The 229,753-nt window shown below is 40.8% G+C and overlaps 2 protein-coding genes and 1 long non-coding RNA gene across 8 annotated transcripts in view; all 3 read left to right on the forward strand.

Annotated features, from left to right (window-relative positions):
• The window catches only part of LOC132972739 (uncharacterized), a 2,203-nt gene extending 1,896 nt beyond the window's left edge, over positions 1 to 307 (forward strand). Inside the window, exon 2 of the long non-coding RNA XR_009672938.1 lies at positions 1 to 307. This exon is cut by the window's left edge and continues 560 nt beyond it. This is a non-coding gene — a long non-coding RNA (uncharacterized LOC132972739).
• Positions 308 to 8,374: 8,067 nt separating this feature from the next.
• cntn1a (contactin 1a) lies at positions 8,375 to 73,101 on the forward strand. Of its 5 annotated transcripts, none has more exons than XM_061035793.1 (24): positions 8,375 to 8,555; positions 41,977 to 42,111; positions 44,230 to 44,268; positions 52,593 to 52,719; positions 53,618 to 53,796; positions 54,145 to 54,240; positions 55,095 to 55,301; positions 56,679 to 56,778; positions 57,121 to 57,302; positions 57,582 to 57,706; positions 58,207 to 58,324; positions 58,632 to 58,779; positions 59,614 to 59,741; positions 60,438 to 60,610; positions 61,391 to 61,514; positions 64,316 to 64,474; positions 64,810 to 64,959; positions 65,524 to 65,594; positions 66,834 to 67,068; positions 68,075 to 68,178; positions 68,389 to 68,578; positions 68,667 to 68,779; positions 68,870 to 69,044; positions 70,779 to 73,101. In XM_061035793.1, exons 2-24 carry the CDS (start codon positions 42,057 to 42,059, stop codon positions 70,853 to 70,855), a joined length of 3,075 nt encoding a protein of 1,024 aa, XP_060891776.1. In that variant the 5' UTR covers positions 8,375 to 8,555; positions 41,977 to 42,056; the 3' UTR covers positions 70,856 to 73,101. The 5 variants fall into 5 exon arrangements, with proteins under 5 accessions (XP_060891776.1, XP_060891779.1, XP_060891778.1 ...); XM_061035796.1 differs by lacking the exon at positions 8,375 to 8,555 and adding an exon at positions 26,021 to 26,198; XM_061035795.1 differs by lacking the exon at positions 8,375 to 8,555 and adding an exon at positions 32,001 to 32,149.
• A 2,850-nt stretch (positions 73,102 to 75,951) lies between these two features.
• On the forward strand, positions 75,952 to 194,117 carry LOC132972741 (PDZ domain-containing RING finger protein 4-like). Of its 2 annotated transcripts, XM_061035798.1 has the most exons (9): positions 75,952 to 76,545; positions 76,648 to 76,734; positions 173,277 to 173,530; positions 176,355 to 176,457; positions 184,151 to 184,249; positions 186,494 to 186,556; positions 188,861 to 188,962; positions 189,770 to 189,901; positions 190,845 to 194,117. In XM_061035798.1, exons 1-9 carry the CDS (start codon positions 76,159 to 76,161, stop codon positions 192,303 to 192,305), a joined length of 2,688 nt encoding a protein of 895 aa, XP_060891781.1. In that variant the 5' UTR covers positions 75,952 to 76,158; the 3' UTR covers positions 192,306 to 194,117. The 2 variants fall into 2 exon arrangements, with proteins under 2 accessions (XP_060891781.1, XP_060891782.1); XM_061035799.1 differs by lacking the exons at positions 75,952 to 76,545; positions 76,648 to 76,734 and adding an exon at positions 143,213 to 143,630.
• The last annotated feature ends 35,636 nt before the right edge of the window (positions 194,118 to 229,753 follow it).

Consider the following 229,753-nt stretch of genomic DNA (forward strand, 5'->3'; position numbering starts at 1 on the left):
TTTCTACTAGTTCATCATAAGTTCGAGTCTATTCGATGGATTTGTTGACGACAAGAGAAAGGTGGAATATCATCAGAATTATCATTTAAAGCTCCTGTTGTTTGTTGAGGTCAAAGAGAGATCTATATTCACTGCAGGGGAATCTCTGAAACGGAAATGGACTCAACGAACACAGTAGACAACAAATCACAAGGCAAAGTGTATAAATATTATAGTGCCTTTGTGAGAGTATACTTTCTATCCATGCTGTTTCATTAAGCTCAGCTGGAATCTAACAGTATGTCAATAAAGGCGTCAGATATCTGGACCCACTGTTTTTGTGTGACTTCCGAAGAACGAACTGTAAGTCCAGCCTCGACGTGTACAGTACATGGTGTATGTGCCTGTTAGTGTGACTGCTGTGTTGTGTGGGATCTCAGCTGGATCTCCTCATCTGATCGCAGAGTGTAGCTCTCAGTAAGGTAAGGGGGATGTCCTGTGAATCCAGCATGTGACGAGGGTCAGCGGTTAGTCGAGTCACTGTGGAGAAAAATGCTCACTGTGTAATCTTCCTGTTTCTTGTCATCAAGTTTAACATCTGGTCATAAAGCCTTCATGATGTACTGTACATACTGTAAGGACGTCTTTTCAGCCAGTAATCTTGTGTTTTCACTTTGCTAATTTAATCCCTGGAAATGCTAATTTTGCACGCTGACTGATATCTCCTATTTAGATCTGAAATTCAGCATCATGACGGCTTTGTGATCTTTTCTCATTGATGTTCAAATCATGTATGTGGAATGTTATTCGACTATCTGACATCCAAAGACAAGTTTCTTTGCAGATTGTTCATGCATTTTGCCGATCTGTGATTATTATCATGCTTGCTTTGGGGGATGTTTGGCTGAAACCTTGCTTTCCAAGTTTTATTCACATCATTGCCTTGGATTATTTCTGTTGTTCATCAACACCTCTGTCTTATGGGGGGGGGGGGGGGTTGCTTTTGTCAAACAACATTTACCACTTCATATTTGGTTTCAGGGGGGAATTTGAACAGGGTACGGTTGCTTGAGCTTTATTCCCCTGTTGCCTGACAGAAACCAACTAATCATTCATAGCAGCCATTTTTTAGACATGGAGCAAGCCAAATTAAAATTTGCCTCTTGTTCAGTGGGCAGGAAACATTCACTGTTGCTTATTAATGAAAACTGCTGAATTTGCATCTTTAAAAACTAAACACTCAAAAAGAGGAAATTACTTATTTTCAATCTGGAAATAACTTAGAGAATTCTGTGGATATATTTTGAGTGCTCCATCTAAAAAAAAGTGATCACTAATCTCCTTGTTGCATCTATCACACCATCTCACCTGTAACACCTGCATGTTATTTTCTCCTTCAGTGACAATGAGGACCATAAACCGTTAAAAGGGAGCCGCACGCCTTCTAATGGGACAGTTAAGAGAGACGACAGTGACGACAGTTTAGTTGACTACGGGGAAGGAGGAGACGGACAGTTCAACGAGGACGGCTCTTTTATCGGACAGTATAGTGGCAAAAGTGTCAGCAGGGAAACTGCTGAGGGCCACGAGAGCTCAGAGGCACCGTCCCCTATTAATGCCATGAACTCCTTGAACTCTTTTGTGTAGCCAATCAGTGCTCACAAGACATGTATCATGACTGCTCGATCCTTACATCCCAGCACTGCTTGGCTTCATGATCACAGCTCCATCCCCAGTGCAACACAACACACAAAATACCCACAACTCATCAAGACTTGTATGCTTTATTTTCTTTACAGTATATATAACAAGCAGCATTCAGGAAGGAAGTAGGACGTAGCTCAACCTGATATATGTGCATGAAATACCTGATATGACGTAAATCCATATATTAATTAACATTTTTAATATTAACAATTGTGGCATTCTTACCACAGATTTCATATGGACTATGCAGTGCTTGTCTGAACTTTATTTGTTATGATCATATATCTACTATGTTCAAATAGTAATCATTGTCTTCAGTAAATACCTATTGCTCCATGTATTTCTTTCCAACACAGAGGCTTGTACCTGAATCCGTATTTAATCATGTAATTCCTTAATGTATTCCATTATGCATTGCATTTACAGCGCACAAGGCAGATCATGTATAGTGTGTATATATAAATATAAAGTGATCTATCTGCAAACTGAATATGTGGAGCAGAGCACACACCATGCTTGAGAATGCTGCATCGATACATCCTCATCTGCTACACTCTGTTGAATGATCCAGCTGCGCACATGATGGAGGGAAATGCTGCATGGCTTGTTGTACAACCTCCATCACCTTTGCACCTGCATGTAACCTCCTCTTATTGAGCTTGACCCTGAAGGCCGGTGGGGAGGGTTGGGGGTCTGGGAGGCTGAGGATGTGACAGCTCAGTCCCCTTCAGTGCGTCTTGGGAAGGTAGTGCCTTTTTGAATCAATCCTAAAGTCTCTTCTCATCAGAGTTCAGTGACTGGAAGAGAGACAATAGTCAGACCGCAGATGTATTATCCGAGGATGGATAAAAGAATCCAGAGAAGAGGACTCTGTAGAGGGAGGAATAATTCATATACTCTTTGTCATCTTATTTTAAAGACGTCTCCCAATTCCTTGAGACACAGGACTGGCTTTTATGATTTCCGGAAGAGACTAAACGCACCCCCAAAGGATCAAACTAAAACATTGTTTCAACTATGTCTGGTGCAGTCATTATGTACAGTATCTGATTGTATTTCTGCAGTGTGTGATTGTATTGGCATTAATGAGTGCGAAGGTGTGTGAGTGTTTGTGTGTGTGTGTGCGTGTGTGTGTGTGTGTGTGTGTGTGTGTGTGTGTGTGTGTGTGTGTGTGTGTGTGTGTGTGTGTGAAAATGCTGTACATTATCCAGTCCCTTATTAAGCAAACATCGTTCACTGATACTAACCACACTTGAGGGCCTTTGGATGGGATCAAGTTTTCTTTTTTCTTAACTTGCATCAAGTTTTTTTTTTTTTAAAGACGTGTAGAATATCTGTTGAATTTGTACATACATGAATTGATTGTACAGGGACAAGCAGCTCATACGGAAGCCTAAGAGGCAATATTGTGCATGATATGGTTTAACCTGTTGATAGGGCTGTATTAAATATAGAGAAATTGTAGAGAATAAATATATATAATCATTTTTTTTCTTGCTGTGCACAGTGTAAATTGTACTGTAACTAACTGGAAAGGAAAATGCATTCTGTATAAAATTGAGTTGTCATTGTTTTTTGAATTGCTTGTTGGCGAGTTACATAACTTAGGTTATGTACATCAACACTTTTTCATATAAAGGATGATATTATTCTGATTTGTATTGGTTTTACGTGGTCCCATTATACCGCCAAAATGATGCTCTTTCCTGACAGTATTGCAGATGGTTTTTTGTATTTAAGAAACAGATTTGTACTAACAAATTCTTTCTTTGTCTCTATTTAAGTTTCTCCTTTTAGTGCAAGTATGAAATTGAAGCTTCTGGAAATATAATGAATGAATAAATATCTGCTTTCATTTCCGCTTTCTGACTCGTCACTTTAAATTACATCCCCCCCCCTCTCAAAATGGGTTATGCTCTGAATGACATTTGAGTCATGCAAACCATGCTATTCAGTATGTGACTGCTCCATGCTACATTATATAAACCCTAAATGATTCATTACATAACAAAAATGAAACCACCTACAGCAACAGGAAATGCTCTCTTTATGCATTTTTGTTCTGTATCTTTATGTTAATCATGGGTGATGATTTATCCAGCACCGACAATCAACAAGAGTGTCGGCTCAATGTTCTTAAAATGAAAATACTTATTCATGCATATTGGTACCAGGGCCTGAAATTATATGGAACAAAATTGTAAGGAGGAATAAAAGAAAAGAGAAAAGCATGCAGCAGCATTTGTTGCAGGATTTGTCTTTATTTTTTTTGCTTTTTGTGTTATTTGGAGACTCTTAATTTTTGATTTCTTAAATGGTTGCATGGGAAGATTAGACCTGCTACAAATGCATACATAACCATGCGAACAACACATCTATACCTACATCCTCAAACATACACTGAACAGTAACTCTACTCTGTACAGTGGGCAGAAGCTGATGCCTGTGGATGTATGGATCTCTACACCTGCCTCACTGGAGAAAGCCGTATGGAACACGACAGTTGGCCTTCATCTTTTTGGCCCTCACTTGTGGCGCTTTCCTCTTCAATTACAGTCATATTGTCAGGGTAATAGTGAGAAAGCGTCCCACCATCTGGTGCATTATCACACTGAAATGGTGTCAGGAAGCAGAAAAGTCTGGTATCTAGCGTCTTGGAATTACCTTCTCTCCCTGTGGCAGGGACTCTTTGCCTTCTGTTCATTCAGGTACATTAATTTCTTTTCCCGGGTAAAGTTGTTTGGGGATTTTCACAGCATTGTTTGCAGTTAATAACAGCAGTGATTGAAAGGGGATTGCTGCTCTGTATACTTAGGAATTATGGTTGTTTTCTTTCCCAAACTGCAGTTAATGCTTATTTTATGAAGGATGAGTGCATCATTATAAGCTGCAGCTGTTTGGAAGAACATTAACATTCATTCAACTCCAAATGTTTTTTGTGTTTGGATGAGGATACATCAATTTGTTTATTTTTTGACAGGTTTTATTCTTGACTTTACTGCCACCTAGTGATGTGAGGCAATTGCACTTAATGCTGATACAAGCAACAGGCTCTTAAACGTTGAATAGAATATATCAAGCAGGGAAAATGACTGAACTGCTCAGGGAAATTCTAACTGATCAAAGAGACAACAAAAAGAGTTCATGTTGAAACCACAGCTGGACCATGCTTTAAAATACATTGTATTGAGAATATACTACTCACCTTTAATCTTAGCTGATATTCTGTAAACATACAAATTTAGCACTCTGTTGACATGCATGTCATCTGTTACAAAAGCTTCGTGTAGGAGGATTAGTTCTTTATTTCCATGGCAAGAGAATCACATTATTTGTCTGTCAATTGGTGATCATTGCCACCAAACAAGCAGCTGCCCCATTACCCCTCTGAACTCCACCCAACCCCTCCTCTCTCTTTCATCATCTCATTCCTCATCCAATCCTCTGTGGGTTCATTCTGTGTCGGCTGTTCGTCTGCCATAGCATCCATTAACCATTCCAACATCCTCTGCGTCCAGCTCCTTGATTTACAGCGGGGCGGAAAGCCTGGTTTGAATTGATCTATAGATTTATGTCTACCCCCAGTCCGCTTTCAAAGAGTGGGGGGGGAAGGAACATTAACATGATCTCATTGTCCTGTTTCCAAACAAACCTGGGAGCTTTGATGTGCATCATTTGCATCCCGGATACTCAAGTGAAGGACGTGATCTTTCAGCGTCTACGTACTTCACAATAACGTGTTAGGCAAGAGAGGGATGAGAAAGGCAGGTATTAGAAAAACACCATCACTTAGTTTCTGATATTTTGTAAGTGTGCGCTGAGCTTTCAGGGCGCCTTTTCCTCTAATGTAAATGCCGGAGCCATTGTGTCTTTATGTAAATTTGCCCTTTTCTGATGCACTGGGAGCCGGGGTGGATAATTGTTTATGATTACTCTGTGACATTTCCATATGGCTGACGCTCAAACACACTCATCTGTCAAAACCAAGCTGTTTGTAGCCTGAAAACATTGGAAATCCCAACTAGGATCCAACCGCTTCCAGTGAAACAGTATCATTTCTTCAGCAGTGTTTCTAATAAACCCAGGACACTGTTTTAAAGAAGGGTCTGATAGGTTAAGAGATATCCCCCTTATTGCTCCCACCTCTGGGATGAATAGTATAAAGTGAGGGTGCTTTGTTCTATCGATCTCACTCTCTCTTTCAACCCACTTCCCCCCTTCTTCTTTCTTTTTTTTTTTATCAAGATAGCACAAGGATTATACCCCTATGCACACATTTATTCCTATCCCCCATTCACCCCTCATCATTTCCCATGGGTATTTGGATTGGGTGGGTGGGGGTTTACCTTTGCATGAGCCCCTGTGGAGATCATTGGGGGTAAATCATATTTACCCTCACCCTCCCTCCCTCCTCTTCCTCCTCCATGCTCCTCCCCCCCCCCCCCCCCCCCCCCCCCCCCCCCCCCACACACACACACACACCTCCCCTTTGCCACGCAGATAGATGACAGCCACCTATTCTTTCCTCCAGACAGCAGGGTGTTTGCTGTTCCTCTCATCCACCCCAGAGACCGGCCTTGTAACTGTGTGTTATTCACCAGCAGGATCTGTCTCTATTTGCTCTGCCATGTTGTAAGAGGAACAAAAGTGTTTGTCTGAGACATGAATACACCAAGATCATGGATAACCACAAGATGATATCCTTTTTCGGGTCCTGTATTATTCAGCTTTTTTTTTGGATGTAATGACATTTTCTTTCTGTGATACTGAATCTTTTCTTGGCTATTTTCTATGGACTGACATATTTTTGTATTACTTCCCCCAAGGCTTCAGATAATGTTTTTTTTTTTTTGCGTACTGACATGAGCTCCAATCTCAAAGGAAACTTTTTTGAAACTGAAAAGGCTGAACAATAACAGCCTGAAGGAACAAAATACCAAAACTCCACCATAAAGCGCTCTAACCTTTATTTAGTTTCCACACATTCAAAAGAGACGCTTTTCATATTTTTCCCCCCAAAATTCATCCAAGGGTGCTAAGTCCTTCAATTTATTCTTCCCGGCTCTTTCTCAAGATTCCTGCATTATTTATAGGCTGCCGCCACTGCAGATTATTATTTGCTGTGTGGTGTTTACATCCAAGATTTAAATCTAATCCCAGGGGATTGAGATGGTCTCATGTTTGGACTGACACATGGGGAAGGCATTGTAATTAGCGAGGTGTCCTTTTGATATCTGCCTGATGAAAAAACAGGCTGACAGTTAACATGCAGGCTGCAGTCACACACTAATTCTCATCTACCCCGTAGTGGTGCTCCGTCATGCAAATAGATTTATCTGCTCCTTTCTTACATCTTCTGGCTCTGAAATTTACGCACTAAATGTGGAACAAAACTCAGACAAAACTCAGACAACCACACTATCAACTATTAAGATTCTCCATACTAAAAAGTGGTTCACTGCTGCAAGTGCAAATGTTTCACGCAGTCATTGTAAGATAAAACAGTATTCAAGCCTTATAAGCCTTTTACTTGAATTTGAGATGTGCTTCAGGTTTGTCCTGTTAAAAAAAAATAACATTTGCAAGAATCAGGGTCAGGAACAATGACTCAAGTAGACGCTAACACAGAGGTTGAAGGGTAAATCAGTCTTAAGGCCAAAATTAAGGAAATAGAGTCATTTCTGGGACTGCAGTCACACAATACTAAAGGCAAGAAAAGCAGACAGACAGGTCTTTTAAAGGTCACAAGAAAAAGCTAGACAGTCTAGAAAAACTGTGCATTGTGTTGGGGGAATAGAAGTTCATAAAACTGGGGTCGAGGTGTGAGGACAGGAGATTGGTTGCAGGTGATGATTGGATAGTGCTGCTAGTGGAAAGGTAAGGAATGGCAGGTTTTGACAGTAGAAATGAAACTATTACAGCGAAAACAGATAGCCTATGTTAAAAGTTCTTTTCGTTCAAGGGATTATTACCTTGTGCAAAGAAGACAGGCCTACTAACCTGTAGGCTACACACGATAAAGCCTATTTTGTACTTGGAGCCTTTTAGTGGCTGGTATGTGTTTAGTTAGGCCTGTAGGCTACATATTATAATAGGTCTACGTGCTCTCAGTTTAGTAATGCAGAAAAAATATAGGCACTATAGTGTGGGCACAAGTTTCCAAACTGTTATTTTACGCCTATGGGAAAAATAAACTAACTTCAATTTTTGCTTTTAAGCCTTCTTCATCAGGTGGCTAGGAGGATGACTTAACAGAATGATAGCATCACGCTCAAGATATAGGCTACAAGATACAAGATATTGTAAGGCGGTGCAGCGTGTCTTGTTGTTTATTCCTGACCCTTTACTGTAAGTTAACTTTGTCAAAGCTAACCCAATGACATTACATTCTACGATTAGACTGCTAACAGTGGGAATACTGTCTTTATTAAAATGATTATACACAAGTATCAACAAAGTAGTTTTAAACTATGCTCAATGAAAAGGTAACCAAAAGTGTTACCTTTGTGCCACAGGGGTCACATATTGTGTTATGTCATTGATGTTTGGATCAGAGATGCTGAAGGATTTTATAAGCTTGCACTTTTTCAAATGACTCTCTCTCTCTCTCTCTCTCTCTGGACATCCTCCTGTAAGGAACCCGGATACTTCAGTGGGAGCCTCTGTCCCGTTGTGCTGTGTTATGTGTTGAACCAGCAGATCTAGCGCCCCCCTAAGTTGACTGTCGTAACCCTTCATCCAACCCAAGGGGACAGGACCGCTGCTCTGTCAGTTTCCTTCCCCGCTCTTGAGCGCCGGGCAATGCGGTGCTGAGCAGGCGTGAGCATCGTGAAGGACACACGGACGAACGGATTTGACCGCTACAGAAGGTAAGGACACGGACAGCGCTGGACACATACGTAGAAAACTGCTCTATTTGACATTATTTGCCGAAAAAGCCAGGCGCTGCATTTTGACAGCTGGGGAATCAGTGTTGTTTACAACGCACTGAGTGGGATGCGAGGATGGGATGGAGCTTGTGCATCCCTCTGCAGTGCAGCCAGAATTGTAACGATTTTTAAAAAAATGCATTTTGCATTTTATGCCTTAATGACAGGTGTAACGAGAAACCGAGATACCGATTTATGGTGGCATGGTGGGGATGATGCTGATAAGCTGCTTCACATCCTGGCATGCACTTCCCTCCCTAAAAATAATCGATGCGCAGAGCAGATGGAAGGATGTTTTGATTTGTTTCAGCTATACATTGGCCTTGCACACCTGATTTAAAGTAATGAGTCTGAGTATTGAATTCATTATTAATTAGACCTCGCCTGAGGCCATAGCTTCATAACGCCGCACATACCGATGATTCAAACTGCCGCCTGCCTTACAGCCAGAGATAAAGCACCCGACGACTGTAAACACTTCGATCTAGGTGGACCTAAAACGCATGTCTTGGGTGTTAGTAAAACAGTTTTCAATGAAACGTATTGTGGGTCTGTCATCTTCACCGGCAGATTAAGCTGTAGTGCTCAGTAATGGCCCATTGCAGGGTTATTCTGTCAGGATGTCAGGTGCTGGAGAAGGTGTCATGGGCGCGTCCTGACTCGCCAGACTAGGCTTCAGTGAAGTGGACAAACTGATAGGCTACATGTTACTAAAGTAGGGTGGTCTGAGAACTTCCACACATTCTACAGATGTTACAAAAGGTGTCCTTGCCATGTAGCAAAAATTATGACAAGTTATGTAATATTAAAATTCATTATGAAAGACATTGATCTATGTTTTATCTCACCTGAGCCATTCAGCCGTGCACCGCTTCACTGTGAACGGCAAAGATGTGATTCTGTGAGATTTAAAATACAAGATTAGTATATGGGGTGCATTAATAGCAAAGAGCTCCAGTATAGCTCTGGTCACCACTCAAATGCATCATTGTGGAGTCTGTCTGCAAATCAAGATATTTTATTTATTTATTTTTAAGACCACTTCATCTCATGATGGATTGAAATTTCGGCAAGAAAAGGCAAGATTATTGTTTCACCGTGCTGTTCAGTAATGGCATGAGTGTGTTGTGTTGGGGATATTTCCCCTGCAACTGACAGCAGAATGCCTTGAAACCCACAGCTTCCCATTGCGGTGTAATGAGCTTGTAATTTTGATTCATGATGTAATCAATAACGACAAACTAAGAGGGAATAACGCCTCCTCATCGGCCTGTTAGTGTGCTATTACCCATTGTTTTGTTTTTGTTATGGGCAGAGCTGACTTCATTCGGGCAGGTATTTTTAAGTATTGGTTTCAAGTAGTAGTTTGTCCCCTGAAGATTTAACTGTGGGGTTTGTGTCGCCGCACTTGTTACTCATTACAAATTCTTGCTCATGCATTATAAAAAAATAATAGTTTTCATACAATTTATTGATAAATCTCTGACCCCTTCCTATAGATCTCGACCTTACACACCTGCATGCTTTTGACTAGAATGTTAATATGGGCTCTTTTCTGCTATTCAGTGTCATGTGTGATAAGGTTACTGTGTATTGTCTCCGTACTGAATCAGAGCCACAAATGTCAGAGGGATTCCACAGTCGCCTGTCAGGTGTAGCACTTTATGAATCTTGTAAGCCTGTGTGCTGCTAATGCATCCTGTGCTGTCCTGTGTACACCCTGAGGACATGCAGACCCTCTCCTTCATGCTAGGTGAATGAATCTACTCTGCTCAGGAGAAGGCTAACTTATGTGCAAAGGCATCGCCTTGTACCTTTTTTGCTCTAGAAACATATTATGACTGGATACAGAGTTTTGAATTTTGTAATAAGCTGCTCCCTGCCTGCAAATCAGCTGTGCGGCTGCAGCGGCCTGCCTAGCCGGCGCGACAAGGAAGTTTTTACATAACACAGTACCCTGCAAGATATGGATGTTCGGTGATGGATCTGAAGGGTACAGACTCAGCCTTCATTAGTGTCACAGTCAAATGAATCAACATAACTGTACCCTTACATCTCCTTTGGTTCTGATGCTCCAATCACACACGTCTGTCATGTATTGAGATGGACAGGCTAACCTCACCTGAGGCAGAAAATAGAGCTGTCCTCGACCTTCCCTTCTTCACTTCACTTCAGTCAGAATGCATTCATGAGCATGAATAGGAAGGTGAGAGAGTTCACTTTTACTAAGCTGGGGTATGCATTTTAGCCCAGATCTGTCAAATGCATGAAGACTTTTTAAAAATACATTGAAGACTTTTTAAAAAATTTCCCTATGTCCTTCAAACACCAATGGCATAATTTAAGCATGCTGTTGGTGCTCAAAGCAGAGCCTTGGATGTTTGCCATCTAAGATTAAGGTAATTTTGGAGGCATTTTGGGAGATTAGATTTGTGTCCAGATGTCCTTCCAAGCCTTGGGTAACAGATTCTCGGGCAAAGAGTCAGAGCATTTAAAAGACAAAGATAGATTTTGTGCGTGATTTTTGCCTAGACTTACCGGTAAGTGATTGGCAGTGTTGGCATTTGGCAGCTACAGGGCTAGTTTGTTAGGTACTGTTTGTTCTGCCACACTGAATGCAGTGTCAGTCAAACTGGAGAGAATACCTCATGTAGACCTGATTCATTCTTATAGTGAATTCGGAAGGACAGGATATAGCAAGATGTGACAGGCCAAGCACGTGAACATTTGTGTGCACAAACACACGTGAACGGATACACAATCACTTGCCTGTAATGCTGCAACTGTCTTCACTGCCTGAACAAGTGCTTCGCACTGTCTTGCTGACAAAACATGTGGTGTTCTTGTCTGGATGCTTCCTTTAAATTGCTCAGCAATTTACACGCCTGCAATCAATAGCGAGCTCCACTAATGGTACAGCAGTGAGGCAGAGACGTGACGTCTTCTGTGTTTGCCTAGAGACAGACCTCTCTTCTGTTCATGCCTGTAGAGGAGAAAAGGGCCTCAGTCCCCATCTGCCATGCCTGGCTGTCTGAATGCAGTTTGCACTGGGCTTGCCATTGATTCTCCCACTGTGGACTGCTCTCTGCTCTCTGCATGCACATGACCTTATAGATCTTATGTGGAGGGGCTGAGCTATGCGGGAGGAACTCCCAGCCAGCCGTGTTGATTATTCATCTATTTAGTGCAATGTAAGAATGAAATGTAAACGATACCTACCTTCTTGCAAACGAGTTAAGTATGATTCCATGATTTACAAAGGCTTCAAGATATAATCAGTTTTGTCATCATTTGGGAAAAGAGTGAAACTTGTTTTGTTTGTAAACCAATAAGTAAATAACAGAGTCAGGCGAGGGACTGAAGGCCACTAACAGAAATTCAATCCAGCTATTTTGAAAATAGATTTCTTTGGATTTTTATTGAAAGTAATAATGCCAAACAACTTGCTGGTTCTGGCTTCTGAGATTCAAGAATGCTGCTTTTTTATCATCATAGACTAGACTGTCATGGAGCTTTCTCAGTATTTTAGATACTGTATATTTCAAACGATTAATCCAGAAAATAGGTCAGATTATTTGGTATTTAAAAATAATCCCTTTTTGCAGCCTTAATGCAGCTACCACATTAGTAACCAGATGTATCTCTTAACCATCCTACATTGTTTTATATGCACAGGACACGTCTCAAATCAGTCACTTTGTTTGACTGAATCTGGTTTTGTTGCCTGCATTGATTTTCTATTTCTGGGGCCACTGTTGCCTACCTAAATCTAATGATCTTAAATAGAGTCTCCCAGCACTTTAGGGGACTAGTTACTTTTAAGGTCAGACCACAAAATTAATAATTACTCAGTCACACTGTGCCCAAGAACACGTGTATGTAAGTGTGATTCATGTGGCTCTCGAGCATTCCATGATTTCTCTCTGCAATATCTTAACTGAGTATAAAATACAGCCAGAATAAATGCCCCTCTATTGAGTCACACAGAGGCATGCAGATGAAAATAGATTTATTTGATATACTGTTAACTGCTGGCTTTCTGTTTGTTTGACATTAAAGCTCCTCGAGAAAGATCTTGTTATTTTTTGCCGACAAGGTTAAAAACTGTTTTTTTTTTTTCTTTAGCTCTGGCTCGGTTTTAAAAGCATCATAGATAAAACTTCCCTCTAGATATAACTGAAAGTGTCTTTTATCATAGAACATTTAATCTGTTCGCCTTGTCCTTATCAGCGTGATTTTGTTTGTTGATAAGAAGCTGAGTTTCCTGAATGACTCGAGTGGCCTCTGTGGTTTGTCGATCTGCCAAAGAGATGTCTCATTCAAAATCAGGTTATTCCATTAAGATAATGTGGACTGGACAAGCACAAGCAGGTAGTGCACTGATATTGCCTGATATCTCCTCCCTGTCATTCTTAGGGGAATTAGGCTGACATTGATCAATGTCATCAAAGTGTTATTGTGAGGCAGGTGGAAGATTTAATCCAGTTAAAAACATTTCTGTGTTAACAGAAGATTTCACTTGTTTTCAAATTCATAATTTGAACAAAATTCAGAAATAAGATGTATTAATGAAGCCACTGATGAACTGGGCAAATGATTGATAAACTAGATGATTAATGTATTGGTTCACAGGCCAGCTGCGTGTGTGTGTCTGATGATTTCGTTGAACTGAGTGTCTTTAGGACATGCGTTTGGCTGCATTTAAGAACAGTAGAAATCTGAAACTAGGTTACACTTGACAAGATTTCACTCCTTTTCTCTGATTTGTCGCTCGGGCTTCTCTGAGATATTTTTAGACTGTACAATCAAAGTAAATCTTTTGGGATTTATGGACTCAATTAGAAGGAGATAACAAATGTGTGCCCTCCGCCTGCTAATTTCTGTTAACAGCCTGATCAGCCCTTTACATTATTTTCACATTATATTTGACTTTCTTCATTACCACATCAGCACAGAAAATAGTTTGTTTGAGACCAAACTGTATCTGGCTTCACAAGAGTTATTTGCTTATCAAACAGCTAATTGCATTTTGGATGTTCACCAGAACTGAAGATGTTTGTATTTAATGATGATAAGAAGTAGCACTGTGAGAAGAGAAGGTTAACAAGTTCAGAGGACACTTTCTCTAATGAAATAGTCCATTTGAAGCATCTTACTATGGATGAGTCTTAATTATACAACCCCTCTATGTGTCAGATGACCGCTTGTGTATTTATTTCACATTACACTGAGCGTAACACACAGCGGACTGACTTCTCACATGGGAGTCTTGAGCCATCTGTTTCTATGTTCGGTCAGATACAGTACATTGTTTGCAGGGCGGTTGAAGCTGTGCAGTCAAACATCACTGCTTTTATGGTCTTGCAATAGATCACGATACATTTGATAGATGGTTTTTTGTATGCCTGATTGGCAAACTACTGTATGTTAAATATACCTTTATAATGTTGTCTTCTTCACATATCTTTTTAAAATATCTTATTTTACATTCAGGTATATCATAGCAGTCCTCAAACTTGGGTACCATGTTCTGTCGTAGCAGCATGATTTAATGTAGAAGATTTGATAACATTTTAATTGTTTTCTTTCATTGAAGGACAAAGTATTATATTCAGACACTTATTGATTGTTTTTAAAGACCTTTGACCAAGCAGGGGATAAGGGAACAGCCTTTAATAATACAGAAATACTTTAATCCCATTTGTTGCTTTGAAAACATTACCTGTACAACTACAGTATATCCCCTGTAACATGGTCAAATATTTCATAATCCTAACATGAAAGCTAGTATTTAGCATCGTTTTAAAGATAAGATTACCCCTGTACCCTCCATCATTGATACTCCCAGTAATGGGCTGCATTGTTTTGGACTTAATCCAGTTTAATCTGAGTTTATCAGTAGATTGTGGAAGCTTACTGTAGTTCAGCAGCTTGCGCTGTTATCTTATAGTGCTGGGGATGAAGAACGAGCCCAATGGTGCAAAGAACTGTCCAATTAGGTAAGAAAGCGTCTTCCTCGCCGCGGCAAAGCTACTCTTGGGGCCTTTGAGCAAGGCCTGTTGCTATGGTGCTGGGATCGTCTGTGAAAGACAATAACACAACTTCATGGATCCTCAGTGTGCAAAGCTCTCAAGCTAAACCATCCTCTACAATTACCTTTCATGCATGTTGTTTTTCATGCTAACTAAGCTTATGTCAGCATGTGGTGATGATGCATGCTGTATACAGTCGACAGCTCTGCCCTGCTAGCATGCTAAGCTGTAGATAAGAACTCCCCACCAGTTGTCTGCTGAAAATAATGAATGACTTGAAGGGGTCAAAGGGGATTCTTGCTCTAAGCAAAAGCAACCTTGGTGAGAAGCACACTAGTTCTTTCGCCGGCTGACCCCTAGCCTTCTGTGGGAGGAACGGTATGTGTGAGAGGTATATGGGTAGAGGCTAATCGCACTGAGAGCCCAAAGGCGAAGGCCTCCCAGCACGTGGAGTGAATACTGAGGACGCTGAACTCTTGGGAAGCCTCATTATACATTTAGAGGCGTCCTGTTTTCCCTCTCTCTGGACAGCTGGACGGCTAAATTGTTTGTGGATCAATAGTTTAGCTTTCCTACTGGCTCCACAGAGTGAGTGAAGTGCATTTAAACCAAAGAAATCCCATTACCCTTGGCAGAGATGGGCAGCATCGCACTATAGGGGCCTCTCAGCAAGTGCTATTGGTATGCCCATTATCCAATCTCCCTGTTTGTTTACCTGCAGTGCTTCTACTGGGACCACACAAACTCATTTTACACTTGTGTCATCAAATTTTTCTCGATCTAGAAACAAATTGAATTTCATCCATAAATATCCTATTGTATTCCCATTTGATATTCTTTTTAAAACAGTGCTAATTGCCCTGTATTTTTAAATCACTGATTGGGTAATATCAGTTTTTGAGATACTGCTGATCGTTATGACCGGGGCCTGGCTGCAGCCTGTCTGTATTGATTCAAAACTTCTTTTAAAAGCCTGCTGTTTTTCAGTTCAGTACTCTGGTTATGTAAAAGGCAGATAGAGAAAAGGGGGTAAAGAGAAAAGGAAGGGGGGTCCAGGGGTATAATGAGAAACAGAGATGGACAAAACATTTGGAGCTCTCCCTTCATTCCTTAGATCAGTGTAACCAGAAATAAAAGCTGTGACTGGTGCAGGCTCGAGCTGTGGGCAGCCGCTGTCCTCTCCTGGCTCTCTCGCCATGGTGCCGGTGTATTTGTGTTTCGCTGGTCAGCCTCCGAGCTCCTGGGCCCAAGTTGCATCCCTACATGAAGAGCCCATTGATACCGGCCACATTAGCATTCGGTGCGGGTGAGCACGACAAACAGGTTGGTCTCCCATTACACACTTACAAACCTGTTCTCTCTGGATGCTCTCAAAGGGTCTTAAATCAGGGCTCCTGTTGCATAGCTAATAAGCGCATGAAAGAGGTCAAACAATGCTTATGAAGCCCTCTTCTGTCCAAGCAGTGTACTCTTAGTATAAGGCCTCGCAATGCCAAACGCCATGTAATGGCAACACTTTTCAGCTGGAGTGACACTGTCACATCTGGCTCACAAACTCACAAGGTGATGATGTAACAACCTGCGTCATGCTCTCTCTAAGTGCTAGTGGGACAATACACCAGCACTAATAGCTTCCGACAAACTAGCCTAAAATGTCCCCGAACAAAAGTTGTTCCCTTTCAGTTTGCATATCATTATTCTGCTCTGATCGCAGCATTCTGAGGGAATCTGGCTGACTTATGCATGAGACTTGTGCACTAATTATGCTGCAGATCTTTTTTCTTTTCTTTCACTCTGTTTGTAGCTGCAGGAGCTTCTGTTGCAATCTGCTAATTCATGCTGCTGACATTGTTCTCACAATTTTTACTTAGCAACAGCAAATTGCCCCCGAGAAGAAGCAGGCCCCCATGGTAAATAACACATGCAATGTTGGTGTGCACCATCTCTGTGTTTTAATTAACATGAGTCAGACAACTACTGCTTCAGCAAGTCATGCTGGTGCCAAGAGAGAGAGTAGGGGAAGCCAGCTTTCTAATTACAGATCTTTTTCTTCTGGACATGTCCACCTTACTGTAGAGGAATTTATACGAACAGTAAACAGGAAGATAAGCAAGATGAGAGTGAAGATAACCCCTTATTGCTCTCATTACTGGCCGTCTAGACTGAGGGAGATGCCAGAAATCACAGCATTACTTCCCAGCCCATCTCTAATTAACTCTCACATTATTCCATGGAGAAAAACAAGCCGTGCATGCATATTGGAAGAGTTTCTTTCTCAGAGTTCAGCGAGGCATGATAGTGGACAGCTTCCATACTGTATGTGTGGACCTCGTGGTAAAATATGTCAGTAATAGAGTAGCCAGTGTCACTGGTTGCATTTATTCATGAGGAAGGTGCAATGGAGGAGAGGGAAGGAAAGAGCATCCAGAGGTGAATCTGACCGGGGGAAAGGGCACTGTGTCCTTTTTGTATTCCACACACACACACACACATTCTCACACACACACACACACACACACACACACACACACACACACACACACACACACACACACGCATTCTCTCACACACACACACACACACACACACACACACACACACACAGCCTATGCAATACTATGACTCTTTTCTGCAACACACAGCTCCACTCATGCTGTACACAGGACCAAATGGAGGACAGACAGAGTGAAGGGCACAGCGTCACAGTCAGACAAGCACACACACACACACACACACACACACACACGCACACACAGCCCCCTACACACACTCACAAACACACACACATATACACACAATGGATGGAAAGAGGAGGGGTTGTACTTTCCTTAATTCCCCTGAAACAGAGGACAACAAGACAAAGCATACAGTGCTCCTCTCTGTGACCTAAGGGGGATGGAAACTACTCTGTATTAAGAGACTGCTGGTGCACTTAATGTTCTTCACATTGACCCATGACCAACAAGATTTTGTTTGAGTCCAGTACAATGAAATGAAAGAGTTGCAAAAAATTAATTGGAGCCCTTATCTGTGTTTATTAGACATCAGTTTACATAATTGATACATCACATCTCCGACTCCAACAAAAGGTTTTTCTAACAAAATCGAACAAAGAATACCCTTTTGAAAAAGCAGGACCCCAACACGAAGCGTTGAGTGGATCATTTAATGATTTATTTATTATGCTTGCTATTTATGTACAACATATCCACTTACTAAATGATATTTGACACAGAATGTTGACTGGAAAGGAAATTGTTGGTTTATAAAAAGTTCTTCTGCTAAAAAAAACTGTGCCATCAATTCCTTAAATTTCCTAAACTCTAGTGCAATGTTCTGTTTAGTATTTATTTCACATGTCTTCTCTTATTTTGTGGACTCCTCTCTCATCTGGCGTTGTGTCTGACGATAGATTAATCTGACTTCTTCCTGCTGATTGATATGATTGAAGTTACCTGTCGAGAGCCTGTGATCAAAGCTGTGTTTGTCGATGCGGTCTCTTCTTCATAGCAGCGTGCTGCTAAATGTACTAGACCAATCAAATTTGACTAATTAAAAGGTATTGAAATATCATACAAAGGGGCGCCGGTTGCCTAGCAGCTATGTTGCGTGCCCCTTGTATGGAGGCTTTGGTTCTAATTGTGGCGGCTGTTGGTTTGAATCCCACCTCAACCTTTTGTTTTATGTCATCCTCCACTCTCTCCTCACAACGTTTCCTGTCTCTCTTCAGCTGTCCTAATTAATAAAGCCAAAAATATATATAAAACGAAAGGAAAGAAATATCATACAAAGCTCTGTGATTAACATTCATTTCATAGGGTTTGTCTTTACTGTGAGGTGTCACTGAAACTTCTGGCCCCATCATCATAACTGAGGCACTTACACGAGAGTGGTATTGATCTCCTCTGAATGGAAGCAATTCTTTCTAAAGATGTCAAACTATTCTTTTACAAACAACACTACATGATTTATAATGTTCATAATGTTTCACTTATGATTGAACAACACGGGATATACTAAATGAAATAATTTATTTGTTAATGGTCTTAAAGCACAGTAACTGTTGCCAGAGCAAGAGTAACGCTCAGTGCTGTTTTACTGAAGCACTGGCATGAATAAAACAATGTAGGTGAAAGGGCCCTTAGAGTTTTCTAGGCCATTCTGACAACAGCATCTGTTTGAAGCATAATTTTTGAAAAGTCTCTTAACCTAGTTTAACTTTCTTGCTGCCACTGGAGGAAACACACGCTTCATTTGAGCTCCGGTGGAAGAAGAAGCTGCAAAGGTTGATATCAGAGGTGTTTCTTCATCATCATGTTGGACTCGGTGAAGAAATCATTTCCTTGTGTAAAGTGTTGAGCCAAAAAGATTGCAAATTTATGTGACCATGATTTAATGTATTTCATTTGTAAATACAGTTTGTACAATATTAAACATACATGTTGCCATTTGATGCATTGTTGTACCAGAGTTAACTTAGAGCTAAAAACATCTGAAGTCCCTTTGGCAGGTCATGATTAAAACACCATAGAGTTATAAAACATCACTGAAAAAAATAGACTGTAACAAACATAACACAGTAACTAACTAAGGAGCACTATATCACACACACACACACACACACACACACACACACACACACACACACACACACACACACACACACACACACACACACACACACACACAGACGCACACTTTCATCAGATTTTTCAGTTAGTTTTATAAAGCTGCCAATAGAGTTACAGCTCCTCATATTGTCTGGCAGGGTGTTCCTCTAAGTTGTGGCTTTCACAGTGAAAGCTGACTGCCCAAAGGCATTGTGATGAAAGGAGGCGTAATGAGGTGGGACAAAACCATTTAAAATCTTGTACACAAGACACACAGTTGAAAAATTATCAAAAGTTCTCAAAGCTCAGGATGATAATGAATAGATTTGTATTCAAAACTTTCAAGGTTTTTAAAGAGACTCCTATCCGAGAACTGTCTACACAGTGTTGTGTTTTTCATAATCTGGCATCATGATGTAAGCACTTCTTTTCAGTACATTTCCCTCTGTTGTACCCTGTTTGTTAAGGGAGCACCTGTTCAGCACCATGATCACATGATGTGACCTGGCAGAGAAAAACCAGATGACTCAGGTCTTTGCCCAGGCTGTGTTCATTTTCAGACTCTCTCTCTCTGTGTCTCTCGCTCTCTCGCTCTCTCTCTCACACACACACACACACACACACACACACACACACACACACACACACACGCACGCACACACACACACACACACACACACACACACACACACACCCCCCCACACACACACACATACACATGCAATGTTTTCAACAGGCCATCTGACTGTGACCATGTGCTCAGCAGTAAACACAGGTCTGTTGATATGATGGTCACTGTATTTACCTTGAGACAGTGTTCTGTCCTATTTGTAAGAGTCCCTGCATGCGGAAAAAAAACATAATCTTTTGATAAATACAAATGGAGAGACAGTTAATAGGATGTTGTGTTCACGTGTCGTTTTATATTAGATTATTAGCTTGCCCCAGCTGCCATACTCTGGTTTCTGGCTCTGTGAAAAAGAGCTCATGCTGACTGTTTTAAACAGTGCACTGGGCTCCTCGAGGAAGAGTGCTCTTGTGCCAAACAACGGGGGAATATTATTTTACACATAAATGCACTCATTGAGAGAAACTGTGGAGCCTGCAGTGGTGCAAGTAGTGGAGGAAGACATCATGATGGGAAGCATGAATGTGCATGGCCAGGCTCAAAAGCAGTGGCACAGACTAATACAGTCTGGTAGTCAATGGTTTCACAAAGCATGCATTGTCTTGTGTTCTTTTCAACCCTGGAGGAGGTGGCTTTAGCTACTTGTTTGATCTGTATTGCTGCAGATATATCCATATCCTGCACAAGAAGATTCTAAAATCTTCCAAATGCAATCATATGACGTTGTTATTTTGCTGAACTTAATTACTTATTTATCATTAAGATCATAATGCGCATACATTCCCTAAGCCATCTTGTAATTATGATCTTTTTCTTTTGGGATTCATTGAGTATGCGTTTGTTAAATGGATCACCGAGTTACAAAAGTAAACAACTCAGCATGTGCCTGTTCGTGTGCTCCCCATGATCTCTAATAAGGCCTGAGATTATGTTCTCTAAAACCTCTTCTGTGGGTTCAGAAGCATCACAAGCAACAAAGGCAGGAATATGGTTCAGAAAGTAACTTGCTAGGACTTTGTTCTTCTCCTTTCATAAATAAGCTGTCATCCCTCCACATCTGCCTGTGAGAGAAATTAGGAAATAGGAAACAGTGCGAGTAAACAAATATGTGCAGAGCTTGCTGTCAAGTTCTGAAAGCTAAAAACTGCACAATGCTGCCCTTGGCAAAATCGCTGCTGTTGAAATGGCGCTACAGTGGCTTTGGTTAACATCAACAATGGCTTCAGTAAATTAAATCATCATCCTCAAAACATCAGCACAGTGCATCCATCATGCTTATGTTTTTTTCTTTCTTTCAGCTCTGTGCAGCTGTGAGGTTTGACATAAGTTTGTGTTTGAAGCTGCCGACTTTGCACATAAAGGCTCTGCTGAGAAAAATGAAAATAGGAATCAGATGTGTCTGTTTAAAAGATGCAGATATATTGTCCTTATACAACCTTACAGCAACACAGTAGGAAAGGAAACAAAGACAAACTAAAGTATATAGACGGCTTGCTCTAAGGTAGCAATTAGAGATCTCTGTGTAATTCCTTAAAACCAACAAGAACCATTAAAACTCTGCTACATTGCCTCTTGGCACGGAAGGATGTTTTTTCAGGGTCTGTGCAGACTTCGGTGCAAACAGAGAGTTTTTTTTCTATGGTGAAGTCAGTGAGAGGCTAATAGTAAAATAATGTCTGCAGTTTTCTTGTTCAGTAAAGTGAGAAAGGAAAGAAAACAGCGCAGTGACATTATATGAGTTGAATCTTGCAATATCAATGTTATGAAAGCTTAGGAGATAAGTGGATTAATGTTGTGATGTTTTATATTTCTCTTTTTAAAACATCTTATTTATATACAAACATTAAAAAAAAGCTAAAACAGCTAAGACTTTAACAATTTCCTGTTTTCCTTATACTTCCATTGTTGTCCTCCACATTAATGAAGGTAGCACTCTTTCAATGCAGTGAGCCACATACAATGTATTAGTATAAACACCCACTCACCTACCCAGCAATTGCATTATTAAGTCCTGTTTGTAATGATGGACAAAAATGAGCGCTAAGCTGTTTCAGTTTGAATTAAGCAGCGCAGATAAAATACATTGGTTTTCAGTGGAAGAGAATGGGACTGAGAGCTACAGACAGACTGGGGCTGCAGATAGAACCGGACAATGGGAAAAACACAGATTAACTCAAGATTTACACTTAAAGTGGGATGTGTCTCTGTGAGATATCCTGGGAAACATAAGCAAACTCAAAGAAGGGCCTCCTCTGTATTCTTCCTAATTATAATGTTGATTGATTTCAGTATTGACACCAAGTTGAAAAAGAGATTATGTTGTCTGGATTCAAAGAAGGTAAAATCAATCAGGCCTTCAGTCGATTCATAGCTAAGGTTGTTAATTTATGTGTGGACACACCAAAAGCAGGACCAAAGCTTAATGACCAAAGATTAATGTACATGCTGCACAGGATAGGGCCCAGTACAGAGCCCTGTGGGACACCAGTGGATAGGTATAAGGAGTCTGATTTTTAATGATCCTTTTTTACAATCTGTGAGCTGGTTGAAAGGTATGATTTAATGAAGTGATTTAAGTTTAGTAGTTTTTGTAGTAGAATCTTACGATTAACATTGTCAAATGCTTTTCGTAAGTCAATTAACACAGCCCCTGCTACCCCACCACCATCCATTGATGCCTTCACTTTTTCTATGAAATAACATGTACCCGTTTCTGTTGGGTGATTAGTTCTGAACCCAAATTGGGTGAAGTGAGAATGAACTATTGTTGATATGGCTTATAATTTGTTTTGCTACCAATTCTTCAAATGATGAGGTGTCAGTACCCTATTGGCAAATCAATAATGTTCGATTGATCCAGCCAGACCGTCTAACTCAGATTTACCTGAGCTCAACAGACAAACACGGATCTCTCTCTTGATGGATTTCACTCCTCAGATATTGCTCTATAAATCCTAACAGATGTTTCAATTGATTCATAAATAAGGCTCAATAAGTCAATAAGAGGCGTCTCACCCACATCCTTTAAGATGTTGCTGCAGTGAGAAGAATCTTGTTGACCCTGCAACTGACATACAGTATATTGTGTACATTCCTCTCGAAATGTTGAGGTGAAGAAACACTGTCAACTACTTGTTCACTCACTCACACACACCCACACACTCACTCACTCTTGAGTTTCTGGTTTTCTCTGGCAAAGCTTAGGAAATTAAACAGTGTGTTGACAAAGGATTTTTGTTGGTTTTTCAAACCACTGCAGAGAAAGTTAAAGATTACAGCCATTATACACATGCAATAGCTCTGTGTCTGCAAATAGTGGCCCCGTCCAGATTCCCCTACAGAAATCTTCCCACCTTCAGTTTGTTCAGTCTTCTGGACACACAAGCATAATTAAGATGTTGAGAAAAAAGAGGAATTGGGCAGTTACCGGGTGATTAGCGCTGTTGTTTTATGCGAAGGATTCAAGCTTTAATGTACATAACAGACAGCCTTATGTTCTGTGTCACCCTACCCACTATTGTGTGAGGGTGAAATCATGTTTGCTTGTATTTGCTTGCATTTGGAATTGTAAGAGTGAGAGGAGAGAGTATCTGATCTCCAGGACAGTGGGAGACACAAACATAGGACCTGGGTTCTGTGCTGTGACCTTGTTTGCTAATTAAGTGTCAGACCTATTTTTCCACTCCAGGAAAAAAAAGCTCATATCTTAGGGCTGGGATTGCCAGAAGGCAATGGGAACAGTCATTTTGCCAACATTGGCTGGCTCTTCGGGGTCTCTGTCTTTCATAAGCCAGAGTATCATTAGAGATTCTGCAGTTTTGTAAGGGTGGCCTTTTTCTCATGAATACTGCATAAAGCTGTGAACTAAGATGTAAAACCCGAGTTTAATGCTGCAAAGATGTCACTGTTACTGTCACGACTGTATTGGCTCCAGTGATCTGCTTCACACAGGCCCAGTGTGACTCAATCTGAATCCTAACACAAACTGGTTAAGTTGAAGACAAAAAGTAGAGTTGGGTGATACAGCGCATGGTAATATAAGGGTTTCATCATCATTAAACATAAACATGTAACACATTTTGTTACATCTAATTTGTTTACCTTTTAAGGTCTTTAAGAATACAACACAATTGAATAACACAATTAAATGTACCACTTGATTTAACAACTTGTTACCTTGTTAATTTATTTACTTTTCACATTATAGTACAAACAAATCTTAAAGCACAAGTGATATTCTTATTCATATTGTATTAAAATAGGAATCCTGCTAATTCCTGTTCTATTATAGTTTATCTGTAAACAGCTGAATTCAAGGAAATGTACTATACTGCAGTATAATGTCGATATGTAAGAATACTGATACTACTGTTAAAAGACTGCAGACCCATAATCCTACAGTCTAGACCAACATAGTAAAGAAAAGAGATAAATGCTATGTCTCGTTATTAATCCACCATTGCCTTTATAAATCATTTCAGGTTGATCATACTGGCATGTAAAGTTGTTTTCTTGACATATTTTCTCCTGTCTCTTTGCATCTAGCCACCCACTTTACATTGTATGTGTTTTGCTCAGCGAGCATGAAAATTGGCCCATTTAATGCCGCCCTCCCGTGTTCCTCAACATGCAGCGCCTCTTGAAGTGCTGAGCAGAGCTCGCTGACCCTTCCTCTAAAGGCTCCGAGAACTTCACAGACCGTGCTGCTGTAAAAGAACACATCTTAACACACATTTATTGTTTATCCCTATTGTCCTGGACATTGTTATATGCTCCTGCTGCAGGGCACGAGTGATTGTTTCTCCAGTCCTAAAAAGAGCAGCATTGTGCGTGTGAGACACAGTCACTTGAATGCCATTGTTGACCTATATATGAAGGCCTGGGTCAAAGGAAAGGCAGGCGAGTCACAGCATAGGGCATATATCTATTCCAATGAGCAGTAATGTAGCATCCAGTGACATGTCATGCGTCAGACTGAGGCACACATGGATTGCCCAGAGGAGACATGAACTTAAAATAGCGTGTTGTTGCTTTGTTTATTGTTGTGTTATGAAGATCTTGGATGTCATGATGAATAGGAAACACATGTAAACATAATCTCACACAAAAAACCTGCACGCAAAAATTCACTCTCTGGCGCCTTTTTTCCCCCTCACATATAAACTTGCAGATACACATCTGGATTTGATTATTCCCAAATCCAGACAGGAGAAGATGGACTGACTCCCCAAGAGGGGGTGGGAAGGGATGCAGAAAATTCAGTGTGAGGCTAAACCGTATTATCTTTGCCTTGATGACTCTTCTGGTGCGGGAATCAATACAGGCCGACTGGCTCCAGGGGCACTGGGCCCACGACAGGAAGCGGATCTCTCCAAACGCTCCATTATGGATGAGAAGAGGAGTGAAAGGATGGAAATTAAGAGGAGGAGGAGAGTGAATGGATACAACATGCCCAGAGGAGAGGGATTAGAGGGTGGGAATACAGAGATGAGGGATGAGAAGAAGGGGGAGTGAAGATAGGAGGAAGATTGGATGAACCGGTAGAGGAGAGAAAGGAGTAAAAGGAGTCAAGACTGTTTTTTGTTGTTGTTGTTGTTGTTGTAGCAGCTCAATTGCTTCACAGTGGCAGGTTCCTGCTGTTCCTCCTGTGTGGTTGTAATGTTTATTTCCAACTGAGTGAACCGGCTCCATCCTCACAGCTATCAACATTAAACTGTCTTGCTACCTGCCTTTCTCCAATAGTTTGTTCACATCTAAACATTTTTTGTGTTACTGTTTCTAGTCCTCACAGCAGCATCCTTCCTGTGGTACCCACCGTTGCCTGACTACTCCTCCTGTCTTGCTGTAGTCATTACTTCCTCTCTTCTGTTGTTACCGTGCTATCTTGCCCTCCCCTGTTATCATTCTCCCTCAACACACACACACACACACACACACACACATATGCAACCCCAACCCCCTTCCGCTCTCTCATCACTCTCATGCTCTTTTTCCTTCCTCCTCCACTGATGTGAGGTCACAGCTGGGTAGCCCTATGATTTGACAGCTAAATGTTTATGTGATGGTGTGTGTGCGCGCGCGTGTGTGTTTGAACGAGCAGGCTTCTGTGCAACTGAGGGGCCTGTGATAGAAGGGGCAGGATGCCATGAGAGCAGTTGCTAACCAGCATTAGCAGAATAGCAGTTTATCTTGCGGCATACTGTGGAGGAGAGATATACAGCTGGCTCGGCTCAACGCTAACAGGACCGTATCTACAGGCGTGTTGGGGTGCTCCCTCTGCATGCACCTCAGGGGCCTGTGCTCGGGAACAGAGGTGGGTGGCAGAGTGGGATCACTGCTGTGTGTGTGTGTGTGTGTGTGTGTGTGTGTGTGTGTGTGTGTGTGCTGTGTGGAGAAGCCAGAGGTGAGCACAGAGTAAAGAAGTTTGCTGCCTTCTCTGGGGCCATTGTTAAATATGTGTGTGTTTTTTCTGTGTGTACTGCACGTGTGTGTCGTATAGTGCAGCTTAAGTCTGCTGGCTCTGGGATTCTGTCGTCTGCAGAGGGAACAGCTCATTATCTGCCTCCCAGAATGGAGCATCCTACCTCTACACACTGCAGTGGTGCAAACTAAAAGGCTGAATCTATTGAAGCATTGTGCGTGTGTGCCTGCTAGTTTTTAGTTTTTAGTAGGGATAGGGTATGCGGGTATCTATGTCTCTGTGTTGTATCCACTAACGTGTGTGTCTGCAAGTGTTTCTGAGGCTTGTCATGTTTACGTTTTTCTACTTGAGACATTAGTTTCACATGTTTTAACCACCAAAACATCTGTTCATTAAATATGAATTGCTGGTTTTCAATCCTTTTTGTATATTACTCGTGTTTGGTGTGTCACATGAACAGTCTGGGATTAATTCAATTTAAGACCTCTGGTGTACTTATCCTATATGAATAGTGTATGGGCAGTTAGTTGTCTAGCTTTATCATAATGTATGCAGCTATAATGTGCCCTATATGTGCATTGTTCATCCATGTATGTTACGTTTGTAGGCCTGCTGTATGTACACAGTATTGAATATGCCTCTTGTGGTGATTGTTTTTTCCAGCTCGGAAGCTGCTCCATAACTGTATCACCACCCCACGCGGCTCTCTATGACCTTTATGTAACCACTTTCTTCAGGTAGTTTTTGCGTCATTGAGCCCGTACAATCCACAGAAGCAAGGCGTGTCCTCAACTCCCACCTCACCCTCAGATTTCAGTCTTCCTCTTTTCCTCCGTGTGATTTTAGAAAATGTTGTGAGACTCACCACCGGCTGGATAGATTTCTGCAAAATGAGCAAAAGAGATCCACAGAAGAAGTGCGTCAAAAGATAATACCCAAAGGTGAAAATAACTTTAGCTCGGATTCTCCAGAATAGTTGCGTTTAAACACCAGGTTTTCTATCAGTGAGGGGTTTCTATGTAAACAGCATATTTTCTTCGTAGCAGTTCTGCTTCTTTCACATCAGAGATTCATCTTTGTGTTTTTCTGTTTGCTCTTTCTGCTGGTTTGAAGAGGGAGGGGCGCCTTTCGACACCACACCTTATACAATCTATGATATTTTAATGATCAATAGTATTGAAAAGTCCCAAAGCTTTTATAAACCTAAGATCTTCAGTTGTATTTTCTACCAAAAGCTGCCATGGGCAAAAGAGAGAGAGAGAGAGAGAGAGCAGTCTAAATAGCACTAATACTTTGGGTTAGAGTCGAGTCATAAACAAGAAATGAAATAGTTCAAAGCCCAGGCCTTAACGTTTACCCTGCTGATTGAGTCATGGCTGTAAAATGATATGAACATGCTTTTAAAATGTTAAAATTTAAACCAACCTCTAAAGAGTATTTTTCTCTCTCATATCACACAGTCAAAGTAATCCAAATAAGCCTTATCCTCACTCACCAGCTGACATTCACAAAAAAAAAGCACTCTACATGAGAGCTGAGCGCCTTTCAATGTACCTTCATTCAGCCAAAACCTCTCAGCACTGCTCATAGTAACATGCACACAAAAGCTCTTTCGGCCAGGTTGGGCTCTTCTTCTCAGTCACAGGTTGGCCGGCCTGTTTCGCTTCTGTTCTCTTCGACCGGCTCAAAAAGCAGCTATAAAAGGCTTTGAGTAAAGGATCAAATCTGACAATCAGGGGCAATTTACGTTGGCTTAAACTCGAACCCCTGAGGGACTGTAGTCGTGCCCATCTTATTATCAATCAACCATAAGCAGCAGTAAAGCCCTATTAACGTAATGCAAGAGTTAATTTATTCATGCTTGGCATGTGAATAAATTCAGATTCAATGACGTCTTCTTAATATGATGTACATGAGATAACAGTTCACTATGTATTGAGGAGGACAGTTAATGACACTAACATTCATACTGGAATAGAACCAGTTAAAAATGGACAAATACTGTATGTGGAAATGAGGGAATGTGTTATAAGAAGGTAAATACAAATATTGATTGTAGGGCCCAAAGTGTGTATAGAAAGTCTGTTTGATTACAGGAAATGCCTTTTCAGAGCCATTAACAGTGTCATTGATTATGTATGACTGTTGCCACACCACATCAAGCGTAGACATAGGAAGCAGAAACCAGACCCAATCAGATTTCAGACAGCTGAAAGACTTAACATAAAATGAGGCTCACATGTCCGTGTGAGTGTGTTCAGTGCCTTCCATCAGCGTTAAACAATTTAATCTAATTTAAAGTGCAAAGAAACAAACAGCAAGAATTTATGAAGTCTATAATCTAGTCTGTTATCTCCAGTTCATTTGCAATTGAAACTTAATGCAGATGATGTATGATTTATTATTTTTTATTTGTTTCTTTGAACTTTTAAATCATTTCTGAAGAGAGATTTTTGATTATATGCTTCAGCTCTTTCAGTTATTCATTATATGGGAAGTCAGGGTCTGTATGGTTCAATTTAGAGGTTAGAGCAACATTGTTTAAAGCTCTTTTACTGAAAAAGGCTGAATAAATATTGATGCCTTTTTTATGACCTAACAAAGCACACATTGCAATGAGTAAGAATTGGTATGAAGATTGACTTTTTCTATACATTTTTATGTCTGAACCTTTGCCAAAGGAAAGGTGTCGGAAAAAAAGTGCACACTGCTAAAACAGCTTTTTTCTAATTCTTTGCAATGGCACAAAATCTTGAGTGAGTGATACATTCGACTGTTAATGAAACCAGAAACAGATTTTTTTCTTTAAAGAACAACCTAATTACGCATACAGCACACAGTTGAGCAAAGACTGTGGTATAAAGTTGCACCACGTTTATATATATATGAACTATATGTACTTTATTGAACTGAAACCAACCCCAATACCGTACCTGTAAATGCCTATACTACTCGTGTTAGTTGTGGTCAGAGAGGTATCTAGAAACAGCACAAACTTCATTTACACACTCTGAATGTGTCCTGCATCTCTTTAACACAGACAGAACGTGAGGGAGGAGATGATCGTCCTTTATTCCTGTCAGCACTGGGATAGTGCTGAGTAAGAAGTCTCTGGTAAATCACTCAGGAAGAAAAGAACTGAAGCGATGAAGCCGGCAAGACACAAGCCTTCTGCTCTGCCGCCGCACTCTGCGCCCTGCCTCACACAGATTTTTGCGTTGGCTTTGATTAGCTGAAGAGCTCATGAGTGCTTACTAAAAGGGAGAAATGGCACCTCTTTCTCCATGGCGCATTTATTGTGACTTTTCTTCTGTTACATCTCTGGCTCTATCTAAATGGAAGCCATTAGATTGATTCAGTCTCAAGCATCATCTGCAGCTCTCTTGACCTGATCCATTAGTTAAAATGATGTGAAGGTTAAGTGCAGACTTTGTCTGTTCCAGATTTCATTGGGTACGTTTTAGTTTGAATGCAATGACTTTATCTGATGTTAGCACTGAATCACTCTCATGACTCGATATCCACAATCCCTTTTTTTCTGTGAAAACGTTTGTAAGCTCAATGACGGATGTTCATGTCTCAGCCTAAGGTAATGCAAGAGGGTTGTCTTTCTAGCAGCATTTTCTAATTGTTCTCTCCTGTCCGTGTTATTCACAATTTCCCAACATAATGTAAGGCCTTAGGAGGGAATCAGAATCAATTATTAATTTAGGTGCATTTTCCTCCCTTGGAGCGTCAGCTCGACATAAATTGCCCACTGAGATAGATGGTTGTTAGTTATTGGTAAAGATTTGGGACCTCTGCATGATTAAATACCAGGAAATCCAATCATTTGAATCAATCCATTGCTCTGGGTTTTGTTGTCCAAGCACAAAGGCTTTTTTTCTTTCTTGATGAAACATTTAACATCATGTTGTCAGTACCTGCTGAGCGAGGTCCGTGCAACACTTAATCATTTGCTAAAAAATGCTGCTGTATGTAGTTATTCTGACATAAAACTCAGTGAAACTCAGCTGAATGTGTAGCTCCTTCTTTCTGTAATCTGCTAGTGTCCCATCTACCAAATCCCTGAAACACTCAGCATTTTCTCACTGCTCAGAGATTCTCTGTGAGAATGTGTATAATGGTGGCTGTTCCCACACAGAGCACACATAAACCTTATTTTAGAGGCAAGTGTGTGAAACGTACAACATCTGAGAGCAGCTGAATACAATGCTCCTCCTTCTGCTGTTTGCCAGAAAGTAGCTCCACTGGAGAGGTTTGGGGTTCAATTTCTTGCTTAATGGCTTTTTGAGTGCTTATGTTAGCTTTTCTCTATCTCTCAAACTTCTTTACCCTCCAGGAAATAAAGTAATGAGCTGTCAGTGAGAAAGTTAGCTCCAAAACTTTATTAAACTTACTGTGTCAGTATTTTTTTTTTCATACAGCCAAACAGAAACTGTATTTTCAAGCATTTGATACCAAAATCATGCTGAGAGTAGAAAAAAAAATCATATACAAATACGCTTACCCAAAATATTGCATAAGCCTCTAAAAACAATTGTGCAAAACAGAACTTAACTTCAATTTTATGACTTTAAAATGACAGTTTTTAGTGATGTTGTCAAACCTTCGACACCATCAGACAACATGATAAACATTGAATATGGTTGTTGTTTATTTATTGAGCTAAACTGATGCCACACACACTACAGCACTTAGTAGCCAATCTGCAATGTCCCTCCCTAGATAACCCTTATACATAAAACAAGACTAAAACAATCTCAACAGTAAAACCGAGGGAGCAATACAAGATCCCTACTATTTTACAATATAGCACTGTATTGTGTGATGGATGAATACAGTAGTTATAGCATGGTGAAAGACAGGACTATCTTTTCCCCGTTTCTGTAAGAAATGGTGGGGGGACTCCGGCTTACCTTTCATGGCGTATTGTACCTTTAACAACCAGCTTTGAGGTAATCAATATGCCCACTCATTCCTAAATGTAAAAGCAAGTATAAAGCAGACTTAATCCTTCCTCTGTTCCAGGAGAAAAGATAAATGAACTTCAAAGAGTTCATTTATTGTGAGCTAAGAACGAGGAAGTGAACTTCAGAATGTGACAACTTTTAACTTAGAAATCCAAATCACAGCCACAGCTTCTCATGTCTACTCATCGCTGTCTTGCTCTTTGACGTTTCTCCTGTTTTTTTCTTGGCCCCAGCATTCGGCATCTTTGCCAGGGGAATAATTGTTCTCTTTGCGACAGTGGAGGAGATGATGATGATTACAGTATGAGAGGGCTGACTGTATAGCTGGAGTGCTGCCCGGCTAATGATGAGAGTGAAGTCAGGGTGGAGGATGGGGTTAAAGTTGGGGTGATGGGGAGCGAGGGAGAGTTACTTGTGAAATTGTGTATGTTTGTGCTCCTGTTTTTTTTCTGTTTTGTTAATGTGTGTGTGTGTGTGTGTGTGTCTTTGGGAGTGGGGGGAGACTTAAAAGATTAAACTGCAGTCTGGCCACAGTGATGCAGAGAAGACCCCCGCGTGGAGCGCTCTCGCTGCAGGGAGGCTTCTTATGTGGCGTCCCATTTGCATGGCTCCCTGTCCTGCTCAGGGAATTAGCCCTTTTCTTTTCCAATCGTTCCTCCCTCCCTCCCTCCCTCCCTTGCTCCCTACTCTGTGCACCTTTGGAGAGAGTGCTCCCATCCTGCAGCATTGCTCATTTCTGAGGCAGACAATGGAGCAGGGTATTTAGGACACTTGGCAGCGGTACGCATGTTGGAGGGGATGGCGACACGGGCTGCTAAGTAGCTCATTTTGTCACATAGCCACTGGCATGATAGCTCTCCACAGCACAAGGTAAGCAATGAGCAGTCACAGCACACACACACACACACACACTCCATGCCCTGATAGTTTTCCTGTGTGTCTCTTATAGCGTCGGTAACCTCCTCCTCTTCTTGACCATGCAATTAAGCAGCATGTTGTTCTCCTTGCATTATGATTCCATTTAAACATTCCGTTTTTCAAGTTAATCTGAGGCCTAATGTTGGATTCACTCCCTCTAATCCAATAACGGGATGAATAGAAGATGTGTGGAGGACTCGACTTAGATTAATCTTTGTATTGTTTGCAGAATAAATGCACCGTATTCACTCTTTCCCTCAAGACACTTCTTTGTGCATTTTGAAGGTTTGGATTGTTTTCTCAATATACGTCTTGATGCAGTAATTACAATAATATTACCTTATCTCTACAGCTTCACCATAAAAAGCAGGCAGCACTCTGCCACTTTGTCATTACTGTTATTTAAAGCCGAGTATACGGCCATCAGTGAAAGCATGTCGCTGTTCCTCTATAGGAACTTCAGCCAATATCTTTATTGGACAGATGTGGCATGAGGTAATTAAGCTGAGCACTCTTTCTTTATAGAGTGCATGTCTCCTGTGACCTTTGCCTGTATGGCAATTCATCATACATGTAACATTACTTACCATACTTGGAAGCACTTTCATATCTGGGGCTTTCTCTTGACTATTTCTCATCCGCTGAATATTGCTTTCAAAGCTGTTGCAGTAAAAGGCCAAAACGCTTCACGGTTACAGATAATTATCACAACTGAAATAAAACCCCTGGATCTTTTTTTTTTACATTTTGTCAGAGACTTCAGTAATGGTATGTAAACACCAATGGAAGCCAAGTGCCAGTTCACAGACGTCACACTTAATTGCAGTCGCTCTATTATTGGATCCAGTCCTACTGGATTTATATCCTTAATCAAATCTGGAATACTATAATGGTCCATATGGATATTAATGATACCAAGTTTATGACCAGCCAGACCACAGACACATCATTTATGTCACTGTCTTCCTGCCATTAATGTTTTCTTGGACATAACGTTTAGGACGAGGCTTGCTGATGTGTTTAGTTCTGTCAAAGCCGAGACACAAAGAATGATCAAGCTGAAATGTTTAAAGATACGATAACCTTTATGGATCCTCTGTTCAGGGATATTAACCTGTTACAACAGCTCAAAAGATGAATAGAAATGAATACCAAACACAAACACCTATAGCAAGGTGATAACAGTAATCTTTCTTAAGGTTTATTTTTGGGCTTTTTATGCCTTTATTTACAGATAGGACAGTGGATAGAGTCGGAAATCAGAGAGAGAGAGAGAGAGAGTGGGGAATGACATTCGGTAGAGGCGCCACAGGTCGGATTTGAACCCGGGCGGCCCGCTTGGAGGCCCTTAGCCTCTGTACATTGGGCGCTTTCACGAACCACTAGGCTACCAGCACCCCTACAACAATAATATTTTTTATAACAATAAGAGGAAAATTAAGAACAAATATATATATCTACAATATGTACATCTAATATTGTTTTTTCATTAATTAAAATCTTCCAGGTGAATATTGTACACATGAAAATACAGAAAATGATTGAACAGGATGATGGTAGCTTGCTTTGTTTTTGGGCTGTGGCAGGTCCCATAGAGAGCAGGGTCAACATGCACGTCCTATTTCCTTCATCAGATTTCCTTTTCATAATATTCTCTTCATGTCTATAAGAAAATGGCATATTAATGTTTTTTTTCCATTTGCATGTGAATACTTGACTTAGTAACCATGTGAACACTAAGCAATGGAAACATCCAATAGGTGAAGCTGAAGGTCAGATGAATCGTGAAGCCGATCTCTGCCGAGTGATAGCGTCTTAAAGCCATTACTGAAATTAAAAATAAAGTGATTGTGTAAATCTTCACTGTGTTATTTTAGTCATGATGGCAAAATTATTAGCTGTCCTGGCATGTTCTTTGTTCGTCACACAGCTCTGGCACAGCAGCACATAACGGCTGTCTTGCTGCTCGACAGTGAACAACCTCACACTGATGAACTAAAAGGCAAACGTTCTATTTCTTATGATTTATGTCACGGATATTCGGTTGCTGTTGTGGGTTCCTTTACAGGCACTTTAAGGTTAATATGAATATTATTTATGTAATGAAATATATAGAATCCAGCTCTAAATTTGAAAGACTTGAATGGCTGGTGTAATTGATATGCAGGTCAGCTGAGGTAGCTGAGCCTGTGTGGCCCTGGGGGACATTGTGTTGACGGCAGGGGTTTGGATAAATAGCTTACATTAGCATGACTGCTCCTATTGGGTGAGGCAGACAGGCAGAGGGAGGAAGAAGGAGGGTAGGGGATGAGAGACAGAGTGACACAGTGAACGAGCCATGACTGGATCATCTGCAGCTGGATTACATCATGAATAATACTGTGCTCCGTACTCAGTGTGTCTGTTTTCTCTGGGCTCAGCAGGTGCCAGAGGGGTGTTTCTGCAGGAGATGGACTAAAATAACCATAGTTTGAAGCAGTCTGTGAATTTGATTGTGCACACCAGCAGGACTAGCAGCCTGACAACTGAATGCACACTAAACGTGTTCTTCAATTAGAGTGCTTGTAAGGAGGTCATTTTTTCTGCAGCTTTTCATGTAAAAGGAGCAACATTAACAAGATATCAGCTCATCCTGCTGAAAAGAACACAGTTAAAATGGCTCTGCTGTTTTGATTACTAAAAGAAAAAAATAAGCGAAGAGAGAATTCTGTCCACGGAGAAGTTAAGCTATTTTTTCTATTAAGTACATAAAGCTGGCAAAGAAGAGAGCATCTTCTTTTGCAGGTGTTGTGTGTGTTTGTGTCTTGAGCTTACTTCTTTATCTGCTGTGTAATAGGCTTGGATAGCCTGTGTCTCCATCCTTTATTTAATTGAATCCCTCTGTTGGTCTTCAGGGAGATATAAACCTGTTTGGATGTAGCCAAGTCCAGTCTTATTTTCCACACAGACATTAAAAGGAACAGAGTGAGCTTTTCAGAGCTGAGGAGGCGGAGACACGCAGACTGCTATGGCTCATTTGGAAAACTAAGTCAATACATTGATTTAAGTGAACACATCCCGACTGCTTTGTGGTAAAATATCACTGATTCAGCTCCGAAATCAAAACCGCAGCTTGTGTTTCATGCTGGGATTGACATTTTAACACAGAATGAAGTCGTATCAGGTGTCTGATCTCAGCAGGTATGAAACAGTTTGTTCTCTTTTACTTTTCCTTTTTATTTAACACACACGCTGGTCACACAAGATTTCTATATTTAGAACTTTAAAAGCATACTTTGTTTGTTTTTTTTTCTTTCTACCAAGCAGCGCATGTTACAAAGAAATGTGTTCTGAATCTTTTTGGTGACTGTGGGAGATGTTTTCTTCTTCTGCCTCAGTGGATGGCTAGTAGAATGGATTGTACTGGACAGTGAGGCACATTTGTGTAGAATTCCCAGATTGTGAATCAAGAAAAACAACAACTTTCCACAGCATGCGCGGGACAAATCAAGACAAATCAAGACAAATCAAGCCAAAGAGATTGAACAGTAATGCTCCTTAAACCCGACTAAGTCCATGCTGATTCTCTCAGAGGATGTCAGAGCCAATGTCTCACTGTTTCATCCTTATTTCATCTGGATCAATATGACTCTCTCCGTCTGCCTGCTTTATTCCCAGCAACACTTTGTGATGAGACTAAACTGTGTCTGCGGCACCACAAAAAAAGTGTGATTTGTGAAAATGTTTTGATATGAGCTATTGTGGCTGAATTTTGGGCGCTTTTGAATATTATAATGGAAAAAGTAATGTATAGCATGTTCATATCACATATTCACATACATGTGTGATCAAATATTAAGGATATCATACTTATATGTAAAATTACAATATTTTCAGCATGAACCATCTTTTATTTGAGTCCGACTACTCAAGGTGAATCGTTGATGGCTTTAACTTCTTGGAAGATAAACAAAGTGGAATGTCTTCGCTGTGTCATTTTCTAAAAGTGTACTTACGTTTGGCGGAGTTCTCTGGTCAGACGTTTGGATGTCATTTACATAAACAGGCTGAGTGACTGTGAGTTATAATCATCTCCACAGATCTTTGTATTTCTGATACCTGATTAGCTTTGGACAGAGCAACGTTAGCTGTTTACCTTTTGTTTACAGTCTTTATGCTAAGTTAGGCTAATCGGCTGCTAGCTCTGGATTCATATTTACAGTACACACAATGATGTCAAATCAACCTTGTCCACTAACTTAGCAACCAAGTGATGCATTTGGTAGTGTTTATGTGCACTTTAGCATGATATGATTTTAAAGTAGTGAAAGTATCTGGACATTTCTTATTAGGTTTTGAGTGCGACCGCCATTAAAACAGGAAATAGACTTAGACTTAGACTTTCTTTATTGTCATTCAAACTTGTACTTTACAGTGCAGATAAGAACAAAATTTCGTTGCATTTGACTCGTTAGTGCAGGATAAAAAACAGCAGCAAGTATTTACATAGAAAAATTAGGTGCAGATATAAATAGATATAAAAAGAAAAGCTATGAGTAAAATTACTATACAGATAAATATAGTGCACGTTTGTGATGTATGTTATATTGTATTTTACAGTCCAGTGAGGTAGTCCTGTGTGGGGGTTTGAGGGGGAATGGAGGGATTATTTTTTCGTGTTCAAATACTATGGGAGACATTTTTAATGTTTAGAACCAGAAAGCAAAGCCAAGAATCAAAATGCACAGCTGTTTTTCCCATTACTTCTTCATAATTCATCGTGTCTGTTTTTCAAATGAGCTTTGAAAATTGAATGTATTTAAATTTGAAATGTCATCGGAACATGTCTTACAAACTGCATGTTGCTGATCTTTCCCAGGGACCATGTAAGACTCCTACTCTGTCGACATTTCTTTCACGTTTGAACATGACAACAAATCAGGGTTCCTCTTTGACTTCTTTCGCCAATAAAAAACGTCTTCACTCAAAGGTATACTAACTTGCCAGCTTTAAATTGATGCAACTCAACAGATTGACATCAGCAACTAACATTGGTGCATGCCACATGGTTTGCCGATGGGGCGATATATGTAACAGGACCGATATCTGTCGATACCGATGCTCTATCAATGCATTAGTGCATACCAAAAATCAATGATAACAAATGACAGTGGAGCGTACGCTCAGTGTCTAATTCAATGTGCTTAAATGTTTCACATAAAGGACGAAACCATCCAGTTCCTGTTAAAAACATTTATTTTCATTTTTGAATAACCTGTCATTTTCATGATAATTTTTTTTTATGGAAGAATGATAAATGTTCAATCCAAACAGAAGTTCAAAGGTCAGGGATATTTAGGGTTTCATCATTTCAGACAGAAAAACTGAAAAGAGCAACAAAGAAAGCAGTTTCCTGTCCATCCTGCTAAACATGTTTACATCCCTGTTGAATGCAGACATGGCTGAGATGCTGCAGTAGCTGACACCCTCTTTAAGCAGCGCTCATTCGCCTTCTCCAACTGATTAAGACCAATCCAGAGTTAACCCCATCTTAGCTTCCTCTTTCAGGATTACTGCAAATCTCTTGTTAATGACTGATAGTGATGGTGGTCTTGATTGTGTTTGTGTGTGGAGCGAGGGTGGTGGTGGGTGTGGGCGTGGGTGTGGGGGAGTAGCATCTTGTTTTTGAAGTCTGACACACTGACTGCTCCATCATCCTCTCCTCCACCCTATCCTCTTTCCTCTCTGTCTCCTCCTCCTCCCCCCCCCCCCCCCCCCCCCCCCCCCCACATCACTGGAGCTGCCACAGCCGATAAGGGAAGACGTCTCTGCAAAGTTCCCCTTCTTGATTATTCAGCACACATCAGGCCCAGCACAGAAAAGGAGGGGTTTCATTCACTTTCACTTAGCCTATGGCGCCCTAAGGGGGTTATGGGGTCATGATAAAAAGCAAAAATGACAGTATTGGTCACTGGAGTGCAGCAGGGAGATCCCAGAATCTGCCCCCTGCGGCTTCTTCTCTCTGTAATATCATTTCTGATTCTGAGCAATAAGATTGAGAATTCTAAAGGGAGTAAAAAAAAAGAGAGAGGGAAAGAGATTGAAATTCACAGAGCAAAGCGAAGCTTGGGAGGAGGAAAAAGAACCTCCACCCCACCCCACACCAAAATCAAGCCACAAGCAGTAATAGCTATGGCAACGTCCAGGGTGTGATTTATGAAGGAGAAGAAATGGCCTTGTTTGAGCGCTGTCACGTCTGGGTTGTGTGATTTACTGTGATGACTGGAGCGCTCGCATCGCGTGCATTCAGGCTGCTGAGCTAGGACGGGAGAGGTAGGAGGTCCCATTAATACTGATTATAAGAGCATGCTGCCTTTCTATGTGCTGCTATGTTTCTCTTTTTTCTTTTTTACAGTATATCAATTCAGTGACGGTTCTTAATGGATATAGATGGGATAGCTTCTCCCACTATGTGCTGTGACGCTCAAATAAGGCTCCTTTATGTCTCCCATAATCTCCTAAGTGCATCTATTAAGATCATTTATCATTCATGGGTTACAGAAATGATACTTACCGAAGCAGTATAGCCGAAGCATGAAGTGGACGGAGAAGTGAGAGTGAGTTTTAATGAATTTGTCTTTGCAGTGCTTGTGCTGTCCGTCGTGAAGAGCTGAGGCTCTTTAATAAATAAGTAGAGCACCCTAGGTCTCCGTTCCACAACAGCAGTTTTGTTCCAGATTAAAATGAGTGTTTGCATAGTTTCATTGGCGGTCACAAAAGGCCCCGCAGCACACAAACTGCTCCTTTTGAAAGGTGTTGCTAGGATACCGGCCAGCGTGCAGATGAAATCCCCCCTCTGTTGCTTTCCTGCAGCTGTACAGCCTGGACATTATGTCCAACTTATTATGTATGTTTTACAGTAAGTCTGCCCTTTTGTCTCTGTTTTTTTTGTGTGTGTGTCAATTTGTACGTGTGTTTACTCTTACTGTAAGTGTAGTTTTGTTTGTGCAGCAAAGCTGCAAAATTACACAGCCTCTCTTCTATCATAATCCATTTTCTGTAATACACCTTCATTTGTGTGCTGAGCGCTGAGATCTCAATCCTGCCGTCACACCTCTCTGAGTGTCGGCCAGCTGACACCTCAGGCTCTGCACAAAGAATCAATAGCGTCTGCCTCGTGTTCAATTACACACTCATCAACACACACCACTATTACACTACCAGGGAATGAATGGACAGGTCTGCTGATATTGAAGAACCGGCTCCGCTGCACTGGGATACCTGTGAATGAATACGTGAAGGTGTTATGTTTGGCTTTGAGTTTTGACAGCATTCTCCCAAAGAGAGTGTGTAAATGTGTAAAAAGCTTTCTAAATGTTGTGATAGTGATGTGAAGTTAAATACTTTGATTGTTGTTTTATTGCCCTGCAAGCTGACAAAATAGTTCTCAAATCTAATTGCACTAGAGCTTCTTTCAAAGACCATCATCATTAAGTCAGAAAAAATGATGAATTCTTCTTGTAAGATAGCTGGGCAAGGGGAAAAATGAATCTGAGTCTTTAGACAAGAATAAGATACGAGCCACGGTCTTCCATGTACAAGTGTATTTGATTTAAATCAATGAGAAACTTTTATAGAGCCTATATAATAAAGACAGTTACATTTTTATTACTTCATAAAAAGCTACAGTATAGAGTGAGCCGACAGTTTTATTACTGATTTCTTCCAGACATTTAAATAAAGACAATCTATTCTTAAGGTTTGATGTTTTCACCTTCTATTGATGATATTGAATCATTGATGATCGGTACATTGATAATTTAAGACCCCTAATTATAAAAGCTTTAATATGCCTCTCTCACATCTTTTGATTCTCTTGTCTTGGGTGAAATTGTTTCAGAATCTTCTGTTACTGTATGTAGTTAGCTGAATAGAAATCTTCAGTCTGAACATGTTTGACTCTGTGATGGAGGACCTCGCCGGCTTTATTTGAAAAACGTGAGATATTTTCAGTTTGATCAGAAAAATCCTGAATTATTTGCACAAAGAACATGAAGACATTTTTACTGAGTACAATTTGTAATCAGATATTTGAAGACAAAAAGAAGAAATTCTTGTTCTTCCCATTGCCTCTGTCAGCACTCCACACTCAGGTCTAATTTGTTAATAAAGAAAGTCTTCATACTACAAGTGTTGCTGGAGCATTTTGACCTCTTCTAGCCTTTCACTCTTCATGCACCTTGTTAGTCGGTGAAGTTGTGCCAGAAAATCCCACTCTGCTTCTTCAGTACTCCACACTCAGACAGCTGTTGCTCTTCACATGGTGTTACTGGGCTGATGGCTGAAGTGCACTGGTGGCTGCTGGTGTGGTGTTAAAGTCTTAGGGGCAGTGAGTGAATGAGCAGTGAGATGCTTGCTCAGCTAAACCAGTGCTCACGGATTCATCTGGCAACTGTCGAAATGTCATTCATCAGGCGTCAACTTATCAAGGAGCTTTTGCCTCCTAGGCTGACAGGAAGCAGAGACTCAGTGAAGATGCTGCGGAACTGTAGCCTGTGGTCCATCTGCAGGCAGCAGGCAGCAGGCAGCAGGCAGCGGCTGGTCAAGCTTGTCATGGGATGTGATGCAGGTCATATACACACAGTAATGCTCCCATATGATACACATGTTCATTGCAATGCACAAGGGCATGGATATAAAACTAATGAAGGGGGAAAATTAGCTGGTTCCAGCCTTCAAAGTTGTTTAACTGACTTGTTTTGCTATGTTTGAATTAAATAGAATATTTATCAGAGGGAATTTATCATTTGTGCCGTTGGTCAGACAGTCCTGAGTTTAAAACTTTCAAGAGGGTCTTTTTTCATAACTTCAGAATCCTCTATGAAAAGACATCATTTAATATAACATAAATAAGCAGCCCAGATTAAATCAAAAGCTTCACACAATGAGAGTACATGGGTTTCAAAATGTAAATCAGATTCAGGAGTCCTGCTGCTGTCTGTTTTACGTTTTGTGATGGAGTAAGAGGAGACGATGGTCCACCATGGTTATCTTTTCTCTGTAGTGTGATGAGTATAATGCTGTATTAGGTCGTCAAACGTTTTCATACCACGTGTTTTAAAACGATATTATCTTTGTTGTTTTAATGATTGATAGCATTGAAAAGTACTGCCATTTTTAAATAACTACAGATCTTAAGCAACCTTTCCAAATGAAAGCTTTCCTTAGCCAAAGAGAGCGAGCACTTTCTATCATGCAGAAATACCCTGGCAATGTTCCCACACCGAAACATTGCCAGGGTATTTTTTACAATTAAGTCGACAAAATGTTTAAATTGCACAAATGAAGTGACAATATATTTGTGCAATTAAGACATTGTGCAGGAGTTCAAAAACAAGAAATGACCCAATATCAGGTGATAAACTCTTGGATCTTTGTTGCCGTGGTAAAGAGACAGGTTTAGATGTTTTTCGATTTTTACTAGGATCATATCGAAGTTCAATCATCTAGTACTGTGACCACTCTAGAATAATATTAACATTCATGACTGAAAGTCAGTTTTCCAAAATCAGCACAATTAGTTTGTAGTAGAAAGCCTTTTTTTGCACAACTGCACTGAAGCAGCATTGAAATGTGAAATGTTCTTGTGTGACACTTGAATGTCTTGTCATAATATTTTTTTTTAATTAATAATAGTGATACTAGGGAAATAAATATATAAATTCAGGTCAATTTTCTCCTGTATATTTTCTCCTACATAAATATTCTATTTAATCTACATTTTCTTTTGTCTCCTTTAGGAAAACCAGGCAGTCCTGCTAATGTTCCACCAGCTGACTTTCTAGCTGTAACCCCACCAGGTGGTCCTCACTTCAACATCATGCTGCACCTCCTCCTGCTCCTCCATCTCCTGGTCCTCTCACTCTCCCCTGCAGGTCGGTAGCACGTTGAGCTGAAGAGGACTAGCTTAATAAACAGACAGATTGTGTGCAGTATATGAACGTGTAATGATAATACTCTCTTCTTAGAGCTACAGATGAAGTACAAACGTGATTACATCAGTGATACATGGAATGAGGTCATTCATTCACCAGTAGTAACGGTCTGCGCTCTGAGAAACTTCTTTTCATGTGTCCCCTTTGAGAATCATCCAAAAATCAAGGAGAATATTTGTGTTTTACTTGACTCTGTTACACTGATATGTCCTTCATCTTTCAAATATAGCCATCCAAAAAATCAAGTTGTCAAAAATCCATTGGCAGTTTAGAGTTTTCTTTTCAAACATTTCAGCTGGGCTGCACTCAAAAATCAAAAGGACTTTGCTCATTTAGCTCCACTCTGTTCCACTCGTACGTCCTTCATCTTTCAAGGATCACTGTCCAAAAACATAGTTGTCAAACTGTCAGGGAAAAAATTCCCACAAACTTGTACAGCCATTACTGAACCAGACAACACGTCCAGTTGATTTTAGGCTCTTAATTACATAGCATGAACATCCCACAGGTGTCTTGTCAGCTTGGATAGAAGCGAACGTCAACACTTGAGTTTCAAGTTGAACAAAGACGACAAGGTGCTAACAAGCTGCTAAGGAACAACGTGAATTTGATCAGTGATGAGCTCCTCAGGATGAAAAATAGAAGCCTGGTTCTATTGACTACAATTAGCGTGCTTTTATTGTGAGCAATGACTGCAAACTCATAAATGCACACACATGCTGGCAACATAATTTTTTTTAAAATGTATTTATTAGAAAAAGCCACAAAGCCAGTGTTTGTTTTATGGTCTTATCTCGGCAATGTCTTAGAGTTTGCAGGTTTTATTCCTGTTTTGTGATACTGCTGTGTTTGAAACAAAGCAAAGTGGTCAGAGGACTGCAACACTGAAATGACCTGTCTGAAAAAAGAAACCACCCCCTCTGTTTTCCCACACCTTGAGCTAGTTGTTTCAGAAGTTTCAAAGTCTTCTGGTTTCTTATGTCATCTTTCTCAGATCTAAGATATAAGATCTTGGAGAATCATTCTCCCTTGTCTCTTTTTTTTCTTCTTCTAAATAGTAAAGTATAAGGTTTTCCAGCACTGCAGGGACAGTTTAGGATATCTAGTATGAAATGCACTCACATACATCCAAAGAAAAGAATGTCGGCATAAGAACTATAAGAACTCATACATGGTGGCACGGCATGCATATATGCAGTGTTGTAGTGTACACGGCTCTATCCAAACAGACAGCTTCCATCCAACAGACTTGGGATGTTTTGGTTGGTAGAGAACATTGGCTTGACAATTTAGTATAGCCCAAAAGCAAAGGATGGTTAATGTGACAATAATGATATGACAGCGGAACCAGTTGGGCAATGGGTGCACATTAAATTAAAGACAAAGGAGTGTGTGTTTTCTAAGGTTCAGCTGGCCCATAGCAAAGCTTCAATACAACATAAATTGAAAGGATGAATCAGAGTATTACATTTCAGAGTGTTTATCATTGTTTTATTTGAACCTTTATTTAACCAGGTAATTAACCCATTGAGATCAAGATCTCTTTCACAAGGGTGACCTTGAGCAGCAGCACACGTCATAATAAATGTTACATGATTAAGAAACATCATCTTAGTGTAATTCATTTCTCTCCTTATTGTGATGTACATTTGAAAGTAGCACCACAGACTGATTAAAGCCACATCCACTCGAAACCAGCTGCAGACGTTTTTGAGTTTTCTATCTTTTTAGAGAAAACAGGGTGTAGTGGAAAACCCACAGAGATGGCCCCTAGCCATGCGGCACTTTTCAGTCCTTATTGCTGTTTCCAGTCATTCATCACATTCTTGGCAACAAAAGGGATTCTGTCAAAGACTTGCAACATCTGAAGAACTTTCACTATGATACATGAGGCGCCTTGAAATATTCTTTGTTGTTGCTTCACTGAAGAAGTAAGAGTAATACATTGAAGTGCAGGAACACAGGAAGTGAATAAAAGTTAAAATCCAAGCTGTCAGTATTCGCTACATCCTGGTTCTATATGCTGAAATGGTTTCCTTTTTTTTTCCATTGTAACAGATGCATCGACGCATGGGGAGGTACCCGACTTTTATGGAGGTAAGACTTACTATCATCTCAAATAATGATGGAAAAAATATCCCTGTACTTTGATAAAACACAACATAAACATGGAATATAGAATAATGATGAAAATGTGGGCTCATTGGTCAGTGCCTGTGTAAAACAACAAGATATTCAACACACACACACATACACACACACACACACACACACACACACACACACACACACACACACGCACACTTTAGATGTTTACAAGTCTCTATGCTGAGTGGTGTTTGTACGGTGAGGCATTCAGCTCCATAGATTTCAGAGACCCTCCCAACACTTTGCATATGAAATGAGGGTCTAATAGAAATGAGATGAAGAGTTTTCACCAACCAATTTAAAATAAGACTCTAAGATTTTTTACATGACAACAGTGTTCTTGTGTTGAGATGATCTGAGCTTTGATCTATTTCTGCACCAAAAGTTCACAGAATTTAAAATCATTGGTGATGAGGCTCTAAGGCTGAAGTCTGACCTCAAGGCAACAGCCACAGAGGTCACATGTCTGACAAGTGATGTGTTTTTGTTAATGAACATATGCAGCTTTCCTTCTGTCAAAGTATCCTTGAAGAATTCATGAGATTCCAAGCTGCAAACTTAAATCAAAACCACACAAGGAAAAACTTGAAATGTGAAAAATGTCTTTTTGATTCATAGTCTTCAATAGTGCATTGCACAACTGTAATACGTACACTGTATTGTAGAAAGCAAGCCCACCATAGCAATGCAGTGAAGCTGTAATCAAAACAAAAGACATAAAATGTCATTGTTAATATTGTCTGCTTAATTTAAGCACACTAACTCAAGCTTTGGTACACTGTTATTTTAGTAATTTACAACGAAAAGCAAGACAGAAGAATGTCAGATCTAAATGAGCATCACTTGCAGCTCTGTCCACCTCCTGCCCAGCACATCCCCCCGAGGTGGAGAAAGTACAATAGCATCTCTGCCTGTCAGGATTTGTTAAGGACCGGCTCCATGACGGACGGCTCCATTCTCTTGGTCCTCAATAAGACAGGACAAATGAAAATCTGTCTGGAGGTCATGTTCCTTTTCAGTGTTGCTATTCCTGGATTTCTCTTACTTGCAGATGTGCATTCATCTTAATGGAGATGGTGAAAGTCCGACATTTTTCTCGCGCTGTGCTTTGCTGATATATCTAGGATGGTCATAAGAGCTAGAAACTGGATTTGAGCTGCTTTGCCTCATTGTGCTATGATGAAGGAGAGAAAAACAACAATGATGACGATAATTGTTTGGTACTTTAAATGATTTAACCAAATATGTAATAATGTTTTTTTATCATCTTGTAGTTAGGTGTGTTATTTGAAAGCTCCTGTGAGGAACATGTGGTTCGGGTCTATTTGGCGACCCCTGTGGAAAAAGTGATATCTCTTACTTTCCACTGAATTCGTCCTCTACATGCTTACTGTAAGCTGTGTGTTTTTTTATTACAACAAAACATGTCATCCTGACTTTTACTGCGCAGAAACAGACCCAGTGGGGCAGGGCGGGGGGAGTAAACCCGTGGTGCTGAGGTGACGCAGCACGCACTGACTATGTGGAAACTGGCAGTTAAAGGGCAGGTTTAGCACTCATTGAGACAATTTGCCATAGAAGCTATAAAGATGACTGTTTCGACAGCTTACAGTTAATCACTTTACGAAACCTACATGCGGCAGCCATTGTAGGCCATACAAAAGATTGTAAATAAATAATCTTTTATCTGATGGTCTAGCTGCCCCTGTAGGTCACTCTCGCGCGTGTAGATTCTCATGTCATTTACAGTCAAAGTGAAGCCAGAGCCTGCAGCAGGTTAACATAGCTTAGCATGAAGACTGATAAGAGGGACATAGCTAACTTGATTAACAAGTGGTATCTCACTGGTTTGATTTGTACTAAAACAGTGTTGAAATGAAAAAAAAAAAAAAAAAGGATTTTATGGTGTGTTATGTGCTAAACTATTTCTTGGCGGGGCAGATTCGCTCCTAGGTTGCCAGGCAACAAGTGGAGATTCCAGGAAGTCGCTCTGCCCAGCCAAGAAATAGTCCAAAAATAGTTCATATTGATCTTTTACTGTACCTAGCTCTGCAAGAAAGAAAATGTATTTTCAAAAACAGCATTAAATCAAGTGTGTGGGCAATAAAGAATATCAAATGCACACAGGATTCATCATTAAAATGTAAAAAAAAAAAAAAAAAAAAAATCCAACAAAAAGGTGTGGCACCCTCTCCATTTCCAAAACTACTAGAATAGTATCTGTGTGCTTAAATAATAAATGAAGAGTTCTGTTCATTCAGAGATCCTTCTTCTTCTACTTTGTAGTGCAAGTTGTCGTTTGCTGTACTGTCAGTGTTTTCCTCTGGATCCGTAGCTCAGATTTGCACCAGACGTACGTGTTGTTCTTTGGGAGAAAAATCAGGCAGACTCTCAGCAAGGGGTAAATTGGACAGAGGGAATGCTTGCTGATTCGTTGCTGGGGAACGAGTTGAGATGCTGCATGCAGGTTGAATTGTTGATGGATCCTGTGCAGACTCAGAGTTGAAACATGTTTCCTGGTTTGTCTTTTTTTCCCCCACCCATTTATTTTCTCATTCTCCATGAAGCACAGACCTTTGAGTTCCTGTTCTGCAGGGTCACGTCTTGGACATGTTGACATTCATCTACTTGTCTGCAGTAATAACACAGCATGATGCAGAGAAAATGCAGCTGCGGTCTGTATTTTTTAATTATTTGTCAAACTTTGATAAAGATGAGGGCCTAGTAATAAAGGAGAAAAACATCAATACCACAGACCAAAAGGTCAGACCATTGCTTTAGATATGATGCTTTGATGCTTCTTAATTCACTCAATAGCTGCCCAGCTGTATTGTCAGCACCTTGTTTTTTGCAAACTCTAATATACTGCCAATATTTGACTGAATACATCATCGCCATCGACACAGAGTTGCCCTCACAACCTCAGGCAGTGTTTCCCACCATATTAGTCAGCTGGCTTCAAATGAATATGTTGTGTCCTGTAAAAAAACATTCATATTCACCATCTTATTTGTTCAGTTTGAGTTGCAATGCCCTGTTGCAATCGCCTTTTTGAAGAATAATTTGTTTTGACACATTCCTCCTTGAACATCTGACTCTGCACTGACTGATACCGCCAACCTGATGTTCTCAGTTTGGCTGGCTGTGAGGCAGAAGAATTAATCATTCAGCATAAAAAATGAAAGAAGTAGATTTTTACCCCAGGGACTATTTGCTCTGCCACCATGCCTCATTGTGATGCTCAAGGGCTTGTGGGTAATTATTGCCACACTGGGCTTTTTGCGCTTCCAGGAAACAATATGGTCTCTGTCCCACTTGGACACTCTCTTGGTCGTGCAAACAGACCATGCAGCAGATGAAGCCCAAACACACAGATGTGTGTAAAGTCAAATTCATCAGAGGATACATTCCTTTTGGGATTTAGAGTAATAATGTCCCACATTTAGATGTGAAAGAAAAATCCGTTGAAACACTTATACGAACAACAACAAGTCAGACAGCTGGAAATGTTAACAAAAGACATTTAATAATAAAGTAATTTAACAAGTTGGACTGAATGCAGCAGTTTGACGTTCACATGAATCCTGCTGTTTCAACATCTCATTGTAATGCACCTTAAAATTAAACCCCAAACCTCAATGAGTAATTGGTGCCTCATTAAAGCTAGGGGAAGATAGTAGGCTCCTGAAATAACAAACTGGATGGTATTTTAAATTCAAATGAGAGTCTAAACTCACCTGCTCTTCAGTTAATAAGGTGTCTGTTTGATAATGAGGAAGTCCAGAAGAAGTGCGTGTGTGTTTTAGCGATATACCTGTATGTGTGTGAGAGGGGGATCTCTACATTGACTAGTGTGTTAATAATTACTTGCCCGCTAAGCAGGTCAACTCAGGACATCCACGGTGAACTTAAGCACAAAGACAACACAAAGAGAGTGTGTTACTCAGGGAAAAAGAAAACCTGAGAGACACACAGAGGCATCTACTTATCTACTTGTCTGCAGTAATAACACAGCATGATGCAGAGAAAATGCAGCTGCGGTCTGTGTTTTTAAATTTTTTGTCAAACTTTGATAAAGATGAGGGCCTAGTAATAAAGGAGAAAAACATCAATACCACAGACCAAAAGGTCAGACCATTGCTTTAGATATGATGCTTTGATGCTTCTTAATTCACTCAATAGCTGCCCAGCTGTATTGTCAGCACCTTGTTTTTTGCAAACTCTAACATACTGCCAATATTTGACTGAATACATCATCGCCATCGACGCAGAGTTGCCCTCACAACCTCAGGCAGTGTTGCCCACCATATTAGTCAGCTGGCTTCAAATGAATATGTTATGTCCTGTAAAAAAAACATTCATATTCACCCTCTTATTTGTTCAGTTTGAGTTGCAATGCCCTGTTGCAATCGCCTTTTTGAAGAATAATTTGTTTTGACACATCCCTCCTTGAACATCTGACTTGTGCGTAATTATTGCGACAATGTGCTTTTTGCGCTTCCAGGAAACAACATGGTATCTGTCCCACTTGGACACTCTCTTGGTCGTGCAAACAGACCATGCAGCAGATGAAGCCCAAAAACACAGATGTGTGTAAAGTCAAATTCATCAGAGGATACATTCCTTTTGGGATTTAGAGTAATAATGTCCCACATTTAGATGTGAAAGAAAAATCAATTGAAACACTTACACGAACAACAACAAGTCAGACAGCTGGAAATGTTAACAAAAGACATTTAATAATAAAGTAATTTAACAAGTTGGACTGAATGCAGCAGTTTGACGTTCACATGAATCCTGCTGTTTCAACACCTCATTGTAATGCACCTTAAAATTAAACCCCAAACCTCAATGAGTAATTGGTGCCTCATTAAAGCTAGGGGAAGATAGTAGGCTCCTGAAATAACAAACTGGATGGTATTTTAAATTCAAATGAGAGTCTAAACTCACCTGCTCTTCAGTTAATAAGGTGTCTGTTTGATAATGAGGAAGTCCAGAAAAAGTGCGTGTGTGTTTTAGCGATATACCTGTATGTGTGTGAGACGGGGATCTCTACATTGACTAGTGTGTTAATAATTACTTGCCCGCTAAGCAGGTCAACTCAGGACATCCACGGTGAACTTAAGCACAAAGACAGAACAAAGAGAGTGTGTTACTCAGGGAAAAAGAAAACCTGAGAGACACACAGAGGCAGAGAAAAATGAAAACGAGACTAAAACTGAGATGTAGGTTTGGGGAGTTGAAAAGAGATCCTCTTTATTTTGGACAAAACAAATCCAGCATGTTTGGGATAAGCCTGGAAAGACTTTGTAAGGGAATACAGTGGGAAGCTGACAGTGGGAGGCTTTGAAAGATTATGAAAGGCTGATCATTCAAGTATTGGAGTTAAAAACAAATGACTCAGAGTCTGCATCAATGGTAGTGCTGTTCTGTGTAGCTGTTCTGAAGTGCAGTACAGTGAGTTAAAGCTGAAGTTAGCATGCTAAGATGCTAAAGACATGAATAACATGGGGTATTTAAATCTGTGTCAACTATTGCATTAGTTTGGTTATGCATGCTAGCATTCTTGCTAACATTCGCTAATAAACTAAGCACACACTAGATGAGACTTTTGACCTGCTCTAAAGCAGTGTTGGACAAATAGAAAATTTGAATCACAGATTGTGCTTGATGGACTTTTATACAGTTAAAGGCTTAATATGTGATTTTTCACACTTAAATGTAATAGAAATCAAGTATCTCCTCTGAAAATAACTCTGTGAGTCATGACTGTCTACAATGGGTGTAACACCCGAGTCCCACTGTCTGTGATGATTTCCGAGCTTTCCTAGCCTTCATCCATCTTAAATCAGAAATATCTACACCAAATTTCACTGGATTAAAAATGTGTTGAGTAAAAACTAAACAATAATGTTAACCTCTTGGTTGGATTAAAGCTGGCTTTACCAACCATGGGGTCTCCACCCCATGTGGGGTCATATGGAATTTGTATTTATTGATCAATGGACCATAGCCAATGACAAATCAATAAGCTTGTATTCTTCGCCTGTCTGTCATCCATTGTGCAGAAAAAGTTTGGGAACCAAACGGGATTTAAAGGTCACCAAAGTCTGTTGGAATGGATGTCTGGCAGACAAAGAAAGTCTCTAGAAAATGAAATGGCAATCCATTCAAAAGATATACGTTTTGACCCAAGTTGTGTTATAATAACGAACTACAGTTGCCTTTCATGGAGCCATGCAGCTAGCATGGCTAACTAAAGAGCTAGAGAACTTCAGTATGAAAGGACCCAAAGAAAGAAATCAAAGAGAGGTGAAGACAGAGGAGCAGAGCGTGACAGTAAGGTATAAGTTAGAGAGATGGAGAGCGGTCAGAGAAGAGCCAGAGTCAGCGGGAGACAGATAGTGAAACTAGGCAGAGAGAATGTGAGAGGCCGGTGTGAGTCTCCAGGCAGTGGTCCTTATGTGGCCTGCTTCAGCACTCCCCTTCACCATCTGTCACTTCCCACATTGCAGGGAAAGGATAGAAATGGCACCAGCGCTCTTCTCTCAGAGTTACACTCCAACTGCTATTTTAGCACTGTAGCCGAGCTGCAGTGGACTCCCTCCTCCAGCTCATCCCATATTTATATTTCATATTTACATGCAAAGCATTTATCGGAGTCTCATGAAGAGCGATCTAAGTGCAGCAGTCGAATAGGGTCACTACACCCCCTTTACTCCACTTAACAATGTGAGTCTGTTACTTCTAATTCTGCTCTTTTCTTTGTCTTTGCTCTTCTTCCTTTCTTTCTTTCTCCCTTGTTCCCAGAACACAGTTTCCCACTTACTTTGCCTTCCATCAGCCCCACAATGCCCCATTTAGAGAATGTTCAATTCTCTCTCAGCCAGTAGTAATTCAGAGTCCTTGGGATTTGCATCAATGTCAAGCACTTGCACACGGTTGGTTGCTGGAGTGTGTCAGTGGGAGTGGATCCTGTCTTCATATGTCTTAATAGCTGCCTCCTGGTTGGCTGTTGTGGTGCGTGAAGGGTTCTGCTAACTTGCCAGTTGAGGTTACCAGTTGTGGTTAGGATTATTACATTTTGTAATTCCGTGCAGCACAGGCAGATAAATATGCATCTGGTGCTTCAGATTACTCTTCATCAATGTCTAAGCATTGAAAGAGCACACAGCTGCTGTAATGTTTTTAGGTTTTGCTTCATTTTCTTTTTATCCTGCACAAATTCGTCTTCCTGGGAAGTAAACAGTAGTTGAACATGCAGTTAGATTTGTGGCAGAATATTATATATATTAGCGTCTTTTGTTTGGGTTTCACAAGGGTTTCAGAGGCTGAATCTGAAGAACAAGTGCACGCCTGGCTGTAAGGACGGACAGAAGCAGGATATTACTGTCTGAAAGAGCCAGCTTCTCCCCATTGAGGTGTCAGCTGTGCTCTCTGAAAACCCAGGGACACGCGGGGGAATAACACACACGTGTGCGCACACTCATTCTCACACATTTGTATTCCTGCAGTCACCTACAGACACTCTTGATCTGAGAGAATAATCAGCGTTTGAGAACATTTCACCTCATTGCTTATTCATAGCCAGGCATTGTTTTTTTATGTCTTATTCATGCCTCTGCTCTGATGTCTGTCTGTTTTAATGAGTAATTGGGGCTAATTGTAAGTGCATGACGATGGTGTAAAAGAAACATTGAACCAAGAGAGACATTTTCATCAACAAGACTCCTCTCCCTGGATTTGCCTGTGCGAGGATGACACATGCAGTATGAATAATGGGATTATACTAAATCAAGTGAACATTTCCAGGTCCAGGATTTGTATTAGCTTCTAACAATATCGTATTCATTGGGAACGGATGAGTGTGTCACTGTGGTTTGGCACCTGAGTGAGCTCATCTTTGTCATAATTAGTGTGAAGTTGTGATTTGTAATAAAAAAGCAGAGGCTTATTACTCAGCATCAGGCTTGAAAAAGAACAGGGAGAAGAAGCGTGTGATTTTAACGACAGTATAAGCTTCACCCTGGATTTTTCTAAAATCTGTGATTTAGCAATAGAGGTAATAACCAAAGGTACTCACAGGGCAGACTCACAGTCGACTGGGTATGCTATTTTTCTGTGTTACATCTGAACCCTGCTGTCTTGCTTTGACGGATCTGCCCTAGAACTGCCAGACAAACACAGAGCTCTGACAGCTTTATGTTACCCGTTTGTAAGTCTGACCCAGCTTATTGTTGTTTACCCTGGTGTCGTTTGTTTGTTGTGTACAGACGAAGCCACAGGTTACGGGCCGGTGTTTGAGGAGCAGCCGGTGGATACCATCTACCCAGAGGAGTCGCCCGAGGCAAAAATCACCATGAGCTGCCGGGCCCGGGCCAGTCCACCTGCTTCATACAAGTAACATATGTTCTCTATAAAGCGTGTGTCATCACTGCACGCCATCTCTCAGCCTGTTTTCAGACTATTTTAGGATCTGCCTGTTAATGCCAGGGTCACAAATATGTGAGAAATTCTGTTTATTTGATGGATTGCCCCTTGAGATGAACCATCTCGTTCTCGACGGGGTCCAACACAAAAACAAAAACACAACAGTACAGTGTGATACAGACAGTCAAGCACAAAATACACACATACACATAAATATCTTTATCTGGCTGCAGCTTCAAGGTCAACTACTGTTTGTGTGTGTGTGTGTGGCCATTCAGCAGTGCATAATTGTGTGATACATCTTCACGCCAGGGCCAAGAAGAAAAAAAGCTTGCAGTCAAAAAAATCTGCATCGTTTGTTTTTGATGTTTGATTTCTCCTAATTTCTCCAATTTCATGCCAAAACAAAAAAATATATGGTAACAAATAAGATTTTGTTCCTGCACTGGCATCGTGTCACAAACTCATTTTACAGCTCAAGAATATAGAGCCTTTTTCCTGAGCCATTTAAATTTAGATGTAAATGTATGTAAATTTTATAGCTGTGGTATTCCCCAAATCGGTTTCACAGTCAGAGAGCCCAGAATTAGATGTCAGAGGGGAAAGAATTAGCTCCGACCGTGGCTGGTATTAAGTGTTTTAAGAGGGTTCATCGTCAGGACACTGCACTGTGCAATTCCAAATATGACATTTGTGAATTATTTGATACAAAAAATCTGTACGTTTTTTTTACAGAATGCAGGGGGATGTTTTTTTTAGCAAGAAGGAACAATACCAGAAGAAAAACTGTTAAATAGTATTCAAACATGACTGATTTCTTTCATATTGCACATGTTGAAACCATTGGCCCTTCTTGTCGTTTCTGCAGGTGGATGCTGGGGGACACAGCAGTAGACTTTGATGCAAAGGGCAGGCACTACAGTTTAGTAGGAGGAAACTTGGTCATCAGCAACCCGGTTAAAACACAACATGTAGGAAAATACTCCTGTTTGGCCTCCAACGAGTACGGCACAGTCATCAGCCAAGTGGCCTCGGTCCAGTTCGGATGTAAGTGACACAGATGTGAACATTGAAACGGTGATGATGTAGAGAACCATGCAGATTTAACAGCGAAATGCCCTGGAGCTGTACTTTCATGCATATTAGGCAAACTGACTTTGCAAGGGCAGCTGGGACAAATTATAAGTGGTGTGTAAAGTGCAATTTGTGAATGGTCTTACTTCATTTTGCCACCAACACTAATATTATATTTTCATTTAATCTACAGCTCAATTCAAGTTGGTGAACTTTGTGTATTGCTTACACGTTTGGTGTCATTTTTTAATGGAAAAAAGTTTCGGAGATTCTGAGGAAGTCTCTGAGTGTAAAACTGAATTTTGTTTCTTTGTCTCTCAGATCTCGATCTCTTCTCGTCGGAGGAGAGAGAGTCGGTGTATGTCAAAGAGGGGCAGGGCGCAGTGCTGCTCTGTGCTCCCCCACCACATTATCCAGGTACAGCACAGATTTTGATTTGTGGTCCTTTGGATTTTAAATGTTCACTCCTTGATTGTGTGGATTTTTCTACACACTCAAAATGAAAGTATGACTCCTCTAGTTGTCATAAAAGATACTGTACTGATTCTTTTATATCTTTAAACCCTCATTTGGTTCATGTCATATATTTGGTTCATCACTGTCATGGAAAACCCAAAGATATTGTTGGCTTGGGAGTTGCCCTTCTAAATGTCCTCTGAGGTATACAAATAATGACACCACAGACTCTCTCTTATCTGCTTTAAATCATTTTTTTAGACTCGTTTACATCTTCTCCAATATGATTGTAAAAGGAAGCCTTTTTTAAATTAGTTCAACTTATTTTTAAGCAAATAATTCACGACAAGGGTTGTGGATTATTTGCTCCTATTATTCTGGTTCTTCATGGCCCAATTCATTTTTTCTCCGTGCTCTAAGCCCATGAAGTATTTCTTGACATAGCTGAAATACAGCCGTCATCCACCACATAAAACTGTGCACGTAGGTTCTTATTCATGCTCATGCAAATCCGTTACCTAACAGTCTGAAAGCTTTGTTAACTTTCTTTCAAAAGCCTCTAAAAGCCAGTGTTATCCGTCTATTATGCCTCTCAGCTAGAAGAATTGTGAGATTTTATCTGAAAGGTCAATAGATGCTCAAATATTATACCACCCTCGCCACCAAAGAATTTAGCTATTTTCATTTAGCATTTTTCTCAGATTATTCAAAGAAGCCAGCCTCAATCTGAATCCCCTCAGCTGCTTTAAAGTCTCTTCTGTGTGTCCAAGGTCTAGACTGACAGATTGTGTTTTGTTGCGTCTCTCTCTGTGCAGAAGAGCTTTCGTTCCGATGGATACTCAATGAATTCCCCACCTTCATTCCACTGGACAAACGGCGTTTTGTCTCCCAGATAACGGGTAACCTCTATATCTCCAAAGTGGATTCGTCAGACAGCGGCAACTATTCCTGCATCGCATCCAGCCCATCCATTTCTAAGAGTGTTTTCTCCAACTACATCCCCCTCGTGCCTCTGGCTGAACGTAAGTACACAACTTCCTACTACCAATCATTTTTCAAGTTGCTTATATGATTGCATTCAGGTAGCGCCTTTTCCTTAAGTAAGCCAGTGGTGTTAAATGACCCACATTAAAGCCCAAGTCAGCATCTAGCTTATTTAAAAATATCCCTGACGAGATTGATGACAGTTTGATATTTGGGCTGCAGAAACATTTTCAATACGGTCCATCACCGCCTCTAACTCCAGTATGCTAGCATCACCAGCTATTATATAGTATAGAGCTTAATACAAGAGTAAATCACAGTCATAAATCCTGAAGTTTTAGCATTAGTAACAAGTACTGAGCACAGCAGAACTCTGACCTGTTTCAGCATACGCTTCATAGATTTTTGTCTCTCCTCCTTCGTGGAGGGGCCTGTCGTGTCTGCATTCATCATGCAGGTATCAGCTGGTGGCCTCCGATAACATCGATTATAAACTTAACATTGGTAACATGAAAGCTTGTTGCAGTCTGTAGCTGCCAAACCAAATCTGAACAAGAGCGTGTTAGGTCCAAAACACTGAAGATATAGTCTCCAAACGCACACTCCCACTCATTCAATGCATGCTGCAGCTGCAGCCAGTGCACAGACCCACACTGCAGCTAAATGAAACATTCCAAACAAATAGCCGATCTGTGACTAAATCTGTGACCCAATCTGAACTGTGATCCGTTGCACCACTCGTCTCTCCATGGTTTTTATGTTCTTTATGTTTTATGAAATAAGCTTTGATAAAACTAAGAGTATGAAACCAATAACATGAAGACAACATTTTATTGTAGCTTGTTCTCCTTGTAATGACTGGTTAATTCAGTCCATCACATTTGTAAATATTCTGTTACTATAAACGACAAATCTGGGTTCATCCTCAACTGCTGAGGTGACTCAGGTGGAACAGGCATTGTGTCTGGACTCGACAAACCCCAGACTTCTTCTGGCTGAGGCTTTCAAGGACAACTCCAGTGGAAATCAAGAATAACTGACAACTCCTATTTTGAGAAACCTAAATACGTTTTGGATCACGCATAAATGCGTACAGAGACATAAGTAACCCTGATACTAGTGCACATGTAAATGTATTCATTGTGTTGCTAACCTTAAAAGCCTTGTCATACGCTGCTTTGTTTTATGTTTTAGTAGGACGTCTGAGTCAAACAGCATTCATAATGCAGCATCTTCTGCTTATTTTGACCCGCTTCTTTAGTAACAGAAGAGTTTTTGATAGAAACCTTGAAACAAACACGGAATCATCTGGCGCTAACTTTTTTATTTTAACTTTATTTTCTTCAGGCATAGCAGCTTGAAAAAAGTTTTTTTTAATTCAGAGTCATGATTCTGGTCTGTGTTGTTCCTCTCAGGTCCCATCAGGAAATACCCAGCCGACCTAAAAGTCAAGTTCCCAGACACCACTGCGCTGGTGGGGCAGAATATCACCTTAGAGTGCTTCGCTTTGGGAAAGTAAGTGTGAGGAAAAAAACTGCTTAATTCTGTTTGTTTGCAGAATTTGAAATGTGCACGGTTCAGACTGAGAGGTTTTATGATTTTATTATAATTCATATTTATTTCTGCATCTGACTGTCAAGTGTTTTTGAGGATCTTAAAGTATAATTTTGAATAATTTTTAATGTCAATGTAATTAACGACAGACAACTTGCCCCACTGTCTTGAATTCACTCCTCTTGACTAAATGATTCATGCAGCAGGGTTCAGAATGACGGTGACCTGAGCTCACTGATGCATATGCTTTACAACCTAAAGTCGGCCTTATTTTCTCTCTCTCTCTCTCTCTGCACTCCTCAGCCCCGTCCCTGAGGTCCTCTGGAAGAAGTTAGACGGACAGCTTCCAGCCAATCACGAGGTGCGGATGGCGGGGGCTCACCTGCACCTGTTCAATGTGCAGTTCGAAGACGGCGGCAACTACCAGTGTGAGGCTGTGAACTCGAGAGGGAAGGACTACCATGCTGCACGCGTGTCTGTCGAAGGTAGGAAGGATGTTGTGTATGTCTTCTGTTAAAACTGAGGAGCTGGGTATTCTCACATTCATTGGATTAAAGTTATGTAAACTCTTCAGTAACTGTATTATTTATACGCTTACAACAATGTACGGGGCAAACTCACAAGCCCTTTGTTCATGTCTGTATCTAGCACATTTTCTCAGGCTTCTGTTTTTTTTTTTTCATCTGTAATGCCTCGAGTACTGACACATATCTATTATTTAGTAGCTTTATAGTGTTTTTCACACTCTTACTTCTTATATGCAGCTTATCCTGAGTGGGTGGAGCACATCAGCAGCACAGAAAAAGACCTCAGCAGTGATTACACCATGCCCTGCATTGCCAGTGGCAAACCTAAACCACATATCCGCTGGCTGAAAAATGGAGAACTGGTAATATTCAAACTCATAAACATTTATTATGTTAATCATTCTTTCTGTAATATACACGGAGCCCTCTTAAAAGGTCTGCACAGCCTCTTAGAAACTGCTCAATGTACAGCCCGGGGTTGTTACAGTAGCACAGCAGTGACAGGAATCTGGCACTGCGGGTGCACACGGTGTCAGGGAAAAGTAGCTGTTGTTATTGAACCGATGCCAGCGTGGGTTGTGTCACTCTACATAGAAACAACTGTCATCAGGCTGGAAAAATCCCCCCAGAGAGGAAGCAGGTAGTTTCATCAGAGTGGGAGAGGTTGTTTGAAATAAGGTGACTGAACACATCATGATATATTAATGAAACCTCTTGCCTCTGTAAATTAATTGCTGTCATCTGTACCTCAGTGGATGTCAACAATCTCTGGTTTGATGTTTTGCTTAGTAATCAAATTTTATTTAAAATAGTGAAATGTGACAAGGCATTTTAACTCTTCACTCCTTGTTATTTCCTCCAGACTGACAGGAAAGAAATGAAGTTCAGCAGATTGACGTTTGAAGATTCAGGGATGTATCAGTGCATCGTGGAGAATCACCACGGAGTCATATACGCCAATGCAGAGCTGCGTGTGTTCGGTGAGTCACGCTTTGGCTACAGCTAGCCGCAGCACAAATGGCTACATTGGAGAGTTAAAGGTCACGTTTCTAGCTGACTAATTGGAGCTCATTAGGACTTATGGAGTGCATTGTCAGATTTAGTTAGGAAACACAACTTCCCAAAGGATTTTCTCCCCCCGTCATGTAAAGTAGCACTAGCATGTACAGTATTTACACAACACTTTTTTATGAATGGAAAACGTGTCATAAATGTAGGCATGCCTGCAGTTGATTGCTATTCTACTAAGTTTGTGTTGAGTAATCCATATTGTCCCTCCTCACTCAGCCTGTGCTCCCACATTCAAACACAACCCAGTGAAGAGAGTCCTGGCTGCGAGAAACGGCCGGGTGGTGATTCAATGTCGACCCAAAGCGGCGCCAAAGCCGAGCTTCTACTGGAGCAAAGACACCGAGCTGCTTCATAACTCTACCAGGTCAGCGCTTTTTTTTAAACAAAGATGGCACAGATGGTATTTGTGGAAATACCGTGTGGCTATTCATTCATTTAGAGGTTTATCATGGCAAATTGTACCACCGTGGTATTCATGTGAATATTCATCCAACTATTTTCTGTGGCTGTTCGACACATCTGGGTCATAATCACTCAAGGACAAATGTCTGAGAGGGCCTCTACAGTAGCTAAAAACAGTTTAGTGATATTGGGGATCTAAATAAGCCCTAGATCTCCAAAATCTACTCTATGTGCCAGAGAAGTCTTAAGTCATGTGATTTGCTGTCTGTGTGGGGTTGACATTAAGCTCATTCTGAAGCTCGTCAGCTTTTACAGAGTGGATGTATAAACTCCCGTCTTGTGCTCCTCACCGACTAAACAAGCCTAATCTTTGAGCTCTAAGACCCCCACTCTTCATACCCCCCCCCCCCCCTACATGCACTACGGAGGAACTCACACAGAGGAGGAGCTGCAGAATAATTACCATGCAGCATATGCCTCCTAATACCTTCTATGGCGGCTCTCTGCGTTAGCGAGGGTGTCGTAGAGTAGAGAGTGTCGGGGCAGCTGGTACGATGCTGTTTGTCATGCATGAATATGACATTTACAGAAACTAATGACTCTTTCCTTTTTCCAGCCACTTCCTCGAAAACAAATTATCTTTAAAACATTCAAAGTACCTTCATTGCATTTCATCATCAGCATATCCACAGCGAAACGTACCCTGGACGTTTGACCTTCATATTGTGCTGTTTGTTTTATAACGTGTAGCTCCTTCTCATCAGAGTGTGACGAACGTATTCTGCTTTCTCCTCAGGGTGTTCATCTGGGATGATGGGAGTCTGGAGATCCTTAACGTGACCCAAGCAGATGAAGGCAAGTACACCTGCTTCGCGGAGAATGACAGAGGGAAGGCCAACAGCACGGGCACTCTGCTGGTTACAGGTACGTATTCAGCCACTGAAAGATTCTTCACTCATCACTCACCTGTACTGTCTTACTTCATAATGTGTCCGTAATGTGTTCAGTTGTTTTGCCTTCCCTGTCATTCGCTCCTGTCGATGTCTGTCCCACCAATCAGTCTCCTCCTCCAAATGTCTCTTGTTGGATTAAGGCGCTCTGAGCAGGCCACTGATGGATATTCAGTCATTTCTCTAGGGCAGAGGCGAGAGGGGGGTGGCTTTAGATCAGATGTGATGAAACAAGAGACTAGAAGAAACTGTTCAAGAAAAATGACGACTTCAGTTGTGAACCTGTTGAGATAGTTTGATTGAATAACGAATAATTATATAGATTAGTGTTTTTATGCTTTGTCATTTCTTTTCTCTTCACATGCATTCTCAGCTGTCAACATCTTTTGACTGTTTTTTTTTTTTAGCTCCAGTAGTGCTCAATGTATAGCTCTTTTCTGCCCTCTCCTGGACAACTGTGAATGTTGCACAATTCAAGCCACTTCATACAAACAGCCTATCATTTACCTATGTTTCCTCACACTGTGCGACTGCTTCGTCATTAAAGTAGATTTCTTTACTTTTCCTTCTATTAGGATGAAGATTTCATAACATAAATGTAGTTTCTGCTGCTTCACTGACCTCTTTCTTCACATCACTGATCTACTCACGCTCGTGTGTTTGTCCCTAGAGTCCACAAAGATCACCTTGGCGCCGTCTAACGCTGACGTTAAAGTGGGTGACAACGCCTGGATGCAGTGCGCCGCATCACATGACTCCTCTCTTGACATCACCTTCGTATGGTCTCTGGATGGCCGGGTCATCGACTTACACAAGGACAGCCAACATTATGAACGCACCCCGGTGAGATGTCTTACAAGTAGTGCTTATTTCAAAAAGGAGTTAACACAAATAAAAGTCCTGACGTCAAGGCCTGTTGCTTTTTATTAGAATACCTGAAACAGAAAAGTTCAGCCTGCTTCAAATTAAACCGACTGTAAAAGCCTTTTCACATTCAGTCTCTGTGTGGAGTTTAATCGTTATTCCAGCTATCCATCCATTACAGTTGACATGACCTACTCTCCCTAAAGCAGCTCTAACCATAAGTTAGCGGTTAGCATTTCCCATTCGTCTCTCTTCCCACTCGGCAAACATCAAATTATGATAATGATTGATGTTCCCCCACTTTTGTACACAAGGAGGATTTTCCCCTCGTAAAAAATAAGGCTCCAGATTCACTAAATATGGTTTCTGTGGTTCTCTCAAACAAGGAGTTTGATGCAGTCATGTGCTTCTAAGGTACATTTCTGTTAAAGGTTTACCTTTGTACTGTGAGGGGGCTGACTAGACCAGGCACTGTGTGAAGCTTGACATTTCTTTAAAGAAAAGGAGGCGATACCCCTGCAGCTGAGGCCCATGTCCAGTTCACCTAATTGGATATCTCTCTCCCTCGAGTCCGGCAGGATTGCTTTCGTGAACTTATTATATTTCTTCCCCTTTTTAAAAAAATCACTTCAGGTTCAGTGAGAAAACATTTCACGAGATGATTTTTTCCTCACAAGCATTGGGAAGGATTTGCCTCATAAGAGATGATATTTGACTCCTTCTTTTGTTAACTGTTGTGTGCTGTGTCGTTTTGTGCAGAACGGAAGCTCAAACGGAGAGCTGATGATCAAGAACGCTCAGCTAAAGCATTCTGGACGCTACACCTGCACTGCACAGACTCCAATTGACAACATTACCGCCTCCGCCCACCTGGTGGTGAGGGGTGAGTCATATGTGGTGATATCACACTCATGCACACAGTCATGGATACAGAACTTGTCAAATGGAAACATATTTTTGCAATGAGCTAATTACTAAGAGAGATGGGCTGTTACATGAACACACTGTTCTGTGTTCATTTTCTATCCATGTAGGTTATTTAACATGAGAGAAGACTGTTTGTGTGTGTGTTCTGTTTATTCCTACCACGTTGGTTTGAAGTGGATAGGACTTATATCACTAACGTCTATGCACTTTAAAGGATACGGTAACATTTGCATCTAAAATGTGAGAAGAATTAGAGAAATGTTTGGCAACTCTCAGTTAAATCTGATGAAGCACACTTGCACAGCCCGGAGTGTATTAGAGAGACTTAGACTTTGATAGTTATTAACGTATGAATAATTCATGTCACAAAAATACTTTCAAAGCCAAGTATTCAGGGTGTATTATTCTAAGAGTCTATTAAATTGATTACAAGACTTTTAAATATGAACTCAGTTCTGCAGGTTTTAACCCTGCCAGGTTGGTCAGACCGTTAATTCACAGCTGATAGTGAGTGTGTGAGAGAAGAGACAGTAAGAGAGATAACACACAGTGTCCCACGATGAGTGCGTCGGGAGGACAGAATCTCCCCTGAGTTGTCAAATTATCTGTCAAAACTGAGACTCCATACGAGAAAAAGTGAAAGAAAGAGACTGAACGACTAAAAATGGAGTATGGGGCTTTGTGTCCACATGCAGCAGATACTGTCTCTCACCCTGGAAAGATCACTCTAACCTCTCAGGCTGTCCACTCAAATATGATGCGTTTATACCAATAACTGGCTACAGGCGTTCTATTAGGAGCCTTGCCTCTGGATATCATTTTTGCTATGTTGGTACAATATGTTGGTACATTGCGAACTTAGTTATACCTCTCCCAAAAAAAATCTGCCATGTGCAGCGAGGCAGAGTGACAAAGTTTTAGTTGAAAAGTCGTCTTCCTACATCTTGGTAACAAGCAGTCTATGTGTCTGCAGTAGCAGAATAAGTGTGTGACTTCAATAAAGAGGATGGAAAAAGCATTGCTTCACTGTCATTAAGAACTGTGTTAAACAAAGTGTCAGCTCCCACTTGTCTTCAGTATAGCTGAATAAAGAAGCACTTTTCGTGGCGCGCTCTTGGCATCACAGAACTCACGGTTATGAGTTGTGTAATACCCTGGATGAGTGTTTGATGACTGAAGTGGCAGAACATGATAGATCTTTCATCTTTCACCACAGTGTTTTGATACGGAGGGCTGCTGATTTCAGTGATTGTTCCTCCTTCCATACAGATATCAACACTCGCTAAATAAACCAGAGCCGAACTCCCGCGGTACTCTCTCTGTTTTTTAGAGTATTTCACCTCCTGGATGATTCATCAGGTTTTGTTTTCACCCGGATGAGTGAGGGCTCGCTGTGCAGCCCTGCTCTGCGTTGTTGCACAAAGGGTCTCTTCAGATGAGAACCCAAGAAAGCGGAGCAGTGATCTGGATGCCAGTGATCCTTGTTTTGCCCTGGGTGTGCCGCCATCACTTCTTCTCTCTGAGCAGGCGCTGACAGATAGCCAGGTTGAACGCGCAGCAGCTGACTGTTACGTTTCCCACAGTGAAACCAAAACACAGGCCCTAATGGCGTGCCAAATGCCAACAGTCAAGGGGGTGCAGCAAGGGAGGGATGAAAGACGGTCATTAATCACGTCAGATGAGGAAGCAGATCTTCTGTAGGAGATTGTGCGCGCTAAAAACTCAGCTCTGCACCTGTAGTTTGTTATTAGCGGGCTTTGAGATAGGAAGGGGAGCTGATTATATTAGACGGCAGTGTATTATTGTAGCATTATGTTACAGTTCTTCCTGGATAGTGTTGAAACGTTTCTTTGTTAATGTGAGCGTCTGCGAATGAGTGGAAACATTCAGAAACGTTATTAAATATAAAGTCGTGTGAGACAGTACGTCAGTGGGTAAAGTCTTATCAGTTTAAAAACATTGACGTAAGAGAATGAATTTGACACTATGTTGTTCAAACATAAAATGTAATCATTTCACCCTTCACATTGACAGAAAAAACACAGACTTTTTTTTATTTTTTCACTTCTTAGCTTTCTCTCCTGACTCTAAGAGGAAAGTAGAAGCTTAAGGCCTGTCCACTTTTGGCTGTTTAATCGCCTTACATGTCTTGGCCCATATTCATGACTTGGAAAGAATAAATCCTGGCTGATTTCTGAGGCTGTGGGTTGGGAGGCTAACCCTCACATGGTCTGGGTTTTCTATTAGGGCATTTTTATGTTCCAAAGGAGGAATCAAAAGGAGCAGGAGTACCAAGAGAAACATTGGATTCAAAGCTTTTGCCTGAGCTGTAGGTCATGTATGTCAATGGTTGCTTAGCTTTAATGTGTTAATCCATCAGCCTTTTAAAGAGGAGGCTAAAAAAAGGAGAAATGTAAGGGCATGTTATGTGCTCTCCTGGGTTACATGCGAGTCAAACTGTGGTCTCTTTGCATTCTGCCGTTGCGGATAAAGTTATTAAAGGGCTCAGGACTTTTGCCAAGAATTTCCCCATGAGCTTGAATAAAGATAAAGCTCTTACTCTGGCCCTGCCTACAGTTTGTGAGCAAGTAGGGCGCTCGCTATCTGCCCGAGGGACAAGTCAAAGTGGGCACTTGTGTGATTTTAAACTTGTGGACTTCAGGCTGAGGAACAGTGTCACTGTGGGGCTGTACTTGTTTTCGTCACCCATCAAACAACACTTGTAACTTGTCTCTCTTGTTCTTGTCTTTACCCCAGGTCCCCCCGGTGCCCCAGGTGGGGTGCGAGTGATGAACAAAGCTGACAAGAGTGTGACGTTGCAGTGGAGCCGTGGGGCAGACAACCACAGCCCCATCTCCAAATATACCATCCAGTACAGGGACTCCTTCTCTGATGTCTGGAAGACTGCCACTACATGTGAGAACTCCTGGGCACGACTTGGTCAAATAAACACTTCTAGCTTAAAGCTGAGCTGGCTCTGATGTTGTAATTATTTAGGTCTCACCACATAGTGATACTGTATGGTCTACATGGTGGTTCATGGCTCTTAAAAATGGCTACATTGTAATAAATCCGCCTCACAGACTTAAAATACAGCACTGGATTCTGAAAATGGAACTTCATTATTGTTTTAGGGATATTTCTGTGAGATTATGGGACAGCACAAGCTGAGCTGTTTAATGTTGTAACATACCATGCATATATCCTGAAATGTTGGCATTGTAAAATAAAATGTGCATTTCTCTCTCCAGCTCCTGCAGCTATAGAGGGGAACACAGAGATGGCCACCGTGGTGGACCTTTTCCCCTGGGTGGAATATGAGTTCAGGGTGATCGCCACCAACACTCTGGGCACGGGGGAGCCGAGCAGCCCGTCACCGAAAGACAAAACCCAGGAAGCACGTACGGCCATGTTCTAACTTTGGTTAAAAGACAGTGTAACTTGAAAGGTCAAGGAGTTCAATCCCCACAGTCCAGCTTTCTGCTCTGCTTTTATTCTTCATAATTCCGTTATAGCACTGTTTACATATGCTAAGTATCCCTGTAGAAATGAGTCAGCAGAAATCCCATCAGTCTGTACTTCCTACAGCAGAACATGCTGCCAAACTAACCACACAAACCTCTACAAATGAGCACTTTGCTGAAACTGTATACTGAAATTCAATTATAAAATGGAAATCACAGACCTGCAGTAACCCCTCTTAAAAAAATAATCATCGTTTGAGCGTGAGCTACTAGACTCAAGGCAAAACAGGACAACTTTTGCCTCTCTGTCTCCTTCAGTGGCAGCATTCCCATACTGACATTAAGGTGTTGCATTTGGCACAGAAGTAGACATTGATATAGTATTTGCAGAGGAAGGATGTTTCAGTTCGGCTGCCAGGGAGCCTGTGTGGGTTGGCGTTGTTTGTGTGGATTCTTAGCATGTGGGTTCAGAGTTTTGCTGTTGCTGTCTCATTGTTATAGTTCCTGTGGTGGCGCCCTCGGACGTCAGCGGGGGCGGAGGGACCAGCAGAGAGCTGACCATCACGTGGACGGTAGGTCTGGACTTTCCACTGTGCACAGGGGGGAAAGGGGTCATACACCCATGTTGCAGTTCACAGAAAAAAGACATGCTGATTCACCTTGGAATCATTTTGAGTAAGGGCAGTCTATTAATGTATGAAGTGATACTGACCTGGATTGTACAGCATTTTTCAAAACCATTGTTCAAAATGATACTCAAAGAACATTTTAGGAAAACACTGCACACTAATTCCAGGAGCTTGCTCGATAGCAAACTCAAAATGCTCGTGACTCCTAATTCATTCAAGATCAACATTTCAGCAAAGCTAACATTTTCAGGCCTACAACTTTGACAGTACCAATAAAAAAGCTGTGGATGGGGTGCCAGTGGCCTAGTGGTTAGTTCGCACACCCCTCGTGCAGAGGCAGTTGTCCTCGAAGTGGGCACTCTGGGTTTGAGTCCGACCTGTGGCTCCCTTTCTGCATGTTATTCCCCTCTCTCTCTCTCTCTCTGCCTCTCTCTCTCTCTCTCTCCCTCTCTCTCTCTCTCACTCTCTCTCTCTTCTCAATTTCCGACTCTATCAACTGTCAAATCTGAATGAAAGAATATAGAACATAAGAGTGGATCAAAATGCTATAATGGATCAAAATGAGGCCAGTAAATGAATATATAAGCACTAAGGGCACTTAAAGGAAGTTTCAAGATTCTGAAAGACAACAATGTAGTAAAATGTATTTGTGAGAAAACTGTCAAAAGCACATCTTTGAATAGTGTTTGATATAATAAAGCTTTCTTCCAAACAAAACAATCATTATCAACGAAAGTCAATGCTTGAGCTGAATCATTAATGAAGTCCTTCATATCCCTGGTGCAGTTGTTGATAAATCAGCTCTTACTGGTATGTTACCTTTGTTTGGCTGAAGCATGGGAACGGTTAGCTTTGCCTGATGCAGGCATGTCTTACTGGACATATGTCGTGTTAATAAAGTGCAGACCAAGGACTGAGGCTGGAGGACTGAGCTCAAGGACAGAATAGAAAAGTGTGTGAAATATTTGTTTAAGAAGTCAATTAACTGAGAGTATGTTAACATTTTTGTTTAGTGGAATTGGGGCTTTTTGAGTTGTGCTGTTAATCCTAGTAGTACAAAGTGGATGATGCATGATATGCAAAGTATAACCTGGCTAGACTAAAGATCCATGCAGGCTTGAGATGTGTCATGTATAAAACAGTTACCACATTAACAGGATTGCTTGATATTTCTGTTCGCAGCCTGTACAGCCCCAGTACTACTACGGCCCTAATTTTGGATACATTGTAGCCTTTAAACCAGAAGGCGAAAACGAGTGGATGAAGGTGACGGTAGCCGACCCCCAGGCAAAGCGCTACGTCCACAAAGACTCTAACATCCCTCCAGCAACAGAGTATCAAGTCAAAATCAAAGCATACAACAGCAAAGGAGAGGGACCGTTCAGCCAGTCGGCTTTCATTTTTTCTGCACAGGATGGTAAGAACTGAAGAGATTCACGGCACTCAATGCTGAAGAACAACAATGAAACAAGTCTCAACATAGCGACTCAGATTAACCTGGTTCTGTTTACTCGCCATCCCAGTGAGAACGAGGAACTTTTCAATATGCCAACACTCTGCCATGTCAATCTGTCAGTGTCAGCTACTTAGCACTGCCTTGCTTTTAAATGGAGTAGGATCTATTTAATAAGAGTTCTCATGTATAGTCATGTGGAATTTTAATACCCCTTGAAAGTGAACCCCCCCCCAACCCCCACCCCACTCTCTCACTTTCCTGCAGGGGGATTATCATGATCTATGTAGCATGAACCAGAAAGCTGATAATTCGCCAAAGGATGCAAAGCATTTAGCCTAGTTATTAACTTCCACTGACAGACAGTTGAGATAACCACTGGCAATCCAGGCATGATGGGTTACGGAGATGTCCCATTGCCATGGTAACCCACTTTGGGAACTCTGGCAGTTTGATTGTCTTTGAGTTTATCACTAAGCCTGAGAAGCACTCTGATTTAAGGGGTGTGGACATGTGTATTTGTGAACATGCAGGCTGGGCAGTTTCTTTTTGTGTGCGTTTTGTATATGTGTTTAAAACAGTGACAGTGTGTAATGGGGTGTTGGTCCGAGGCCCAGCATGACAGTTAAACATTGAAGGACAGTTTCCTGGCAGGAACAGTGTACACACAGTGTTTAACTGTCTCATTAGTCTTGGAAGGTGTCCGATGGCCTGGTGAAGGAATGTGGGCCAAGAAAGATTTCTGTCACTTCACTGGTTTCTTACAGTGATTCATTCATATTACTGAAATGAGGCTCAGCACTTCTCAGAGAAAAAGTAGCATCAGTAAGGCCGTCAGACACAGACAGCAAAGGCTGAGTAAGTAAATAGTCAGTATAATGGTTCCATAAGCATGTATGTTGCAAACTTTCAACACTTCCACTTACTGGATACCTGTTTACTAAGCTGCACTGATCTGTTTCGCCCTCAGCTCCTTCTGAAGCTCCTGTCAGTGTTGAAGGCAGAGCTCTCTCTGCCACAGAAGCCTTCGTGTGGTGGCTGCCTCTCCCACAGAGCAATATAGATGGATACCAGGTGAGCGGACACATGAGGCATGCCGGTAAAGAAAAACTTACCTGTGTGTGACAGACTTTGGCTTGGGTCACGTAAAAGCGAATTATAAGTTTGCTTTTTCACTAAGTTTGAACAAATGTAATTGCCATTTACCATTTCTTACCCTATCAATCAAGAGACAAGCCCCATTTTTTATCTCCTCCGTCTCACCCATGTCCCTGTGTGTCCCAGGTGAAGTTCTGGAGAGCTGCGGATGAGAGTGAGGGAGACGCACAGTCGGTGCAGGTCTCCAGCAAAGACAATCACACTAGATTGGAGGGTATGAAGCACAGCACCTACTATCTTATTGTGGTCCGGGGCTACAACTATGCTGGATACAGTCCGCCCAGCGAACGCCTACAGATCCTGACCAAGAAGCCGCGTATGTTGTACTTTAAAGCAGTTGCTCAGAATTGTTTTGTCATTTTGAAATGACTGTTATTCAAAACATTTAATGTGTCTTTTTCCAGCTCCAAGTCAAGCCCCAAAAATAACTGGTAAAAAGATCAAGGGCGCGGCAGTAAATATTGCCTGGGAGCAAGTGGAATCACTGCCTAGCGAGTCGTCCGTAGATGGTTACAAAGTGAGATTGCGTCTACTTTTTTCTTTTTACCCAGATTATCATCTCTCTGAAGTGACACAGTAATATTTCTTTTACCTTTTGTGTGTGTAGGTCCTGTGCACGGAGGAGGGCGTCCCACAAGCCACTCTGTACACCACCACTCGACGGTACATAGACCTTAACCTTAAACCATACAAGAACTATGTTGTGGAGGTCCGGGTGCACACAGAGGGAGGAGACGGGGCGGTGGCAAAAATCGACATCATGGGAACCCAAGGATACAGAAGTAAGAAGACATTTTATTACCTACAAATACATGTCCTAGGTCTCGTGTGTGGGGTCATGACTGCTTAAAAAATGGCATTTTAGTAAAGCTGTATCATTGTTCATAAGGAGTGTTATAGTAAGATTCAGAAAAGGAAGCTAACATTTCATGGTAGGGGTACTAATTGAGGGGATTGACTGTTTCGTAACAAAAAAGGTATTTTTCTATTATTAGATAAATAGACGTTTGGATGTTTGGATGGATAGATGGATTTTGAAGGATTAGTGGATGGATGGATTGATGCTTGGATAGATCTATGTATGGATTGTTTGGATGGATGGATGATGAATGGACAGGTGGATGGATTGTTTGGAGGATGGATGGATGATGAATGGACAGGTGGATGGATTGTTTGGATGGATGGATGGATGATGAATGGACAGGTGGATGGATTGTTTGGATGGATGGATGGATGATGAATGGACAGGTGGATGGATTGTTTGGATGGATGGATGGATGAATGGACAGTTGGATGGATTGTTTGGATGGATGGATGATGAATGGACAGGTGGATGGATTGTTTGGATGGGTGGATGATGAATGGACAGGTGGATGGATTGTTTGGATGGATGGATGATTAATAGACAGTTGGATGGATTGTTTGGATGGATGGATGATTAATAGACAGGTTGATGGATTGTTTGGATGGATGGATGATGAATGGACAGGTGGATGGATCGTTTGGATGGATGGATGATGAATGGACAGGTGGATGGATCGTTTGGATAGATGGATGACGTATAGACAGGTGGATGGATGGATGACGTATGGACAGGTGGATGGATGGATGCTTGGATGGACTAAACTTTATCTGAAACCGAAAGCGTGAATGTGCAATACATATTCACAATTCAGAGTTGTAAATATGAAGTTTCAGTAGAGAGCTGTTAATGTGTAGATGCGGTGCTCAGAGGGGTTAAAGTTCATGTAAAGTGTACAGAAATGATATCAGTAAATGTCAGTGAAACTATATTATTACACATTCTGCCAGTCCAAGATTCACATCAGGGTAAATAAAGTCAAAGAAAATCTAAGAAAGCCCTCGGGTAATGTGATATCTAATCACATTTGAAATCCATAGTGTTGAAGTGACAAGCTGTGACTGTTCATTCCCGGCTGCCTTTTTGTTAGTGAGATTATAGCAGGTTCAGAGTTGGCAGTAGGTTATCATTTGTCACAGTTAGAGGGTTCCCATTGGCCCAGCAGAGCTGTCACTTCAGGTTTCATACCTTACATTGGAGAGCTAAGATGAGAAACTGTGCGCTTCGTGACTAAAGCCTCGATGGCCTGCTGACTCAATCCTCTCACCGGCTGATGGACTGACAGGTCGACTGCCTGGGTAGAGGGAACCTTAATCCTTTGTAATTGATCTTGATGAGTTGAGGAAACCCCTCCTGTGGATTTCGTTATCCCTTATCACTCAGTCCAGGTCCACCTGACAGCTTGATTTCACAGAGCCCGGAAATTTAAGCCGAGAGGGATTTGAAATGCAGGGCAGTGACAAATGAAGAGGCATTTAAGGTGATCTCCACACAGATGGGGTATAATATCACACTTCAGCAAATATGGTCTACAGTTTGATGGATGGGAGCTGGACACTCAAGCGACATTTTTGATTTTCAGCAGCAAATGTGTCCGTCACTTCAGTTCATTTTGAGGCAAATTTGACACAGCCTTTGTTTCTGTCTCTCTCAGGTGGAGGTGTCATGGTCGCCTGGTCTCACAGCGTACTCTCCCTGCTCCTGGTCGCTCTCCTCTGCCTGAACCTCTGAATGTAGTGCCATCTTCGTCTTCACATACAGTGAAGGAAACTCTATGGTTGACGCCTATGAGGACTTTGGGACTCTTTCCACAAATTTCTGGTTCCGCCCTATAAACCCGGGACGTCATATTCCAACTATTTCCCCCTCGTCTGGAATATTTTTGTGGAAATGGAAAAAATTTGAAATGGACAAAGACATCCCTTATTTATCCACAAAAAAAGCCTCTTTGGAGGAGTGTCAAAGGAGTTCTGTCAACTTTTTAAATATGCCTTATATAAATGACTGCACTTATCTTTCACAATAACTTGTCTGAAAATGGATCATGACTGAAAGTATTACACTTTGCATCGATTTGAGTCTTTTCACACAATGAAGCCGACTATTTTCCCTCTGGAAATGTGGGCTTCATTTGACCCGTGATATCTCAGTGCATTCCAGAGTACAAGGTGAACAAGTAGCTGTAAAGGATAAGTGTACTCGTTTATAAAAACGTCTTTGTCTTTCTTTACTTGCAGTTCAGTGGCATTTTTCTTCTCTTTTCTTTTTAAAATGAAGCACAACCTTTGTTACAGAGATACAGTCAAAGCAAATCTAGTCCTTGATTTTAACAACACGTAAAAGAGGGAGGGGGAAAATTATGTCATGCTGAAATAATATATGAAATAACTGATACGGTTTCCTATCTAATATATATTATGGATGTTATTTGAAGAAAATGTTAAGACCTGCAATCAACGCTTATTTCAAAATCAAAACATGAGCGCTTTTCATAGAATACCACTTCCAGAAGTGTGTGCATGTTGACTTTGCAACGAGGAAGAAAAGTTAGAAATGGTTCAGAAAAGTAAAGGTACATGTATCCACGTCTGCAAAGCTGAATGTAAAGGGAGGTAAATGGAACAACATATCAAAAGTGCAGTTTTCAAATGCAAAACTGCTGCAAAAAAAAAACCCAGTGGAATAATGGTTCTTTGGATTGCTTTGTTGTTATAATCGTGCACTGTGCAGTGATCAAGTATTCGCCTCAAACCTCTGGTCGATATCGAGCGTGAAACCTGAACGTAAACCTTGACTAAAAAAAGATAACTTTTGTTTTGACTGTATCATTAGGACCTCTGTGGTACCAGCTGGTGCTTTGTAAAGAATGTTGACATTTTATTTTGTGTAAAAAAAACAAAAACCTTTTCATTTCTTCATTATGGCTTTGTGTGAGAGTCACTATTAACAGTCTCAGTGAACGGTAGTGACGCTCATGCCCTCCAATAATTGTGCAATGTTTGACTCATCTGTTGCTACTTCATATTTTCTAATAAGACAACTTGTCTAGCTCCTTTAACAGTGATCTAGTCTGTTTTTAATTTTTTTAATTTTTTCTTATATAAACAGAAGCATAAACGAAGCCATCCATGTCAGTGGTGAGAGCTTTTTCAAGAGCTCCACTTTGTTCTTTTTGTCTTTTTATTAACATTTGATCAGAGATATTATATAAACATTTTCAACTGTTGTTGTTCTTTTTTTTTCTTCATGTTTATTATATTTGTATGTCATGTCCCTTCTCTAGCTGGACAGTTTAAAGTTGATTTCTCTCATATGGAGGAACCGTGGCTGTGTTTTGATCTCCTCCCGTTCATTTCTCATGTGATGCTTGCCATGCTTCTACATTGTGACTATATCAACATCCACCACGAAGTGCTTTCCCCCCGTTATCCTTCATGCGACAAATCATAAAAGAAAAAGAGTTGCCAAATGCATGAATGCCTTGAACCTTGACATTTTGGACGACGCAGCAGCTCTACATTTAACATGCATGACATCGGAGATGAAATGGTACATCACTTTGCAACAAATCAACATCATAGCAACCTCTCTCAGCTTCACATGAAATACATTCCATTCCTGAGTGACATCCCTTTACGTCAGAGAGTATGTAGATGTAAGCCTAATATGTGCATTAGCTGCTAAGCTTCATTTAGCCAGTCATCTCATGTGGAGCCTCGGGGAGACGATGTTTTTCTAGAGAGAAAACCTGAAACTGACTAAAAGGAATCTCACTCATAGAAGTTCAGAAATGGTCCTGCGGTACTCTCACATGATGGTTTTTGGATATGATAGCATCACTGGTGGCAGAGGCGGCATGTTTGGCTGTTAACTGAAGTTCAGTGCTACGCTGGACTTGAACGGCATTTTGTGAGGGATGAAACTGGAAAATCTCATTGGCTGGACAAGGAACAATAAAAGTGTAGTTAACTATTGAAGTGAGCTGGTGTTTCTGTTGTTTTGCACTGACTACGCATCTTTCGGAATACCCAACACTACGCTAAGTGTAAGTGCCTCTATGAACTGACTCTTCATCTAAGAAAACTAAAGGCAGAGTTCTGGGGTCAGTCAGGGTCAGGCAATCAAACTGCAAACTTCTTAGAAAAAATGGTTTAACATGAAATCAAAAAGTAGGCAGGTCTCTGGGATTTTACAAATTAACGACTGGTCATTAGATAAAGTGAACTTTTGAGCTGAAATAAAAAATATAATTCTGCACTAATATGACTATACTATCACTATACAAGGTCTCACAGTTCTGATTTCTTATAATCTATAACATCACTATTGTCAAACAAAACTTGTGATCTCTTCCAAACTTGTAATATGATTTATCATTACTAAATATTATACAAATCCTGTCAGATTTTTAAAAATCTGAGGGGGCTTGACGCCTAAGATCTTGGTACCCTTTGCTATGACATTAGGATAAAATCACCTTAGATATAGACATTCAAAAGGAACACATGACCTCTATCAGGAGATCGAAAATCTTTTTCATAGTATCTATGTTTTATTAGAAACTGAATAAGGGTTGTGGATGTATGTGTTTCAAGAAAAGGATCTATGACAGACAAAGTCTCATTCTAAAGTTAAATCACACATGAAGTCAGCCTGAGGTCACTGCTAAATAAATCATGAACTGATGCTGACTGGACTGCCAGTCTGAAATACTGACGCTGTGGCAGGAGTGGAAGTCCATCCATGAAAGCCAATGCCCACAATTTAAACACACACACACACACACACACACACACACACACACACACACACACACACACACACACACACACACACACACACACACACACACACACACACACACACACACACACACAAGAAAAAAAGATGACAGGATCTTTACCAGGGTTTGTCATACTGGAGGTCTCCAGTGATTTCACACCTTGCTGTTAGATGTGTCAAAGTACCGACACTCCTGATGTGGATTTAAATAAAAGTTCAGAGAAATGATAAGCTCTGTTTGGGAGAAAAACCCCTTGATCATTCCTGCCTTGGTAATAACGTATTTTATACAAGACTGTATCTTTGCCATGAAGAAGAACCGCAGTGAGATTGAATCGTATTATCAATTGAGTTTGTTCGACAAAGCTTTAATGTGTGTATCCCCCCCCCCTTTTTAATCATGTCTGTCTTCAGGTGAAAGCCATTCTTTACCAGAACCAAATATATCAGTGATAGTGTTTCAATCTGTACGCCATTACAGATAAGGCCGACTGTGTCATTGTCTAGTTTGTCATGCACAAACAGCTGTTGGATTTAAGTCTCCTATCAGGTATCCTGCAGATGAAAAGCAGATTGATATCACCTCTCTTCATGGATTAGGTCAGACCAAATCAATCAGACTTTAGATTTCTTAGAGAGCTGCAGGCCGTCTCTTCGTTTTTATCGAGGGCCTTAATGGTTCATGGAAATCAGCTCACGGGGGAGAATAAAAGACAGAGATAACTTCTTTTCAGGAGCTTATCCGTCCACACACATGGCTCGCCTGATAGGTCTGATCCTAGCTCAGGTGACTGCAACACTCTTCCAAAACACACACTCATTGTGACAGCTCATCTAAAACATTTAATATAAGATCACATTATAAAGTCATCGAATCGCTACTATATTTCATTTACAGAGATTGACAGGAGGTTGAAAAAACATTCTCCTTACCTCCTCGTGAATGTGTTTTTGCAGACAGGTGTGCTGTCCCAGGACAGATTGTGCTATTGTCTTTGTAAACCTACACCTGTTCTCTGACAGCTCAGACAACACAAAACGCAGTTGTAAGTGGTGCAGGGCAGACTAGAACCAGGCCGCTCCGCTTGAAGAACTGAAACATAACACCCTGCACTGAGTGCCTGCAATATGTCATGCTGTGTCAGGCACTGAACCCAGTCTGGACTCAAGCAGGAAAGCTTTATTAGTGAACGTCTCAATGCAGATATTATGTTACAAGCTGGGGTTTAGGAGCTGAAGGACCATCGGGCCTTTGAGACAGGTCGCACTGACATGTATCTACTGCAGTACCTGAACCAGAGGTGGACGAAATGGGATTAAATCATTTAAAACATTTAACATTTAAAAAAAAAAAAAAAATGAATATGGATGATGATTTCAACATTGTTTCAATATTGGGCATAAAAGCAGTTATTTCCATTTTCCACTCTTGTACCTATAGGTCTTAATATGTGCTGTCATTAAAAACAACTTTATGGACCATAAATCTACATTAAACTAGATATGAAAAAAAAGATATATAGCCTACACACACTATTCCATGCACAAATTATTTACACTAATACAATTTACTTAATTAAAACACAATAATCCAATTAATTTAAACAGATTTGGATAAAGGCTAAAGAATGGCTAAAAGAATAACAATAGTCCAAACTCCTTAATTCAGCTCTTTTCATCTTCATTGGGAGAGTCTCATGACCCTGATGAAGGCCACAAATCGAAACATGTCGGTCTAATAAAGTTAATAAAATCAATATTCATACTTGGAGTGTTGCTGGAACCTTTTGACCTCTTCAGGAGTTTTGTTTCAAGTCAACTATCTCGAAGTGTGAGATGACAAGCGCCCTCTGCTGGTGAGGAAGAATCACACACGTTAGGTTAACAGCAACTAAATCTGCTCCAAACTCAATAGAAGCGCTCCAAAAGGCAGCCAGACTGTGACAGTGGTAACACTTTACGTTTAATTTTAATAAAAACAAATTGTGTTTTTTCCAATCTGAAGAAATACGTTGACTCCGAGCTGACGAAACCTCAGAGGGAAGTCAGCAGGGTCAAGTTTTCTGCTGAGACACAGAGCTACACCTCATCTCATGCGGAGCGAGATTCGGTGCAGCCCCTCTGCTCAGCAGGAGCTGCGCAGACAGACCGGTCAAACTTTCACTCACACTCTCTCATGTGTCCAGACTTGTACAATAACTTTGTCCTAACTCATCGTCGGCTACTGCGTAGGGAAGCTGCCTGCGCAAGTTATGCGCGCTGACTGCCCAACTTCGGGCAAAGATAAAAAGTCGAACTTGGAGCCGGGCGGGATGGAGTCGCAAACAAAGCCGGAGCTGGGTCGCGGCGGTGGAGGTGTTTGTCAGGGAGGATGCGGGCTTCGGCTGACCGGGGAGGAGCACTGCTGTGTGGACGCTCTGCGCACGGCCACCGACACCCTGGAGGAAAGAAGCGCCACTTTGGAGCACGAAGCCCGGATGGCGAGGCTGAGGTGGAACCGTAGGGAGCAGTACCTGCTGGCTCAGGTGTCAAACCTACAGAACGAGGCCCAGCTCGCTGCTCTCCAGTACCAGCGGAGACTGCACCAGTACATGCTGCACATCAACAGCATAGCAGAGCAGGTCACAGGCTACTGCAAGGTGAGCCATGTGGGTCTAGTACATGTGTGCATTTAGTGAAAACGTACGTTTCTTGAGCACCTGATAAACTTGGCATACTTTTGTGTTTGTTGCCTGAATTAGGGAGATTTGAGAGCAACTTGTGACAAGCAGAGCAAAATTGCAGATACAGCTTCAAGTAAAGAAGAAGAGCAACTCAAAGCACCTGAGGTAAGAGAAGCACTCACACTGCTTACAACTTTTATTTCCCATTTTGATACCAAGGTAGAAGCTCTCTGGCGTCCATGGCTCATTCATAAAAAAAAAAACTTCAAAACATAAACATGTTTGTTGTTTCCTCAACATGCCCAGAGGCAGCACTGTGAGTACACACCAGGAGAAACTTCCTCGTGATGTTGATACAAGGGTTTGTTTGTGAGTGCTGTAAAGAAAACTGAAGCCTCTGTTTTTCCTTCTTCTAACTCTGTTTCACCTGCTGGCTGCCTCAGCTCAGGCTCAACCAGATAAATCGGTGTGTAAATGTTGACTTTTGGGGATCGCAGGGTATGTTAGCAGTCTGTGAGTAGAGACTGCTTATAGAAGATATTCCCCCCTCAACACTGTTGTTCATCATTTGGTTTGTTGTGGTTTGTCGAGATTTTCTGAGTTTGATCAACTTTCTGACATCTGTGTAGGATTTTTTTTGGTGTAATATTTCATAGTGCCTTGTCCATTCGGTGAACTTCTAATCCTTCCAAACCGGTCTGTTGTAGTGTCTCAGCTGATCAGATGTCATGAGTCTGGTTAGCGTCCTGCCTTTTTGGAAAATTTTGGGTGAGAGCAAGTGATCATATTTCATCTATGGTTCACTGCATCCTCACTGTAGCCTTCGTCAGCAGCAACAAACTCTGTTGTTCCTTTGTATAAAATGGAATAAAATGAGTTTACACCAACAGTATAGGAGTGCTCATCTTCTAGAGGGGCTTAATGCAATGCCATGGCTTTTAAATTGTAATTTGCACATCAGCTATAGAGGGGCTTTAATTTAAAAAAAATACCACAGGAAAAAAAAGATACTGTCCCCTTTGGACACAAAAGCGAGGAATGAATGTTAATCATTGCCTGTTTGCTTCTTGGCTTTAGAATAATGTGGGCCTAATGGGATAAACTATTTGGACACATTTCTAACTGTTCCTGAGTCTTTGTTGTTGCCGGGAACAATTTATTAAACCTCCTCATGATGCTGCCAAATCTAGCTCTTGTTTGAATAAGCTCACAGGGTAGCCGAAAAGTTTTTGTCATTCCCCCTGCAGGAGAGACTCTGTGTTGTGTTTGGGCCTCTGTCAAGGGTGGATGGGTTTAATCGTGGCAATGGTCACACACAAGTATCTCTCTAATTGCCTACAGCATGCTGTGAGTACAACAGACTCACTTTTGATGAATGTGGAAAACTGTTCAGTGTCCTGTGCCAGTGCTGGGCAGCAACTCAGCGTCTATTTCCAGCTCTCTTTTTCATCTCGTCTAACAGCTCCTCTCTAATGGGTGTTTTAATGCTTTTCTCACTCTGTGTTTTCTTCGTTTGATTCCCAAATGTTTTTTTTTTTTTTTCAGCACTTGAGGGAGCCGTGAGGCAGTTCATCAAGCAAAGTTTTACAATTGAGTGGAAATCCACTTTGTGGGAAATGTGAGGGGCTGTCTGTCTGTGTTGACAACAGAGTCAGATGACCAGCAAACATCCCACTGACGGGGGTAGAACACCGGATTCAAGGTCCCTTTTGTGTGGTTGGAAAACATGGCTAAATGACCCGGCGCTAAGCCCGCTTAGTTACTGCTAGGGCTGTGAAGCTTTCTGGTCTGGCACGGCACCCTTGTAGTGCTGAAATGGAGACGTCATTTTTAAAACAATGATTAACTGTTTTAAGACAGAAAGTAGTCAAAAGATACCTGGAGGGTCTAAGGAAGGATTGCTGTCATGATATGGTCACTATATAAAAAATGATATAAGTTTAACTAATATCTCTGTGATATTACAGTTGATATGTCTCTTGCTGTTTGGCATGTTTGTACCAAGCGGCAACCTCAAATGTTGAGAGATGATGAAATGAAGCCAATGAGGACAGTTGTTTGAGGGTCTGCTTGATACTGGCTCCAAGAGCCCCCAAAGTCACATACACACCCCGTTCAAAATAACTGTTTTTACAGCAGTAATTGACATGTTTACAGCCTGGTACAAAAAAAGACATTAATCTCTCCAATATCGGTCTGATAAGTTATCGTCCTGATGGGCACACACTGTACGGAGGGTGAATTGTTTAATAAACTGCTCTCTTTTGATTCTATAACTGATACGTTTTAGACATATAAGTGCGTAGCTGACCTGATTGACATGTGGGCATGTTGTAACGGTTCGTCAGGAGGCTTAAAACCCGCCTCAGCTCCAGCTCTTAGCCTGTTGTTAGGTTGACTGAAACTTTGGTTGAGACAGGATTTCCAGCATGGCTGCTGCTGCCGATGAGCCTCCAGCAGAACCAGATGGGTGACGTCACTCAGACCTCGTCCATTAATATTTACAGTCTATGGTTTGTACACTGTGTTCTCGAATCTAAATTTAATTACGAAAAATAGACGTGCTCTTCACCATTTTCCTCCCTCTTCTTTCCTTTCTTAGCCATCGTGGCTAACATCGCAGCTGCCAACAAAATCAACAATTACTATCTGAGGATCGTCGTCTGATTGGCTACATAGCTACATAGTGTTCTCTTTCAAACTGCTTCTTAAAACACCTTTTTATAGACTGACTTTCATGAAAAATCTCTGTTCAGGATCTTTATCTTATCAGCAAATGCTTGTTCTGATCCCTGACTGTTGATGTGGTTTTAGTTTCTCCTGTTTACCTCACATCACGTAGCAGTAGATCAAATCCCTTTCTATCCAGCGTAACTCAACAACCTAACCTAATGAGCTCCAGCATACTATTTAAAAACAGGATCCCTTCAAGAATACATGGTATCTGAAATGACAAAGGAATTGTTTCTAATTTTAAATAGGATGTCTAACTTTTCTAAGACTAAAATGGCTTTTGGTAGATGTTCAAATTAATTGTAGGCCAAAGCTAACTATGCTAATATGTATGGCAGGTTTCGCTAAAGAAAGGGGACGAACAAAGCTGCTATTGTTAGCTAAAACTCTGAAAGACTAGCGTGTCCCTTTATTGTTTCTCACTGTCTTATTGCTTTTCTTCCCATCTTTAATGGTGGTTCTTGAGAAAGCCTCCTGTGGACAGGTGTTGAGAACTAGCGTGTATGCTGAAACACTTAAACAATGCATCTGGTTCGTCCAATGTATCTGTGACGTCCATGCCAAATAAAGTCCATCCATCTATCCATCTATCTACCACATATTCTAACACAGTAAAACTTTAGCAGTCCTGAACAGAGCTTTCTCTTGCACACTGTACAGTAGAGTACACTCTCCAGAGCATCAAGCGGTGATGAACATACATGCACAGTTACTCTCCAGTTGATTGACCATCTTGTCTCCGTTATACTGTTTATCTTTTCCACAAGTGATTTGATAACGGCTATTGAGCGATCGACGCATTAAATGTGTATATCTATATCTGTCTATCTTCACAGATCAAAGATAGCTCTAACAAAGACATCTGCTGATATATCGGTATCAGATTTTTTGTCTCCCCAATATTGATATCGGTATCGGCCCCCAAAGTCCCACATCGGTCGTGCAACTCGGGCCCTACTATATAGTGCACTATATAGTAAGTAGTATGTTCTTTTCTTACTGCAGTCCACAACATATTTTCCTGGTTACCTCATAGATGTACTGATCTAGATCCAGCTGATTGTCTCGTCACAGGCCTGACAGTGAATGCAGTAGGTGGCTGTGGGTGAGTCAATCTGTTCTGATGTGTTGAAAAAAGGGTATAATGGGAGCAGGACACAGCATTGAAAGGGTAAATGGATTAGTCAGCATTATCAAAACACACCGTCATCCTTATTTACCCATGCAATTTGCTCGTATGTTTGTTTAAAACCAGATGGATATACACATGAAACCACAGCTGAGGTAAAAAAGAGTCCCAGTCGTCCTCTTGTCTGCAGCCAAGATCCCCAAATACACACTTAAGCACAGAGTCAGCTAAAAAGTTTGGAAACTTAGCAAATGTTATTATGTAGTTCACAATGAATAGCTCCTTTCATCCTTTAAAGTCAAAAGATGTTGAAGGTTTCTACTGCACAGCCAGGGTCATATCTGTTTTTTGACCCAGTTTGCTTTTGATACTTCATCAAAGAGCCATTGGTAGAAACTGAGACCTTTTCACCTTTCCGAGAGTAAGACTTCAGTCCTCTTTTGCTTTTTGTTGTTCAGACCAAGAGAAAGAAATGGGAAGGGCAGAGGGAGTGAAAGGCGAGAGAATGTGGCGTACACAACTGGAGTATCAGTGTCATCAAAATCCAATCTTGCGTGACAGGCGGGGACGAAAGCAGGCCGGTTTGTTTGCTTCCATAACAGAAAAGATGATAAGAAAAGATTGCTTCATGTCAAGAAGAAATATACATTTATGACCTCTGCTTTTATGTTTGTTGATTTGATTTCCCGCCCCAAATAAAACCCCGAAAATATCTTTTTCCCATGCGTGTTGGGTGTAGTCCCGGTTGAAGCAAAGAAAGAATCACATTTTACTACCTGAGAAAATATGGGAAAAAAACATGTTTATATGTCGCTGCAAACAAAGGCAGACGTCTAATGGTGGCATCAGTTGGAAACACAGTCGTATACATCTTTTTACTGCCTGTCTAGACTGTTTTATTGTCTCTTTGTCCTCCAATTCCCCAAAGCACTTTGTTGAAAATAGAGGAGAATGCTCGTATTCAGAGAAAATGGTATAAAGTCATTGGTTTACAGCTTCTATCTGCTTCCTTCAAGGCTTGCAGATTGGGAAAAGAAGGGATTGGTTGATATGAAAAAAAAACCTTTTCAACTTGTGCTTGCTGGGTGTAAATATTGGGTTGTCATTTTTCTGTGTGCTTTAGCTCTCGGGAGGTGTTTTCTCTACCTGTTCTGCTCTGTTTGGGACGTCATTTACACAGAATTTACATGGCAGCTGTTTATCCTTCGCCTGCGTGCAAGAGGGGCCGCCCTTCTCGCCATTTCCTATTTCCTCTCCAAACTGACAGACCCTTACTCACAGCAAGCTGCTAAAACAAACTTCAGCTTGCATTCATTTGGATAAATCAATTAAGATAAATTTGATTTAGATAAGTGCATAATTTTTCAATGGCTCTTTAGCAGCAGTTAGACGTCTTATTTAATGTCTTATTCGTGCTTATCGCCATGCATATTTAAAGGAATTTCATTGGTTGGAGGAATTTGCAATATTGTTGGTTTGGCATGCAAGATGTTTTTCCAGAGCTCTTGGCAAGAGCCTGCGCTTTTTTTTTTTTTTTTTTTTTCACAAGGCAGATATTGAGATAAAGATAATCCAGATTCCAAGGCTGTGGATTCAGACCAAGCAAGAGTCGATGCTGTGGAATAAATCATGTACCTCTGTTTGTGTGTGTCTGAATGTATTTACTTAAGCAGCCCACGGGTCTGATGTTTTAGGCAGGTGGTGTGAAAAAGAAAACTGTTCCGCTAAAAGACCACCACGCTCGTAAAGCGGAGCACTCTGGGTAAATGCGTCCCTACCTGCTGAAAGGCCCCTTTCTAAGCGTCCACAGCACGGCGGTTAGTTTGGTCTGAGGGACGTTTGAGAGTAAATCAGAGTGACCTGAACTCAGATGAACTGTTAGGATATTAAAGCTTTGATGAAAATTTATGTTGCTACTCATTGAAAACATCTGGAGAATATAGAGCCTGCAGTTTAGTAAAGCAGCCATGTTAAATACTCCTTTTATGAAGGTTAGAATAATGTTATTTTTGCTCTTTAGTTCTCAAGTGCAGCTCTTCATTCATCACAGCACGAGAGGTCGTTTTGATCACTTTAAAATATACAAGTAATGCAATGTATGGGTCTACAAACTGGAGCCATTAAACACAGAAAATAGCATCATTTGCAGTACATGACCTTTTTCATGTTTTGCTTGTTTGTTGATATTTCATAGACCAAACACTATTTAATTTAATCAGCAGATTCACCAGTACTTGGGGAGATGGACACCTTACATGCTCCATATCTCTGCCTCGCCTCGATTTATATTTAGCTTTCTCTCTCCGTCTTTTTTTACAACTTTTTCTCCAGGTGCCGTGTCCTGTGCTCCATCTACCAACACTTTGTTTCCTGCTTATTTCCAGGGATAAGTTTCTAGCAGATGCTCATGTATTGCTGCTCATTCCTTATACTGTAGCTGTGCTCTCAGGTGATCTGCAGGAAGCACTGTGTGACTGCAGAGATTCATCATTTCAGTAACCCAGGAGGACATCGCTCTCCGCTCTATTCTCACCTTAATGCCTGCAGCCCGCAGGCCTCTGAGCCTCGTGTTCCAGATTCGTCAGCCAACATCTGGAAAAGGAGGGTTTAGGGTCAAAGAGGCTGCAAACTAGGAGGTTGTGGAGAAACTGATGAACATTCCAGGTCACTTCCAGGTGTGATTTTCTTCAGGTATCTCACTGTGTACATTTCCTCCCTATTTTTTTTGCCCGTGCCCTTGACCTTGCACATACACAGACATGGATTCATACCCTCTACTGCATTAATAACTGATGTCATAGAAAAGTCCACTTTAACCAAGAGCTCTCGTGCAACCAACCCTTTCTTCTGTCTCTCAGTGTGATGAGAAAATGGTTTGTTGTAATGTTGAATCACCAACTAAATATCTGTGGTTTATCTAAAACCCGTCGCCCCCTCTGTTCCCATCTTTAGCAGCACTGGGGGGGGGGGTTTGGTTAGTCAGAAACCTGGTGGCTTTTGAACTCACAAAGACCAATTGGTTTTCTCATATCCTGAAAAACATTTGGATAAACCTACAGCTGTTACAGAGAGATTACAGTGAAAGCCTTGAGTCAGCATGTGCCTACAAGTACACAACCAGCTGCATGTGTGCATAACTACACACACGACGCACAGCAGTGGCCACTCTATCATCAGCTCTCTCCTCGCAGCCTGTAATGAGTGTGTAATGAGGTAAAGTTGTGGCTACAGACCTTTCAAAGTAAAAGTCAAAGCATTGTTTTTTAGTGCAAGCATCATGGACTGTTATCAAGTAGGGTCGTTTCACTAATTAACGATTGTATAGAGTTCTTGTTTTGGGGCGGCTGTGGGTCAGTGGTAGAGTCGGTCATCTCTGAACCTCAAGTTGCTCCCATTAGCGTTTAAATTTGTATGAATGGGATTAGTTAATACTGATGGGCACTTTACAAAGCAGCCTTTGCTATCAGTTTTTGAATGATGTGTGTATGGCGAGGAGTGACATGCAGAGTTGGAGTGCTTTGATAAGTCAGAAGACTAGAATAGTGATACAGAAGAGAGAATTTGACGTTTGACTAAGTCCCATTAAGGCTTCCATATGTTAAAGCTCAGGTAAATATATGCACAAGGTTGTCGTCACTTCATAGATGGAGGTACTCAGAATTATTACAAAAAGTTAAAGCAACAATGCTACAGTGTAAAATAGTCATATCTTTAAGGTGGTGGGTTAGGGTTAGTGGGAGATTGTTGAACTTGTGATATTACAAATGTGTGCAAGTTAGTTATAGTGGCCCCTGTAAGGAGGGTCTTTTTTTATATTATGATTTTATCTCAACCTGAAAGTAACTAGCACTAACACACTAAAGGAGTCAGACGAACATGAAGTGGAGTAAAAGTATTTCCCTTCCCATGTAGTGGTTTTAAAGTATAAAGAAGAATTACAATGAAAATTCTGAATGTAGGACATCTTTTGAGTAATTTAACTTGGCCAGTAGTACATCAAACACTTTACAGTAGAAGCCGCTCCGACCATCCAGATGTTTATCGTCAGTAAAGCCTGAACCCATAAAACGTGTCCTCACACTGTTGAATCCATTACAGGTAATCTGGAGAGTTTAAAATGCCTCTGCATGTGGATTATGTTGGGCTTCAGGTCCTGACCTTTGTCAGAGCAGACCGTGACATTACCTTTGACCTTTGAGCATCATCAAAGCAGCGAGTCTGCAGACTGTATTTACTGCACATTCATCTGCACACTGTATTAAGGCCGCCTCTGCTTTTGTTGACAGCAGGATTAGGCCTTAATTACATCTGGGCAGCAGCTGCTGTATAGTCAGAGAAACAACTGTAGTGCCCCGGTACATTAGGGAGGTGTTGAGGAGAGGGATAAGCTTGTGTAATATGCCAGGTGTGTCCAGGGTATTAGCAAACACTGGCACGCCACTGTGCGCCTGCCAACACGAGGGCTCAAAACAAGCCCACCCTTTAAAATCCTCGCTCTTATTTCATCTTCAGGCCAACAGTACAACTTTTAGGCTTGTCCTTAAAGGCCCAAAACAAAGACACAATACATCCACATTGACAAACAGAGAAATGCAGGTCTCACCCTGCAGATGGATTGTGTTTCCTTTGTCTGCTTTTTGAGATATCCTCAAGATTTCTTCCTTAAAGGAAGAATGTGCGACTTTTTCATCCCGTAGATGTAGATGCCCTTGAGCACCAGCATGAAACCAAAACAAAGTGCTACCTCCGCCACACACTCCGCTCTCCTCCAACCACTCTCCACTCGAGTTTGAACAAAGGAGTTATCAAATTGAAACGCACCATAATTAAGCGCTAAGAGTAAGCGGCGGACAAAATTGTCGTTGTCTCAAGCTGCATTGTTGTGTTAGCAGGCCAATGCTAGCGCTCTTTAGTTAGCTTGTAGGTGCATGTAAATAATAACAAGGTTTTGTTTTTTGTGAATTTCTAGAAAATTCTGCGAGCAACAGATCTGAAACCTTCCTCCTCCCTGTGAATGAGTGGGCTCTATTCTGTAATGCCCAGAGAGCTCTGTTTGCTCGGTGTAGTGTGACCTCTTAGGAGTGAGTTAGTGACACACTCTGCATTACTTCTGCAGTCTGATTGAGAAGCCTAATTTCATTCCAATCATCGCCTTCGTGTTATTGCTTGAATTACGAGGGGAAGCTCTGACGGATGTGTTTTTAATTAGCTTAATGGACTCTGAAGAGAAATTGTGTATGAATATTCATTGGTATGCTGTTGTCACACAGAAGGAGCTGAGTTTTAATCATAATAGTTTCCACATCTTCAAGCTGAAGTAATTGTTTCAAGTACACTTATTAAATTGGGTTTTTTCCAGCAATGCAGATAATTGAAATCTTAAGTACTAAGCTAAGTTATTTTACAGCCCAAGACTACATCATCATACTGTAGGTGTTATAGTCTTAAAGATCATCATCTGGGCTCATTGATAGCTCTGTTAACATGAATGGAAGAGGTGTTTATTTAGTTGACAATAAGGTAACAAATCAGTACTCTTGAGTATACATTAAAGACTTGAACATGTGCATTTGAAGTGAATTTACATGAATGAAGGTCACTGGGATTAAATGCCCTTAAAATCAACCTTCTTGGAAATTATGGCACACCATGAACATCAGAAAATCAATGGCATCGAACGCCAATCTGCTGTTAAGAGCTTTATGTCATTTAGAGCTCTATTCTAGAGAACGATCAATCAATCAATCAATCAATCTTTATTTGTATAGCGCCAATTCATAACAAATGTTATCTCAAGACACTTTACAAAAAGCAGGTAAAAGACCTAACTCATTGCTATATTATCTACAAAGACCTCATCTATCATAAGCACAGCACTAAGGAACATTTAGCAAAGTTACAGCGGCAAGACAAAAGGTTCCTTTTAAGAGTCAGAAATCTCTGAGATAGCCTTGAGTTTGAATTGTTTTGTCACTAGGCTGCCATATTTATATAACAAAATAGATTTTTACATTTTTACAGGTTTGCTTTTTTATTTGCCATAAAGTCGTGGCAGTATATATAATATATCACTTAGTAGAAAATCAGTTCAGCTAACATGTTTATTGCATTTCCTTCTGCATAGAAAATGACAAAGCCTGATTGGAATCAATGCTTGCAGTTTTCCTCTTCCTCTCATTTTGCTGAAATCTATTGCAAATGTCAATAATTGAATAGAATAAAATTTTCAACAGGAAAGTGCTTTGTGTTGCACGACTTGTGCAACTGCAGGATGTACAAACAATGTGGGGGCTACTTGTAAAAAAAACATGACTTACTTTTGGCCACTGGTTACGCCAAGGTGCAAAGGATTAGTTTTTGATAGGAGCAAGTGCATTTGTGGGGCTGTGGATAATTGTGTATGAATTAGCGTTTTAGTGCATTTTCACAGGGCATTGCACACGCGTCATGTGTGTTTCTGTGCTTCATTTCATGCTAATTGATCTCCATCATGCAGAGCAGGAGGCTGATAGAAATCTAAATGTGTGGTCGTCCCTCCACCTCCAACAGTGAGCCAGATCTGCTGGGCCACAGTGCAGCTGGTGTTGAATCAGCATGTTGAGGTCACAGCACTGGTGTTGTTAGCAGACCTCCATCTGGTTGTGCCAACCAAGAGCAATGCCAATCTCTCGCTCCATCTGATTGTATCTCAGCGCTGAACACTGGATTTGGCTTTGCTGCAGCCTCCCCCACATTCAGAGCACATTGTTTCTGCACGTCATGTGTGTTTTTCCATTGAATGACGTTTGTTCTGTAGAGTGTTCTGCTTGTGTGGCGGTGGTTATTTCTCCTAAACAGTGACCAGGAAACAGTATACACTCCCCCGATTCTAACCTGAGCTTAATGCATGTTTGAAGCGTAATGGCAACATCTCACCAGCAGATGGCAGAAAGCACACATGTGTACTCCAACATTTATTAGCAGCCTGCAGTGAATGTTGACTGTTTTTAGGTATTAAGCTTATTGGGATATCATATTAGCTTAATGAAAGCTTCAGATGTTTTGCTGCATCTTACATATGTGTGCCATGAATTCTAATAGGTGTGTTTTATCTTTAACTGTCCTGAGTAACAACATATGTATAGTCCTTTAGATTTTAATTTGATATGGAACATTATAAATAGATGAAATTCAGCAAAAAAAAAAAAAAAAGATATACTACTATTTGCACAGATGACTGTTGTCTTTTTTTAAAGGTTAATTTATGGGCTTTTTATCCCTTTATCTAAAAATACAGTAGGATAGTGGGTAGAGTCAGAAGTCAGGGGGAGAGAGAGATTGGGGAATGACATGCGGGAGAAGGAGCCACAGGTCGGATTCAAACCCGGGCTGTTTGCTTGGATGACTATAGCCTCTGTACATGGAGTGTGTGCACTAACCACTAGGCAACCGACGCCCAATGTGTTCTTTATTATTTAATTTCCTTTGAAAAATGGTTTCAACCCATGGTTCACATACTGGATTGTTCCGCACGTTTTGACGATGTCACACCTGCTTCCTGTAAGATCCTGTGGTACAGGTAATAGCAACAGTTAGCACTAACTTCTACCTTGAGGTGAGACTGTTAAATCTAAAGCTGTTCATCTACAGGTCGAGAAGAAACTGTCAAACCTCATGACTTAAAAAAAAAAAATGGTGGCTAACAAGAACCTCTTACGCGTTTTAGTTAGATTTTTCTATTTTCAATTTTCTGACCTAAGTTGTAAGACTTCCTTAGTTACTCTGAACCATGTTGAGCGTGGACTACATGCAGCAGGGAACAACATGTAGGCCTTAAAATGTCTCTTAAAACTATAATGAACCGACCCTTTCTTTGTAGTTGGATCCGTGTATCATGTAAGAGTTAGTAAAACATTGAATTGAATGAAACCTACTTCTACTGACATGCGGCGTTGTGTGTCTTTGCTCTTGGTTTCCTTTCTATAGGAACATCTTGAAGAAAAGCGCACACAGGAGCACCACCTCCTGTATACTTGAAAACGATTCAGTGTTGATGTGCAGCCCTTTCTCCCTCGTCTCCCGTCTTCTCTCTCGCGGTGACTCATCTAAGCTATGCACTCTGTTGCTCTGTGCATGTGTGTGAAGAGGATCATATAGAGCTCATATAACAGTGAGGCAGGCCTATATATGTCCCATACAAAAAAAAGTGTGTGTATGGTTTGTACACTAATAACTGTTGGAAGAAGAAACTCTGCACAAATTCAAAGTAAAGGTTATTGATAGAGAACATTAGAGTGTTGATTTTGAGTCGTTTAACAGCTTCTGCAGGCCAGATTGATCCTTCGAGGGAGCCAAAACAAACTTGCATGTTGTTCTCCCCATTAGCCTCCACCAGTTGTTGATTAAGTTTCAATAGACTCTCACTTGTTGGCTTCCTCCGCTTAGCCTCCTAATAAATGCCAGGGATGATTTGGCCGCGATTGTCTTCTCTCATCACTGCAAATGACCGCTGAGTGCTGCTGCACGCTGAAATCAATAGCCTCGGACTATCAGAGCCCCGAACACTTGCACATTACTGATTAGAGGGATTTGAGGTGTTTAGATGCGTGCATGTGTGAGAATGAAAGACAGGGAAATGAAGGAAGACAAAGATAATGATTGTGTGTGTAAATGAGAGAGCTGGAACAAAAGAAGGAGAAAAAGAAAAGAAACTATGATTGCAAGCATTTTTTCAGTGTTTCTTCTTTTTTTTTTGTTTCCCCCAAGTTAATGCTTTCACTTGTCTTAGAAAATCTCTTTCTAAACAAATGACGGAAATTTCCTCTTCCCAACAGAGGGCAGGCGGAAATCGATGTCTGCTAACACTCGGTGGCTAATCAAAGTGAGTAGTCGGCCCCTTGTTCCAGACGGCAGCTTTGCTCCTTATTTTTTTTTCGAGGGGCTGTGTAATTGGCTTCAGCTGATACACGCTGCAAAGAATAGTGAGACAATGCTTTTTGTCCATAATTCAGTGTTTTTTTTGTGTGAAGCATTACATTCACCAGGCTGGTAAAGGGACGAGATTGTCAGTCGAGAGAATGAGACTTTAATCCTGAGCGTCATTCAGCGCATGATATTGAGCGATTCTTTAATTTGCTATTCTCTTTGTTTTGACTCAGCCTCCTATGGATGGAGAACTTGCAAGGCAGAGAGGCATCGTGATTCATCATTTCAGAAGCAAACTCATAGAATTTTTATTCCAGTTCCATGCTCTATCTTTTATTTTTCGGCGTTACAGAGCTATGTTATTCGAAAGATCTCTCCGTCTTATCAATGTGTATGTTTGTACACAACAAAAGGCCATAAATCAGAGCTGCATTTGCACTCTGCATAATGTATCTGGTGTTGGGATGAGGAAATGTGGGTGATCTTATGAATAATACAGGCTGCTTTGTGTTGATGCCAGTGCAGATAATAATAATAAAGCAGGCTTCTATCAACGTGGGCCAAACCAGGAGAGCCGGGTACATTAGCTGTGGATGGCTGGTGATAAATCAGGCAGTCACAGGGAGGGTTGTTTTGGCACAGGGAGCTCCCTTTGGAGGCCTCCCGGAGCTGTGCCATACGGCGAGGCGAGGCATTCTGAATGCCCTCCTTCCCCAGAACCACAGGTCTCGGGGGTGGCTTTTAATCGCCACAAATGGGCGGCGATAACAACTTGTTGTATTTCACAAGCTGTCCGATAGTTACAGCCTCCTGTAGCTTTTACGACAGGGAGATGTCAGGTTCCGGGCATAATTGGCTCTTCTATGTGGATTTTACGAGTCTGTTTACTCTGGGAGGAGTACTTGTCTCTGAGATGCGAGGTTCTCCTAAGAGGCCGCTACGGTGGCAGGGTGATATACTTTCAGTTTGGGTGTGCGTGGGGGTGGGGGGGGAGGGTGTCTAATGATCAGATACTGTATCGCCTACTGATTGATGTGCTTAAGGCCAAAGCCCAGGGTGGTTGGAGTTATCTCAAGTCCAAATCTGACCATCTTCATTCACACGCTCCGAGTGGGGGACAATGGAGTGGGAGACTCGCCTCTGTCACTACGTTGATGGATGGCTGCTGTCTGGGCCAATCCAGGGCTATTTTTCATACATTTCCATACAGAGGTAGCAGGTGGGGGGGAAGGGTGTTCACACTGCCTTTGAGTAAAACACCCTCATAGAGCGAGTCAAGTGTAAGTAAGCTCTTTTCTTGTCTGTTACCAGCAAAGCTTGTAGTTCATCCTCCCCGCAACATGTTTCTGTCACAATGCAAAGCTCTTACAAGCCACAATGACATACACACACATTACAAACGTCTAGGTGTTGTAATAATTCATGAGCTGATGTTGACCTGATGCGTGTTGGAACATCATCATCAGATGAAAAAAACAAAAAAAAAACATTAAACCTAATCTGCGTCTGAGGAGAAAATTGCTTTGCATCTTTCAGCCCAACGAGCCGTGGCAGAATTAGCTCTGTCTCCACGTTTGTGTTCACGTTTGATGTATGTTAGTGTGATGATGTGATAAGAGCTCATCTTCAAACGCAGGAAATAGAGCAATGAGTCCTGCACACTAAGTCTTTCGAAGTAAGCCAAGTTATTATCTCAAATTTCCTTTAATCTCCTGTCGCACTGTCAGTAAGAGTGTTCCGGTGCTGGATGAAGCACAAGAGTCCACGGCCAGTCACGCACCACAACTAATCAGATTTCAGCCAGAGTAAATGAAAGAAGAAGGGCCAACAGTGGGTCTGAAAGGATGCTAGTGATGGTGAGAGTGTTTGGACTGTTAAAACAGTAGCTGGATAAGAACCATCCCGTGATGAGAAAAGGGCAAGAAGGCTGAAATGATTGCTCTGACAACTGATTCAAATACTTACTTTCTGATTCTGTTTTCAATTATTTGTAAAAAGTCTCCATTCAGCAAAGATTGGCTCTAAGGTCCGGAAGTTTTTTTTATCTGGGACGCTTTAGGAGGTCACTTATGTGGACGAGTGAACCTGCTTACCAGCAACAAAGGTTAAATAATGTAGTAACCGTCAGTATGTCCCTAATTATATTTTGGACGCTTACTGCAATAATAACACATTTTAGATTATTCATATGTGGTCAGTTCTTAAAAATCAGCCAGCATGAAAATATTTTTGCGTACGTTTTTTTTTGTGAATTTGAAAGCAGAATGCGTTGATGTTTCATTTTGTATGGTTTCAGCGAGTGGCTGGGTATGACAACATTAGTAACGTTACAGCCTGTTGTGGACTGTAGCTGTGAACAAAATCTGAAAAAAAGGTGGCGCTGCCTTGGCGAGTGTGTGCGTGCATGCGTGTGTGTATCTCTGTGTTTGTGTAGATCTGTGTGTGTCTGTTTGGTGGGCGATGGGTTAGAGCTGATCGACTGCAATCACTGGAGACCCCCGGCTGATGCCACAGATCAGACAGACAACGCGTTGTTCTACAGGTTGTCATAAATGTCTGTGTGCGTTTGTGTATGTGTGCGTTTGTGTACGATAATGTAAAAATGAGGCCACAGCAATAAATCTATTGTCTTCTTATTTCCTCACACCCCTTCTCCGCGTGACATCTTCACACTGATACTCTCCCCTGTGCTTTGTGACACAGTCTACCAGTGACACATGCATGTGTATGCGTTTACCCGGGTGTGTGTCAGTGTCTGATTGTGTCACTGTGTGTGGCCACATGCTGTGCTGTGGCGCCGCAGCACCTGTTTCATGTGTCTTAACGTGCTCATCATTTTACGAAACCTCAGGTCCCAGTGCCCCCATTATAAACACACACACACACACACACACACACACACACACACACACACACACACACACACACACACACACACACACACACACCTTAATGAATAATAAAGGAGGCAGCCATGTAGATAAAAGACCAGAGTACCTAAAGGAGCGTCTCACCCACAGCCTTCATGTCGAACACACTCGGATTAAACGCTCTTTGTTTCCTCAGTCACACGTTTGACTTCAGGTCTGCCAGATATGCCTCCCCACACACACACACACACACACACACACACACACACACACACACACATGAACAAACCCAAACACCGCACACACACACATGCTGTATCCTGTTATGACAACAGTTTTCACCCAGCAGTCATATTTGGAAAAGGCAGCACTATTTAAGCTGTTAGTTCAATTTCATAACTGAAAGTGAAAAAACAACACCAAATAACAATAATAAAAGCTGGCATTTATCAAGATTAAAACAAACAATTGTATTTATCAAAAGCCGGTGACAGGAGTTGGGCTACAGCCATGCTTGGAAGAACTGAGTTGTGGTCTTTTTAACAAACTGGGGAGACAACTGAAAGTTAGTAAATGAGCTGAAAGTTTTATTGTCCATTATAGTTTTGTTCATATTCACAGAGGAGATATCCATCGCTGAGATTTCTTCTTCTAGCCTTTGGGTTTCAACCTCAACTGGACCCAAACACGCCTAGATGTTGTGCACATGCTCACAGTTGTCATGCCGGGCTTTGACACAGATGTTGAACAGCATGAATACAAAGAAGAAAGCTGAGAAGAAAACAAAACAAAGGTGTGAACTCGGAGAGTGGTTGAATAAGGACCACGACTTACTAGACAGACTTACTCCTTCAGGTGAGACCCTCAGCTGAAGGAGTAAAACATGTTGTAGTACATGGATGGAAGGAAAACATTCTGCCAGTTGCTATGAAGGTAGATATGTTGCAAAATGTGAGAGCTTGTAGAATGAGATGTGAGCTTGTAGAATGACATGTGAGAGCTTGTAGAATGTGATGTGGGAGCTTGTAGAATGAGATGTGAGAGCTTGTAGAATGAGATGTGAGCTTGTAGAATGTGATGTGAGAGCTTGTAGAATGAGATGTGAGAGCTTGTAGAATGAGATGTGAGAGCTTGTAGAATGTGATGTGAGAGCTTGAAAAAGTGAACTTGTATGTAAAAATCATAATTTACTCAGATTTTTTTTTTTAATAACTTGTGCCTATTATCTTTTACAACCACAGCTCTCCAATTACAACTTCTCAAATCTGCAGCTACAACTGCACAAACTACTTTTCTCGCGTGAATCTGCGCTGCTTGAGTTTTGCAACACATTTTGCGAGACGTCTGTAGCAAAACAAATTCGTACTTGTAGAAATGTCCCCCTCCCCCCCGCTCTCCCGTGTGTGTGTGTGTGTGTGTGGGGAGGGGGGATTGACCAATCAGAAGGGAGGAATTGCAGGTACCGGGGTGAAGATGGTTTCATATTTGACAGTCGCCTGTGTTCGCGTTGATTACCGTCAATAGCTCCGAGTCAAAGCCTCGATTTCTCACAGTTTCTCACAATTTCTCACATTCTACAAGCTCACATCTCATTCTACAAGCTCACATCTCATTCTACAAGCTCTCACATGTCATTCTACAAGCTCACATCTCATTCTACAATCTCTCACATTTTGCAACATATCTACCTTCATAGTTGCTAACTTGTTTGTCAGTTGTTTTGTGAAGAAACCAGCTGAAAGGGGGCAGATCACCTCCAATCATTTAGGAGTTGGACAAACTTACCTCAATAAATCGATTCTCTCCTGCTGCTTATATACTGGGACCATGACTGTAGTCTAATTAAATGGGCTAATGGAGCTATAACCAAAGCTCAACTTTCTGTAACTGTGCATTTAAATAGAATGACTGTTAGCTGTTTTTGTTGGAACTACTTTCTTTTATGGAAAACTTGTTAATGTATAAAAAGTCAAATTTTCCAAATCTGCTAGCACATAAAACAAAAAAGGTGTGTCAGGATGTTGCTAGGAAGTAAATGAATATGACAGAATCTTGACATATGAGCACAATCTATCTGCATGGTTGGATACCAGAGAGGAAATACGTTTAGCTTTAGGTGAACCGGCCCTTTAACTTTTACATTTTAATGAAAACAAATAGCTGCTTCCCCAAATCCCATACCATAAAAAGCATAATTAAAAAAAGTAATAAATGCAACGCTGCCATGCTGAGACAGCAAACATTTCAGTGAAAATCTCAGTGTGTTTGCATATCGAGTTGTAGCATGTCGTCAGTGTATAATTGAGGATGCTGTTATCGTGGCAGTCAGAGCACTGAGAGCCATTAACAGGCCAGTCTTTTATGACATTCTGTATTATGGATGCCTTGTGCGTGCAGTTTCATCAGAGGCCATAAACATCGGCCCAGTCAGCAAACTCCTCTCATTAAGAGACATTTGAATGTAATTATTTATTGATGCCTCTTATGATCTATTGTCCATGGCTGCAGCAGTGTGGGTTTTTATTTTTCATGTCATGAGGCCTGGTTGCTGAGATTGCCCGGGTTAACAGCTGTCTGAACTGTTGCAGAGCTAATTAACAAGTCCTTTTGGTGATCTGATCTGAGAAATAAAGATCTAGGTAGAAAAATGGAGAAAAACATTCTTTTTGGCCTTTTTAAAAAGCTACTCTAACAAGCTGGAGGCTCTAATGGGAACATTTCAACTGGCTGATGTTGATTTAGGTTTTTGAAAAGGTCTTTACAGTTTTTCTGACCTCCAACAACTCCACTGAGCCAATTCAGATGATGAGAGTCACTTCCCGAGTATTCTCTGAAATCATTTCTGCAAACTCTGCAGTCCTCAGTAATTCACAAAGGCTTTAGGAAATCAACACACATTTGACTAGCAGAACTACATCCGTAATAAACAGATGATTTCATGGACCATCTAAAGTTTTATTGGCCATTTTACGAGAGACGTTGATAGAGTGCCAATGAAACTCTCCCATTTGACATTTGCTTCAGCCAAGATGATAAAGCTGTTGAACCGACACATTTTATGAAAGACATTTTGCTCACTTAAGGTTTTATTAGACTACAGAAAGCCACCGACCGGCTCACACAGCCACAAAGGGCCGTGAACTGGAGCTGTGGAAAAGTCATTAAGAGTTCAAGAGCTATCAAGGGGATAAATTAGAGCGTTTTCTGAGAAGAAGAGCTCAGATTCCCACTGAAACATCACACTTTCTGGTGTGCCAGACCTCACTCTTGACGTATAGCTGGCAGTGCTACTATGTGTGGCCCAACAGAGTTTAGCTGGAAGCGTCAGTCTGCAGATAGTTCAGTGAGATAAACACATTCTAAATGGGTTCACTGTAATGCTGTGTATAAAATGTAACTTCCTGTATATTGAAGGATTTTCATATGGATGAATTTGGTTTGGTGTGCTTTGGCGCCGACTAAAGGTTACTGATTGCAACTGCATTGTCACAAGACACACATAGTGCTGTTATGCCTACCACTCTTAGACAACGTGCCTTCGTTTACAAAGAGATGGTACGAAGCCGGAAAGACTTTGTGAGAACAATCCATGCGACAACCATGTCGGCGACTGACGAGGTTCAGCAAGATTACTGGAATTTCCCCAAATATGACTGTGCTAGGGTCTTCAGCCAGTTGTTTGCATGTGGAGTATGTGGATGTGTATGTAACTGTTGTCATGATATTAAGTTTCCACAAATGGTCCCCATGACGGCGTTCAGACGAGATGGAACAGCTCCTTTTTATACGATCAAAAGTACAGTTCTGACACTAAATTTTAAAACATTTAATTTGAAAACCTTTCAGTTGTTGCTGCTTCCTGTTTGTATACGAAGCTCAATGCAATAATTATGACTGTCGCTCAACTTTCATTGCCGTACATCCTATAGACTGAGATATTTCAATCAATGTATGGGTAAAAGTGACATTGACCTCCTTTGGTCTAGATACAAGAAGAGAGACAAAGAATTTTGAATTCCAGTTGGTGTGTACTACCTACTACTTGATTAATATGTCGTTTTTCAATTCCAGTGTCGTCAGTGGTATTTACAGCCTATTTCAGCCTAAACCCCGGGAAGTTGCTGCAAGCAGAAGCCTCCTACCTTTCTTCAAAGCACTAGAGGTTAAGATGAGGAAAGAGCAAACAGATCAGCTGAGCAAAGACCTGCTGGATATAAAATGAGATAAGGTCCTGCAGGGCGGTGCATGCAGTGCGCTCTACATTTCAACTTCAACAGCTTTGATGTCCCCAGATGCATGACCACAACAGGTTATCACAGGAAAATCAAACAAAGGTAATCAGAAACACAAGAGGGAGGCAGCAGCAAAAATGCTCTGGAGTAGGTAATGGATTATTCTAAGCAAAGTGCACATTTTTGATCAAATAAAATGCCTGGTCTTGCATGAGAAGTATTCTGAGGTCGTGTTGCTCCTTTAGAGGATTTTGACAGAAGCACCCACAATCTCGTATCTCCCAAATCCCTGCACCTCCTCCTGGAGCTACTATAAGTCAAACAGGTCACCAACAGTAGCAAGATGTGTATTTTTTTTCCTCTCTTCTAGCTCACTACTGCTGTGCCGTCTCTATCAAGGTTAAATAAGCAATCAAATCAATCAGAAAGCTATCAGAAATGGGAGAAAATACGCCCAACCTGGTTGAAGACCTGTAATTTTTCAAAAGAGCTCCACATCCACAGGCTATATATTACACAAACAATTTCTTATCTGACGTTAAGCATGAATAGATGTGGGGTTGGGGCTCTCGCCGCAGATCAGAAGAGGTCTAGCTGATTATAGGCGGATCCAGAGGGATTGGCCTGCCTCAGCAGATAAAAGAGGTTGGCGATACAGAGACAGGCTCCATCCATCAGACGCAGTGGTGGCACGTCAGCCACTTTTGCACAGAACCGCGGGCTGACTGATGGCTCTGCCGCTGACATGAAGACATCTGAGGGGCTGTCATTACCAACGCTCCCCTGTAGCCAACAGGGGGGACGGTGGCTGATCAAAATCAATGGGAGCGGGTTAGTCTCAGAGACGGGCGCTGAAGTTAACCTTGATATGGCAGGGAGTTATTTTAAAGTTTGTGCATGGAGTTGTCTTTTAACAGTTTCACTACAATACATTTCTAAGCAGCAACGCAGACCAAACAAGACTGTCCTCTGAGACTTTTCTTTACACTGCTACTGAATCTATAGATGTTGTGAAACACATCTTTCCTATATTTTACAATCTCTTCCTTCTGATACAGAGTTGGTTACCTGGAATTGAACATTTGCCATTATAAGTACAGCCCTTATACCAGATGTTGGTGGAAAAATACTGATGGCTAGCTTTGACTGTAATTTTCACTAGCATCACACTGTCGTTGTTGTTCATTATTGCCACATTAGGCTTGATATGAGATCAGTGCATTGATTGGCATAATTGGATACTTAATACCGAATACAGCATTTCAGGCTGTGACGGTATGTACCTATTTGGGTATCGGTATGCGAACAGCTCTACCAGAATCAGGTTAGTTGATTTAGTCTGGATAGATGTTGTTGTGCATGCTTAGCTTGATGGAGGATACAAATAATGGAAAATAATAAGCTTGCTATGTTAGAATTCCTTTTAATTAGGCTATCAGTGGTAGTGCGTGCCAGTTCACCATCTGTGAAGTGTGTGGATCATTACCTTACCGTGCCAGGTTTTGTCATAAGTCTGTATAGAGACGTCCCTGTGCAGAATTCCTCACGTGGGATAGTCTTAATGCACTGCCTAAGTGAGATGGATATGATTTTAATGACTGGCCTCGTTTGCTCACCAGCTCAAGTGATATTATGCAGACAGAGAGAGAGAGAGAGAGAGAGAGAGAGAGAGAGAGGGAGAAGCAAAGCATGCAGCTAATAAGGATGCTGTGGCCAAAGGTTACCGTTAAAGCTCATATTTGTATTTCATTTGATTTCTGCGGCTGAGTCAGGGAGCATTTTTTTCTCCTTTTTAATGGGGGTAGCAGTAATTGCGAGTCTAATGGAGGCTCACTCTCTCGCTAGTTAGCTCGGCTGCAGGCTTGGCTTGCTGCTCATTTATAGAGCTAAGGGAGGGCAAGGGTGCTTATAGTTAGAAAGCCATGACATCAGTAGGTAATTTTACTGTATGCTGTGACAGAGAGCAAACCCTTCTTGTTATTGACAGAGCTGTAAGCCCAGGAGTATTGCTTCTGCCTATTTGGGGGCATGCACACGGCTTCATTTGAGGATTAAAAGATAAACATAATTAATCCTCTTTGGTTCAATAAATTGCAATATTAATGTTGATGGTATCTCACCCAGTCTGAGGCTCCAACAATCCGCGGCATTACTGAGTCAGATCAATGTGTTGTGCATAGCTGCTTGCAGAAATACCACAAAAAGGGGGTGTTTTTTTGGATGCCATAATTGTGACCTGCAGAGAAATGATGGACCATCAACATATGGCTGCTCTCTGACCGATGATTCAGAGGGTGTAGTGTTTCACAGGGCCTCATGTACCACAAGAGATATGGCAGTGTGACGGCTGCAGATCATTAGGATGCCACAGCTGGGAGAATAGCCTTTAGTCAAACATTTATCTCTGGTTTAGGCACCACAGCTGAAAAGTCTTTGTGCGCCCTCAGTGCCAATGATGGAAGGCATTCCTTTTCCATGTCCTCAGAAATCAATGTAAAGAATGATTCTGTCAGCCTCTCTTCATCTCCTTCCATGTGAGGAAAAAGAAAACCATTTCACGTTGCCATTTTTTATAATGACCAATTTTCCTGCAAAACATTTCACCTTAGCCTCATTATAGATGCACATATCCTGTAACTTCATTTCCGAGCCATCAGATCTTTCTCTACTCTAAAAAAAAAAAAAGCCTTCAATTAGCTCCGTTATCAGGAGTCTGGGGCTTAACCTGCAGACAAAGCTTGACTATGATTTTAACAGGTACTGCGTTGCAGGACAACCCCTTCCCTCTCTCTGCTCTGACAGACGTGACAGAAAGAAATGTTGGATTTAATTTAAGAGGGGATCATATTGTTTAGAAGTCCTTGGAGAAATAACACTTGTCTACAATGGATATGTCATTGGCTTGCCCTTTATGTTTATGGATGGGACGCCATGTTGTGAAGGTCTATAACAGGGACATGTCACATGGAGTTATTAGATGTAAGAGACTTCAAATAACGAGTTCACTGTCCTCTAGAGGGTATACAGGAAATGTGAGCCATTATTTCTTCTGAAAGGTACTTTAGAAGTAATTTTAACTATTGTTTTCAAGTGATGGAAATAAGTTTGAACAATATGAGATTACTTTAGACTGCATGAGCAGGAAATCAAACTTCCAATCTTCTGCTTAGTGGACGACTCTGTCTACCAGCGAGCCACAACTGCCCCAAAGAAGATGATAAGTTCACATATAGAAAGCAAAAGGTGCTACAGGAGAATCCGAAGCCTCTTCAGTCAATGGTGCTATTTTGTTGGAAAAAATAATCTGTGGAATAGGGCTGGGACGATATGCATTTCTGAATATTGCGATACAGTTTTGCTATTCATTACTGTCAATAATTGCAAATTTCTTTTACTTTTTAAACTGAAATTAAAGTGGAATCATGCAATAGGAGACAAAGTAGAATATCATGTGTAATATTTTTAATAATGCTGATCACATGTCAGTCAGCGAGTCTTTTTTTGAATCATCTCATTGTTTTTCTTACCATCTATCACACACTAATTGCAACATCTTTGCAACCTGTTCCAAGAAATTCACTTTCTCTGTCATCACCTGACAAGAATCAGTTTTCTTTGTTACCTGGGCAAGCAGTCTCGCCCCATCTAGTTTATGAGTGATTGCCTGGACTAGAGCAGCGACATCAGCCCATTGCTGAACAGCAAAGTCTGAGATGTTTCAGTAGTCATGCCAAAACACGAAACAAACTGTGTGAACGCTCAGAAAACACTGCGTGTAGAGGTTGACCACGCGCTGCTCTTTTCACTCTGCATTGGGAACAGATTTGCAAAAAGATAAACACACTAACTTATAGAGCTGGTTAAAAAAATCGATTCATCAATGCATTGTAATTATTATTTTCCCTATTCAATATCGATTCAGCGAAATCCTGAGATCGTTTTTTTTTCATTGTAATTACACCCCCCTCCACTGGGGGCACTGTTGGTGCTGTGAATTCAGGTCAGGCACAATTGTGCACTTTACATATAGTTTTTGTCCATGCCATTACAGCACTGTTATGTTTATTACGATTTTGCTGGGTAACATTAATACATTCACTAACCTGAAACAAATACCAATAGTTCCATGGATCCAATAACCACAGTCAACGTTTTGTAGATGGCGGCTGATGTTTTGAAGTCTCTTCTTAAAATAACTGAATGTTCATTAGATGAGCTCATAAGCTAATCTGCTAGCTATGACCTATTTGCTTTGACCTATTAGGGCATTTTTCGGCATCATATACTTTTGTTGACCTATTGTCACCTCATTAATAGGATATGGTAAAGTTGCTTATAACATCCAGCTGTTACCAAATATTGGAAGCATTAGATTGTTGTTCATTTTTTTTTTTTCTGAAAACTGTTAAGATGATTAAAACCAGATATGCTTTCTTATTTGAACACCAATTAATTAAAAAAAAACTCTTCAATCCTTGTGGGACTTATTATTAGCTACTCCAGCTGTTAAAGCTGACTTGAGTCATGTCAGAGGTGTCATGTCTGCCTGGACAGCAAATTAACTGGATTTCATGGGGAGTAAGGCAAACGCCTACCGACAATTGAGATATTTATTAACCTCTATAGACAGACATGTGCATATTAGTGCAGATAACTATCCTGTCGTAGACCGGCTCTCTCAACTCCAACTCAAATCATCCTTCATAAGTTGGGAGAAGTATAAACAAAAACAATGAGCACATGGAAAAGAAAGCCTGAACTGAACAAGTCCTTGCTAAACTGGTAGCCCTAAAAAAAAAAAAGGCCTTTACTCCCAATATTCATTTATATTGAGTTATAGTTGTTTTGGTCAAAACTCATTTCGTAAATCTCTCCTCTCAAAATTGAAGAATCTGCATAAACAGTCCACCTGCCTTGTTATTTATTTAATCTCCACTCTCATTTTCACGAGTGGGTAGGCGGGCTTTGAGGGCGGGTATCATTAGACATAAATGAGATTGCCGTGAGTTGCCACGGGTTGCCATGGAGCAGACCTATCTGTGGGGTTACCAGACAGGGGCAGCAGTGTGTGATGGTGCCGGGTGGGAGGAGTGGGAAGGTTAGAAGATATGGAGTTGATTACTTTGGGTTGCCATGGCGGAGGGGACTAATACAGCAAAATCCAGCTGGTTTTCCTTGGCTGCAGATCTCCATGAATGTTCGGGTGACCAGGATGTTAAAATGAGGACTAGATTGGTTTCATTTTCCAACAGTGCACAGCCATCTGCTAGCATGTGATGGTAGTCTAACAAGTCAGCTTTCTGTCTGTTTTGTTTCAGTTTCCTCCTTGATTTTCAATTGACCCCCTAGTTAGGTGTATATTTGGACAATCTATTTGGCTGAATGAGACTCTCTCCCAAATGCTAATTTTCTCCCTTTTTTGATTACCTCTCAGAGCTCCACTCTTCTACCAGTACTTAATCTAACACTGTTTCCCACCCTCCCTCTACCTCTTCATGTTTACCTGTGGAGCTGTTCTCTCTGATTGTCTCTCCCGGCAGTTGATGAGCAAGTTGATTGGTGGAAGTCGGTCCTCAAGGTGAAGTCAGGGGGGGGCCTGGCACTGAGCCGTCCCATCTCACTGTGTCACAGCAGTCGGCAATCAGACACACAGGATGGGACGGAGCACTTTCCTCTTTCTTACCACTGTAAAGAACCCACAAACTCAGTCAACCACTCAATTACTCACACACACTCTCTTTTTCATTACTGCGAACACAGGAGAGTGGGATTGAGGTAGAAAGAGAGACAAGGAGTGACAGGAGTCAGTGGAGAAATCGTAAACAAGCACTTTAATAGAACATAATAGCTTCAAGAAAATACAGTCTTGACAAAAAAATAAAAATAAAATAGCTGAAAACTGGAAACATAAAAGGAAACAGAGAGCATGGAAAGCAGACATATGAGATATTTGCTGCCTTTTGAATAATATCCTACCTCATTGATGTCCAGTGAGATAATAACAGACAGGCAGGCAGGCAGGCAACAAAACACAGAAGATAACGTCTCATGTCCACAGATGTGTAATTAAGCGATATCATTGAGAGATATGTATATAATAAAAATAATAATACTGATGCCATCAAAGGCTGAGGCTTCATTTCCCCAAAGATACACAAACATCAGCCATGGCTTTGATTTCCTCTCCTCCTCCTGATCGACTGCAGTCCCATGGCAGAAGAAAAGGTCGAGATGGAGCTCTTTATTACCCATCAGCCTGGGGAGCGCATTAACATATAAAAAAAAAAAAAAGAATCACAGGGTTATCTTCCACAGCTTCGTTAATTGAAGTTAATCAGTGGCAGTGTTTCCGCGTGTCTGAGTTGTTGCCAGGGTGGATTGCTCTTTGTTCCCTTCACTCACCTCTAAGGTTCTTAATTAACCATCCTGACACTCTGACATGGGACCTCTCCTGCAGATCGGCCCTGACAGTTAATTACAGTCCGAGGGAGATGAGTGTGTGTGTGCGTGAGGTGGAGGCACCGTGCTGGCACTGACCCCATCTGATAACACACCTCCAAGAGGATGAAAATACAGGAGCAGGGCGTGCTGTTTGTTCTCTCGCCTCTTTGATGAACTCCCGTGAAGTCTTAGTAGCAGAATATGAGAACAGCACACCTCACTACCTCTTCTTTTTCTGGATGGGCTCAATTTAGATTTTTTTTTCTGCAGATCAACCGATAGCTTTCTGATGACTACAACTTCTTTCAGCCCCGTCCTGAATTATCAAAAATGTGGTTATCATTTAGATTTCAGGCACGTCTCGTTCAGCTTTCTTGCATTGAAAACTCACAAATTCATCATCACACTAACAAAAGATGATGTTGAGGCTGGCAGGGAATCATAGGAGTGATTCTGCATCCTAGATGACCACGAACTCCAAGTTGACTGTAGTCAAGACGAACAGGTGAAACAGACATGAAGAGAATATGTTTAACAATGAGCTAATGTATCCAACTATTATTTACATGACGTTTTTTTGTCACAGCAGCACATACAGCAACAGTAAGGCGGCTTTCAGTAGCAGTTCCTGCTTCTTTACGTAGCGGTTTTTGAACATCCGGTGTATTCACGGCAACTATGAACAAGTCATGTCTGTCGTGAAGGCTCTGCCATGGCGGCCGCCACAACAAGACAAGTCCTGTTACAACTGTAAAATTTTGGATTTCTCAGGCTTTGATAGCTGTTGTAATTATTTCAGGTAATTGAAGTACTCAACTAAAAATAACATAGGTTTAATTTAAGTGTAAAATTATAATAAAATTCTACATATTCATAGTCGCTTTACAATCTGATGTCATACAGACATTATTCCACACAGATCTCTTCATGTGATGCACACATACAGTCTCTTGCAGTTTTATTGTCTTTGGTAAACAGTTTTTCTTCTTCTAATTTTAGTTCGACGACTGCGTTGGTAAGAACTAAGGAATATTTTTCAGAAAGATGAATCTCTGTGTTGAAGTCATTGCTGCAGATGAATCCCCACAATAACCCAGCTACAGATAAGATCCTGCAGGAGAAGCTCTTCTTTCTTGTTCACTGCTCTTTTATGCATCTTCTCCCACAATTCTTTGCAGCTGAAGAGGGTTCCCGGTGGAATTTTCCCGGATGATACAGGATTCCCTGAGGTCTATTCCAACAAGCAAAGTCAGGGATTTAAAATAGGTTATTTACAGAAGTCAGGAAAGAGCAGGTGATTCATTGTATAGGTAGAGACATAATGCAAACACAGATCTTTGCACTATACTATACTATTGTTCTCACACTTAAGTTGTTCTTTATACTACAACATTTTCTGGATTTTCAGCTGTTTAAATGATTCATTTCCTCCCAATGTTGAAGGATTTGTTTGCTGGTGAAAGCAGTCCAGTGGCTTATTGTTTGAAACAGTGACTTTACTCGTGATGTGTAACAATGAGAAGCTCGATCTCGCTGGACATTCCTTTTACTTCAAGACTTTTCTGACATCAACAAAAAAGCAGGAAAAAGCCCAAATTTTAACTCAGGGAAGAGTACAGACTCAAGTTTTATAGACTTTGACACTAGTTAGTATTGTTGATTGGAAGTCCCCCTAAGAGTGCATCAAGACAGACATGGCCAAGGATTTAAGGGACAAGGACCAGGTTAGACAAAGACCAAGACCAAGACCAGACAAGTTTACATTCCCTTACAGCAATTAAACATGGGAACATGCAAACCATTGGTACTCAACATCACATTAATCAGAAAAAAATATATTTACATAAAAACACCAATAGAAAACAGGTGTAAGATTATTCTCGATGGTATTTTTGATGTCCCTGCAGTTTTTGAAATACAACCTGACTTTTGCCTGAGACCAAAAAAGATTAAGATAAAAAAGAGGTTGATCTGAGACTTGAATGACACTTCTAAAATGGGCTTTAGACTTTTGTCAGGTAATGCAGCACTATTATTAGGACAAATGACTTTCTAAAAGAATAAACACAGAATCATACTTGGTTGTGTCTTTTGTTTTTGTGTAAGAAATCAGCTACAATTGAGTAGGAAATACTTGACTAACCCTGGCACACAGTTTATTCAGCGCATGTCGTTAAAAACGGCATTGTATGCTTAATAAACCCTGGACGCCATGTTATATTGGCACGGTTGGAACTGCAGGTCAGCAAATAGACCTAATGGTGCAAAAATTCAACATAAAACAGGGAGCATATGCAGTGTCCTGCGCCTGGATGTTTATGAGCTCTGAGATAGAGATACAGTAAATCACCTCTTATAATCAGGGCCATTGCCATTGGTCGTGTATAAGATGAGTTATATGAGTTATACTCCTCATATCGCTGGGCTGTCATCCCCTTCATTCAGGCAACCCCCTCACAAACCGCAGCGAGGCTATCAGCGGCGACCTTGCCACTGCACCCCGGCTCCAGGTGGAAGTGATAGATACTCTCTTTCCCTGACAGCCGACCCTTTTTGTATAAGAAAAGCTGTATTGATTCATGAGCCAATAAATACAGACACAAGCTGGTGCCTCGGCTACTCCTCCCCCTCTATTTGGATGCTTCTTCTCCTTTTTTTTTTTTTTTTTTACTCCATTCGTTTGCCGAGTGAGAAAAACAACTGTAAAGTTTCTTTCCTTATCAAAGGATCAGCTTTGTGCCAGGCTTGATGGCTGAGACAATGGAGGGTCAGTGGGAGGTGGTGCACCAGCCACTGATGTGCGGGGGGGGGGGTCTTATCAGTGTGGCTGCCAATCAAACGTCTCTTAGGCCACCTGCAGAAAGAATGGCTTCGTCCTTGTGTTTCAGAGATAACTAGACGACCCGCCTCCTTCTTCATCCTGAAGGCTCCCTCTGCTCAACGTATTAAATATCGATTATACGAATCCTGAAAATGGAGTTATTATTTTCCCCATGTGTCATAAAGAGGTCCATGCTGTCTCTCCAGTGTGTTGGATGACCACTTGTGGCAAATTTATATTAGAGTCATAAGTCACAATGAAGGAAATAAATTGCTGTTTTACCTGCAGGTTCTTCTTTTACATTAAAGTCTCATTGATTTCAGCTCCAAAGTTGTTGATATAGAAATTCCAGCTGAAACTATCATCAGTTTGAGCTATGTGACCCCCCCCCTAGTTGGATGCCCACACAACATTACATGTTTCATTCAGCCATTCACACGCATTCATACACTGATGGCAAGGGATGTTATTTGCCCATCACATTCAAACACACTGCTGGCTATGCTGCTTTGGAGCAATTTGAGGTTCGATGTCTTGCCCAAGGACATTCCAAAATGTAGACTGCAGGAGCTGGAATTTAACCACCAATCTCCACTCAAGCCCTAGACCAGCAACTTCTCCACTGAGCCATTGCTCCCTTTAATCATAGTCATAAAATTCCATACTTAAGATACTTTGTAATACCAAAAATCGTAAACACCATAGTATAGGTTTTTCCCCCCGAAGTGCTGCAAACTGCCCAGAATCTAGATGATGTGTTTCTTGAAGAATGCTAACTCACTTGTGATAATCAATGAAGTCCATATTCATGTTGGAAGTAAGAATATTAACATTATGGATTGTATATCAGATTGTTGATCATTTTGGTTGAAGGTCAAGTTGGGAAAAAAACTAACCCAGCGGATTTAAAGGTGACCTCTTTAAATGACTTTTTTGTTTGCTACAAATACACACATGATTCTGTGTGCAATCATACAGTATATAACAAGGAAAGTCATTTTTGGAGGAGAAATCACTATTGCTTCTAAAATAATGACTGAAATCAATGGAACAGCCAATTAGTGTATTCTTTTTTTTGTCAATCGATTGATCATTTATTAATTTCTGCTCTGCCTTTTATCATTTTCCAGAACACTAGTCCCATAAATCACACGACTGTGTTGCATTTAAACTTTTATATTTGCAGTTATTGTTTAATAACAGAATGGCATTTCAATTCTTTCTTAAGTTCACAAGTTGGATCATCAACTGTCAGTGCGATCCATTCTTCTGATGCTGTCTGTAGCAAAACAGAACCACATGTGACTCGTCTGCAAAAGTACAATATTTGGGCTTGCGTTGTTCAGTTTGGTCCCACCTCTTCTCCCGTTGACTGCATGTATGAACATGTATACCGTTACTCAGGCAACCGACACAGATCCACCTGATCAGTCATGCAGGAAAATCAAATTTAAAGTGCATAACTATTTTTGACAAATGAACTTTGATTGGGACAAGGTTTTTGCTATACAGTACATCTTTTTTAAAATACCATAAATCTTGGTTTGGAAATATCTCCTTCAATATACAGTCCAGATTCCATATTACCAAGCAGAAAGATGTAAAATTGGATTTCTCCATGAAATGTGCCTTTGGGCGGGCAGTTTGCTGGTTAGCATACAATCTCTTTCTGAAATGCCAGCTGGAGTTTCAGGGCGCTTTAATAACACTGCGGTCCCACATACACTATTGATTTCTAGTTTATTCTTCATCAAATAATAAAATAAGGTTTCGCTGTGTTGTACATTACATCTAACATGTCCTTACAGTGACCTTTTTTGCTAACTCGATAGCTGAGGAAAGCTGTACCTGAATGTCACATTGATTATGATGGGATGCTGTTGCTTAGCATCTTTCACCCTCTTACTGATAAAATAAGGTGCATTCACTGACAGGGACAGCCATCTGTCATTGTTAGTGTTCTTAGTTTCATCACAAATGGAGGAGAGCACTCTAAGCTAAAATATGTGGACATTTATACAGTTACCTGTTGGGTCAGCTGAGTGAGAGACATCACAGGTGTCTCTTTTCCCTCAATTTGTGCCTTCCATCAAATAATTTGTTTCCTTTATATGTGATATGGAAGTTTTTGTTGCAGTTTTTTGTGCCTTTTGTGGTGTTGTCAAAATCACCTCGTCCATTGCAGTTGATCACGTTAAGCTACCCTATAAGCATGGTGTATTGTACAAAAACAATGTTTAAGTCATGCAATAATTCTTGTTTTATTGGTCCTGCTGTACGCTGCAATACAAACAGTCAAGCTGTAGATTTAATCTGCAATATTGAAAAGCCATCAGCTTGTCTTTTCGTCAGGAAAAAAAATAATAGTTTTCCTACAGACGAATTTTTCACCAATTTATCCTAATGACATCACTTGACATTATCTTAACCGGGTGACTGTGACGCTCCATGTCTGTGGTAGTTTAAAAATTGAATTATTGCTTAACTGCAGCTAACCTGAACACAACAGGAGCATATCCAATCACATTTGTGTGAAAAATGAGACGGGCCATATTTTCAATTACATTTCAGCATAAAGGGATTGTTAATCCTGTCTCCTGTGCTGCCAGAAGCCGTTAATGAATTTGCTTATCCTCCGAGATACCGATGTGACTTCCCTCCGCGTGGGAAAAGAAGAAGAAGAAAAAAAAAAAAAAAGAGGCTCTTCATCTTTGTCCTCCTCACACAATACTGTGTCTGACTGTAATGGATGCAAATCTATTCACAGCAAGGTTAAACAGTTTGTTTTGCCGAAGCTGCTGCTCTGTTTATGCACAAACTTGTATCAGATGATCTCATAAGCTGAAGCCTGGAGACGTGATTTGCACAATGCCGTTGCCTCCTCCGCCGGCTTTTGTCTGCTTACTGATTTATTGGATTGAAGATATTTTCTCATTGAGAAATATGTTTCCACAGTTTTTACAACAAGGAGCATAAGAGCTGGGACAGGTGAATAATGAGTTTTTCTCAGTTGGACACACTCGCAAAATAAAATGGTGTTTGTTGTGTTTAGAAACTTGCCAGTCTCTCTGGTGGTGAAAGGATTTGAAAATGGACACCTGAAAAATATAAATTAGAACTAAAAAGAAATGCCTAAAGAGAAATATTATAAATTAAGCTGGATATTATTTTCATTGTAGATTCATCTGTTGATTTATTCACCAATGTGATAGTTTAAAATTCTTTATGTCAGACAAACAGTGGAAAAATCCCCAACATACTCAAGACATATTCAAATTCTGATAACGGCAAACCTTTACATCTAAGAGGCCTGAATCCACGGACAATGTGCTATTAAAAAAAAAAAAAAAAGCATCTCAAATGATTCATTGAAAGTAGAGATGAATTTCTAGTTCATGACTGGTTTAATCGATTAATGGAATTTACGCTTTGTTAAAGTTTTAAAGTGTGCCCCCCAATGTACGTAGGCCATAGTCCTCCAAGCGGACGGCCCGGGTTCAAATCCGACATGTAGCTCCTCTCCCGCATGTCCTTCCTCACTCTCTCTCTCCCTGATTTCAAACTCTATCCACTGTCCTATCTCTTAAATAAAGGCATAAAAAGTCACTGCACAACTAGCAGACAGTCAGCACTTTTCACTAGATTTCTAGTCTTACCCCAAAGACAAATAAAATCTCATGGTGGGTGAACTCTATTTGATTGGGATAAAAGCCTCTAAGAAAACTCCTTTTCCCACCATTAATCAAACTCTTATTTGGACAATACACTGCTGCTGAATGCTCTCATGCACCAGGTCTGCTTCACATCAGGTAGCAGGTCTTCCCCTTCTGAGGTCAGAACCAGTGACCAGTTATTTCCGTGATGGATGGTGTATTAATGCACTCGGTCCCTTTTTATTGTCCCTGTGCATTACTCAAATTAGTGCAAACAAATACCCAAACCCCTCCCTCCCTCCATCCACTCCACCCACCTCCCACACACACACATTCACATTTTCCCCCACACCATGTTGCTCTGCCTTTGCTAATCCGGCTAATAGGCTTGATGTGTTTGTGTGTGTGTGCGTGTGTTTTACCTTGTGGTTACCTTGATGGTGAGCTAAGTTCCATTAAATTAACTCACATGGATCTACAGATGCATCACATCATCACATCTGGCTTACATCACCAGCCCGTCACGTTTCTCCTCAATGACAAATCAGACTCTCAATCCCAAATTGGATCCGCTCCGTATTCCTCCTTTGTCCTCCTCTTTCCTACGTAAGAACGACTAATTTTGTGGTCTGTGAGATCAATTGACACGATGACTCTGTTATATGCTGAAGGTTTGATCCTGTGGGCGTTCTTTCATAGTCTGCTCTGCGGTTTGTGTGGGCGCTTGTGTGGGCTGCCTGTCTGAGATGTTTGCAGCACATGCACACAACAGACGTGCACACACACACACCCACACACACACACACACACACACACACACACACAGAGGTGACACGGTCACCGTCATTAGACCTTCACAGGCATCTGCTCATGCCTGCGACGTGACGTGATCCTTCACCTTCTACATGACAGTCGGCCATTTAGCATTAAATTTATGCCGCCCATGCCCTTTATCAATGCATTCTGATGGGGAGGGGGATGGAGGGGGGGGGGGGGCAGATAGAGGGCGTCACTCAGTGTCCTAGCTTTGATTTGTGTTATAGCTTTTACTCAAGCAGACATTGTAATGACACATTGGGTTTCTGAAAAGCTCTGATGGATTCTTCAGTAATGCAGCTGCTGTGTCGATGCAGTAGATAACTTCTGAATATATGTCAGGAGGAAGACACTTCCCACTATTTAATAGCCATGTAAGTTACCATTCAAGAGTATAAATGAAAACATTCAGAGTTATTCTTTGTAAGTCAAATGAAAAATAACTTATCTTTGAAGACGATATCAAAACACTTACTTGAAAAATAGAGAGAGAATGGCAGAGTTGTTCTTGAATTTGCTTTGAACACAGACGTCGAGGAAGTTTCTGTTTCCTTGTCAAGGATATTCTAAGATCCTTGTGTGTTCAGGGCTTTGTCTAAGAAAATAAACCCTGATGATGTCATGATGATGTCATCAGGGCTATCTCAGCTGGAACACAGAGGTTTAAAGTTTGAGTTACAAATCGGAGATCAGTCATTTGAAAGGGTAACTGACTGTTATGCCTCGGCGATATGGCCTGAAAAATAAAATCTCAGATTTACAATTTGAATGAAATTTTCTTTAAACAAACAAAAAAACAATAAATGACAAAGAAATGTCTAAAACAAGATTTGCTTTTATTTTAACAAGATAAAACAAAGCAAACCAAATTTCCCTTTGAGGATTGATAAAGTAACCTGATTTTCTTGGTTAAAGAGCAAGCTGTAAACTTGCCTTTAAAAGTGCACTATGCAGTTTCAGTGCAAAGCAAAAGTACAGATGAGGCCGATCAACGTTAGTCAAATACATGCAGCTGCAGTTACCACATACCTTGGGCCACCCAGCCAGTAGGAAGTAAACGATGGGGGAGAATGTGAATGTGTATTGACTATATCGTTCGTTTTCCCCAGCCCTAGCAGGTGTTTGTTCAGAAACCTTTGTAACAAAGTTTTTTTTTTTCCATCTTTCATTCTTAAAAACTTTCTTTGTGTAAGAAGACATGTGCATGAAGTTTAAAATGTAAGTTTGCAGCATTGCCCTTCCCTGCTAATTATATGTACTGTAGGTCCTGCGGTTAAACTGGGACAAGTCTTATGAAGAGATAAGAATGACTTTGTGTGGATTTGTTTTTTTCATCTCTGGGAATTTAAAACCTGCTCATTATTCAGAGGAAGTTCTGGTGTGATAGGATTCAGAGATGATAAAGCAAATGTAAAACAAACACCTGGTGAGGAATTATTATTTTGTTATCTTTGCAGCGTGCAGGCTGTTGAGACATTCAAGAGGGGCATTCTGTTTAAAGACTTTGTTGATGTCTGAACAGACACTTTTTAAATTTCCCCTGTGGCTGGAGGGACCTCCAAACATTCAGGAAGAGACCGTGAATCATTTCATAGGCTGTAAACTAAGAGAAGTTCACCTTTCTAAACTCTTGTCTTACTCTTAAAGGACCAGTACGCAGATTTGTTTAAAAAAACGGTCAAGTAAAACGTCTGTGTCCTTTCTTTACCCTCGTTTGAGCCCCGCTCATTCATGAAAGTGATGAAATCCCAAAGTTTGATGTTGGCTTAATTGTACTTATTATCAAGGTGATCCTCATTAGAAGACATGGAGGCATATGATGTCCTCCAGTGTTGTTGTTCGTAGCTTTATTTTTGCATAATCTAGTCGCTTAAACATCAGATGTTTAATGCCATGATAATGTGTTCTAATTAACCCAGCCATATTAAAGCTGAGCGTTCATATGCTAATGAGCCTCCTCTGGTCTCTCTTATGCCACATACAATCATTAAAATAGAGCTGTAGTGGAATAAAACTCTTGATTCTAGGTGTAGTTTTCATGAGGGGTTGTTCATTAACCACCTTCAGCTGTCGACATTTAAGAAGTTATGTACTCTATTATGTTTCCCAGCTTTTGTTTTCCGTTAGCTTTAAGGGTGGAATAGAAAGTTTAGCAGATTAATGTCACATAACTCGTCCCTCCTTTTATTCCCCTCTGTCTGTGTGTTTGGAGCCCTACAGCCCTCACCTGACAGACAGAAAGTGTGCATAGTAATAGAGACTGACTGTCATTGCAGGCTAACACTGCCATTACCCGACCTCTGATAGATGAAGCAGTTGGAGGGTGTTATCAGAGCCAGCTGTGAGGTCTGAGGTATGCATAATACATGGGCCGAAACCTAGACACTGTGTTGATGCACACTGAGACGTGCAGATATGTGTGGCACTTGCACATTCACTTTATGTCGAGTGCATAATGTGCAGAAATCAGAATAAACACACATTGATATCCCTTCAAACATTCACTCGCAGACAATTTAAACACAGTCAAGAGTAGGACTGCCTCAAAGTTTGTCGTCTAACAACTGTTGATGAGTAGAGTCTGTGTGTATAATGAAAAAAGATCAAAGCTATCGTACGCCTATTCACGACTAATAGATAATAAACAATTCGCTTGTTAGCAGCTACAGGCATGGCTAAAGCTAAATGAATCAGCCTTAGGAGGCCATTGTTTTCCCATCTACATATCAATTGGCAAATCTTGAAAGGTAAAGAACACATTCAAAATGATCACTGCTTTGCCATTAGAAATGTCTCTTACAGGCTCCTCCATTCATTCTTCTGAAAATATAAATTCCTGAGGCTGGTATTTATGTTTTTTTCCCCCTCTTATGTGGCCATACACACAGACACAGATACAGTAAGTTGTGGTTTGTTCAATCCATTAAGTGACTATAGAAAATCTTAAATCCAGGACAGCCTTAGTAAAGAGATTAAATGAGGAAACATAATGAATTAAATATGGTATCATTAGGCGTTTTCAAATCAGAGGATCCTTTTCAGAGCTCTGGTTTAGCGCAGTTGTTAATCATATGTCCCATATACAGATTCTATAGCCCTCGAAGCAGTAATCCCACCCTCGGCCATTTACCCCCATGTCAGCCCCAGTTCCAAACAATCCTAAAAACAAAGAGGATAATTCATAGAAGTGACAGAGGACATCCCGCCTTTGTACTATGTTTTCGCTGCAAGATCTAGCAACAATCAAAGTCATTATAATATTTAAAAAGCTTTTTTTTTCTTTCTTAAAAACCTGTCTGCTAGTTCTTTCATAAAGGACAAACCCTACAGGACTCTTCTTGGATGAGATGGTAAAGGAAGCACTATGAATGTACCACGAGGAGAATTCTGAGGAAATCTCAGGAATTATGAAGTCTATACGTATATGGTTTTAATATGCGGTATTGAATGTATAGTTGGGAGAGTTCAAGCCTGAGAGCAATTAGGTGGTCCTACCTGTTATTACCTTGGTTGTACCTGATAGAGAGACCAGACACGGGTAAATTAGATGCTGGTTTGCTTTGATTGGCTGCTGCTAATGTTACCTGCATCTTTACCAAACAACCCACACACACCTCACTCTCCTTATATTCCATATTCATGACTGAAATGTTGCATTTTAATAAACTCATCCAAGTACATGTTTTTGTCAAATAACAAAGAAAACTGTTTTCATGGCGGCATCTGTCAGTTCCATGAGTGTTCAAAAAAATCCACACGCTAATATTCCCATCTCCACGTTGTGAGTACCCCCCACTGAGAGCTCTCAACCTCCTGTCCTGCTTCTAAAGTCTGGAGTGGTGAACTGGGAAGAGTGATATTCAAATCAAAGCAGCCTGAGCGTAATATGGAAATGAGGTCTAGTCCTTGACAGGAATTCATAACCAGGCTGACGTATCACACACACTCGCTGATATCCAGCAAAAATCTTGCAGCGTGTGAACACATGGGGAGCGGATGATTAGGAATATTTGATCAAACGTAATAATATGCCGATGCTGAGTGTGCTGGTGACATAAATATTGAAATGTCACTGCTTGCTTTTCCTTTAAAGCATGTAGGCACAGTGGAAATATACCATAATGAAGTAAATGAATCCAATCTCTACCCTGTCCTGTTTACCGTTGTGAAAATATGATAAATGGGATGGGATTATCTGTTTCAGCACATGACTTCTGCGACAGTTTCGCACCTTGAGGCTTAGCTATGCATGAGACAAAACTATGTGTGCACTCTGAAACCTGCTGCCAACCTGAGAGATATTCTTAGGTGTACAAATAGCTTCAAACTCAGTGTTTTCCTGAAAGTGTTTATAGGGTCACAGACTTTTGTTCTCATTGTGACAGATTATTTAGAGAAGTTCAAACCTGGTTTACATTCTCATCAGTGCACAGCTTGCCAATCCCTGATGAAAGGAGGTGTTGGCAATGAGAAAAGACTGTGGGAGGTTTGACCATTCATCACTTTGGCATCAAGACATGCTAACATCGCCACCCTGATGTCACCCATTAGCTTGTGTACTGCTATTCTGAAGCCTTGAGTTCTGCATTTTTGATTGTCATCTTACTTTTTTGAAAAAGTAGTGGCCATATTTGGTAGAGGTGGAAAAATAAATTGATGTATGTAAAAATTGAGATTCTTATCTTCTGAGATTTTAAATAGATACATAACTTCCCAAAAATCTATTTTGTTTTTGGCTAATCTGTCACTCCCTGCTAAGTACTAAGGCTAATCGTTTTGAGTCGAAAATAGATTCTCAATCGAACCGTGACCCAAAGAATCGAAATTGAATCGAATAGTGAGACATCCAAAGATTCCCAGCCCTAATATTTGGATCTGAGGCTGGATCTGGAAATGTGCGAGGATAACACAACCTTGAGTTATCAGAGTTACACAGTTTATGCCAGCTAATTTGATAACAAGCTAATTAACAACAAGCTAGGTAGAGTATAGTAAGGGCAGATGTAATGATCTGAGTTACCAGGATGGCGCTGTGGATGGATGCCTCAGTATCGCACTAAATCTGATATTAACCTATGCACACTGCCTTAGTGTAAATAATGGAAAAATAACTACCTATAAATTACCCCATCTGTTACATAATTTCAAGGTCAAGTTCATTGTGTGAGCATACCTGGCCGATAAAGCTGATTCCGATTATTCTCTTATAAGTTCATTTAAATAAAACAATACCTGACTTTTAAAAAAGTCCCATAAAAAGCTCAGAGATCTCTTATCGTGTCTCATGGAACAATTCCTCGCATAGGCAGCTATTTTATTCAAATTATATTTACAAGACTATTCTCCTAAAAACATCCTGATCCCATCCAAAGACACTCTGAAAAAAACAACATTGACTTCTTGTACAAGACATTCTATTGTCAAGATTGAAGTATTGGATTGGTTGGCTGTAAACAGTATATAGAATACCATTTTGACTCCTCTTTTCTCTGCACTTGTGATCCCCTGCCTTCTCTGTTTGGCCCCGACATGTCCAGTAGATATGACTTGTTAATTCTTGAGTGTGATACTCTGCATGCCGGCATTACAGAGGACCTCAATATCAGAATCCCAATCTTCACATTGCCTTGAGCTTGCACGGACATGTCTGCACACTGCTTGGCTCTAGACTTGTATTCAAAAAGTGAGTTGTAGAGTCGAGTCTCCTTTTCTGCTTTTGGCTTCATGGTGAAGTTGAAATCTGAAGCAGAAGCACTATGAGTCCTGGATGTTCAGATTCCTTGTTAACATTCACCCAAAAAGTGCACCAGTAACACAGATTTATTTTTCAACCGCAATAAGAGTGTCTTTACTGAAAGCAATAACCAGTTTCATGATGTGTTTTCCTCGAGCATGCGAGGTACATACCATCGGGTTTTAGAAGGACTCAAAATGTGAATTTCTTATCATTATTGCCTGTTGTGAAAATGAGTCTCTCACCGAAGCCTGGTGCATTCAGGGAAACCATTCGACAGTGAAAGTGTGCAGCAGACTGAAGAATGAGACACTTTGGACGAAAATGTCACTTGAAATATACGAGAATCGTCTCTCCAGAAGAAAATGGGAGATAGAGGGAAAGACTGACAGAGGAAGAGAAAGGTATACAGAGGTTTTGTTTGAACACTAAATGCACTTTCGGAGGTGCTTGAATCGCTCAGTGTTCCGAGGACCCAAAGGCCAGGGTCGTGCATCACTAGATAAGAGGGTCATGTGTAGTTGACGTTAACCCTGAGGGGAAATGGTCCAGATGGACTCCCCCAAAATTCTCTCTTCCTTTTGTGTATCAATTATCTGGCATTAACACTTCAGTGAGCACCCTTAAGACACGTCTGGTGGAGTCTTTACAGAGTTTCTGCCCACAATTACGGAGTCCAGACTTCTGCTCTACAAACCTACACACTTGACATATTTCCTAAAGCTAAATTGCTTGTTTGGTCCAACCAATTCTAGAAATCCAAGATATTTCTTTAACAATGATATGAAGAAAAGTATCCTTACAGCTGGAACAAGTGGACGACTGGCTTTTCTTTTTCTGTAAAGCATCAAGTAGTTTTCAATTCTGTAGTGATAAATGTCTGCCAAGTAATGACAGGGATTACAGGTGTGGCTTCACTTCTGAATGTGCTGTTTCCTGACACAACACAATTTTGCTGATGTTCCAGGTCAAACTGAAGAAGGCAATCGGCATTTAACTAAAAGAACATTCCCCAGAGCTGCTGTCCTTGAGTTGAATGTGTATTTCACTATTGTAATCAGACTTTAATGTTGTTTTTCAAGAATTTGGCAAAATATCAAGACATTCTTTGAACAGCAAACAATAGATTGTTAAATCATGGAAATGTGTCAAACAGGAAAGGTCATCCTCTCATACTGTTGTTCAGATACACTATTAACTTATAAGCAGTGTTGAAGTCCATCAATGATGTTGGGTGTTTGGAGGGTTTATTGACATTACTGTTTGACACATGCAAATTTAGGTTTTTGAACCTAGTTGAAAATAAATGCATATCTGTTGTAATGTTGTCAGCTAAATTGGTGAAATTCAAACACCTGAGTTGTTGGGCAGTACACCACAGTCTACAAAATATCAAATCTACAATGTTTCAATATGACGTCACAAATTGTATTTACAGCTCCAAATGTTCATCAGAAAAGTGAGACAGAATGGACACCAAACAGCCGTCAGGAGGACACATTCACAATGAGAGGTCACCAGGTGGAGGAAAATGACCCAGAATGGCTGCAGCCTGTAATCATCTGTACTAATTCTGTGTGAGCTGTTACCAAAGAAAACACATCTGTCCAAAGTGACTTATTGATTTCATAAGACTGCCTGTAAAGCCAGCGTCAAAGCTCGACAACAACAAGCTTCAGGTTCCGTCACCGAGACGAGCCGTCGTCTGAAAGGAAAGGGCCTGAGCGCAAGCGTGAAACCTTTCAACGATTCTCAATCCCCTAATGCTCCAAGGAAATCCAATTTCACATGGCCGTAATTGAAATTTATTTTGTCACCACAATTGCGAGTCGACATCATTTATTGAGCTCTGTCTTTCCTGTGCCTGGGGATGTGCCTCACACTTCTGTGATGGTGAAGCTGTAACTTGAGTTAATGATTGAAAAATCAAAAAAGGTAGTTTTTTGCCCCCCACCCAAAAACTGCAGATGAATAATGTAGATCCGGACAGTATTTTAAACTACAAGCAGCTCTAATACAAACGTTCTTCTTGTTTTAAAATGTAATTTCATATCAAAGATATATATTTTTTAAACTGTTGAGTTTTCCAATTTCTTTTATCAGCATCCATTTGCACTCAGTGTTTAAATTCCAGTCTAATGCAACCATCACAGTCCATTCTGGATAAATCAATATTAATATTTCTTCAGCTGCCTTATTCTCTACGGATCCCGGAGTGTGATGTAGAGGCAGCCATAGGATCGCCCTTCATACCTCTCAGCCATGCTACGTACGCACAGCACGAAGAGGTCCATTACCTCTACACCGTCCCCTCCTCCCCCTCCTCGCCCTCCTCCATACAGTCCTACACACAGCCTCAGAAACACACCAGCAGAAATAACACGGAAAACCCAAAGAGCGTTCAACCCCTGCTGGAACCAAACCCAGACTCACAGGACTGCGTTTGAATAATGCTGAAGATCAAAAAGTCAATGACTCTTATTCTGGGCTTGCTGTGGTTAAGCAAAAGTGATCCATCAAATTAAAGGGGAGACGCCTTTCAGTAGGGTTATTATTACATCTTCTAATGTGGCTATTTCCAATCAGTAATTGGATGACTTCGTTAGCATGAGGGAGAGGACTTATAAAAGCAATCTTATTTGTGTGTGTGTATAGATTTGACAGTACGAGAATGTGTATCATCCAGCTTATTAAAATTGGTTGGACCTTTTTAACATCACAACAGCACATAACGATTTAAATTTCCGATTTCCTCTTCACCCCTTCCCTTTAATTAGAGCTTTTCTTTCAGGGTTGGAAGACAGCGGTGGCTCAAAGTGCTCTTTTTTTCTTCGGACTAATTGAGAGTTACTGCTCCTGTGTGCATCCAGTGAAACTGTGGAAAAGCATGTGGGGTACTTGACAGGTGGGCTCATAATGTCTGGCCCCTGGGGGGATAGGGAGACATGTGAAGTTGTTGCTGTAATTGCTCATGCAGTGAGGTGGCCTTCCCTTTTGTCTGCACAGGTCCGTCACAGACAGCAGGGGGTTTCCTTTCTTTGTCTGCGGTTATAACTTGATGGTGAAGTCATTGTGCTTTGTTTCCGCTGCCTATATTTTCCTGCCTGCAGCATTCAAAAGTGGTCCTTCTGTTTTGATTGGACCTAAAATACAATAATACATCTTCAATTTGACTGTAAAGCTTCAAAATCCTCAGTAGTGTCCTCAGTAGGGATGCAAATTGCAGGAAACAAACAATGCATGACGTGCAAAACGTGGGCCTTGTTTGTGTAAATATAATGATACAGAGATTCTGTTATAATCGATTAATTGCAAGACAACTATTATTTATGATGAATCAAAACATGATGCACGGTAAGAACACAAAATGCCCCGTCTTCTTTGGTCAATAAAGTTCTGTTCATGTTAGCCTTATTCATGTCATAAGCACCACCGTGAGGAGTCATGAAGAAGTGACTCTGTGAGTCACATTGGCAGGGGAATCTGTTTAGAGCAATGTATTTTTTTTACACTTAAAATATCAATATTTGGCACCAGTGATTTGATAATCGTAACAGATATTACGACAAACATTTATCTGCATCGATATTTGGTCCTATCACTAGTCCTCAAAGTATGTGCCAGGAAAAAAAATCATATTACAAATGAATATTCATGCAAAGGAGTATATGTAAAGATTCATCGTTAATTTCCATGACCTCATTTGCATGTGTGTGAGCGTGAGTTTGTGTGTGATTTATAATTTTTGTGTTGGGCTGTTTGCAGTGTACAATGCCTCAGCTCTAACATCTGGCACTAGTGTGATTGGTGTGGTGAGCCCTCAGGCCTTTTCATAGGTGATAGATGACACCTATCACAACCTGTCAGCAGGGACCCAGCCTGCAAAGTAGCCAACCAACCAGCAGCCTGCCCTCCTTTATCTTCAGCCCCAGTTTTTTTTTTTTTTTTTTTTACTGCGAAGAGAGATGGCGAGATGGCGGGAGCAACGAGAGTGACTCATTGCTTTTTATGAATATAAAGATGCATGATGCGTTTGGCAAGTATGCAGCATTAAGACCCAACTATTATACAGAAAATGTACCTTGTTTCTCAAGCAGGAGGTCATTGGATGATTATATGGCTGAAGTGATGCATAAAGTTGCATAAAAGCAGGAAATGCCCTATCTTATTCACTGTTTAGATTGTACTTTCAAGCAGTGCATCCAGCAGTTTGGATGCTTTCTGAAGCTGTTTCATGTAAATCACCATCACAGTGAATGTGAATGAAAAATCCAGCAAAGGAACATTCTTCCTTCTCCAGATGAGCTGTTTCATTGGTGTCCAGGAACAGGCTGTGTTTTAGCACAGTGAGAAGACGTGCCAAGCAGCTTCTGTCCTGATCCTGTAGGCTGAGACAACAATTAGAACCCATCTGTTACACTGTTCTCCTCGCTTAATCTCCTTTTTCAAATCCCTCTTTTATTTCTTCACTCTGCCATTTCAGAGATGCTTGTTGTGCAGGCAACGAGTAAGACTGCCTTGTGTCATCATTAACCTCTAGTTGATGTCATTTGTTGCCCCGAACCCTTTTTAAAGTGTGATCTTTACTTGGTAACGCTGGATTTATGGGGAAGTGTTTAGGGTAAAGATGGAGCCACTAAAGCCGAAGTGTAGTTCTTACAAATTCTGAACTACATGTTTTGGCAAAAGCGGCTGCAGAGATACCAATCGGAGCCAAACGTTTGCCGCTCTGTGAAAGTTTTCAGATCTGTTGTAGATTATTAAAAGTCAAGATGAAAGAAGGCTGAGTTCCATGTCCTTTTCTTATCCCACATAAGCAATCTTCTCTGCAAACTTTTGGCTTACTGGTGATTGCAGCTCTCTGTCACAGTGAATAACAGAATGTAAACACCATTACTTCACCTTTAATGATTGCACAGCAAAAGTCTAGTGTTCAGTTGGGAGATGAAGCAGCCTTTCTCTCACTGCTCTGAATGATAGAATGTAAACACAATCACTTTTGGGTATGTAATATAAGCATGGCACAACCTCATAACGTACGACACATTTATCTGATGTTGTATAACTGCTGTCAGCAAGTGAATCAACGCTCAACTCTAAAAAAGTTTACACTTTGGAAGTACATATGGTGGGATTGCTTTGCACTGTGACGCACAACTATAATTCCAGCTATTAATGACCTGTTTCTGTGTTGGTCTCTGCAGCCAGCTGTTGAATGAACAATGTAAACGATTAAGTATATGCGATGACTTTCCAAACACAGCTTGCTGAAAACTTTGTGCACAATTTAAGTTACCTTTGTTGTCATGGAAATAATGTTCAGTTGACCTCTGTCTTCATAAACAATAATTAAAAAATGTTACCTAAAACAATCATATGGTAGAAATTCTGAAACAGTTAGGTTCCATTACTTAAAATACTAAGTAAGGATGAGAAAAGGGTCATGTTTTGTGTTAAAAGAAGTATGACAGTTATGGGTTATGATCCCTGGATGGGTCTAACAGGAGTTCTATGTTTAACCTATCCAGCTTACCACGCCTTCTCACTTTTCTCGCTCTTTACGCCACATCACTTCATTTTGACAGCATGTAAATACATTATGTTAAATGGGGCTTCGGAAATGACACAAGAGGGGTACCGACATTACCACAGTGTGAATGGTAGGGGCACTGACAAAGATATCAAAGTGTGTCGGACACTTTAAGGTTGAGAGCACAAACGTAGGAATGTTATACTTTATACTAAGTAACTATCCCTTGAGCTGCCCCTTTCATCCAAGCAAACATCAGATAATCGGATCAACATCTAGGAATAACAATCTCATCTTAAGCTATAATGCAGTTCATAACAATCCGGCAATATAAAACTAAACAATAGGAAAATGTAAATGAGAGGATTTCAGGTGGGATCAGAATGACAGAAAGTCCTTTACAAGTTAGCGACAAGAGTTCACTTTTGGGATGATGAGAAGGCTATAATCTATACAAAAAAAATGTATATTCCAAATATTTTATATTATATGTATTGTTAAAGCTTCAATTTCACACACACCCATTCAGGTACACAATACACAGTACAACAGCCGCCCTTAAGCTCACACATGTTAATGGATTAACCAGGGAGCGCTGGATGAGGTCTGACAAAGTGGCGGCTCAGGGCCACAGTGGCTTTCCTGGTGCCTGATAATAATTGATGGATGACCGTGGTGCAGGACATTGACAGCCTGGTTGCCTGGCCTTTACCCTCTGCCAGCTCAACCCTTACATGTGTGAAATAGCCAATTACTCCGTCGCCTATTGAAAGTAATAGGCTGATGAGCAAATGGCTACTGTGGGACGTCGGGGAGCCTCGTAGAGGGAGGACGGAGAAGATAAAGTTCTACCAGGAACAGCTGCCGACGCCCTGATACTGGAGAGAGTGACAGTTAGGTATTTCCCCCCTCTAACCACGGTATCCCCATGCTGTATTGACTTAAAGTTTATGATCCATGATACAATCATGTTATACAGGAGCTAATTTACAGGAATAAATCCTCCTTTTAGAGGCTGTTAAATGGATAATGGAAACAGCAGCAGCCATTCATTCTCAGGGAAGCATTGAACACCACTTTTTGTGGGGAATGTAAAGTCATATGCTGCGCGGCGAGTTAACCATAGGATATTGACAGAACCATCCATCTTTATAAAAGACAGCGAATAATTCCAATCTGTTTTCTGGGATCACATTATCAGAGGCAATATATGACTGCATCTAAATATATACAGGAGGCATATATGTATATATAAGGAGAGAGAGGGGGGGGATCAGTCTATAGTAAAGCATCCTAGATAGGAAGGCGAGCCGTCTCTCTTCATAATTGGACAGGTTATTTTTACACAATGCTGACGTCTTGGGCTGCTTGCTGACATGTGTAGCCATATTTCTCTCAAATATTCCCTCTAAGTCTCTTATGCTGTCTCTCCATGCCACCTTCATCTTCTTTCCTCGTCTGCACTCTGCCCTCCCTCAATCTCCATCTCCTGCCCTACTCTCATTCATCCTCACTTTCGCTCTCTCTTTCCTTCTTTCTTCCGCTCCCTCCATCTTTCCCCGGGTTCGTTCTCGTCTATTGTTCTTTTTCTCTGCAGCATTTTTCAGTCAATCAAAGTGTAATTGACTGATGTTTTGGAGCGTCTTACTCTGAAAATAGACACTGATTGGATGCGGCTTGTTCTCCATGTAACCAAAGACATTCACTTTGTGATAATTCAATTCCAGCCAGACTCCCATCCTCATCTACCGGTGCTTCAGTTGGAGGCAAAAGAAAATTGAATCTGGACCTGGTGATAATGCGTCCTTTGTTTTTTGTAGATTTCTTGTTTACTAGTCTTGCGATTAATTCATCATCAAAGGGAACCATTAAATTAAATTTCGGTTGTTTTTCTTCGTCTCATTATCGCTCAGGTTTTGATAAGACAGACTCAGATGTGCTTTCAACAAAATAAGCTTTTTAACTTCATTTCCCATGTGCACAAACTCCTGAAGGCATTCCGAGTCCAATCCAATCAAGGCAGCTCTGTTACCTCCACTTAAGAGTTCAAAGACGAAACCTCGCCTGCCCTTGGCGAGTATCTGACACAGGGGTGTATCGGGTCCTCCCCTGACTCACGCCAGCCGATGGTGACGGATGACCTGTAATATATCAGTGAACTGCAGCTAGGCAAGTGGGTGGAGGACCTGATTGTCAGGACTCCTCTAAAGTATTGGCCTTTCCATAAGTAATTGGAGTTTTAAAGAAATGAGCTCATTCCTGATGCATCAACCCAAGGGTACCACTTACTGCTCTGTACACGCTGAAGGGCATGCTTTACTCTTGTGAGGGAAGGTCATTCAAACACGTGATAAAGAAATAGAAGAAACAAAAGGAAAAGTGTGGTCACTATGGTTTGTGATCAACAATTGACAAGTAGTGCAATGTTACATCTTAATGCGTCTGTTCATGTCCTGTCTTGTGTTGTTTTACTTTCAATGATTTCGTCAGGATTTATTACAGCATGACTACTTCAGCGTTACAATCCAAATGCCTCGTTCATGAATGCACTGGAACAAAGTACAAGACACAAGCTTGCCTAAAGAAGCACGATCGATTCTTATTGAAATAAAAGAGTTTGGTAAATATCAAGGAGTGATTATTCTGCATATCTTGTGATTGACCATCACATGACCAACTTTTGTGGAACAGTTTCTTTTTTGATCTCCTTATAAAAATACTTATAGCAGTAAATATATTCTACTGATTCATTGTTTTTTTTTGTTTTTTTTTCCAGTATTGATAAAATATAACCTAATACAGCATGACAAGATATCAATGCTGAGCAACATATACATTAATTTAACTTTTGACTTGCAGTTGTCAGTCTAAGGGTGCACTCACATTAGCAGAGTTGTCCCTTACCGTGCTTAAACACTATTGCCCATTATTTATAGAAGCCTGCAACATTACCCTCATTTTTTAAGAAAAAGAAAAATCCAATGGAGGTAATAACTAAGGCCCCTCCCTCAAGTACTAATGATGTGGCTGCTGAACTTCTAGGGCAGGATGAGTTAAAGAGAGAGTGTTGTGGAGAGCAGGGTAGTCCATTGTTGTCAATGCAACAGTATCAATACTGAATACTTTTTTCTGCAATTGTCAGCAATTGGAAGTTTGCTAGCTTTAGCTTTTGGAAAGAGTGCACGGGGGAAGTCCAGGCAGGTGGAAAGTAGATGGGTAGCCAGGCCGTTAGTTCCTATTACTGGTCTACTAGAGGCCTGGAAAAGCCACAGATACTGGATTTTTCTTTCATTTGTCCAAAAATGTTTACTATATTCATAGACAACAGTTAAAAGGTAAAGTGCTTCTAACATGAATTGTCTACCCAAGCTTTCACTCCTGTTAGCTTTCATTGGTTGTTGTAGCTGTTCTCATTTCATTGGTATACTGATAAATGAATACTTATAATTAGAGTAAACATATGTCGAGGTCCACTTCATGTCCTCAGTTTGATGTCCGAGCCTAATTTGTGATATTGAGACTAGTTAATGCAGTCTGACAGTCATGTAAACAAACATGACCCAGTGCATTAGCTGTTACCATGATTTCTCTGGGGAAAGTACTGTATATTTTGACAGCTCGTAGGTCTCCTGGCAGCGTTCAGCTGGACTGCAGATCTATTACTGATGCTGTGATTGACACGTGCAATGGGGCGGGGGATTGGAGATGGCTGTGTGGAGTATTGGTGTGAGGCCGAGTTGTGTTCCCTTCATTAGACAGGCCGGGGGAATGCCCTGTTGACCCCACACTGACCCCTCCAACACAATTACAAAGCACAGGCCCGGCGCCGGTTATTGATGCCCATCACTGACATGAGCAGCTGCACAGAGTTACGGTCTCCATCCCTAATGTGAGCACCACAGAGTCAGAGTCACTCATCTATGGAAACACACATTAAAAAGGAAAACAAGAGAACACATCCTGTGTGACTCATTGATTAGGGTCGCTAAAGGCTTTGGGAATGGAGGAAAAATTTAATGATGTACTTTTTTGAATTCAGAAATACATCATTATTCTTGGGGACAATAAGAGCACCAATGTTTCAGTGGTCAAAGCTGATTACATTTAATCTGTCAACATTTGTTTTGTTACTTTTTGCTTTAATGACTTTATTCAGAAAGGACAGTGGAGAAAGACGGAAATTTGATGAGAGAGGTGGTTATGAAATTCAGCAAAGTGTCAAGAAGTCGAACCCAACATTCTGGACTAAAGCTTTGTGGTACGTGATATAACCACAAGGCTATCCAGCACCCATTGCAATGACACTCTTGATTTGCATTTCTCATGTTTAGACTTTTAAGAGTTGTACCTTGAGAGACATGACTGTGAGAAATGTTAGAATTGAATATACAGTATGAAGCAATTGCCACAATAATTTGCAATATAATACTATATTTTCTTTAAATTAATTTTTTTAAATATAAAAATTGTAAACCAAAACCCCCAAAATCAAAATATCTAAATGGAGATGGTTATAATAAAAGTTTTGTTTTAATGTTGGAATCTTGAAATAACAACTAGGCAAAATAAAAGTTATAAAACCTTATCATACTTTGTAATCTAATTTTGAATCAGTAACAGTATAATATTGGTGTCCCATTGTATGATGACACTGCATTACAGCGCTGCAGAATTTGGTCGGAAGTGGAAATAAACAATGCATGCGTTACATTCACACTTGGAAATGAACAAACATTAGCTTCAGCGTTTCTTTACCCCACCATTAGGGGTGGGAATTCCCAGAGGCCCCACGATACGATATTATTGTGATTTTAAACATTTTGCGATATGCTGAGAATTGCCATACAATATATTGCGATTTAACTTTTTTTAACTGCATATTATGTCCACAAAATTAAACTAAATCAAGAACTGCTTTGTCAAATGTGAAACAATTCCCAGTCTGTTCATGTCCCTTCAGTCTTTTTTATTTCTACACAATGGGAGTCAAACTCACAGACTGACCAACACTGTGATAAAAGTCAAACCCTGTAAAAGACTGCATGCACCTCACAATCTGAACTGTTGGTATATCAGTCTAATCAAACTTGACTGAACACAAACGTGTGTACGACTGTACGACTGCTGTCATTTTAAACAATGCAAAATGAATTGTGCAACCACTTTGGCAATTACAAATTTGAAAAGTACAATTGCTATTAATATGATAAAAATATCGATACATGACGGCCATGAATCGATATGATATCGCCACATGAAATATTGTGATACTATGCTGTATCGATCCCCTCCCCCCCCCGCCCCCCACCTCTACCAACCATGCAATGATAATCAGGGATAGAAATAATTCTCTATAACAGGAAATTTGCCATTTATGATATGAGCCTCTCTCTCCAGCAGCTATTAATGTGTGTCTGTGTTTGTGTGTGTGTGTGTTAGAGTGCTGCTCAGCTGCACCCTGTTGTTGTTGTTTTTGTGATGTAATATCCTGGGCTGTGAGTGTAAGGCAAGAAAAAACAACCCGCTGCTTTTGGTTATCTTCTCATTTCTCCCTCAGCAAGTTGGCAACGAGCCAACATTCAGCATATCGATTTCCACCACCTCCTCGTGTAAAATGAAACCTGAAATTGTTCCCCCCCCCCTCCCTTCCTATTCTCACTTTGCAGGTTCTGCCTCTTGACAAACCTTGCTGCCTGTTATTTATATAATTCTTCTGGTTTTGGAGCCTCTGGGGAGCAGGACGGTCTCTTTTTCACACACTCTCTTGTTTATATTTTGTTGAACCTCTTGGCATGGCTCCATTATACCTGCCTGGATTGCACATTGGCAGAACCTCTGCATATCTTATGGCTCTTGATTCCAAATTGAGCTGAGGAATCCCTGTTGGGGTAGTGGTGGGGAGGCCCCCATTAACGAGCCTTTGTCCCTGCTCACTGGTGGAGTGCACCAGCTCTGGGAAAGTGGCCTATGTGATTAGTGTATAGTGGTTAATTAGATAGACGGCAGGGTCACCGGCAGTGTTGAAGTCAAGGGAACAGCTGAATGATGGGGGTGTCAGCTGATGCTCATAATAATAGGGAGAGAGCTCAGAATAGCATGGAGTGTGTGGACGGCTTTAATAGAGAGTCATTAAGAGCTATTAAAAATGACCAGACAAAGGCAAAACTGTGCTTAGCTGTCAGATAATCCCCAGAAACACTTCAGCCTGTGTAGCTAAATGGAGAGGAGTGGACTGATCTGTTAACTCTTCAGCACCAATAGGAGAAGTCAATGAGGTCGATGAATTGTAAGGTATAATGTACAATGAGCAGGTACCACAACAGAATGATGAAAGGTCTTTTCATACCTGAGGGGGTTTTCATTCTGCTGTAAGATTATCATCTCAGTATGCTCACGCCTATTACAGGGCTGCTTAATAATTAAATACATCATTATTTGGATGTTAAATCTTGATTTGGACACGGTTTCTGATTGAAATAAAAATAAACTTCTGAAAATAAAGTATTTCAGACTTTGAAATTGGAAGTACAGTTGATACTAAAATACCATTATTCTCATTGCCCTGAAGTGCAGTTTCAGTTATCGTACTCAAATCAATGGCCCAATAGTACCATTAAAAAGTAAAGTATCACGTGACAATATTCACCAACACTGTGCAGTGCTATAGCGTTTTCCACTAATATCATTTTTCTTTCCATCCTGGTATCTTGAGAATTCTCAGGATTGGATCACACTTGAGGTTTAGGAATTCGTGTCAGGAAGGGAGAGAGAATTTAAGAACCTCTTTCATTTGGACTGCTTTGGCGCCGAGGCTAACCATGGCCTCCTTCACATTAGTCTACTGGATGACTAAGAAAAAACAGAACATTTCTGTTTTGTGATTGAGTGAAACAATGAGCGGCTCACCTGGTTAAAGTCTTCTGTCACTCAACTGTTCAAGTTTTCTTCCCATTAACGTATCTTACAAACTGCCTTAGTCCATAAAGTGTTCAATTTATGGCTTCATAATGTTTATTGTTTCTGTCATGTCTTTTCACTGTTCTACTTCTGTCTTCTTTTCTTTATCTATTTATTGTCATACTACAGTGATCAATGATCAATGAACCAGACTTCTTTCAGTGGAATAATATGCATCATATTATGTTGTCCTGAGGTCAGGTTAGATCAGAGCTGCTTCCTTAACAATGGTCCAAATCAACGGTCTGCTATCGCAAAATGCAGACCTTAGAGTACGATAATCGACCAATCCGATTGAATATTCAACACAGCTGATTAGAGGTCATTATAACTGGAAATGTTAATGTGAGAGGAGGGTGAAGAGGCAGCGTTGAATGATTTTACGATTAACTAAGACAGGCTTGGTCATTCAGGATTTCCTGGTTGGCGCGTGAGTCTAATCCTTACTATCAAAGAGCCGATTGGCAGTAGGGTTATGTAGTAAGACGGGAGGCTGATGGCATTGGCGGAGGAGGAGAAGAAGATGAATCATATATATGATCCGGAGAAGCGAGATTAGATCCATATCAAGTAGAGCATGTATCAGAACTATCTCCACTATCACACATCCTCCTCTTATCTGACTTTGATTTATGTTTCTGCAACATACAGTCTGTTGGGAGGGAAAAATGATTTGGCACTTGTTTATCTCCAAACAAAAGAGCCCAGAGCAAAGATTACATCTGCCAGACCTTATTCAAGAAAGTCAAGGAGACTCCTGGTGTGGTGTACGCGGCGTGTGCGATGTGTGCGATGTGTCCTGCTGTTTGAGGACTTTGCCCTCTGCCTACTGTAGCTCGACTTGTAGCAGGTGTGTGTGTTTGTGTGTGTGTGTGTATGTGAGAGCCAGCTTCCTTTTGTTAGCTATGGCTGACCTCCCTGCACCAGCATCGGGCAATTAGTCCACAAAATGGCTGACCGTAAATCTCCTGCGGGAAGGGTTTGGCAGGGGCACCCTGAGGTGAGTTCCACAACGAGGAATTAAACACACAGTATTAGCTAACAGCAGTTTTATGATGTGAGGAGCAGAACGGGGTGACGGAAGGGGGCAAGGATGCTTTTTTTTTTACACGATCATCAGGGAGTTGTGTTTGCACTGCTGTTGTTTGGAGCCCCCCCCCCCCCCAAAAAAAACACCATTAAATGAGGCTCATTAGGGGCGCTGGTCACCCCTCGTGATAAAGAAAGAGAGCATAAAAATCCTAAAATAAATCTTGTAAAAAAAAAAAATAGGATGCTCATTACAAAGCAACACTTAACTTGATTTGTTTGCAGGGTCATGTTGTAAAGTTGAACACAACAACTATCTTTTTTTTTTTCCATTTTAGTGTCAAATAGCTGATATGAAGCATGATATGATTTTGTGAGTATCATTGTTAAAGAAATATCTTGGATTTCTAGAATTGGTAGTTTAAGACGCTAACCATCATTGATTACGATTTTCACATCCTGACAATCTTCAGTCTTCAGTTGACATGTTACCACTGAATCATTTGTTCATACACTCCACTATCAACTAATGATGATCATTTCCTCTATTCATTGATCAGTATATCAAACTATAATATTTAAACAATGAAAATATTTAACATATTTAGATGTCTTTAAATAGATTTTTTTCCAGACAGTCAAAAACCCAAAGGTATAAAATTCACAACGCGCCAGAAACAAAAAAAACAGTAGCAATCCAAAGGTTTGAGACAGAGGTATTAATATAATGGCTTCAATAACGACCTGGTTATCAAAAAGTTGGATGCAAGAGGAGTAATTGCGTTCTCTCTTGAGTCACATGGTAACTCAATTCAATCTCACACAAGAGATTGAGTATGTGACAAGAGGTTTTCAGAAAGCTTTCCTCTTACTGGTACCGTTTTTCACACTCTTACTGAACTCATCACTTTCTAATAGAGAATTTCACTTGACGGATTCATCTCTGCCTGCCTGTTCCTGTTCTACTTTTACCTCTTTCTGTGGGAGCACTCATCATGTTGTTCTATTGTAGCAGCAAAACAGACGATGAGCCAGCAGGCCTAACATGAGCAGAGACAGGTTAGCGGAACAGAAGAAGAAAAACTCCTAACAGGAAAGACCGACTTTGTTCCATAAATACATCGGAAGCAATTCATTCACAGAAGACATCTGACCTTTGGAGAGTGTATATACATCGTCTTAAAATAAACTACAGCCCGATGCTCTGATGCAATTTAGAAAAATTAAGTATTTTCTTATATTTATGGGTAAAAAGAACAAACATTCATCTGGAATTCAAATGATGCAACAGTGAGCAGAGGTTGCATGTAAACAGCAGTATTACAATATTTTAATGTGCATGTTTTGACAGAAAATATTTCCACAGTGAATGTTTCATGCCTTACTGGGATTTGGTACCACACATTCCTAACTTTCCGGTCATGATGGAAAAAAAGCGTAATGACCTCTGAAAGACAAAAACAAGACTCTCACAGCTAGAAGGAAATATCTAGATGTTGGTGTTTTTTTTTTTTAGGACGAGAGGGTCTGCTGTGAACTTATTGAGGGGTGGGAGATACTGTTGGCTCTCTCCTCGTAACCATTGTCTGATTTGTGAATATTGTTCGGTGAAATCTTCCGTGTGCTGTGAGGTGGAAACTATTCCCAGAGGGCTTCAGAAAGGGGGGTGTGTTCATTTATCTCCTGTGTGTTGGCAGCAGAGTCCCCCCTCCGACCTTCTCTTCACCAAAGTAATGCAGGGAAAGGTTGACCTGTGTCGCCCCAAAACCTTGAGACGCACTCTATTAAACGATGAGCCGCGTGATCTGAGGGCACGTTTGAGGTTTTTTTTTTTTTTTTTCCATGATCCTCCCTCGCATTTCTCCAGCCCTGACAGACACGTATCCCAGGATAGACTTTCACTTTTCCCCTTTTGTGCTGCTACAGGCCTGCACCCATGGGGTCACCCTTTTAGTTTGAAGCAGTATATCTAAACATCTGGGCAGATTACTCCAGGCTTGGCCATCAGATCAAAAGAAATCTGCATGAGGGTGTTTGTTCCTGTGATATTTCAGTTCAGGGTCACAGCAGATTTGTTGTCCCACATGAGAGAGGAAGATGCCCTGCAGCCTTTTCGAGATCCATCAGGCGGAACAACAGACAAATCAATAAAACACCACGTCCAAGATGTATAATCTCATTAGATGGCCGCTACAAAGAAATACGGCTTTTTTATGATTATGCAGAAGCTTTTGTCTGCGCTGTAGATTTAGAGCACAGGTTTTATTGCTTGTTGACTGTGGTTTGTCTGTCCCGATCAATGCTTTCGTGTCAGAGAAACATTTTGATGTTTCAGCTTTTGCTCCAAATGAGTTATTACTTTTTTTTTTCTCAAGGATTTCCGATTTGTTTGATATGAAACTTTTTCTTGGCTCACAAATAAAGGTACAACTTAAGATGTAATTTAACAAATATAGTCTTCTATTGAAAACCTCACTGAAAGGATCAGTATTGTGTGTGTGTGTGTGTGTGTGTGTGTGTGTGTGTGTGTGTGTGTGTGTGTGTGTGTGTGTGTGTGTGTGTGTGTGTGTGTGTGTGTGTGTGTGTGTGTGTGTGTGTGTGTGTGTGTGTGTGTGTGTGTGTGTGTGTGTGTGGGGGGGGGGGGGGGGGGCTTGTGGGGGTTGTAACCTGGCTGTGCTTCCAGCTGAAAAGGGATTTTTAAGATGAATCTTTGCTGAAGAGTTCTTTGTCATAAGCTCTGTCAAACAGCCTGGGTTGCCATGGTGACAAGACCAGGATCAGAAAACCCATTGTGTAGAAATGCCTGCGGTCCGCGATGCTTTATCATCTGACATTCGATAATTTTGTGTTGATTATAACTGAAAAATCGATGCTTATCTATTGGAAAACTCGAGCTCTGCAGAGACAGGCAGCGACAGTGAGGAGTCGTTTCTGCGTTCTGCACTCTAAAAGGTAAATCAACAGCAACATTTATGTCCTACTTGATTAAACCCATGATGAGGTGCATCTGAGGACCCTAACATAGCAACACTGAGGAAGTTTTAAATAAACAACTCTGAGATAAAAAAAGAAAAAGAAAAAAGTAACTGTGAAGTCTGAATTTGATATTCTGATTGTGAATTCTTTAACCTGGTGAAATATTGAAGACATTTGATTTGGTTTTCTTTGATGAAGATACAATCCTCGTAGACCTGCATTTACAGACTAGCTCTTAGAGATAACAGAGGGGGGAACAATCATTTCAGTGGTTTGTGAAATTGTTTTTCTTCATCATTTATGACATTCTCGTATGAAAATGCATCACTTTTGATCTCATTGGCATTCACCTAAAACAGGATACAGGGCCACAGAAAAGGAGGGTTGAATATGTGGAGTACACAGATCAGCCATGACACCATGACAACCTGCAATTTCAAGACAACAACTCTACCGAACTCTACTCTTAAGAAGCTTCTACATTTGTACTACATGGTCAAAAAAAGTGATGATGTTGTCACTAGCTAGCTATTAAACCTGCCTCGGCTGGGTCTGTTGAAGGGAAAAATAGTAACTTACAATTTATTTCAGAAAATTGGCATAAAAGGTTTATACGTTTTTACAACCATGAACATGTTAAGCAGCAGACTAGACTCTTAACTCTTTGCCTCACTCCCTTATTTGATCACCTCTGGTAATCAGTACACACTCACTTCATCCAGATGTTTAATGTATGAAAGAAGCTTTTCAGACAACAGCAGATGTAATTAAACATGGTTTTATGAAGTTGTAAATGGATCCAAACACAGCAGACTTAATTGTGCTGTAGGACATGAAGCCGTATTACCCATCCCACACAATCTGATCCAGTTCCCCTAAATTGGAGAGCCGACACACCAGCATGCAGCACAGCATGTTAAACCACATACACATCCCTCTGCGTCCTTCTGCTGCTCGTCTGCTCTTGTTTTCTTATCAGGAGGACAGAAAATACGATTCCTGCCCCCTGGGTCTCATCATAATTCCAGACTAATCTATGTGCTGGATAAAAAAAAAAAAAAGAAAAAAACAAGCGTGCGATCCATCTGCAGGTCTGGTATTACCACCTGATCTGTAGCTATTCTCATTCTGGAGCATTGCAGTTTAGGTGAAGGTTTTTAGGCTGATCCTGAGGCGAACTGATGACTTTCTCCCACCCGGCACAGAAAAAGAAAATAAAGTCACCGTAAGAAAACAGAATAGAGGAAATGGAGGTGTGTTTGTGCACCCAGCACGCCAGCTGAAGCGCTCCGAGGAGCACAATGAACAAGATCATCACAACACAAATAATAGAGTACGTGAAGGGTGTCGGTGGAGACGCACTGCTGCATTGATGTAGAGCAAACATAAATGACTGCGCTGCAGACAAAGTTTGATGAGATTGAGATGGAATTTGTTTTTCAACTTTTCTTTATCTTATTTATCCCTCACTGCTTTCAAACATTTGGGGAAATTACATCAACAGATTTAGGAAACCCTGACGCCAATGTCATACAACCACAGTTCTCATATTTCGTTACATCATTTTGGAAGCACAGATTGGAAAATAAAATAAAAAATGTGTATACTTTGTCTGCAGCAATTTTCTTTTAAAGTATTTCCAATCAAAATGTAATGTTGTTTCGATCTTAAAACCAAAAGCTTGAGCAACACCCTTTTTTTACTTTGACTGTCACTTTAAAAATGTGGACAGAAATTCAGACGTCATTGAAAGTTATCTGAACATGAAACCAGTTTACACACCTGTCAGTAGGCTGATTAGATATATATTTGGGCTGCAGCTTTTTTTTTGGCCACTTGGGAGCAGTAGAACAATCAAAAATAACACATCTGGCATATTACCATAATATTCAACAAATATTTGCCTTTTCTGTCACCCATCACACAAATATCATTATCATCTTTCATTTTGAGTTGTGTTTTTGGACACGTAACATATTCAAGTCTATGTTTGCTGTGTTTTAGTTCTGTCTTTGTCTCCACCGCCTCCTGAGAAAGATCTACTAAATCTTAAACCCTTTTCACACATACGGAAATCTCCTGAAAAACTCCGGAGGCCAAGCTAACGGGCACAAAAAAGTGGACGGCTACATAGCGATGCAAAGTCAGGTGTTCATTAGTTTGTCCTTAACATCTTATTATTCATTGTTGTTATTTATAGGTGGAACTTGAAGGTTGCACAAACATGCTTGAGAACTGTTGCCTCGTCCTTTGTACCATATCACAATAGTTTATTGATGGAGCATCAGGAAAACATGAACCTGCTGCTCAATGTGCTTTAAGTCACTTTGTCTCAGCATGACATTGGGAAAGAACATGAGGACACTGTCATTGTGTTGCTGAAATGAGATGACCTGTAGGGGACACTGCCTGAAAAGGCCTCAAAGAGGACACAACAAGAGACCGCAGGTTTTCTATGTCTGCTCCAATCAGCATAAAGCTTGTTGTATAGAAGGGGGCCGAACAGGTTGGTATGGAGTCTAACCTGTTTGCCCTCTGTGCTGATTGTCTCTATAGATCCACGTTGTCTCTTCACAAGCACAAAACTCTCACCCACAATCAAAGGTGTATTGACTGTGTATTGACTAGTGCTCAGCCAGCAGTGGGCAGAGTCTCAAATCAATGACATGCCTGTTGTAGATGTCTGATGCTTGTTGTCACTGAGAATTTCCACCTTGAGCTTCTGTGACAATACACAAGTAGATTAACCTTCTTGGTTTGCTCTTAAACAAACAGCTTCAGTTCAAATTATTGGACCACCGGTTATTGAAATGTATTGAAATGGAAAAGTTGGGCTGTCACTGTGTTAAATTATTCTTTAAAAAATGACTGCCTACAATTATTCATGGACAAAAAACTGTCTATTTTCTATGTTAATCTGCAACTGGTTTTGGCTTCAATTTATAAGGAAGGTTGCTTGATTAGAACAACAACCTCTGATTTCCTTGACTATGAAAACACAAGCTTAGACATTTTATTTTGTTGGCCTGGTTTAATCAGAGGCACACCTAGGAGAAGTATATCATTCAGTATGTTTACATGCAGTAAGAAAAAGTCAGTTACTGTGTTAGTGTGACTAATACTGGACTTGCAAAATGCATGTCAAAAAGGTAGTCCAACTAAAATAGTTGGATTTTTGGAAGTCAGCCAACACCTAGATAATGGGGTTGGGGATTTATTTTTCCTTGCATGTATACGCCTCTATCAGCATAAATGTGTAGCATAGCAGAAGTCATGTTGTCGCTTGCCTTCAGATATCACCTTAAGCAAGAGGGATAGCTGGCATCGCAATTTTTTACCAAAAGTAAAGCGAAGAGAATTCACAAAATGTACAGAGCTGTAAAGTTGTCCATGATTTCACCGTTCGACACACAACCAGTTTGATGCTTGCGAACTTGCTAGCATGGTCAACTGGAATAAGGTCCTATAGTGCTGGGATACTGGGACAAGGACAGTAGTCCAATGAAAAGGCCTCATTGAGCTATAACCACAGCTCAACTTAACTGCTGTAAATGTACTGACTATATGCCTTTGTTCATTGTATTTTTTGTGATTCAGTGCCATCTCACAGTCCTGTGGCTTAGTAATATATTTTTTTATATTCCTTCCCAGTGGAGGTTTATTAGCTGGGGATCTCTCTCCTCTTGTTACTGTATGTCAGATAATATAATATAAAGGGTGGAGCCCAGCACCCAGAGGGACCGTATCTGGCCACAAATATCATTAAACACCTCAGGCTACAGGAGCAGGCCGACCTATGGACCTGTAATGTGTCTCTGTTAGATCTACAGATATATGACGCATGCTTACCTGCTGTAGCTTGTTTATGCTCCAGTGCTTTATGCATCTGAAATCATTACTATTCATCAGAGGGTGGCTGGGGGAACATTAACACCCATCATAGCTGAATAAAATGAGAGGAACATTTTTACCTCTGTTTCCCAAGAACTGATGGGAGGCAGGTGCAGCAGCAGTGCAGGATGTCCCGAGGGTGTCCTGCTACACAGGTGGCATCGGGTCATGGTGTCATGTGGTTGCGAGTGTTTTCGTGGCAGCAGATTGTTCAGGCCAAACACTCCACAGCCCGGGGATGAATGAATACGGTAGCAGACAGAGGCGTCCAGCAGAGAGCAGAGCGGGAAACGTCTTGTCTTTCACTCACCACTACTGTGATCCCCCTCTCCTCCTGCAGCTTAAAGCATCAAACTGAATGTGTCATCTCTGAAAAGGTCACTACTCTTACATGTGTTGCACTAGTGTAGTGTTTACTGCTCATTTACAGACTTTCTGACACGCTGAGGGAAAGTCACAGCATGGCTGCACAGCTGAAATGTAAGAATGCATTTTTTTTTTTGGGGGGGGGGGGGTATTGATATGAATCTGCACTATTGGAGCCTGAAGTTACCATAACTGGAGGTTACAGCTTGAGAAAAACCCAGGTGTACCAATGTTTTAGTTGTTAACTTGCCAATGGAGAGAGATGATGCATTTTGTTGTAAAAAAAGATCCATGAAAAACGTCTTACAGTTCATTTATAGCATTCTTTATGAATTACATTTAAGTAACTGCATCAGTGTATTCAGATGATTCACAGCAGACCATATTTCTATTGGTGTTTTTTGATATGGAAGTGCTTAAAGATCATTTGGACCCAGAAGTTAGTGTTTTTGCCTTTAATCATTTGTTTGGGCATTCTTTTATCCGATCAGTTTTGAGCTTTATAGAAATGTAGAAATAAAAAACTGAAATTCTCTTTTTGTGGATGTGTAAGATGCACAGATCAGATTGTGTGTTGTCATTAGAAGTCTTCCTCATTGATTTGTGGCATTACCTAAAGTGGTCTCAAACCATCAGATAAGTTAAACAAGCCATGATGGAGAAATAAACTGAAAAGTAAAGTACTGTCATGGGGCTCAAACCTAACTCCGTTCACACTGCAGGTGAAGGCAGCGATCACAGCGGCACCACTCAGAAACTTGATCTCTCTGACTTTTTCACTTTGGTGATTTGCTTTTTTTCACCTGACTACACGGTATGTTTGACATGTGTCACTTTCTCAGCAGTTTCACAGTTGGAGAGTGAAAAGACGAAGCTTCCTGTTTGATGTGCACTTTGTTTCATCTTCATGCAGACAAGAGTGGGTGTGTGTGGGGCGCATCAAGGTTAACCCTAATTTTATGTCTATTTCATGTCTGTGTTGTCTGGAGCGTGAACAGTCTGTCATATGCTTCTTTGTGTTCAAGTGGAGGAAACTCCTCAGAGGGAGAGATGCCTCTGTGAAGATGCTCATTAGCAGCAAAATAAATTAGAATTTCATAAAAATGACAAGCAAGCAATGTTTTTGTATTTATCTACACATTAAATTTACAATAAACAGCAACAGGATTTTGTGCTTTGCCTATAAAAATGTCACGGTAACTCGTAATAATTATATATAAATTTTAGGGTAGATACTAAATACTGTCATATTGTTAACAAACATGCTAATCATAAGTCTCATAATACTGTAATTCATAATTAATTGGTATAATTTGTGTGAAAATTAAGCCATAGACACTGAGATATGGCAGAGATATTTCAATTGCTTTTCAGCCTATGAATTAGATAGTCATAGTGTTGATTACTTTGAAAGTGTTAACATGCCAGGAAGCCTCCTGTGTGCTATTTTTATCCATGGTCATGTTCCCACATGAATTAAAGATTCAAGCCTTTTTAATAATTTATTGTCATTGAGAAAGATGTTTTGGTTGGCTTCCCACAGCGTCGCTTTGAAACTCCCACCTGTGCTTTTCGTGTGTGTATGCTGGACCAACTCCCGTCAGCCATCATCAAAGCTGTCATCAGTGGAGATGGCTGCCACGATGATTCATTCATAAAAGGGGCCTCATTTAATTACTCCCAGATCAGGTCACATGGATACCCAGGAGGAGCGGCTGCTGTACAGCAGCAGTGGGCGATCAGATCTGTGTCGCCCATCCCGTCACAAACCGGCTCTCAGATCCCCAGGGCTCTCCGCTCACATGAACAGGATTTCAATCTTCAGTAGTCACACAGAAGAGATTTCCACCCACCTGGAGTTTCAGAGCCGCTCTAATAAACCTGTTTATGTATTGAACACTGTGGGGATGCTTGATATTCCTGACAGACATTGCCATAGACAAGTAATCACAGCAATAACCGCCTCTTATTAGATCCCAAGCTCTTTTTAAGATGCCCTTTTTGTTTGTTGTCAAGGTAACATTACATTTGTGTTTATTAGACCTAACTAGTACAGCGTTGGGCCACAGACCCGCTGCTTGTATTGTTGGATGGGTTGGGTGGTTTCTATCAGCGCTCTCAAGAACAATCATCTGATCAGTTACCAATCAATCAATCATTATTTGCATAGCGCCAATTCATAACAAGTGTTATCTCGAGACGCTTTACAAAGTTATACAATTGACACGCCCTCGAGTCATTATCAATACAGTCACTAAGTCTGAGGTTAATCATGTGAAAAGTTCACAGAGACATGTTAAGGTCAGACACAAAGAATTATAGAATTCAATAACTTTTTTAGTGTGCTTACTAGGGATGTTCCTAGACTGCTAATTTGCTTGTTGGTTAAACTGAAATACAATCCAGACTAACTGACTAGTCTAAAGGTAAGACATCACCAAGAAAACTGTCAAAATTAAGCACAATTCATTAAAAACTGTCTGCACGTAAACGATTCAATTTGGTTTGCCGAGTGTGGCTTACGCTAACACTGCAAGCATCGCCAGCCTTCTGTCCTCTCTGCTAGTTAGAAACCACATGTGTGTGCTAAAATGTGGTTATGCATTGCTCTAGTAGATATGCCAGTTTCACCTGACACAGCCTACATGCATTTCTACGTTGGCTAGGTGAAAATACTGCCAAGCCACACTGCTCCTACAAGATGGTATCAATTCTCTGAGCTTGTTTACATCTGGGTTAAAGAGCGGTGGACTAAAGGCCCATTAACTGGAGCTACAGCCAGTTAATGGCTACAGCACTGGCTAGTGGCAGGTGGTTGCAAATCCAGTGCAAATCCAGAAAAGAAAGAAAATAGTTAAAGTTCAAATGTTTGCACCAAATTAATCAGCAAAACAAACTCCGTTGTAAAGTATTTTAGGTGAACTATTCCAAAGGTATGTGAGGAACAAAGCAAGAAGACGAAAGAGGGAAAGACTGAATTTCCTTCACAGTTACAGAATAAGCAACTTATATTCCCAGTTGGTGACACTTCAGTTCGAGATGACAACCATCTCATTTCACCTTAAGCAGCTGCCAGAAGCTTCCCTAACAGAAACGGTATCTGGCAGACGCAACTGTCATGAAAAGTTTCTGCCAAAATGAAAATACACTCCATGTTTTACCTACTTTAAAAGTCATTCAGGTTAGAAGTGCCTAAGGCTGTTTGAACAAGACATACTGTAGTTTAATATTGAATTGATTGACTTTTTTTTTTGATCGGGTGAGAGGCAGTTTGAAGTATTTATCCGAGGACAAGAAGTCTATACAAATACAGTTTGTTGCCTTCTTTATGGTATGTACTCCAACCTGGAAGCATGCTGATCATTTGTGATGTTGTTGCTAATTTAGTTGTTGAATGTGTATAGTAAGAGTAGACCAACAGACCAACCAAGGAAAGAGACTGTTGCAGAATGAGCACTTGGCAGGCATGTCTGAGGCCACCAGGGTTTACAACTTGGCCATATACCTACATTACACACTTGGCTGAAGGTTATACCTCCAGGTTTGAGGTGAGCTCAAATATCAGTTTGTCAGAAATGCAATTGAAGAAACCTCGAAATACACCCATCACAGCGAGGACAAATCGCTTCTCCATGTCCAGCGATGTGAGGCCCATTAACTGAGAGAATGAACACGATTGAGGGCCTGTTTCTACTCGAGCTGGCAAAGGGCAGGACGGATGATAAATGACCGCTGGACAGTAGGAAAGGACATGAGAAGGAGACGGACTCTGTGGCCATCAAGATGAAATACAGAATTTGTAAGATATGAGATAGCTACTTTCATTTTCCTTACAAATGTTAAACAGTGAAATTGATTAACCAAGTTACTTACATTTTGTTAACATCGATCATTACGTCCACATTAAAGCCCGACCAGGGACAGGCTAAGAGACAGATTATACATCCAGTAAAGCTTCGCCCTGTCAGAGAGTAAATGCTTTTACTAAATGTATCTTTAATGTGCCAATCTCACCCTCAGGTCACATTGGAAATGCAGTCTCAGGTAAATTCAAGCCGTCACATAGTAAAACCCGCAGCCATAAAGCACCTCAGGAGTGCTTTTATCAGTCTTAATGCACTCTTCAAAGAGCATCCTTCACTCTGCGTGTCCCATCCAGTGGTGCTGCTTGACCGCAGGCAGAGGCTACAGTATCAGCCTCGCTGCACAGATGATGAGAAAGAGCATTTGCGTGACCGATGAGCTTCTTAACCTTTAGGGGTCAGTGAGTGCAACATCAGAGAGTGATGGTCATCCAGATTTAAACCCTGACTAAATTTCTTCTCATGGAATTATGTTGGATCCTGTCAGCTGCTCTTCAGTCTAATATCCAGTGGTTAAACGGATCACAGCTGATACCGGGTGCGTTGGAGTCATCCCCAATAGTTTGGGCAGAATGTGATCCGCAAATCGATCTTCTGTACAAACAGGAAGTGTAGTGTTGATACTTTAATATGTATGGTGACTGTATCAAACGCTGCTTCGCTTTTCTCCGTTTAATCTCATCATGTCTGTATTTATGATGCAGGTATCAGGTGGTGGCTGCACAACATCACAGTAACTCATTGTTAGTAATGTACTGTAAGAGCCTGCTGGTGTTTGTAGTGGCTGATACCCATTGTTGCATTTTACGCAGCATCAGAGACTTGATACCGATACTGGTCAACTGGTACAGATACTGGTATCTAGACAGGAAGTTCTTCTGGCTCAAAAGCAATCCAAAGCTTTGGTCCTCTATTTCAGTCTGCCTCCAACTCACATTTTTTTCCACAGTCCATTGTACCCAAAGCAAATAGCCCCCCTGTTCATCAAAAGCAATATTATATCCCCGCTCTCAACAAGACCCTTTGATGTCAAATTGACTCTTTAGTGAACAGCTCTTCATGGTTTTGATATTGCCTGGCAACAGTAAAAAAAAAACTCACCCTTATGGCATCTTCAGGATGAGGAGTGGATGGTAGGATGGATGGTTTAGGTGGTGGAGATGGAGAGGACGGATGGTGGATTGTATTAGCCATAATGGTGCTGTATGATGTAGGTTTCTGTTTGGCTGGCCTCCAGGCAGTGCAGCAGAATTAAAGCCCAGAAAATCGGATTATGGAGGCCCCTGGGGGTGGGATGCCCAGTAGCCAGCTGATGAGCGCTCTTCTACTCTTAGCTGTCTCCTGCACAGCGAGCCCTGCTGTTTGCTGGGAGGCCAATTTGTTAACAATTATTGCTCGTTAGTGTAGCTTCCTGCTAGCAAAGGGGGATTCCATGGTGGAGACAATAGCCAAGGTCTATTGTCTCGTAATTATCGCAGTTTGAGGGAAGGCTGCGGCTGATAGAGAGTGTCTGAAGTCGCTTGCTTTCCTGATTGCCAATTTGCTATGAAGACCCCTGTTATCAATGACACCTGTTGTGCCTACTGAGTTATAAATATGCAATCATTCCTTTTTTCCTGCGGTGCCATTTTTCATCCCCAGCAGCCTGTGTCAATCCAGATTACACTTTGAAGATAGTTCGGCACCGCTGTATATTCAATTCTGTTCTCAGAATGAGATAATGTAAGTAGACACTGTAGAGTCTCTCGTCTGCTCGTTATAAGAATGACTGCAACTTAGATTTTTTTTGCAGTAAAAATATTGAGTTATTTTTTTCAATTAATTGATTAATAACTTCTACTGGTTGTAAAAACAAAAATGCTTCCATCACAAGAAATCTTTCATAAGACGATGAAAAATATTAAAATAAGTATAAATAGAAATAGAAAAAAATAAATAGAGAATACTTTAAAGCTCCAACTGTAGGCGCTGAATAAGAAATGATTAGACACTTTATATGGATACACATTGAAAGTCTTCCGCATGACTTGACAAATTTTGACAATTTCTTTTAAATTAATTTTGGACTAGTAAAAAAACAACAATACCAAAAAGTGAATACTAAATGTCCAAAATCAAAACAATACACCCTAAAAAAAAAACTGTTACAGAGCAAACAAAAGAAGCACAACTTAGCTTTAAACTTGTTCATTTAATTTGATTCATCAAAGAATTTTGCTCTTGACATTATACCATTTAATGATGTAGTTATATTTACTGCCTTAGTTTTCGTTTACCACAGTAATTCATTGATTCCTCCAGGTATCAACAACACATACAACCTCCTCCAATTATGATGCAAACAAACAGTTAACGAATAGCCTCAAACACAAACTGGTTACCATCAAGCTTTAGCACACCTCCCATTCTCCACCGTGTGTGTCGTCTTGCCACAGTCAGCCCTGCTCAGCCTCCTCACAAGAGCTGTTCACACAAAGGAGCTCATTGTGTATTTGTGCCTCAGTTTTAATGAACCCACTCTCCTGCTCTCGCGCTCGCTCCTCCCTCTCCGTCAGTCCCCTCCCCTGACCCCACCTTCCTCATGTATATCACAGCATCATCCCTCATTATTCATGAGCTGGTATCAGCGTAGTCATGTGCGCTGACACCACGGAGGACAAAAAAAAAGGGGGGGGAGTGTCTGAGTGAGCTAGAGTCACAACTCCGGCATGCGAGTGTGTTCATGTGTGTGAAATAGAGGGAGCGGGAGAGAGGAGAGAGGAGACACACGGGCTGATGCTGACACGGCTGCTGCTACTTGTACCACTGAAGCTGAAGCTGCTGATCACATCTGAACCCTCATCTGTAAGACTCAGCAGGAGCTTTGCAGTTCCTCTTCTGAGCGGTGCTTGCTTGTGACGTCTGTGTGTGAATGGGACGCCTGAGAGAGATGCCAGCCAAGGAGTGACTGATGAGAACCAGCGCTCCAGTGTGGAGGGTGACCCCCTGTGTCCGTAGCACCACTACTCGGGGAGAATTGGACGCCTGGCGTTTTCACGACGACTATAATGGGCTGCAATCTGTGCACTTTACAGAAGCGAGAGGAACACTACAAGCTGCTGTATGAGATTGCCCAGGTGAGCAGAGGCACGGCTGACTCCAGCATCGATTTGTGTGTGTGTGTGTGTGTGTGTGTGTGTGTGTGTGTGTGTGTGTGTGTGGTTGTATATGATTCATTATGCGTGCCTTGCAGAGAGCAGTTCCAGGCTACTGGTTGAAAAAGCAGAGACGTGAGCCTTGTTGGGAGTGTTTTAGGGGGAAGATTGAATAGGCATGAATGAGGGATTGCTACACAAAATGAAAGTGAGGCAGTATAATGTAGAGAGAGAGAGAGAGAGAGAGAGAGAGAGAGCGCTTCTTACGTACCAGCAGATGTGTTTTGAGTAATGAGCAGTTGTTTAGAGAGCAGACAGTGTGGAGCCCATTCATTTTGCAGCATGAATGGGCTATTTTTATTAAAATAGTCGCAGCTGAGTACATAGAGAAAATATTGGGCCAATTCCAGAGTCCTTGAAAGTGACTCAGAACGTGTCACCGACTGAATTCTCCTGCATTTAAAGTTTTCGTTTGGCACTTTTGATGCTGCTCTTCGACAGTTCAGGTTTTTTTTTAACTTGTTTGAGAATACTTTCTACTAATGGTCTTCATCTCAGTACACGAACACATTCAACATGCACGTACAATTATTACAGTTTCAGCTTCGTTTTTTTTTTTTTTGTTAGACTTCTGATGAAACAGCAGAATAATTGTTTAAAAGAAATGACACCAGAGCTTTTTTTTTATTTCTGGGTGTTTCAAAGACTTATAGGCAGAGGACAATGTCTCAAAATGTCGTTAAGCTTAACAGATAAACAAGCATGCACCAAACCACCTCCGCTCCCCTCATCAGCATCCTTTGACAGGGTAATAACTGTGAAGCTCCATGTTTCTGGAAGTGGAGTGTTCCCCCCTCCCTCTCCAGTATTGTCTGCCTTCACGCCACCGTGATCACAGCCTCATTAGCCGTTTTATACATTAATTAGACGTGGAATGTCTTCCTATCTTTGTGAAGAGGCGGGGTGAGAGGAAGCAAGAAATGTAAACTATCTCAACTTAACCAGCAATCAGTTTGTGTTCGAACCTAAGACGCTCCAGAAGTCTGGTGGTGGAAATTGTCCGTCAAAATTTAGAGCTGCGTGAATGACAGGTGAAAGCTGTGCGGCAAGCCTCTAGACCAGCAATAAAGAAGGATGCATCCGCTAATGGTCTGCTTAATATGAGCAAACAGAAAGAATAGTCCAGGGAGCATGAAGGATGAGTAGGTAGCCAGCACAGTGCCTGCCTCTCCTCTCCTCAGGAGGAACATAAAAATAGTGCTGTCTCTGTGCTTATCTTGGCTTTTTTGTGCCTCTCTTAAAAAAAATTGCGTCAACTTCTTTTTCTTGTGGTTTAGCAGAGGGGATCAGTATCCACCAAGTGGGCCAGTCTCCAGGGCACACTCACTGTTGACAGGGGCTCTGTGGCATGTCTGTCCACCCACTGATATACGGAGCTGGCTCAGGCGGGAGCTGCTACATCAGCAGCTACTTTCTGATCACCACTGTGGGAGGAGAGGCGGGAAGGATGTAGTGCATGGAGGATAAAGACTGGGATGGGAATAGAGAGTAAGCCGTTAAAGATGCAGTTGCTAGAGACAAAGTGAGGGAGGGGGGGGGGGAAAGGATACAAAAAGGAAAAGAAGGAATTAGCTGACACCTTGCTAATGCGGGTAAAAGACTAAAGAGGTCAAAAAAAGATGAGAAGGAGTTATTACAGGGATACATCTCATATCCTCCCTCTCAAAGACATTTTCTCACGTGGTCACACATGTCCTCAGGGACTACGAAACAAGCAGTACATCCTCCACATAATCAAAAAAGCAGCAGCACAATGACAGAAATAAAGGCTCAGACAGAGAGTGGAGTCTGCTTCATGTAGCGGAGCTCTCCCTGCAGCTACAGAAGTGTGTCACTGTGTCTTTGTGGCCAGGAGTTGTGTTGTGACAGCGGGAAGCTTCGCATGCTGCTTGCACATCCAGATACCTAATCCTGTTTCTTACTTATTGTCTCATCTGTCTAGCTGTAGCTGGCACAGCTCTCACCCTCGCCCCATGTTTTCCATTCTCACTACTCCTTGCTCAGTTCTTTATTCTTTTCTTTTTATGCTGTCTGTCTGCTGTTCAGAAACACCCACACACCCAGACATATGCATTCATACCAAGCGTGCACGCGCGCACACACACACACACACACACACACACACACACACACACACACACACACACACACACACACACACACACACACACACACACACAGGCTTCTTTACTCTTGTCATTATGCAGAGTTTGTCATATGTGTATGCAAATGAGATAGAAGTGGTTTCCTGGTGTCACAGCGTGACTGACCGGCCTTGCAGCAGGTTGATTCGGGAGCAGGAGTCAGTCACAGCGGTTGGCTAGCCACCTTCCTCCCCTTCCCTTCGCACCTAGAAACAATTTTGACACCCTCTCTGTCTGCCTGACCCCAGTAGCTGTGGGAGATTTATGACTAGCCAGCTCCCTCACTCTCTTCATTCCCCCCCTTCTCTCTGTTCTCACGGCTGCGGGTGTTCTGCATGGAAATGTGCTCACCTTTCGCAGCTGGCCTGCAAAGCTATCTCACAGTGCTGACATTTTTTATTTATTGTATCAGCTTTCTTGCCTGCACAAAAAGACACATGGCCTTACTCTTTTCCTGGCTCTCCATGCTCCAACTTTGTTTTATATTTATAACTCCTGCTGATCGTCCCTCATGCATTGTTCTTTTTTTTTCTTCTGTCTTTCACTCTCTTCTCTTCTCTTCCTCTGATCTCTCATCTACCTTGATCACATTTGTTTCAACCTTTTGCTCTAGCCTGCTCTCTGCTGGATTCCACTTCTGTTAACCTCCCAGTGATTGTCCCCTGTGCAGAGGAGAGGGAGTAGGAAGTCCATTCTTAAATTTCATCAACAAGGATGAATCCTTGTTGAACCTATTGATTTGAGGATCAGCAGCTCCCATGCTACGGTCATCCAGAGTCTTACCGCCTGCATTCTCCACAAAGCTGTTGCTCAGGCAATTTTTGCAAACAATAACATACTGTAGTTGTATTCGCTCTGTGATCTGGCAGAGCTATGTGAGTCCCATTGTGTCCATAAGCTCCCCTCGTGAGTGTCACATATTGTCTGTGCACCGCTGAAGCCCAGCGATGTGTGGCTTTTTTGGGGCTAATTAGCAGAATAGCAGATGTTGATGGGAAGAGCAACACAGCGTAGCCCAGAGTTATGTGGGTAGAATTAGATTTTTGCAGACGGCAAGAGTGTTGATGCATTAATGATTTTCTTTTTCCTACAACAAAAAGCCTTTTTGTGAACAAACAAAATGAAAGGACCAATAAGTACTTTTTAGGGTTCTTAACTCAACTGTTAGGCCACAGCTAGGCTACAGTAGCAGACTGCTAATGCTCATAAATCTCTCTAATTAATTTCAACTTGAGCAGGACATACTATAAAACCTCCTCCTTATCCATTTCCTTTTTTTTGTAATTTGCCAATGAGCCTGGATTTCTTTTTGCGTCAAATGTTTTTAAAGTAGAAGATCCAGTTCTATAAGTTTTATTAGACGGGTGCAGAATAACTCTGCTGCATTTCAGAAATAAATGGAAAGCAGCTTCTCAGCTCAATGAGGCACAGCAGTCCCTGATAACTTGCTGGTGCATATGAATGAGAATGAGGCACGCACACTGAAGACACTCACAAGCACACACACACACAGATAACTGTCTATGGGAAACAAAAACAGTCTTAGAGAATATTCTCACTAAAAAAAAACAGAAAGCCATGCTCATGAATTTTCGAGTGTGACAAGCGCTCAGGAGACGACTGTAATGGAATCTCAGAGTTTAGCGATGTCCTGTTGAGCACTGACACCAGGTTGTCAGGACAGGACGGACAGGCGGGCGTGAAATGAAGCAGATCCGGAATTCATTTGTTCCTGGGGCTAAGGCAGATCCCCATGAGCATGGTCCTGCAGCGGGGTTGATGTTAAGTTCTGCTTTGTAGCCCCAGATGTAAAACCTGTGGCTCGAAAAAGGTCTGAGGAGGACACAGCTGACTTGTTGCTGCCTGTGCGACAACGCTGGCCATGTGTGTAGTGGATATGAATTCATAAAAGGTTGAGCAACTATCACAACAGCCAGGCTTTCTGAGAAAAAGGGTTGGCAAGCTGCGCTGAGCTGCATGGATCACTACAATGAAAGCCTGCAGCAGATTCTAAGTAAGCAGGGACGTTAGTTTGGCTTTTTGTATGTAGTGTTGCAAATTGGGAGGGGGCAATCTTAAAGGTCCCATATTCTGCTTTTTCTGGTTTTATATGCCCTTTAGTGTGTTTTCCAAGTGTCCTGTGCATGTTTAGGCACATCTATGTGCAAAAATTCAAAGTCCGCTGAAACGCGGCTTCTCCTACCTCCTCCTGTTAGCTGCAGCATTAGCCCCTCGGTTCTAACCCCCCCTCGATAAAAATGTGTCAGTCCGACGTCATTGTCAGTGTGAGATCACTGATCTAAGCCCATTGGCTCGTTGTGGCAAGCCCTGCAGCTCATGTTGAAATTTCCCGAGACGCGTGCTGAGCAACTGGCCAATAACGACAGAGCGGATCGGCAGACCAATCAGAGCAGACTTGGCCCATGTTGGGTCTAACAGTGGGGGCTCAGCAGAGCGTAGCTGACGGACTCAGAGCGTAGAGGGAGCAAGGAGGAGCAGTACATGAAAACAGACACTTTTTTCAGACTTTAGCTATTATGAACGTACAAAAGTAGGTACATAGATTAAATATACAAATCCCAAAAAGGGCATAATATGGGCTCTTTAAGTTTCTCTGGCTCTGAAAGTAAAAGTCTATTTAAATTATAGTTGACATGTATCTTTAGCACTTGCAAAACTGATTACTCAAAGAGACTTTCCCTGGGAAAAATGGATACAAAGGATAATTTTAATGTCTGACTGGTGTCACTCATAACAGTCTCCAGAAGAGATAAATTACTATCAAGATTAAAAGGTGCAGGTTTGTGTGCATAAAAATGAGAGCTGAGGATGATTGAAATTGGTTCAAAAATACCAAGCTGGTTTTTATTGGCTTGGAATTACAACTGATGATGTGAGGAGAAAACTCATAAACGTCACAGTCAAAATCCATTTATTTGAGATTTTACATCAATTTGAGACAAATTCAGAAACTACTGCTTGATGTGTTACTACCAAAACAATAACAATCTTCTTAATTGTCTTAAGAATCTTTTTTCTTTGTTTCAAATGATTGCAAACAGGGTATGTCAGACATGTTAGACAGTTTGAGTCAATTCATCCAATAATGAACCAAATCATGATCAGAATTATATATAGTGATATATAGACATTATATAAAAAAATGAATGACTCAACTGATTGAGAAAACGATCACTGAATTGATTAAACCGGGTCCAATAACAAATGGGTATCTTACCTTGGAGGGGGAAAAAAAAAAAAATCTGAACCAAGCATTCCATTCCACATCACTTCCCTGAGTATGCATGTGCCTGTAATGGCTTTGACGGTACATTAAGGCTTTCGGACCTTGCTCTCAACCCCCACCACATCTTCAGCGCTATCTCCAGACAGTTAGCAACAAATGTTCTCATCCATCTTCTTGTCCCATTATCTTTGTTTTCCTTTTTTTTTTTTTTTTTGAGGATGTCCCTCAACCATTAAAATTGATAGAAGTGAAGATAGAGGGGGAGGAGAGATAGAAACATGCTGCTTGATTGATCTTGTGTCCGCACAGAATAGATTAGCCTGAAATATGTGCTGGGCTTTAAAATATAGAACTCCAAATATACAATAATACAAATGTCCATGTTTTAAATTATGTATAATTATGTTTTTATTATACTTTAAAAGAATGATGGGCTGTGCATACAAACAGACCATTTTCATGACGATCTAAGAAACTATATGTTTGAGTTAAACCCCTTCCCATTACGTCTATAGCGCTCTTTCTGTGCTTCATGCTACGGCCTCTTACAATGAAGTACTGATCTGTCAGTCATCAGTGTTTGATTACAACATAAATGGATGTCTGTGAGCCTCGACACTGTCTGTCTCCGGGTTCCCCCGCAGCTGGAATTGAGATCTAAATCTACTGATGTGATCTTTTTCCACTTAGGATGTTTACGCAGGAGCAGTATTCACCTGCTTAGCTCCATTCCCAGCCTCTGATGCTGTTCTCATACTTATCAGCTTGAACACGCTGCAGATAATTGCAGAACCACAGCCTCATTCCAACAGACGTATTATCTCACATGGACCGCTTGTTTAGGAAGAATGGACAGCTCTTTTCAAACACAATGTTGTTCTATGTAAGAGACCTCGGAAACAGATGATGCCACATTTGCCACAAGGCGTGAGGTCAACGGTTTTTATCAGTCAGTCCGCCCATTCTCAACGTGCAGGAGGAGGAGGGATTTAAGAGAGAGCTGATGAATTGACCTTCTCCTTTTCATCTGTTTCTTATCTCAATAAGAACCCCGCCGACCTTTCCGGCCACACATCAAGTCTGTGGTCCCACTCGTCTCCACATGCCTCTCCAACCCAACGTGAACATAGCTCTCCAAAATGAGTTTTATCTCCTGTATGTGCCTCGGTCTACCTGCCCTGATCTCATCTGATTCACAGCCACTGCCAAGGAAAAGCTGCACAAAACAAACTACGACATGCCATTTCCCTTAGGAAGCCGAGGCTGCTTAGCAAGAGAACGCATTTCTCTCCATATCAATGCCGAGGTGAAAGTGGAAAGTACTTGTTTTGGCTGTTTGCTGTTCAGAGAGGGGCTGTGATAGGAGGTTATTGTCTCGTGTACGTGCACGGAAACAACAAGGAAACCAATTATAGAAGCAAACAAAGTCGTGGAGGTCGTTATACTCATCCGCTCTCCTTGTTTTTTTATACTTCCATCGCCTCATTAATTCATAGGGATGGAAGTAATTTCACTTACGGTGTGTTACGGCATTCAGCGGATGACAACAGCGTGGCGTCATCTGTGAGTCACATCCAGCCTCGTCTTAGTGGATGTTGCACTTTCACATTCTCAAGGATCAAAGGGCGTCAGCTTCAATCAGACTGGAGGAGAGACGGAGAAAATGAACTACATGCCTTAAGTATCTCAGGGCCAATCCCCAGTGAACCAGAACGTCTGTTTAATGAAATGAACCGGGCGTCAGATGACTCAGATGTTATGTGTGTGTGTGTGTGTGTGTGTGTGTGTGTGTGTGTGTGTAAAGAGATGGGGGACAGCACTTTATTGTGACGTGGAGGATATAAAAGACCTTCTGTCCTGGTCTTTTTGTTTGTTAAAATATCTTTACATATCTATAAAGCACAAAGGATGCATCTTTTTCTACCTCCGTTATTATTAGCCATGACTTGTTGCCCTCAGAATAACTCAACATTATGCAGCTTTTTTTTTTAACATGAGCATGACTGTTTATGGTAATATGAGTGTGCATTTGTGCATAGAAATGCAAGTGTACAGTCAGAATAATGTGCGTCTGTGTCAACATTGGTTTGCGTCCATGCTTGATTGCTGCAAGTTTGTTCGCGTGTGTGTGTCTGTGTGTGTGTGGTCGCTTTTATAGCCGGGAAGTCTTCAGACGGTTGAATTCTGCTCTCGACTTCTGTTAATTTGTTTGCGTGAATGTGTGTGTTTATCATGTGCAGAGTGAGAGCAGACCTGACAGCTTGTGCTTTTTCACTACAAACATTGAAAACAAAGAGCTATGGGACGCACACAGGGGGCTGTGCATCTGCATCCAGGGTGCCTCTTAGCTGATTATCGGAGTTTAAGCAGACAGAAGGGCCCTCATTAATTTATCGCCATTCACAATAACACATCATCCCTTCTCCTTCCAATTAGAGCGGATTCTGTGCCGGGAAAGAAGGACTTTTCAGCAAGAAATGCAATACGACAACCATAATGAATATGAAACATTAATCTCCAGAAACTGAGGGCACTTTCTTTGTTTTCTACCGATCTGTCGGGGTGCTTTCCATGAGATGTTTATGTATCTGTGCTCTACCCATTGTTCTCTCAGCAGACTCCTCTTAGGAAAGCGAAAAATGTGTGCTTTTTCTTTTTTTGGCACCGATCGGAGTAATGCAATAAACTGTCCTCAGTGCGCTTTTGTTGCCATTCAACACGGCAGAGAATGAGGTGACGCCTTAATGCTGATAAGTCCAACTTCTCAAAGTTTCTGTTGTCCTAGCAGTTAGGTCCTGCACCCCATGAACAGAGGCTGTAGTCCTCAAGTGGCCCCGGAATTATCCCCCACTCCCTCTCCCCAATTCCTTCTCTATCCACTGTCCTATTCACTTTATAAAGGCATTCACCATAATGAAGGAACATTTAGGAAAGCATGTTGAAGGGCTGACTTCTATGTCAACAGTGAAGCAGCCAGTATGTCCTCCTTGTAAGTTTTGACTCTGGTGCGGAATGGTTTTGTTTTAGTTTTTACCAAAAGAAGGTATAGGCGGTTTTAAAGCACCCCTCACGGCTGATTTGGATGCCTCTTGGTTTGCCAGGCAGACGACAAACCAAACCAGCATGTGCTGCAGCGATGAAAGTGGGCAAGTGAATTGGTTCAGATATAAATCATTCTACCCGATCTAAAAAGCCATTTTTTTTTTAATTAGCTTGAATGCTAAAGACAAGCAGCAACTTGTGGGTGTTTTACAGCAGTGGCTGTCCGTTGCCAAAACGAACTAATACATTATTCTCTGCTGGTGAAATGAAAGAGGACCTGACAGAACACAGAAGCTTCTCTTATCAGTGTGATACAATGTGTTCAGCGTCCAGTCTCCCCCCAGCCGCAAAATATCAGCGCCAACATCTCCGCTGACATTTGGAGAAATAGGATGGTGTCAGGGCCGAGGCTGCAAGTGTGATCTATAGTCGGTTAGAAGAGGTGACAAAGCTTCCAGTTTTTCGCGGTGGACCTTTATTTCCCTCTTTGTCTGTTTTCACTCCACCTTTCTGCTTTTTCCGACTTTCATACTTTCACCTCTGCACGAGTGCGGTGCCTCGGGAGGAGCGGCACGTCTGTGACAGGTGTGTGTCCGTGCACACACTCACTGCCGTCTGCGTGAGAGGATGACTGATGCTGCAGTAGGTCAGGAGATCAGGCTGTGTGTGCTGGGGTTGAAGGAGGAGGAGGAGGAGGAGGAGGGGAGACATTTGGGGGGGGGGGTGCCTGGGTGACAAAAAGCCCCCTGGGTTAGGCGGTCGTGCTGGGTGTCACTCCACAGGTCAGCGGGCACCCCCTGCGGCGCCTGCGATAAGCCCGGCCTGTCAGCCGTTTGATGGGAAGGGCGGCACAGACTCGCACCCCCCCCCCCCCCCCCCCCCCCTGCTTCCTCCTTGCATGGCCAGGCCTTCGGGGAGAAAGGCGATAAGAAGCTCCATGAATGTGGAGCTGCAGTGACATTAGCTATCTCACATGAGGAGCCAGTTTATCAGGAATTATTAGCCAGAGCACAAAAGGAAAGCAACAAGCCCTTAGCCTTGTTTTTCAAATGTATCTTCAGGGTGCCTGTTTTCAGATAGCAATGTGGGGTGTTTAAAAGGATGCTCTGGATGTTTTGAAGTGCGGTTGTATGGATTACTTCTTAATAAAGGGTGTATTATCTTCACTTAGTACGGCCCTTTTTTAGAGAAGCTTGCCAGAGTCCCAACAAATAAATCAATATTTGTATATGTATCTTTTGAAATGTGGATTGCTTATATTTGTCCTCAGGGCCCAGACAGCCCTACTTGGCTTTCCTTTTCTGGACCACAGAAGTATGTTATTCCTACACTGGCGAGACAATGTATTCCCCCAGGTCAGCTGTACAGGTCAGGGACTTATTGAAGAGACAACCAATTCCAAGAAAATACAAATGAATAAATAAACTATAGGAAAGGATTTTTTTAAAACCAAAGTGAAGCAGTGAAAATCTTAAAAAACTGTAGGGTCAACATGAACAGATTTTGGATTGTCTTTGTTGTCTTTTTAAGGCTCAAACTTTTCTGCAGACCTCATCCACAGCAGTCCATTGTTCTATGTTGGTACATTTGCCTGCCTCTCAAAAAACAAATATACTCTTAAGTAATATGACTAACAATGACTAAGTACGTCATACACACAAATAAACAACTGTCCCTTTAAGTCCACAGTGGCGAGCAGAGATGTGGCGTCTTTGTTGCTGCTGCTGCTGTCAGTGACACACTGACACAGTTCCAGAGGCCTCCCCGCTTAATGAGCTGCCTTAGCAATGAGAGCGTCACAATAGCTTTTTTAAACTCCAACCTTCCTCGAATAAAATCAATGCCGCATCAATGTGGGCAGAGTTTGAGTGGACACCTCAGTGTAAATGAAATTCAACTGGATTGCAAAATCCATTTTAAAGTCCAATACCATTAGGATGTGAAGTAAGCAGGCCTGCAGGTGAATTGATTTGGCAGAAATGTTTCATTTAGGAGCGTTAATCAAACCTCCTTTATTATGATAGTTTGTTGCAGAAGAAAGGAGAAAAGAACGTGCCGTTGGAACGCGGCAGTGAAACCGAGGCACACTTCATTTTCTAAGTACGTGAGTGAAATAGAAGATTATTTTTACAATACAGCACATTGTTGTGAAACAGCAGCTAGCAGAAGTTCACAGCAGAAAGTGGATTGTATCTTACGAGGGTTGGAGTGGCGACCGTGTTTTCTCCCCCGCAGCACTGCAGTCAGCCCAGCACCTCCTACACAACGCAGATCCTCTCACAGTCAGGCCTTTTTCCTCACTTCTCACAGCTACAACACTTGCAGGCAGACTGGCACACTGAGGAGGAGGAGGGGGGGGGGACCTCCTGCCTTACTCTGTTGCAAAGTGAAGTTGTATTCAGGGCTTGAGTTGTAAAAACTTGTGCTGCTCTTGTTTCAAGATACAGGAATGTTATTCTATCAGCCTTGAAATGCACCGGCATAATCTTTAATTACATATATATATATATACTCTCAAGTAAATTATTTTAACAGAAATTTAGATTGCTGGTTATGGAAGCTATACTGTATAAGTGCAGAATGCCCCCCTCCCCCTTTCCCCCCCCACACACACACACAAAAAATACTTTGTTGTAATTGGGAAAATTTATTGCGTATAGGTCATGATCAGCCCAACACATAAGATGGTTTCTTTACTGATTAGAGCTCTCAAGAACTGCCCTCAATGTTGTGCTTTGCCTCTGGTCACTTCCTGTCAGCACCTGTGTGTCCAATCAGACTCAAAGCTGATCCTTTGCTCTTACTGACATTGTTCCCTTTTTTCTAGATCCTTGCTTGTGTTGTTCTTACTCTCTGATGTACGTCGCTTTGGATAAAAGTGTCTGCTAAGTGAATTGTAGAGTTGTAGAACACATAATATACTTTTTTATTATTAAATCTAAACCTTACTTCATTTCATGTCAACTTTATCGTTGCCTGCATATTGTTGGGAAGTGAATGGGGCAGCAGAGAACAACCAGACTTACAAGTAGGCGACTTGAACTTCCAAGACATATTTGACGGATTAGATCCCTTACTGTGTTAAGAAGTAGATAAACTGTAAACAAAGTGTTTACCGCAGTCTCAGAGGACATGCCGATTTGAATTGTGGAGCGGATTGTGCAAGTCAGAGGTAAACAGATCAAGAAAGAAGTGACTGGATAATGTCAGGGGAGCGCTGAGTGGTAGTCCATTAGTGTCATCGGCATGTCAGTAACTGTGAGTGTCATCGGTCCACGTCAGTTTCTCTCCTCCGCTTGTCAAACGCTGAGTAGGAGTGGCTGTTGTCATCGCACAGACACGCTGAGAGCTTCCCAGAAAGAAAAAAAAAAACAACAGACAGTGACTGACGGATGCAAGAAGAACAAAAACAGACTTTGTGTGACCGTAACAAGGTCTGTGATTCATCCATCGTCCAAGTTCTACATACATCGTATATAGTTGCATAAAAGGTCTGATATTGACTTGAAATTGCTGACGGTTTATAATAATAGCATTTAAAGTGAATCTGATTTGGAAACAGTGTTTTCCTCAGAGGTCCGCCTGAGGGAATAACGCCGAGGTAATCAATACAGGAATGTCTGTTTTTAGACACTGAGTGCATTTTGACTGCTTGTAAATTAATCAATAGCAGAATATGTTTGGAGATAGAGAGACAGGGGGTGGGATGAGGATGGGTTTCTTCCTCCACCTCAGGGCTGCTATTCATCAGGGAACTGACAGAATGCTGTGAAATAACAAAAAAAAAAGAAAAAAAAAAAAGGAAAAGGAGCAAGCAGATATCTCCCACTTGACACTCCGCGTCTGTTTAGTCTAAAAGGTGGGTTTATGCAAGTGTGTCAGTGTGTGCACACCAAAACATCACATCATGCTTTTTCAGTTCTCCACTAGATTCTCCCCTGCTCCGGGGAGAAAGTTGTATTTCAGGAACCAGGGAGTCTGGAAATATCCCTGTTGCTTGGGGAAGAATCTATCACTCTTGCCTGTTCTTGGTACAGGAATGAATTTGGCAGTCTCATAACTGAGGGAGTTCCGCTTCCCACTCTGTCTTTGTCTGACAAGTCCACACTGCAGCCAACACCTCATAGATGGCCCCAGGTGGATCAAAGATATATAGGTTTTCTTAAGCCAGAATACGGCCACTCTAGGTTGGAAGCCTGGAGAAGGCATTCGTCTAAAATATGTAGCATTAATAAATACAGGTGTCACTTTTAGCCATGAAGTACTAAAACTGATCAAAAAGGAAAAATAACACAAGCGGGCTTTATTTATACACAATGGCAGCGAGGATAAAGCTGGGATTTATGCCCCCATTGGTAATAAATAAAACCCCACTAGGGAGGGAAAAAGTTATATTATTTGTAAAGTTCAAATCAAATCCATCTGTATGATAACTGATAATGCGTGAACTATCCCCTGCATGTGTAAAACTTTAGGTGACTACAAATTAAGACAGAGGGAGGGTGAGAGTAGAGGACTGATCATCTTCAGCGTGAGTAATCCTGCATGATCCTCGTGTTATCCAAATTTCAAATGAATGCTGTGTCTGCCAGCTGAACCAGGTGGGTTCATTTGAAAGTCAATTTCTAACAGCTCTCCTGTTTTATCTCCCATGCTCTCAGGAACATTAGGCTAGCCAGAAGACAGGGCATAAGAGATAAGAGTTGTATATTGAATTGAATTACCCTGTCCAGTGAATCAGCTTCACTGTTTACATATTAAAGAAACAGTTCAACGGTAAACTAGATTTAATTCTAGCCATAGGTTGGTTTCATGAAGAGCCATAGAAAATAGCTTAGCATACAGAATAGTAGCAGAAGGAATCCCCTAATTTGATTTGTCCAAAGTTATTCATCAAATCTGCCTAACGACACATTGATTGATTGTTCAGTCTATAAAAAAGTGAAACAAAAGTTTATGGGGCTAATTTGATAGGATCATTGGTGAATAGGCAATAAGTTGAACTAGCAGAACAACAGTTACTAATGTAACTTTGAACAGAGCCGGACTAGCTTAAAGCTAAGCTAACCATTCGCTAGCTCTAGCTTCATACTATTATCCATCAGTAACTTATAGCCTATCTTATAATGACTAGGCAGCAAATAATAATCCTTTGACAACCTCCAAGCAAATACGAATATATCCCAAATTGTTGAACTTCTCCCTTAGACATCTTAAAAGCCCTTCATACAAAATGATTCAGCAAGAGCACCGTAACAAAGTTCGGCTGTTATAGTATGCACGCCTTTTGCACTTAAACATTTAATCCGCACAAAGGTTGGTGAGGCGATTGGACATATATACACAATATTTGGATTAATCGTTAGTTCACGTCCCCGCTTTTGACCAACAGTAAGCATTTCCTACAGACAGAACCATCCCCTTTCTTAGGTAATTAATAGCCAGCCATATTATTTACTACAGAGACACGATGAACCCATTTGGGTTTGGGTTCATTTGTGGAATGTTTCACGACACTATGTTAACACAGTATGTGTGCTAGTTGGAGCAACTGACCTCATTTAAAATGGATATTTTCCTGTTTTCCATAGATGTAATTAATCACAGAAAAATGTCTGCTGATCTAGTTCTACAGACCTTGTATTATGCAGGCTAAGACTCTATGATAATATACCCAACAGAGCCATTGTTCATTAATGCTATTAGGTTTACAGATGCTATTCCTGAAACCACATCCAACTATCTTTTGGCTGAAAGGTCTGTGTATAATCTAAACAATGTATTGTGACTTCTCCTTTAAACAGCGGAGAGAGTCTTTGTTGAGTCTCACTCTGTCTCCACATGGACTCTATTTCTGCACCCACTGAGCTATTATCCTCCTGTGCTAAATGTTGGTGTTTGGCAGAGAGTTAAATGCGCGAAACAGAATGAGGGAGACGACTACAAGTGCCAGATGTGAGGAGGCTTTAACAGGTTGCCCTACTGCTGCTTGGCACCATTAAGCATTTGTCATGACCAACTTCCATGCTCCCATTGCTCTGTATGTTTGGAGCACAGATTTCTTTTCACTTGGAGTATGATTCATATTTTATTATCTTCACTAATTGTCTCCATCTACGGCCCTCCTCCGCCTGCTTCAAAGTATTCAAATTGTTATCAGAAAATCTCAGCGCAACAGACGCTGTGCTCCCAAGCAGTTGCGCACATCTAATTATAAAACACTAGGTAAACGTTGAGCAGATGCCCTCCACCGCTACCCCCACCCTCCTCCTCCCTGCCTTCCAATAGAGAGAGCCATTTGGTCCGATTCTAGTGTTACATTGGCTCCACATGGAGTGTGGATCCTTGCCAAGTGGCTGCCGTGGTATAAATGAACCCAATCACTCGCCAACTTTACACAAAACGTCCAGCAGATAAGAACAAAAGAAAAACTTCCTCTTCAGCTAAAGTGGTCTGTTACTCCCCGCTGAGGTGCCCGACTCCTCAGCTTCCCGCAGCTTGTGGTGTCTAGTTTAGGAGTCTCGTGTCTGCAGAGAGGAGGCATGAGTGGGATGGTGTCAGAGGAGGCTGCAAAATCTTCTAATGACTAATAGCTTCGGTGTCCTTGCGCCTTTCATTTGGCACGGCCATGAAACAATTAGGCATCTGTTAGTGGTGGATGAAAAATAAGGTAAATAGAGAGAGGGGAGGATGGGTAGTTGAAGAGAAGAGACACACCGGTTTACCAGTTTATGTAGCAATCTGGATGCTTTTCAAAGCGTCCCTGTGTGTAGCAGAAAACGGCTTTGTTGTCTTTAATTTAACTGTGCTGCACATCTTGTCTACATCTTATATTATCCTGTTTAATTCTGGTAAATCTTTTCCCTGCTTTGTTTTTCTCCCTGTTCTCCATTAAAGTCAGATATCCTCTTGTTTGTATGTAAGGATGTTTTAGATCTGATTCCAGCTCCTTTCTTGTCCAAAAATGCATCAGTTGCCATTATTTGTCTATTATGCAGTTGACTGTTTTGATTTAAAAAGTAACAAAAACAAATATGGTCATCAGGGTAGTATGTCCAGGTTTAAGCTCTGTCAACTTCACCTCAAAGTAGGATTACAGCAATGTAAAATGATCAGAGCCGGCTAAGATTGCAACAAGCTTCATTACGTTGCAGAAAGTCCCTGCAGGTGGAAAGTTGGGTTTGTTTATGAGACTTCAATGTGGACACCATGCTGTCCCTTCCTCTTCTCCTCATCCTGTTTTCACATCTTCCTCCTGGCTTCATTACCCCTCATACGCACACTCTGTGCTGGGGAGGCAGAGCAGCTGTCATCTCTGTCTGGCAGGAGTTTCTCTCTTCTCCCCACAAGTGACCTGTTCCTGTCTGCCAGCCCGGCCAGACGACAGCCCGCTGCAGCCTGCGTGCTCCAGGTGTGGGCTTTGGGTATAAGCTTCATTGGGCTCCGGAACCAAAGTTGTGATTGCACTTAATAGCTGATTAAAATTTAATCATGGGCCTCGCAGTTCTGTGGATAAAAGCCTTATAAAACAATACTGAATGTGCGCAGGTAGGATTAGTTTGAAGAGTAATCACATGCGTGTGCACACGGAGCATCCATTACACAGTCAGACTATAAATCTGCTTTGGAATTAACCAGTGAGTGGAGGCTGATTGCTGTAGCGGTCCCCTCGCACTCTCAGGAATGAGAATAAACGAGCGGACGCCGGCATGAACAATCCTTTATTACACCCATTAACCAAAGGATCCACAGCCTATGTAACAGGGGACACCCAACACACAGCCCTGTCGTCACATACGTGGCCTACTTATGGTTCCCATGACAGTGTGAAGCCCCCCCCCCCCCCCCCACACACACACTCTACCCCCATCACTGCCACCACCACACATGCATACCATTACCACATTACCCACTCTCCAATCTCACATCCGTTTGCACATTCACTGGATACAGAGAGCAGTCGTCTGTGCTGCTCCTTGTAACGTCAAAATATGTCTGAAGCGCCGGCTAATAAGTGTAGCTCTGGAGAGCCTCCATGAGCTCAATATGTTCATCAACACGTTTTTTTTCTTCTTTTTTTTTTTTTTTTTTTGGAGAAACTTCAAGAGATGGCAGAATCATTAATCAGGAAGTTTGCTGCGTGTTGCCTGTAAATCATTCCACTCGCTCCTGGATGCACTCTTCAAACAGCAACAGCGCCAGGTGTTCTTAATCAAGATTGGTTTGTTTGCTTGTTTTTTTTTTTTTGCATACATTAAAAGTGCCAGGTGGACTATTTTTTCATTCATGTATTCTCCATCAAGAGCAGGGTAGTGTTACAGCTCATTTAGTGTGCAGAGCTTCAGGTCATATAAACATGTTTTGACAGGGGTTTCATTACATTAGACAGAATAGATCGGCTGACGTTGTTTGTTGCAGTTCGTATTAGAGGTGACTTGTTCCTGTTGTTCAGGCAGTGATGTAGGGATTGTGTTTCATATGGGGCATTCGGCTGTGTCAATGTACAGTAATATTAAGTAACCATTGGCATGAAGTGGTCGTTTGCCTTTTAATGGATCATAGTTACTTCTGACAAAGCTCTACGAGGACAGGCTGTAAATCATCAACCTCGGCATTAATGTAGCTCTTCAGTAAGCATATAAGACTACACAAGTAAAAAATGTATCAATGAGATCTAACTGACTCTGATCTTTTCTTGATATGAGGTTGATATGATAATACAGCACGAGGACTAAAAGCAATTCTTGGGCATTTGCCAAGAGGCGAAATGCTTTTTATTTCACTTTTCTTTTAAATTTCTCCCAAGAATTTTTATATTTTGTGAGGTCATTACAGGTCAGGCTCAAATAGTGTGTGGGTGTTTGTAGCAGGATGGTGAACATGGTTATTGTGTGATTATTATAAAATGCATCTTTATATCTTTTCATATTTTATTTTTCAAAGAGAAAGTAAATTGTTATTTAAAAAAAAGGAAAGGTCAACTGATTTATTCTTGTTAAATAAAACAGATAGAATTCCTGCAATCTGTATATCCGTATGGTAGCATCAAAACCTAATAATAATGTCCTTACCCTGCTGTTCCTGTGTTCACCACTAGGAGGCTGATTTAGCCACTATTGGTGTTAGAAACAAACTAATGGTCAGTTGAAAAAATACATAAAAGAACTTCATGGAATCAAAGTGTTGGTTTGGGCGGCTCTTTGGATTGGAACAAGAAGAAGAAAAAATACTCCAAGGCGTGAAGGCACTCTGTTTTTAAACAGAGTTGAGAGCTTTGCAATGAAGGTTTTATGAGGTCTACATGACCATGACATGAACATAATGACATTTTAGTTGTTTTAAAAAAAAAAAACGACCTTGTTTTTTTCTTTTCTTGTTATTGTTAGTTGTTTGTGACCCAAATGTGTCATCTGTGAGAAAAATACGTACTGTGTCCACATGCAAGATCTGGCTTATTTTTTTAGCCTTCTGCCAATCTCTGATCTAATGATAGTGCAGTGTTTTTGATCTAGTAGACTGTAGTTTTTCTGTGCATTATTTCTGTCTCCACTCCTCATACTGTGTAATCAGGACACAGTTGGAAGCACTTGGAATTACATGCTATTTCCTCTCACTTCCCTTTGTTTATTGACTCAGGGACCTGACGAGGAGTGAGACTCGAGCGGGCTGAGCGAAAACCACAGACATTGACTTTTCAAACCTCTCACTGACACTTTCTCTCTCGACAGGGAGCGTTGAAGTAGATTGATTACACTTGTGATCACTTTTCTAAGATAATGTCCTTCTTTTTAATCATGCATTGTGCCGCTGCTCTTTACAAGGATAAGATTTTCATCTGCGACTTCATCACTGTCTCATTGTAAATGCCGTCCTAATTGGACAGCTCTGTTTTTAATTGGACGTTTTGATCTTATTTACTGCTGTGTCCTTCGACTGACATGGGATGTCTTTGAAAATCCTTTTTTTTTTCTCTGTCTGCGGTCTAATCCTTCACACGGGCGAATCAAACATGTTCACTTTTCAAGAACTCCTTTTTAGGATCTTTACCCCTGTAGTGTAAAGTATTAGCTTCTATGTAAAGCTAACGACTCTACAAAACTCTCTGTACTTCTGAAACTGCTTTGTGTAAAATCAAAGGGTTAGAAGTATTTGCACATGTTGGCTTGATCCCTAAGGTGCTGAGCTCTGCTAAGCGCTCTGAAGTCAATAACCTCATATTTACTCATTGGACCCCAGGAAGGCCTGATAATCCTGTGACACCACAAACCTGACATTTCATCAAAAAACACCAGCCATTTACCTGCCAGCCACCCCCCAGCTTTAATTTCTTCAAAACCAATTCCAGTGTTTGAATGAAGATTTGAAGATGAGTTTGGCGCACAAAAAGCTTGAATGAGATTGAAGCCATCGCAGCCTCAGGCTATCATCAGTATTCCTGTCCTTTTGTTCTCTTTGACATTGGTAGAATTGAGCAAACCTGCTTGCCGTTGGTCCATGAAGCACTCTTGATTTTAGCGGTCAGCTCTCTTGTCAAGTCCTTTGTGGTGGTTGACATTTGTGATGGGACACTAATTACTCTTTTTCACTCAGGGGTAAATTGTAAAAACAGCAGCCTGAGGCAAAGGATACCCACAATCACACACATAATGTTCAAAAATGATTTGTTTTGTGCAGTGCCAACCCTTTTTTTTTCTGTAGATAGACTTGAATTGGACACAGTTGTTTTGGGTTGGGTTTGCTCTTTCTTCTTCAAATCTTTCCTCTGTATTCATAATGTAGTGCTGTTCCTTTTTTTCTTTGTTCTTTCTATCTTTCCTTTCTGAGACATCCCACCTGCACTGGCTCTCGGTTAATGGCTAACAGGCAGATCAGTAGCCAGCAGCAGGGGTCCTGACTGACCTTTCAAACCCTCCTAGTTTATTATTTGCACTGTCAAAGCTCCTCGTGCCACTGCCTGACCTCCTCCACTCTCATTCCCAAAACCAGCGACCGTACTACAGCCTCACAGACAAAGAGCCAGTTGGAGATGAGGGGAGACAAGGAAGTCAGATGAGACGCCTTTGTTGTGATCACGAGTGCGTCTGCATTATGTAAATAGTGCTTATCCAGTGTTAATTGCCCCTGCTGCCAGGACAAGCATATTAAACATGAAGGAAACACTTTCCCGCTTCCAAAGTCTCCCCAGACCACCATGAAGACGACCAGGCATGGCATTTGAACGCGTTGCATGAACAATCTGCTTCCTGGCTTCTCAAATGCAGTCTTGCACTTCAATGGAAATAGAAGATAGTGAAGGAAAAATCTGGTTGCTGTGTGTGCTGATTCAACTTTGACCTACTGAGCCATAGTTAACCACAGACAGAAATAAGGAATAGTCTTAGATGTACTGTTGTGCATCCTCTTGCCCCTTAAGTGTTGAAAATACTCCTACCGTGCACCTTCAGACTATGCACATTTGGAGGAGTTACATGACAGTACCCTCTGGATTTCCTTCAGTCAGCATATGGATGGCACCATTACTCCTAACATCTTTTCACGCCAGCAAGGCTGTTTTGCTGATCTGCACAGCACAAAGCACCACCCAACTACCCCCCCCCCCCCCCCCCCATCTCCAGCTCCCTCCAAACCAATTACCAGTTATCACCAAGAAGAAGGCTGTTCATCCATTAGTTATTCATCCACCCAAGTGCGGCTTTTACTCTAATTCGATTTTCTCTCTCGATTTTACATTAAAACTCACTCCGAGCTGGCAAGATCTTAAAAGTTAAGCACAGAGATTAACTGAGCTCCTCTAAATCTTTTTAACAAATATAACCTGCGTGCACCATTAACCTTGAACAAGCTGATTAAGCTCGCACTCCGTTTCCCACATGAGCACCAAATCATATCTAGAGTCCGCCGCGGAATTTCATAATCCAGCCAAAATGGGATAGTAGAATTATCACGCATTCAGCAATAATCTGTTAGTGGTGGAGATGGAAAGCTGCATTGATCTAATTTCATGGGAAAGTGATCACAAAAAGAACAGGAGGATAGCGTGGATCGTATTACATAGAGCCTTTTAAGTGCAACATTGTGAGAACTGCTTTATGTCAGGTGTGTGCCTTTTTTTTCCTTCGGTGTTTATCTTTAATGAGTATTTCAAAGTGAGTTTAATTACCTGCAGAGGTCTCAACCTCCACCTTTAACACTTATAAAGACTATAATTGCTGTTTCTTCTATGCTTTCCTGCAGGTTTTCATTAAAAATAAAATGAATCATCATATCACTTAATCTAACACCAAGTCAGTTAAACCTCAGGGACATCAGTCTGTTTGTTTAGGGAACACGTGATTGGGAATGAGTTTCACCTGTTGGTTCACATGGAAGTGACAGCATTGGAGAGGCAAAAGTGAGATAATCTCCAAAAGGGAATGGTTTTGCATGTGGTGGCCATGGACCATGGCTCTCTCCCCTCCATCTCGACCGATTCTTCTCTAGTTTTGTGTTCATGTCTTGTGCATGTTTGGCTTTGCTCTGAGCGTCAGATCATGCAGATGACTGGGGGACTATCACTATTTAACGCTCCTTTTATTTACCTGTCCCTGTGGCTGCTAGGTTGAGCAATCAATCAATCAATCGGTGTTGCATCTTGTGTGCTCTGCTGTAAAACCAAACTGTATTTACACCGATGATTATGGTATGGCAAAAATCAATGTAGTGGCAGAACGCAAAAACCAGTGATACCCGTTTACCGCATAGCCCTAACAGGTACAGTATTCTAGCTCCTCCAAGATGTTGCACACCTACTGTATGTGCAGTTGCAGAAAGGTTTGCTGTGAGGGGTTGCTCTCAGCACAGTCTCAAGAGCATGGAGGAGAAACCTAAATAAAAACACAGGACATGTGAATAAGAAAACTTTGGACCTTTCCAGAGATGCAGTCCTTCTTTTGGTGGCGAGTTTCAATGCCTTGAGCATTTGTACTAAGCCCAAATGCATAAAACAAGGAGACGTAGGCAATAGCAGTGATAGTGGATCGTCATACTGCACAATTCATTCATTGGCTTAGAGCTTCCTTCACCTGTTCTCAAAAATTGAGCAGTTTTGACATTGAGTGTCAGGAGAATTCATGCTCGGATCTCTTTTCATATCCTCGTGTAATAGTTATCCCAGCACTGAGTGATTATGGCACGAGATTGGATAATAAACATTATGTAAAAAAGGGAGGTCCATGAATGTAAGAGCAGATCGAGAGAGCTGATGCACTCTGAACGAGTTGCACAATAAAGGGAGTAGTCAACACAAGATTGGTGCTCAGAGAAGAGTATTGGCAGAATTCATCAAATGTTCTGCGGGCATAAAACCTGCACAGCCGCGTGTAGGGCCTTTAATGTGAAAAATAACCCAGGGGCCTTGTGGAGGGTGTTTTATGTGGTTAGAGGGGTTAAAGGAGGCCTGTACATTGGTTCATGTAGAGATGTTGAGAGGGTTGTCAGATTTCCCTCGTGGCATGCTCTTTCTCTTTCTCTCAGTTTCATGTCATTGGAGCGTTGCATGTGTCGGTGAGACAGTAGCGCTGACTGTCTCAGAGTGATTTATGCAGTCATAAGGCCTGTACTGTAGCGGACCCTGGCCCGTATTTTATCCTGACACTTATTATTGAAATGAGACATTTGGGGTGTGAGGAGGGAACCGAGCTGTCTCCTCACCGAGAGAGGATGAGGTGACAGTCATGCTCACATCAAAACTCAGCCTTCCAGCATGCGGAAACACCTCTGGGACTATTTAATTCCATTTCTCTTCTGAACGCTACCATTCTCACATGTACATATGGGTTTTTATTTATGAAAATGCAAATTGAACTTTATATGTTGAAAGATGGAATTGCAACACATTGATGTTGTTGTTGGAGCAGCAAGTCGTTCAGGTGCTTGGAGCCACAAAAGAAGGGGAGTGCAGCATTCAGTATGAAGCACTCCTGTGTCACTGTCTTCAGCTCTATTATTGCATAGGTTCAGCTGGGAAACAAACAGCAGAAGTAGTGCTAGGTCTTGTTTTTGCCATTCTGAATTTCAGAAGTAAAAGTCCAGTTCAGTATCTGAGTGTTTCTGAGGCTTGCATGGACATGGGCAAAATTTATTAGGACAAAATATGTATCTGAAGTTATCTGTTTTTTTTGTTTTTTTTGATGAAATACTGTAGGATTAAGTAATTTGATTAAGCTACAACTTCCAAGGGCCACTCCAAGGCTTTTGACATTGACCATGAAGAGCAACATCCCCTATTCAAGTCCAGGCAGGAATCTCAGTTGCATATTCTTTCCAGTATCTTTTCCCCCTGTGTGTTGTCTCCTCTCTACTACAACTGCACAAAATTCAACCCCAAATGAAATGCAAAATTCCGTCAAGCTGCAGACACTTCAAGAGGAACCTGTGAAAGGAGTAGTTCAACATTTTGGGAAGTATTTAATCCGTGGCAAGGGCTTCGACGAGATTATGGCTACCACTCTTAATGGTTAAACCACCGCCAAAAGTCAAGAGGCTTGAGTTAGACTGGAGACCAGGGAAAACAGCTAGCCTGATTATGTTCAAATTTAAACAAATCCACGTTATCATATGAACATATCTTTGTTAATCTTCACAAAAACAGAGAAAGGAAAAAAAACAAGGAGTGGTTTTTTTTTGTTCCTCAGGAGACTTCTGTTAGTCTATACTGAGAAACATTGCCAATTTAACGAAGAGAGCAACTTAAAATAAGAGTTTACTATGTGGAAAAAATACTACTACCCACCTCTTATTGTACTTATTGAATTTGCCAAAGCAACACGAGAAGGCTTCCCACATGATCTTTTGTCATGTTTCATGCACAGTGGGTTGACCTATTTGTATTATATGACATCAGAATTGTGGTTTCAATTCTATCCGTGCTCTGCTGTGGTTGTTGAGCAGTACTAGCGAGCCCTCTTCTATCTCTTAAGGCACAGCTGTTGTGCGTCCCCACTCCTCCTACTGTATCTTCACCTCCTCAGCCTCCTCCAACTCTTTTTATCTGAAGGCTCAACACAGCTGACGAGACCTTCAAGCTCGAGGGGTCATGTTGCCTTTTCCCAAAAGATGAGGAGACAGAACAGGTCTGTAATCGACGGCTGTAAACGCCACACTCCTGAGGCTTGTATGACCTACATGTTACACCTCCTCCATCTGCCTGCATACACTTAACACCCCACAGGCTGCCACTCAAACTAGTAGGTGACATCACTGAGGAGTTGGAGACCATGTGTTACGGAGGCTCGCTGCCTCTACAGATGTCAAGCACAACATGCAAGGTTACACGCTCTGGTTAAACACGAGTCTCTGATGCTCTTACCACTGCACCTGAAAGCCTCGTATATATATATACCCGTCAGTGTAGCTGAAGAAGAAAGGATGACCTTGCTTCATTCATTTCAGCTCACTTGTAGTTCGACCAGGATAGAAACCAGTACAAACACTCTCCTTGTTCACGACGTAAACTATAAAATCAAAAACACAAACATTTCATTAAGATTCAAAGCGCTACGTTTAGGCCATAAAGCAATGTATGCAGTTAATTTGAAAGCATAAAATAGCTAATAGACTATTAGAGTCTACTGCCTGGAGCTGTCTTTTCTCCTCGCAGAAGAAGCACATCCATCACTCCTATCAGTAATCCCCTTGCAAGCTGCCGGCAGTGTCTGCACCTCCTGCCGCAGAAACGGTCTCTCGGCCCGAGCAGCACAAGATGTGGCTGAAGTTGACATCTTAACAGATAACGCCGGCCCCCCTCTTTACTACCACTGTCACTACCTTCTGCCCCTTGGTCTTTGGAGATATTGATGTGAGGCAGCAGTCGATGAGACAAAAGCACTGACAGAGGAGACGCCTGAGGAGTCGAGCTGAGCTGCTACCTGTTTGTGCTGTGTTGCTTGTCATCATACCTGAAGGAACGGCGGCAGGAAGGGACACGGATGAGAGAAGCTTCAGTGTTGCGCTTTGCTGTGGGGGACTAGAACTTCATAGAACACATAAAATACTTTTGGTGGAGTTTTTTTTTTTTTTTTTACTCCGTTTGCTCATAACAGCTCCAAACAGCTCAAAGTGTTGTGTGATATTTACTGAAGCCAAGACTTAATTCACTCAGCTGCGTCACAAACACAACATTCTTCAGTGTCTTTGTCAATACGGGACTGTGCCACAGAGAAAATGCAAGAATAGAAAGCGAGAGGTTTCATCCTTTCGCTACACTCGACTGAGCTGGTTTTGTTGTGGAAAGGCTGTTGGGCGTCTCAGGAGGCTTTGAATAAAAAACAAATTTCTCTTCTGGCTACAGCTGCTGCAGATCCACCTGCAAACAGCCAGCAGATGCGCCCTGGTCCAGTTTCTCCATCCCAGCGCTCATATTGTTCCAACTTCGCATCTACCTGATCATTTCCTGGCCCAGTTATACAGCAAATGATCCCTCTTGAATAATCCCCATTGGTTTGTTTCAGACCAGTAAGATAATTCATGTTGACTTTGTGCGTATGGAGCGCACTCAGAGCTGCATTGGACTTGGTAAACACTCCAGCTGATAAATAATTTGTTGCAAACACATTTTGTTTACCAGCATGTGTTTATGAATGAATACTTATCTGTATACGTTGCATGCTTTGAGTGTAACAACATCAAAATATTTGCAATGAAACTCCTAGAGGCTACAGTTTACTGAGTGTAGGCATTGAATATATTCAATATGGGACAGAAATTGTGTTTAATTTGACAGCTTTAAAGCTGTTTGCGGATAAAGCCAATTGATGAGATTTTTTTTTTTTTTTAAGTTTCGCACTAGAGTCACCTTCAGCATGTTTAGGAATGCGAGCTGGGGCTGCACTTTGCACAGGGTAAAGACATCTGGAGGACTCTGCTGAGGGGTATCTTCTCTTTTTCTTGGAAGATCTGGGAAGCTGCAGCCAGGCTTATAGAAACCCTTCCCATCTGTCAGATAGGACTGCAGATCCAAGCAACTAACACAACTAGGCGGTGTGTTTAGCTGTATATACATCAGCCAAGGATGGTTAAGCCCCGCATGCAGGAGTTAAGGCTACTTAATATTCCTGTGTTGATTTGGAGATTAATTGATCCATCTGGCTCTTATGAAAACCCTCCTCTTTTCCTTAAGTCTCTCTACTTGTTTCATTACAATCCTGGAGTATGGCGAGCAAGCAGCGAGGCTGGAAGGAGGAGGAGCTTTGACTGGACAGGCTGTACCAGAGGGAGAGCTGGGAAATTTGATCATTTTTCTCTGGGACTGTCATACGCCATAGGCTGCCTCATTTGTCTGCTCCAACTCCTTTGTTTCCACCAAGCACCATGTTCCTGGATTAGCCCGCAGAGCGAGACACAAGCAGGAAAATACGACAGAAAAGAGAGCGAGAGAGAGAGCGAGACAGTCACAGGATGCATCAAAGCTAATTATTATAGTGCTCCATGTCTTTTTAATACAGTACTTAACTCTAATGTAAGTGCTGCTGTATTTAATATCTGCTGAATGGACGAAAACCAGAATGAAAGCAGGTTCGTGAGGGGGGAAAGGAGGGATGAGGGAAAGCTGCACGACGGCACGTTTATTTTCCCTCTAAATTGCCCCGCGGTTCCACAGGAGTGGTGTTGACCCAGTTTATCTCCCACTCAGGTGATTAATGCAACATCGCTACAAACAAAGGTCACATCTAGAGGCAGGAGAGCAGGCCAGGGCACAACAAGAGCTAGGGGAGTTTTAAATGGCTACATTTAAGACTGAGAAAAGAATGTGTTTTTTTGGGGGGGGGGGGGGGGTTTGTAGGGCATCACTCAGTCTCCAGAGAGACACACAATGAGAAGTGAAAGAAGAAACAATAAACCAGACACAAACACAAAGTCACTTGGGAATGAACCGGGATCCTCAGTATTCTTGTTATTAAACTGCTTCCACATTTGGATTTTTGTAATTGAAAAAAATAAATTAAAGGGGTGCTCCACTGATGGCATCATTTGTCTGGAGGGAGCCTTTAAAGTTGGAGAAAATGACCCTGATGATGTCATAAGAGGGTGACCAAGAGGTATTTAAAATGCATTATAACAGGTGTGGCATATACTGTTTGGAATCCTTCCCTTTGACTTTTTTTTGTCCTGAACACTCCTTCTAGAGTCCGCCAAAACAACAGAGGTGTATTACGAAATACCATAAAACTTAAATGAATAGCCTGAGCTTTTATTTGCTTGAGTCTGTGAAATTATCCTTCCTTTATTTGGGACAAGCGTCAATTTGAGATGGACTTTTAATTACTTTCAAACAAAACATGTGCACAGCAAAGATGGTAAAGACTTTAAAATTGTAAATGTACAACAGAAAATGCACTTAACTGTGTACCAATTCAAAATTAAGATATTGATAATAATAATGAAATAATCATTTGCATTGCAAGAGGCTCCTACGCACTTGTCAGTGCTTCGGGCCCTAATTACAAAATCAGAATTGTTACCTAGTTTTTGAAGAGTATCCTGCATTCCAACATTATTCTTTCTTTCTCTGAGAGATGTTGAAGTTCTTGTGTCTTGCTGCTTTTCCTCATCGTGTTTGATCCACAGACTATTTCAACACTAAATGCAAAGGGCCTCTAACGGAGACCTGTCTTTATTTGTCTGTATGTCAACACCAGGCCAGTATGAGGGACTGGGCTTTAAATGGGGATGGTCCTTTATTTGAAGATTTACGGTAGCTTGAGTAGAGATAGTTAGAATGTGCAACACAAACACCCAGATAACAAAAACCCAGAGCATGTTTGTGAGAGTGTGACCCAAAACAGGAATGGAAAACAGTCTTCAATTAAAGTGTTTTGTTTTTATATGGTTAAATAATGCATTAGCCCCCCTTAAGGATTTGAAAGATCAAACGGTGGGGTCATAAATGTATTCATTTCAGCTACATATTTTGGGGACTATTTAAAAAAAAAAAAAAAAAAAAAAAAAAAAAAAGCTGGAAAGTGTTTCCTTCTTGGTCTTCACAGTTTCCAAAAAAACAGTCTGAGTGTAAAATAGCAATTACAAATGCACAGGAATATATAATCCATTACAAGGTGTTTCAGTTGGCTTGTGTAGACAGGAAAAGGGAGAGCTAAAAGACTATGTTAATAAAATAATAAGTAACTCATTTAATATTATTTTTTCAATCAGGAAAAAGAAATTGTAGCAACTAAAATATAGCAGTTGATTCTGGCTACAATATATAAAATAAACAAAATGAGAGTGTCTGAAAATGAGACATTTGAAGATCTCACTCTGTTGTTTGAGAAGTTTTGATTGGTATTTTTTTCACAGTTGCCTTTTACATGTCATTGACAAAAAGCTTAATAATCAGAAGATAACAAATGGATGTTAAACTGCGACAATAGTTGTAATCGAAAAGGATGAGTTAGGTTTTCTGCTGAGGCGAGACACAAACTGACACCCTGGTCTGGTATAAATCTGAGACTGGGACTTATCAAGAAATGTAACATAGATGCAGATATATATTTAGTGGGATAAAAATATCCATGCTGAGCCTGACTTCACAGAGGATTAATGCTGCCAGGTTCAATTGATTTTATGCCACTGCAGAACACACAGACAGTAATTTTTCAAAATGTATGCTGTCAAATTCAGTAAGACGTTTTAAAGAGTGATTAAGCAAAGTAAAGAGTTAACCAGTTTGTGGTTGAAAATATAAGCTCCCTCTGAAGGAGTTCCCTCTTGGCTTCTGCATCTGTAATGCTCATTTAGAGGCGCCTCATACAGACAAACACAGCTACTTAAAACTGTCCTCTGCTCATTAATTGAGGTCAATTTCGTCAGAGTCTGAACTGGTTGATGTTTGTTATTTCTACCACTGGGTTGTTTTTAGGACTTGTCTTTTTTTTTGACTTAGGTTCTGAAACACTGCTGCTGATTTTCCCACGTGTTTCGATGTTCCTCCTCAGCTGACACTTATTGATTTATATGTCGACTTTTACTTTTCTAGTTATCATTTAAGCTAATTTCAGTCCGCTGTGCGGGCGAAATGCTCCCCTCCAAAACCGTATTTAAATACAACTGCAAGTGTAATTATGGAGTGTCTACCTTAATTTCTCCCAGTGGTTATCTAAATTATAATCTCTGGTTTCAGCGTTCATACCAAAGCACGTTCTCTGAGGTATTTCACAGCCATGGTTTCTCTTCCAAAGAAATTACTGATGTTAAATGAAGCAATGATTTTCTTTATATGTGCCAGCTGTAGTGCAAATGGTTTTCAATCCGCCTGAAAAATCCAGTTCATTTTCTGAAGATGAGTCTAAAGACGGACTGAGTGAACAGAGAGGCCATTTGGGCTTTGATCTAACATTTCCATAATGATGCATCAAACTGTTTTTTTTTTTGTGTGTGTGTGTACGTTTTTTCAGTGTTATGTTCATGAAGGTTTCTTTTTGATCATGTGTCAAGAAAAGACGCAGGAAAAAAAAAAATGAATTTCTTTGTGAATACATTAACCCTGAGAAAATGGCCCTTTCGGCACAATACTGTCTGTTGCATGTTCAAAAAAATGGGGTGTGTTTTGTTGGGAACTTGATGCTGTAAACCTTAAAAACAGTTTAAATTATGTAGAAGGCGGTAAGAAAGACTCGCATTTTGGTTGAATGTCAAAAATATCCAGTCAACAGTGTAGCAGTGAGGATGAAGAGATTGGATTAGTTGTATTCAGACCCAGAGAGTGCTATGTGTTTATATGGACTTCCTTTGAGAGGGAGACAAAGGTCATGGACCTGCAAGACAAGATTCTGTATTCCTGTGCCTCCTTTATATCAAAGTGTAACAAACATTTGTCAGACCTAGACCAGCTTCTTAAAGCTAGTATAAAAGATTTGGAGTAATAGTTGAAGCAGTATTCACTGTATCTTGGCTTCTGGCTCAGTGTTGAATGGCCAGAAGGTTCTTCTTTGGCTCCGTATACAGAGATTTAGCAGAAGCACCAGGGTTAGGTCCATGTCAACAATGGCTCTGCCACCAAAGACTGTCTCCATAGCAACAGTCAACAGAATAAGGCAAAAATGCATAAAGCATTGTGGATCTCAATATATTCACAAGTCTATCTTTCCTTGTCTCCCTTAGGTGAATGGTAAGGAGTTGTCCAAGTCGAGCCATGAGGAGACCGTGGAGGCCTTTCGCGCTGCCAAGGACCCCGTCGTGGTGCAGGTCATCAGGCGGACCCCAAGCGGCCGGCCCCATGGATCCCCTCAGGAAATCCGTGTGGTGGATGTGTGCACTCAGACAGACATCACCTTTGAACACATCATGGCGCTGGCAAAGCTCCGGCCTTCAACCCCTCCTGTGCCTGACGTGTGTCCCTTCCTGCTCTCTGACAGGTACTGTACATAAAACAGCAAAATGTTGAGGTTCTTCTCATACCCCTGTACCCCCCACTCAGTCCACTAGTCTCACTTATTTAGGCCAAATACATGTGAATCATGTTAGAGAGTGATTCATAACGGGGATACAGTTTGAAGAAGGTCAATGATAAGAAAATAATTTTATTGAATTTGTAACGCTATTAAACAGTGTTGCAGTTCAGTGCCACAAAGTGTTGTTGTTGTCGTGTCCTTGTTCTGACTTTGGCAAGGACTCATGGTAATTAAGACGGGAGAGAAAAAAAATAAGTGAGAAATGTTATTGAGCTATGAAGCAGAAATATCAGTGTTTGCAGGATTAGCATTAGAAATATGCAAAGCTGCCTGTGAAATAAAAAATGAAATGTCTAACCAGCTGTGTAGTGGTTTCTGACAAATATAGATTTCCATGATGAATGAGCTTCTCAACATCCTTCAAGTCTCCTTTTTACAAACAGAACACATCAAATAAAAAATAAAAAAAGATGAAAAAAAGACCAAGCTAAGTGGTCCTAATTGGCATTAATAAGGAATGTGTGTGTGGATTGTGCCTGGCATTTCAATGTTAAGCTTTTTTAATCAGTAAGTATATAGAAAACAACGAGATTGAATTTTGTAAGCAATTTAAATCCATCAAACATTTAGCCGTGCATGACAGCGGCAAGTGATTTTGAATACACGAGCATCTGGATCCGTCAAGTTGTAGAAATTGTCCTACATCACTTGAACAGAGCGTAGACAAAGTCACATGTTGGATAGTTGTGGAGGAGATGCAGGCGCAGAAGAAAATTAATTTAATTTAGTCATTATAAACGAGACATGCAGTTTGTTAAGCCCTGTTTCCACCAAGCGGTCCGGTTTGGTTCAGTACAGTTTGGTTCAGCGCGGTATGGTAAACCTTTTTTTGCCTTTATATAAATGCTGAATCGGACGTATTCACAGTATCAACAAACGAGTGGAAAAGAAACATACTGCCGAGCGGAAAAGAGCATGAAGCAGCACAAAGCATGTCCACAAAGATAATAACGGTCGCGAGATATAAACAGCTTCCCCCCGGTCTGCTCTACTTGCTTTCTTGAATCTTACCCGTGTTCACAGGGTTCATGGTGGAATTTCACTGGGGGGCTTGCAGGAAATGTCATGGTGAAAACGTGGTGGACGTTTGAGTTCACACATTCAGCTCACCACAAAAAAAAGTCAGGAACTTTTCAAGAGTTTTGTGTGAAAACAGATTAAACATATTTAATACCTCTGTCTGGCCTACATTTCCATAAATTGAGACGAGATGATTGGGTAATTGGGTTACTTCCCAAAACAACAAGTGTAGTAAAACTACAAGAAGTCTAATCACATCGCAAATGGATACTGGGTTGTACAATACCTCAAAGACTTGTTTTATTGTCCATGCAAGAGGAACACATAAAAATGTGTACAAGGAAAGATCTTGAGAGTTTGAAGTATCAACATGAGATTTTCTTTGGAAAGAACAAAAGAAACAGGCTTCATTAATTCCACTCCTGGCATTTGAGTTTATATTCTGTTCCTCTCAAAGGACATGTAAACTGTGAATAAGAAAAGTTTAACATAGAGAGGAATATCTGGGCTTCACCTCTCGGGAATGAAACAATAAAGCAGCCACAATGCAGCACAGAGCTGCAGAAGTCGGGACACTCTTTGTGCACTGTGTGAGTGAGTAGAGGATCAGTTCCAAAAGTCATAACTAGATTGAATCCATTAGAGACTTGTTTAGACATTTACAGATGGAATTTCAGTCGGCTGCCCCATCTGTTTGCTCACTGTAAAAAACATCGTTAGCAAACGTGCGTTATTGTCAGTATTACGCTCACGGTATAAAATACTATTCATGATCCAATCAAAACCATTACCACATCTTTGTCTCCAACACAATATCACGGTAGGAATCCCCAGGGGGCCTTCCTGCTATAATTGGAGTATCCATTTTGACTCAGAGAAGGTTTACAAGGTGATTAAGGCAAATGGCCTAATAAAAACTAGGCAACACTGTGCAACGTGTGCTCACAGGCTACTTACAGCCCTTGGCAGGGCCCAAATGTAATCAATGTGTCCCATAAAACTCACATTTCCTACTCTTCATCTGAGATCAGGTGCACGATCCAATATACAGCAGATTTTATAGATGCAACAAATGTTTTTAGCTCATTTCTTCTCAGGTTGGTAAATTAGTAATTGTTACATGTGCAGCACTGAGGCATCAAAGCATAAAGCATTCTGATGTATACCAGTCTGGTTTTGCAACTGGAAGGTTGTTTTGAGACAGTACAGTACAATGCTGGGTAATTCTAAGAGTCAAGACAGCCCCTGAACACATCAGTCAACATCTTCAACTGTGTTTTTTATTTATTTATTTAGTTTTTGTCCACCGTGATTATCTTGTGTGGCACCGAAGCTGCTCATCTTGTTAGGCCCTCACAATGTGTTTTTTTGTTCAGTAACTGAGGGAAGAAGAATAGAACTAAACTGCACAATGTGGGGGGTTTTGTCTGTCAGGAGCAGCAAGCAAGTCATGTGGTTATGCTGTTATTAACAAGGGGCTGCACTTCTATCGCACACACTTCAGCGGCAGTGAAAGCCCTTGACAAATCCTTTATTCTTCAGATTCCAGCAAAGACAAAGACGAGGAAACCCTGTCACTTAGAGGTATTCAACACGTGAAAGAAAGTGTGGAGCAGTTTTCATACTTGTGTCTAATTCTTCACCTCTTCTGTCTCTCTGCCTCCCACTCTCTCCCCCCCCCTCCCTCTCTGTCTGTCTCCCCTGACAGCTGTCACTCTCTTCATACAATGGAGCAGGAATACTATGATGGCACAGGCTACCTCTCGCCTGTTCCAGCTGATGGAGAGAGGGCAGAGGAGTTTGAGTATGAGGTAAGAATCACATTTGACATCGCTGCTTTCAAGCACCTGACAAATTCACTGACATGGCTTACAGTATCAGCTAGTTCAAGCTCATCCCTGTGGGTACGTTCTGGCGAAAGCGGTTATGTAAGACTTTCTCCTGGTCTGGTCTGTCATTTTGATGGGCAGGGTCTTTAAAATGCTGTCAAAGTGATATGTCATTTTAATATTAGTTTTTCTAACGGTAATGAGATACAGTCGATGGCTGTCACTGGATCAGTCACTCAACAAACAATGAAATCAAATCTATTGTTAACCCCCAGTCCGTGGAAACTTCTATGTAACTTTTTCCACCAAATTGCTTTCAACAGGGAGAATAGCATCCATAACCACAGAGCGACCTGGTCACCTGTTTTCAGCACTATGTAACTTCGATAGCAGTTCTCTAACGAGAAGTGTTTATGGCTATACAGCCCTGGTTCACACAAAAGCCTTTAGCTAAAAAGGAGCCAGTTATCCTGCCTTGATACAGTTGGGTACGATGGCTGAGGCTAAGCGACGGAAGAGGATGGTGACAGATGAAGCTAAAAACAAGTTACAGAGCAAGAAGCCGTAAGAGCGTTAATAGCGTTAAAGCGTTAACAGACAGCATCCTCAGATCCTTGCTTGTGTAGTATTTCCTCTCTGATGCAAGTCGCTTTGGTTAAGCGTCTGCTAAGTGAATTGTAGCATCCAGAGATGCTGTTGGATCTCACATCAATTTTCTTTTCTACAACTGCAGTAAAAGAGGAGCGCACGTGTTGTTAAGGTAGCCGTCTTAACTATAAAGTTCTGCGGGAAACAGTGCATGTTTACAGGTGCAGCAAAACTAACAGCAAAGTCAGGGACATGAAAATAAACTATGGCTGGTTAACATCTGCACAGTCCAAAGAAGATGTCCAATCAGGCAATATAAATGAAAACACATTTGTGGATAACGTTATGGGTATGCAAAGGCTTTAAGGGATCCTCTTAAATCCTCATCAGTCTTAAATTTTTTGTGCGAGAAGAAAATTAAACTGGCCAATATATGGCTAAGGTTTTTGTATACATTCATTAATGGACTGGTCTCACAGTTCTAGTATCAGCTTTCCTGCTAACAAACAAGTTGAGCACTAAACTGCTGAAACTGCTGACAACATTTTGTGCAGAGTTGCAACCATACGGACGAATCCTCACCTGACCTTTCCAACATATGAACAAACATTCCCCCTACACTCCGTATTTAATGATGCTTAACAATTGGTGAAAGGGCCCAAACACTAATTGACTCTACAGGCAGATCCCAGTGGGACAGTAGTGACAGATGATCAGCCACATTGCTGACAGCTTGAAAAATTCCCTTTTTTTCCATTGGCAACTATGACGTGCCTCAGTGTTTGGGCTTGAAAATCCTCAAACAGTGAAGCACTTTCCTGCGAGCTGCTAATTGTTTTCACAGCTCTAGAACAAAGAGTGAGGTCGCTCGTTGACTCTGTGCTTGATAAAACCCAATTAAAGCAAGGTGAGTTTGTGAGGTGCAATAAAAAAAATAAAAAAAACCCACAAAAGTGGAAACACATTTCTATCCTTCTTCAGCTTCGATGGGGTGAAAGTAACAGGAGCAGTTGGAAAGGCGCCGCTATTAAGACTGTTGATCTCTGACACATACAGATATACATAGACGCAATGAATCAACTGTGACAGGAAGAGATAACAGCTTCTGTCGCCGCTCCCTGCTTTGGTCCAATATTCTTTATTTCCGAGTCATTGAGGTGCGAACATATTGCCATTGAGGGCTCCGGCTGGTCTGATGTATGATGAGTACTCACCCCTCCCTCCTCTTATTTGTTTCATTTGAATGTGTTCTGAACGTTTCCACCCACTGAGCTTGAGCTGTTTCTTCACATCCTAAAAGAGATCTGTGCACCCAGTTGGATCGCAGACGCCCCAGTGTCAAATCGGAACAAATATAATATATTAAAGCCTCTCTTTATGCCTCATTGCTATTAACAAATCCTATTATACTTGGTATGCTTTGCAGCCTTGCACTGTTTTTATTTCATGCTTGGGAAGTTTGATACCATGCTAATGCATCCCCACTTACTGTATGTCAACTGACAAGACTGTGAAGGGGGATGTAAGCGAAAGCTAAAAAGCCACTTCCAGAGTTGGCCTGATCCCTCACTCCCCGTTGAAGGAGAGGAAAGAGAATGGGGGAAACACATTTCTTTAGATTAGATACAAAAAAAGCACAGTGGGGGAGAGCAGTTTGCCATCACATCACAGGGAAACCATTTGGAATCTAATTCACCTTCCAAATACACCAGGACATTGATGTTTCTGTTCGGGTAATCAACATGTGAGTCCTGGAGTACAGTGGGTGATGAGGTGGAGAGAAGCCAGCTGCAGTGGAATTACACATTCATAGTGTATTGTATAGTTTTAAGCTGTAAGGGTTGATGTGAAAAAAAAAAAAATTCACTACATATTGATAGAAGCCATCAGTTCTGAAGATGTTTTTCAGTGAAACATTAAAAAGGAGAGATCAATAAACTCTTTCACAAATGGCTACAGAGTTCATAAATATACAGAAACAGTATGACCTAAATGCTACAACCTACAGTGTTACATATTCTGTTTATTTGCAGTTAAAGCTACCTTAATCAATATTTGGACATAGACCTTGAATCTAAAGTCTAAGCATAATGTGAAAGTAGCTTCTTGCAGTATTGAGCACAGTGATGTTTTTGAGTTCAGCATCCCACTTACTTAGCTCAAGGGCAAGTTTTAACCTAGTTTAGCTTTTCCATTAACGCCTTCCGACACTATCCAGCCCTGCGCAGAGGGCCAGTTGAGTGATAATACACAGAAACACTGCCTTTTATACTCTGTGATAAGATTTTTTTAACTCTAAAAAGTTATCACAACTTGACTTTTTTTTATTGAGGCGTTCTCAGGGAAAACAGGAAATCACAGATCACAGAAAGTAGTAACATGGAAATAGAGAAATGATTGGTCTCACTGGGTGTGTCGCAAAACTATAAGGGATTTACGCAACGAGCCAAATGAACAACTAACTGTAGCCATAGTTTAGCTGTAGCTTACTGGGCCTTCACTCCCAGCTCTACTGCCCAGGTTTAATGCAGTTCAGCAAAGGCTTGTGGATGTTAACCTGCAAGGTGGACCAAGATCTGCCAGTGTTGGTACTGCTAATGTTAGCCACACACCAATTTGACACTGTTTACCAAAAAATGTAGCTTTATTCTTGGTCACCTCAGTCGAACTATCAGCCAGAGCAGGCAGTATCAGTGAAACAGTTTTCATTCAACTTGATCCTACCTGTCAAACATTTGACAGCAGACAGTTTAAAGAAAGCCAGTTAATGTTATGCAGTTAGATATCAAGTAAAGAAACCCTGAATTGTGTGTTCACCTGTACCAATATGGATGAACTGGATTTTTACATGAGCACATGTTCAATTAAGACTGCACACAGGCTTCAACGTAGAGGAATAACAAGAAACACTGGACTATGATTGAAGGTAACTTAATCATAATTGAAGCTTAACTAAATAAACAAAATGTTGTAAAATAATAGTCCCCTCACGCATTGTCAATTCAAAACAGAGTATTTATAACTAATCTGCACGGAAGTATAATGGTGTGGCAAAGTACTTCTGCAACTGCCATTGGAGGTAGTAAGAGAGGCGTTACAGGGGCGAGACAGAGGCAATTTGTAACGTTGGAGCCTGCTAGGCGTCACAGCGCTGTGTGTGTGTGTGTGTGTGTGTGTGTGTGTGTGTGTAGAGCTCCTGCTGTTTGTTGATATGTTTTTTCCACAGATACTTCCTCATCTCCATAAAACAATGTGATATCACACAACAAGACACCGATATTACACCACTGTGAAAGCAAAGTTTAAGAACTGTCTTGCACAGTTGAAATAGGCAAGCCTTGATTCAAACCATGTTCAGGAGTATGGGATAAGGAAAAACTACTGACCAGTTTTGAAGTGATCAAACTACCACAGTATACATGAACTACTTCTCTAACCATATTCCAAGTTTCCCTTCATTCCTTTAGTGTACACAGTTTATATTTAGTAGGCTAATATCCCACTCCACTTCCCTACCTGTCTCTCTCTCTTTCACTTTATCTGCTATTTCAAAATTTGTTTGCCTCAGAATAAGTCACACTTCATTTAACAAGCTAGGAGAGACACCTTTTTCTGTAAAGATACACTGTTTGTTACTGCTCAGCCAATCGAATATTTCTTTATGGAGGAGAGGAAGAATTTCTCTGCCAGCCCTACAGTCAAAACTGAATAAACTTGGGACTGTATAGGAAGCTATAATGTCCTTTTTCTCTTTAATGTTTGGCTTGTTGTACACATGCCAGAGTTTCACACAGAAAAACATTATTCATACATTCCCTATGATGCTTTGATGTTTTTGTGCCCACATACAACATGTTAGTACCATTCCTGTTACTTTCAGTAAGTTTAGAAAAAGAGGAAGTACTCCAATCTAAGAGATATTCTTCTCTCTCTTCCTGCTAGTAGAAACCGTCCTTGCATTTGTGACTGCTTTTTCAATTACTGGTAATCAAAGGCGCGATTATTATGACAGCATCCAATGTGCTTCGATGGTGGGCGGCAATCTTCCCCCTAATCACGCCATTGCAGTCATTAATTTACTGTCAGCCCTCTTCCCTGTGCCACGCCGCAATCTCCTGCCTGAGAGGCAGAGAGCTCGCCTGGAAAATGGAATAGGAAAAAAAAAAAGAAATTCAAGAGGCGAGAAAAAGAGGAGAGACAGAGATTGGTGAATGCGAGTTTGATGGATCAGGAGACAACGTGCTTTTACTGCCGCTTCTGAGCTGAGTGGGTGGTTTTTCAACACAAATTTTGTCATCTGGTAAAAAAAAAAAAAAAAAGGGCCACATTTGTGCTGCAATTAGTTAACACACTTGGAATTTTTCATGCAATATGCTTTGCTATGATCATTTTGCCACAGGTCTCTAGCATTTTATCCAGCCCATTAATTTGACAGAAATTCACTTGAAGGGACTACAAGTGTTGATGTAGTACCTGCTCACACCTCTGCTTTGCCTTAGCAATTAATTTGTGATTTATTTTTAGGGCAGATGTCTCCAAGACATTGCCAGCGATTTCATTTTTTTTTTTTTTTTCCCACAGATATCCCACAACTTCACACATCATATTAGCATGCAAGTGTGCACCGTCTCCTCAGCTCCCATTACCTCCATGACTGCTCCGTTGCATCATGAGATGTGCCGCTTTAATAACGTCTCCAGAAACAATAATGGCGGTAGCTCATTAGCAAGATTTTTTTAATACGGCTACTGACGGATCATTTTGTTCAGGTAGTCCGCACCGAAGCTTCTCCCCTCTTCCACCGTGTGTGCTAACATATCAGCAGGGATTTCAGGTTGTCATCGCTTCCGAGACAGTCAATTAAAGATCTGAGCTCCCCGTCAGGTGGAGGCTGTCGGGGAAGATAAAACCAAACAGCTTGGATGATGTCTGTTTTCTTCAGCTCCTTTTACTCGGCGTCTGTACCAATGTCTGCATTCCCGCTCAGTGAACTTGAGCGTGAAATCAAATGGATCACACAGGGATGAAGGATCTTCTTCTAATTGTTTCTGTGGAGGTGGATGTAGCCTAGCAGCAGAAGCAGCAGACCCCTGATCCAAAAACACCTGAGCAAATCTGTCAATGAGTGAGAGGAGGCAGGGGTAGAGAAACGTAGGGGGAAATGAGTGACAGGGGGGACAGGGAGGAAGATGGGAATTGGTCCTAAAGATGTGTTTATGTGTGTGTGTAAGAGGAAGTGGGGGGTCATAAACGGCTTAGGCGGGGTGGAAAGAGGCACCAGGTGGTTGCTCTCTGGCAGTGTTAATGGCCTTTTCCCCCCCCTCATCTCATCCCACCATGGTCAGACTTCATGCCCCCCCCCCCCTCCTTGTCCACTTCCAGAAGCTCTGCCACATCTGACACGTGTAACCAGCCGACCCACACTTGTCACAGAGGAAATGAATCTCTCTGTTTCCGTGCGAGACCCCTCCGAGTCCCGCCAGACCCTCCCCGCCTCATTTCCCTCTGCCCCCCCCTCCCTCCCTCCCTCCCTCCATCCTCCTCTCCACTCAGCCAGCTCGCTTCTGCTGCTGAGAGTTGCTGTGTTTCTGCTCTAATGAAGACTTTGGGAGGAGAGGCCATTTCACACTTGATTCCCTCCAACACCCTTGATACGTTTCAGCATTAGGAGATGGAGCAAAGGCTTTGGCTCTGTTGTGGGAAACCGAGAGAGTGAAAAGTAAAAGTGTTGGTTGGCTCCATATTCAGAACAGACTTTGAATATTAGAGGAGGGAAAAGTGTGCCTCTCACACAAGCTCCAGCTGTGGTTAATCAGATCTCACTGTCTGTGTGTTTGTATTTATGAACTTAAATACAGAATTCATGTTGACGCCAGGGTACTTTGCTATGTTCCAAGAGGCTCCTGGGAAATTTGACGTCCACTGATTTGTAAGTCAATAGTTTGTTGATCTCTCCCCCCGGGAAGATGCGGAATACTCTAGCGCGCAGCAAATATGTATATCTGCTAACATTAGCATAATTATAGTTTATTTATAGTCTAATATTCTAAAACTTGGCAACAGCTTGAGAGCAAAAAAAAAAAACACTTCAGGTCCTCTGACATTTTTCAAAGCCCCACCGATCAAACTGTGCAGGCTGAAAATGTCTTTCATGATCAAACACTTTCACACTCAGAAACCTCAGAAGAGAGTTGGCAACTCAAAACAAGTAAGATGTTTTTGCTTAAAAGTTGGGAGAATTGTATTTGATCTCGAGTGGAACAGGAACTCAGCGTTTGTGTTGCCATTGTTCTGCATCGAGATTTGAGTTTGATGGTAATTTATGTGCAGTCTCAGATCACTTTCTGTGTCCTCATTGGAGGTTACGGAGGTCCTCGGCCTGCAAAACAACATCACAGCAAAGGTTCGCTTTAGTGGCTGCTCTGGAGCTCTCCCTCCTATTACTTGGACCATTGAAGGAGTGGGAGTTTGAGCAGTGTTTGAAAATAGTGTAGTGTATTTCTCTTCTTAAAAACTCTCAAGAGGAATTCTCTTGAAGTGTTGATCAATGTAAATCTGACTGTGTACGATGTCTATTTGAAAAACACATCTAAACAAATTTCTGTGAATTGACCAAAATCTTCAGAGAACATACTGAATGCAGCTTGTGATGACACTGTTATGTCAACTATTGTTTACAATGTTAAAACTGAATGTTCAATTTTTCTCTTCATCCTTTAATTTCTGATTAATCTTTGCTCCATGTCTAGTGGTTAGTGAGGGCACCTCGTTAATACTGACTGTTATCATGTCAGAAGATGAATCTCAGTAACTTGACTGATCCAAACCCCCGAGGTTACATTTGTGGTCCAGATGACAGTCTGATGGACTGCCCTGACACTTCTTAAACTGCTGGTTAATATTAGCATGTGAACTAGCTAAGCTAAACTGTTGATGTTGAAACTTTATTCCATCTGAACGCCAGCATGGTAACGCTTGCATTACTAGAACGCAGATGATCGCAAATTGCTCAAGAAAATGCTACGACTGATTTCCTGTTGACCTTGGTCTTGTTTTGACATTGCAACGTATCCTCTTTTGAACACAGGAAGTGGAATTGTGTCGACTCAGCAGCCAAGAGAAACTGGGTCTGACTCTGTGCTACAGGACAGATGAAGAGGAGGATGTGGCCATCTATGTCAGTGAGGTGAGTAAATACCTTACCCTTATGATTAAAGACTTCAAATGTCTTGGGTTGAAAGGATTCATTTCCTTTATGTAACACTGAGTGTTGCATCCTCCACCTTGAGGAAGTGCTACTTCGTACTTTTCACTGCAGAACTCTCTGAACGGAGTATCATATCTCTTTGATCTCTCCCCACTCTGCTTTGCTCCTGGAGATACTTTAAAAAATATGCCACATGTATCCACCTCCAGTTAGCTCTTCCTCCACCATAGCTAACACAGCTGATTAAAAAAAAACAATACTCTTGGGACAAGAGGTATATGCATATTCTATATACAGTTTCCTTGATGCTCTTTGAAGTCCTACATTTACACATGCACTGTTAATAGAAAGAGACAATCATCATGGCTATTTAACCATATCTCAGTAAAATGTGTGAAAAACTGAGAGAGCTGCAATTTCAAGGCTAAATCAATTGTGCCATTTCATATTCATCTCACAATTCTAATTAAGTATTCATGTAAGAAAGGCCGCTTTTCTATTGGGTGTAGTTATTTAAAATTGAACTCTTATCAAACATAAATGATATTATTGAACAGTTTGGCATAGCTTTCGCTTTGTGATTACACTGCTGGTTTTCAAACGTGAAGTGCCTGCCAAGACATGAATCAAAGAAAGCTTTCAGGTCTTGTCTCATTGTTCATCCAGTCTTCTTAATACAGCATAAACAAGCACGCTCTGAAATACCTTTTAGCAGCAAAACTTTTCAATTTTTCTCCCAACTTGTTGCGAGACGAGAAATAATACTGCTCAACTTTCTCTTTGATTTGTTTGAAGTGGACTCGGACCATGCAAGGTGTTCGCTTTGAGAGCTGAGTGGAATATAAATCAGTGCGGTCTGTGGCTTCTGGCAGCATCTTTAAGTGTTTGCTCTGTGCAAAAAGTAGAGCTTAGAGTTGTGTGCTGCATTTAGATGAGGTTGCTGAATGTCACTGTATAGACGATGCGGTCGAAAAAAGGTGTTATGTGCTCTGATCGTGCATAAGTAAGGAGTCAGGAACAATCCAAGGTCATTTTAAAACAAACAGAAATTGCACTAGTTTGTAGCTCTTGATGAATGACCACTTTGTTTTCTCTCTGTGTTGTTATTAAAGTGTATTTTTCTTTGTTTCCGATGTGTCAAACAGTATAAAGGCTAAATAATTCAGGAGAACAAGAGCAGGAAAAAGTTATTGTCTCTAATCCACTGGCCCATCCTTTTTAAATTCTATTCAGGGACAGGTGGAGCTGGAGCGCGTCCCAGCATCCACAGGGCAAAAAGCCAAAGTCCTGTCTGGACAGGTATTGTAGCTAGTCTATTCGAGAGTCAACAGAAATACTCCTTCACTGAAATAATGGGATATTTAGAGTTTGTAGTTCACCTTCCTCCTCTTTTTTTATGTTTCCTCTACATCTATTTTATTTCAATGCTCAAACCTATTTGGAGAGCAAAATGCACAAGGCTGTCTTCACATATGCACTCCTGAGAACTTCAAGCAGTCTGCCCCTGAATCTTCCTGTGTTGCTTGCTATTTCAAATTTCAGTTGTTTTTAATCCAGGGTTTGGGTGCTCGCTCACAACGGCACAAATATTGCCTTTAATATGCTCCCTTCCCTTCTGTCCTACCCCTAGTCCTGTCTAGTGACCTTCCTCCCAGTTTAATGAGTGCTCCTCTGTGTAGGAGTAGACTATCATGAAGATGGAGTGCCACAGCACCTCACCATCTCCAGAGGTCCCGCCTTGTAGGAGAGAGTGAAACGAATGGCCCCAGACACCGATTGATTGGCCGATGAAAGAGTGTCCTGCCCCCTTGTTCACTGGCATTAGTTACAGAAGGGGCAGGTGCATCATGTACTGAGGTTGAGTTATGGGCTGTAGATGCTATAAGCAGAGGCTTGTGATATATAAATCTAGCCTGGATATAACAACCAACATGGATACACAATAAAACTTAAACGATGAGAGTGCTAATTTAACTTCTAATGGCTTTTGTTACAGGCTAAAAAGAGTTTATTAAGTGAACATGTAGCTACAGGAGAACATTTTGAATTCGGTCTTTCCTTTGCAGCAAACCAATGTTGCTTACATTGCTAAAAGAGTCTAGACGTGTCTATCTCTGGATGTCTCTATAATAAGTCGAAACTGTTCAGACAATTTGTGATTCCACTAAATAAAAACTGTAACTGTAATGGAGACATACATTATTTTTTTCTACCTCCACACAGATCAGTCCAAACAGCATCGCAGCCAGAGACGGGCGGATCCGAGAGGGGGATCGCATCTTACAGGTACAGTAGAACACAAACACACACACACACACACACACTCTGTTTCCTGCTCTACAAAAGATCTAATTTCATTCAACATTAAAACCTGCTTTAATTTTGTCACACTCAACCACTGTCTACCAGCACGAGGGCCCATTCATTTTTAATGGCAGCACATTAAAAAGGCGGAACACCCCCCTGCTGTGACTGTTAAAGGGGGAGAAATGCCCCCCTGGCTGTTTTGGTTACAGACTCAGCACCAACAGGGTTTTCTTTTCAGAGTTCTGGTTGAGGGTGACACTGTGCTGCAGCTCACATCTCTTGTGGGGTAGCTGAGAGGCTCTGATTGTCTCTTATTAGCCCCCCAGTTTCATCTACAGGCCTGAGATTCAGAGATATTCTGCAACTGTGAGAAGAGGTAGTTGTAGGGCTGAGGGCTGGATAGAGTTGCCTCTGTGGGTAAGGCTGGTAATTATTATCTTTGTTTAACTGTTCTTCTAATTGTGAAGTCAAAGCAGCATTAGCACATTTCTTTTTGCCACTTGGGGGCAGTGAAACATGCTGAAAACAATATCTGACATATTATAACTTGATTTATTCATTATGGGAAACAGTTGCCATTTTTCACATTCAGCAGACTCCCTCATTATGAATAAAAGACAAGGTGGAAATAGCAGACAAATGTTGATACTTTGATGCCAGGTTGTGTTCACACTTGCATCTCTCCTGGAAAATGTAGGTTCATTTTCAGGAATTCATCAGTAGCATTTATTTCAGTATTGCAGCTTCCTGATTAATTTAAGTGTAACATTTGCTTTACATTTATTTTATATCGTTGAATACTTCATTAACGTTGTTCTTTTTTTCATCACTTGTGTCTCCTATAGGAAATATCAGGCCCTAAAGCTTGATTTATGTTAACTATGTTCATCACTTTGTCACTTATTGCCATCTTTTAGTGTGTATAGTGTCTTAAAGCTTGATCTAAAGGCAGCAGGACTTGGTTGAAGATCTCCAGTTGCCCACAGAGTTAATTATGGTGTGGTTTTAAAATGTAGGTTACAGTGGGAGTATCAGGGATTATTCTAGAGTTGTTCCAATAACGATACCAGTATCTGTCATTCCTTAAATATAGCCTAAAATGCAGGGTAGTGTTAAAAAGAGGGCCAGTTGCAATCCATCGAGTCATTTATTATCTAACAAAAATCTGCTTGTTTCTCTGGGACCCAAGTTTTCCTTTGTCAGTCTGCAGTGGTAGTACTGCCAATAGTTCACTGACAGTATGCTCAGTATGTTCACTAACTGCTGCCCAGTCTGCAGGCCAAGAAACAACGGGTTCAAAGAGAATCGAAAGCTCAATAGAGATGTGTTAATCATAAAAGTTAAGTGTTAGTACCCTGTGTATTCTAGCATCGTTTCTTAACGATGCTAGAATACACAGGGTACTAACACTTAACTTTTCACTAATAATCATTTTTCAATTTTTTTGATAGAATGTATCAGCAGCTTTAAGGTTCAAACGGTGCACATTCAGGGGTAATCTCTGATGCCAAAAAAGGGTAATGTTAACAGTTTTAACACTGACAAGATTATGAGTCAAATGTAGAATAAGAAATGCAATTAAAGGTCTATAAATTGAAAAGCACACATTAATATTCTATGTATAAAATGATCATAAATCAGTACAACTGTATACAGTATTTTTAGTGGGGTAAACAGAATTGTAGTCTAAGGAGGAGTAACTAGTCTGCGAAGGCAATTGTAAGAAGCAGGGGGAGGATAAATAAGCAGTGCTGGTCTAATTGTCTTCTGGAGTCTATCATGTGCTCTGTGCCTGGTTTAAGCCAGAGGAGGGTGTATGTGCGTGTTTGTGAGGCAGACCAGTACTCTGGCACTATTATCCACCAGTGACAGGGCCATTACTCTGCCTGCAAAAAGATGGACGCCCCCTGTCAGTGGCCAGTTAATTGTACGGCTAGATGTATGTACGCCGCCCGGTACACAACAGCTCCGTCGGCCCACGGCCACTGTCCCGTTCCTAATCACCGTTGGGTCCAGATATGTATTAGGGAGCAGCACATAGTGTTTACAATTTCCTCAGGAAAAAAACAGCATTAATGTGCAGTGCCACTTTTATTGTTGTACTTTGTTTTTCTTAAGGGCTTTTATTGGGAGAATAAAGCTATTCTCTGTGTATTTATGTACATTTGATGAAATGTTTGCTGCTTTGAAGCTAATACATGTTTGCTTGTTTGCTTGCTTGCCTGCCTGCTTGTTTCTGAATTAATAGGGAGTGTAGTAATCCTGCTTGCGTGTCATCTTCAGATTAATGGCCAAGACGTACAAGACAGAGAGGAAGCCATGGCTGCGCTCTCCAACGACGAGTGCAGGAACATCCTGCTGCTGGTTGCCAGACCTGAATTGCAGGTGTGGAAATACAACACACTTGAAATAACACTTTTCTCTGTTTAACCATTGAAGCAAACATATAACATATAACATGGGGCCCACTACTAACAAAGTAAAGCCCTCAACTTTTATCATTACAGTATATATATACTGTATATAGTAGGGTAAACCTCAGCAGTCTGGGGTAGCCAACCCTCCCCCTCTACACCACACCCTCTCCAAGTGGAAGCCACCACTGAGACACCTCATCATGTTTTATTTTTATGTAGCGCCACTGTAATTGACTTCCAACGCTAAGCCATAAAAGCTAATGGCATGCTAATGTGAAGTGAGTTCAGGCCCAAGGCCGATGGCGAATAAGCGGAAGAACTCTGCCGCAGTGCAGATGAGCCAGTAGCAATAGTAGACTCTTTGTAATTAAATGTGTCTCTCGGTAGTAAATCTGAAGTCTACAGATATGGATTCCATTTGGTTCGCATCAAGTAGACAAATAGATGATAGATAGTGTGGAGCAGATAGGTCAGAGGTCGCAGTGGAAAAGCCATTAAAGTGTATTGGCTTGATTTTAGAGAACGCATGCTTTAAAAAGGAGGGTTATTGTTTTGTAGGGCAAGAAGTCTGGTGCATATCAGTCAAACAATACACCCTACTGCTTCTTGCAGTTTCTTATTTCAAAATCTTTTCTTCCTTTTTTTTCCCACCAAATCCGATTTGGGCATCCATTTGGAACATCCAACAATTTGTTTTGAGACACTGTTACCACAAGCTTTAGGCCTTGACAAATAACATTTGCCCCTTTTTCTTTCCCTCTTCATTCACCCTTAGCTGGAGGAGGACTGGTTGGACGATGAGCACAGTGAGTTCCTGGAGCAGCTGAAGATGGAAATGTTGGAGGAGCAGCAGAGAGAGGAGATGGAATTGGCTGCCTTACAAGAAGAGGATCAGGAGAATGAGCAGGTCAGACAGCAGCAAAACACATGCTTTACTATAACTGGATTAACGAGTCAATGGCAGAGCTTTGGTATCTGGGTAGAAGAAACTGTAGAAGCTCGTGTCTTTGCTCTGTTCAATGAGAACATAGCTCCTAAAAACAGATATTTTGTGAAGAATAGATCAAAGTTAACCTCCCCCCTGACTGACAGAGTGTTCAGCCCAATGTGTTATGAATGTCATACCATCGGACTGACCAAAAATTGCTTTGACTGTTTCGGGTCATTAGTCACAGTCAATATTAAACAGCTCTAGCCGGCAGCAGTCAGGAAATCAAACTTTTCATTGACTTTCCGGGGAAAACAGTGAAAACAGCGTTGCCCTTTGAAAAATGAATATGAAATAATGAGTATGAATATGTATGGGATGGGACCAATGAACCATTCCAATTCCAAACATAGAAAAATCATGATTTAAAATTCTGTTTTGTTGAGAGAATAGCATGCTACAAAAATCCATATAAACGGAACTTCAAAGGCATGATGGAGAGGAAACAATCCCTGAAGTAGCAGAGCTGTAGAAGACAGTTATGCATAACAGCATATGTAATCCTCCAGGATACTTAAGAATTGGGTTTCACTTTTTGAACTCTTAATACAGCAGTTCGGATGTATTTTAGTTCTTTTCTGTCCTCATTCCATAGAAAGGCAGGTATAACAGAAAACACCAGAGTACCTTTTGAAGTTCATCCCAACAGACGAGTCAACTACATAAAATAACTTAAAAGACATTTGCAGACTTGCTACACATGCTTAAAATCCAAACAGTTTTAAACTACAGTTTTCCTTTAAGTAGCATTGATCGAATTTGATTGAAAAGAAGTGGATAATTAACAAAAATAAGTGTAGCAGTTTTGCATGTGTTCAATATCAGAGTATTTCAGGCATGTCTTGTTTATGTTATTTCTCAGAGAGAAGAAGACGATGAGCCTACCTGCTCCACACTGCCTCATAAGGATAATGTACAGAGAATAAAGGACAGAACGGAGAGCTCAGAGCATAATGTCCTGGCACACATCCAGAGACGTCTGTCCAAGTGCCTGAGAGACAATGGGGACACACACCGTACCGGCTCCTCAAAACTGGAAGACAAAGAGGAAGAGGAAGATGAAGAGATGGAGGGTGATCGCTTCCAGCAGCTCTTGGAGCTGAAGTGTCAGATACGCAACAGTGGCGAGTACGACCTGTTCTACAGCCGCCGCAGCACTATTGAGTGCAGCGTGGGCGAGCAGGGCGGCATGCAGCACGAGTTGCGGATGCTCAATGAAGAGCTGCGCAGCATTGAACTTGAATGTCAAAACATCATGCAGGCCCATAACCTTCGAAAGGGACAGCAATCTCCTTCCACGGGCCCCTGTGCACCCTCAACCAAAAACCAAAGCCTCAATCGAAGTGACCCCACCAGGGGTAAGCTGGCGGACATTAATGGAAGGCTGGAGAAATCTGACAAAGACAGCTCCAGTGCCTATAACACAGCTGAGAGTTCACGGAGCACCCCTCTAGCAATGGACCGCTCCCCGGAGCACTCACTCCAGAGGATGGTGAGTCTCACCAACCAGAGGAACCTCTGCAGCAGCCTTGCCACTGGCCCTTCACTTAGTCCAAGTCCAGTCCCAGCATGTCATGCTCCAGTCCCAGGTAAGAGCAGCAGCCCGGACCACAGCAACCCTGCAAAGCACACACCTCAGGCTGAGGAGGAGAGCAAGGGCGTTTCAAAGCCAGGTGCTTCCCAGATCCCTTACTTCTCTCCGTCCCACAGCTCCCAGCAGAGGCAGGTCAACATCCCAGCTCACGCCCGCCACTACCAGAGCTATATGCAACTGATCCAGCAGCGCTCGGCTGTGGAGTACGCTCAGAGCCAGCTCAGCCTGCTCAGTGTCTGCAAAGAGCCTCAGAGGCCAATTAATGAGCCCAAGATGGAGTGGAAGGTCAAGATCCGCAGCGACGGCACACGCTACATCACCAAGAGGCCTGTAAGAGATAAGATCCTGAGGGAGCGAGCCCTCAAGATTAAAGAGGAGCGTAGCGGGGGAATGACCACGGATGATGATGCAATGAGTGAAATGAAGATGGGGAGGTACTGGAGTAAAGAGGAAAGGAAGCAGCACCTGGTCAGAGCAAAAGAACAGAGGAAAAGACGAGAGTTTATGCAGCGCAGTCGCCTGGAAAGCTTGAAAGAGAACCCTCAGAGCAGCAGCGAGGGTCGCAAGGAAGTCAGCATCATAGAACTCAGCCACAAGAAGATGATGAAGAAACGCAACAAGAAGATTCTGGATAACTGGATGACCATCCAGGAACTGATGACTCATGGTACTAAGGCCCCCGAGGGAGCCAAGGTGCACAACGCCTTCCTTTCAGTCACAACTGTATAAAGAAAGATAACACACACATTCTACCCCATGCGGTATGTGATACTTGCCTCGTTCAATGTGGCGTTTTTATGAGGACATTATGAATATTTTTCACACTTTGTAACCCAAAAAGCATTTTGTAAAGATTTTATCACAGCATTTTCTCCATGATTTTCAACATCATTTTTTCACATCACTCTGTGGGAAAAGCATTTTTCTATGAAATGATGATAATTATTTTATTACTCAGTCAAAACATGTTTATCTTTTCAATTCTATTTTCATATTTATGTTAAGACCATACCATTATATAACTCAAAATAGTTGTATGAACATCCTGAGAAAAGTGTAGTATTTTTCTTGTGTGTCATGAACACGTTCCAGGTACAAAGTGAAACAGTTGGGTCTGCAGCCTTTCTCTTGTTTTCTTAATGTTCCTTCATTGTCAGATGTACTTATCTTTCAAAGCTGAAATGTATAACTTTCTCTGTGTTGTTGAGAGGGAGTTAAAATGATCTGTGCATTGATTTCCAAAAACGTTCAGTTAAAACGATGAAGAACACAGGAATGGTCAAGTCACAAGAGCTTCTAAGTATGTTTACAAAAATGAGGCTCTAAATCCAAGAGTACTGTAAAACTTGATCCTACTAAAATACTAACAGAATTACGAGTGCTCAATTCCTCAAACTAATTTGAAACAGATTGAAAAAGATGTTTCACATGATAATGCCATATCTATTCATCAGGGCAAAGAATTAGTGTGGTTCTGTGTACTTAAACATTGTACATTTTAAAAATGAGTCAACAAATTGCCTTTCATAATATGATTTTTTATTATTAGCAATTTTATAAAAACTTTGAATAGGTCAATACCTCATATTGCATTCAAACTCTTGATATTACGTTTCCATAATTGGTTCAACTTGATCAGATTCTTTTTACAAAGCTACAACAAAAACTTTGAAACAACACTGCAGAAGCTGCTACTCTGACAAGTTCATGGAAAAAAAAAATGACTCAGCAGACACAGAAAAACAGACTTAATTATTCTTCCAAACTGTTTTCCTAGATTTTTTGGTAAAGGAAAACAAACATCTCAAGAATCCAGAATAAAATTGCTCGTTGCCAGGGTTGCAGCTTTTTTGTATCGTTTTCAGCTTTGGATGAAGAAATATTTTGTATCCAGTTTTATTTTTGCTTAAAAATCCAATTTTTTTCTACATATTCGACAACAGATGGACCTTCTCATATCTTTTGCATACCGGTATTTTTTACATATTTTTGACTTTCCATACACCTTTACTCAGCATAGCCTTAACAGCAAAAACTCAATCAATGATGCGTTTGTGTTGCAGCTTTTCCGTACACAAAGTGTTTCTGCATATCTCTGTGCAAGAGGCAGGTACTGTCAGCCTTATTCATACATAACCTAAAAATGACTCTAAGTATCAGGAAGAATCAACAAAACTTGTACAGTGGTTACCGAATTATGTTTGCAGTCACATTCAACTTGTGTTTGGGTGATTGCCACTGAGCAGGACTCAGAACACAGCAAATGGGATCATTGAAAACCTAAACTGCTGACATGAGAGGTTACCATCCATCAAATGAATTTATAGTTCAGCTACATGTACAGTACACTCATCCCAAAATGCGTCATTTTAAAGTGAAATATTGTACATTTGAAATTTTAAACTGATCCCTGTATTTTTTTTGAGTCGATGTCCATGGTCTAATTTTTGAGTAATGCGTAGTTGGGCACATTTGTAGCCAGGTGAAATGTGTGATAACGGTGAAAGAAATGATAATAAATTATTGTTTTTTGGTACATCATTGCAATGGATTGGTATTTTTTTCTGGAAGAGACCACATCTGCTGCTACTTGCAGTTTTTGCAAGCTAGGACTTACATGAGTAAAAAAGAAAGTCTTAGTTGCTTTACAAAATAGTTCATATTGCTAATTTGGTGTGAAGAACTTTGTCTGTGATAATGCAGAGTGAACTTTAACAAAAGCTATAGGAAGACATTCTGTGGCAATGACTAGTTTAGTCAGTTATACAAAAATATGTGTTGAACAAGAACTCTCCTCAGAAATCTCAAGAGTGTCTTACTACTCCCCCCCCCAACCCGCCACCCCCTTCTGTGGATATGTTAATTGATCAAACAGAGGAAGATTTCAATTAAAATCACCTTCTACTTGGATGGCTTCTTGTTCATTAAAATGTACCAACCACTTACTCATTGCTATGGCCTTGTCATATGCAGAGGAGAGCGAGTGGGATACTTTGGTCTCTGTGTTATCTTAACTTGTCAGTTAGCTAAAGCTGAAATTGGAATGTCACAGATACACTACTGCCTCAAGACTTCTCAGTATTTCTGTGTTTCCTTTTAACGGAAAACTTGTTCCATTTAAAGAAACTGATTAAATATAAAAAGGAACAAAGTCTTCCCAGTATTAGACACACTTTTTTTCTGAATGGAAGTTGTTCTTTGTAACCCACAAGTATGTTTTCTTGTCTTTTATTTTCAGTGTTTGGGGAAATACAAGAATTTTAAATGTGTGCAATCTGGCCTCTAAAGAACTCCATCCCTTTAAACGAGTAGCTTGACTGATGTGGGATTTATAAGATTAATTCAATCCCAGTTTGAGCTGTTAACCTTTCATTAACATGAACTGAATGGTCAAAGAAGTTCATTTTATCTTCTGTAATAAATATAGTTGTGTATTATTGGGATTGTGCACAGAGATGACTTGGCACAGGTACCCTGAAGGCAGCTTTTAGATAACAGTAGTTTATAAACTACTAAACATTCAACCTAATCTGTTTTCACATGCACTCCTGAAAATGTCTACAAAATATCAGGCCAGCTGCTCCTGAAATCTTCCTGAGTTGGTTTTTCACACATGCACCTCCCAGCAGGTGACTATTGTGATGGACCAAAGGGGTGGCGGGGTCTCAGGATGATGTTAAACAAACAACAGGTAAATGACACACGACACAAGTCCGACAGTATCATTAGTTTGTACCAATGACACCGTGTTGTTTGACATTTTCACAGTATCATCAAAAGAGCAGAGTAGAGCATGCTGGCAAACAGAAAATGTCAAAGCACTTCTACAATGTACATGGAGATCACATCGATCACAGGTCAGTCGAACGCTGGTAGCAGGATATAAACGTCATCCGCCCCTGCTGTATTCTCACATTAGCTCACACTGACTTCACCTGCATGTAAGTGTGAACGCACTAGTGGGCGGCTAAGTCTAGCATGGACTTCTGCCTCCTACATAGTAATGCTCTGCAACATTTTCTGCAGATTGTGCAATGAGCATTGTAAACAGAAGAGAACATGCAGAACATGGTCTATATGATGGTAAATGATCCTTGCTTTGTTTCTTCCATAACACATCATGTTAAGAAGTTATATAGAAGGCATATTGGTAAAACTTGTACACAACAACAGATCTGTGTAGTCCAACCAGATAGTATTGGCAGATTGATAATTGGTTAGGCTCTTCTTGCAAGACAAAAGCTCACAGCTCATGCTGTCAATCACTAAAATAGGATTTTGGACTGACAATATCTACTTAATATTCAAGAAAGTCTGCCTTGAAATGCCAACGTATCACATTTAATGCAATTTTGAGGTTGTACGCCACGGTCAACACACTCCATTCTCATTATAGTCTGATGCACTTAAAAGCATCTCCGTTTACACAGGGACCAAAATGTTAACATCCAGTTTGGTATTGAAAGTAGACTCCCGTCATCCCCTGAGCCCATTTGTTCTCCCCTCATTTGTTAATGCTTCCAGTCTTTATAGACGAGGACCATTAAAATGCCAATGAAAATCCACAGAACAAGAAGCCGTGTGAGTTGTACCATCCCACACCAAGCCTAGCCCAAAGCTTGCTAGTTAATTAAGTTCATCCCTGAGCCCCTGAAAGACTCAGTCAGGTGTAATTAAAATCCGGTCTGTGACAGCCATGGCATTTGTCAGAGCTACCCAGAAGTTCAAATACCAGTTCTGACAGAAATGTCAAACAGATAGCGGTGGCTCATCTCCTCTTCGGTGCTCCATTCAAACACACTTTCAGCTGTTGCCTCTGTTATGAATGTTTCCTGATAACCTTTAGGATTCTCTTAAAAGCAAAAACTACAAATTCTCTAACATCATTCATCAAGGGAGGCCTGTATTTATTGACATACTGATCCACTTGACATGTGATGGTGCAATCTGCTTCACAGTGTCTCTTCTTGTTCCTAATGTCAGAGGCTTGTTAAAAACTTTTAGAAACGATTTAGAAATTGATGGCAATTTTGATCTTTGATATCATACCTGCTGTGTTGGTGTAAGTGGCTCTCACATGCCAGATGTAGCAGCATTTGTGTGGGTGTTATGGACGAAACCATGGAGCTGAACCAGCTGCTTGGAATTTATATGATTTGACAAAGCAGAAGACTGAGTTCAATGGCACATGGTTATCGTGCATGTATCACTTAACACCATCTCTGTACTTCTTGATAATGAGGAATGGTATTTTAAATAAAAAGTGCACAAAAGTAGATTTACGAATAATTTTTCCCAAACCATAACCAGGTGAAGCAACTACAATTATGCATGAAGCTCAATGCCAACAATAGCACATTCACATGTTCAAAAAAGTTGGATGTAGAGGGCTGCATCGGGAGCGGGATCCCGCGAGAGTGGCAGCTTTACCGTTGCTGAGGGCGGGAGCAGGACAGTGCTTACTATTATAGAATTAACAAATGTCTTGGAAAAGAAGATTAAAGTTGTTTTTAACAACACAAAGACAAAGCAAGGCAAGTCTGACATTTGGACGAATGTATTATTTAAAAATGGGAAAGTAACTGACAAGGATGGATAAGAAATTAAGTCTTTGTTGCAACAAATGTGAAAGTACTGATAACTGGCAAAAATCTGGCCTGTGTGTGAGGAGTTCTCCCATTTCAAAGTATGCCCATCTTCGATAAAGCACTTCTCCCTGCACATATTAAACAACACACTACAGAGAAATGTGTCTCATTTTTCAGTATAAACATTCACTGAGACATTAGGGTTTCAATGTTCTAGTTATTTGTCAATTATAGATGCATGTGCTGTGCATATGTTTGAACAGAGTGTCTGTAGGCTCTGCTGCAGCCAAACAGTGTGATGCTTTTTAAAAGCTGTGGGCCAGATTCACAAAAGAATTGCGCCAGCTCACAGATTCTGTTTGCGTTGTAGCGCAGTAAGGGTTGCATTCAACCCTTGTGCGTGTTTTGGGATTCTAACGGTGTCTTTTTGACTCATTTGCATAGGTTCAGCGGGCGGAACTTTCACACAATCTCTGCGAACTGAGCTGAGCCAATATGCAGTTATTTGATGAAAATGACCCCCTCTATATACAAATAGGCCTGATTGAAAAAGCATCAATGTCCCAAACACCGACGCTAACAGCCTGTGCATTTAGAAAGAACAAATTACCGGCTGCAGCTTGTAGTACTTGTAGTAGGTCAAACGATGCGTTATCAGGTATTTTCTGAGTATGCCGGTCAATGTACCGACCCGATACAATAAACAATCAGCCTTCAAAAAAGTACTTGTTTTAGTTCATTTGTTGTGAGCCAATAACAAACAACAGTGTAGTGCTAGCAGAGAGTGTAATGTTAGCAACATATCCTCAAATAGTGTTTTGCTATGTGTATTTCTTGATTACAGTAAAGGGATACTCAGAATTAACTAATTTTGAGACTAGATATCTGAAAAATACGTTATCAGAACACCTCTAGGTTAAAGGGTCAATGTGATGATATTTTTGTTCAGGCACTCTTTCTTCCCATATGCTATGACATTTGAAAAGTGAATCTCGGCTGCAGATTTGGAAATCCCTTTCGGTAGGTTGCCTAATATAAAATTCTTGAGAACATATAGAAATACATATGCAACACTTTGTGAGCCTGAGTGAAAAGAAATCGAACTTTTGGATGTGATGGAATGAACAAGATTGTTTCACAGACAGTTCACTCCTCAGTTACAGCGTCACAGCATGCCATGCAGAAACCTGGTTCATTGCCAACTGTGAATAAAAACATGAAAGTAACACACGTTGATAGTTTTAACAGCTAGTTGAAAAGCCCCATCTTCTGGTATGTTTGTGTGTCGTTATTGGCAGACATCCTTTATTGCTTCTGTGAACCATTTGGACCTTTTCTTTTCACATCCCTTGTTTTATCTTTCATTTGTTGGTTCATTTTCACCCCAACCGGATGCATTATGGGACCAATTAAGCAAAAACCTGTGTGTTTTTCAGAAAATGATTAGAGATCTGATTACAATTCATTATTCATGAAAAGGGTGAAGCAAACTGCCATGCATATTGCAAAGGTCTCATACATTGCACTATTTGGACTGCAATTGGAACGTATGATACTCACTGAAACATATATTGTAATGCTATTGGTTGAAATAGAGATACGCTTGCTCTATTATTCAGACACAAATTGCAGATTTTATGAGCCCAGTAATACCTGCGGGTGGAAATGTCATCTCTCTGCACTCTTTAGCTCACGCTAGTTTCACATGTGTATTAAAAACATGTTGAAATGCGTCAAACACTTTTAACCTCAGATCAATGAAAGTCCTCAGGTCTTCACAAAATTCTAATTTTGACTCTCCCTTCCCACTCAGGCCTTCATACAAAATACCCATCACAGTTCTTGGATACTATTTGATCCAAAAATCCTGCACAAATGACTCCTTCCTCAGCCTGACATAGTAAACTGAAAGTGTCTCAGCCTGACATTTTCACTTGCCTCCAGGGTGGAAATGATTGACATGTGTGGCCAACCATGCAAACTCTATGTTGTATACAAATGTAACGCTTGCCCCTTTGTACATTTGCCATTTCTATGAATCTCATTAACATTCTTGTTAAGTTTTGGTAACTCTTATTCATGAGCTGCAGGTCAGAGTCCATATCCAATAGAAATGACTAATATGATTCTGAGTCTGTGATTGCCTCACTCAGCTTCTGAATTAATAAGCTATGTCCGCTAGTCAAGAGCGCAGAGCCAGTTTCATTTTCACATAAACATAGACGTCCCCCCCTTCACGTGTTATTTTAGTGTCGGCAGAGTTGCTGAGAATCTGAGTCACGGTGAGCTCATCAGTTACTGTTTCATATTCTTTTGTTTTACTCTATGTACTCCTGTCATGACAGAATTTCATAACTGGACCAGTTCACATTGATTTAATTGGCTCATAGTGTGCTTCTAAATTAAATCGTAGCTTGCAGAGTTTGAAGTGAACTCATATCTGCCAGGCCAACATAAAGGTTTGATACAGTGCTGCGTCCAGCAACAGGAGATTTCGCTTGTTCACTTGCATTCTGTGTAGTAAGACACCTGCACTCTGAGTTAATGAGAATCCAGCCAGGAGGCCTCGCTAGACAGAGCTCAGCATTTTTCAGGCTTTGCCACAGGCGAGTCAAGGTGGGAATGATCCACGGTGCAACAGCAGTGAGAAACCAGCGAGCAGTGACCTCACTATAATGTAAACTGAGCTTCTTTGGGAATAGAACATATTGCAAACAAGTTAACTTAAAGCTGAACTGAATAACTTTTACAGATACATTTACAGCGGAATCATTTTGCAAGATTTAAAGATTTTCACGTATCATTTAACGTGGAAAAAACTAAACTTTTATTGTAAAACACTTGTTGATACTTATCCAGCTGCTGTGTACATGTTCTCCTCTCAAGTACAAGATTAATGCCATCGTTTGGTTTTACAAGGAGTGCTATAGTCTTCTTTACTTCATCCATACTTTGATTGATGTACACAGACCGGACGTCTCGAATTGTCCAGGACTATTTGAGTCTTTTAAAGCTCCAGTGAGGAACTTTCGGTTTGTGTCGATTTTGGTGCCCCCCCACGGACACTGCCGTACCACTTACCGTTTTGTTTATTCAGTCCTGTACATGTAAAAGTGGTGTTTTAAAAAACGATCTCATCCCAATGGTTTGTAACAGTAATGTTTATCACTCATTCTGAATCTTTGAAGAGGAAAATAAAACGCATCAAAAGTAATATAAAAATAATGTACAGTACATTGTCAGTGTTGATCTTGTTTACTTTTGTAGGTCATGAAGAGACATCAGTATTAAATTCAGTTTCATTACTAGTTAAAAACTCCTCACGCAAACTTTAACTAATATTTAACCAATATACAACATAAGTAATGCAACACAGGTCTAAATTCTGCACTGTCAGAATGTGTCACTCCTCAACGTCTTGTTGTCAGGGCTGTTGCTTAGCTGATGAGTCATAGTCAAGCCTCATTGAGAGTTTGACAGAATCTGTCAGAATGTTAACAGTGAGCTGTCATCACAAAGAGGAAGCCGGCCTTTTATTCTGCAGGAAATATTTAGCAATAAAAATGCCAAATTCATGACATTCATGATGATCAAAGGTGTGCTCGGTGAGTTGAAAGACTAGGAAGTGCTGGAATAATTAGTCCCCAGTCTTGATGAAAACAGCTAAGCATGAAAAAGTGCATACAGGTGCGACAGACCCATAGTCACAAAGTCTAGATATGTTAATAAACAGTGTAGAAATCCTAACCCGTGTAACTTGAATTTGAATGTTTTTGAGATTGGGAATACATTTTGTCTTCAGCGATATTATCCAACATTACCTGATGCTTGACAAACATTGTGGATGCCCTGTCTCATCAGATGCTTTGGAGATTGATAAGCAAACTGGCACATGTTGAAGTTTAAAGATGCTTCTCAATCAACAAGTAAATTATAAATGCAACTTCAGAAATACTTGTTAATCCCAGAGGGAAATTAGGAAAATGTAAAAGATCCTTTCTAAGTCAAGAACATATTCCCCTTTCTGCCCTATTCACTTTTTTAAAAATGATTTGGAATCCTTTGAAGTATCTTTGATCATTTTACAGGAGAGCTGGTGTCAGCTGATGTAAATGATGACGTGCACTGCCTTTGAGTTAAACTTAACAAGGTGAGCTGCTGCAAGGTGAGGCAGGAAAACAACAGAGAGGTAAAGTGAATGCAAGAGGGAGGCTGGTGCAGTTGACTGAACCACACAGTCTTTCTCACAGTGACTGACCTTGAGGCTGGAGTGCACCATTATACTTTATTACAGTAGACTACAAGAAGTCTGTGCAGGGTTAATGATTCATGGCTACTGATTTCATAGAGTTTTTGCAGACCATTTGACAGTGCTGAGTTTCATAATGAAAAGAGACTACGACGGAGGACGGGCAGTTTGCAATGAAGATATGTGCTTTTGTTTCAAATTGCCTTTGGTGGTGAAAATAAAGTTACATGTGACTAAGGCTTGTTGGATGAGAACCACAGGCTTACTCGTGCAGGGACACACACACTGACAGAACGGGTCAGAATCCAATATCACGCCATGCATTAACTTTATTCTTGTCCCCTCTGGGAGCTTTCGCTTCTTTTTTTCGAACAATTTGAAGAAAAAAAAATTGCTTCTATTCAGGGTGCTATTAAAAGAAGGTCAGATTTGAGGGAATGTGGAGCTACCTATACATCACTGAGAGGATGCCATTAATTCTAATATCAACCTTTGCAGTCTCACTAATAGTGGACATTCAAAAAGTGGAGCAGCATAAATTCCTTGGGACTAATACACACCACAAAATGTACCGATGCTCCCAGTGGCAAATGGGCAATTCATCACTGTCAGCCTGATCGTCCCTTTTTTTGAATATCCTATCTGCATGGCACCCAGTTTGTAAAGAATCTTACCTTAAGTGAATATATTTAGTGTCACAGGGTAGCTGCAATATACAAGAATCACAATAGCTAGGTCAGCATGATGTCACTTTGCTTATAATTCTTGTTATCTGTTAAACTAGGTTAAGGAGATACAAGTCATACATTTGCATTATCTCCTGATAAAAGGTTGAAGAGAAAAATTTAAAGTTTTCATAAAAAATACTTTTTTCTGTTTAATATGTACATATTTTCATCTTGGCTGTTCATATATGCAGCTGTAGCAGTTCTGCTTTTGCTTAGATAATAAATATCTCTGACTCCTCTAGAGCTCCAGACTCCTCAGGTGTGCCCTCTGCTCTTTAGGCACCTGGGGATATGAGCGCAGAGAGAACAAAGACATCTCATAAAGTATGTAAACTCATGAGCATCATGGTATGCAGCAGTGCAATCAATTAAAATTGCTTCTGGTGGCCGGTATTAGTCATGTTTCAGGAAGATTGGTGTACACAGCTATTACAGAGTAGGCATTTTCATTATCTTAAGTGCATGTGATTTTGTTTACGCCAGCATTTTAAGCAAACAGCAAACATATATTGTGGGCAAATCTGCCCATACGAGCATCTGGAAAGATAAATCAGGCTGTGCTCAGGCATCTTTGGTGAGGAAATTAGACTATTAGTCACAGTTAGAGACCAAATTACCAGTCAAATAAGAATGCAGCCTCAGATAACGGTTTGTTTTCCTTATATTATTGTATACACACCCAAAATTAAGAAGCAAATTTACGAACAGCCCTGCGAAATAATCTCTCATTGCATGACATTAGACGCTATCTACAAGAAAGATTTAATTTAGACCTCACAATGTCAATTACATTTTCTTGTCAACACTGATACTGTAAAAGCTAGCATACAATTAGCATTTGACAATATTTAGATGAGTAACTCTTATTGCTATGACAGTTTGCTAGTTAAATGAGAGATAAGAAAAGGCACACTGGTACAGTTTGTGGCAGTCTTCCAATACTGCGTGCTGAAATGTATTATTTAAACAAACTCCAGTCAGAAGAGAATAAGGACTTATTTGATTGTATTCATTTAACTGTTAGATGCATTCTCTGTTAGTGTTTGTTTCACTCGACTGCAAGAGTTTTTTTGTTTTTTTTTAATTAACATCTTTATTGAAAACATTGGAAATATCATACTCTGCTGCTCATACATTCATTTAACCCCATCTTGCCACTGTTTGAAAACACCATCTTGAAACATATAGTGGACTATGAACTTTCATGGGGCCTGAAAAAATGTATCGAATCAGGAACCAGGCAGCATTATGGTATAACTATTTTAGAAGGTCTCCTTAAGGTCCTTTAGTGTCAAGATGACAGAAACGTCAAGGTTTCCTTCAACAAACCTCCCTTGGTCTTGGCTCTTCTCTCTCCTTTGACAAGGTTTCGCAGTATTTTGATCTAAACAAAATTGAGATAAAGAGTATGCAGGCTTTGTCAGGTTAAATTGGCACATCGTCCGAAGCAATTCGTAACCCCATTTAGAACAGGCATCTTGATTTAAACCTTCAGGGAGCACTGATGATTGGCAGCAACACTCGGTAAATGAAATTATGTTGTTTACCCGCATATCATTTTTGGTAAGACTGTTTTCTTACCTTAAGACTAGTCGTTTAGTCTGTACTTTCAATTTAGTTTTGGAAATTAGTTGCTGGGGAGTATACCTAGTGTGCAGAAATTTGCTTTTTAAGTTAAAAAAAAGTAAAGAAGACAATGAAAGAAAATCAAGACATTATTACTCGATGTTAGGTGCCTGGTACTTCAATTTGTTGCTGTGGTACAATCATTTGGTTTGACTAGAATCGTATCCAAGTTTAAAATTCTGATATTGTGACAACCCTAATGGGTATGTGTTTAAATGTTATTCAATAAACAAAAGAGACATTTTGGCTAGATTTTATAAAGTTAACCACTCACATCTGAGTGCTTTAGTCCCACCCTACTTTAGGGTTTAGACGTTCTTAATGTATTTTGTTTTGAGCCTTTTTTCTAAAGGATGAATCACACTCTCAAGAGTCTACTATACTGGATCTGGGTGTTTTATTGTTTTAAGCAAATACAATAATGCTGTTGTTTTATTTTTTTTACCAGACACCATTCAACACTGGCATAACAAACGGCTTCTGAGACAAACGACAAGTGGGTGTACCTTCACAGTCTTTATGGCACAAATTGGCTTTGTTCTCTGTTCCACGTCCTTTTTGTATACAATAAAAAGCACACAGGACTGTCGTGTGCATGTGAATGGTAGTCCTCTCCAATATTCTCCATTATTCTATTGTATCGTCATCTGCCTCCACCTCTCACATGCACAAGCTCACCTCATATTACTATAAAAAGGTCTTGTAGGCATATTGTAAATTAGATTCTATTCAACTTTGGAAGCTGAATAGCTCAGCCAGCATTTCTTTTGATGATCACAAACACAGAGGGACCTGATAGCCATTCATGTGTGGTCATATTGTTGAAATAATGCATTCCATTAACTCAACCACTGGTCCGCAGGGTTCAATATTTACTTCAAATATGAAGATCCCTTTTAATTTCCTTTCTTTGGTGGTTTTTGACGAGAGTAAGGAAGCACCACACAAAGAACTATGGGATAAAAAGGTAAGAGTGAATTATTCAGCCAGATAAACGTATTGGTGCCACTGGTAATTTAAAAAATAATTTTAAATATAAACAAAATGTTTCAATGTTTCACTGACAACTTGAATATATCAAGAACAAATTAAAAAAAAACTTTTAAAAATATTAATCCAAATATTATGCTACCAAAATCCCTCATTTAATCATGTGATGCTTTAATGTGTTTTTATGTGCTGTCCTGTATATGTTTGTTTGTATTGCAGTTTTTTTCTTCTCCGTGCAAAACAAATTCCCCTAAGGGCAACAAAAGTTTCATTCATTAATCACAGTATGCTGGCTCATAATGGTCAGAAAAGGGAGCACATATTTCTGTTCCATTATAAACGTAAAAAAAAAAAAAATAGCTTGATAGTTTGGTTAAAATTACAACTTTATTTCTGTGTTTAGATCACAAGCAAATGAAATAATTTAGAGTTAAAGAGAACTTCTTTTTTTTAATATTTAAAATATGGAGATGAACCCATCTAAGGCAACTCCAAGAGAGGAGTGGATATAATCAAAGCAATATGGTGACAAACAGGTGTGATAAGTCCTTTGAAGCATACGTTGCTGGCCATTAATCGGCTCCCACTGCCTAAAATGACTTACATTAGCAAGCATTATGTTGTCCTGCTGTGTCTTTGAAGAGAATGATGGGTGTTGTTACATCTTGTGCTCCTTTCATTCTAATGCTGGCTATTAATCTCCTACAGGCCCAGAACTGGAATACACAACTAAAGGTCAAATTGGGGATGTTCTTCTGATGCAAATTTAGATGTACCAAAGAAAAGCAGTCAAACAACAGCCTGTTTGTTAATCCCTGGTGCTTCTTGAACGGTGGGGTAATACTTCAAACTCATATCACATGCCCCACATTGTTGTGTGTACATGCATTATTGGGTTAGTAGCATGTGGGAAATGAAATGCATCCAGCAAATAAAAAGCAATGAATTCTATTTCCCATTACAACAACGCCAATGTGGCGGGTGATGAACAATTCTTGCAAAGCTGAATGACCTTCGGCTACACTTTCACAGAGCCTGACATAACCGTGCATCACCACCCGTCACTTGCTATTTACATTTTGCCTCATGCTCAAATGCCAGGGATGCTATACGAACAATAATGGCTTACATTTCACCAGGCCCTGTCATAGGGAATTGCCACATCTGCAAAAGAGGCCATTATATTGCTGTGGTGAGCCCACTTAGCTGGTTATGTGGATACAATATGTCAAACACAGGGTAACAGAACTAACCCTGCACTTTTTGACACCTTTGAGCTTTTCTTCCATGAAAGTTTTGTCTGTTTTAGAGAAGCGATAAAACTAGTCTGAGATTTTTTTTTTTTTGGGGGGGGGTGGGGTGGGGGGGGGGGTGGACTTTGTAGTGGAGTTTGTTGATGTGTCCGTCAGAAATCAAAATCAACACTCTGAGCCTAATGAGGGGGAAAAACTTGCAAATTAAATTCACCTGTCAATCCACATCTGTTTCATCCTGCCTCCCTGTCAGTCTACATCAAGGATCCTTTCCACAACATTATCGGAAGACTGTTAAACAGGCATGAAAGATTGTTCAGGTATGCAAGTCTGCCTTTGGCTGGCAGCAAATGGCAAAGTAAGATTTATTGTCCTTTATTGAAAGGATGCAACTTCCTCAAAACAATTTTCTGAATTGAAGCTGAGTTTATTATTAAATAAGTAAAATGTCTTTATAGGCAAAAAAAAAAAAGTGATTCCTGACCTCCAGTTGCCCTCATCCATGTTTTTCATGGAGGCTCCTTCGATGTTGGCAACCCTGGTGTCACATGTGATTTAGAGCACAATCCTTTTGGAAGCAAGGTTTACAGAAAAACTATAACTCTTTGTTGCCTACCTGAATTATTTCCTACTCTATCTCATCATGGTACAGGCACAACATCCCTCATTATATAGTGAGAGTGACATCCGGCACATTCCCCAGTCTTGTCGATATCAAGTCAAGCACGTGTGAGAAGCGGGATCGCTCCTTGCGGACTTTGATGGAAGGCCATAAAATATTAATTTCACAACAGCTGTCTGGAGCTCTCTGTTATTTGACGTAGGCTGTCAGCCTTCTAATAATCTTCCTGGGTTTTGTCTCATTTGTGTGTCCCCATTGAGGTGCCTGTAATCTCCTTCATTATTAATCTCACAGAGCAGAAATGTCATGCCGCCAGCCTTGGCGCACACTCGGCATCATTTAATTCTTGTTTACCAGCTTTCCTCTTTCGCCCCAGTGAAGCCGCCTGCTTCTGCCACAGCAGCATGCTTTCCTCTTAAGAAAAGTCTTTTCATTCTGTCAGGAGACGCAGAAACTGCATTGAGATCCATAGTCTTCTCCCTACCACATGCCCCTCTTATCATTCCCCAAATGGCTCACAACAGCCATTGAATCTTTCATCTGTGTGTGTGTGTGTGTGTGTGTGTGTGGTGGGGGGGGGGGTCTTGTGTGTGACAATAGTTTGTGGGAAGATACCTTCAGAACCCCTTGAGGAAATTTTCTAAGCTGAGTTTTACCCTCTTGTTGCATGTCCTACTTTCCACCTCCCCAATGTCTGTTCCAAATCCCCCACACTCCAGCAGCTTTAATGTGACATCACAGGGTTGTGTACCTGGCCAGGACCCCCGAGTTGGAGTGAATACATACAGTATGAGGCTTGGCTGTCTGTGGTTCTGTGTGATTTTTCCGGGAACTGTGGCTTGAAGCTGAGCAAATCTGAAGCATACAGATGGAGTTGTAAGGCTCAACAAGGAATGATACTGTGCATGGCTGAGAGTAAGGTTTCATTTCATTTCATTTATTTATTTAAAGGACAGTGCACATTAATCAACATTTCTGTAAATGTGCCAGTGTTAGCCAGCAGGCTAATTTTCAACTGTAGTCCTTTGGCAAGATGTTAAGCTATGCACAGGGTGGCTAAAAAATAAAAAACATTAAACGTAACGTCAGAGTTGAGGCTTAGCCGCCGTTAAAAATTATATTATAATATTCTATTTTGTATTTAACACTTAAATGTTGATGTAACAGGTTCTCTCATGTCAAACTACACTCATATTTAAAGCTGCTCTTATCAATATTAACAATGACTCCAATTACTACGTGTAATGTGAAAGAAAAGAGAATGCAGGCAAAGTTAAGATCCCACACCCAAACTCAGGTAGAGTAAGAAGAAATGTTTGTTGCCGCTTGTAATACAACATTCAAACTGTGCCCCTCATCCTGGGCTAGTTGCCAGCAGAAGCGCTCGCCCCCTGCAGGGCTTATTGTGTACGTTTACTGCCTGTAGCTACACTGCAAACCACCTGAGAATAGGTCTATTAAATATGTTGTAATGGAAAAGCAGATAATTTAGCACATGCTAAGCGACGTCGTTTGGCATCTGCCTGTCCAACAAACTCAGCGTCTGCAGTTGAAAGACAACCAAAGGTTCGCCCTCATTTTGGAACGGGCATTATCCCCTCACTATGATTATACTTTCTTTGCTGCTACGTCTGCATCTATCATATTCGCATTTTTGAATCACGTCCAATCGCTGAATTGTATTCACTCCTAAACTCACCTGCCAACTGTCATTGGCTGGGGAAAATACATCCGCTCTCCACCCAGACACTTCCTAAGTCAACCGAAACAACACAATACAGACAGAGGACATGGTCTCTGCAGACAAAGTCACCACCTCACATGTATGGAGGCCCAAGAGTGATGATTGAGCAGAAATTATTTCGTATTTAACTATCTTTGATTTTTAACGAAAAATCTACAGACTCTGCTTTTAATCAGCCTCTCACAAAGCATTTGAGCATCTTAAGTCTTCTTCAGTCATCCATTCTTTTATTAAAACCAAACACTTTTCTGATTTGATCTGCCAACACTCTGAATAACCTTATTTACAGCTCTGGAAGGCAGCTGCTCTACGTGATAAAAGGCCATCACATGATAGATATGCAACAAGGAGATGGCAGCAACCAGACCAGAGCTTTATAATAATTGAAAGTCTGACTTTTTTTCTACAGGCCATATGAAGGCAAAAGATGCAAATTCCCAACAGTTTAAGGTACAGGTGTTTTAATGTACACACGCTTTCTGTGTGCACAAACACAAAATGATTCTTTCTTATTCAATTCCCGTCAACAAAGAGAAACATTAGCTTTCACTTACAATGCTCACCTGGTTTCTCATTTGTCAATATTTGGCAGCAGAACAAACTATTTCCTCATGCTGCCCATCAATATTCAATTAAGTGTTAGCTGTAGCTGTATGTTTCGCCTGAATCACTCTTTGGATGAAAGTATGGCAGCGCAGGTGGTGGTGATATGAACCCAGATTTAGGATTAAGTCAGTAAGGCTGTCTGGAGGTCCTAGAGGAGTGGAAATTGGAGGTTGAGCATGTCTATGGGAGTACATATGTGTCCCACAGAGGCCTTGGCAGTTCAGTGGGCCTGTATATTAGCACTCACCAGCTGTTACTTCCTATATGCCAACTCCTCTTTTGTTTGCTGTCAGGCTCATTGGCAGCTGCATGTGGGATGGGAAAAGGCACCTGTCAGAATTATACATGCAGCCTCAGCAGCTAAACAAACAACCTCTCAACAGATGGGGTATGCTGGAATATGTGGCCTGTGTGTATCAATACCTCTTTTTTTGGAAATTCAATCTGCACACACAGCATTGGCACATAGAGCTGGGAAATGAAGTTTTCACAGTGGGCATGAGATCATTGTTTTTACCCGCACCTGTGCAGAGGATACTTATTCCCCTGTATGCCAATAACAATCAATAATCTCACACAAATTACTCTACTTATGTCTACAGTACCAAACATGTTCAACAAAAAACTGCTGACTGTTTTCTCCCCCAGTCCAAAGAATGACACTATTCCTGCCCAAATACATTTTCTTCTCATGCTGTGTGTCTCTGAAACGTTTTGATATAAGCAGCAGATATGACAGAAATACGTTTTCCAAAAATGGAAATAAACAGTTATATGTTAACAAAATTGCATTGGATATAAAGCTCTGTTTCATACCAAGGTACCATACCAAGGTTAAATGAAGCTGGTATCTTTCAGTTATGAAAAAAAAATTGTTCAAGCTGAGCTTATCACATGACCATCAAATGATCCGTTCAATCGTCATGTTTGATGCCTCAGCATTTAATTGGGTATATTAAATTATCATTGTATACACCGCTGTCACTACTGTCTGTACAGCTCCAGCCTGGGGTTACTGTTAATGCTTCTTACCACAAGCCCCGCAGCTGTTTGTAGCTGTGTTCAATTCTCTCTCTTAGAAACCCTGGTCTTCTCTGCTCTGCTGTCTTATTAACTATTTAATCCCAACATCTTTATGTTCCATATCATAAATGTGACTGACTGCAGGCTTCTCTTTGGTAAATCTCTGCAGAATTCAAAAACAGTCTTCACTGAATCATTGAACAAGAAGCAGTGCAGAGAACTCAACCAGATGCAGCAAATGAAACTGTATTAGCATTCATACAGAGAGACTGGTTTAATTTTGACAAGAGGGCTCCTAAATGACAGTCACGTGTTAGTATTGTAGGATCAGTCAAATATGCAGATCAGAGTTTCAATTTGGATCAGCCAAAACTGGTCATTTGTATATTACATTTAATTTGCTGAAGTAAATAATTTACACATGCAGACAAATTAAATTAAAAAAAAATAATTTTGTTTATAATTAGCCTGCTGTTGGGTGAATAAACATGTAATTTAATCAGGCTTTATAATTGGTAGAAGTGGTTGAGATTATTTATAATTGAAGCATTATTCCAGGTATTAAAATTAAGGGTGGATGGTTATCAAGTAATTATAAGCTGCCAAGGTTTGTGGTGTAAAGAGCTGCTGTCAGTACAAAACAGTTGTCCGGGATAATCAGCACTGTTCTCGATATACAGACTTGAGAAATGCAATACACTTTAAACAGATGTTACAAGTTCAGTCTGTATTCTAACAAACCAGGAAGTGATGCCAATGGTTTTAATACAACTTTCCACAAATAAACATCACAGTAATGCTCTCAATTGCCACACAAGTATCTGTGTTGGAGGCATCACACAAGTGTGTTTCAACAAACTTATATTTACGTCTCTATTACTGATTACTCTCCTAATTTGAGAAAAAAATCCATTATGAGTATACATGGCATTACATGCTCTTCCTTCTGCACCTAGATGATCCTTCTCCATTTACGGAGGCTGTAGTCCTCTAGGTGAGTCCCCCACTCTCTCTTAAATGTCCTACTGTATCTACTGTAGGACATTGTAAAAAAAGGCATGAAAGCCCCCCAAACAATCTGATATTAATCTTTTAGTGTGTCTCTTATGAGAATGATACCATTACAACACCATTATCTCATTAGCAAGACTCTGTACTGGGTCTGTTGACAGTTGATGAAAGAGAAATATTGAGGCCCTGTTGAATAGGTCTTCCACTATTTTAACTGACATCGAGACAGCCAAAAGAAACTCTTTACAAAAGGAATAAACTGGGGAATGAAGAGACGCTGCAAATAATGAATGGACTGAAATTGTCTGGAATAATAAGTCTTTTGATGGGGGAAGATCTACTATCATTTGTTGCCAGCTGCAGTCCTTAGACACAGACACATTTCTCAGATATCATCATTTCATTCAACCTGTCTTTTCATATTCAGAAGACCCAGGAGGCGAAAAAGAGCAGGGAACACGTGCGTAAAGTAGAATATGCAGGAGTACCATTGTCTGGAAGAAGCAAATCTTTTCTGAATGTATTGTCTGTCAAATTACTCCCATATCAGTATGTAATGGGACAGATAGGCAGTGCAATAAAGCTCAGACAATAACCAAGTCACATCTGACATCCAGGTAGGTGTGTCTCAGTAAATATGCTAATAAGAAGGCTTTGATAATCTGAAAGTAGAAAAACAAAAGCTTTCACTGCTTTGATATCGGTGCGTATTGGAACACCATGCTTCAGATAAAATGAGCATAGCAGAGCGCTGGCCTTTAAACTGAGTGGTAATCCTTAGAAAGGGAGCACTGATGATTTCACTGTGAGCCTCCACTCCATTCCCGTGAAGCCTCAAGAAAAACGAGCAGTTAATGAAAATGAATGGCCAGGTCCATGCGACTTGATTGCCAGAGCTGCTTTCATCAATACATCTAATAAAGGAGTCCAACCTTCTAGTGGGACAGAATGGACCTGAAATAAAGAAAGAATGAAAGAGTTTTTATCTCATCTTCAGCACTTTAGTCTACTTCTGTTTTCAGATACGGTGAAGCATGATGATATAGGACTGAAGCACAGCAGCTCAATATGAATTATTCACTTGTGTGAGTTATAAACTTTGAAAAAACTTCAAACTTTTACTTTCAAGTTTCCTGCCTTACAAAAATGAATCTCTCAACAGCAGTATAAAAAGAGAACAACAAATAATTTAGTACTCTGATTGCTTTTTAATTTATATCCAGTAGGAGAACTATTAAGAAGAATTATCATTGAATTAGGTTAATAAATAAAAAAAAAACATTTGTGTCTATTATACCACATTTTTGTCTATCAATTTACTCAGGCCTTTGACTGGCTGTACATTTGTTTCAATGTTCCCAATTGATTGGTCTGCCAGCATAAAAGCCTTTTTGCATGGACTTACACAGAGATCTTGGTCAGGCTGAAACATGGGAGACTTATATTATCTCCCTTCCCTGCAAGCTCATTCAGCTGATTTGGTTGTAACTCTGTCCTTAAAAAAGGTAAAAGGTTGTTTTATAGCAAAGAGGAGAAATTAGAGTTCTACCTGTTCTTCTGATTTGTCAGCCAAGTCAGAGGACGGCATCACAAATCCAGTGAAATGTAATATCATTGACCATAGCTGAGATCTAAGAATGCTAGGCAAGCACAGCTGTCGTGTGATGCACTAAAATACATTAATGGCAACTAAAACTTGGCACACTAGGGATATTCCTTGCGACTCTTTTTCTAGCCTGTTTAACAGAACACCTACTGTCAATAGACAGAGAAAACGGGTAGAAATATTTGGTCATATAATTTACAAAGCTACACAAACACATGGCTCAGTTACATAAAGCTCATTCTCGTTGGAACAGGGTGCAGAGCACAAGCCTCATTTTAACTCACATTAATAGCCACAATAGCAATAAACGTACTTAAACAGCTGCTTACATACTGATATTCATGCCTGCTAAACGACTCGTTAGACTCATGAATGAGAAGTATGGCAACCAAGTGCAATTTCAGTGCCTGGGGAAAAAAAAACTATTTGTGTAATATTTTGTCCTCATGTTGTTTCTCCATCTGGCTCCAATGGTAAATGTGAATACCTGCATCATGTTGCCAGTGTCATGTTTTGACAAAATGCTTTTAGATTTTATTTCATTCTTTTGGGCCAGAAAGTATTAAGACTGTTTTCACAATCAGACATGCATTCACTAGGGAGGGCCTTGTAAAAGAATGCCATTAAGTGGACATTGTTATATTTGAAGATGTTGCATATTGCTGTTAGGATATCTGAAATACGAGTCGCCTCAATAGGACACAAACTCTCGCAATACAAATAACTTGGTGTCTAGACTGGTCCTCTATGACAGACCAAAACATACATTTTGAGGACATGAAATGGCCGGTTAGGCAACGACCAAACACCTAATCAAAGATTAGAAATATTCATTAGTGCAAATACTGGTCAGTTGAGGCCCTCATGGATACTGCAGTGTTTCCCCTAGGTTTGCAGCTTTGGGCTTTGCGGGCAGACGGACGCCGACACAAACACTTGGTGTTCATGTGTTACTTTTAATGACAGCTGTCCTGTTCTATCGGAAAGGTAACCTTAAATGACTTCTTTCCCTGATTTCCGACTGTCCACTATCCCATCTCTACAATAAAGGCACAAAAAAAAATTAAATATTTTTTTATTTTTATTTTTTTATTAACTTGACCTTCAAGAGAGGCGGGGGGTCCGTTGGGGGGGGGGGCGGGCCGCCCCCCTAATATAATGGTAGGGGAAACACTGTACTGTCTGAAATCTAACATCAAATTCTAACAAAAAAAATCTAATAGCAAAAAAAGTAGAAGAAAATAAACAAAATCAGCTACCACTTTTTTGTGAGGACAAATGAATGAGTGGATAATCAAATGAAAATGTAATGAAGTAAAAAGTGTTTGTCCTGAGGGGATTTGGCCATGCTGATATAGTTAATTGTTCCGTATGGCGAGATGAAAGACTGGTCTCTTTCTAAAAGTGCTGTAGTCTGAATTTGTCCCCATTCAGGAGACTTGAAAAGCAGCTTTGGGGAGTTGCTGAAGACAAAAAAATATTGGATAAACGTTACACCTGGATAAAAGAAACAGATGACTTACTGCTGAGATGAATTGCTATGTGAAGTGGTTGGAGTGGGACTCGGAGCCTGAGATTCTCATTTTTTTCAAAGGACTTACTGTCAGAGGGAAATGCCAAAAAGCTGTTTGTTTCTGGATATTAATGTATGACCATCTGTTATCCAGTTTCCTTTCCTTTTCTGGTTAAATGGCTTTATAAAACCAGTTTCCTGTCTCATCTGAGTAGCCTACTTGATGGTTAAGGTACTTGTCATGGCTCTTTCAGGTTAATTACCTTTCCAATCAATCTGAGGCTTTAACCTTTGGTGACCTCCATGTTGTCATGATTCAATTTAAGTTAAACTCTGGGGAATATAAACGTATCCGAGGAAGAGGGTGATTATTGTTCTCAAAATGGAGAAAATTGATTTCCTCTAGTGCTGAAACGTTTCAGCTAATTAACAAACGCAAAAGGCTAAATGTTTAATAATATCGTAATCTACTGAAGAAATATACCAACCTTTTTCTAAAAAAGGTTTTGACCACCTTTTGGGGAACTGAAAAATATAATACATAAATACATTAGCCTACTTTAGCATTGTCATGCAATTGAGGCAAGGTCAAGTTATCATAAGAAATATTTAAAGTATCCTGATTAAAATATCTGTTTGCTTGTCGTCTGATGTCCCAGTTTTCTATCATATCTGAAAGCAAAGGGGGATTAATGTCAACCTTACTAAATCTCAAATGATCAAATTAAGTTCACTTTTTAGAGAACATACTTTTGACTTTAAAACTGCTCTTATCATGATTTAATTTACTCAACTCTCCTTTGAATATCAATCCTGACATTTGTGGAATACACTGGGCCTGAACCTACAAACAAAACACAGGTCTTTTCCTCTTTCGGCTGCTGTAATCCTTTCTTCGGGCTTGGGAGAATTTATGAGTTGGCGTCAACCTACAGCCTCGCTGCTATATGACACTTAATCTGACATACTGGTTATTTGGGTTTTCAGTTTTCATTAAAAGAAATATATTTTTGTTTAAAAAAAAAAAGAAATGTTGCAGGCTGATGAATCCAACAAATGTTGTGCGGAAAAATTGCAAGAAAGTTACCAAAGAATTCGCAAACAGTGAAAAAATAAGCAGGCAATGATTGGTGTAAAAAAAATAAATCCTTGCACACATTGATGTCATACAGATAATTGCATCTAATAAACTTTACATGAGCAATATTATAGATATAAAGATATATCTTTGGGACTAAAGGGTCAATGGTAAATGTTGTACAAGTGATGCATTTAATGGGACCTTTCCAATTTTTTCATGAATCAAATAAGTGGAAGCTTGGCCAGTGGTGGCCCATGTCAAACACAGCTAGGGCCTGTTTGTTTGTCTTTGTTTCTTAAGTAGAGTAGTTAACAAGCCAATGTCAGTGAGATCAAATAGATATACTTTTATATTTGACATGGACATCATAATTACATTGGAGAAACCAGATGCATTGTTTAAGTGATTAAAGGGATACTTCACCCATTAAGCTTTGTATCATTAGAAACCTGATAGTATTTTTTAATGGTCGTGCATCCCGCCCTAATTTTCCCGAGATGTGAAATCTTTGTAGATTAGATCTTTGTAGAAGTCTGAAAAGGAGCTTCCGATGACGCAAAAATCGTAATTTTGCGTCATTGGAAGCTGTTGCGGTTAGCGGGTTGAAACTACAATGCTAGTTCCTCATATTTTCGACCACTGAAGCTACAGACCAATCACAGATCAGTGGGTGGGAACTCACTCCCAGAATCTAAACTTAACGTCCGCCATATTGCTTGGAAGCTATGCTAACTGGCTCTATGGAGAAAGCTGATAATGGCAAAAAAATATAAATATGGCGGCGAGACGGCTGCTGCCGTCAGGCCTGTCTTGTGTCTTGGCCGCTGCCTGCCGCTTGCCGCTGGGGCCGCTGCTGGATGCTGGCCGCCAAGACCGCCGCTAGCCGAGAAACAAAACCAGCCTGTCGGCAGCAACCGTCTCGCGGCTATATTGCTATATTGCTGGACCCCGCCGGCCGCTGCCAGCTCAGCAGCCGAGACATAAGGCCTGCCTGTCGGCGGGGGTGAGGACGAGGAGCCGGGGCCGGCTCGAGCTGGGGCGGACTGGTTGTGTCGGTGCTCTCACTGTTTCCCTATGAACACAGACATAGAGTCTGTTTTCTGCCAGGAATTTCCAAGATACCAATTCCTTCTGGAAGAAATCTCGGAATCAGTTGAGGAAACGGCCTTATGTGTTAAAGTAAATATGTTTGTAAACCTGACCTTAGTGGGAGTGACCTGCGGTGCTGTGCATTCTGGGATTTGGTGTTTCATCCACATGAGCCAAAAAGACACTTTCTGCCTTTTCCCGGCCAAGAAGGCACCAACTTCAAAATGTATTTCACATTTCTACTACATATATGACCCAATGTCAATACAGATTCATGTTTCAAGGGGTGAAGTATCTCTTTAAGCACACAGAGTTCTGAACACCTGTCCACAGTATAGGCTTTTGAGAGAAATAGGCCTATAATGCACTTCACATTTTTTAAGCTCAATACAAAGCACTCTGATACAGGTGCATACTTATACTAACTTACACACTTATTCTTACTCACTATATAGTAGGCCAACTGCTTAACAAAACAAGAATGAAGACCTTACAAGCAGAAGCAGCCTTCACAAGCTCAATAACTAATACCACACAGTCTGACTGAAAAACAAGCAATAAATACAAAATGTAACAAATCTTTATGTAATGCAGCAAGCATAGAACTGTGTCTGCAAGGACAATATACCATGACGACAACAACATCAGAGGAAAACCAGTAACAATGGGCAACTTAAAGTCAATAACTTCAACAACAGTGGAGCATGGAGGACAGCACAGACAGGCCTACTGCTAGAGACTTTTACTATTAGGAAAGACAGGCAAGACAGGACCAAGCTAAGAGACACACAAACACACAGGCGGTAGGCTATGTTTGACTCACCATGTTCGACGCAGAAGCTCATGTTGTTAACTCTGAAGATGAACTCCATGTCCAAGTAAGTGAAAATCCATTTACACTTGTTGCCTGGGTGAATTTGTAGTTGTTTTCTTCGGTGAATTCTTCATTAGTAGGCTACCGGTCTTTGCTTGCTAGGCCAGCTTTGCTTGCCCTAAGAGGTCAGCCAGTTTAACTCTATTTTTGTTTGTTGTCAATTATATTATCGTACTTTTGTTTTTGATAGTCCAGAGTTAAAATGTTCTTAGGTCTCTTTATTAGAAAACTCCCCATTTACAGTTTCTTCTTAGTACGACAGCGACCATATGTACTTTATCCCTGCTGTTTAAATCAAATATCAACTTCAGCTACATATTCCACTCTGCAGACTTCGGTTAGGGTGCAGTACCGCTTTTGGCCACCGAGACAGTTATACAGTAAAACCCATTACCTTCCAGAGGGGCGCTGTTACTTACATAGGAGGAAACGCAATGTAAAAGGGGAAAGATATGTTTGTGTGTGTTGGCTTTGGACCAAATTGAATCAAACAGAAGCAAATACAACAATTTAAAATCACCACCAATATACATAGGCTACATATATACATGTACATATTACAGGGTCTTTGTAATATAGCAATAAGTAAGGTCTTTTTACCTGCTCTTTTGTAATGTTAACAGACAAAGAGTAAGGTATTTTACCTGCTTTGTGTAACATAGCAATGAGTAAGGTCTTTTTACCCGCTCTTTTGTAATGTTAACAGACAAAGAGTAAGGTATTTTACCTGCTTTTTGTAAAGTGTCTCAAGATAACACTTGTTATGAGTTGACGCTATACAAATAAAAATTGATTGATTGATTGATTGATTGATTAATTGATTGATTGATTGATGTACATGCTCTGTTTTATCTTATATTGGTGGTGATTTTAACTTTTGATTTTAATAATTTCATGTATATATTTAAACTCACCTAACACTACTGCATGTACTATTGTTTTTTTATTATTAGAAATTTCATTTCAATTACACATTTTTGCATAGAGACCTTAGTAAGTGATGGTCTTGTACTGAATTGCAGTATAGGGGTTTATATACCTTAATGTAGGCTACAATCATAGAGACCTTTTTTTAAATGCCGTTCATAAGAATATTTTAGATACCACACCACCACTATGACCTCAGTAATAAACATAAAGATGAATTTACAAATTTCTGACCTTTCCGAATCAGCATCATTAACAAACTTCTTCAAGAATTAAAAGCAGTGCTGTTTTATTGAATTGCAATTTTCTTTTCCAACAATGCTATCAATGTTTACTAAGCTGGGAGTAGGTGTATCCTGGAGATAAAATGGCATCACGAAGCCTTTTAAATCTTTGGGAAATGTAGCATTCTCTGAAGCTTTTCTAACTTATTGAAAAATATCACATGTACTCAAGAAAACCCGGTAAAATGTTTTTCCTCAAACTCATTTGTCATCCATCACTAAAATATTTATTATAAAATTAAAATTGTTGTTACCATGAGCATTCTCAATATGAGGCTGACCTTTATTTTATTGTGAGGTCTTGGGGAAATCAATGTTATTTTGAAATGTACCCAGTTTATGACATACTTTCCTTTTAATTGGCCATTTGCTCATAAAATTTTACATGCACTGGTAAATATTTTACTATTGTAAGCGTTCAGAGTGACCATTAAGCCAGCACATGAGGGGCAAAATTAATATTTCAGAAGTCAATTTTAAATTGGAACAAAGTGGTAATAAAAGCATCATTCATTCAGGGTTTTCTTTGTCCTCTGTTTAGAATGAATTCTGTAGGACTTGCAGTAGCTCAGTTAGCTGTAGTACACTTCCAAGGGTATTTTAAAGTCAGCGTTGTAAGTTAAATGTCAAAGAGAAGAAGAGCAGCATGAAGAAGTCCCACCTTCACTCAAACCCTGCATGGAGTATATATTTTTTCAGAAGAACCATTTACTCGCAGCTTCATTGTTTTATGCACATTCTCCCCAGATATTCCACACATGGTTTAGTCTTTAATATATCAGTTTTGTCTCCTGTTACGATTTTTTTAAATTCATTCACCACGCTTCTATCCCCATCGGAGTATGACTGAGAGAGAGTAACACAGAGTACAGCTGAAGTACAAAAGGTTCTCTGGCTTGGAGGCATTTGTACAGAAAACCATTTTTTATTTCTACTTTGAATTTTCGTGTTTGCTGCATGCTTGAGAAAGAGGGCATTTTATAGAGAATGTCAAAAGTTTAACGGTTGGATTTGCTTTCTGCTGCAATGCAGCATTATTGCTGATTAAAACTGGTCTGAATATATGGAAAGGAGAAAAGATTCTTCTATGGTTGGACGGTTCTGTAGAGGGAGTACTGCCATGCAGAGTTAAGTAAATGAAACGAGGGATTTAGCACATTTAAACCAACACAACAGGTTCCCTGATAAAGAAACATGAAGAAGGTTCTCTATTTGGGGATTCTTTGATTTATTTTCTCATGTCAGCGTTTCATTCCAACACAATACACAACATGAAAAATGTTCTAATGTAATACCTGCCCCCTTTCTTATAAGTCTAATGATATTTTCTTCATACATTTTTTGCCTTAAAATAAAATGAAAGTTCCAAAACTAATATAGACTGATCATTTTAACAAGTATTGTTCATGTAACCAATACCTGATCCATCGCAGCTCATTCCTTCTGCCAAAAGAGCTCCTCTGTTGTCCAAAAACGATTAAAAAACACATCAGTGAGGCACAACAGGTGCTGTGGTTTCTCATTACCACAAACACAGGCACACAGCACTAACAACAGTCCTGCTACTCTAAAAACTCACCAAGGTACCACACAATGTTTATTAATGGATGAAAATAGCCCCAAACAAACCTACTATTTAATTTTGCGTTTGAAAAAAAATATGTTCAGCTGTAAAAGGAAAGTCTCTTGCCTTTTGTAAGTATGTTTTAATGAAACATGTCTGCAGTAGGAAAATACTCGCTGAGAGCCAAAGGAAACAAAGAGGCTTGAGCATTTGGACAGTATTGGGACATAGCTCATTGAAGATTTTGGTTGTTCGTGCTGATTAGAATACTGAAAAAAATAAATATTCCTTCAGGAAGTGTCTTATAAGACTTTGATCAAAAGCCTGCAGATATAATGAAAGTCCAAATGCTTTCCAGTGGACTCCTTAAACTTTGGGTCAATATAAAAAGTGAGAGAGCTAGTTCAGCTTTGTCTTTTATGATAATGATGTGTGACATCTCCACTTCCATTATATTTAGTTAGTCAATGGAATTTTTCCCTGCATACTTACAAAAGTTAGAAAAAAAGCTACTGAACGTTTGCTGTGAAAGTGAACTGTTCAATGAGGCATTGCTGTACTCTCGCCTTAAGTGCTATATTATCTCATATTTGAAAATGCATGCGTGTTAATCTGGCCAATGAGGTCACACTGCTGGGAAATAACCTACCCTTACAGTAACTTCTTCTTGCACAATGACCACAACGATGCGCTGGAAAACATTCTCTGTTATTCCGCAATAACAGAGGAAAATATGTGTTCAACAACTTTGCATGTTGTTGACACAATCTGTACGAGTGGCCAGAAACAAAAGCGAGAGAGAGAGAGAGATTGTGTTTGTTATCTGTATTCACTGTGTAATGGAGGAGACTGTCGGACAAAAAAAAACAGAAGATGCAGCCTCAGATGGGAGGGTTTCTCCAGGGACACCCACACCTGAATAATAATGACACAGCCTGAGAATTGAGCTGAGAGGAGTGGTTTGTGTAAACCAGTCTTGTCACAACAGAGACAAAAAAAACACAATGGTGTTTTAAGTAGAAGGGATTAGAGCTTTTAGTCATTCTGGCAAGATTGGAGAATTCCCAGAAGGCAACACGGATAGAGTAGAGGCTTTACAATTTGTGGATTCTCTCTTCCATCACAACAAATTTGCACAGAATGAGTGGACAGAGGGGCACAGCTGGAAGTGTATAGTCTAGAGAGGGCCGTTTTACGCTAAAATAAATCATTTTCAGGTAATTATAACCAGAAAAGCTATATCAAAATCAATTTGCTCATCATCATATCTTCTCTCTTTGCGAAAGCTTGCGTTCTCAAGCTGGTGGTTTCATGAATAATGCAAGAGAAAGAAATCAAAATGCAACGAAAGACAGAAATATATACGTCACACCAGGTTTAACATAATAATAATAAAGCCTCCACAGTTGATTGTCATCCAACTCGGCTTCATGTTAGCCGTTCTCTGCATTTCACACCTTTTAATCGAGCTGATTGAAAGAACAATCCTATTATATCAGCTGAATGATTGCTCTTAACTTGTGTTGAGTAACATTGCAGCCACATGTAAGAAAAAAAAAAAGATTAGTGGCTGAAATTAAATGGGATATTGCTTTTCTGGGATAAGGTATATAATTGCCAGACCATACCATTTTGATTAGGAAAAGGCATCTACTAAAAATATTAATTGAATAAGGAGTATATGGACAAACCCAGAAGAAATGTGTGATATTATAAATCTGTGTCTGAGGAGAGCACATGCTGATTTTGATTTGATCAAAAGCCTGCAGATATTAGGTAGATAGTCCTGCTGTACCGCTTCATTTCCCATCTTCTTGAATCTACACTTTAAAAAAAAAATATATATATTAAAGGAAAGTGCAGTGGCATGAAAGGTTGTGAGAAGTGCTACCATGAAGCCAAATGATGCTTTTATGACTTTCTGCTCCGGAGCTCAAACGTGCTCTTCATTAGAGAGCACGGCAGCAGGAAGCATCACAGAAATCCTTCTGTACGTTATAATAGTACATAGTCAGAGTGAGTGCAATTATTTTACGAAACCTGGAAGGTGACTACATCTTTAATCCAAACATCATGAATTAGCATTTAATCTGTAAAAGCTCAGGCAGGTTTCCTCTTTTAATTAAAAATACAGAAAGATAGCAACTTTTAATCAGCACACATGAATATATCCATCACTGCTGTTTAATGAGAATGCTCACTTGGCTTCAAAAAAATATTTCTCAGGTTCTCAGACAATAATGACATGGCAGATAGATCAGCTGTGTACTCTTCATCTCCATGCAAATAACAGCCACTCATGTAGCTACATTTCTGTGTAACAGATAGCGTATAATCCACAGAGCTTGCACAAAGGTCTGGAATGTATGCAAACTGCACTGTCAAGCAGGTTTCTTCATATTAAGATGCAAAACAAGAGTGAACTGGGCGGGGCTAGTTTGTGGGCGTGTTAGCGCTGGCATATCATCAGTACAAATCATTTTGTGGAAAGACTGCTAAAACAGGGCTAGATTTATATAAAAAAAAGATAGAAAGTAAGTAATACAACCATTTATAATAGATTGTTTTCTATTCTCTACACAGTTGTAAACCCACTGCTGAAAAGTTTTGGCTTTTCAGTTTTGCGAGTTTTGATTTTCTGATTTGATGCCCTCCGGTTCTCCAGAGGTGAGGTCTACATTCACTTCAAACTTTTTTCCAAGAGCTGAACAATACAAGAGGTTTAGTCTCTTAGCAGCTCAAACAATACAGGAAGGAGAGCTGTAGTCCTCCAAGCGGGCGGCCCAGGTTCAAATCCAACCTGTGGCTCCTTTCCCGCATGTCATTCCCTACGCTCTTTCTCCCTGATTTCCGACTCTATCCACTGTCCTATCCCTCCAATAAAAAGACAAAATACCGGCTTGCATACAAAAAAATAAAAAAATCCAACTCACATAAAACGGTGTATTTTTCCTTTTTGTTCTTCGAGTTAGCTTAATAACTTTGGAACCTCACAAACCTATTTCAACTAGCATAACAAATGACCCTCTCCAATGTAGCCATTTAGCCACAGACAAAGCCACAGCTTTGCCACCCTCTGTCTACAAGAGCACCTTACCATTGGTATAAAGGAAGGTTCAAACCAATATCTGTCCTCCCGGTCAAGGGATCAAACCTTTATTTATGATTGGGAGTAAATAATTCAAATGAACCCAATGATTGTTTATTTTTTTGTTTGTTTTAATTGCTACCTGAGCTTGATAAGGGGATGCTAGCTTGGTTGGATAACCATATTACACTCTCAACCTTGAACATTTTAGACAGCCAGCCCAGTCAACAATGTTGCTTTTAGGTCCTCTGGCTACTTTTCATCCAATTAAACAAATCTTAGCCTGTGGATGATTCAGTCTAACCATACAATAGGGTATTTTAATATCTTAATACATATTCTGAGCACGATTATTGTTTGAAGGATCATTATATCAAAATGTGTGTGTTGATAAGATAATCATTTGAGAAGCGTGCTGGATTATCCTCCAGCGTCACACTGTAAACCTCAGTGCCCTACAAACAGGATTAGAACTTAATCTCCTTATTTAGGAGTCACTCTCGTGTTTTATAAAGTTGCAAACCCTCTGAAAAATAAATTCAATTAGAAATGTCAAATGTTACCTGCATTCAACTAACATGTTTCTGACTATGTACTGCTCTATGTGGTCAAACACAAATGACTGATCCTGAATTGTTGAGTCAATGAATGAATCATCAATATCCTCGGTTAAGGTTAAACAATCACCTCCCTGATATGAAAATTGCAGTTAACACTTGTTTCTAAATGTACAGTATATTAATCAATATTTGTAAAGTCAGATCACCCTGAATAAATGCTTCGCTCAATATAACATTTTAAAGTTGACTCCACATCAGAGCCTTTTCATTGATTTCTCTTGAACACCTTTATAGGTAGAGTATTGAGTGAACCGAATTGAACGGCAGCTGGCTAAAGGTAAAAGGAAATCCATGCATGCTGGAGGGACTTAATGAAATAGAGTGAAGCCAGACCCTTAAAGCACATACAAGTGGCTCCCTCTGGGTCCCAAGACAATAAAGATTTTCCCTCTTAATTGAAATCTTGGTATTCTCTAGTCGTGATGGACATGTTTTTAAATAAAGGCAGTGTCTCCTCTCTTGCTGTTTATTCCCTTAACACAGTAATGGCTGCTCCAAGTCCTCTGACTGTGCTGTAATGGCTCTTTTTCTCATGTTTTCCTCCTTATATTACAGTTTATTTGATTTTCTTTATGGACATAGGGGAGTTTTTTTTCCACAAATTGCAATTTACTGAATGTACCTAAACTTCAGCTGTTTTAACACTACAATACAAGTGCATAGAGGCCTCGGGAGAATATGTCCTTCTTAGAAGAGGATTAAGGACTAACATACTGTATCTGTTTTCCAGTAGAAAAGACTCTTGATGTTCTTGTATTTTCATTCGACAGTAAGCTACTTTAACGCTGTACTTCTTGGCATTAAAAAAGGGAAATAGTTACCCAAACCTCTGCTCAGAAATTCTGAGAAAAATAACAGCAGAGACATTTTTCTTCTGAAGTTCTCTGAAGTATTTAGCCTCAGATTGATAGTTTGTTATTCTGTGATTCTTTCAGTGGGGCCTAGCCTTTTGACTGTAAACTACCGCTATAGCTAATAGTATAAAAAAGAAGTTAAACTCGTCCTTGACAAGCTACACCAGTAAAATGCCATGTATGCAGGTTAATTGATAGTATAGAACTTGTAAGAACATGTTCTAGTTTTATACATTAAAGTAAATACAAGTAAATTAATACATTTTGCAGAAGATACTGTACTTAAGGGTGCAGCTTTTTTCTGTTTTGAGACTTACTTGGAATGGAGTACTTTAATTATGTTTTACTGGTACATTTACAAGGCTGAGCGTTCTGAGTACTTCCTCCATCACTGAGGTATGGCACTGGCTGATTTAATATTCATAATGAATGCTGCTCTGCAGGATCGCGGAAAGATATTTGAATGTTATACTTCCATATGGAGTCAGAACACAACTGCAGCTGCTGTAAAAATAAAAAACTGGGAGACATTAGAAATTCTCTTTCAATTCAGTTAGTTCAGAGATTGACATCTGCTCCAGAGAAAACAAGGCTGTCTTTAGAAATATTCCATTATATCTTCATATAATCTACTCTCCTACAATCAGTCATATTAGGCCCTTAATTTTTCCCAGCATGCATAAATAATGATAATGACTTCTAGGAGCTTCGAGGAGGAACCATCTCTATGTTTTTGTGGTCAAAGTGCCCTTGAAAATTACAGCAGGTCTGAAAAATGGCCTTCTTGGAGCAATTTGTGTTATATTCCTTAGTTGAAAGCATGAGCTCATTATGCAGCTTGGTAACCTTAAATTGCATTGTTGCTGTACTTTGTCTGATTCATCTATTTCAGTTTGGCAAATGCCTTAGAGTGCAGGAAATAGAATGGTAAATTAGTTTGAGATTAGGTTTTTATAATAGGTTTCACATGAGGGGCAAGCTACATTTTTCCAGAAATCCCAGCTCATTTAACAGTTCCATCACAGGCAACAGTTCGTGAGGTGGAGAGAGATTTGTGGTAAATTGTGGAGTTCGGGGAACAGCCCATTTAGCCCTGGAGATATCCAAATTCAAATGAGAGGCACTTCTCTTCAGGTCTGAAACCAAGCTTGAAAATTCACCCAGAGGGAAAAAAAATGATAGCGACGGCTTAGCAGCATCTCGCAGAAGTTCTCATTTGACCATGAATGTTTTTCAGGTCACACAGAGATCGTCCTCTTTCCGTGTCAGAGATAAAACGTTGAGGCAAATCCATCACGTGTCGTCGGCTGTCAGACTTTAGCAAAGACAATTAAAGGTTGCACACACAGGTCAAGCTGCCCCAATAGTCAATGAAGCAGCTGGTGTGTGGGCTTACTGACGATAGATTCATTAGGAAATGCCAGTGAGGGAGGGATGAGAGTGGAAGACAATTAAATGACCTACTGTCTATGAGGTTTGGGACTCAAGGGACTTAAAATGAGAAAGAAAAGGACAACTGATGTGAAAAACAACAGTAGAGTACAAAGTTTTCCCATTATTAAGCAATTAAACGAGCTTTCGTCAAAACTGGAAACGACAGACAATAAAATTGAAGTTATCCCGCTGAGAAAAAAGTAAAATAGTCTGCAGAAGGTCAATGAGAACTTCAGTAAACAAAACAAAAATGTTAGATAAAGCTGGCACAAGGTCTTTGGCATGCCTCCCAATAAGTCAACAGTCGTGTACACAATCATAACCATACATTAATTTGCATACAACACAAACACATTCTTGGCATCAGGCCAAGCCACAGACAATTTACGGTCACTGATGCGGCTGTCATGCTGGTGCATGAAAGTGGATGCCCGTAATAGTGCGTGCAGTCAATCAGTAACCATGAATCACATGCTCAGTCCATTAATGCTGCTTGTCACTGGTGTCTACAACGCAATCAAGAAAGTGCGCCGTATTGAATCACAGGGCATATTGTTCACTAACAATACTTTGCATGGCATTGATTCCAACCAATAGTCCTTCAGCCCTCAGGCTCCGGGATGTAGCTCATTGATGAGCCACTCAAGGGAAAAAAGGTCGGTTGAAGTGATTGATACCCTCTTTTATGAGTGGTAATACAGATGGTATTACTTGTGCATTTTGAATGCTCAATCTCAATGACATTTGCTCCAACTGGGTCATAAAAAGCCAATACAAGAGTGAAAGTGAGTAATAACATCCTTATTTTGGTGTGTTTGAATGTTATGCATCTATAAAACATGCCGCGCTATATCGTATATGTGATGGCGGCAGAGATGAGAGCCCTTGGGGTCATGTGGAAGCTCTTTGAGCTGTGGTTTATGGCTGATGAGTAAGATGAGAGAAACCGCCACCCTCGGGTAGACGGCGTATGGATTATCTGTTGAATCATTGATCCACACAGTGTAGCTGTAAGGGAAGGCGTCATTAATCCAGCTCACCTTTCGTTCTTCGAGGAGTAAATTCAAATATTTTGTTAGAAGGGGATTTGATTTGCAGGTACAGAAAAGTAGATCCTGGAATAACTTTTTTTTTTTTTATAGAGCGCTAGCAGTCTGTCTGCTGTGTCACTCTGGCAGTCATTTGGTGTACTATATGTACTTGACTGAAATAGCTCAACATTCACTGGATGGACTGCCCTGAAATTTAGTACAGGCATAAATATGCGCTTCAGGAGGAACAGTTGTAACTTTGGTGAGTCCCTAACTTTTCACTGAGCATTAATATCAGATGAAAAGTTTCTGAAAGTTGTCTTAATGACCAAAAACGGATAGCTTATTTGAGTTCATTGCTAATTAGCGGATGTTTGCATTCTTATTCTTGTTCCAACAAAGTTTAGCAGGAATTAAGAATATTTATTCTAATTATTGTAAATTGAGAAAATGTTATCCATGTTTTCTGACTGCAGGCACTGAACTAGAGATTTCATTGTATTTCCATATGCATATTAATCATCTTGTTCTGCTTAGAGTGGCAAATTCACTCCTCAGCGTGATACTGAGGGATCCATGCATAGCTAATGCTCAACAGTAAATTACATTAATTGTTTTAAACCCTGACATATCAGCACAATTATACCTGTCTCAGCAGTGCTGGCAAACGTGTTATTGATCAAAACGTTCACTTGTTAAATGATATCCTTCTGCTGCAGGAAAGGTAGCGAGCAGAGAGACAGATGCACAAGGGGAAAACAGACTTGTCTACCTGATCCTTTCAACTGTGATAAACGTACACTTTCCTCTCATCCCTGCCCTGGATTGTCACTTTGTTCTGGGTATAAAACTGACAAGATACACGGCTCACTGTCAGGTTCATGTCAAGACTAATGTCAGTCTCATCCTCACTCAGAAGAGCTGTCATACAAAATGAGCTTCTGTGTTTCCACGTCATGTATCAAGAAATTGTTTATCTCCCTCAAGCCTTAAAGCAACAATATGTAAGAATTCGGTTTTTTGTTGGTGCCCACTGAAGGTCTCTGAGTGCAACTACACTGTCGTAAGACATAATGCTATTACACCTGCCCCTCTTAAACAACATGCATTTGTTGACAAATAGAGGGTGTAGAAGCTGGCAAAGAAACACGTAGACTGACCAGGTACAGTAATGCTACTTCGGGATTTTGCGCAAATATGACTCTGCAACTGCTTCAGTCAGTTTTTTACAAACTGTTTGCATGTCTATTATGTGTATTCAACTGTTTCCATGATATGTATGGTTCGTTGCTAAATGGCTACATTAAAGAGGGTCATTTATTCTGCTAATTGAGGTAGGTTTCTTACATGTACACGTTGGCGAGACATTTGCAAAACAGTAGGCTGCAATCCCAACGCAGAGCTGGCTATGTTGCTATTGGACGGTTGCAAACTCATTTCACTACTACTAGGTGTGATGATCTATCACACGGCTAATAGGAAAGCAACTATCTGACGGCAGAGTGTACATCCCTGCAGATATGGGGGGGGGGGGTATCCTTAAATGACTTCAGTTGTGATCCGGGTCACTATATAGAAAATTTAATTGAATAAAATTAACTCGGGGCGCAGTGGTGAGTGTGTGCGCCTCATGTATGGAGGCTGTAGTCCTCGAAGCAGGCGGCCTGGGTTTGAATCTGATCTGTGGCTCCTTTCCTGTGCGCCATTCCCCACTCTCTGTCCCTGATTTCTGACTCTATCCACTATCCTATCTCTACAATAAAGGCCCAAAAATAAATCTAAAGAAAAAAATATATATAATATAATGGTAGGGGAAACACTGCTCTCCTTTCCCATGCTGCTATCATTTCTTTTATTCAGAACTCGGACATCAACTTATCTGACAAATTTTGCTTCTTTGCTTGAGCCAATCACTCCTTGATTGTTATTCTTGAAATATAATTACCATCCTGTCTTTCAAAACTACTCTTGCACAATCCAGACCCTCCTAAACACCATAATTAGCACCGCTATGCTTCACAAGACTCAACTCATCAGCTCAGTCTTTCTCCAACTCTTAGTAAAGATTTCCATCAGGTCTAAACAATGGTCCTTCCATTTCTTGAATGAATTAACTTTGATTTAAACTCTTGTTGTAAATTGTTTGGGCGTGTTATGGCTCTGCTGAACTAACACCAACAGACACACTTGAAGAAAAATACTTTTATGTCTTTAGCTATGTAACATCACAGACATCTCAATCAGGAGTTATAGACAAAAAAAGCCTTAAAAAATTGATGTAAAATTCACAAATACAGTGTCTTCAAACAAGACATGTTGCTTGTTGTGAGCTGGTTGAGTTTACAACGTTGGAAACATCCGGAACTCAATTCAATACTTTTTTTGTCCCTCTAGTGGCTAGAAAATGTGATTCAGCTTTAAGTACTTGTCTACATTAATAAAATAATTTAAAAGCACAGACATTGTAAGTTATTGTAAGTAAACTGAATGTACATTGACTGCACAAACTATCGCAGTTGACTTTTTCTTGTATCTTTGTTTGAGGGTAGGAAACAGTTTGGTCTTTGCACTCTAAAAAAACAGATCCTCAGCACATATTCTGTTTTTACCTCAAGTAACAAGGAATTTGATGAATTTGCACTTTCTAGTTTTGCAAAATCCTTACTTTGTGACCATCTTACTCTTTGTTGGGCCAATTGCCTCCAACTGGTTTAATTTATGCTTTGGCTTAAGAGAGACCAAGTGGTGCAAGCAATAACATGAATAATCCAT

This window comes from Labrus mixtus, chromosome 4, assembly GCF_963584025.1.
Source record: "Labrus mixtus chromosome 4, fLabMix1.1, whole genome shotgun sequence".
NCBI lineage: Eukaryota > Metazoa > Chordata > Actinopteri > Labriformes > Labridae > Labrus > Labrus mixtus.

Bases quoted from the DNA above. Each gene is read 5' to 3' on its own strand.
- cntn1a (XM_061035793.1), top strand. From the start codon at position 42,057: ATGCTGCACCTCCTCCTGCTCCTCCATCTCCTGGTCCTCTCACTCTCC. The intron at 68,179-68,388 runs GTGAGCGGACAC...TGTGTGTCCCAG, and splicing joins GCAATATAGATGGATACCAG to GTGAAGTTCTGGAGAGCTGC. The intron at 68,780-68,869 runs GTGAGATTGCGT...TTGTGTGTGTAG, and splicing joins CGTCCGTAGATGGTTACAAA to GTCCTGTGCACGGAGGAGGG.
- LOC132972741 (XM_061035798.1), top strand. From the start codon at position 76,159: ATGCGCGCTGACTGCCCAACTTCGGGCAAAGATAAAAAGTCGAACTTG. The intron at 76,546-76,647 runs GTGAGCCATGTG...TGCCTGAATTAG, and splicing joins AGGTCACAGGCTACTGCAAG to GGAGATTTGAGAGCAACTTG. The intron at 176,458-184,150 runs GTAAGAATCACA...TTTTGAACACAG, and splicing joins CAGAGGAGTTTGAGTATGAG to GAAGTGGAATTGTGTCGACT.